Source organism: Zosterops lateralis (genome assembly GCF_965231275.1).
Source record: "Zosterops lateralis genome assembly, chromosome: 22".
Lineage (NCBI taxonomy): Eukaryota > Metazoa > Chordata > Aves > Passeriformes > Zosteropidae > Zosterops > Zosterops lateralis.
The window spans coordinates 5,534,035-5,772,320 of NC_139782.1; the positions used below are offsets into that span (position 1 = coordinate 5,534,035).

Sequence of the window (238,286 nt, forward strand, 5' to 3'; positions counted from 1 at the left end):
AAATCTCTAGCATGCACGGAGAGCAGCTAAGATAAAAGAATGCATATGGTAAACTAGGTGACTGTTTGTCATTAAGTGTGGTACTGAAGCCAGAGCACGTCTCTGGGGCAGGGGAGGCTCAGGATTTGCACTGGGGTTTATCAATACTCTGGAAAACACAAGCCATTAGGCAGAGACTTTCAGAAAGATGTCCCAGCCTTTTATTTCTTTCTAGTGAACTCAAAGCTGATGAAAGACACTTTGTGGGAAGCCCTTGGGAGTCAAACAGGGCTTGAAAGGAATATCAGTCTTATGCCTATGCAAAGACCCAGTGAACAGGCCAGAGTTCAGTTCCCAGGTCTTGTGTTATCACAGGCAATATCCCTAATTTTTGTGCACCCCTGTTCCATCTCATAAACAGGTATCAGTATCAAATTGGGTAAGAAAGGGCTACTTTAAAGCAGAGGGCACATCATAATTAAGTATTCTGACTTACTGCACCACACTACAGGCAGTAGAAATTCCCTGAATTAATTCCTAAATTAAATAATCACTGAACAGGTAAACATTTCAGAAAAACAACCATCCCTTACTAAATAATGGGACCAGCAAATGAGGAGGTCAATTCTAGTTTCTCTGTAATTGCAAAACCCAAACCCCACTCCTAGAAACACTGACGACAATTCCCTGCTGATCCCTGCTGTCCTTTGAACCCTGCAGCGAGCAGGCTCCTCCAAATCTCATTTAGCTGGAGAGGGAATAGGAGGCAGCTCTCACTTAAATGCATCTATATATGACATTTCTGCCTACAAAGCCGCACTGGTCATAGATTGCATCTCATCATGCCCAGCCAACCCAATTAGGCCCAAACAGCTTCTTGGAAGGACCTGGATTCATCTCTTCCTTTGATACTGAGGTTTGATGGTTCCAATATTTTTGCAGCTCTTTGTGATGTTGCCTCTTGCCTGGTGGGATGTGGCTTTAAGTTAAACAACTCATTTTCTGCAGCACAGTCACGGAGAGCTGTGAGGCTGCTGCTTTTCCTCAGAATGCTCTGATAAAACATCTGATTCCAGTATGGGAGGACAGACTCATAAAACCAGGCTAATGATGGAACCAGACTGTGGTACAAACCAGAGCAAGCACTTCAGCTAACTGAACATGTTTCCTGTCCTCAGCCAGCACCACAACATCTTGGTTTAGCTACCACACATCTCCCTCAGAGCACTTCCCACTGATCAAAAGGGAACAACCAAAAATTTCTGCGAGAGCAGGACAGTTGGATTGAAGGAACAGCAAAATGGATTTGGGGAGCAGGAGAGGCTCGGTCAGGGAAAATCCTCCAAAATCAGTCCAATTCCAAACTCACTCATGCAAGGAACAGCAGCATGAAGTTACCCTTTGTTAACAGCAGTTTGGGGATGTGGCAGGAAGGCATCAGCTTTCTTTTGCTGAAGCTGAGTGAATGGATTTGACTGACAGCTGCTGGGAGCTGCAGAGTGACAGCAGAGGCAGGCACAGCCCTGTTCAGCACCTCTGACTGGCTGTTGTCACAACAAGGGACAATCCAGGCAGAGCAACCTCTCACACTGACAATGTCTCAATGGAGTTTCAGTTCAGTGGGTATTAAGACAATGTAAATAAACCAAACTCAGCCCATGTCTGATACAATTAAATAAATGACACCTGGAAAAAAAGGAACTAGAGCTCTCCTGTATTTTACTGTCAGGATTCTAAATTAATCCCATTTTATATTTCTTTTATCAAAGCATTAATGACAAAGGGAGGATGAATATGAAAATACACCCTCTCCAGTGAAAAGAATTATATTGCTTCCACAGCTTTGATTATTCCTTCAGACTTACCCTATTTTCTTTCTAAAACACTAGTCAGGTCTTTAAAAAATTGCAAAACTAACTAAATCTACTACCCGCATTTGTTGAAGCAACAAATACATACTCATCTGTTCAATTATATTCTAGTTTATGTTGATTTTATACACCATTGTAGTTATGGATAAAATCACATCACATTAACTAGAAGGGTAATATTGTCCCACTGTTTTGTGGTTTCAGGCCCATAAACAAGTGATTTATGGATTTCTTTTATTATTTTTGTGAAGCTTCTTAATATGTTGATTTCAAATGAAGGAATGATACACAGCAAAGAAGAGGAACTCAGACTTCTATTGGCTATAATTTGTGAGATACACTTAGAATTAAATAAAAACAAAAAAAACCAACCGAAAAAACAAGAAAGCAAGCAAGAAATAATATGAAAACCTCAAGCCGTATTTCATCCTAAACTCAAAGTCTAAATCCTTTAAAGTATGGGGATACAACTCCCTCAGCAGAATTCTGGGCTGGGCCACAGAACCCACGGCTCCATGCCATCAAACCTAATCTTTCTTTGAGATCTGACACATTCTCTCCAAGTTTTCAGTCACATTGCAAAATTCTGAGAGGATGAAAGGCAGATTCTCCTCCTCTCTTACACTAACTCCAGGGCCTAGAAACAGCAGGACTTGATTTAACCAAACACACACTGGGCCAGAAAAATGATGAGTGATACTGGGACTTGACTGACACCAAGGAGACTTCATCTGATTCATGGTTTTCCAACGTGATCATTGCATCACCTCAGACCCCTGAGCAGACTGTGCCGAAATGAGGAGATAACCAGGCTGCCAAAAACCATCTCCCCACTGGCCAAATTGACAGCAAACTCAGCAGAGTCTTCTCCTCCCTGGGGAACTGCACTCACCAGACAGGCAGCAACCTCCCAGCCCCAAATAGCAACATCTTCCAGGAGCCAAGGCCCTGGTGCCCTCCCCTGTAAGGCAACTCTGCAGAGGGATCACCAACAAAAAGCCTCCAGACTTCTTACTCAGCTGAACTCCTCTCCACTGCATCTCTTGTCCAAAAAATTTACTGTACCACTTAAAGCCTGGACCAGGCTAAATCTGCTGGCTCTCAAACAGGCTTCTTAAGCCTCTAGCAAATCAAGAGTAGGATATTTGTTTCTAAATCTCCAAAGGAGGATTAGGCAGGGTGACCATAATCCTAACCAGCCTCACACCTGCCACTCATTCGTGGTGAAGGAGAGATGCATTTTAGTATCTGGAAGTTGCTAGCAGATAAACCTCTCTGTCCAAGGTAGGATATCAAAGATCACAGTTCCTAGCTCCCTTGTTTCTTGGCTGCATAGGAAAATAAGGGATTTTTTCTGTGTGACAAAGAGTGGATATGATTGTTTGTTTTGGTTCTGGTGACATCATTTTTTTTGTCAGCACCATCTCTCACTAATTGCTGAGGAAAGACTAGAGCAGTTAACTGTCTTCTGAAACTTCCATCATCTCCCTCTATTTCAGTGCCCTAAAAAATAAGGTCAGTGAGAGATTTTTTCACATATATTGTCCAACCTTTGATCAAAACCCCTGCACTTTCCATGACATTTACATGTAAGTCCCACTGCAATGACATCAGAGCTTCCCAATACCCATTTTAGCACCTATTAAAGTGGCAATGCTCAGAGAACCATTTATCTTTACACTGTAGGAGTTTGAGCATTGCTGCTATTACTTTTGAGGGGGAATTGTGCAGGCTCCTTGTCAATTGGTTTAGGTTGCCTAAATGAAGCCAAATTGCTCTTGCCATCCTCAGCTGCTGCTGCTGCCTGTGTGTTCCACCTTCCCCACATTCACTTTAATCCACCAGCCAAGAGCCAAACAACCTTCCCTCAGTGCACCTCCTGCAAAAAGGGTAGAAAAACACCACAAAAGGGAAAAAAAAAAACACACATCACTTGCAGCATTTTTACATGTAATAGTAACAGTCTCTTGGTGCCATCATCAGCCATGGCATTTCATTCACACAGAACACTTGTGGGCACATCACATATGCTTTTCCATTCAATGTATTTTTAAATGTTTCCCAGGCAACTGTTTCAATACAATATGCCTCCTTGGCAACCTGGTACCCGCAAATGCCATGCTAGTCTCCCTAGTCCTCTTTTTAGGTCTTCCCATCTTGGCATATAAATGTCACAAGGCTGGGTTTTCCATCTCCAGCCACACAGGTGCTGATCTGTCCTTGCACTTGGAAAGGCTGAATTGAAGAGATGAGTCGTGCACTGGGTGCTGCACGTTGGCAAATTCAGCTTTGGTGTGCTACCAGAGGGAGCAGCTTTCAAAGGCAGTGACTTTTTGTGGGAAAGAGAATGTCTCCTGCAACTAAAATTAAGGAGAGCCCACAAAACTGTCTCCACTCAACTGACTTTTTCTGGAAAGCAGCAATGAGCCTGCACTTCTCAAACTGAAATGCTTGTCATCTTTATTCTCCTGACTAAGCCAGTCTTACCCAGTTCTCTTCATTTTTGTGGTTTAATTGTAACATATCACATTAATGAGAAGAGTCAGACTTTCCCATTTCACCACAGGCAGTGATTAGCACTGGTCTGAGTGGGTCAGTTTGGCTGAGTTACTCTTTCCAGGGATGCATTTGCTGCCACTGGGCTGCTCAGGGGACATGTTGTGACATTAGAGTGGAGCATTTCAGCTGTGGGACATTTGCTGCAGCAGTTTTCCCTGCTGCTCTGCCCTGCACATTGTGATCTCTTTAGGCATATTGTCCTTTATTACATTTAGAATGGCCACACTCATCCTTGAGTGAAGTCACAGACTATTTGACAAGGACAAAAAAATTATCAGCATGTACTCCCAAGCTAAGCACTGATTAGATAAAATAATTAAAATATAATAATATTTCAATGGTCTAGCAAGGAACAATTTCTTCTGAACATTTTTATCTGATACAGGAGTTATCACTACAGAAGCAAAGATATTTCAGAAGGTCTAAAACTATCAGCGAGCATCAGTCATCATAAAAAAAAAAGTTTTAATAAAAACTGCATGTGCTTCAGCCTCAAAGTGGCACATTAAAAAAAATAATAGCTTCTGCATGCAATGACATCAGGCTGAGAGAAACCCAGCAGAAACTGTGGCATCTCTTCTTCATTGATTACTCCATAACAACAGCTGAAAATTACAATTTTTCCAGGCTATAAAATGCCTAGCACTCCAAATTCTACACCGGCAGCAAAAATCTCCTCCCTGTCTGTGAGCTGTTGTATCTGTAATAGAGACCCTGCATTACCAGGCTTTCTAATTCTTCCCAAATGCAGAAGCTCTCATTCAATGCTGCAGCTGTTGGGGAGGAAATCAGAAATAGCAGAAGGCGGATTAGTTGATAATGTACCAGTTCTTCCCCAGCAAATGCTGGCACCTGCGTTTTACACTCTCCTCTTTCCCTCAGCCCAGGAAAAGATCACTTGGTTTGTTTGGCAGGCAATTTATAGGCTTTAGTGATTGTGGAACTGCAAAAGGATTAGAATTTGTTATAATAGCCCCTTCTTCCTGAGAGCAAAAGTTAAAACTGAGGCCCACTTTACAGCAAGAATCAGGGACCATGTAAGTAAAGATTAAGCGTGTGCAGCTTGATGAGACTCAACAGGGAAGAGATAACTACACATGCTGGCACTCCATTTACAAGGAAATCCCTGCAGATAATCTGTAGGAGCATTCTGGCCTCCACAAGCTCAAATCCCTTGACCACTGGCTCAAATCCAGTCAAGGCTGATTATGATAAAGACTACTCTCAGCATTTCTAGGAGAACTATTTTTCTAAGACCACTAAACATTCTAATTATTAAATTAGCAAGACCCAAAATCAAGCAAGAAGTAATAGGATTTCCATGCAATGGAGGAAATAGAAGATATGATCTTGTGCAAAGGGAGAAGCCCAAGAACAGGTCCTATTCCACACTCTGCCATTCTATTCTTAGTACATTATTAATTCTGCAAAGATGCAGATGAAAAATACTAAATGCTCTTAATGGACAAAGATTTCTAGTTTGAAATCTGCAGGTAGTTACAGAAGCAGATAGAGGAAGGATGAAAACATTCGTGACACGGTTACAGTGGGTATCATTAAACAGATAACAATCAAAAAAAACCTTAGACTTTTCAGTTAAATCTACAAAATAGAAACCCACCTACAACCTACAGTTCCTACAGAAGCAAGGTTTTCTCCTTTTGCTTTTTATAAGCAGAAGCTGCAATAATAATTTTCCCTGTTCTTTTTATTATATTCTTTCATTTGTGGCCCTTACTGCACAATAACCAATTTTTATGTTCCCCCATAATAAAGCTTTTGCAAATGCTGTAAGTGCTCACAGCACCACACAGCAACACCTCCAGCATGAAGAACAGGCTGCACTCCTCATGGCTGTTCTGGGAGAAGTCGTAGTTAACAATATAAATCCATGGGTACAACACACGATTAAGCAGCAGAGAATTGTCCAAAGAGTATCCAAGGGGTCATAAAACATCAAACACTAACCCAAACATCACAGGAATAAAAGAAATCCTGTGGCATCACTGATCATTGGCATAGATACACCCAGGAGTATGATCGGAGCGCTTTCACAGCCCCCCGGATTTTGTTAAATCCCTGGTTTTGCATAGTTTGCTGCCTCCCTGTGGTGACAGTCAGCGCTGGGCCACAATTCCCAGTGATCCTGAGTAAAATCCCCCGAGGAACACTCCTTCAGCTGGTTGTGAAATCAGATTTTTACCCCTCCTCTGTCATGTCATACCCCACCATTTCCACGGCCAAACCCCTCTTCGATTCACACTTTTGTTTTATTTACACTCCTTTTCTCATGCTGTTCTTTGCCCTGTCTCTGCTGCCATTACCACCTTCCTCTCCACAGCAGCCTAAAACCTTCAGATCCAGATTCACATTTCCCTCTATTCCACTTACCTTGTTCCACCTGTAGCTTTTGGGGGAACGCCTTTCCCGACAAGGAAGGAAAGGAGGCCCAACTTCCTGGGATCTCCTTTCACACCGGGAAGCAGCTTCTAAACAGCAACAAAAATGACAGGCAGAAAACCCTGTGAGTGTCCCTTGGGTGTTCCCTGGGCACTGCAGTAGTTGTAACAGACATTAATGTGGGGAAAGGTTAGTCTGTGTGACAGGGTTGGCTCCTCAACTGTCGTTTCTTTTTTCCTTCCTGGATTTCATTCTTGTTTTACTCTGCCCATCACACAGCTGAAATGCTGGCCCTTTACTGTGACAATTTTTTTACTATTTTTATTTTTCAGTTGGGCTATCTATGGTGTAAACTGACACAGATCCCAGGAGCAATCAAACACTTTGCACTTCCAAGATTTTTATCCACAAAATGAAACATATTAATGCTGCTTTAAAGTTAAGAAATTAGTCGTTACATAGAGTTAAAGGCATTATGGACTCACAGAAATACAAAGTACCTGAGTTAACACAGGGAAGGTGAAGGCTGGGCAGAACCTCCCAGATCTCTGCAGGGACAGAATCATCTTCAGTTCAAACACCTCTGGATGGGCTGCCTGGACCTGCTTGGGTTTAAATTTATGAAAAATGTGAATTTCTGAACTCTGATACCCATTTCCAAGGTTCAGATCCCTCAAAGTATGTATTAAGTCATGTCAACTGTTCAGTTTTTGCTGGGCTGTGTAACCAACACAATAATTCACAGGTGCAACTTCTAAATCAGTCAATACCAATGCTTCTTTTCTACTCTGAAAAAGCCAAGGATGGCACAGTCCACAGACACCCAGCAATGTATAAATGCAGTTACAGAAGAAGAATGTGGACTTGGATTCATGTTTGACCAATAATAAATTTGTTTTATGCAGAATCCTCTGTACCGGTGCTCCCTCATAAACACCTGTTTGTTACCAAACTGGATTTATTTCCTTGAACAGTTATTTTTTTGAATCAGTTGTGAAGAGTTTAAGCAGCAGAGTTACTTTCTGATCCTTTCATGTAGTTTTGGAGGATGAAGTGTCTGTCACCATTCCTCTGGTGTCTGTTTTTGAGGCGGCCGCAGCCCGGGGAGTGTTTAAACCCTCTTCTTTATTTCAAGCCACAAGGCAACATTCCCGCCAAAAACATCAAACTGCATCACTTCAGATTCTTCTCTAAAAGCAAAATTAGGTCAGAGGTGGCCACTAATCCCTTTTATTTTTTTGGAAGAACAGCCTTTAGGTTTGGCCCCGCGCAGCAACTCCAGACCCAGGGCTGGACCCGCCGCCATCTTGTCCCCCCTCAGCCAGGGGACCGCCCGGCACAGCCCCTGACCTGCCCTTCCTGACACCAAAACCCCACAAAAACATAAAGTTTAAGCGATAAAAGCAACACAAAAAAAAAAAGAGGGGCTGTTTTCGAGGCACGCCATCCCCCGGCGGGCTCCCCTCAGGGCGCCACCAGAGCCGCTCGCCCGCTCCCGTGAGGCCGGCTCTGAGGGCGGAGAGTCACGGCCCCGGCGGCGCGCCCGGGGCGGCAGCAGGAGGAGAAGGAGGAGGAGGAGGAAAAAGATGAGGAAGCCCCGCCGCCTTCTCTCCCCGCCCTCCCGCGGCCGCCAGCGCCGTCCCCCGGCGAGGCGCGGGGAGCCTGGGCCATGTGTGAGGAAGGAGGCGCCAGGCTGCGGCTGAAGCCCCGGACGGCGCCGTCCGCCCGCGGGCGGGAGCGCAGCCCCGGCCCCGAGGCCCCGCCGCCGCCCCGGTGAGTCGGGACCGGGGGATCCGATCGGCTCCGGGGGCCAGGGGGCGCCGCCCCGGCGTTTCGCCATCAGATCTGTGTCTGTTAGAGGTTATTTCATAAAACACCGCCCGTAGCGCCTTTAAAAAATAGAGATAAAACTGGAGGATAAAGCACAGTGGCCTCCACGCCTTCCGCGCTTTGCTCGGCACAGAACAGGCATTGGCGAGGACGGGCCCTGAGAAATGTTAACTTACGAAAACTCAGTTTTCTTTCTTCCAGCTCGCAGGAGGATAGAAATGTTTCCTGTTTTTTTCCAGCCCTGGAGGGGGAGGACTGAAGGCTCGGTTTGTGTTGGAGCCCGGGGGGCCCGGCCCTGGCCCTTCCACCCTGGGCTGTGAGGGTTTGATACCACACTCTGCTCTTTGAAAGCGTGTTGTTTCTAATTTCTTCTCCGTGCAGCTTCATTTCTGGACAGCGACCCAAGGAAATCCATCAAGAAGAATGCTGGAAAAAAACATTGTGACTTTAGCCATCTATCCTTTTCCTTGGAATTGTCTTTATACAGCATTACCTTTTAGTGCTTATAGTTCCTAGGATTGGTTAAATAAAATTGTTTGGGAAAATAGTCAGTAATTTCAAATGGCACTGTAGGAATGACCAGACATACACGGGAACAGATGCAATTGCCACCCTCAGTGCAAACACTGCCATGATTTCTGTGCTCTGCAGGTGTTAAGTTTGGTATTTGAAAAGATAAAAACAGTGGCTGCACTTCACTTTCACTTGGAAGTGAAGATAGTGATGGATACCTACTGCTCATTTGTTACAAGCAGAAAGGAAAGCCTTTAGACATTAATTTTTTGCTAGCTGTATAAATTACGTAAGTAATATAAAGCTGCAAAAAATAGTTTGCAGGCTCAATGATGTCTTTGTGTTCCAGCAAAAAAGAGGCAAACTAGTATCAGTGTATTTTCTTTCTTCTCTCTTACCTTCAAACTATTGGACTGTCTCTTTACAGGGCATCGACTGACAGATGTTCCTGGTTTGAAAAGGAAGAATTAAATGAGTGTGAAAAAACCTGGCTTTTGCTACTGAAAGACATCAATCAAGATTCACAGTGCACGAACTGGGACACAGTGCCCAGCTTTCCGGAGTTCTTGGAAAAGGTAGCATGCTGTATCCTTGTTTTTGCACTTTGTGTCCTGCTTCCAATGGCGATAGCCTGGTTAATGGGAAACAACCTGAAATAGCTTTTAAAGATGTGGGCTTTCAGCTGTTTAATCTCTGTGTGCAGTGGTGTGGCTGGGCATGGTGTGGCAGGGAATATAAGGACAGCTACAAGAAGCGTTTTTTGCAGTACAGGAAATTCTTTCCAACATTTTGCTGGGAAGAGGGAGCCTGTGTAAGGATTCTGACTGCCATAAACACCAGTATCTCCCTGAGGAATGAAACTGGAAAAGGCAAACTGTAATGGAGGGGTTAATTACACAGAACCCACCCTGACATCACTCCAGTGGCATTAGGCAAGATCACAACATAAAAATCAGTCCTTATAAAGTACTTTTTCCCCCCCTCAAACAGCAGCAGGTTGTTGTTTTTATCCTCAGTCTCTCTGGAACATGAGTACCTGTTGTATCCATTTAGAAATGTTAAGGGAGCTCCAGGAAGCTCCTGGAGGAGGCACATAAATAAAATGTTCTTTTCTCCCCTGTAGTTCAGCTTTCTCAGTATTTGCAATGTGTTCCCAAAGCCTGGGTTTAGGTATTGATTGAGCTACATTTGCTTAAGACATTCTCTGTGTGTGTGTGTTGTAGAAACAACAGGAAAAGAGTCCAGAACACCAGGAAGTCTTTAGAGTTGGAATAAAAGACTTTGAGTGGGTTTCATTCCCATCTTTTCACAATGGAAAATGTCTGAACCCCAAGGATCTGAGCTCCCAGCAGCCAACACACAGCCAGAGCAATGAATTACATAAAGGACAGGGCCAAGCAGATAAACTGAAAAGCTTATCATCCACAGCTGAGAAACCCTGCAGGGGAACCAGTACAGATCAAGCCAAAACTGCGTCTGGGGCAGACACAAAAGGTGTTTCAGAGCTGGATGTGAGTCCTAAGTCACATAAACCCCTCGGGCACAGCAGCTCAGCACAGCCCTTGGTACAAAGGCCTGCAGAAGCTCTGAGCCCTCAGCAGCACCACACGGGGACTGCAGAGAACAGCAGGGCAGAGAGGAGAGAAAAGGGTGAGGAGAAGCCTCAAACCCAAAGACATCAGGGGGATGTTCCAGTGGGGGAGGCCACAGAGGTGCCTGCAGAGAGGCCTCGGCTCGGGAGCGCTGCTGGGGCTGAGAGCCACGAGGAGAACATGGAGGACCAGAGTGAAGCAACCTCAGCTCTTGACAGTTGTCCCATGTGTCTGATGCAGTTTAGTGGAAGGTAAGTCTGTGTGGTTTGTGTTTTTTTCATAACTTTCCCATAAATGAGCCCCAGCAGGTTCTGGATGCATCCTCTATATAAAGAATAACAAAAGCAGACAAAACTTCTACTGTAAGGGCCTTTTAGCTGTCAGAATTACCTACTTTAATCCCATTTACAAATTGAGTATCTGCTCTACAGTAAGAAGTGTTAAAACAATTTCATAGTACTTAGGCTGTCAGACAGAGTTGCTGAAAATGTGCTTTTCCACAGATCCTCTAACCATGCTAAGATCTGTTGGGTGCCACTTTCCTTGTTGAACAGGGAGACAAAAGAGTGGCTACATTAACATTTAAACAATTTTGGTCACTCTGTCAAGAGACTTAAGACAGAAAAGCTTGAAATGCATCAGGTCTCCATATTCAGGTCTGTGCTGCTCAGCTCCAGTGTGAGCAGCAGTAACAGCAAGGGTGGGAGGTTTTGGTAGAGGATTTGGGCACAGAAGTGACTGCCCCACTCATGTACCAGAACACTTCTGGGAGGGAGTAAAGAACAAGCAGCAGAAGGATGTGACTGTTTCTGTGTTTGCAGACTCTCCCAGCTGGACATCGATGGCCACCTCGCCAGGTGCTTGTCTGAAAGTGCAGATGATGTCATATGGTAAATCCAGATGAGTGGAAAGCAAAGGAACAAGGCCAAGGATGAAACTTTCTCAAAGGAAAAGGAAAAATAACTCAAGGAAGAGCATCCTTGTCTCTGACTTAAGCCGGTAACTCAATAGAAGGATAAGTGCCACCTGCCTATTTTTTTTTTTTTTTTTTTTTTTTTTTTTTTTTTTTTTTTTGTATTTTAAAGCCTTTCAAATGCACATAAAGTAGTTCTAGTTCTGAAAACAGTGCTCTGGGATGTCCCAGAGACCCCCAGGAAAATCAGGCCTGTACTCTTGAAAAAAAATGCACTACTGGAAATCCCTCAGGCTTTGTCTGATGCACCACAGTTCCGAATCTCTCAGGACAGAAGAAAGCAGCTGAGCAAAAGACAACTGTTACTCTAATCCAAAAGTTTATCTATTCAGAAAAACAAATAGTAATCTATGAAAATAAACTCAGTCAAAAAGTAATTTGAATTTGGCATTTTTTGGGTTTTTTTAATACCTAAGCAAGAAAGTATAATTGTATAACCTGATCCTGGGAGTGTAGCTATTTAAGAGAAAAGAGTGTGGGGTTTTTATATTTCTGAAGGAGCCCAGCTCAATTCCAAACCTTACAGTGCAGGTTTCTAAGTCCGTATCAGTGTTAAACAGGTGATTAATAGGAGTGGGCTAATTAGGCTGCAGAAGGAACACTTCTGGCAGTGTCACAAAGCTGTGCTGCAAAGTGAGATTTAACAGTGTCAATGAGCCAAAAAAGCCGATTTTTGTACAGTCCCACAAAGCCCCCCCAGGCAGCACCAAGGGCTGAGGGCAGGGAACAGCCCAGGCCTGGAGGGGCTCAGGAGGCTCAGCTGCCCTTTGTCACTTCTCAAGAGGAGCAGGGGAACACCTCCTAAGCCTGGGAATGACAATAAATGACATTTAGTCAAACCAAGGGATGGGATCACCAACCTGCTATGGTTTATTTCCCTGTGCCCTGGACCTCAAAACCTGCAGCTGAGCTGGGATTCAGATACAGAATAAACACAGAGTACAGTATAAAAATACAGGGAGGCTCCTACAGATTTCATTTACAGTGGGGTCTGTTTCAGAGGTTGGACACAGCCCAGTTCACTCATAAATAATAACAGTCTGTTAACTTTTTCATTAAAGTCTTTAATAGATGTGCAAGAATATAAATGATCTCAGCTGTTATGGATTAGTATACCATCTTCTGCACAATTAAAACTGGTCAGCAAAGATCCCAACTAATTAATTATACAAAACTACAAGAACATATTTACTGTTTTACAATCATTAAATTAGCTAGAATTTTCATTTACTATTTCAAATAAGACAACTATATATCATTACCAGATCCATTTGTAATATATTAGGATTTTTTTTTCCAAACCACACATTTAATTACATCCTTCATTTTCTTTTATTTATAAAACAAGTACTTTATATAAAAAATTTCCCCTTCATCATGAACAGAACATTATTCAAACACTTGCACATGAGCAACCAAACTTGTACCCAGCAAACTATTTGGCAACACAGCAACATTGTAAATGCCTGTAAATTCATAAATAAAAATCAAAGTCTTTACAATGTTTGATTAGCAAAATGTGTCTTTCTATTCTTCCTTCCCTCCCTCCCAAAATGTTCTGAAACCTAGAAAAAAGGTTAAAAAAAACCCCAACCCACATTTCTAATATTTCCAGTTTAAAGTTCCATGCCCTGGCATGTCAAAGGACAGCTTAACCTGTCACAGTTCCTTCATGAGCTGCCTGCAGTCACTCTGATCTCTACTGATTAGCTTTAGTACCAGGGGAGTTGAAAACACTGAACGGGAAGTTATTCAGGGGAAATAAAAGAAGAGGGAAAAGGGGGAAAAAAGAGCAATTAAAAAAATGTCAGATTACATTTAAAAGGTAATGTTGCCTTTAGTAGATAATAAAGTATCTAAAGTCCAGGCATTTGAGGCAAGTACTTTTTACTAGTTAAATTATTTAGTGCTGATTAAAACACACTTTGCTGAATATGAAAAGCTACAGTCCAACAGAGAAACCCACAACTGAAACCTGAATGGGATTCATAGAACTAAACAACCACAGGTCTGCATAATTGTGGCTAAGGAGGGGATACAAAACCTAGATTGTTAATCAATGATTAATTGAATATTTCAAACAATGTTTTGGCAGTCTGGTCCTAGCACCTCATGACTTGGATGTGAATCCCAAAGATGTCATGTTCAGCACCTAATGCAATGCTGTACCCTGAGAAAACCATAGGTTAATGTAAAGAAAGTGAAAGTGTCACAATTTATCCTGTGTTTTACACCCAATCAGGTGAGATGCCACAGCACAGGGTTTCTGCTTTCCCTTCCCGCAGCAGCCCCGGAGCCCAGCCCAGCCCAGCCCAGTCCCGGGGCTGAGCCCCGCGGGCTCTGCCGGCCCCTGACTCCTCCCCTGGCACCCCCCACTGCCCACAGAAGGGATTTCATTGCTGTCTTCTTCTGCTTTTTCCAATTTCTTAGGTATTCGTTTGTCTTCCATTAAAAGAATTGTACTACTTAGATGCAAATCATTTTGCTGAAAGATCCCATTCTCTGCTGCAGAATGATTAGTTATTAATGTACACTGAGCAACTGTAAGCAGACAGTTTATCATAAGTAGGAGGTGTGCTTTATCAGGAAAGTGGACTTTTATCTTATGGTTATTCTAGATTTACTACTTAAACTTTAAGGCTATGCTTTACTATGCTTTTGCTCTACATCTGAATATTTGTATTGTTGATAAAAATACTTTTCAAAAATCTAATATACAACACAATATCATTGTAGGTGTAGGCACTGCTTAAGTATGTTTAGAAATCCTTTGTGTGCAAATTTAGTTTTCTTCAATCTCTACATTTTGGTAAATTTGGAGTTTAAGACAACAGATTCTGAAATTGATACCGTAAATTCTAATTTGGAATTAATCTCACTGAGTCACTCTGCATTCCAAATTCTGTAAAATTGCAACTAAACATCAGGCTGCAGCTGTGAACTGTATGTTTCAGATGGAAATGTTACTTAATATTAACAAGCAGAACTTACCAGGTGTAAGAACGTCCCAAATATTCAATAATCCTTCAATGCAGTTTATCCATTTAGGCACTTAAATCTTGTACCCAAATTTATGTTTTGATTGCTAATAAAACACAACTCCTTTTAAATATATCTGAGATGTTTAGACAGGTACCACTTGTGAAAAAAGGCATCAAAAATAAGCTTCAACACCACCGTAATATATTTTATTCTTCAGGATGTTACACTGTAATGCTCTTCAACTGGGAGCTCATTGCATCAAATGTCTGTAGAAAGTGTGTGGATCTCAGAGTTTCTCATGATCGCCTTTTGCAGGGATGCAATGAACGTTTCAATCCTTCATGAAACAGGCACAAAATGCAAATTCCTTCATTAATGAAGCCAGTTGTGTCAGTGCCCAGAACTTAAGAATCACTAAGTGGCAGAGGACACCCACCAAAATCATAATTCTCTTCTTTGATTTTCAGCAGCAAATTTGTTTTTAGATCATTGGTCTCCATCCAAAGTGACCAGTCCCCAGCCTCGCATGCATATACTGTAGTTAAGGATAAATTAATGTCATTCACACTGTCCCCAACGAGGTCATTCCTTCATACTGTTTCTTCTGTTGACAGCAACAATGGATTAATATATTCAAATCCTTCAAATTCTGACTGATCTATTCGCTTTATTATATCTCTGAAATATAAACAAGAGCAGTGTTTAGTTTACCAGAACATTGGGCAGTCATCACATAATAAATTATGCAAGACACAAAGAATTTCAAATTTACTGTAACATGACTACGTTCTAAGGGCAATCACATAGTCTCTTAGTGATTTTCAGATAATTTATGGATTAATTTCTAGCTATGGAGCTGGGCTGGGGCAAAGCAGCACGTACTCATCATCTGGGGTGAGCTGCACGGGCTCGCTGGTGAACTGCGTGTCGAAGTTATCCAACCCGTAATCGTCCGTGATCTGCGGCTGGAACGGCGGCGTCGTCTGCTTCTTCTCCAGCTACCCAAAACATGGGGGGAAAGGAAAAAAATTACAGTGTGGGAGACTTACAGCATCCCTCAGGAAACTCAAATCCAACTGCTGTAAATGCTGTTGGAAAGGAACATCAAAATATCGAGTAGTACACCCTACGAGCCAGGCAACAGACGCCAATACGCAACAGACGCAATTAAAAGAGTTACTGCTCTGCATTTTAAAATAAAAACCCACAAATAATTCAGCCTTTTGAGTTTTCTCTAAATTGGTAGATTAGACTCAAGATTGATAAATTCCCACAGTGCTGCAATACAGCAGTTAGCACAATATATTTACTTTTGTTCCTGAGATATCGACCTACTTTTCTTCCTGCATTTGTGTGCAATCTGTCACATAGTCCAATTTATAGTAGCATAGACACCAACTTTCTAATTCTAACATTTATATTCAGTTCAAAAACTGTCTAGGCTACAAATCTCCACAATCTAACTCAGGACAGGTAAGTGTCATGAGAGTGAGTAGTAGTTACCACTGACCAAAAGGATCACTTGTATTACCAACATCAGATAAAAAACCTGATTTTAAGGCCAGGATGTCTCATGATGCTTGGAACAGAGCAAACAAAACAGGGAATAAAGCACAAAAAAACCTTGGATTTCAGGTTTCAGACAAGAGCACCAGAAGTACAGATGGAAATAGGACGAAATTGTGAAACTGTAATAGAGTGGTGCATTAACATCCCATCGATGATCAGGTCTGGGAAAGCACCATGAAATCAAAGAAATAATCGGCTCCTCCCAAACACGAATGGCAACGTGAAGGAATGAGCAAAAGGAATATTTAAAAACTGAAGTAGGGTGGCAGGACTGTCCCTGGGAGTTGGTGCCACACACTCACATCCAATGGCCAGGCATCATTACACAGGGGGTCAAACATCAGACTTCCTCCTTTGTTATACTCAGTAAAGCATAAAAGCCCTCTTAATTCAGCCACAGAGAGAACTTGCAGCCTTTAACTTGAGAAAATGAGTGAAAAAATACGTGGTGCAGCTCTAGAAAATACCTCACTGCAAACAGGAGCTATGGCTTTGTAGTTCTTACTCCAGCATCTAATGGTTAAACACCATAAAACAGGCCCTGAGATAAGAATAGACTGAATATCCCAAAAAAAATCCAAAAAAGAACTGCCCTGGATGCTGCTGAGCCATCCTACACCAGAGTGAGCAATCTCAAGTGTTCTGGGCTGTGCCACACACTTTGGATGACTAACACCAGCAAAAATGTTCCTGGGCTGTGTGCTCACTTTCCCTGTATTTATTTTTCCACTTAGCTCAAGCTTCACACAGAACAAGTTTTAAGTCAATGTTAGACTCGTTTCCTGAGGTTCCAACTTTAAAAGGTTTGGAAAAGCTTTTAAGTCCAAATGTTTTCTTTGAAATGCAGGTGGTTAGTAGGAGATTCTTATAACTAAAAATGCTTTCCAAGTATTTTCTCATTTTTTCCTGGATACATTTGCCAAAACTTATTAGAAATTTAACTTCAAATTTATCTGATGTTGATCCTCCTGAGCAATAATGTCCTAAATGATACCACAAAACAGATCACCTAAATTTTCCTTTTTTTAAAAAAATAGGGATTTAATATTAAAGCTTTCAGCCATAAAAATATCTTAGAAAATATAAAAATTCAATCAGCATAAATGTTGACCAAGAAGTACCAATTTCGATGAAGAGTTTTTCCTACAAATAAACAAAATACAACTCCAACAGTTTCCTTTTCCCCTCTCTCTCAAAAAAACTGCAAAGCAGAACAAACTGCAGGACATGATGTTCTGCTCCACACCCCCAGGTGAGCTGCACTGGGGCACCACAAGATAGCAAAAAAAACCCAAACAAACACAAAACCCCACTCAGGCTGAAGGGAGAACTCCAGGGAAGGGCTGTCTGACAAAATTAAAGACAGCCCTCATTGCAGGGATAATTTTGTAAACACCAGGCCTTTTAAAACACCCCTTTTTCTGCACTGAGTGTGTTCTCTGAAGAATGTTACAATGAAATTCAGAGCAGCAGCTTCAAAGGGAAAATGAAACTGTGCAGCTTTCTCTCATCTGAACTCTTTCATGTTAGTGCTGCCTCTTCCTGCTGCCTTCCCAGACTGTGGAAATACTACAGACACACTTTTCAATTGTTAACTACCTATTAAAAATGTAATGCTGATAGGGAAGTGCTCCAGACTTTAGAGCTTTATTGCTCAAGTGTCAATAAATGTTACTATGGCATTTCTGGGATGCTTTCCACACTGAAGACAGAAGGTAATGTAATTACCAAGTAGCAGAAGATTTAAAAATCCAATTTTGATACAATTTTATGCAATGCAAACCCATTGAAATGCAAGTCAACATCTTCACCATGAACCAAAAACCTCCCTCCCCTCACCCCAGCAGTGCTAACAAAAACCTGCAAACTGTAATCAGAGCCCCTTTAAAAATAATCCCACTGCCACATCCTTAAGAAAAGGGACTGACCCTGCTCACTCCTCAGGTCACTAAACCCTGACACCCACCTGAATAATCCTACTGATTTTAAGAGCCATAGAATCACTAAATTCAGCTGGGTTTGGATGTATTATGACCACTACTTTGACATTTCTAGAATTCATCTTCCCTGTTTGCAACAGGGTTGTTGATATGCACACAATAAATAAATTAATGAACTATTCCTTTGGAACATCCAGAAGCACAAGGAATGATTTTTACCAGATCCCAGTCTATGCTGCGGAAAAACGTGTGAGACTTGATATCAGCAAATCCCGTCTGGGGCTGACAGCCAAGCCTTTCTTTGGGATCCTGTGGAAAACACAGACACTGGAATTACACACTCCAAGCCTCTTACAGCCCACGTTTGCCAAAAGCCCACAGAGATTACTCCAGCATTCCCATGACTGTGCAAACTCTGCTGGGATAAACACACTATGGCTACCAAGGGACATTTAATCTCTTTTTTTAAATAAAATTTTGTTTGAAACTTATCTTTTACAATTTCTTAAAATAAGGGATTTATTTAGCAATGTATAATTCATATCCTTTTTTTCCATTCATGATAATGGTTCTTCAGATTTCAATCAGCTTAATTAAATGAGTGTTAAGTATTACAGAAAAGAGTTTATAAACAAAGCTACAGTTATTTTTTTAAAGCCTGCACCTAGTTGCAAATCAAGCCTATGCTGTGGAATTCCCTCCATAAATTTCCAACTAGGTGGGGTTTTTAACATAGAGGATACAAGGTTTTATAGATTTTCTTAACAGTAAGCAGATTAACTTCTTAACTGTATCACTTTCAACAGGAAGCTCTGACTTCCAGCTTTCAGATGCTAAAAATAGGAGAATGTTATTTACCTTGTTTAAAAATCCTTTTAACACGTGGGAAGCCTTGACAGAAAGAAACCTTGGAATCCGGATTGGCTTCTCCAGAATAACTGTGACAGGTTAAAAACAGCATTATCGGGTTTTTGTTTGTGACATTGACCATGATTTCAATACAAACACTTGCTATTCCAGTATGGTACCAGTTAGAAAATGGAAGATAAAATCATTATTTAAAATCATGCAAAAAAAAGGAGCTACAGGAATTCAAAGCATTGTTCTATTGACATTGGAAGATTTTCTAAGGAACACTTGACCTTCATTATCATTTGCTATTATTTGTTACGTAAACAGGAAATAAAAGTGTCAGTCCTCAGAATATGGCAAAGTGTGATTTTAAAAATTGATTTTGTATCAGGCCCTTCAAGAAGAGCATGACAGATTCTGTTACAGAGCTGCAGGAACTGCTTTAAAGGAATTTTGTCTGTTATGGAGTTGGCAGCTTCACCACTACCCAACTCCAGCAGCTGTGGGGTAACACTGGGAAAGGAAAGCCCAACTGTGCTGTGCTAACTGCCCATTTTGATTGTATCCCCCCCCAAAACAAGCAACCCAAACCCAAAGGCTGTACCTTGGAAGAGGTAATCTTCAGTGTTCATGTCTGGATTGTCAGTGATGATGTCGAACGGGGACCTCCCCGCCATCATCTCGAACATCAGCACCCCCAGTGCCCACCAGTCCACACTGAACCCTGCAAGGGGCACACACAGCTCCCTCAGCCACCACTCCTTGCATTTTCATCTTCTCTCTCACACAAATTGAGATTGATGGCCTGGTTTGAGTACTGAGATCATTGACATGATTTACACCATCGCTGGATGAGCCTGAGTTTTCTCAACTGGGATGACAAACGTAAGAGAACTCAGAGGTGTCTGCAGGCAGCAAAGCTGCAGTTAAAATGTTTTCCTATCGTACCATTTAATAAATATTTTTCAGGCCAAGTACAATTTAAAAGAAGTTGAAATGAGTGATTGGAAGAGAAAAAAACCTCTTTATTTCAGGAAAAAAATTAAATTGTACAGCAAGCTCTCAAGCTTTATTATATATATTATTATATTACATATTAACACAGAAATGTGTAAGTCAAAAAATTAATTGTATTTGAACCAAGCTACAGCTATATTTATTGTAACTATAGGTTGCTTAGTCATGACTTACCATATTCTTCTCCTCTGAGGATCTCTGGTGCAATGTAATTTGGTGTCCCACAGAAAGTGCTTGTAGTGTCACCTGGGCCCAAACCTTCCTACATGCAGAAATCATTTCATAAATTAAAAGCTGACCTCCTTTTCTGGGTATTTCCTTTAATTAGACTTAAAACCCCAAGTTACTCAAGGAGTTTAAAGAGTTTACTTTCACAAAATAAATACTCAGAGTGCTCAAAACGGCCTAGGACTCCACAGCTCCTCTTCAGCAAAGGGGACTAAAACTGAGTTACAACAGGTATGTAACAATATTTTGCTTACTAATTACAGATATATTTAAAAAAAATCAGTTAAACAATTTGGAAGTACTTTTCAAATAGATGTTGGGAGAAAAAAAAAACCCTTATATTACCATTCTGTTCCAAGTGTGGTTCTATTCAACAGTAAAGTTTTTTCATTATAAACTTCTAATTCTATAATCAAATTCTGGGCTCAGGAATACCAGTGTTAATATAAAGATGAATTTTCTTAGTGTTCTGTAAGAGTGGCAGAAGAAAGGTCAGGAAAATCCTACCTTGCACATGCCATAATCTGTTAATTTGATATGACCCTCTGCATCTAAGAGAACATTGTCCAGTTTTAAATCTCTGTAGATGATGCCTCTTTCATGTAGGAAGTTTAGAGCAATACAAATTTCAGCAGCATAAAACCTGAAATTAAGAAGGAGAAAGTTCATATTAGCATTAAGATGGTACAAAAGCTGGGGCAATTTAAATATCTATTCTTAAACATCATTTTACAGGCAACTTTTATGTATCAATAGCATTAAAAACCCAAGCTATATTTATTGATAAGGATACTGACATCTTATAAGATCATTCCCTAAATAAAAACGAGATTTTTTTTTTTCATTCTGCTAATTAAGAAAATATTTATTCTTTGCTCCACAGATTTTTTTTCTGAAAATTCCACATAGCAAGATGGAAGATCTTTATTTTCTTCTTACTCAGAGTGACAGTGAGCCTTTGTGTAGTGCAGAGCCATGCAAACTGAATTTTTAATCTCCCACCAACACTGTATTATTTCAACATCAGAGCAAATTAGGTAGAATGTTACATATTCTATCAACAGATCAAAGAGGCATCACCTAAATATGGAGCAATAAAGAGGAGTAAATAGGAATAACTGCTACTACTGAACTGCTCGCTCCCTAAAAATACTCATATCCTTCAAAAAAAAAAAAAAAATTTACATTTCTCCTCAGGCAGGACATTATAAATTTAAGAATTAAATTAAGAATTGGTCCATTAAAGCACCAGAAGAGAAGCAAACACGTGCCCTGTGTCAGGAAATACCTGGCATGTTCCTCAGGAAGTTTCCTCTGCCGTTGCATATGGAACATGAGGTCTCCCCCATTCACATACTCTATGACAAGGAACAATCTGAAATTACAGAACACAATTAATGCATTCCAAGGAAACTCTCCAGAAAAGCTGTTTTAGTTCTTCCCATCTGAGCCATTTTCATTTCCACTCTTGATTCAGACTTCTAGATTTCTCATAGTTACAGAAGCTACCCAAGAGGGGAAAAAAAAAGCACTTATTTGATATATATTATGTAGGAACACTCCCTTTGTTTATATGCTACCCCCATTATCTGTGTAAATTAATTAAATTAATTAATTGTAAGTTATAATTACATGAATTAAACAAGTGTGACACTGTACACAACACAAGCACCAGATGGAAGCTCTGGATTCATTCTTTCCTCTGGAGAGTGAGTGTTTGACACAGGCTGCTCCAAACTAGGGGAAAATCAGCAGGGGACAGAGATCCAGGTGGAATTGGGCAGAGAGAGGATTTCTATGACAGTCTGCAGGAAAGCTTTCATCCTTGGGAAAATATGATCCAGGCAATGCTGCCAAGGTCAGAGAGAGAGCTCAGGACAGGAACATGCTGAGGGAGAGCTTCTGGGGAAGGTTGGGCTGGCCCAGGGAGCAGCATTTCCTCATACATCTCATTTTCCATGAGCTGAAAACTCCTTTCCACACATCCACACACTGGAAAATATTCCATTTGCAGAACACATGCTCCAGTCTCTCAGATCACTCTAGTTGGTGATATTTTTTTTGTTCCTTGGAAAAGGATTCTTCATTTGAAACACTTATAAAGCGTTAAAACTTAAACCAGGAAAATCTGCTGGACAAAATCCAGCTGGCAGGACTCTGAGTGGCCTCCCCACAAGAAGATAAATGCTAAACTGAAATTAAATAAGCAACAAACAAAATACATAACAATGCCATGAGTGTTTTATTACAGCACTCCTGATGGTTTTTTGCTTCCAGCTTTCCTATCCTATTTAGAAGTCCCCAATGTTTTATTGCACGTTCTGAATAGTAATTTCAAGTTCCTTGTCAAGTCATATTCAAGTGTGTCAGTAGTGGCAGGCCTTGCTGGCTTTAGAAGGATTTACTGAAATACCACCAGTTTTGCAGGATGGAGGTTTCAGGTTGTTGCCACCCTTGGAAGACACTTCTCTGCCAATTCTGGGCAAGTCCAAGGCATATATTTTATTACAATAATGAAACAAGCATCATCAGTACCTGAAACAATGAACAGCTACATATAGCACCAATTAGCCTCACATTTAGGTACATATTGCTGTTAAAAACTTAGTTAAAACTATATTCAAGAGAAAGAACATTTTTTGCAACTTTCCCCCCATCAGTACCCTTGTCACAACCTGTTCTATTACAACTCATTTTCTTTGGGCCACTTAACACAATCTGATGTTGATGAATTTATTCACTCTGAATCAGTTTTGTGCTTTTCCTGCCTGATGTAAATGGGGTCATAATTATGATTTTATAACGTTACAGCTATAATCAAATTGTGAATTCATGACATTATGGTTATAGCCATGGCAAATGGCTGAAGTTACCAACAAAAAATGAGAGTTTCACTGCAAGAAGCAGCTGGGCTGGAAAGACAGGACTCATAAAGATACATCAGGAATACAGAAAGGTTTGATTATGTTCAGCATGGGTTTTTTTCCTATTTCTGCTCCTCAGCACTGTCAGTGTAGCTGCCAAAGAGGAATGCAGAGGATCCTGCTGCTGACTCTGCCTTTTTCTGGTTTCATTAGTAACAAGAAACCTCCTTCTCAATCCCTTGCCCTGCCTGACCACTTGAATTTTTATATCAGGTGTATAATTCTGCTTTGTGTTTGGTAAAAAAGTGTTTGAGAATGTTGGTTTAACTAAAGAGCCTTTCACAATGGTTTGTCAGTTGTTATTTGTTTTTTCTGACAAGTTTGTTTTGGTCAAATCCTGACCCAGTGACCTTTGGAGAGCATTCTTTATTTCCTTCTCCCTGTTTCCAAACACTCCTTGGTCCATGTATCTTCAGAACACTGATACAGCTCCTCCTTTACCTCCTTCATCTCTGTTTTCCCTGCTGGAATTATCTCCTCTGGCTCTAACCATTAGGGAGGTGAAAGTTTGGGGACTGAAGAAAAGGTACAGTGCATGGCTTTGTATTTTAAAACTTGACAATACACATTGCAACAAACAGGTGATTATTCTTATGGATAAATGACTGGATAATCCATGCTTTAAAAGCTTTTTAAAACTTTTCACTCTACACTGTAAGCAAGTTGGACAGAATGACAATTTTCTGATTATAACACATATGGCACAAGGCATTTTAAACAGGTGCCTGTGAAAACAAAAAACATCCCAAATCACATCCCAGTTCCTCAGCAACACACTCAGGCATGGACATGAACATTCTAGTTTGCTTCATATTCCAATTGCAAATAAGCAGCAAATAATCCAGTTTGGATTGTGCACACAGGGACAAAGAATTAGTATTTCTAAGTAGTTAAGAGCTAAATAAGCACTTTCTCAAAATCACACACTGCTTTGATATGTGCTAAAGGCTTTTAAGCCTCACAGGTAACAATACCACTATGCAGGTGGGGGGTTATGTTATCATTAAAAGGTTCTTACTGGACAGCCCAACTCTCAGGCTCTTTAGTGAACTGCTGAGAACTGCCCTGCCTCCTCAGTGGAAGGTGCTGTGAACTGTTGGGAAGCTCAGTGTTCCCCATTTCACAGGGCTGTGCTCAGGAAGGCAGGACAGCTCCTCCTCTTCCTCATTCCCCCTCTCCCTTCAGGTGTGACCCAGAACTCCACACTTTCCTCCACACCCCTGCCTGAGCTACCCCCTAGAACTGACTTTGCTGCAGCAGTGAATCCCCTGACAGTGCTAATGCTTCCTTCCAAAAATTCCTGGCTGTGTGATGGCAGTGGTTACATTTGCTTTAGGAGAAGCAGTTCAGCACAATGACCAAGATTCTCAAGAAAAAAAAAAAAAAGAAAAAAAAAAAGAAAAAAAAAAGAAAAAAAAAAAGAATTTCAGATCTTTCTTACCGACTTGTTGTTTGAAAGCATGAATGTAAACCAACTAGGAATGGGTTACTGGATGCCTGTTCAAACACATGTTTCTCTGTCTGTACCCAATCAATATCCTGAAATAGAGTAATTGAACAATCAGAACTCCTGCTGGATAACCACTGTGGGTATTCCCAAACACCTGTGAATATCACAGTGCTGCCTCACACACACTGTTATTGTTACATTGTTCTTCAGAAAGGCAAAGACCCCTCAAAAATCTGGAGGAAATTATGAAACATTGTAATTCAGTTATATATTCAGAAGTTATTTAACCATTTAAGGAAGGCCTGCACAAAATCTGAGCCGTTGTTAATAACATACATCTGCAGTATTTGATAAACTGCTCACACTGCTACATGGAAATAAATTCAGTTCTTAGATAAATGATCCCAAAGCTGCTGAAGCAGCTCATGCCAGCAACACAAGCAATGTGAATCTCCAGCTTTTAAAAGCTTCAAGTGAATTGAACTTCATCTCCTCATCTGAAATTCAAATTTAGTTCAATGAAACTACCAAACCCTGCTTAGTTTGCCCAGCCAAAATCATTAAAAGCATCACAGATACCTTTAATCCTTCAACAGGGAGAAGTGCTGAATACCCAGTGCAAAACCACATCATAAAAACCTGCCACAGTTTGCATGATACTGGCACAGTGCTGCAAAATTCAGAGCTGTTATAACAAAGCATTTAAGCTTTACTTCATATGACCATGCACAATTTAAACACCACAGACAGCTGGGTTTAGCAGCAGATATTCACCCTCCATGCAATGCACTGATCATGGGCCACCCTGCAAACACGGGACCCTGCCAATATACCACAACTGTAATTGTTCTAAAAATTCCCCATTTACCACAGATACTCCCAGCTTCCTGACCAATCTGGAGACAATAAATACAGAAACTGAGGAATCAGATCTTCCTATCAGGGATGGATTCTGACACTCAAGGCTCAAAGGAAACCAAACTGTCACTGTCAAATTCAATAAACCTGTTAGGTTTTGTGTGTGGACCCTCACTAAGATACATCAGCTTGGAAGGGTAAACCTGAGTCCAGACCAAAAACCAGAGCCAAAAATGCAATTTTGAACAAAGCACTAAATATGTCCACTTCTTGGTTTAACTAAACGAGCTTCTCTTTAAGAGTCTTTAAATTAACTCTTCATTATGCACTTGTGTACTTGGCATTAGGATTATACCAGTGCTCCACTGAACAAAACCAAGCTTAGCAAACCTGAACAGAAGCCCAGCTATTTGATTTCCCTCCATCTCACTCCTTTCCACTACCAACCATACCCTGGAAAGCATCAGCTAATTTAAACATGCTGATACTTGCTATGTAATTGATTTTCTTTCTTTGTGGAACACTTCTAAGGTGAAATTTCCATTACTTGCAATATCTCATACAGTCACAGAATTCAGTGAATTTCCAATCAATTCCCAGAATTTCATTATACAGCCTATCTTAGAGAAAAGAAAAACCAATTAGTTCTATCTTCTATGTAATTATGAAAGCCACAATTCCAGAAAGCCTTTCCTCATCTACCTCTGGTTCTCAAACAGCTGCACAACTCATTAAACAGGACTTGGCTTTGGCTCCCACCTTCTTGGAAAAACACATGCTAAAAAGGAAACAGTAAATAAACCACACAACAGCCTCATCTTAGTTCATAAAAAGAAACATCAAATAAATGAGCAAGCCAAAGGATTTTAGGAGAACTAAGCCCAGCCTCTGGATTCATGACAAAGATGACAGCCAGAGCAACTGATTGAAATTACCAACACAAAGAGCACTTAAAATAGTGTTTTGATGGTTTTTGCCCAAACACCCTACTTTTAAAAAAGAGTATTATAGGAAAAGGATGAAAAAAAAAAAAAGTTTCCCTTTTTTGTCTTCAATTTTCTCCCCACATTTGTGCATTTGAGATCTCGTATTAAAAAAATCTAAAGGATTTCGAAAATAATGGAGAAATGCAGCAGATTTCTGTGGTAGACAAAAACACAGGGATCTCAAATGGCAGTAGCATGGATTTTGAACTCATGCAAGAAATATTTCAAAATATTGAGTCACTTGCACATAGGCTCTCCCAACATGAGTGTAAGAACAAAGTTTCAGCTCCTTTTCTGACACACAGACAATGCTTTTGGCCTTGGAAAACATATTTGCTTTCTTTCAAAATTAAGTGCACAAATTCCACCCCATTTATCCCATCACTTACAGATTAGCACATCCAGGTTGGAATGTTTAATACATGATTTTTACCAAGACTATTAGTAATGGTTGTTATTAAAATAAGGGACATTTCTCTCAGGTTTCATCCTGGTGCTTCATGCAGATTTGATGACAAATGAGCTCAAAAGTCAGAAAAACTTCTCTGCCAGAGGAGTTGTCTTACACATGAGCTTCTTGCTTAGTTGAATGGTTTTTGTTAAAGCATAGTAAGTTTTTATAATATGCAACAGAATGCAATTAACACAGACTTTTACCTCATCATCATGGACCAGTTCTTTTTTCACTACTTTCATAGCATAAATCTGATCATTCTTTTTTAACCGAACTAGAAGAACTTTGGCATAACTTCCACGGCCGATAACTCGGATTAAATCAAAGTCCTGGAGTCCCAGCCCCTGAGAAATCTTAATTCCATCCATTCCATCAATGACTGGTTTGAGATCCTGTATTAAAAGAAACAGATGCTAGAAATGGAAGACATTTCCCTAGCAAGTAATTATTAAAGCAGAGAGATCTTTTAGCACTGGACAGAATTTGCTGACTTTGCTTGGCACTGGCACCCAGGGCTGGATGTTGATTGGAACACATTTGTTTAGAAACGTTTGGTTTCCATTGGGTTTGCTCTTACTAAAAGTTACTGGTTTTTTCAAGGCAGTAGTTCATTCAACTAATCATTTTCATATTCCCTGCCGGAAAGCAGAAGGCAGTGCCTTGAGAAATGAGGTTTATCCAAATTCCTGAACCTCAAGCCATCGACATTGCATCCTTTGTACAAAGTGAGGAGCATTGTTCATGTTCTGACAGATACAGCACACATGAATAAAGGTTATCTAAAAATAAGATAAGGAAACACTAGTTTGCTAATGAATATACCTGTCTTGGTTTCAATTTAGGCAACAACTGTCTGTGTTCAGCTCACTATAATTTTAATGAAAATTAGGATTTCTAACAGGTTCCCAGGAACACACAGAGAGGCAGATCTCAATTTCTCAAGTCTGAGAATTTGCAGGAAATATTCCACTGTGAAGAGTGTTGTTTTAAAATTCATTATTTTAAAAAGAGAAATTTTATCATCTTGGCTGTTTGCTGGAATTGGCTGTGAAAACATGGGACTGAAGATGGAGCAGCTGAACTAGACAAATGCAGCAGGTACTTGGACTTTCAGGTTTTACCAATATATCCAAGGCTTTGACACACTTCTGTGGCCTATTTTTATCTGACCTCACACTACTGTACTTGCAGACAGATCAGCATTCTGCAGAACTGTGGAAAGTGTTTATATAAAGAATCTTGATCTAGGATTGACTGCTATTAGAAGAGATTGCTCTAAGCTTAAAGATTCTAGACAAAGCTCACAGAACACCAACTCCTTTCTGTAGGATACCTTAAATTATTTTAGTACAGCTCAAGGCAGAGTGGGACAGTCAGAGCAGCATAATTCAGGACAGCTGAGCAAACAGCACCTACCAAATTTCAACACAAACCTGAGCATTGAACACAGCAGAAGTGAGTGGTTAAAATTCTCTGATGTGCTTTTAATCTTTACCCTTCTATGTCTGAATTTGAGATAAAAAATCTGTAGATACATGACTGAAAATAAGGCAGTCACCCAGGAGCAGGAGGTGCTCAAGTGTGAAAGGAATGGTAGTGACAAGCATTGTAGTGGAGGCAAAGGAACAAGGTGCAGCCTTGCTCAGAGGGGAACATCAGACCAACTGCCAGTGCTCTGCAGAGTGCATCCTATTTATTTTAAACATGCCAGAAGCATTCTCCAAAGAAATGTATTTAAGTCCTTTAGAACTGAAGCATATTCAGATTTTTCAGACTGCTCTAAAGGAATAACATTGTTGATGTGCAGAGATTAAGTCAGATCTTCTACAAAAGACTTGAAAAAAGAGTTTAAGTGTATGTTATTCTACTTGTGCTTCCACAAGAGCTGTCTATAAATGCTCAGGTATTATTTCTATGAACCCTCTCAGAGAGCTGGGTAGTTAATGGATTACCAGACTGAACCAAGCTCCACAGCAATAGCCTGAGGGTGACAAAGGGTGAGCATCCATTAGGGACAGCAGACAAGGCAATGGCAAAGCCACCATTTGTTGTAAGGACCATAAAAGTCAAACCCTCTGCTAAATCACTGTTATTCCAACAAATGGAAGTGAGAAAAAAAAATCCAATAAAAATGCTTTAAAAAAAATTACCAACTTTCAGAAAAAAACCCAAAAAACAGACTTTCGGAAGGAGCAGGAGAAAGTCCAGACCAATTAATCAGCTATTTTATAAAAAGTTGAATTATTAGGTTGGACTTGATGATTTCAAAGGTCTTTTCCAACCTAGTTCATTCTGTGATTTGGAGTACATAAATATGAATTGCAAAAATATTTTAAGAACATACCTCAGAGTCATCTTTAATGGTGTCATGTTTCCGGTTTGAAGGAATGTAGGGAACTGGAAAAGAAATCAAAGCAGTGTGGTTATAAAGGCCTTCATTGAAATAGTTCTAAAAATCAATAAACAGAAAGATATTTAGTAGCTTATGGCCAGTTTGCTTTAAATCTTACTGGAAAGTTGACCGTATTTTTCCACTTTGATAAACAGGAAGAGGAAAAAATTAAGGCAAGAGGGGTTCTAAAGTAACAAAGTACTCACTTCCATCAGTGTCTTCTGAAGGGAGATCGGCCTCATCGTTTTTGTCATCTAAGCGAGGTTCCTGGGAAGGCATGACCGAATCCTGCCAAACACAGAGGTCACACAGACAACCCACCCTGGGCCTGCAGCCCCTGTGAGTGCCCTGCCCCAAACTGCAGCTCCATGAGAGCCTCACACCCTCCACAATGAACGCTGCATTTTGGAGACTGTGTGTCCAAATATTAATGTTTTGTGATACATGATAAAACCAGCCTGCCAAGACCCAAATCAGCCATTCTCTGCAGCTACAACCAATGCTTGGCTGCATTCTAAAAGTAAGAGTGATATATTTTACAGCAAAGTTCAAACTTTTATTCTACCTAAAGACCTCTGAGTGTTTCACATGGAACTACAACCAAGTAAACACTTCAGTATGATATTACACATCCCATTTAGAGCACTGGCATATTCCTTTCCTGCTTAATAAAAAACATGAATTGTTGTTCATTATGCATAAATTAGTGAAGATCACAATAACAGATATCTTATATTGCATTTGGACCCTGGGCTCATCCCCAAGACAAGCAGGACTATTCCAGGAAGTACAGCAGCATGCAGAAATTACTTGGCAAAGAATTGGCAATGTCAAGGCAAGTCACATACAATACCAGCAAAGAAAAATACTGGTTTAAGTTTTGGTGCCAAAAACATGATACCAGTGAAATACTGGGGATGAATACAAGAAAGGGCTAAAATTCAGATACAGAGATGTTTAAATGGTTTGATGTTTAAAGCCTAAGAAAGACACCAGCATTGGCCCCAGAATGAGGGTCATGGAGAGGAAGAGAACAGTACTGGAGAAACTGAGATGGCAGGAAAGCAATAAGCCTTTCTGAAAAGAGCAATGCAGAAATTATATCAGTGCCTTAGTTCTTAAAACATTCCCACAGGCTAAAAGGAATAACTTCTGAGGTTGTCAGTGTCTAGTGGAGGACTCAAATTCAAGCCTGAGGACATTGAAGTCACACCATAAGCTTTATTTCTCACTTTCTCTCTGCTCACAACCAAAGGCTTGTCCTCCACAGAAACTGAAACCCAAATACTCCCAAGTGTTACAAACCCACAGCCATGCCCACATTTCATTACTCAGGACACATCTACCAGCACATCTGAACACGCCAGAGTGGCACCCCTGAGCCCCAGAACACACACTCACCATATGCCTTTTGCAGGTCAGTGGGACAAGGATGTGACAACGTTTATGGACCAACAGCTTGCAGTTGATACACTTGTAGCCTTGCTTTGCGAGCCCCCATATCCTTTCACTGCACTGGCCACAGTACGCTCTCTGCAAAGCCACAATGCACATTATCAGTTCCAGGATCAATCCCTGCTGCAAGTGAGCAGCTCTCCAGCAGCAAGAGCCCATCCCAGACACCTAACAGATGTTCAGTAATAATTTTAGAATATCCAGAATTACAATAATAGCTGACTGTTACACTTCACACCCAGAATTCAGCTAAATGCAGTTATTTTTAAATGAATGTTAGGAAAACAAATACCTCAAGCATATGGAAGACATTACAGTGTGACATTAGCAAATCATTTTTAGAGACTAAGTCTATTTAGAATCTAAGGTTTTGACAGAGGTCACCCAAACAAAACTGCCAGGAGTTTGTACTACACAATTATGTATAAAAAGCACCCAAACTGACTGTGTTGGAGAACACTGGCACAAAATGTTAAGCAGACAATGTATAAAAAGCATCCTGCATCTACACCTATACATTTTAACAGTAGTAGAAACTTTGCATAATTAAAACCCATTAATCATGTCTGATATCAAGCTTCTGTGTTGCACTGTGCATCCAAAATATCTGGTGTTTTTACATTTGTAACAAAAAAGCATGTTAAGTGAGTTAAATCAAAATGAGGGTAAATGAAGAAGCCAGACATCCTGCTGGCTTAACAGGAGAGGCTTTTAAATCATTGTTCCAGTGTATGTTGCCATGGTCACTTTATCCACTCTACCCAAAGTGCCAAACAACACTCTGAGATCCTTACACACCAAAAAGTCACCTGGGCCCAGTGATCCCTCCTCACACTGCCAAGATAAAGCTCACTCGGTATCCCCTGGCTGTCAATGCTCTCCAGTAATTCCTGCAGCATTGCCCATCACCCTGCAGCTGCACAGGAGCCCTGCTGCTCCCACCCCAGCTCAGGCAGATGTCCCAAAGCTCTGTCCCAAAGCCACCGGGGCAGTTCGTTGTCCCCAGGCACTGCCTGTTACTCTGTAGTCACTCAGATGCTCACACCCCTGAGTCACACACACAAAACCCTTCAGCTCCTGAAAATCCCTGCTAGTAGTACAAGAATAGTTATAAACTAATGAGCAAAGATTGGAGCATTTCTTCAGACAAGGGTTTTTATACTGCTCTTGTTGTATTTTGGTAGTTGTAGAAAACAAGACTTAATTCCATCCCCCTCGTCTGTGCAGCCAGTCCGCCTCGAACAGGACAAACTCAGACTGCACTGCCCAGAGGTAAGAAAATCAACCCAAAAACTGCCTGATGAGAGGAAGCCTGGGACATCTATTTCCACCTCTTCCAAAATTTCTGGCCCACCAGACTTCCTTCAGGATACTTTTATAGGTTTTGCAGTAGAAGTCTTAAAACTAAATAAAATCTGTCAGGCCCTGGAAGTAGGGGCAGATCCCAAATTTCATCAGAAATTCAGGTAACCCTTTCATACCTCTCCATAAGACATGCAGTCAAAACCACATCAGAGAGATGACCTTTCTGTTATGCTCAATAAGATTAAAGTTTAAATTTTTGCAAGTGTTCATTTATCTGAATGATCTGAGAAAGCTGCAAAAGGTTACTTTGAAACAGGAATGAATTCTTAAGGCAATACTCCAGTCTTAAAAACTCCATCAACACTAAAATTCGGTATTGAATTTAGTAATACAGACATGATCATATTTTCTCATTAATTTATCCATTTTAATGTCCCATTTTGTCAACTTCCTTCCTAACTTCAGCTGGATGTGATTTGTGTTCTGGCTCTGTATGATGTCATTTGTATGCAGGTATAAAAGCAGTCTTGTTTAGGATTGTGACATCCTAATGAGGCATCAAAATCTCTATGTATATTCACTATTTACCTCATCGCAATTAAAACATTATTATCAATAACATAATAGATTATTAATGTGGCAGTATTCATTCATAGTGTTTCACAGGAAATATGTTGTTATTATGTAGCAAATAAACATAAAAAGTATACATTTATACTATAAATTTAAAAATTGAATTCCTGTAGCATGTTATATAAATTCACATGATAATTCATATAGATGATGTTTTTAATATATTTAGTGATCAAATGCTGAGTTTTAAGGGCTTTTTCCTTCTTTTAGTGCATTTTTGGGGTGGGAAATTTTAGAAAAAAAACCTCTTATTTCAATTTTTAGAAAAAATGTCCCTGCTGAATGAAAGAGTTAACTCTTCTGAGTACAGACAGTTTTATGTGGAATTCCCCCAAGTACATTTGTATATATGCTGCAATGCTTAGGCACAATGAGATAAGTGAAGGAGGTGTCTCAGCCTTAAAGCCACATTCACTTGCTTATGTGGATTAAATCAGGCTCTCAAAATGCAGCTGTATTTTAGCTCAATAAAAAAATCTTCTTAAAATTCTTAGATTGTGTAGTACCCCAGATTCTAAACAGTTAAAGCTCACATCAGCAGCTGTAACTTTTACGGGTGGCAAAGTGTTCTTAAGGTAAAAGATTTTGTTAACAAGCAACCAAAATCACAGAATGAGTGGAGAAGTAACTCCAAGGATGCATCAGCTTAAACAGTTACAAATCCAGTATTTTAGAGACTTTAAAAATAAATAATTTCCACCAATCCTGTATTAACTCAAATTCAAACACTGCCAAGTTTTTCCTGCCCGTTATGACTCAAATAACACCGCAGAGACCGAAATGTCACATCAACAAGCATCCTGCTTTTCCTTTCTTTCCAACACTCCAACACAGAAAAAGCACAGACTGAGGCAAACAATGAGCACAGAACATGAGCAAACCCCAACGTTTCATGCAACAGTACTCACTCTGTTAAAACGTTTGGCTTGAAACAAATGCCCATTCACTCGGTACAGCTTCCTCCATCTTCGGGCTCCCCGGCGGTAGATGGATTCTAGGGAAGAAACCAGAAAGGTGTAAGGCAGCAGCATGGCAGCCCGGCAGCACCACACACAGCAGGGGAAGCAAGTTGTGTCTCAGAACAATCTTGCTTTCCTAAATATCAACGCACAGCCACAATCCCTGGGGATTTGGATTTTTATTTTTAAGGCGGCGGTGAGTGAGTGACGGCTGGGGCAGGATGTGCTTTCACCGCTGCCTCTCCCTTCCCTCCAGCCCTGTCAGTTTTCCCTCACATGATCATAATCCCGTTACAGTAACTGCTCGGGCTCAGGTGAGAGGGACAGAGCGTTAAAGGAACAGCTCCTCGGGGAAATGGCGCTGCTGCTCTCGCCCTGTCACCTTTCCACGGACACGCACCAAGGATGGCTGGTGCTGATAGCCTGAGACGTGTCTGCTACTGATAACACCTCACATACACAACATTAAACATGTTTTAAGTCTGCAGAATTACATTATTTGACTTCATTTTTACCTTAACATTAAACGTTATCCAAAAGATCTCTTTTGTTTGGGCAGGTCAAGTGCAGGTCCGTGATTATTTTTAATATATTCTAACTGTAACAAGAAATCATTTAATCTGTTTAAGCCAAACCCAGGATCTACTCCGAGTTACTTTCATTGTTGCTGTTTACATGCAGGTGAGCAGTTTCTGGGTGAATGGCTATTTGGAGAGTTTGATATTAAGTGCTGTGCCACAGGGGTAAGGGTGACACAGCCAAGCTCTGCCCACCACCAGGGTCAGCAGCCTCCCACAGGTGGGTTCTGTGGGGTACAGGGAGGTGTAAAGACTCTGACAGACTCGATTTATAATTGATACTTTGTCAGAATGAAGCAGACTGTACATTTATAATCCTCAGGAATTAATGCAAAAACATCTTACATTTTCATCTTTAATGTTACTTTCAAGTTTCAAACATTCACACTTCATCAAAGAAGAAGACTTTTTTTTAATAGAAAGCACAGAGACATTTTCTGTGTCAAATGATAATGCAAGTAGTAAAAAGTTTCTTTGTCAAGAAATTATTTTAACATTATTTTGAGCAAGCCAAAACTCACAGGCTACTGACACGCAATGTGTGAGCACTGGCTGCAATCCTGAGTCTGATTTTAGATCCTCTATTTTTGTCCTTCCAAAGGAAGCATTGAAGTTTCTGTGATTCCACATATCTACAGTGCCAAATCCCCAAACATTCATACCTACTCTATTTGCATGTGCAAATGTTTACTGTGCAAGCATTAGAAACAGATACTGCACTATTAAACTAATTGTTAACAATTTGGAAAAAGAAAACCAACCAGCTTCTCAAAGCAGCTAAAAGCCTGCACACCAGAAGTGGCAAATACACAGCTACTGGAACAGAGATGTAGACTGGATATGGCCATTTGACTCAAACAACTCTTCAAAAACTGCCACATATCAACTTTAAAGCAAACTTTTCTCAAGTGTAGTGAAAATTAAAATGAGAGCCTAGCAAAACAACTGCAAAGTTTTCAACTAAAATATGCTCGAACACAAACACCAATGGAAAAACTCTTCCACCATTTCTAGGGTGACTTTTCACCAAGAGGAAAAAAATCTCCACAAGGATTTTTTTTTCCCCAAAATAGGTAATTAATTCATTAGACAAAGCACCATATGGAGGCAACGTAATACATCTGTGAACTGAACATTAGCTTATCACTGACATGAAGAATATTAAGTGAATGATAAGTTAACGAACAGCTTGCACTGATGAAGTCTGTAAATAGAGGAGCAAGTCACCTCCCTAATTAATGACAAATATTAAATCAAAGGCAGGATTTTATATCAGGTACTTGTGAGGCAACAGTCTAACAAAAACTGAGTCTAATACAGACTAGCTTTAAAAAGTAGGAACCCCTACAATTTACCCCCAGGACTGCCATGGTTCAGTGCAGGGGCTGAGGCAAATCAATCCTATTCCCTGGCTCCAAAAGGGGCCAAGGTAAAAAATGAGAAAACAGCAATCCCTGCAAGACACACCTTTATAGCACACGTTCTATTATTATTATCATTATAATACATTAGGATTAAATTTCTATGATAGAATAAAACACTCTTGTTCACTGAGGATCCAGAACTGGGACAAGTGGCTGATGCACCACAAGGTTGTGCTGCCAGAGACCTCAACCCCTGGAAAACTGAGCAGGCAGGAACCTTATGAAAGGTGATATCCTTCCCAGAAATTCCCCCGAGGATAATGCCAGGCCATAAAAAGCAGTTTGGGTTGTCAAGATCATTGTTATTTTGAAGCATTATCAGCTACAAGTCCCAACGAGAGCTCTACCAGATCAAAGAAACCACCTTGAACAATAATCAGATTCATAAAATGGCAGTTAAGTGCACACCTTGAGTTAAGAAACAATTTCTTGTCAGTTTTGTGTGAACAAACCTCTCATCTGACTTTGCATCTCATTCCTTCACCTGGCAAAGTGAACCCAAACAACATTTTTAGGGAAGTGTTTTTAGAACACTTCAGAATAAAACAAGGAATGGATTCTGTGATTTCTGGTAACCAAGAACTAAACCAAGTTTTTACAGGACTGATCCCAGCTACCTAGAAGGAGGAATGCCACCACAAAAGTCTGACTATTTAATTACTGAGTTTAATGGAAAAGGCTATTTTTAATTTACTTCACAGTACACATCAGTTAACTCATTAAGGAGTTCAAGTTGGCTGCTTGCAGGCTGAAGGAGATGATATACCCCTAATTAAACAAAGTAATATTTCTTGATGATTAATATTAAACACAAGACCTTGCCTAACAAAAAATAAATTTTTTTGAACCTTCATTTTGTATCTAAAAAGGTTTAGAGAAAAAAAATCAAATATATTTTAAGCTCTTAGCAGGGATAATAGTTTTTATTTGGGGAACACAAATACATATTTTAAGTATAATGAAGGTACAGAAATTTATCTACTTCCAAGACTGGAAAATTGAAAGAAAAAAAAATACAGAGTTTTTAAAAGTAAGAGTACAAGGGAAATAAAAATACTCAAAATTAACCAGCTGCCTCTATTTAAAAAAAAGCAGTGGGGGACAACTGGCTGTTGCTGCTCTGCAATTCTTCCCTCTGTTGTCAAACTGTGCAACTACATCACTAACAGTCATGCACAGGAAACCCTGCAAATGGATTTGATATTGGCTTTCCAATGACATTTTCTAGAACTGGGTTTGGGCTTTCCTCATCTTTTAAAAAGTATTGTAGAAAAATGTTCTAAGGAAAAAACTTGAACACACAAATAAAATTTAACTGTGGATATAAATGGACAGGCAATGTCTACTGTTCAATGTTATGACCAAATGAACTTATCTACAGAAGATACTCCCCAATTCCATAATGAGGTCTTCACAGAAGGGATGAGAACTTTCCCTTGAAAAATGGAACTTGGAAAAGCAGGGAAGAATTAAAAGGAGGTACAATTACTTTTCAAATGTCAACACAGTTGGTTTACACCAATGAAGGGCAGTAAGATGGCCACAAAAATTACTCCCTCTTCATTTGGATTTCCAAATGCAATTCCAAAGTCGGCTTTTATGTGATCCAGCTCTAATGAAATCTGCTCCTATCCTGAGCACAGAGGTAATTTGCTATTGCTGCAAATCACTTCTCAGAGATTAATACAACTTGTTTACAGGCCAATTACCCAGCCTGCCAGCTGGACACTACCAGAATGCCCAGTTTTTGTTTTGTTCTTTTAATGTTGTGCTGAGCACACAAGTGAGCATTCTTTCAAAACCAACTCATGAATTACAAGGGGGAAATTGATACTGGCATTTCAGATAGACTGGACTTGATAAAGAAATTACATATGAAGATAGAACACATTTTTTGGGGACACTAAATTCCAAAGTACACTTTGATAGTACATTGCTTGACATCTGTTATTTAATTTCCTACAAATAGTTACATTGAAACAATTTACATGCTGCAGAAAGCAATTTTAAGACATACATTGGATGTTAACTGCCCCTTCTTTTTATTATGAATAAGCTGCTATGTACAATTGAAGTAGGAAAATGAAGAGTATCCTTAACAATATGGAGGTATTAAGTGCTTTGACCTCTTGCAGTTATTGCAAAATATTAAATGGCCAGAAGATAGCTTTTTAAAATTTAATTTAAGGCTGATTAGCACTTGGGAAACCATCTCCCTATCCTTTTCCAAGAGACACTAAAATTAACTACAAAGTCAGACCAACCTCTGTGAAGAAAAAGCACAGTTAAGAGAGCAACAATGACCAAGGAAGTGTAGGATCAGTGGAGAACCAACAAGGAAACAAATGTTCCACAGAGCAGCAGCATCTACCCAGCATTTACTGCAGCACAGCTGGGTGAACATCCTTCCCCACTGCCTTAGAAGGGACAGCTGAGTCCCACCTGCACTGCACACACCCCCAGTTCTCCCTCGTGGATGCTTACCTTCAAACCCTGCTGCTAAAATGGCTCCATGCACTGCAAGGTGACAAAGTCACACCTCCAAAGACAATGCCACAAATACAACAGCGTTAACAGCTCATTTGGAGCGAGCCTCTGACTCACAAGTCTGTGATTTTATGTGCAGTTTATCAGAGGTACTTGAAAATAACAAAATATACCAAGTGTTACTCAAGAAATAGTCACTAAGTCCAGTCAGTGGCTGGTGCCCCAACAGTGACCACAACCTGCTGATGTCCTTCCCTCCTCAGCCTCTTGTGCTGACACTTCTGCTGTTTGCAAGGCTGTCCCAGACACAGGATAAAATGCTTCTCTAATTTGAAAGAATGTTATGAAAAGGGCCAGAAGACAACTGGTGGTGGATCCATGCTTCTAAAGGTGACTAACGTTTTTGTTTAGGAAAGAAAAAAAGGTTCATATTTTCCCTTCTCTAACTGGACCCTCAAAGCAATTTTCAGTTCACACCCTTTCATGATGTGCAGTTGGCTCCTCTGGTTACAAAGTCAGTGGTCACATGAACCCCAAAACCAAATTTGCATTGCATGGTTAATAGGAAGTCCAAAGGCTTCTTTTGATGATTGGATCATTAATTCTCCCAAAATAAAAATCACTTTCATTAAAAGATTTACTACAATGAAAAGCGATTTTAATGTTCTATTAGCATCATTTAGGAGCTGCATTAAAATGTTTGATCAAGCTGAAAGAGTACTGAGCCAGTACTTATTTAATTCTTTAATTTAGCTAAATTAGGACTGAAGTACAGCAAAATGAAGTTCTGAACATTCAAGCAATCTGTAGCATCTGCACCCACTTTCAGGCCACTGTTTAAACAAACCTCTATATCCTAGTACATCCATTAAGAAATACTTTCTGTTATAAATTAAAGCCTGATAACAGAAAGTATCTGTCTTTACACACCCTATAATCACTGAAGAAAACAACCAAAAAAAGCAAGGAGCAACCTAATGAAGTTTGCTGCAGGAGTTTGGTTCTGCTGTATCTCACCAGCAACCTGCATGATTTAAGGCTTGCTGGGAATCTTACCTGACAGCACGCATCTTCAAGAAAATTTTCATCCTTTGAGCACATGAATTAATGAAAGAGGGTAGAGGTCCAGTTCTTGTGACTGAGACAGCAATCAGAAGGAACTGAATCCACATTGTTCAAGTGTCATCAGTTAAAACTTGGTCAGATCTAGTTTTCACCTAGTTTAATTTTTTTTTATGTTAAAAACCAAATTATGACATGTCTATTGAAAAAGCCAAAGGAACAATAAAAAGCTAACTAGTGACAAATCCCTGAGAAAACATTTCAGAAGATTTCATTCTAAGAGTCCTCTTTCCCTGGCTTCTTGTCCTTTAGAAAATGGTTAACTAATTTATCTTAATCTAGGCCAAACATGATTTTAAAATTAATTCTAGTATATTTGATCAATTGTCTTTTTCATAGCTGAAGCCCTAGTCTTGTCTCCTCACACTGAAACATTCCACTGCTTGTGGCCTGTCCCATACAGCCATTTCTCCCTCATTTCAGAGTTACCCAGGCAATTCTACTTGTATTGCAAAGTGCTACTGCACATGAAGGTGACCATCACAGAACTACCTAAAGTTTCTGGAGCATGTGCTTGGAATGAAATTGAAATTAAAGTTAGGTAACTTTATATCAGAGTTTATCAAACTAAAGAACAGAGAATCCTGTGCCAGTCACAGGGCACCCTGCACTGCTTTACTGAAGAGCACTAGATGAGAACCTAAATTATTGGAAGAAGTATAGAATAGCATTATTATTAGTAGTAATTAATTGTAAAAATAAATACTTAAATCCTGGAGTACTGCCTTCAAATAGTTTCTGGTTTCCTTTTAAACATTTCCCCAGTTAACAATTCAAGGACAAGCCCTATCAGAGGCAGAAGAAATAGCAATGGAACTCGAGTTACAAATGAGGCACTTTCTGGTCAATATTGAGCAGATCAGTTTTTCCTTTCTCCACTCCCCAAGGCAGCTCCTTCCCCGTGTGGTTTCAGGATGAACTGCACAGTCTGCTCACCCTTCTCTCCCTAACAGTGATCAGGGCTCTCCTGTGCCTCTCCTGGGAGCCACCCTGTCAGCAAGCCTCAAGTTTGATGCTTTTTGCTTTATTTACCACCAAGACTTTATTTACCAAGACTTGTACTACTGCAAACCCTCAGAGACTACAGCTGCTCTCAGAGCCTCCCAAGGTTTGCTCCTGGTGCTCTCCACTCCAAATGAGCAGCACCTGGAACCTCACACACCATCTGGTTTCTCACAGCAACTCTAAAATCCAGATCAATGTTGAAGAGCCCATACACCTGCCCTGCAGGCCTCTGATGTGAACTCGGTGGCTCAGTTCAACATAAAAAAACATAACTTGCATAAAGCAACTAATTTCCAAAAGTATTACACAGAACCCAAGTATAAGAATAATTAATTAACCTTGGCATTAGAAATGAGGAGGTTACATATTAAACAGCTCTTCCAAGCTACTGAGACACACAGGCCTAACTCAGGTTTAGCAGGCCACAAATGTTCTCTAGTTCCAGCAAAACCAAAAAGCTTCATCACCTCCTTGCCCATTTAGTTACCCAAGTGCCTGAATATCAAGAGTGGATTTACCAACTTATAAAAAGATATGAGACATAACACAGGGATAAGAACTAGACATTACATCAAAGAGAAGCTTTCTGAAACCAGGTGACATCCTTTCTGCATTTAATATACTACATTCTGAGTAACAGCTAGGAGAGGGGAAGTGGAATAAAGAACACAGATTATTTGCTGTGACACCTTAAAAACCAGCCCATGAATTCCTTGGTCCATTGTGGTTTTAGTCCATAGTTTATAAATTGGGACACAAACATCTGCTAAGACACCCAGTACCTTAATTAAGAGCAGATCTCAAATCCCAGAGACTTGTGATTTATAATTTTATGCCTGAATTACAAAAAGGGAGATCCAGCCCTTTATTCTTCACTGGATATTTCATAGCTAAGAAAAGTGTTGAGATTATTTAGAATTAAAAATCATGAAATAAGCAAACCAGACCTTTAACTACAATTCTGTTCTCAGGAACTTATACTGCCTCACAGTCTATCTCATTTTCAAATATGTCACATATGACACAAACGTGGTGCAGTTAAGACAGAAGAAGAGATTTCAGGTATTATTGAGAAACTATGACACAGCTATTTTCAAACCCCAAGCAAAAATATCTTACATTAAAATAGTACAGTCCCTCCCTCCCCCCCAGCTCAATTACTAAAATCCAGGAGAGGGTTACTAGCAGTTTCAAAATTGCCTAATTATCCAGTGCAATCCAATCTACATCTTCAGAACAGTCTCTATGGTGGCAATAGTTCTTTTCTTCATTGGGGGATTAAATTGGTTCACGTGCTCTGAATAACCTAATCACTGCTGCCAATACAGTAACAAATGAAGGGAAAAACCTGCCTTATGAGCTAGAAAAATATTTACAGGCCACACTACTCCAGCAAGAAGCCTTTTAAAGCTATTTCACAGTATCAGACAGGACATAAGGCAAAATCAAATATCTATACCTAAAACAAAAAGCCCACAACAACAATTAGGTTACTAAGATACCTTTACTTGAGCCTATGATGAAATTTTCAAGAAAGATGGCTTGGGGGGGAAAATGAAGTCCAAACACCTAATGCTTAAATACTGAGCAGATAAACAAAGAGCACAGGAGACATGCACAACACAGTGTAATCATTACCAAAAAAATAAGGCAGCAAAATCAGCCAGAAATATTAGATAACAAAAACTATCACACTAATGTCATAAGTACTAAAACATTAACAACATATTCATTCTCTTCTGCTAATTAATTTAAAGATTTCCTAGTCTGCATTCTTCTATTTAATGAAGCCAATAGCAAAACAACCCTTAAATTTGCTGGCACTAGCTATCCAAACCCAAGATGAATTTTAATATTAAATACACACATCTATTTGTTAAGCAGAAGTGAACTAGCACAGCTCGTTCTGACAATATTAGAAACTAAGTAACCATTGATTCAAAACAAGTATTTCACAATTAAAAAAAACAGCCATCTCTGACAATCCACTAAGCAGAATTCAACAAAAAGGCCTCAGAAAATGATGCTCCTAAATGGTTAGCCTTTACATCAGCAATCCTACAATAAACAGGCCCTGAGCACATACCGTCAGGGTTTTTGGGATACATTTCTTTCATTAATCTCCAATATTAGCAGCAGCAGCATCACTCACTCTTCCGTTCCTTTCCTCCTAAAATACATTCCCCAGGAGTCCTTTCAATGCAATTTTATCAGCATTTCCAGGAGGTCTCTCAGCCACATCCCTACGCACAGAGGCAGCAGGAATCTCTGCATTTGTAACAATCCATGGCTGCAAAGGAGGGTGGCAGGCACAGCGACTGTACCATAACCAAAATGCTGAGTTCTCTCCTGCAGCACACGTACACACAGCCCGCGTCAGTGCCCGCCGCTCACAACAGCAACCACAATGATGACACAAAATCTACAGAAAAAGCATGCATTACTCACTGGGTTTAATTCTTTAGCCTCTTCAGCATGGAATTCTTTACAATGTAGTAGGTATGAAACGAAACATTTTCCCTTTATTCCACGGATGCCGCCGTGTGAATACCATTAGACACCAAGGACAATAGGCAGGATCAGCTCGAACATTAAGAGCAAATATTTAATGGAAGACTGGTTACCCCCGTCTCTCCCTTTCACATCTCTGCCTCATGTATCCAGGCACGGGTGGTACTGGCTCCCTTGAGAGGCTGTAGCTAGCAGCTGAGGCACAACTAAAACATGGCATGGATGTCAAGGAGCTGATGTCACCAAAACAAGTATTTCTCTGATAAACCCAGCAATTCCGTTAGGGAAGTCCTACAAATCGATGGGAATTGTTCAAGCTGGACGTGCTGTGTTACACAATGCACTGCAGCACCAAAAGTGATAAATCAGATCAAGATCTGTCAGGGTAAATAAGCTGAGACTCCAATAACTAAGTTATAAAGCTGCCAATCAGCTGCTGGGATCCACACACGCTGTCAGGAGCGCTGGCACCTCGGGGCACAGGAGAGAACACACCAAACGCCTCTGAAACAACCTTGTTTATTCAATTCTGAAAGAACAGCTCATCTACTGAAAAAGTAAAAGTGAAATGCAAGACTGGTCTAAAAGTCTGCCATCTTTATCAGGAAGCACTGATGAAGCACCCAAGGCTCCAGTCCAGCAGATGCTGGGAACGCCCGGGAGAGGAGGTCACATTCAGTGTCTGGGAAGGGACAGGAGATGTTTCACCTCACGGCAGCACTGCCAGCACAGTCAGCTCAGGGAAAGGGCTGCCTGCAACCACAGCTGTGCTCTCACACTGGGAGCTGGGGCTGCCTCCAACAACAAGCACAGAAATTCAGGAGCAAAGGAATACACAGGCAATACAAGTGCAGATGCTGGAGACTGCAAATTCTGTCTCACAGACAGCACCACATCAGTATAAGAACAAAGGTTCTTCAAGCACAGAAATAACTTTCCTTAAGTCATGCAAATGGAATTGAAATATCAGTCATGTGGTTTATTTCATTAATGGATTACAGGCTTTTATTTCAAGCTTTTCTGCTGGTACAATCTCAAAACTGTATCACTTTAACAAAGGTGAGGACAGGTAGAAACTCTATCATAAATGCAAACCCTCCAGACTGTGTTCCTGCACTCTTCTTCCAAAGGATTATTGTTCTGAAGAAGCTGGAAAGAAAAACCCTACAATCCTACAGAAATACAGATTTGCACTTCAGAAGATCACAAACTATTAGAAAGAGCCACTCCATGACCTAACACGGACACATCTGAGCAACAGATTGGAAATGCAATTATTTCACAATTGAATGGTTTTATTTAAAAACTCCATTTCAAACTGTCTGTAGTTCTGTAACAAACCAGCAAATCCACACTTAGAACTTCTAATTTAAGTAGAAGCTCATTTTGGATAGACCAACTACTTCACTGTTTATTTGTCTCTGGAAAAAACCTGAGGCAAACTCATAAGCTCCTTTATAGTACAAACATGATGCTCCAGAAAACATATACATATATTACATAATATTCTCACTTTTAGAAGGATTTCCTATGAATATAACTACAGCAATAAAGACACAAAATCAGGATTGAAAACGTGATGAATATTTTCTGAGGCAAGGACAATATTTCAGTCCTGACTAAATAAAGAGTCCCTTAAATAAACTCTATCACCAATACCAGTAACATTTCCATACAGCCCAAGCGCAATGCAGATGTTTGTTGTGGGCCTTTGGCTAACTAGCAACAATACTGAATGTATTTCTATGCTAAATTACAATTTAAATACAATAGCTCTGTTGCAAAAAGTAGTTATACTTAGGCCACAAGGCCCAATTTCCATGCAGGCCCCACAGATGCAAAGAGGTAACATACATCAAATTAATTCATGAGACCATGAGAAACCTGACCACAGATCCCTTATCAAGCACATCCAACTAAAGAGGCTTTTTAAACAATCTGAGTGTGATTCAACGTGACCTGTAAAACCATATAGGGAGAAATACCCTACAGACACAATAACCAGGTCAGCTGAGCCACACTCAGCTGTGCTTTCTGCAGCTCATCTCGTGGCTTGAGAGAACTGAAACTTCGAACAAATTAACAAAAAAAACCTTTCCTACTAGAATATCTGCACCTTTAATGAGTTCATTAAATTAGGTGTCTCAGGGATAATTTCTTTAACTCTTCTAATCATAGAAGAAGAGTCTTTGTCTGTTGTCCTTGTTTGACAAATTAGAGAAATTAATATTGTACATTTACTTTCTTTTTTCCTTTCTAAAAGACAATTTTAATAATCTAGTCAACATGAAATCTTACCTGTTTTTTACAGCCTTTCATCTACTGTAGTTTAAATGTAGAAAATCATATTTGAACTCTAACTTTTTGGTATATATTTCACCTCTCCATCTTCATATAAGTTCTCAGTAGAACAATTATTAGCATATTGGCATTATTTCTCTGATTAAAAACAGTGTTCAAAACTGTTACCACTGCACTACTCATCTTTAGCCAGTCTGTCAGTGTAAATCTTGATCAACCAAGTACTTTTCTCCTAGTACGCATTACTGGCTCTTATCAGCAATTAATTTTATCTCCTTTTATATTTCTCAAAGAGATGAGCAAAAGTCCTTCAAATTCTTCAGTCAGCTTTTCTTTATACTTCTGTGAGCAGCCAAGCATCATCTGGTACCTTTGGCACCCAATTATTCCCATTCCTTTCCTTAACACTTACCAAGATATGAATAAAGTCCTGATGCCATCCCTCTGTAATGAGAACTGACTATACAGCTATTTAATCCTTTTATCCCTGTGCAGTTCAGGCTATTGAAATACAGGTAAACCATATCAATTATGTGTCCTTCCTCTGGAGGTTTATCTACCTCTCATAGGATTATTTTTATAGAGATTAATAACTTTTTTATTAAAATGGCTGTATCTCCCTTTTCAGTACACCCTTTCTTTTCCCTGAAAGTTAAAAAACCGAAAGAACCACAAAAAGTGAAGGCCTATGTTCAAATAGGCATCTAAAATCCTCTTGTCTCTCTCTCCAAATGTATCAACTACAAAAACCAGCATTAATACTCAGAAATGTTAAACACTGCTACAACACTGATTTATGCAATTTCTCTGTTGATAAAATGTAAAACACTTTACATTCTTTTAAGAAAACAAAACAGATACACACGTATGTAGCACTAGATTCTGAAAATCTTTTAATAAATTTCCTTTTCTGTGTGACCAAAAAAAACCAAATTGAGCTAGAACTTGATAACATTTTAGTACTCACGATCTTCTCCTGGACAAGGCATGCCGGGTTTCTCTGGAGTACTTGGGAAAACTAAAACAAAAACATTAGATTTTTAAGGCAAAAGATTCTCAGTAGTACTTTTTCCATGATTCTTGACTATATTTTCACATAGACAAGTTTTGGAAGCCTTTAAATAACTCTACATGAGAAATGATGCAATCGAAATTTGGTTCCAGACTGGCAGGAGCTTATACTGGAGAAAAGCATGAACAAATCTGTGCAGTGCTGAACTCAAAGTCTCCTGCACAGTTACAGCTTTGAGTTCCAGCTCCTTCCTCAGCATCAAACTCCAGGGCAGCAGCTACACAAAGAAGGATACTTGACAGGCAAGGGAGTCACTCCAACCTCCCACTTAAGCAGCTGTTGGGATTATCAGACACACAGGGGTTCCTGAAGTGTGCAATACTTGCCATGAATAATCAGCCCCTCGTCTCTGTTCTGACAATACAAACGGAAGGCTTCCTCCAGCTCCATCTGAGATGAGATGGTACAGGGGTCACCTAACAAAAAAAAAAGCAACAGACAGGCAAATTTACCACTGGAGAATTCAGTGGAGAATTTCAGTTAGTATAAAATGTACCAGCCTTTCTTTTAATCACTTGATATTAAGCTGGCATTTTGATCAAAGCCAAAATGGAACAACACAATTATTCTTTCTAATTTTATCAAAATTGAGTAGATAGAACTATCCTATATGACAACAAAAAGAATAAAAGTGAACAGATATGCCTAAAGATGCCCCAAATTTTCTTGTTGTCTGCTTGTGGTCACATTATCAGCATTACCTTGGGAGGGTTATTTTTGTTAAAACTGGATAATTAATCCATAAATCCACTTAACCAGACACACGTAAAGTACAGTACGTCACAATGCACTGAGAGCAAGCAAAGGAGCAGGAGTGTCCCTCTGAACCCCTGTCCCTTTGTGGAACAGCCACCTCCCTGCAGCACACCTTGGGTGACAAGTGACCTTATGATATCCAGGCCAAGTGATGAAACCAGTGTGAAGTCACACATTAAACTCTAATTTCTCATTTTTAAAAAACATTCTTATTTTGTAAAATGATGAATCCAGGGCCCAGCTACCTCTCTTTGAAGGCCACTGCTGTTGATGATCTATAAATGCAGCAATAATGCAACATGAAAGACAAAAGAATTATTTGTACTGCAAATCAACAATCCATATTCCTTGTATGTTTATGAGATTTTATCATGAGTGAGCTATTCCTCTTGGATCTTGTCAAAAACAAAGAAACACTATAAAAGCCCAACAGAAAAATCTATTTTCTTCATCTCTTGGTAGGCTTTGTTTATTCATTAAGCCATCGGCAATTGTTTGCTTTTAGTTAGTTCAAAGAGAACATCTGCTTGTGCAATCAGTCAAATGAACTTAAATTCCATGTGGCAATAAGTGGAAACACTCTCATGCAGAAATAGGATAACTCAGAAAACCCGGGAGGATCGAGGACAGCCAACACAGCAGATTGGCTGAAACTCAACAACCCAGACCCAGGAATCACAAAAAGGTTGTACAGGTCTGTATTTAACCAAGACTAAAGGAAAATACTCACTAGAACAGAGACTAAATAAATTTGCTTTAATTTAAGTAAGCTTCAAAAAGCCAACACAACAGAGAGCCCAACCATGAAACAGCTAACAGGATTCATTTCTTGAAATCCTCCAACTCAAAACTCAGGAGGTTTTCTTCTTCCCTGCAATAATCATCCTTATTAGCAGGCATGCAGTTCCACCAGCTAAGCACAGGCAATGTAATTTTCTTCCATGTCCTTCTGATCAGGTTACTTTTTATACCACCACTATTAAACTGAGGTTGGTACAGTTGCCTCTGTCCTTCTTGGTATTCAAAAGATAAAGAGTAAAATTTAGAAGTTTCAAAACTACTCCTTAGTATCTTAGAAAGGGCTGAGTTGTCTTTGACTACCAGCTACCTCCTTCCAAGGTCAGCACTTTGAAATTCCATTCACTCAAACAACACCATCAGCTAAGAGAGCTATTTAAAAAAACAAAACACACCATTACAACTATTAGCCAAACCAGTTTGGTGTTTTTCCACCTTTCTGTATTCAGTTCTAGTTCTGCAGGCCCTGGCTTTGACAAAGTGCTTCTGTAGAAGTGAATTCAAGTGCTACTGCAATCATCCCTGATGCCTTGAGTCTCATTCCTCCAAGCTTCCTGCTCTGTCACAGCGTTCTGTAGTTAGGTTTTAGAAAAAAACACAACTCCACAGTATGATATTTGTTTATACAAGTTCCTCATTGCCCCTTCTCTGTACCACAGTGAACAACAAACCCTGAGAAGTATTTCAGTCCAGTACCTTCATCATCAATCCACTTGAGGGTAATTGGCTGCTCCTGTTCCAAGTTACACATCTCGTGCACTTCATCACAGAGCTCAGCATAGCTCATTGATGCATCCAAGTTTGTTATCAGGATGTCCCTGCAGAGGATGAAAACATCAGCTTTTATCAGAAAATATCTGCATATTCCAACAGTTCCATCTATGGACACCAAGCTGCAGAAACATACAGAATGAGCATTCCTCATATAAAATGCTCCCACTGTGCCAGCAGGATTGCACCTCACAGTGCTTAACTTAAAAATACTTCAGTCTGGAGGAAATAAATGTGTTAATTACCTGTCTTTAATGCATGTTTACTCGGGTGAGCCAAGCTCCCTTATTATAATTATCAACGTTTGAAGTGTTGTTAAAAAACAAACCAGAAGCTTTCGTAATAATTTTTTTAATCCAGGTGCTTCTTCCATCAGGAGATAAATAAAATACCAATTATTGTAAAATCCTTTTAAACTGTAGGCTTTTCCTCACATCCACTATATTTTTTGAGATGAAGCTTTGACTAGGTGAATTCTCAAAAGATGTAATTACAGAAAAATTCAGAAAAAATCTTACTTTTACTTGCACTCTGCCTTTGTAGTGTTTAGAGAATGTGAACCAATACTGAACTCTCTGTGTAAACTATACATGATCTCAGGAATTTGTGACAATTACTTTTGATATAATGGAAGTCCACAAGTCCTGTCAAAGCAGGTCAAATACTGAAGAAAGGAAAAAAGATTATGCAAAACAAAATCTGATGATACAAACAAGGCTTTCTACTATTTTTAAAATATTTTTCAAATAACTGTTTCTGGGAATTCATTTAATAAACAAGTGCAAAAAGAAACAGGAGATGAACTTAAATCATTTCACTGCCTTCAAAACCTTCCAGAGGACAATTAGGAAACTGTTTTGTATTAATGGCTACTGGCATGTGCAATTCTTTCCCCTCTTAGTTTAATACAGAAAATATATCAGAAGTTGTCCAACATGACTGAGATAATTTTCTTAATTCCATACTGTGTAACAAGTCATTTTAGAAAAAATGTTACACAACATATCCTGCCTACTTATGTCTTTCAGCCAGCAGCTGAATAGTACTGCACTGAAATAAGAATAAACTCCACAACTTACATTTTAAATTATATGCAGTAATAACTTGCCATTTTGCCCTTGCTGAGAAAAACTACTATGAGCAAAGGTCTAAAACAATCATCTTAAAGAACTGCACTGCTTCAAATTCAGATTAAAAGCACTGCTACCTTTTCCAGTGTATCTTTAATCTATACTTTGTAGAGCTCTCAAGGAACAGCAACTTAATAATTCTCCATAACAGTAAGAGCAGAAGAAATACATATGCTGCCTGCCAACCTGTAAATCCATATCACCCACAACACTGAGAACTGTCAGGTGAGGTTGAGTTTAAGAACATTTCCCTGTCAAAGAACTCATGTTTTATGCATTTATGAAAGTAAGAGACCAAACTGGTTCTCACAGCAATGTTTGAGGGCTGTGCCAATGCCTTGCCCCAACACAAGGTCACTAACAAATGTAGTTCATTATTTAATGTATTTCCAGCACGAGCCCCCCATGAAATCAAGCAGCTGCAGCTCTGTGGTAACTGTAGTAGCTCTGTGGTAACTGTGGACAATCACACTTTCACAAGTATCTACATAACATTCAAAAACTGAAAATACACTGTAAGATAACACCACCACACACTCTATGAACTCCAAATAAAGCTGGCAACTACTCATCAGCCTTGATTTGTTAAAATTATTAGAAGAGATGTCATTCTACAAGTAAATTAATGAACTTCATATCCATGATGTCCATGTTCCTTTGAGATTTACTGTATTTAATCTCAACATCTCTACAGCCACATCAGGCAATCAGGGCACAGGGAAGTGAAAACCATTCCTTGTTTAACACTAAACAATCCCATGGGACACTTTAAAAAATATATATTTGACACTGGTCACTACACAGTAATGTGAAGAGCTAATGACCAGTGAGTTCTGTATGAGCAGTTACAGCAAGAGAAATAATTCCAGTGGCAGATTAAACATGTCACCTCTCAGAGCCAAGATAACACAAATCAAACTGCACCACTGCTCTGTTTCAGGGATTTCAAGTAACCAGGAATAAACTAGAGAGGCAACTTGTGTAACTCTTTGCTCATTACTGCTGTTACTTAGTTTTTCTTTTGTAATCTACTCTGGCAGTGATTTCTACTGTGCTATGTTAGGAACTCTGTCACACCCAGAAACAGGAATACCTGAGATACTCAGCCTCCAGAGATACACTCAACACTCACATGTTTTAAACTTCCTCCTGCTCAGATTTCTAACAGGGATTTCAATATGGCATCTGTACTATTATTTTAATTTTAGCAGCTATTTGAACAAGTTAGTCCCTAATTCTGAAGTTGCCCAGCACCAATGATTTCCTGCAGTCAGTCAAACTTGTTCAAAAGCTGAGGGCAGAACTGCAATGGAGAAATTGGGATGATCAGTTTAGAGGCTATAAGGCCAAAAAGAGTCAGTTTTACCTCACACAATTTGCTCAGCAGAACAAAAAATTCATAGAGCTTGGAACTCTTGTTTGTAAACTGACTTCTACAGACTTCACAGCTAATGCAAAAGACTGAATGTAGTGTTGCAGGAAAAACTACAGCAGTTTATTGTAAAATATGGTAATAATAATTACTTGACTTCTAACATTGACACAATTATTATGACCTCCCCCAGTTCTGCACAGACAAGTTCCACAGACACTCTTTTCACTTTATATCAACACAACCTGCCAGCAAGGCACCCCAAATTATTTACACCCAGTTCTACTGGTGTTTGTAGTGCCTTTCCTCACAGAGCTGAGGCAGCTCTCCTTCTGCATTACCACATTAATTCAATTCCTCTAGAATTCTAAATTCAAGATTTTAAATTACATGGCATTGATAACCAGGCAAGTTTAAAAAGAAAACATTTTGTTTAAAATAAAATTCATGAATTGACTTTCATAACTGCATCACTTTTAATTCAAAACAGCATTTTTCTGCACCATAATGTAAGAACATGAACAGTAGTAGCTACGTTTACTTATTTAGCAGTAAAACATCAGAAAAGATCACTCATGTCACTCATTAAATACCAACAAGTTCAAAAGTCTAAATATTTCCAATCAAGTTTAAGGATATACTTGGGCCAAATATTTAGCTCCTCAAATGCCTTAAACTCAGCCCTTGAAGGAAGACAGGAGAAATAAAGCAACATTATTTTACAAGGTACTCAGAGTTGCAGCAAACCAATTAGATTAAACACACCTGAAAATTCAAATTCCATGTTGCTGCAATAAAACCCTCCTTCCTGTTTTTACTGACAACTGAGTGAAGTCATAAAGGACAATGACATCTGATTATAGATAGGATAAAATATAATAACTGCATCTGAATGCAGGAGATGGATCTAAACCTGGCTGTGACCATGGGAATCAATGATCCATCAACCCACAATAACTGTGGGTTTGTCAATTATGCACATTTTCTCACCTTCTGAGAGAATAAATTAACTTTTCTTCTTGATCAGCATGCTGCAGGAGTCTGACTGGTATTTTAATAGCTCAGAAGTTTACCTGCCTGATCTGACATTAATTACAAATCCACCAAAGCCCTGGTTACTCTATCACTAGGTCAGACCATGAACTCCTGCTCAATAGGCTTCAAAAATAGACAGGTCACAACACAGAGGAAAGGACACACTGACTTACCCACTGTAGTGTGTTTTTACCCTGATGAAGTCTTTGTTCAGGTCAATTTTTGAGCCCATTCTGCTAGGCATGGTCTGTATTTAGCAGCTATATAAAATTACGAGTATGCAGAAATAAGTTGATTCAAGACAGATAACAGACTCTGAAGTGAAGAGCTTCACATGTGAAATGTGTTTCTGCTCCAGATGACTCTCAATCCAGCTGCACAGATAAAAAAGCAGAATATTGATGAATATACACACACTGCTAAACAAATGAGTTGTGTCAAATTTTAGCAACACAAATAGCTTTACATAGAACAGCAAAAAAAAATCAAAAGGAAAATGTGTAAGACCATTGACCTGCACAGAAATTAAATACGATTGGTTAAAAATACCCTGTACAATTTAGCTTTACAGAAATATCCCAAGCATTTGATGACGTTTTCTTTAAAAAAATCATCCAACAGCTCCCTCCTGGCTGAAACACTCCACAGAAGTTTTTATTTATTCATCAACATAGCATCTTACTCTTTTCTCCCAAAGAACCAAGTAACTAAAAATAGTTTGTCCGTAAATAAAACACCGTAGCCAATTACTATCAGTTACAAATTTACCCAAGAGGAGCAGCAGAGGAAATCCGAGGGGCAATTTAGCATACCTCCGTGACTGGAGGCTGACAAACATCCTGTTTATTCCAAACTACCCCCTCACCGATGAACGCGTGTATCCAGACACCTCCCTAACCCCTCGAGTATCGGGGCAAGCCGGACCACGAGTACCGGAGACTCCCGAACTCTGACCCGACCCTCCGGGGGGCTCAGGGGAACACGCGGCCCCTCCCGGGGTCCCCCCTCAGCCCCGGCCTGAGGGGAGCGGCCAGGACGCGACACCTTCGCCCGGGACGAGGCGGCGCCGGCACTTCCCCGGACGGAGCGGACTCTGCCCGGCCTCCCCATCGAACTCCTACCTGCTCCGACCGCGGCAGTCCCACCCCACAGAGCGGGGCCCCGCGCCGAGCAGGGGCCGCTCCCTGAGCCCCTGCTCGGCTACACCTCCGCGGCCTCAAGTTGCTCAAAGTCCCGCAAGGAAGTTTCTAAGTGGACTTTGCCTCGCTGCCGGCAGTGTCCCGGCGGGTTGCAGCGGCGGCGGCCGGCGGAGGAGCGGCGGTGTCCCTCAGGTGTCCCCTCACGTCCCGCCCCAGGTGCCCCCGGCGCCCCTCAGCCGCTGCCCAGCCTCGGTGCCCCGCGCCCGCGGCAACATGGCGGCCTGAGGGCGGGAGCCGCAGCCAATGGGGAGCCAATCCCCGCCCGGGTCCCGCCCCCCCGCCGCCAATCGCAGCGCGGGAACCGTTACCTGGGGAGCCGGAGCGTCCCGGCCAACCAGAGCGGACGGGGGGGCAGCGGGGAACACCTGCAGCCAATGGGAGCGCGGCGCTGCAGGGAGTGGCGGCTGAGGGGGCGGGGCGGGGACAGGTGTGAGGGGATAGTGCTGAGGGGACAGTGCTGAGGGAACTGCTGAGGGGACAGTGCAGAGGGGACAGCGCTGAGGGGACAACAGTGCTGAGGGGACAGTGCTGAGGGGACAGGTGTGAGGGGATAGTGCTGAGGGGACAGTGCTGAGGGAACTGCTGAGGGGACAGTGCAGAGGGGACAGCGCTGAGGGGACAACAGTGCTGAGGGACAGTGCTGAGGGGACAGGTGTGAGGGGACAGCGCTGAGGGGAAAACAGTGCTGAGGGGACAGTGCTGAGGGGACAAGTGTGAGAGGACTGCTGAGGGAACAGGTGTGAAGAGACAGTACTGAGGGGGACAGTTGCTGAGGGGACAGGTGTCAGGGGACTGGTGTCAGGGTACGGGACAGGTATGAGGGCACAGTGCTGAGGGTACTGCTATCAGGGGACAGGTGACATGTGAGGGAGGACAGGTGTGAGGGGTCTGGTGTGAAGAGACTGTGCTGATGGATAGATGACAGTGCTCAGGGGACAGGGGAAAGGTGTGAGGGGACTGGTGTGACAGGAAACTGGTGTGAAGGGGACAGATGTGACAGGATACTGGTGTGAAGGGGACAGGTGTGACAGGAAACTGGTGTGAAGGGGACAGGTGTGATAATATACTGGTGTGAGGGGACAGGTGTGACAGTATACTGGTGTGAGGGGACCAGGGACAGTTGCTGAGGGAACTGGTGTGAGGGGGCAGGTGGGGAAGGACAGATGTCAGGACAGAGGAGAGGTGCTGAGAGGACTGTGGACAGATGTGAGGGGACAGTGGACAGATGTGAGGGGACAGTGGACAGACGTGAGGGGACATGTGCTGAGGGGATAAAGGCCGGGTGCTGAAGGGACAGGTGCTGAAGGGACAGGACCTCTCTGCCTCCCAGAGCTGCTTCCCAGGAAATCTCAGCAGAAAGCCCCAGCAGTGATGTCCTGTGAGTGTCAATCCAACATCCAGCCCTGGGGAGGGGCCGCTCAAAGTGGCTAAAGCAGGAAAATCACAGCTGAGATAATAAAGAGGAAATAACATCAGAATAATAAAACAATATATTAGTGGTGGAGCAACCAGAGTTCAGTAGTCTGTGACATGGTTAATTCCCTGTGCTTTGTAAAGCTGGGTTTGGATGTTTTTCCCTAATGATGCTTTGATATTTCACTTCCAAACTGTGAATCCTCTGTGACTGAATCAGGATCTCCTGTTTTCCTCACATAAAGGTGGGATGGTGAACTCGGAGAGTCCTCTAGTGGAAATGCTGCTCATCCTGCCCATCCTGCCCAAACAGCTGGTTTCCTTGTGTATTTTAAAACTTTTCTAAGCAAATAAGCTATCCAATCAAAAGGGTTGCTTTGGGGCTTTTTCTCGATATATTTATATCCACCATTAGGCAACATAACCCACATATTTACAAAATAAAACAAATCAAGGGGAAATAACTGTTAGATTTTATTTTTTTTCCCCAGCTACCTGAAGTTGAGTGGTCATGATTTATATTTTGAAATGGAAAAAAATAATTAGTCTTTCATTATTTCATGTGTACACCTACATCAAGTTTTTTTCAGACACGTTTAGCACTTTCTCAGCACCTTCGCGGGGCCTTTGGGGTTTGTATGTTGGACAATTTTCAGCTCTGAGGCTTCTTTGGTGTTTCTACAATCTTCCAAAATACAAATAAACAATAGTTGGCACTAGTTTAATTAGCAGTAAAATGGGGAAACGTATTCCCATCAAGATGTTTTCTCTGACACCAAGGAAATGCACCCAATGGCTTTATTTATCAGTCTTTAATGGAATGATTCGTGTGTCCACTGCTAATTTTGTCTTATTGGGAACTCTCAATTTGATTACAAGGTGGGCCCTCAAATCTTCACGTGTTCCAAATTTCTCTGCTTAAAATGGAGAACATTATGTAAGGTAGGTCTACAAACATAATTCTTTCAGGTCAAGGTAGACTTTGATCTCCATGTCACATCAATTAAATTCTTCAGTTCCTTGAGCTGTTGGATTGGGAGATAAAAGGTTCTTCAGAACTGTGATCTGAAGTTTTGTGTGGTTTATTGCTGTTTTTTCTTCTAGCACAACTTACCCAGGAGAAAAACTCAGATATATTTTCAGTGCTTGATGAAAAAAAACCATAATCATAATATATTTACATCTCGCAGGGATATTTTGTAGCTGTTCACTTGGTATCCATGCTTGTTGTTTTAGAAGTCTTCTTTTGGGTTGGTTTGTATTTTCTTATTTTACAAGACTCTTTAAACAGCTGAATTTCTCAATAGATGCTTCCCACTTCTGGGCAGATGGCGGTTTTTGGAGAGGACCTTTCTCTGTGCTTTATCTGACAAGGTTGTAACTGGTTTGAAACATAAATTGTAAATCCTGAGTGTATTCCTGACCATTATTTTCCCCCTTATTTTTCCAGATGGAAGGCATTACAATTTTGTCTTCTACCAAGCCATCCTCAACTTAAAAGCTGCAATATTTCTGTCTACTACATCTGGATCTGAAGAGTTGACAGGCTCCTATAGGTAATTTAATTTTTTTTGTTTCATTCTGGGTGTAAATGAGATATCTAAAATTTTAATTATTTTAAAAATCACCATTAGAATCTTTTCATATCCGATCTTTTAGTCCTAAGAGCCGTGATCTGAAGTGATCTGTTTGAGAAAGAGAAAGCTAAAAAGGGTTTGGGTTTTTTTCAAATATTTTGTTTCTGGAATTCTACATTAGACCTCAATCCAATCGTGCCACAGATTAACTGCAGCAGCAAAAATGTGATTTATTAAAGGACCTAAGGATTGTAGTCCGACTGCTGCATCCTGGGAGTCTGATGTTACCTCCTTCTTGAGTTGTTTTTTTGACTAAAAGCTATGAGCATTCTGAGTTTTGCTTTCTGAACATTCTCCAGTATTTCCTGGCACTCTTGTCGATCCCTTTCAGGATGCACATCCGCACAATTCCAGCAGATGGCAAGAGATTCCCAGGCAACTCTCTGGGAATCACGGTTGTGCAGACGATGCTTACGAGTCTCACGTCTTTATTTAGTGCTTCAGGGTGCAGAGAACTGTCTTTCAAAATTCCGTTTAAAAGGAGAAAAAAAAATCTTCTGGTAATGATTTCATTAGTCTAAAGTACAGCTTGAGCCATCAGACACAAGGCACTTGTCTGTTTCTGACAAGGCTGACCAAAAACTCCTCCCTCCCAAACGCTCCAATGAAAACATCATTATGGCAGCTACTTCTTCAAGACTATTGTTGCAAAAAAAGGGAGCAATCAGTACTAATTTCACCTCGGTAGAAAACAGGTATCCTGTTAGTACTTGAATTCATGACTCAAAATCTTCAGCTATATTAGGACCTTTCAAGTTCCCGAGGTTTTAAAGATTTAGTAGGGATTAGAATGATGCTTTCACACTGTGAACTGAACAACAAAGAAATCGAGAGAGACAGCTCACATCTCCAAATGCATGTGAAGTGTGAGTAACCAGTTCTGTATCACTTTAGAATAAAAATGCCTCCCCATAGAATGTCTCTTTAGCAGATCAAACCAGCAGCATGTGCAGGCTGCTCTCCAGCCTACTTACTCTCTTTTTTTGCCAAGGCAGAGACTAGATATTGTTTCCATTGAAATAACTGGCAGTGAAATCCTTGGGTGCAGTGGGAATGAATTTGGGCCAGATGCCACAAAGTTTGGATAAAAATAATAAGGCAATGCAATAATATATTTGAACATAAACTGGAGTAAAGCAGATATTCTACATAATATCAGAAATCACCATGGCAATTTTTTGTAGATTTTCTTGCTGGCTTGAATATTAGTGTTTTTCTAGCCTGTGTTAAAATAGACAAAATGAATAATGTTTCAAGACTATTTTAAGCCAACACCTCCCTTACTTGTCTGTCTTATATAAGATAGAAGCAACCAGAAGCTGACTCTCTTGTTGACACCTCATTAGCCAGGAGGAGAAAGAATTCTAGCAGTAGCCCAAACTACACATCTTTAAAAGCAACTAAACCCAAACCTTTGTGCTTCTGTATTTACTTTTTCAGGGTATTTAAACAACTTGTTTGACTTTACAATACTAAGTGCACTGTAATTGATAAAATGTAGAACCTCCTCTCCTTTATATATATATGCATATACAAGCTTGGACATGTAAAAGTTGCATCCACAAGGATGAGAGTAGGATAATCTTAATTATATCTGTAAAAGATGTAGGTAAAGATGTACAGAAATAGTTGTTTTGTATTTGTTAAAGATAGAAGAAATGCAGCAATAAAGGAAGAACAGCCTGGATGGAGCATTATACCAGATGTTTTACAGATTACTCTGTATTTCATCACTCAGTCTTTATTTAATCTTAAGGCTGTAGTAATTGTAATACTGGAATAGCTCAATGGCCTATATATTGTTTTGGTACTTCCAGCTCTGCCTGCTCCAATTGGCCAAAGCTGGCCAATTATGTACTACTGTGGAAAGAAAAATGTTCTCCCTCCTCCACTTGGTAACCCCAGAAATGAAAATTGAGTTTTGTGATATTTGTGCTGCTCTCATTGAGATGACTTACCCAATAAACAACTAATGCAACCTGGATTTGCCAGTAACTTACATTACCCAGTAACTGTGTTAAAGATGTTTGGACCAAAATTAGGAAGAAGAGTTTCTTTAAGAGTGTGGAGAATCTGAGGCATAACTTAAAGTATCTTTTTCTCTCTATTGCATGTATGGGGTTAGTAGTGAGAGTGAAACAGGGAGAAAGAGTGTGTTTGTGTGGGAGTGTGTTTGTGTGGGAGTGTGCTGCTTAATTATCACAGGGTTGAGTTTCTTGCCTTTTATGTAATAGTCATTGGAAGGTACAAAGGTTTGTCAATTAAGACTTTCAGTCTCCCTGTTTTTCATACCTGAGCAATAAGATCATATTAGTTTTGCCAAATATGTTCTTGCGCCAAAAAGAAAGAAAATTTCCTCTTCTTTTCCCCTTTCCAAACTGAAAAAAAATAAAATGGAAAGAGAACTGAGGACCGGGTGAAATAGAGCTATTACAAGAGTTAAAGAAAGAGATAAGTTTCCAGAGGTTTCCATTGTCTCAGAAATGCAGGACTTTTGGATTTCTTTTTTTGGACCAATCTTTTCATGGAACAGTGAACTCCCAATAACATCTGATTAGTTCTGTTCATGCTATATTTTCTGACAGTCTGGGCTTGACTGTCTTCTCAGATTTGTTTTTACTGTGCAGAACTTAATAAAAGAAATAGCTGTGGCACAAGGCTGGTATAAGGAGAGAGCAGATCCCTGATGCATTATGTAATGAGGGGCTTAGATCCTCAAATTATTTCTATTTAAGACACAGTTCTTTCTCATTTATCTACCAAATCCATCCAAAACCACATATTCATTGCCAAATTTTTATTCAGTTTTCATCAGGAAGAATCAGCTGTGTTTGTAACGTGTATTGCACACAATGTTATTTTAATATCAAACAGGCTTTCAACCATGGCAAGAGGTTTAAGCTGCTGTAATAAACAGGGCAGGAGGGAGTTGCTTCAGATTTTTTTTCTTAACCAAAAATATTCTCAGAAACTTTCAATAAGCTATTTGTTATCTGTTCTGCTTCAGAGACAAACATACAGGGTGCTGTTTTTCTCCTAACTAGAAGTGCTTTTCCAGGGTAATGACTGGGAGTATTTAAAATCAGAGCAATCGTATTAAGTGTTTTGTTGTCCCAACAGCAGAAGCCTCATTGAGCTAAATTGGTTTCACTACATTATCTATTGGATTAGCAAACCAGTTAGAAACTGATGTGAGAGCTTTTACTTTAACTGGGATAAATGCTTTCATTTTTACCCAGAAACAGGACAGGCATTGCTGGTTTTTAACCTCTTCATAGTGCTTTCTCTATTAATGCCAGCATTGCTTTCTAACAAATGGAGTATCTTGCTCTTCTTCATCTTTCATCTTGTGCTTTCTGATTCTTTTCAACCTCGTGAGGCAGCAATAGCTATTTTTTCACATCAGTACAGCAGCGTGCATAAGTGCCCCCCAGAAAGCTCTCATGAACACACAATGGCACTTCCTCTTCTGCTGTCAAGGCCAAAGGAGAGTTTTGCAAACCCTTGGGCACTGAAAAGGCAGGATGTCATTATGGGCTGAAATCTCCAGGGTCATTCTGATTTTCCTTCTAATGCTTTTTATCTTCCAGTTCAATAGCTGGAATGCCTATTTTGTCCGTTTATAGAAGCTCCAATTTCTGTATATCTACATTTTATTAACACTTCACATTTAGAATGATTACATTAACACATATCCCACTCTTTTTCTCACAGACACGCCAGTCCATAGAGCAGTACTATAAATTGCTGAAAGGAACACAAATGTTTTCAGGTGCAGCACAGAAAAAGTGCCTTCTCATCTGTCACATACTTTTTTTTATGGCACTCGTACAACCCATCCAAAGTCAGCATTCAACTGACATCAAATCTGTCTTATTTCACTTTATTAAGGGTATCATGAAATTAGAGTTGAATAGGGAATTGTCTTTAGATGTTAATAGGTCTAAAGTAGTAATGTCTGGGGATTTTTAAATATGATAATTTCAAATGAAAAAAAAAAGTGAAGCACATAGAGAAGTAGAGAAGATACAAATTTATGTGAAACTCCAATCAATTCACCATGCTCCTCTACTGAAATGTCTCCTTGAAAGTTTGAATGGCATCTAAATTTTCTGTTTCTGGCTCTGGGAACCAATTTAAGAAAACCTTCCTCTTGTTGATGGAGGTGTTTTGTCTTGTGCTACTCATGCAAGTGCAGCAACAGCAGCTGAAACTCTTGTTCTCCCCTCCCATCCCCTTGTTCCTGAGATGGACACATTGCCATATGTGTGCTCGAAGGGCACTTTTCTCTGCAAACTTCTGAGATATTTTTTCCCTTTTATTTATGCTTCTGTCTACATCACTGTAGGTAGTCTGGCATTCTGGCTTTGGGGTGTTTTGAGGAGATTGCTGCCACCCTTTACTTTGATCAGTCACGCTGAGCTGTGCACCTTGAAGATCTGCAGTCAAACTAGAGAAAAAATTCACTGAATAAATCTTCTGGAGCAGTCAGCAGGACACGCAGCCTGTGACTGTCTCCCAGATGGAGGAGCAACTAATTTTGTCCGATAACCCCATGTGATCAGTCAGTTGGCTGCAGTGTAAGGAGTTATGTCAGGTGCACAATTACAAACTATTACTGCTGAAGTAATTAGATTAGACATTGCCTTTACAATATCTGCAGCCACCTTCTTGTTGATTACACTCAATCACCAGCCATTGCACACTAGAGGGACTAGGGCAGTGCTTCCTTTTCTGCTCTTTAATAATTTTAATTCCAAAATTATGGATTCTTTTCTTATGATTTGCACTCCTCAGGAACTTGCTGTGAATATTCCTTCAGCTGGATTTAGTCAATAATTTCACTCTTAGCAGAAGTTACTGACAGGCTATGTAATAAACTAATAGCTGGAGAAAACAGTGTGATACAGAAAGGCTAGATGCTGCTTTCCCAGCAGAAGTTAATCTGATTTTAAACTAAAGATTATTTCTGATTTTTGCAAGTGTAACAGAGAAAGCGGCAGCACTGTGGTCTTTCTAAAAAATGTAGTATTTTTCTGGTGATGGATTATGGAAAAAGCAACAACTTAGTAAGGAAAAGGCATTGCAAAGTCATGCTTCTGTTGCTTTTATTCCAATCTGCATTAAATTATTATATAGAGCAGTAGGATTGATTCAGAAGAAGGCAGAAGAGGTTGTTTCCTTGGAGAGAAAGTGATTATGACCAAAAACACACTTAGGGAAAAAAATAGTGTATTTCTGAAATGCAGCATTCCATCAACCTCAGGAACAAAGCTTAAGAAAAATAAATTAGAAAGAGGAGAAGCAGAAGGAAAACAAAAGAAGCTTGATTACCTGGATATATTTAAGGAGATGCAGATTTTCATTGGCTTTCTGGATAAGGTGAAATTTGAATAATACTTTGCCTTAATTCAGTATGTGAGCCTCAGAAACTATGAAAGTAGCAGTTGGACACACTTACCTAGCTGGAGGATAAGAGTTTCTGCCTCTCCTGAAGACCTTTTCTTCTGTAAAACTCAAAGATAGAGGAAAAAAATCATTATAGCAATTTTTCAGACAATGCAGTGGAAGGTCTTGACTGAGATTCCCCAGCAGGTCAGTGGTGAGACGTGGGAGCAGAATCCAGGTGTCTCAGTCCAGGGTCAGGTTGGTGAGGACTTTGTGGAACAATCACAGCTTGATGTCAGTTGGGGTTTTCCAGCACTCTGTTGGCTGATAGCTTTTCCATGATAGCAGAAACTAAAGACTGAGGTGAACCTCAGTGGACCATATTTTCTATTACAGTGCACTTCAAGGTCATTATTTTTCCTTCAAAGCATCTCTTACTTCAATCATACCAAACAAATCCTATTCTAAGTCATAAATCAGTGCTAAAATGTTTTATCTGTCAGTGTTGGTCATGAAATCAAACCATAAATCACAGCTGAGTTAAGGCAGGAGGAAGTTGCACATGCTCCACCAGGATCAAATCCTCCTTTCACCCTTATTGCAACTATTAATTGTCAGCCACACGTTCAGGAGCCCCATCTTAAATGCCAGCAAAGTGCTCCTCTCACCTGCAGCTTCTAGTTTAGTCTCTCTCCATGCTCCTTCCCATTGCAGCTTTCACCCTCTTGCTTTGCTTCCTTCTTTCCCTCTCTCCCATTTCACCTTTTCTTTGGTGTCAGCCCCTATTTTTAAATCAACCCCTCACGTTCAAGGCAACAATATCCTCAAAATAAATTCCCCTTTTGTAGTGTCTTACACTGGCTTCCTACACTAATAATATTTCAGTTGTTTTAATCCATATTCCAATGTATTTGCTGTGGAGATTTTAGGGAATAATTGTGAAACTAGTTTGTGGTGAGTACTGTGTTCACTTGCTGAGCTCACTGAGATTATTTACAGAACAAAGTGTTATTTTGCATGAGTTGGGTGAGAGATCTAGTCCTGAATTAAGCAGTGTGTATGAGGACCCATAAATTTCACTGTTGAAAAATGGAAGTGAAGAGGCCTAAGAGATTAGGTTGGCCTCTGAATAAAAACAGCAAAAATATCCAAAGCAACAGAATAACTTAAAGACAGTTATGAAATGTTTTTTACTTCCCTCAGCTATTTAGGGACAGATTCAAACGGATATTTTCAGAGGCACACATGGTAGATTCTCAGTGAAAATTAACAGAACAAATTCTAAAGTTCTTCCTGCAAATGGAGTCCAACATCCTTCATTATCAAGCACCTTTCAAATTTTTCCCAATCCAACACAGAAAGCCTGAGCTTTCTCTGTGGTTCTAAATCACTTCTATCTATTTCGGGGTCTATTAAACTAATAAACATTTCTGTCTTTAAGTGTTTAAACTTGCATTAGCTTAGATCTGAAATGTAATACAGTCATTATTAACAATTCAGTAGAATTTTATGTAGTATATTTTATTTCATGCTGTGACTAAGAGCATTGAAATTTTTCAATACTTTATCCAAGACAAATAATATTTTATGAAAAAACCTCCACTCCCCTCTATTCATTTTACTTTGTTCATAAGATTTTTCTGATTAAAAACTCCAACTTTAGCACTACTGTTAAACCTAAACCACCCCACAGATGCAGAAAACCACTCGTGTAGAAGTGAGGAATGAGCTCTTTCATTACAAATAAAAAGGAAATTATCTGAGTGTGAAAAGCCAAATCTTCATTATTGATCAACCCTTGAAGCGGAGGAAAACCATGGTCATTTAAGATTTAAACTTTTGCTACAAATATGTACATATGAAAAGTTGTCTCATGGTATTACAGGAAAGAAAGAGCTGGAATTGTTTGGCAGAGTGCAGTCTTACTGTATCAAATCAGGTCAGCAATAAATTGCTGCTTTACGTAGGAATTCATAGCAGGGCTTCCTCGACTTTGGAAGTGTCTTGAGCTCGTTGGAGAAACTATTTTGAGAAGAGGTGCCTCAATCCAGTTTCAGTGAGGGCTTTTTAGCCTGTGGGTATTGTTCAGTTTGTAGCTCTTGGGAAGAATGTTCCTTTTTTTGTTGTCTTTACATTGTGTATGCAACCCAGTATATAACATTGACTGCTGCAAAGGCTGCTGGGAACACGGCTCTGGCGTAAATGTCAATGGTGTCAGCATCAATGGGCTTAAAGAGAGACTTCAGGCCAGTCTTTTTGTCCAGTTTCATTCCCTGCTGCTGTTTTGTCTCTCCAGTTTCTATTTCTATTGTGCCATATGATCCAGGCAGGCTCCTGGGAATTCGGTGCTGCCTGTTGGAAATGGCCAGTTCCTGGTTCACACCAGCTATGGAGAGGGAAAACAGAACAATGGCATTCTTCACGTTGATCTGCAAAGGAAAGAGGAGAATAATGACAATTTATAGGGCAAGGACAGTGTCATCCATCCAAGCTATCCGTGGCACCAGCATGGTGAAACACCCATGGGATCCATATGTGGTGAAGCATTTAGCCCCTGCTTTGGCAGAACTAATGGAAGACTGTGCTACCACATATATTTCTGGTTATGGTTTTGCATGCTCTGAATTACTGAGGCACCATCGAGAACATTTTCAAAGCCTTTCTTCTTAGGAAGAATTTGTAGAAAAAGGTCATGAAAGCAGTGTGACTGCTTTGGCAAAGTCATTCCCAGTATCACACTTACTGACCTCTGCACTCTGCCTCCTCGCCTTTATCTTGTTCTTCTGCTTTTTCATGTAGTCAGCATTGAAATGTGCAAAGGCGTATTCCACCAGTGCAGCAAAGACAAACACGTAGCAGATCCAGAAGTAAACGTCCAGTGCCTTGATGGCAGAGGCTCGTGGGAGGGAGGATCGGGCACTGACCATCAGTGTGGTCATTGTAAGAACAGTGGTGATACCTGCAGAGCAGCGTGAGAGAGAAATACATGCACTAATATACATAAATATATTTATTAATATGAGCCTGAGGATTATTTTCACAGTAAAAGCCCCTTTATACTGTGGCTTCTGATTTTCAAAATAGGGGAACTTGTAAGAAACTGCATTTTTGTGACTAAGGCAGCTTTGGATAAGTTATTCTTGGTTTTGTCCTAGATCAGGAGAAACAAAACCCAAAGAAATAACCCTCAAACACTTACATCTGGACTGGCAACCCTTAGTCAAACAAACAGATCCACAAGCTCCAGGAACATTTTTTTTGTTACTGTCCCAGTTCTTTCAAATCAATTCTTTCATTTCTTTCACAGTCATTACTGCTTTTAACCCTCCCTAGGTGGTTATTTGCTGTTCCTTACTGAGGCAGCTGCTCTGATAACACGACAGAAATTAAACCAGGAGGGAAATCTTTCAAAGAACCACCCGCTTCTGCAAATGTAAACACAGCGCTCATAAAATGCACCTTAATGAGGATTATCAGAGAGCACAATTACCCCTTGAGCAGTCCCTTCCCCGTGAGTCCCCAAGCCATCTGTTTTACCTAGTGACACCCTGGCAGGCACAGCTGACTGGCTGATCCAGAAGGACACCCACGACATGGCCACCAGGAGGATGGAAGGGACATAAGACTGGATGATGTAAACTCCTCGATTTCGCCGAAGGTGGAAGTGGAGACTGAGCCTGGGAAACTGACCTGCTGGAAAAGAGAGCAGGCACAAGAGAGTCTGGCTGCGTGAATTACGGTTAAATTGATATTAAAAATGACATTTCCTATAATGACACAGAGCTACATTCTTTAACATCTTCTGGACAAGGGTCACAAAAAGCTTTTTTGAATGTTGTTTGATTGATGCCTTATAAACCCCGCACGAGGTGCTGCAGCTTTCATCAGCTAAGAATAGGTCAAATGATTTGTCTCAGGTCATATCAATGCCAGATCTGAAAATAAAATCATGAGTCTTCTCAAATAACAGTATTGCTTCAAAATGTGTACTGTCTTATCATCTGCTGTAGAAAGTCCTCCAGATACTAAATTTAGATTTTTTAAAAGGCCAAGTTAATTTCAAACTCAAAAAAGAGCTTAGAGGAGATGTGCAGCATAAATGAGAATCTGAATACATGAAAGAGGATGAAAAATCAGCAGGAAAGAAATGACTCCAATCTTGTACAAACATTGCAATAAGCCCAGTGATAGACATACACACCACTGACTTCTACAGGGTAGAATTAGACTGATCTGACTGTACGTCATAAGCTTCATAACATCAGGGCTAATGGAAATTTTTCTTGATCTGAAGTCGCAAATTAGGTCAAGAAAATGTGAGCTATACCTCAAGTGCTTTTTATCAAGTGCTGTCTGGCTACTCCACACAATATTTTGTCGAGCAGAGAGAGCCAAAGGACAGAACATGCTACAGTGGCTACCTGGAGGCTCAGCAAAGAATGGCACTTCTTACAAGTGGAAGATGATGGAAACTCTTATCAGAAACCTGACAGGTTCTTAAATTAGTTACTTAAGAAGAAGGATTTTCTATTATAGATAGAGGAGGTTTCTTTCTGCAGGAAAAAGTCAGATACTGTCCCTGAATTGAAGAAAGATTCTGTTACCAGATTTGAAGTTCATAATTTCTGTTGTGAACTGGTAATTTGTAATTGTGAATTGAGCAAGCTGCAGCTTATCCAGCCCATGGATCTCCTCCTGGTTTTCTGACCAGTGGTAGACAATGTCCTCTGAAGAGTAGCCATCTGCCAAAAGAAAGCTGAATAAACACAAAGTTCAAGGGAGAAATTCAGACCTTAGAGAATTCATAGTAGGAGTTCTCTAATTCCTCTGCTATGCTGATTTCCACCAGACATGTGGCAAACATGCTGAGATTCAGTCTGGATTGTTCTCTGTGCTTTGGAGAGGTGCAGGGCACCAGGGCCAGGACAGAAAGAGGGGATATGAATGAGAGGATTTATGTAATATGCAAATCCACAGGAAATCAGTCTTTTCCAGTTTTGCTTTTCATTGACAACGTGCTACTAAAGTATCCATTTGTTAAAAGAGACTTTATTTCTGTTTGTTCCACTGAAATGAAAACACTCAAATTCAATTAAAACCTTCAAGCCCCTCCAAAACTCCCGGCAGAACTTGCTGGGAGAGAGAATGAATTGCTGGGGTGCTGTCTGCTGCCTCTGCATTTGGTGATTATGTAAGTAAAACTGTAGATTGCTATTTTTGACAGGATAAAATGGTATTGTGGTTAACAGCCTAGAAAACAAAGTCAGTGACAAAGAAGAAAATTAGAAACTTGCATCAACAGGCCAAGGGATCTGCCCAGGATCTGCTATTCCCAGATCTCTGGAACCCTCAGGACCTGTAGACTCCTTGATCTAAAAACCAGATTCATTTTCCTTGACTGGGTGGTCCCTGCTTGTGTCAGTGGTGATTTTCATTCAGAAGTATTGGTGCTCATGGGAATTACATGCTGATCATAGATTAAATACAGTTTAGATGAAATATAAATCCATTCTTCACCCTTCTTTGCGAATACAAAGGAATTAAGCCCATCCATGCAGTATTCTGATGGATTTCTGTGTAACAGATACATGAATGCCAAGGCAAGTTAAAGAGCTGTGTGAAGGCTAGTCACAATGGCATTCATTAAAAGCAGGGAATTCTTTCTTTTTCCTATTTTCTCATAAATTAAAAATAGCACATCACATTTTGCCTTTGGGCTTTTCTACTTGTTCTCACTGGATTTCATACAAACCTCAGTAATGCCAGCGACTGTCACAACTGCACAAGGTTTCACATGAAACACAAAGTTCCAGACATTTGTCAGCAGGACTGTACATTGTTCATCATCCCTAAATCAAATCCTAGAGATTTGGGTTGGACCAGGATTGATCTGGTATTGAAAACTCCACAGTCTAATGCCCAACACAGGGAATGAAGAGATTTCTGTTCACTCCAAACCTCAAGGCACCCCTTAAATTCCATTGACTAAAGCAGAATCATCCCAGCCAAGTCCAGCTAAGAACCACGTATGCAGGCTTTACACAAAACATAGAGGTACTCAGCCCTTACAGCTCTCCAAATCCAACATGCATTCCTGCTCATCCATTGGATACTTGGAAAGGTCCATGTCACAGGCCACTGTTGAGGTAATCCTGTTTGGAGCAATGTGAGCATCAGTTAGTTACATTCAGACAGAGTCTTTTCCTCAGAACTCAAAGGACTGAGTGGAAAACTTTGAAACTTTAATACTAACAAAGAAAACTGTTTTCAGAGTCTTGCTGGCTGCTGCCTGAGTCTGTGGGAAACCCAGAGGCAGAGGGAATTGAAAAAAAGGTCAAATGACTCGTCTAACATCAGAGGATTCTGCAGCTACTGATGATGATAAAAGGGAATTTTCTGATTCAATCTCCTCCCTTCCACTGTCCCCAAGATCACTACCAATACCTTAAGGGGGACTTTGGACTTACAGTTTCAAAGGTGCACATTCATTATTTTTCAGAACATTACACAATTAACTGTCAATATTGTTACTGAGTTCAACCACAGGCTTCTTTCAAAGCGAGAAATGCTGCTTTGTCTGTATGAAAGACGGGGAAGCTGAGCCTAAATCAGGCTCACAGTTCCCTTGGAAAATAGTGAGAGAATAGAATATTTGCTCTGTATTCAGCACCTCCTTGCCTGGTGACCAAAGCCATAAGGGGCTTCTGTCCCACTGAGAGCATTCTGGAGATGATCAGTGACTGTACAGTGCAAAATGTGTTAGTGCTGCCAAAGAGACCGTCCTGGCTTCTCTTTACAAAGAAAAGGATAGAGGAAAGGAGCTTTTCTTCAGTTTTTAACTAATAATAATTTTAGGAAATCCTCCTAGGAATGCTGAGTGATTATAGAATGTTCAAAGTCTTAACACACACAACAGAGTACACTTGTAGTGCTTGTCACTCACCTGATGCTGTATAAAATGACTCCATCTGGCTGGAGCCTGATAAGTTTGTTTTCCACAGTCACATCATGGAACCAGGCAGACTTGGCATTGACTATGAAAGTATCTGGCAACCAGAGCTTGTCCACAAACCTGCTGTCCAAGCCCAGAGTTTCGTTGGTGTGGTTGTAAGACAGACGATCGTCTCGCCAGCTCTGGTGCAAAAATACTGTCATGGTGTATTCCTGTGACAAGAGAAATCCTAATTAAGAAGTGATGCTGACAATGATAACGTATTGGAACTTAGCCAAAAAATCAATGTCTCAGCCTAGAAATATATACTATTTGCTTTCAGTGCAAATACATATTTTTATACTTTGTCAACCAGGGAGCTGCCCAAGCATTTGAATTTCGGTCATATGCTCCTACTATGGATAAGCACAAGATATAAAAAAGTGATTCAATATCAATCAATGTGTTATACATAACACATTGCAAGAGTTGCATAGGTCTTGATGAAAAAAATCAGTTTATATAGCTGAACAAATACAACTTCTGGTTTTGAACCTTTGCTTTTTTTAAAGTAGAACTAAAAAATCTGATACTGTACCATGTTCACTTCTGAGATGTGGTCAATGCTGGCTACTTCAATTGCCAGAGCAACGTTAACGGGAGGACCTGAGAAAAAACATTTCAAGGGGGTGATTTATATCATCATCGTACCCATAAAAACATCAATGACCCCAGACAGTTAATTCTTTCCTACAGAGTGAATTCACTGAAGTGTTTCCATTATGAAGTGCATTCTTAAAGCAAGAGTTTTAAACCTTTTACCAATTGTGACCTCAATTTCCAACAGCACACCTCACTTCAGTGATAAGGGACACAAGATAAAATCTTAACTACTGAAAATTGTAGAATCCTTTCTAGAAATCACATTATCTAGTTTAAGTCAGCATGACTTCAAGCAGATGCAGAAATTATCACCATTTCATGAAATACAAAATTCCTTCAACTTAGATGTCAATTATTTAAGAACTGCATCAGAGGCCTGTGTTGCTGTTGAACAGTCTGTCTCTTGTCAAAATCAAGAAAATTGTTGATTGTTATTTTTTTCCAGCATCCAAGTAAAAGACACTCACAACTTTTTAATCATTTAAAGTACGAATTTCACATAAACATCAGAAGGATTGCAAGAATCAAAGAGACATCATTTATTGTCCAAGTCTCACCTCCAATCCCAGGCCTGAAATTTCGTGCGTACCCTTTCATCAAATCATCCAGGTTGGGCAACCAGGAGATTTCAATGTTGGAACCTATGTAATCTCCGATGTCACTCATAGCTCTGGATAAAGAGAATAAGTATCTTAAAATTTCCCATGTTTACAAACAGAAGAATGACAAAAAATGGAAGTTATTGGCTTATTTTAAAACAGAGACCACCTACAGTAGAATCAGGTTTACTGGAGATTTTTACAGGTAGGAAAACCATTTCAGATATTTCTGTTTAAATCAAAACAAATTTCAGGCTAGACTGTGGCATCTTTAAGGAAAAGCACATACTTTTAAAAGTTTCTTTATAAATAAATAAAGTAGGAAAAATAGATTTAGAAACTTAAGAAAAGCATGAGGGAAACAAAGATACTTTGTATACTGCCTAAAATGCATCTGTGAATGCTGAAATGCAGCTGTGACAGCTTCTCACTAGGGAACAGCTGAGATCAAGAAGGCTGGTGCATTGTCAAATGTGACGGGAAAACAGGAAAAAGTGCACATCTGGAATTTGGATGGCAGGCAGCAGGTTTTGGTTGGGAGAAGATGTGTTGCTGTGGGATTTGTGCTCATGGCACAGCCCCTCCAGCAATCCAGCTCCCTCTCTCAGGTGCCTCTTCTTGCCAGGCCAGTCAGTGATGCACCTTGAAGACTTTAGCCCAGGGTCTGGTTGTCATTTTCCAGCCCCTGGCAGCTGCCAGCCCTTCAGCCCTAGCACAAGCAGTGATGTGGATATTCCACCATATTTTAGAAACAAAGGCAAGATTGTGTTGTCTACATTATCTGTTTAACCTGGCAGACTCCAGTTGAAGATCTGTGCCTGCTCACGTTGTTCCTCTCGCTGCACTGTGACTGACAGGGCAGGAAGAGATAAACGAGGGGCTGGGACAATGTCTGCTACCACCAAAGAGAAGAATTGCCAGTGGTTTGAGAGGGTCTGTGACCGAATGCAAGTACTGGATCAAAGCTGCCTGAGCACTGTTTTAACATCTTCCACTGAGCCCAGCTATAAATATGGCATTTGAGAGGTACCTATGACTTGTAACAGAGGAGAAATAGTTAAATATCCATGGAAGGCTGCAGAGTAATACACCACAAACACATTCTGCCTTGGTACTTACATAACTTTCTTAGAGTGTTCATGTGACATTGACCCACATAAAGCACATGGTTTTTCTCTCCAAAATATGCCAGCCTAGGCATTCAGCTCAGCACGAGCAGTTATTGCCAGCACAGGAACAGAGTATCCTACAATAACCAAGTCTTCTCACAGAAGACTGAAAGAAAAGCCTTTGATTGCCCTGGTCTTAAAATTCTTGTTTGGACTCAATTATATAAGGTGGGAGTTCTGGGATTACAATGTGTAAATGTAAGTTTTGAGCAGCAGAGACACTTGCATTAGCAGAGCTGTCAAAGCTTCTGTGACCTCTCAGCACAGGGACACTGCTCTGGGAACTTCATTAGTTCCCAGCAAAATGTTATGTTAAACTGCTTTTATAAGGTTTCCTTGCCATCAGCACGCTGTTGTATGTTGATCTCCAATTACTATCCCAGTTATTTCTCAGGTCTTTCTATCTCTCCTGAGGAAGGATCTTGGAACACTCCAAGATGTGTTTTCAGCTACACAAATTGAAATAACATAATTGATTTAGACAAGGGCTTTGAAGATTTTTAACAGATGTCGACAGAGGTTTTTTCCTTCTTATTGGTCTCATCAACTATATCAACACTTCTTTCTATCAGACTGCTGGTCTTTCAATCATCCAAACATAATTATTTACTTTAATGACATTATAGTTTTTTAATAAGTTTGTTTAAAAACATACTTATTTGTAACTCACAAGTCTCAGCCATAGACGTGGAAAGGTGTTTCTAATCAGTAAAATGTCAGAGATCCTTTTATATGTAAAGAATGGTGCTCTATGTCTTTTCCTAACTAGAGTATATAACTACTATACACTTGAATATATCTGCTTTAAATCTCTTTGCCTTCTCAACAGAAGGAGGTGATGCTTTTCAGCTTCTGTAGCTAAAACAGCAACTAAGTTCAGTAAAGTGTTTTGAAAACAGAATTCAAGTCAGAAGGTGACAGCCCTGGAGTGATGTATCTCATGTGTCTGATCACGTTTTGACAAAGCACTTGGAGTGCCGCTGTTCTCCTGTGTCAGGATTCTATTTTAATGGCATTAAGGAAAGCCGTGGAGCTCCAAGGAAGTTAAAATGATGAGAGTCGGGTTAAAGATTGAGGGCTATAGCCTGCCATGTGTTTTAAGCAGATTACAATCTAGAGGGAGTTTTACTTAAATATCCATGACACAATTAAAATAAATCTTGTTTCTATTATTAAAAAAAGCCTTAAGGTCAGATCATCAGTGTAACAAATGTGCTGGAGTTAGTGGAGCTATGTGCATTTAATACCAGGGGGGGTTATTAAAATATTACAGCTGAAATAATTTTATGGCTCGATTTACCATGTGGTGATAACTCCTTGGAGTCATTCCTCTAGACTTCTGCACATCACACCCAGTGCTTTAAAGTTACAATAAGGATGGTGGAAGAATTTCCTTCATCCTTGATAAGCAGTTGGGATTATATATAGCCTAAAATATTATTCATTATTGTACCTGAAAAAGGAAGGCCAGCATAGAAAAGATGCATTGGAAGGGATTAACTTTTCATAATGTAAGCAGTAAGGATGAAAAGAAAGGCAACTATTATTAGTTGATTCAGCAACTTCACTTCCCAATGTAAGCTGCTGTAAAGCTTGTTTCAGTGAGAAGAAGGACTCTGTAAAAGCAAGGTATTGATTTGTCAAATCCAAGGGGTAAAGGAGCTCCTGAAAAGCTTCTCTTCAGTTTGCACCAGGCCAGTGTGGAGGGCCTCGCTGGCTGAATGGCAACAGTCCTGGGGACTTCCATCCCTCTGGAAGTCATTCCCAAATCTAAAGCTGAATCCACACTCTGACTCTGTACACATCTCATTTCAAGCAGTTATTTTGGAGAATATATTTGTATCTGTCCATATCTGGAGCATTGGGAGAACTTCAGCTGAGCTCATTGAAAATTGATTACTGCTGTCTAAACCATGAAAGCAATAGTGAGTTCTACTGCATAGACAGGGAAAGGAAATCACCTTGATAAACTGCACAAATCTATGGAATTCCTCTTTCCCTAAGTCTAACACAGGTTAGAGAAAGCAACTCCAAGCAATGAATGTCCCATGACAGAGCAAAGAAATGTCTCTTTCAGAGCTAAGTACTAGCAGTTCTAGGATAAAAAGTACACACATCCCAAAATCCTTTCTATCCAAGCTGACATCTCCCTCCCAGCTGCTGCAGGACCAGGGCATCCTACTAATGTGGAGTGATCTGGGAAGAGAAAGAAACATCAATCAACTTGAACAGCACTTCTTTAACGGGCTTTATCAGACAAGTGAGGCATTAGCCTGTCTTTCTTCCAGAACACTGCTTGAAAACTCTTGCTAGGAGTTTATCAATATTACTAGAAAATATCTGGTATTTAAATCACACCAAAGAGGCAATTTGTAAGTTCCATGTAAATGAGAGCACAACAGCAGCTGAGCAAGGAATAGTATTAGCAATTTCATTTTTGCCCACCAATGCCAAAATCTCCAGGATCAGTGCAAAAAAAGCTCAGAATCTTTAAGTCAGTGGCCAGTGGGATACTGATTTGAGGCCACACTGGCCAGGAGGGTGCACTGATCTTCTCAAAATTTCATAGAGCAGTAAGATGTGGAAAATCACTTTTGCATCTTCTGTTTCTTCTTTAGATCTCCAAACCTGATTCTCTTGGGGATCATAACACTGTTGTTATATGAATCTTTTAACCTGGTAGATGGAAAAAACAGTTTGTCTGGAGGACTGGGATCAGTACATTTCATTTTGATAAGCCTTTGGGACAGATGTCTTGATATCATCACCTCTGAAGAAAACTTTTCCTTGGGAAAAAGACAAGGAATATCCTGCAAGGTCAGTGAATAATCTGACCTCTGCCAAACTCCAGGATTATCCAGAGCAGTATATATATCCTTCCCATCTGCCATTCCTGACTGTAAGGGAAGCTCACTGTAAATATGTTTTGTATTTTGAAATGTAATTGAAAAAGCATTAGGCTTAATTCATGGCAACCTTTAGAACATCAAAGCCTCTCTGGCAGTTTTAAGCTACAGAAAATGGACCACTCTTTGCATACATTCACGTGTTAAAGCTGCTCTGTTTCCACGAATAGAAGTAAAAGGCTTAGGGAGACACACAGCAGAATGACAATTAAATGCAAGAGTATAAAAGTCACTTCACAGAGTAGAAACTTTAATATTAAATATAAAATTATTTTAATTAGACAATTAAAATCTCTTTCAGTGCGGAATTACAAAGTACAGACACACACCCCAAAACTCCTTTCAGAAGTGCTCCTTCCTCATGCAACTGAAGAAATATTTCCTCAAGTGTCTTTCTGCAGATGATCTCATTTATTATTGCAGCATCCACAGCATCTCAAACCCTGATAAAATAGAGGAAGCCATAGTCTTTTTCCCAAAGACCTGTCAATCATTTAAATGTCAAATTCCTTGCCACTAATCACTGTCTCAAGCAGACCGAAGACCATTATTTTTTTAAAAATGTTTACCTGACAAAAATGCACTGACTTGGGTTGAATTTGACTCATTCCCTTCAGTCAAATAACACACATGACAGAGAAATTGCTTCACACACAGCTAAAGTACCCTGGAAGGGAATTCAGGAATGCTCTGAGGAAGGAGCCTCCATATATTCCCCACTTCCCTCCTCTGCCAAACCATAACATTATTTTCACTGGTAGTTTTGCTTGTGGGAAGTCTTTTGTCTCTTTTGTCTTACTGGGGAATTTCGAAATCACCAAAATGTTCTTTCTTTTTTGGATTTTTTTTTCAATATACAGTGCACTGAACTCAGGAGCAGAGAATTTAGGGGTGTTGGATGGGCTCTATCATCAAAATTCTGAATCACACTACATTTAGAAAACAAAATCAGAGCTTTAAAATGAAGCAATTGGCAGTTTTGTCCATTAATATGCTGCTATTCATAAAAGCATCTTGTACCAAAAATATGTTCAGTAATGGAAGGATAAAATTTCACTTTAGTTCTGTTTAACTGATCCAAAGTACACACGCAAGCAAGGCTACTCCCTTTTTACAAGATTAAACAGTGCCCTGCCATAGCCACCCTAAATCTTGGATCCAAACAGAGCAGCTTTCCTTGACCATGGAATGTCTCACACTTTGGAATATTTGGAAAACTACAACCTGAACAGTTGGAATTTCAGAAGTTAGAATTTGCCTTGCCTGAGTCTGTCATGAGTAGATGTATTCCTACCAAACAATTCATCACTATTGTGTAACTGGACAAAGAAAGTCAATTAGGGAATCAATAATAAAATAAATAATGTATCCAACAAACACTGGCAGTTGCTGTGCCTAGGAGCAAACCTTGGAGACACAGGCTGAAAAGACTAATTCTTCCTTAAAATTCTCTCTTTTTTCAGTCTTATGTACTCAAACATCACTTTTCAACCCCCAGCTTCAATGGTAGCCCAGTTGCAGAGGGAGAAACAGGATCATTGAAATGATGGACAAGATCTGGGTGCCCTTAGGTAATAAGCAGTTTTTCCTCTGCCTTCACTGTAACACTGGATTTCTTCAGAGTCTGAGGATGTCAGGATCTGACCCTGGATAACAGATTCAAGGTCACAGGATAAATAATTCTGTCAATCCTGACTAAGAGCAGTTGACTTTACACTTTCTCTGAGCAAGATTCTTTTCCTTCTCAGTGAAAAAAAAAAAAAAAATCAGATCTCCCTGATTAATTCCAAAACCTGTAACAACAATGTTATGCTTTACTACAGTTCCCACTTTGCCTCTTCCACTCCTCTGAAGCTATTAAGGATGTCTGTGAGGCAGAAGATGTAAGACCCCTTTAATGCCACAACCACCCCTGCTCTGGGGGGTGTAGGCATGTTTTTATATGCAGCAAGTTCTTTTTTACTCCCCCCTCTATTTTCATTGCGTAATCATGGCAAGCTTTCTCCACATCCAGCCTCCAGATCTGGAGAGAATAAGAATATACCGAGACCGTCGCTGGTTCCCTAGCTAACACCTTTGGAGGGAATGTGACTGAGAGCTGCAAATATATATGTCTTTAAAATTTATTATTTTAAGAAATGGTTTCTGTTATCCAAACGTTTTTTCCCCCCTAAGATCTCTGACAGTCTCTTCCTGCTAACCCAAACTGAGGAGACTTAACGAACGCATTAGAAAGGGATGGCTGTATTTTGGGGTTTTAATGGTCCTAAGCAAAGCTATTCAGCTCGTACCCCACTGCTTGTGCTGGGGTTTATGGAAGAGTTTCATGTTCAAGCAGGCCCCTACAGAGCTCCTGGAGGGGCTGAAGCTGAGCTGGGATATTGCAGTGCCTTACAAAAAGTGATTGCCCCCAATTTAGAGTAAGTGCCCCCGGGAAAAGGCTTCCAGGAGCATCCTGTTAGAAACACAGCCCTTGACTCAGCCAAAAAACTGCTGCTCAACTGGCAGAAGTGCATTCTCAGCTAGGGAATGAAGAAAGAAAAAAACTGAAACACATGAGGCACATTAAGGAAACTCTTCAGTCAAGGGCCCTTTTTCTCCTGAACACTCACTCAAAGCAGTCGTGGCCCGTAAGTGCAGAAAACATCCCTGGGCAAAAGTGGGAGCCCCAGCCAGAGCTGGCATCACTCACTCCACTACACCGAGAGAAGCCCTGCCTGAGGCCAGTCTAAGAAAGAATAAGATGTTTTCTTACCTGATACACCTGTGCTGTTGGGTGCACAGTAGAATCAAGGCAGGAAAAACCCAGGTAAGAAATTCCATTTTACTCCCATTTATTAGACAGCAGCGACCAAAACCCAGGTTCCTTGGCTCTCCTGGCAGCTCCAAAGCTCCAGTGGCTTTGCCATTCTTGCCTGCTGCGCTAAGTTGAGGCTGAGTTTAAAGCGATGGATGGTTGCTCAGCAGCAGCAGCCCCCACAATCTCCACAGTGCCCGGGAGCCATGCAGGCAGCCCGGCACGGGAGCAGGGAGCAGGGCAGCTCTCCTCTCCTCTCCTCTCTTCTCCTTCCCTCTCCTCCTCTCCTCTGCGGGTGGCTCAGTCCCGCCCGGCTCCGCTGCCCTGCTCCCGCATCCCTCCCCTGCCGCGGGCTCTTCCTCCGGCCGCTCTGCCCGCCTGCGAGGCTGCTTGCCGAAAATAACCTCCAAAAGGATAGATTAATCCCACGGAGCGGGGTGGGAGCAACTCAAAGTGCTCCGGAGCCACTAATGTCCTGCGCGCATCGTGCCGGGGAGGAGCGGGAGGAGCCGCAGGCCGAGCCCAGGGCAGGGGCGGCCGGTCCCGGGGCGCTCGGGGGCGCGGAGCCGCCGTGCCCGCTCCGCACGGGGCATGTGAACCGCAGGCACCGCCGCCGCCGCCGCCCCCCGCCGCCCCCCCGAGCTCCCGGCAAATCCCGGCGGCACCCGGGCACCGCAGCTGCAGCCCGGCTTCCAGCATCGCTCCGAGCGCCCCGGAGATGGAGCCGGGCACCGCGCCGAGGGAAATGCCGCCTCTCCGCTGCCTGCGCGCCGTCCCGGCCCGAGAGGGGCAGAGCCCGCAACACAAACTTCTGCCTCGCCGCTCTCGGGCTCCTCAGGGGCTTCTCTACAGTGAAACACTCGGAGCAGTTCACTGCTCCATCCCGGGCTGCTCGGGCTGCCATCGTCCAGCTTTCGCCTCCTGTGCCTCGCCAGCTCCCGGGATCTCCGGTGGCTCCCGGCGCGGGGCCAGGGGGGACCCGGCCACGGGGCTCCTCGGGACCTCGGGTTCATCCTGACTTGCAGGTCAAACTCGCTTTTCTCCTCCATATTCGCTCTTTCCTTCTCTCCTCCTCCGCCTCCTCGGCTTTTTGGTGCTGTTCAATCTCGAATGACAATTTTAAAACCAACCCACAAAGGAAACAGTGTGAAGGAGATATTTTCAAGAAATTATATCATAAAACAAAAAAATGATTGTTGCAGGTATCTTAAGCTAATGAAAGGAGGCACCTGGGGTAAAGGGTTGGATTCATCTTTTTGTCGTCTTAGTTCTGTATTGTTATTTAGTACCAACATTTTAAATGGCTACTGAGGGGTGGTGGGTGAGGGGAATAACAGCTCCGTGAGATCCAGGAGAACAGATGTACACAATACACACACAAATGTAATACAACAAATACAAGCATGACATAAACCTGTGAGAATGATGTAAGGGGTTATTTTCTTTCTGATCTTTTCCTCCCCCTGGCCATTTCAATGGCAATCCTGCAGCTAACATCCAAAAAGAATGAAAAGACACAGATTTTAACTCAAGGAGTCAGCTAATTGCGTGATTTTTTAATTTTTTTTTTTAGGTAATCTAGAAGATTTTTAATGGAATTTACCTGGTGACACACAGAACAGAATGGTTTTGTTGCTCCATATAACAGAACACATTCACACCTTTTGGGGATATTTTCAGTTGAGATTTTTTCATATTTTTCCTACTCTTAAGGCTGATGGTCCAGTGGGTTGTGTACCTGTGCTGAGAATTCCTCGGTGTTTTTCTCCTCTGGCTGGACAGATGTCACCCAATTTACTAGTGAAAATAAGAGTTTTCTATGTCTTCAACATATATCTGTAAAAATAGCCAAAAAATCCACAGAGGCACTTTGTACATTTGGATTGTGTCTGAGTGGATTTATGTGTGGATGACACATGTAAGTGTGTGATGTGTGTATTTGAGTGTTGATACAAGCACACCACGGTAACACATGTTCTGAAAAGACAGGCCTTGCTACAAAAGTGACCATTGACACAAGTAAAAATACAATGGCAACCCTAAAAGTCATGTAAAAGTTCTCTCAGATAAATAAATTACATTTTATCTACAATGGCCTTGATTATATCTTCATATCATAAAGAGAAAAGACAAATGTTTGGTCCTTTAGCTTTGGATTTACATGTAATATATATTTAAAATAGACTGGTACATATATACACATAACTGCACAACCCATTCAAAATAAATAACTCCTATTGCCAAAGAGAAGAGAGAAGATCAAAAAATAAAGATCAACAACACATTTAATTTCCTACAGTTCTGGCTAAATATCCTAAACTCATTACAGTCAATGACAGATTAAAATTGCTAAGACATAGATTAAGAAACTATTAAAATTGCCATTAAAACATCAAAACAAAACAAAATAAATAAGCTCTCCAAATCTTTCTCATCTAATCCTCTTGAAAATAATTAAAGCTTTCCTTTAGCTTTAGCTACCGGCTGGGAACTGTCAAATAGTCTTAAAAAAGATGGCTCATGATACTCAATGTTTCCTAAGGCTTTTTTTTCACTCTAACAAACTGCTGCTGCTCCTCAATCCCTATGGCTGCAGGCAGCAGCTCTCATGGAAATGTCCATCCCATGCTCTGACCTTGCAGGTGGGGCTCAGCAGGACCCTTGGGGACTGTGTGGGGTCACTGCAGCTCCAGCAGGACCAGGATGTTGGGTCAGAGTTACACAGCTCAGGGTAAACCTTGATCTTTGCTGTGCTAAAGCTGTAGTAGATCTGTGAAAGCCACACAGTGGTCCTTAAATCTGTGTTTCTGGAGAATTTGTCCACGCCAGGTCAAATGCTAATGGGCCCCACCCACATCTGGACAATTTTACAATGACATTTAATCATTACTATCTATTAAATCATTAGTTGTTATTACTGCTATATCAACAAACACTAATTCTTGAAGTATTTACCCTACTCAAGCAGTAATAAAGGTCACAACTTTGAAGTATATTTTACTACACTGAAGCCAGAAATCCACATTTCAATATCTGTCAAGTATTTTTCTTTTGGAACAGGTAACAGGTATGAATTTTCCCTGATCACAGTCATCCATACTTCTGTAACTGCTACCATACAATCATTTATTGGATGGTGTAATTTGATGGGATTGAGGAGAAGCATGCTCGGTGATTTGGGCCAAAAAAGAAGTTTTCAATCATTTATTAGTCAGTATTTTGAGCCTGGATCAAAAGGATACTATTTCAATTTATTTTACAGTTGCACTGCATTACCTGGTATTCTTAATAGATCATTTTCTAAATAGAACAGGTGGTTTTACTGCCAGCAAAATAAAGATGTCACATTGTCACATATAATTTTTAGAGGCAAAAAAAATGTACCACAGGGATAATGAGTCTCACCCTCCCATGATTCCACCTAAGCAGCTCGTGAAAGACTGTTGTGGCAACATCGCCAAATGTCTCTAGATATATAAATTACACACATATGCCTATTTTTGTAAATGAGATTTGGGAATATCAGTAGCAATTGCATGGAGGGAATATTTAGCTCATTTCAGAGGTTGTATTGTACTTGCACTGTATGAACGTCCCCCAGCCCCAACACAAATGTGTCTGTATTTAATCAGTATCTGGATAACCACAATATTAATTTCCCTTTCACCTTAAGTACTCAGAATATAGTTTTTATCTGTTTCTAAATGTTCTGTAGAACATCTAGTTCCTTCCTCAGTCTGCATAATTTTTTTTATGATCATGAAACACACTGCAACCAGACACTTTGCCCTCCTTTTCTTTTCTTTTCTTTATGCAACAGATTTGGGATGAAATTCCCCCCTTTGCCCTCAAGCCAGGGCTAATCCCAGGACCAGGATGATAGTTTTACCCCAGATATGCTGCTCTAAGGGGTCCACTCCCAGCTGGTGCCATCCCAGCCCATTCCTCCATGAACTGCTCTGATAACAAATGCCCCTCTCATTTTTTTGTCCATACATCTGTAAGGATGAGTCATTGGGAAGATGTTCATCAATGTTTGCCATTATTTACAGTCCAAAAAAATCAATGTTTGCCATTGTTTACAGGCCAACATCGATCCCTATCAAACAACAGGGGCAGACAAGCTGTGTTATGTAATTGATATGAACAACCCTGCCAAAATGCAGATTCCATTATTGGCATGTCTTCCTGCCTAAACGCCAGAAAGCTCCATATATGAGCTCCTGTCACCTTGGAAACGTTCGGAAGGGAAATGCCAACTGCCTGTGGAAGCACAGTATGCAGCCATATAGCAGAGTGAAGTGGCCAGCTCTGCTGCCTTTCCAGCTGATCCTGAGGTGGTACTGCAGGAACTTCACAGAAATGCCTCTGAATTTAACCTCGTGGGAGCAAAACAGCCGGGGTTTAATTTGGATCTGCTCGTTCTGTTTCCCAGTTTCTCCAAGATGGATCACTGTGGTCCAGAGCCCACAAAATCTGGAAGAGCTGCATCAACCAAAGCCTTTTTTCTACATTTCCTGGAGCTTGAATCTTAAAGATTCACTGGCTTTAAGTTGATAGACGTAAATTGTAGATTGGGAGATAAGAACTTGGCTGGGGAGCCATAATTTCTTTCAGAGGAACTGCAGATATCTTCTGTCTTCTCCTATATATACAAGAAAGAAAAATCTACATTGGCTTTCCCTAAAAACACATTATTCACCTGGCACAAAACCATGACCCTTGTTGATGATGTTGTTATGAAAATAATTTAAACAGTTGTAAACTGGGACTGAAAAAAGATCCTGAATAAAAAAAATCATAAGAAATTGGCAATCAGTGATATTTCCAGGTGTTCTTCTGAGTGCTTTCTTGAGGGGAAAATCCATACTTGGATCTTTTTCATCCCGACTTGAAGAGTGTGGGAACTGGCAGGTTCAGAGTTAACACAGTTATAACTATTCCAGATCTGCAGAGAGAGCTATACAGTTAATCACTGCATATTTTTAGCCTACATCTTGTAGCTTTAATCCTGCAAATGTCTGTATGTAATTTGTTTTATGTAATATGAATAGATGCCATAAAATCAAGATTCCACCATTTATAGAGCTAAGAATGTCCGTGTATTTCTCAAGATTGAGGACCTATAACATAAATGTGGGACAATGGACTGGCCACTGTGAGTAATTTATACTCCATACTGTGTGTGTCAGTGGAAATAAATGCTCAGATTAGCAGCATGTGCTGGTGCGCCTGGGATCAAAACCTAGACCTTACTCTCATAGCAACGATAACAATTACAGAAATATTGCTTACCATTAAGGAACGTTTTCAACTAAATAAAACTGAGAATGCATCTGTCTCTGTGTACAGATCAGGGTGTATTTTGGTGGGGTTGATGTCTCAGTGTTTTAATAACTGAATCCCTGTGAATCTTTGAATAGCTGGCTTTCTCTGGCACGTCACTGGGGCCTAGTGCCAAGAGTGAGGGAATAGGGATCTGCTTTGCTGTGGATCCAGCTGCACTGGTCCTTGACTTTGTCAAGGTAATACAAGGAATAGAACAGGAAGGAAACTCAGTTAATTACCAGTTTAGAGCTAAAACCACAGAATCATAGAATGGCCTGGGTTGGAAGGGAACTCAAAGCTCACTCAGTTCCACCCCCTGCCCTGGGTAGGAACACCTCTCACTATCCCAGGTTGCTCCAAGCCATGTCCAATCTGGCCTTGGACACTTTCAGGGATCCAGGGCAGCCACAGCTTCTCTGGGCACCCTAAATCTGGTACCTGAACATTTGATACCAAACACACAGGGTCAGGAGGTTCCACTGCAGAACAGAATATTCAAACTGATTCACTTTAAGAACACAGACATTCGCTTGGTAAATCACTGAAATATCATCTAAAGACTTTTCATGTAGCATTTTTGTGCATATTTATAACAATTACAGAAGTTTATACAGAACCTCTAGAGCTGCAGTTGCTGCTGAAGCCAGAGAAACTGTTCAGAATGTGACATAATGGGCAGCATGAGCAGTACATGATTTCTGCTGTAATAACCTTTAATTAGTAACTAGTGGTGAAATCCTTTTGTCAGCATACTACAGGCTTACTTCTGAAAAGACATTTAAGACATTCAATCCTTTTGGATTGAAACTTGGAAACCTTCAGTACTCTAACACGAGTGCTCCAGCCCCAAATCCACAGGACTTCACATTGCAGCAAGTCATCTGCATTCACAAAAAGGGTTTAACCATAATACCACCAACGTCCTTAAAATTTATAAATGTATGTGAATAAGCACCAAGCTGAAAGTTCACTGAGAATATCTCTGGCTTTGGTTACCCAAAACCACCTGAACCAGATGTCCCAGACAGGCAGCAGGGGTAGAGGCACTGCCACCAGGGTAATTACTGACACTAATACAATGGAATTGTTAATTCTGCTGTATCTCCAAAGTGTAAATCTTTCTTTTAAAGAATGTATCAAAAGCTCACTTGCCACCACACTCGGGCAGGAGCCGTGTCCAGTGGTTTATATTTTAATTTAACTCTGAGAAGAAATAACATGAACAATCGCCAAGTAGGAAAACACCTCAGTGAGCTGCTCAAGATGGCTCAAACCTCAAGAATTCAATGACCTGAACAAGTGCGAGGACCCTGGCCAGGGACAGCGGACCCCAGCCCAGGGACCCCGGCCAGGGACACCGGACATCAGCCCAGGGACCCGGGCCCTCGGACACCGGACCCTGGGCCTCGGACACCGGACATCGGCTCAGGGATCCTGGCCAGGGACACCAGACCCCAGCCCAGGTACCCCCAGCTCTTGGACACTGGATCCGGGCCCTCGGACACCGGACCGAGGCCCAGGGACCTCGACCCTCGGACACCGGACATCAGCTCAGGGATCCCGGCCAGGGACACCGGACCCTGGGCCTCGGACACCGGACATCAGACCAGGGACCCCGACTTTCTGACACCGGACCCCAGCCCATGCCCCGGCCCCCGGACACCGGACATCAGCCCAGAGACTCCGGCCAGGGACACTGGATCCCAGCTCAGGGACCCTGGCCCTCGGACACCGGACATCAGCTCAGGGATCCCGGCCCTCGGACACCGGACCGCAGCCCAGGGACATCAGCCCACGCCCCCGGCCCTCGGACACTGGCCATTAGCCCCCGGCCCTCGGACACTCGCCATCAGCCCACGGCTCCCAGCCCAGCCCAGCCCGGGCCGGGCCGCACCACCCCGCGGGCGGGGGTGTCCCACCGAGCCGCCCCGGCAGCGCCGCCCCGCGCCCGCGGCGGTTCAGGGGGCGGTTTGTGGCCGGGCGTGCGCGGCGCCCCCGTGCGCGGTGGTTGGCGCCGTTGCCGTGGCAGCGCGGCCGCGCGGGGAGCCGGGCCGGGGCCTGGGCGCGGTGAGCCCTGAGGGGACAGAGCCCGGAGCACCGAGCCTGCCCCGGGCTGTCCTGTGGGAGGGTCCGGGCCTTCTGCGTGCTGCGCATCTCGGCCTAAGTTACCCCAAACTTTGTTATTTGGGAGCTGGAGCCGCGCAGCCTCACAGCGCAGTGGTTTGGCTGAAGGCGTTGGGGCCACCGCTGCATTGGTTTGATGTTTGTGCCACTTCTTAGTGCCACCAACATCCTGAAATCGGCAGCCCAGCGTAGGAATCCTGCTTGGCTTTAAGGTGGTTCTTATCATTTACTCATTCCTCCATACTTCAAGTCCTGGGGTGTGTTTTCTCTGCTCCTTAACTGGGGAAAATAGATGCTCTCTTCTTGTTGATTCTTCTTGAGTTCTGCAGAAGGATTTACATAAATGCACTCAAAGCTGAGCCACCTTCGTTAAAATTAATCATATGTACAAGTCTCTCTGTGAGTAAGATGTGAAATGCTCAGCCATGTGGTAATAACTCATTCTAGATGACACGCAGAATTTACTGAATTCTAATAAATTTTGACAGCATTTGGGAACAGTTTGCTTTGCATTGGAGAACTCCACAAGACTCAAGAGCAAATAGTGTTTGTTGTATTTGGGGTAAAGTGGTGGTGAAGGTTTGTTTTATTACTGAGCTGACTGTTTAAAAAAAAAAAAAAAAAAAAAAGCAGCAGAGTCTTTGCTTTTTATTAAGAGATTTATTATAGTTCATACTCAAAAGGTATAACTAGCACAGACATGTGTGGTTGTATGCAGTTATTTCACATGCATTAAGTATGTATTAAGTGCTGTGAATTCACCTCCAGAGATAGTCACCACTATTGCAAGTTGTTGGACATTTGATGTGTAAATCATATTCTTCTTTTTATTCAGCCTGGTCATTTGGAAAGAACTGTCAGCATGGAAGATCATGAGATCAGTTATAGTGAGGGAGAACAGCAAATATCTCCTGTAGTGATTCTAGAGGAGGAAGGAAGGCAAGAGGAGGAAGAAGAGGAAAAAGAAGGAAGAGAAGAAGAAGAAGAAAGAAAAAAAGAAAGAGAAGAAGAGGAAGAAAGAGAATGGGAAGAAGAAGAAGAAAGAGAAGAAGAGGAAGAAGAAAGACAAGAAGGGGAAAATGAAGAAAGAGAAGAAGAGGAGGAAAAAGAAAGAGAAGAAGAGGAAGAAGAACAAGAAGAGGAAGAAGAAAGACAAGAAGAGGAAGAAGAAGAAGATGCAGCAGGTCAGCTCCCTGACACTGAAGAACACTGGAAAGGTGAAAATGAATTGTTTTGATAACTCACAAAAAAACGACATCAATGTAAATTTAATGTAAGATAAACATGTTTAGATCATTGGCCAGAATCTGACAATACATTATCCTCCCTTGTCCCCTATCCTGTTCTTGTCTGGGATTTTCCTACATAAATGAGATTCTTGGTGACACTTCCACATGAAGGCAGAGAACATTCTCCTGTTCATTGCAGGTGTATAATAGTCCTGTGTGTTTTGCCATATGATTTTTTAATGTACGCTGCAGTAATGCTATAAAATGTCATCTCTGATTCTCCACACTGTGGCTTAACAGCAAATATAGAAAGCTTTGCATTTTAAAATTCAAAGTCTCTTTATTAAACTGTTGTTTCAACATCTGCTAGAATATGAGCTGGAAGAAGATCTGGATGATGGTGGAGAGATGGAAAACAAGGACACTTCTGAAGATGTTGGAGACTACTCTGATTCTAGCACGTAAATACCTTGTTCCAGTTCAAACGGAATTTCCTCTGTGGTGGTGACTTAAACTAGTTTAAAATGTTCCTGTTAAAATTGTAGACTATTGTTCAGGAACACTAAAATTGCAAAGCCAAGGTGGGATCAAGAGGAGCCTCAGGCATTTTAAAACAAGGCACATCATTAGTGCTTTAAATGAAGGTATAAATGTTCAATATTAGATATCTAATACTGAAAATTCTGGCTTAAGTCCATGCATGCAAACTTCCTGTGCTGTTTGTATTCATGTTCTTCCTTATTTTTAATGGTCTTATTTGTAACTTCTGCTAGAATAAAACAGAAAGCAGGGATGTAAGGATGTCAGACAAACTTCAGATAACTACAGTTTCTCATTATGTTTCTTTGTTGGTTGTGTGTTCCAATTCAAAGGCAAAGCTCAGAACACTCTTTGGGCAGCACTGTCAACATTCATCCTCTGAAGTCTGCAGACAGAATTCGCATATCAGTCTTACAGAAAAAACTCCAGTTGCTCAGTGATATGGTCAGGGAAAAGGAACTGGCAGTGGAAAACACCAGGTCAGTATTTAAACAAACAAACATAATCCATCAGCACAAATCACCAGCAAATACTGAGATACTCTACCCATTATAAATACTAGCATTTATAGAACTATGTATGTGACAGGAATCCTGGCTGTGAATCTCATCCTCAAGAAGAAGAGTTTCACTGGGAAGAGAAAAGAACCTACAAAACATAAGTGATGTGTTTGTTTCTTGCAGTGACACGCTGAGTGCCTGTCGGCTGCGGAGCAAGATGCTGGCAAAGCAGCTGGATCATGTAGACATGGAAATAGAGAGAGAGGAGGAGGCTGGCAATGTGTAGGTAGAGAGTATTTCTGGGTACCAAAGATTGCAGGCATCCACTATGTTCATCTGTGTGTAATTAATGAGATAAGAGCAAAAAGAGGTGGAAACTTGGGAATGGGTAAGAAAAGAGGCATATATTTTGAAATGTAACAACAAGTATTAAATCAGCCTAGCCCACTGCTGTCAATTATGTCTGTCAGGGTCTCAATCTTCTGTTCAGTCTGATGAATCAAGGTGCTGTGGCACTCCTGGAGGTCATGGCTTTGCTTCTGGTGATTACTCAGTCAGGATTTATATATATGTGCATTTGTATATTTTTATAAATACACACATACATGTGCCATTCCTTTCTTGTGTTGTTCTGGGATGCAGGAATGCCTTTCAGGAGTAGCTCTGCATACAGGAGCTGCTCTGAAACACTTGTGCTATCAAGTGGGAGGCAATTTACTGTACTCTTCACATTTGGTTTAAATAGAAAGCAGTGGGTGGCTTGTGTACCAGGAGCCAGAGGCTTGTGAACAAACTTCGCAGCTGCATTTCTAACCTGTGTTAATCTCCAGGTTAGAGCAGCAATGAATGAGAGAAAGGAAGGCAGGTTAACTGCCAGAATGGAAGAGCTGCTTAAACAAAACTGATGAGTTGATGCAAATGAGCCTCCTGAGGTGGTACAAGTGGGATCTCAGAGACTATAACAAATCCCAGCAAAGACAGAGAAGCAGTGTAGTGTTTATCCTTATGATGGGTCACATGGAGAGGTCTAGATATGGAAAAAATAGCAATTCTCCCAATCCTTTACATTTAGCAAGTGACTAGTGGAGTGAAAAGGCTTGATAGATTTTTGGCTTATGAAGTTCAAAGTCTTTTTGTTTTAGCAATAATGCAAATCCTGGCTGCCATTCGCCCTACCAATGCCAATACAAAAATGTTCAATTTAGTAGCTGCAGGTAGAAGATCTAATTTCCATTTAGAGGATAGGAGTTTATGTTGAGTATAGTCAGGCCACTGTGGATCCTGTAGTACACTGTCTGCTAGTTTTCCTGGGAGAGAAGGAAAATAACTGTGTGGGAATGCTGCAGTTGTAGGCTAAGTGTATGGAATATTGTAGTACCATTTTAAAAGCAAAATCGGTCTAGGTTCTCTAGGTTCACCTACGCTTATCTTCATGAATAATACTACTTTTATCAGTTTGAAAAGTGAATAGATGCATGAAGCTACTGGTCAGTGCTTTGGCAATTCTCATCTGTTCCTTTCAACCAATGTATAAGAGTTTAAAGAAAGCTCTACCTCAAAAATGGACACTTGAAAGGTTAAACAAGAGACTGCATAAATTGCTGGGATTCTGGTGAATAAATCTGAGCCTTAGAGCTGTGCTTTATTCTCGCTGATCTTGTAAGGGGGGATGTGTTCACATTTCTTTCTGATGGGTTCTCTCTCTCACATTTCCAGTGCAGCCGTGTCCCGCCTGCAGGCCATGAGCCGCCGACTGTGCACTGAGCTGGAGAGGGAGAAGGAGCGGGAGCTGAGACTTGCTGTGACACAAAAACAAAACTTGTAAGTGAGGGAATGAAGAAAGTGTGAAGCAAATCAATCTTTATTGCATTCTTCATGTGCTGTTAGATGGATTCAAAAGTTAATCGAGAGAGAAATTGCTTGTAAATACTGAACTATGTCATTCTAGAGCAACTTTTACCCTGCATAGTTCATTCCTTAAAAAGCTGGCTGCTGTGGCTGAGTTCCCAAGTTAGTTTTATACATGTAAATAAAGTTTTGATTTTATTATGAGAGGTGCATAAATTGTGACCTAAACAGGTCTCATTTGAAATGTAAATGAGCTGGACTAAAGTAAATCTGTCTGTGCATGAGCATAAATACTTGTAATTTATGCCTCTTAGTGTTTTTATAGGGCATATAGGAAAGGATAGAAAATGAGCATGATGGAGATATTGTAGCAGTACTGTGTATTTTTATGCCAAGCTAACATTGCTGCTTGTAATTGATTGTTCACACATAATAAATTACTTCTCTATATCAGACAGAGTAAAACTGTCTTTTGTAGGAGGCAACAGGTGAGTGTGTTTATATTTTGGTACCACAGGTACATCAAAGGAGGAACACAGGCACAAGCTTCTAGCTGTGATTAGCCAAGTGGTTAACCAGGATACAGTGTGTTCTGCTGCAGTGTTGTGTAATAGCTTTAAAATGCTTGACTTGTTTATTGTGTGATTAGCAATACACAGAACAGATTAATGTACTCAGCTCTATCATATCTGTTTCCTTCAGCAAAGCACAGAAGAATAAAAGATGGGGCTTGTCTCTGAAGTTATTTATTGTTGAAGGAAAAGCTATTTTTAGAATTTTTCTTGGTTTTCATATTTTCTTCTAGGTAAATGGGAGAAACACAAAGTTGAGGTTTATTTTTATTTTACCTTTTTTTGACCAATATTTTTTATGTCTTTGAAAGGGATATGCTATTAGATATGACCCTTAGTCTGGAACACCTGTGTCAATAAAGGGATTTGATTCAAAATATGTTTTAAATTAATAAAGGAAAACATGGTTACATGTTGATTTTCCCCGTAGAGCCTTCCCTACTCAATCCATCACCTTAAAGTGAAAGAATATCAGTATTCCAGTGAAAACAATTCACACTTTTTTTTAAAGGATTGAGCTGTGGCAGATAGAAAGTGAACAGGGAAAATACGACATCTTCCGTGAAGAACTTCAAAAAGATGAGGAGGAGCTACAGATGCAATACCAGGAGGAGAGAGAAGTGAGGATTTGGAAGGAAAAAATAACAGCCCTGCGAGCAGAAGGAACACGTCGGACTCGAGAGAAGTAAGAGCCTCAAAGTCAGAGCCTGCTGCCTTTCTTGTTTTATTTTCAGCCAATTCTCTGCTGCAGGTGCTGAGATTAGCTAGTTCAAATACTGGTGCTACTGTGTGTCTTAGCTGGGTGTTCTTCAGGAATAGTTCATGAGGAAATGGAATTAAAATAAGAATTGGCCACGGCCTTGCAGTTACACAGATAAAGATTTCTGATCTATGGGAGTAAACTTGTTAATGAAAAAGCTACAAATGCAGGGGTTTTATCATAGGAAATGAGGTTTATTGGGTCAGACTGATTGTATGTGTCTGCAGTGCTGTTGGACCTTCTGGGCTTATGGTGAAATCCATTGAAATTTCCTGGAGCAGAAGCAGACACCAAAAAGCACAAAAGTGCTCTCCAAAAGCAGAGCAAAGGTGTGTCAGTCTGTGGCTTTTTTGAAGTTTATCACTCTCTCTGTAATATGGGGGATGTGGGGAGCAGACAAATGTCCTAATTTCAGCACATATTAATAAATATCCCAACCCCACCCTGAAGTCTCATTGTGTTGGAATCAAATTTTCCTTAGTCTTGCTGCAACTGTTGGTTTGTCTGTGTTTTGCAGAAGAGAGAAGAAAGCCCAAAGAGAATGTGAAGAAAGAAATAAAAAAATCCTTGCGGATGCCAAAAGGAACCACAAGAAAGCAGTCTGCTTCCTGAGGCAAAGCATGGCAAGGTGGGGCTTCACTCCTTTCCTGTGGTACACACTCTGCTGGGCAAGGCTTTATCCTCCAGTCTTTGAAAAATAATGATTTTTCTCCAAGATGGCACCTGGAAATCTCGTGCCAGGTACAGTGTGGTGAAGCATTGAGATCTTGCAGAACACAAAAGGACATGGAAAGAAGAAAATCCACTCAGTGTCCCAGCATGGCCTCCAGTTTCACTGGAGTCTTTGTCATGAGGGCTCTGACCACTTGGAGGCATTGATAATGATTTGAAGCATTTGATATATGTTTATATTTATATATGTGTGCCATTAACTGATGTAGTATAACTAAAATCCAGGTTTGGAACCTGCCCTGGGCCATTCTATGTCCCCTCAGAAATGTGGTAAAAAAGCATCAATGGGTTGATGGGCCATTTCTTTGTGCTCCTGCTCTGGTTGATTTGAAATTAAATGTTCTTTCATAGGCTTATGTGATTAGTCTGGAGTTGAATTATTTTGCTGCTGAAGAAACTGAACATTTGTTACTTAATTTTACATATATGCAAATGTATCCTAATATATAAATATTAGGACTTAATTGTAAAATGATTGAAATAATTGTGCTGTTTCTGTGATGGTTTATTTTTATTAGATGGTGTGTACAAACTGATCATAATTAAGAAAAAAACAAAATCAAATAATTTTTTTTTTCTTTGAGAAATGTATCAAACATATCAATCTTAACTCTTTTACTGGTTTCCCATTATATTAGCTGGAATATTCCCAGGTTTGTTTCCTGCCCACGTACTTCCAACTTGTAGTTTTTAGGATTTATTTTTAGTGTGGGTACATGTGCTTGGCTTGTAAAAGTTTGCTACATAAGGTTTAGATATTGCTTATATGAGCAACACCTGAATTCTTTATTTTAGCAGCCAGTCATATGTCATAACATGAAACACATTCTTCATATCCAAAATTTTTTAAAAAATTTAAAGTTGTTGAGCAAAATATTTGAAAACCTGTTGGCACTTGGAGCTCGAGCAGTGCCGTGTTTGGAGGAGTCTCCACCTGTTCCCCTGTGCCCACAGCCAGTGCCCACCACACAGGGGTTTACAGCACCAGTGCCTGGGGACATTGGCAATTACTCCTTGTCACCTCAGACAGGCTAATACCAAGAGCTTTCCAGGATGAGAGCCTGAAAGATTTTACTTTGCTTACAGAATTCATGAGAAAAATGCAAAGGAAGAAGTGAAAGCTCAGGAGCATATGGAGAGAAGGAGACAAGCTGTGCTTTCCCTGAAAACCAGCATCACTTCCAACAGGGTACTGCTTCTGGGCTGGGATGGGAATGAAGTCACTGACTTGGGGGACTGCTGGGTTCGAATGCAAGTCAGTTCAGTTTTCCTTGCAGAGCTGTCTGGGGATTTTTGATCAGATCACTGACCAAACCCCTTGAAACTGGGGAAAGTTTCACCATTGGAGGGATGGCATGAGATCTGTGTGGGCAGGTTTTGACACTTCTGCTGATGCAGTTTATTCTGTCAACAGTCTAAGTTGTTCTGGGAGGGGAACTCTCTGGGAAATAATGCATACTAAAAACAGTTCTCTGGAAGTTCAGCCAGAAGGATTTCCAGTTATTTGGATCCCAATGCAGAAATATTCCACATGGAGAAAACATATGGAAGAAAAACAGTTATTTGAGAATTTAAATAGTATAAATTAGGAATTTCTGAGCTATGCTGCTTTGCTTTTCTATTTATGTTCTGTGGAATCTGAGGGAATGATCTTAATTTAATCCTGATTTGTTTAGAACTGTTATCTTTTCACATTCTTTCACTGAGCAGCATTCTAGGGGCAGGCTGGATGGGTAGAGAAGTAGCCTGGACCTAGAAAGAGATTTCTGCATTTCAGCATCCCATTACTACAGAGAATATTACAGACAATACCTTCTGTTTCAGAGACATCCACATATATACATATATGTATATACATATAAATGTATATTTGGATAAGGGGACCAGCATTAAGTTCTCTGTTTTATATTCTTTAATATGTGAACCAAATATGTAAATGTGTAAGTGTGACTTTCATAGGAAAGACTCCAAACTCTCCAGATTTTGAACAAAGCAAAGGCTTTGGAGGCAAAGAAGGAGGAGATGAAAATGAGGGAGGCCATCCTAGCACAAGGAGGCAACGCTATCAGGGAAATCCTTCTCCATAAACGACAGCAAGAAAACGAAAAAAAGAAAGAGTGAGTATCTTATCCATATCAAACTCTGCCTGCTCCCTGGAGCTCAGTCAGATCCTGAAGGCAGAACATCTCTGATGGTGCCTGGAGGGGGTGAACTCCCTCTCCCACTCCGTGTGTGACACTTGCACAGGCTGTTCTTGGTGCCCTGAACTCCTGCCTTAGGGGTGCTCAGAGCACCAGAGCTCCGTGGGTGTTCCGTGATCGACTCCTCCAGGAAAGGAGTTCAGTGACCCTAAACTAGAAACCTGAAGTAACTGTCCTTTTTCCTCCCTTGAGCACTGTGAAAGTCTGTATCAGCCTTCTAAAACACTGTAACTGAGTATATTTAGTCTGCAAAAATGTATAAACAGCCTCTGAATCACTTGGTGTCTTGGCACAAATTACCGCTGAACCCAACTTAAAGATTTGCTGTTTAGCTAAAACGCTCCAAGGGAACTGGGATGAAGTTAATATTTTTGGTAAACAACCATGGTTGGGTTAATATTTCTTACAACTTTGGATTACAGAGCTTTTAGAGAATTGCAAAAGTCAAGAAAAACGGAGATTGTGTCTCGAATTTTGCAAGAAAGAGCTTCTCTTCACAAGCAGAGAAAAAGTCAGTCTCCTCCTAAGGCAATTAAGCCTCGTGGTAAACTTGTGGATCCTTTACTGCAGAGCAGGGAAGCCTGGCAAAGTGAGGAGACCTGCAAACATGCAGATGGAGAAATATCACAGGTAATCAAAGGCCAGGAAATTAACTCTCTTTGGATTATTTTGTTTTGGTTTGTTTTGTTAAATGTGCAGGTCATTGAATTCTGTTTAAAATAGCACAGGCTACAACCAAGCATGAGACAGTAGAGAACAAGTGGAGGGTAATTTCCCCATCAGATCTCTTAATATCTGTTAGTTTCCTTTTTCTTGAAGGAATTATAGTGACTATTGACATAAGATTTTGTCTGTATTCAGTGTTTTAAGAGGGGATTGGCCTAAGTCAGAATCTTTGGCCTCTGAGGCAAAGGCCAAAAAGCCAAAGATCTGTCATTTTTGTGTTAAAAGATCTTCTCAGAAACTCATAACTGCTAAAGAAACTGTTCTCTAGTAATTTTTAGTTGTATCTTCAAAATTTGTGTTCTTTCACCAAAGCCGTGGCGCTCTCCATCAGTTTGTTCCTTGGCTGGGGAGGGAACTGCTCCCCAAGGAGAGAGTTCTGAGAAAAAACCCCAGGAGATGCTCTGGAAAAGTGGTGATGAGGACACAGAGACAGACAAGACCCTCCTGGTACCAGAGTTCCCAGGTCTTTGGAGTCAGGAATATGATTTGCACAAGGTAAATGTTGTGATATCTCTTGTTAGAAACAGAAAAGAACCTTGCTTGAAATGAATAATTGTGTATTTTGCAGTTTAAATGCAGACATTATGTTATTACATAGATGCAGAAATTCAGATGTGAGAATATCATCAGTCATTGCTGTTTGACACTGTTCTGAAGGAGTTTGTTCTCTCAAAGAGAAAACAGTATTTCAAGTTAAGTTCAGAAATCTGTGAAGACATAAATCACATTTTGTTTAATGGTTTGTGTTTAAAAAAACTTCAGAATCAATAAAAAAGAAATCATGTCAGTGCATATTCCTAGATTTGCATTGAGGCACTGGACCACAACTGAAACATTCCAGTGAATAAGCTGATTTTTTTTCTCAATATTTAATAAGTTGAGGGGAAAAAATCCAAAACCTTTAAGTGCAGAAAAGCTAATTTTGCCATGAAAAACGTGATGTTGTAGTGTTGAGTGATGATAAACTGCAGAACAGACAGCTTCATCCATTAAACTCTCCCAGAATCCATTAAACTCTTCTTGTTGAGGTTGGGATGCTGAGTTTGACTGGAGAGAGCCAGACAAAGACTGGCCAGGTGCTGGAAGATTCCTTTTGCAGGTTTTTGCAGATTCTGTGATCACACACACATCTGGTGGTTTTCATGTTCTTTTTTAGGTGCCCAAAGCAGAAGATCCAACACGTTTTGCTATAAGGGCAATGAGGAAACAAATGGCTGAGAAAAAAATGGAGGCACTCCAAGCTGGAATTCTTCACAAGCAAACTGTGCCTGCTCAGGAGCAGAAGGGCTGTGCTTTCCACAGCAAACCCAGCTGCATTCATTTCAAGGTCAGTGGCCATTCTGCATGGAATTGTAGAGAGGTTTCTGCTGGAGGTGTATCCCAATGTCTTGATCAAAATTCTGTTGCAGCCTTCAATAGGTCTGTAGTTAAATTTGAAACAGCTCTTGCCTTTTTCTTTAACAATATCTTAGTTAAGTGATTAAATAAACTAGTTAGTTATACTACCTAAATTATAAAATACTTCCTTTTCTTGTTTAAATTGTAAAATTCTTCCTTTTCTTAAGGGAATTTAAATCAGAAAGACAAGCAGATTGTGAAACCTCCTGTTGGACTGTGTTGTGTGTTTTTTGAAGGGCAGCATCATTGGTAGTTGTATATTGTTTGTAAATACATTATTACTGTAAAATAATGTCCTTAAAGAAGTGGTGACTCCCATGCAGGTACATTTTAGTTAGTTAAAAAAACTGTTAATAACTCACTTAGACCATGAACATGACATCATGTCTCTGACATTCACCTGGTATGTTTGGCATTCCAAGGATTTTGATGTTGGTCAAACCTACAAAAAGAAGATAATTTTGACAAATGCATCATACAGTGTCAATTCCTGCAGGCTGGTGGGAATCAGTGAATGGCTCAAGGACTTCATCAGTGTTCAGTAAGTAAATTCATTGCAGATTTGTTTTACTTTCATACAACAAGAACTGGAACCCAATTCTTCAGCAACTGAAATTTCTGCTTGTTGTGAGTTAACCCTGCAGGGAGAGAAACTCCACAGAGCAGCTCCTCACTCCCTCTTTAGTGGGATGGGGGAGAGAACTGAGGAGAAAAACAAAGTCAAACTTGTGGCTTGAGATAAACACAGTTTAATTGGACAGAAAAGGAAGGGGAAAAAACCTGATGAAATAAAGGAAATCAATCTCAGAGCAAAGACACTTAAATTGCAATCCTGTGGTCTTTCCCATCAATCTATTCCTGTAATCCTGCTGCCAGGTTATGTAATGAAGCACTGTGCCTAGTTGGGAGATTGCAAATTAATCTCAGTTTAACTATATTGATAATTTTATCTCACTGTTTATAAAGAAACAAAAGGAAGTATCCACAAAATGTTTCTTTTTAAGAATTCAGACACCAGCCCTCTCTGGAGCTCTGGACTAAGCCTTTAAATATATAAAAGGCAAGTTGTGAAAAGTAGTATTTCTCTAAAAAACGAAATCATTAAAAGAATTTATTTACCTAGAATTCTGTGAACAAACAAAAAGAAATTATTGTAGTCTAGCCTAAAAGTGAAAAAATGCTAAAGCTCCTGTGTGCATGAAGCTTATGGACAAATAGGAGACATGGAGCTGAATTCTTTTGGCTTATGGAGAAAGTTCAGGTTTCAACCCTTATGCTGAGCTGGAGAAGCCACCTGTGGGACAGTTTAATGACACCCCAGTGAATAAACAAGTTTTTTCACCACTGTAAGTGATTTCATGCTCCAGAGCTCCTTTCCCAGCTCACTGCCCACTGCCCTTGTGGGGATAAACCACACTTGGAATGTCTGGATTGTCTGATAAGGACAGGATGGTTCAAGGTGAAGCCATTCCTTGACCACTTTGTCCCCACAAGAATCCCCAGGAATGTGAACAGAGAGTTCTTGACTGAACAACATCCCTGGGGAGCTGCAAAGCCTGGATCCAGCTGCTCTGGGTGGATTGGGGAAGGTGTGGAGCCCTTCATTCCCAGCCTGATGGAGGTGGATAATTGAGCAGGGCACAGCAGAGCCCTTCAGCTCCTAAACCTGCTCTGGTGCTGGATTCCATGTGCAGCTCGTGCTTGGTTCAAAATCACGTGTGTGGATTTAATTATGACCCACTTACACGTGTTTAATTTCTGTGACAAAGCCTGAAGCTACTAATCCGACAAAATGAGGGTTTTCTGCTCTCAAAGATTGATTTTTTTTTTCTCATTTAGTGTGTTGGACAATTGCATATGGTAAATTAGCACCTCTGGTTTGCGACCAAAAATTAAACAATGCTTTTGGAAAGGCCTAAGTCTTTCCTTGCTGTAATTGCCTTTCAAAGTACTCTACAAATACAAATGAAACGTCAAGAGTTGTGAATGATTTTTCAATGTCTGATAAATTAATTAACTTTTTAAAATTAAATTGGCTACCCATACAGTTGCCAGCTGGATAACTAGCAAAAATAATCTAATATTTTATTCTCCATTGTCATGTTATTTTTAATTTGACCAGCAGAGCACAGACCTGTGGACACTGTTCCTACACTGTATAAAGCTTATCTCAGGTAGAACCAGATATAAAATGGTTGTTACAAAATAGTTTTGCCAAGTATTTGGAAAATACCCAGCACATCTAGACTGTCGTGGTGTCACTGTCCTGACACCAAATCAGTGCACAGGTATTTACAGACATAACACTTGAGAGCTGTTATCAGTGACAGGCACTGTCACTGATATTTGCTGATAAAAAGCTTTATTCTAGCGGTTAAAATGAGCATTATTACACCCCATGCAATGGAGCCTCTCCCCAGCAGAGTGGCTCTGTGTGGGTTTGTGTGTTTGGCAGTTTGTGCTCTAAATCAGAACTATTTTATCAAGGTAACATTGGAAATAATGAACCATTTCTTAAAGTAGTTCTCAGGAGAAACTGCCAGGGATCTGTACAGAAGGTCAGGATGCAAGTGCTTATTCCCTGTCCACATTTTAAACTTAATTTTAACAATTCTGAAGTGTTTCCCTTTCTGAAAATGTTTCATTTTGCTTTGGATTGAGTTTAATTTTGTTTTGATAAAACTGTGAAGGGCAAGTGTGGTCCATGTCTCGCTTGGCTTAGGGGCTCCCATGGCTGACAACATTTCCTTATCTCCTCTGGCTCCTCTGCCAGGCAGAGCAGGGCTCCAGAAGTGCCTCAATAATTTTATTTACAGTGCAGCTGTGAGATGTCTTCTGATGGGCACTTTCCCTGCCTCACACAGACCATGAAATGAGTGGCAGATTCTATTCAAGATAATTTTGATACAGCTGGCAACAAGCAGCACATTCTCTAATCATTTGCAGCTCCCTCCTTGGGTTTTTCCTCTTCATTTTGTGTTTGGGCAGGGGAGATGTTACAGAGCAACATTAAAATGGATAATGGGAGAAGTTTTTTCCTAATTGTCTGACTGGGCAGTTCCACCTGTTCTTGCTGATTTTGAGCCTCAACTTCACCTCCTTGGCTACAGTCCCTGTCTTGCCTTTTAAAAGCACTTCTAGTCTTTCTGAATAAAACCTTAATAAAGAACCAGCCTTTGTTGTTTCCCAGTTGCAGCAGGGTTCTGTAGCCTTTCATTAATCTGTCACTCATTCTGACTTTTCTGATAATTAGTCCAAGTGAGAGGGGGAAAAGAAAATCTGCCATTGTTACCAGAGCAGGAGCTAGGTGTTCCATCCACAACTTTAATTTGGAGTTTTATGTTAATTATCTCCATAGTTTTGACCCACCTGGCAAAATGTCTTCTGGGATGTCCTGTGAACTCCTGGTAACATTTAAGCCAATGGTAAGTGCACAGTGAGAAAAATCCTAGTATAGGCCTAGTATAGTCTGATTAAAACCATCATTAATTGAATTTCTTAACTGTTAACAAGGAAAAAAACTTTTTTTTTTTATTACAAGAGCTACTGTTGTACATAGACACATTGTACTGTGTGCATGTTCCAGCTCTGAAAAATTGTCATAAGGGAGATTCTGAGGGCATGTTTGGAAAAATGCCTCCAAATGAGAGCAAGTTTCCAAATATTTATAATCTTGCCCAGCTAAATCTAACGAGGCTGTCACAAAGACTGTTTTAAAATGGAAATAGAATCAGTAAAGATACATTTTTAATATGGTACTCAAAAAATGAGTGAAAATATTTTTTCATCAGACTACATAGGCTAAATCTTCTGAAATTACTTAAGGATTTTTTTCTGTTTTGTTTTCTAGATAAATGAAAGGCTGGAAGGAGCAGTCATGTTTATGGCCCAGACAGGTCCTTTTTCTGTTCCACTGAAATGCACAGTCAAGACCTGCATTGTAAGGGACTTCTTTTAAGCATGTGGATAATATAATTATTATTATTATAAAAAGCGGATGCTCATTTAATTGACATTAGTGGTATGTAGGCCAGTGGTAATTAATGGTTTATCTTCTCACAGCTGGCCCTGGATAAAGAGCTCATTGACTTTGGCAGCCTTGTGGTGGGAGAGACAATTTCACGGACCATCAGCCTGACAAACAGCGGGGCTTTGGGAACCACATTCAAAGTTCAGACGTCAGCAGGTGCCACAAGTACCCTCAGAGCAGCAGTAAAAGCTGCTCCTGCAACAGTGGTGGGTTCCAAACTTCCCTAAAGGAGTAGAAAAGTTCTGCTTTGGGCAGCGTGGTGGAGTTGTGCAGAGTCACAAAGCAGCTCAGGTCAGAGAGGACTTGGGAAGATCAGCTGGTCCAAGATTTAGTACATTTGGCTCAGACCCAACTATTGGAAGATAAAAGCTATTCTTTTGTGAGGAGTGGGGAAAGCAACAATGCTGATTTTTAAAGTATTTTAGTAATTTATGCCATGATTCCTATTTTCTCCACATTCATGACAATTAGGAGAAAATACTTCAGTTAAAAGAGGAGAATCTGACAGCGTCATTAAAAATCTCAACTCATGGAAGGCAGAAACATGTGAACTGCTGCAAAACTAGCAATCAAGTGAGGGGTGTGATAAAGAGAGGGCTGGTTTCACCAGACTTAGTTTTGACATAGAACTGCCTGGGTTTCCACTAGAAAAATGTTGGTTCTGTTAATTATATAGTAACTGGCACTACACTGCATTGCTCCTGTTACCTTATTTACCTGTTTGGGGCAGCCAGCAAAAATTCAATCTGCTCATTGATGAAGGTCCTGTAGAATGTGCAGCTCTTGGAAAGTGCAACACATTTCTCCATTTATAACTGTTGCAGGAAAACACAAGTCTGATTTGCATATAACTGGATAGAACTGGAGATGGTGCAAGGCAGAGAAACAGCCAGGAGAGTTTCCTCTCTGTATTTCCTAATAGGTCACTCAACATTCCAGTGCCTGTGATGGTGAAGAGGAAGGGAGGATGAGTTCTGTGGCAGCTGGGGATCCAAACAAGGAGCAGATTTGTGCTGAGCCCAGGGAGGGGGTGACCCCCTGTGCAGCCCAGGAGCCCCAGAGCAGCAGTGCCACAGGTGAGGTGATGCTTTGGAACACAGCCTTGCACTTCCCCAGGCTAAGCTTTATCCAGCTGTAGTCTCCTGTAAAGAACTGAGCAATTCAGTTTGCAAAGTTACTCAGTAAATTAAGTAGCTCATCACTCCAGGAGTAATGTTATATTTCTTTGTGTGCTGCCTCACAGAAAATGACTAAAAATAATGTCTTGACACCATTATATCAAAAGCAGCAGAGAACCTCACTGCTCATTAGTGATCAACAATTCAGTCTCAGAAGAACACAGAACCCAACCAGCTTCAGAAATTGCAAAATTGTTAACATCATCCTTGTCTCAGCAACTGAATCCCCACTTCTCAGAATAGCAATCCACATGACAGGTTTATTTTTATAGTCTGTAATTCTAGGAACAAGGAAGCAGAAAGATGAACCTCCTCAGACATTTTCCATCTCATTCCTAATGTTTACTATGTGCTTAATAAAATCCAGTCTTGTAGAAGAAAGACTTTCTTAATTTTTTTCTTATCTATGTTCTTTAACATTTCTTCCCAATATTGATCATTCCAATTTCAGGAAGCTGGAACTTCTATGGAAAGGTTGTGGGTGGTTTTTGCAGGTCCTTCTGGCTGCATTCCTTTATCCCACTGAAATTGCTCTTGAAGGCCATCCCCATTTCCAGCTGAGTCTGTATTTTTGAACCATTCACGTTGTTACTCAGCAGTGGAAGTCTCAGGTGCCTCAGGTAGAATTCCAAACTAGACTAAAGCTGGATGGCAAATCAAATATTTCCTTCCAAGACATCTCAATTTTCCCATCACTGCTATGCATGCCTGGATTTGCAATATTGACTCAAATTAACATACTTGTGCTTTGTTGGAATTTTTTTTTAATGGACACATCCAGCATTTTGTTTTGTTTTGTGTTTGTTTCTTTCCCCAGAACAACTTGGTCAAGGAGAATTAAATACCAGATCAGATCTGGATACAGACAATGCAGATAATTTATTGGAACTTTCTCCTGAGGAGATACCAATTGAAATTATGCTTGGAAAGGTAATGAATGCTCTGAGATCCAGACAAGATTTCCCCAGGCTAAGCCTACATCAAATAAATTGCTGTGGTGAGAAATGCTCAAGTACATGGTCATTCCAAGCCCACTAGACATCACTGTATCACAGTTAATTCTTAAAATGAAATCACAGCACACTTTTCCCCTTTCTCTTATCTATAGAGACATACAGAGCTTAAAAATTCTGTTTACATTTACATTCCCACAATTTAACTTTTTTTTTCTGCTGTGTGGTTCTGTGGTTAAACAAAGTCTGGTGACAACACAGAAGGATGGGCAGGAAGAATGTCTGGGAAATGTCCAACTTGAGCCATATTAATGTTCTGATTCTGATTTTTCCTGTGCATAGTGAGTTCAATTTAATTACAAACCAGGTGTGTATAGTGAGTATGTACAGCCTCTTTATTTCAGTGCAATATCTGGAGTTTCATTGCTGTCATTCAGGTGACTGAGGGTGAGATTGGACCCTTCAGCTCAGTGAAAATCCCAGTCCTGTTTGTCCCAGCTGTCCCTGGGGATGTGAGGGCAGAGTTTGTGATTGTGTTTGACAACCCAGACTGCAAACCAGTGAGTGACCTGCTTCAAAACTTGTGTAAAATAGTTTAAAATCTTCTCATTTGTGCTTTTCTCAAGAATTGTGTATTAGGTAGTTTCATGGGAGGTAGCTTTGTAAGTCATAGCTCTTATTTCTGATCCAGCATGTTTATTAAACCTGCTCATTCTCTTAATTTCTATGCAAATAATCCTGATATTCCCATTTGATCAGACATCATATTGGAAAACATCTAATTTCCTAGAAATGAATATGGAAGTATTCTCCCTTATTCCCAACCCTCCTAGTTTATTTTCTTTCTGATCTATCAGAATTGGAATTATTTAGCAGGCAGTAGTGAAGCTGATGTGTGAAAGCTGGAAGAGATGACAACTTTAGTTACCACTTCAGCATATTGTGATTCTAAATTTTATTGGAAGCCAAATTCTGCTTGGAACAGTGCACAGAAGCTTGCCAAAAAAATAAAGACAAACTTCCCAGAAGCTCAGCAGCCAGTCTTGGCTGTCCCTGGGGCTGCAGAAGGAGCTGCAGACGCCTGCTGAGGCTCCCGTGGGCACTTTCTCCTCCAGGATCAGCTTTGCAGGGCTGAGCTCTGTGGGCCCTGGTGCCAGAGCCGGGTCACTGCAGGGAGCACAGCCCTGTGCTGCCTTCCCTGCATTTCTGTGCTGCCTGAATGAGCTGCAGCCCCAGGGGAGCCTGGACTGGGGCCCGTTCACTTCAGCTAAAGGCACTTTAAATACTTCTTTTCAGTATCATGGGCAGATGCTCTTCTTTCATGTTTCCTGTCAAAGAATCCAACCCAAGGTATAATTTTGTTTTTCTGCTGGGGCACTGTAGCATCTTGGGTTTCCTTTGCAAATGATTTTCCTAGGTCTGCCTCATTAAAGAACCTGTTGCACTATGAATAGTAAAATATTTCACTCAGCTGAATTTATAGCAGAAATTCTTGCTGTAAGTCAGTAAGAACCTGAGACTAACAGAACTAATCCCCTGCCATTGCTGCCCTGCCAGCTGAGCTTCATTGCCACTGGAGTTTCTGTGGATGTGCCCATCTGGGTCCCCCAGCCCAACGTGGACCTCAGGATCTGCCTGTACGAGCGGCTGTACCAGGACAGCATCGAGGTGTGCAGCAGGTGAGCTGCTCTGGGGTGCCCTGGCACTGCAGGTGAGCTGCCCTGGGGGTTATTCTGGCCCTGGCACTGCAGGTGAGCTGTCCTGGGGGTTATTCTGGCCCTGGCACTGCAGCTGAGCTGCCCTGGGGTTGCCCCTGGCACTGCAGCTGAGCTGCCCTAGGGTGCCTCTGGCCTTGGCCCTGGAGGTGAGCTGCCCTGGGGTGCCTTGGCACTGCAGCTGAGCTGCCCTGGGGGTTATTCTGGCCCTGGTAGTGGAGCTGAGCTGCCCTGGGGGTGCCTCTGGCCCTGGCACTGCAGGGGCACAGTGAAAGCCCTCTGAGCTCTGGAATACTTGGACATCCTGCTAACCCAGACTCTCAACACCAGCCTGAGCTGTGAGGTATCCACACACCTCCCCACTCCTGCCATATTCCCAGTGTTGTTTCTGTTCTTTGAGAGCGCTGTGAGGCCCCTAAGGAAGAGCAAACCCACAGTTTCCTCATGTAGAATTTGCACACTAAACATTTAGGGAGATAAATGTGTCTAAAATAAAGTGCACATTGGGTTGATTCAGCCGGGAAATTTTATGTAAGAATATTTTGTTGTTTCTCAGCTATTTTGCATTCAATTAAACTCCTGGGGGGACTTAAGATCTGGAAGCCAGTTTCATGAGAGTCTTTCCAGACCTGGGATTAGATGCTGGATAAATCATGTCAATCCTTTTGCATTCACTCTTAAATAGGAAAGGTGCAGCTTTTTCTGACTCATGGAGGCATTAAGGAAGAAGAGATCCCTCTGATTACACAGGGAGTGACCAGACAGTGATTGACAGGGAAAAAATATCTGAGTCCAAGTCAGTCACATCTGAGGACTGGTTCTGTTTGCACTGTGATATAAAGGGAATATTCCAGCTCCTTGGCTTCTGGAGATTTCCTGCTATTAAAAGTAGTTATGGGAACATTTAATTGTCTTCAGGTGCTGGGTGTCTTCCCTCCACCTAATGCAGTCACTATGGAATTCTTATTTTAACAATTTGCATTTCTTAGAGTCTATTTCAATAGGATTGGGGTGGGTTTGTGGGAGGGTGGGGGAGAGATTGGTTCTGTGGAAGGCATCCATTCTAAACCTCTTACCAGAATTACAGACTGCAGAGATTCTTCACAGTTGGAAAGAAATGAGTAAAGCTGTTATCTCAGAAATTCAGCTTACAGATATGACAAGCACAAGTTGTTATGTAAGTGATTTTACTTGGTCTAGATAACCCAGGGATAAAACTTGTAAGTATAGAAGCAGAATAACTCTCCTAATAAAACTTAAGAGTTCAAGGGGATCCCAAAGATAGAAGCTGTCAAATTGCTTAGGGCAAAACTTCTTAACTGAGGGAAAAATCCTGCTGATCCTTTGCCAAGTTTCACTAAATTAGGATCATTTCATGTGTAGTAGCCTGTCCTTAGCACCTTGGCAAGTCAAGGCTTTGATTTATTACCCATTTCCATAATTAGGAAATTTTGCCTGCTATACAGTCAGGTGGGCTGAAATTCAGTGTATTTCCTGTGCAGGAATACCATGTGTCCACTTTTTATCCTGCAAAAGTGGATTGATTTCATCATTCTGTTGTGGCCTGAGCAGTTTTTCCCTCCAGGAGCTCCTGACACTTCCCCTGGTGTGTCAGGAGGAGGATTCCTCCTGGAGCCTGCCTGTGTCCCACTGGCTGTGACTTGTAGACTGTAACACAAGGGAAAGATAAAGTTTCCAAGTGAGTCAGACACCTCTGGAACTGGAATGTCCCAGCAAGCTCTGAATTGTAAAATAATGCTAATACTGGTTTTGTTCTGGGTTTTAGTTGGTTTGGGATTTTTTTGTGGTCATGAAGACCCTGGTAATCAGGCAGCATAAATAAGCAGCATAAAGGGTGAAAGTGTCTTATCAGAATTGTGTTCAATATAAATCATTTTGAAAAGTAATTTCTTTGGCAGGTTATAATCTGCACTGATTTAATGAAGTAGTATATAATTCTCTTAGATTGTCAACAGTCAGAAATCATTGCAGGCTCCCAGCCCCACTTGCTGTAGCTGTTGATTTAGAGGAGACCATCTGGCCTGACAGCTTGGAAACCAGTCCAGGGGAAGGAGAATGACAAGCTGAAATATTTGTAAATTGCTCGGCAATTTTGCACTTAGGCATAAAATTCCAAAGCAGGGGATGATCCTTGGCTATTGCTGTGCTAGGATAGGGCCAGAATTCAGCAGACAGGCAGAGGATTCCTGGCTTTCAGTGTGCCATTCCCAGGGCAAATTGATCCCAAGGTTTAGCAGAGGAGCTGGCAGGACCAGCTCAGCCACACTGTAACTTCCAGCCCTGCAGAATCTCTGCTGATGGAGGACAAGTTACATCTGTTTAAAGAAATCACCAGGGTTCAGTCATCCTATTGATCCAGACAGAGCCAGTGTATGTTAGGAGCAAATAATCAGCTGCTATTTCACAATAGCTTGGCTTTGACTGCCCCTGACCTGGCTTAGCACTGTGCTGAGCTCTGACAGTTCTCTTTGGATCAGTTTGTGCACTGTTTGCTGCAGCTGGGTTTGTTACAGAACTTCCAAGTCTTGTTTTCTCTACTTAAAAGAGAACACAACCGTGTGAACTTGCTGTAGCAGTTTTCCATGCTCATCATTTTCAAAGGAAACTTGGGATTGTTCTGATTACAATGCAGGGTGGGGGCAGGAGGGCTCAGACTCCAGAGTCACTGAAGTGGCCTCAAAGCCACCCGAGCACATCTGATGTGTTTGCAGAGCAACAACCACGCTGCGTTTGAAGTTTGAGGTGTGCAGAGAATTGAGCAAGCACATGGAGCTGCTTCCAAAAACAGGCTACATCCAGCCTCAGTCATCCTTCAATGCACAGCTCAAGTTTCTGCCCAGGTAACCAACATTAATCCAACTCTAATCTTTCAGGATTTCAGACAGTGTCGGTGGAAAAGCTGAGCAGAGTTGTTTTCCCTCCCGCTGTCCAGGCTGGACCTCACAGTGCTGCTGCAGTGCAGGTCTGGTCTCCTCCCTGTCCCCCTGGAAGCTGCCAGATGCTCCAGGAGGAAATGAACTTGGCTGCCAGGGCTGTGAGGCAATGCCCTCCCTGTGGTGACAGCAGTGCTGTGACAATCCCAGCTCTCACATTCCTGGTAGGCTGTTTCCCTTCTGTGGGAAGCTATTCTTGTCCAGGAGGGAGGTTATTGAGGCAGGTGGCTGCTTCATGGATCACTGATTGAATAATTTCTGGACAAGAACTCCTGTGCTTGCTAATTAAGGTGAGAGTGGTTGGGCTTCCTGTCCATATCTCTCCTCCCCAGGTACATTTTTCTTCAAATGATGAAGGTATTGATAATGAATTTCACATGGTGTTTTATGTAACGTCTCCTGATGCTAAAAGCTTTATCCCAGCAAGTTTTTCTTCTCCATTTTAAGAAACATCTACAAATACAAACATAGCTCAGTGATAGGAAACAATTCCAGTTTCTAAAAATTGAAATATCAGAGCTCCTGTTGGCTACTGTTCATTTAATTTTATTTACCTCATCATTGCCATCCTAAAGAATTTAGCAGGACGTTTCTTTTCAGAAAATAATTAATGACATATGGAATTAATTTTGGTGTACTGCCAAATACTTCAGTGTCTTTGGCTTTGACTGTAGCTGCAAACCTGCTGCTTCTTTGATGTGGGTTCTTAGTCCCATGGATGTGTGTTTGGGTTTTCACAGATGTGCTCAGCACCTCTGGATTCTACCCTGATTGCAAAATTTTCACCAGGTTGGTATCCAAAGAACTAGAAGTATTTACAGTTCTTGCAGCATCTCAAATCCCATCAGATTACAACAACAGTAACACGATGACACATCCCAGTTCCTGAACTTCAGCTGCTGCAAAGCAGCGTTACCCTCTGCGAGGGGATGGAAGCAGAGCTTTGATTTAGAACCTTAATCTTCCTTTTAAAAAACAGAGAAGCTTCAGCAAGGAGATTTGATGAGATTAAGGCGTTTCTGACACACAAAATAAGTATCTAGCTGGCTGAGGGTACGGATCAGTTTAAAAGACCTGATGCTGGGAGCTGAGGGGAAGCACTGAGCCAGTGACACATTTCCATGAGGGCCTCTCAGTGAGCTGGCATTAGGAGCTCTATTAATAGAGCAGCTGTGTTACAAGTGACACCAAAGGGAAAAGAACCCCCCACTCAGCAGTGCTGAGGGAGCAGGGAGCTGCCTGAAGGCTTGGGAGGTTCTCCTGAGTGTTCTGTGCACACAGACGTGTTCCAAAATCCAGCTTCGGGGAGTTTGAAGCCAACATTTCCTGTTTAGTTGAAGGCAAGTTTTCTACTCTGCTGCCTTTCAGAATTCCCAAACACCACGTTCTGTAGTTCCCTGCATTTGGAACTGGTCCTGCAGGTACTGGCAGTCTAAATCTGCTTTGTTTTTTGTGCTTCTCTTTAATTGTGCCATTTTCAGAGAGATTTCTGAAGGATTCCAGGATCTTTTCCCCAAGGTACAGCAGCTAATTTAGAGTCCACCTCTGTTGTCCAAGTATTTTCTTCCCCCTCTGGATTATTATGAAATAGATTAATTTCTTCTGCTACTCAGATGTCCTGTGACAAAGTGAAAGCTGATGCTCTACTCCTCCCTTGCACATAACCTCAGTTCTATGTGTAAAGAACTTCCCAACACCTTCAAACATCACCCTTATTGCAAAATAACAGCAAGATTTTGGATCACCATGGTGACTGAGTGGGTGTTATTTTTATTCTTTAACAATACATTAAGGAGTTGCATGCAGTTCCATGAGTAGTAGTAGAACATGAGCACTGTGGGGACCCAAGAAGAGGAAGCAACTCACTCTGCTGCTCTGAGATATAAATAGAGCAGCAGAGCTAAAAATGCTTCAGGTTTGTATTGTCTTGGCATGAAGCTCTGGAATGGAGCTTGTGACAGCAAGATGTTTCACCTACAGAAAACCTGCATATTCCTTATAAATTCTTAGGCTGCTTGGTAATCAGGCACTTCTGGGCTCCAGGTTGTTCACCTTATGTCTCTGCTTTGGGATACAAAGTGGTTCTGCCTCACCATTAACCCCAGTGGCCAGAGGGAGCCACTGCCTTGGCTGGGCTGGTGATGTGCTGGGGCTGCAGCAAAGATGCACAGGGTTTATATTCTGATTAGAGAGTAAGCTTTTAATTTTTCAGAATTTTAAATGATTGGATGGCATTTACAAAAAAAAAAAAAAAAAAAAAAAAAAAAAAAAGAAAGGATAAATGGATGCTGACCTCTGTGACTGCCCTTAAAATCCTGTGTGTGTCTAAAATCCTGTCTTTAAAAACAGGAAACTCCAATATAACTGTACAAGGTCAATCATTCTGACATGCAGCCCATGACCTGGTGCTCAGAGCATTGCTTGGGGCTGCCAGGCTGAAGGAAACCTGGGACAAGTCCAGAATATTTTTGACCTGACTGCATCTTCTTGACCTCCCTGGTCAGGAGGTGGGACTTCACAGGCCACTCATTTTTGATTGGCATTTTCTTCCACCATTCTTTTTCCATTTTCTCTAATATTTGAATTTGTCTCGCAAGCAGAATTTTAATGAGAATTCCCTTCAGTGAAGGAGTGGAGTTGATGCTTAACCAGGTGAATCCTCCAATTTGAGGACAATTAAATTAAGATTAAAACCTGTGAATAATGAAATTTTTGGACCTTGAGTGACAGGATTCAGTTTGTTTTTCTTTCTGTTTGGAAATCATCCATCAAAAGTTCCTTATTCTCCTTAGTAAATAGCCAGAATGTTTCAATGGCACTGACTGTACTTTGGGTTTGTACTTTTGGGTTTTCAGGCAATCCCTTCCTGAAGATGCAGGGAGCTATTTCAATGCAGAGACAGGAATCCTGGAGGTCCCAGTGACAATCCTGATCATGGACAAGGTCAGGGATTTTTGTGATGCTGATTATCAGACTGACAGTTTATTCAAATTATTTTAGTGAATGCTCACTTAATGGTACTTAATTTTAGATTAGTTCTTTACTAACTGAAGCTCTGTGATAATAGTAAAAGATGCTTAAAGTGCTAATACAGGTTTGATCATTTTTTCTTGTCTCATGTTTGCAATACTGGAAGTTAAATCCTTTCTCCTCAGTGCTGATCTCATGTTACTGTCAAGGAACTGAGTAACTTTTTCTTGCATTTTCCTTTTGGATGACAGTTCATTTAAATCCTGTCCTTACAACCCACAGATGGAGGTTTTTATACTGTGCTCTTGCATTTGTTTCAGGCTAAAAAAGTTAATTTTACTGTCCATGCCATTGTCACTACTTCTGATTTGGAAATCAGCCCAGCACAGATCAACTTTGGATACTGCACGATCTATGAAGCTGTGCAGGCAAATGTCATCCTAACAAACAAATCCATCTTGCCACAGGAGTTTGGATTTGTGGGACTGCCAGAGGTATGGACTTACCCCACACACACCTCCTCTGCTGTCAAAATAGATTTCAGTGTCATGGGAACGTGTTCAGTGTGAGTGTAAATAAATCATGACTGGTTCCTGCAGCCCCATGGGAATCCTGCTCCCTGTGGAGTTCTGTCCTGTACTGTGTGAATCTCCCTGGGTGGCACCCTCTGCATTTGCCAAGCAGTGCAGACCCCTGGGAGGAGATTTTCCTGTTCCTGACCTTTGCTTATCAGAATTCCTGGGTTTTTACACCGAGAGATCTCCTAAGAAAACACCTGGGACACTTTTATCACTAAATAAAACAGGGTTGGGGCTGTGGCTGTGGCCTCAGGCTGAGGAATGTGCCCACTTTGCACCAAATGCCTTTAAAATGCTCCTTGGGAACCATCCCAAGCTGTGCCTGGGCACTTTCTGAGTGACTGGAAGTTGATGTGGAAGCACAAATTAAATCACAGGAGCTGCTGGGTTCACGTGGGCTGAGTCCCCTGAATAATTTTTTTGGACAAAGTTAGTTCTTCACACTCCATAACAACAGGGTGATCACAGTGTGAAATGGATGTTGGCACCAGAGCTGGAGGAACCTGGCAGTTACATTGTCCTGTTTTCTGCTGGCTTAGGGATTAAAATCAAGGAACAGCTAAAATAAATTGTTAACTTCAGCTTCCTGAAAGCTTTACTTCCCAGCATGAGTTTCCTGAGGAGCTGGAAGTGTAATGGGGAGACTTTCTTGAATCAAATTCAACTCAAGCACAAACCACTGCACAGCTCTGGGTGTGGAACTGCTCCTGTCCCTGTGGTGTCCCTGCCTCAGACATGAATCAGCTCTCAAAGATAAGGGGCAACTGCTGAGATTTTTACCATATTTCATTCTGTTTTCTATGAAAAGTAAATAAACATTAGAGCAAGGTGATTTTTACAGATAGGAAGAAGCTGGGGAAGGGATTCTCCTGAAATCTGAGTTAATGGATTTAATACCTTTCCAGCTCCTTTGAGATGAGAAATCTGCCCCTCAGACTCTGGGCACTGACTCAGACAAAAACTTTTCCCTGAAAGGTTTCTCTTTTCCTGACAGTTCCACATTGAATAGCAATTTCTTTAAATCTTGCCAGTAATGACTTCTTTTAATTTACTAATAAACTGATAATTTAACAAATAACTTATTTTCCTGCCATTTTGAAGTTTGCTGAAGTTCAACCCAACGATGGATTTGGAATTATTCTTCCCCTGGAAAGCCTGACACTGGACATAATCTTTAAAGCCACCAAGGCAAAAGAGTACAGCTTTGAGCTCACCTGCAAGACAGAGATCAACAGGTGTGTTACTGGATGGACAGCAGGGAAGCTAAAATCTGAATGTCACTGGGCTCCCACTCTTAGCCCAGTTCAGAAATTGAATTTCTGCCTGCCCTGGGGAGGTGAGGCTGGGATAAGCACCTGAGCCAGGTGGGAATTCTCCAGTTGCAAGGGTTGCTCGGTGTCTGTTGGTTTCATCCTTGGTTTTCACATCTGTCTTTTCTGAAATTACTTTTCCCACCCCTCCTCAAGTTTATCCTTATCCCACACCCAAGCTCCAGCCCCTCAACCTGCACAGTTTTTCAGCACAATTACTGAAGGAACTCTTTTCTGTAAAAATGCTTTATGCATTAAGCCAATGCTACTGCAATAATGATGGCATAAACTTTGATTTGACTGGATGTGTTTCCAGAAGTTCACAGAGGAAGAATTCAAGCAGGGACTCTGGCCAATTGTGCATTAAAAATAGATAGTATTATTGTTCATCTTTAGGCAAAATTCCCATTGCAAGCTTGAAATTCTGCTTAAATAGGGACTACAGGATTAGCTCCCTATTTTCCGGGCTGATTAAGACACTATTTTATGCTGAGACAATTTATCATGTGTTTATTTTTAGACAATTCAAGCTGTCATGCAAAGCAGTTGGAGTCCACCCACCTCTTGAATTGTCTCATTCCTTGGTTCAGTTTGCTGCTACAGCCCTGAACTCGGTGTCTTCAGCCACTCTGGATGTGCTCAATTCCCACGTGGATGGGAACCCCCTGACTCACCCTGTCCCACGGATTAGCACTGGGGACCCTGTCCCTGTTGGCCCCACTTCCTTTGAATTCCACGTGCCCCAAGACTGTCCTGTGAGCATTACACCTTCTGTAGGAACTGTGCTGCCTGGGCAGGTAAATTCACTTTAAATGCCGGGTGTTCTGGCAAACCTTTGATCATCTGCATCCTTACAAAGGCTGTCACTTGTAAACAAAGCTCAAAACATCAGTTGTTGTTAGAATAGCTGGAATATTTTGTATTGTTTGAAAGAATGTTTTAAATCAGATAGGAGGGTTAAGCACCAAATCTGGCTAATGCCTTGTGGGAGTGTTCTGTCCCCAGTGTTGTCACTGTGCTTTATGTGAAGAATGTTTAGATATCAGAAGTGTTGGCCATGTAAACCCAGCCTGGACTTCCAAAGAAGCTGCAAGTGCCCTTACCCTGAGGATGTGTGAATTGTGTGCTGCTCTGTGTGTGCTCCTCTTGAGCTCTGTAGGTGTCACACGTGTCTGAGGGCTGAGCTGTGCCCTCACTGCTGTCTGTGCTCTCCCATTCCCAGAAAAGCTCCATCCGAGTGTCCTTCAGCCCGGCGCTGTCGGATCAGCAAATCAGGGAGGAGGCAGCACAGAGGCTCAGCACAGCAGCTGTGCCAGAGGCAGGAGAACAAGTAAGGAATGCTAAGAACAGCACATGCTGCTGGTCTGTCACTTCCAGATATTTGGTTCTCTGGATGGTATTTTTATCATAAAATTATTTGCATATTAATGAAGCCCAAGCTCGTGGTCCACGCAGGACCTGCCTATAAAGGATGAGAGTGTGACTGTGCACTCAGTGTGTGGCCTGTTCACTGAGCAATAATTTAATTTCATGCTCACAATTTCCAAAGTATTCCTAGAGGGTTTTATTGCAAATGCCTAGTTAAATACTCTTTAAAAAAAAAAAAAGCTTCTACACTTCCTGAAGATTTACAGCATCCATGGACTTTATATGCAACCCTTATGTCAGTTAATTTATGTGAGCACCTGTGGTTGTCTTTGATTATGAGGCAAACAGGAAAAATTCCCATGAGATAGAGACTTCTACATATCAGCTCCAACAGGAGACCTCTTTTTCTAAGAGGAGGTAAAATATGTCCATTTCAACCTAATTTTTAAATTTTACACTATTGGAAACCTGTCTTTAGTAGCTACTGTGTCTGTGGGCTGTCACCATCATCCTGTTGTCCCTTGTCCCCTGCTCTGTGTCAACTCCTTGGCTGTGTCTTTGATCAGATTCCCAGTGGTCCTGTTCAGATTTCCAGTGATACCCCTCAGTCTCTGATGGGCAAAAAGAAGAAAGATTCAAAGAAAGAGCGAAAGAAATCGAGCGTTTCCGTTTCCAGAAGAAGGACTGTAAGCAGGACTAGCCTGGCTGCTGTAAATATCCCTGAGGAGCCAAAACCCAAAGAGTTAAAACCCGAGTAAGTCAACAGAAGCATCTTGTACTACACAGACAACATTCTCTTTAGAAGTAGTTTAATAAATCTACTAAAGCTGTAGGTAGACAAGAAAGCAAACTGGCGAGGGAACAGCTTCAGCTGTGTTGCAGAGGCTGTTTCCAAAATTAGTGCTGCTTGTGAGCCACACAGCTGTACCCTCTCATGTGAGGCAAAGAATCCCTTTATGCATCAGAAGGATTGAAGACTTCAAAGAATCTGTCAGGGAGCAGGAGCTGGGGCTGTGCGGGGGATGGGGCTGAGCCAACACGGGGTTTGTGGAAAGGGCAACTGCAAAGCTCAACTTGGGCACCAACAGAAACTACTCAAATCAACCTCTTCTGAACAGATCTACCAGAACCGGCTGATGGCCCAAGTCCACAGCAGGGAGTAATTTCTATTTTTAATTTGAGGGCTTACACAGTCCAGCACATTAGTCATGGTCAGCATCAGTGCTGGCAGTGAAATGCTGCTGGGAATTGTGCATTTGAAACAGTCCCTGTGCACTGTGAGCGCCTCAGGGAGAGTCAACATCAACAGCATTGCTGCCTGCAGGTTGGGAGACTCACATGCAAAATCTGATACTTGAGGGCCCTTGTACAGAAGGTGATTCAATTTCTCAGAGCCAAACTTCTGGCCAGTCTCAGGAATTTGGGAGTATTTGGAAGTAAATACATACTGAAGCACCAGGCATTTGGCTGTACTGGATGTTTTGATGTCTTTTACTAAAATCACATGTTGATTGCAATCCATTAATTATAATTTTTAAACACTTTCAGCAGAGGTTGTAAAAATAAAATCCCTATTTTAGAAGTATTGCCTACATATTGCATTAGAGGAATGTGATCCTGTGTGTTTACATATCATTGAAATGATGCAGAAGTACTGGAAAACACTGAAATGCTTGATGTATTCAACCAAAGCAAATTGTATTGAAGTTTTGTGATCTTTAGTGTGACATCTGTTATCTGAGTTCTTAATTTTTATTCTCTTTTGGCAACAAAAGCCAACCACTCTGTAGGGTGGGTCCATTACTGACAGTCATTTAGTTTCACTGTTACGTTCAAATTCGAATGCGTGACTAAGAAACAATAATCACAAATAGCTTGGCAGATATTTATTTGATGTTTTTCTTGCTCTCTCACTCACTGAGGTAATTATTATTCCTGGATTCTCTAGTTCTGATGCTTATAAGGCAGCCCAGGCTTCCCTGATGAGGAGTTTCAAAGGGAGTTTTAACAAATACATCATCCCATGCTCTGTTGCAAGTGGCCACGCCAGTGGAGAGGAGGGTTCTGGGAACTTAACCTGCAGGTGGGTGCAGTTGGATAACCCAGAGATGTGAGGGGGAAATGGTGGGCTTGCTAATTTATTCATTTGGGGGAGAAATTTGTTTTCTGATCTTAATTACTTCATAGCTCAGTGGTAGAAACTCATGCTCCCAGCCCACCAGTTGGATAAGAATCAAACACATGAATATCAAAGCAGCTGAAGGAATAATTGTGTGAAAACTTTGAGGCAGCTGTAGCTCATCTCTGCTCAGGCACAGACAGTCGGTCACAGAGCCCTGTGCTGTGCTGTCACACCAGTGCAGTGACAACCTGTGACAGGAGCAGATCCCTGGCAATAATTATCTCTGTGTGATCCCAGAGCTCTGCCCTTTTATTCCCCAGCTCCCTTTGCTCTCTCTGCAGCCCTCACAACACCTTGTACCTGGAGCTGCACTGCCCTGCTGTAGCCCCACCTGTTCTCATCACTTCTGACTCTGGGATCAATGTGGCCAATTTTGGGGACGTTTCTGTAGGTATGGAATTTGAATTCTGGTTTGGAGTGGTTTCTCTCTGACAGTGAGTTCTTCCCAGCAGAGTTTTGTGTTTTCAAAAGTCAGGATAGGAATTAGCCCTTAGTGGGTATTTAGGTGGAAAGCAAGGAGCCTCTGGCCAGCTGAGGCCCATGAAAGAGCAGGCCTGATCCCAAACATGGACCTGGAAGCTGCAGAAGTGACTGGCCCAATCTGAAAGCATTTTGGTGAGCTTTGAGTAGCGCCTGAGCCAAAGGCCTGGCATGAGTGTCTGGCCCAGGCAGGAGCAAGAGTAAGGGGAGGGGAATGGAAGGCAGGGATGAGCATCCTCATTTTGGGAAGTGTTTTCATTCCTTGCAGGCCTCAGAATGATGAAGAGAATTACAATAGAAAATATCTCCCCAGGGAAGCTGGAAGTATCCTTGTTTGGAGCACATGAGCTCAGCCTTCAGCCTCTGCTTAATCTGCTTAATCTTTAGACTCTGTCTCTGCAGGAGGAACTGCTGGACACTAAAGCACCAGCTCATCTTCTCTCTTGAGTTATTGATCTCTCAAAAGTTTATAGATGCTTAGTTCAGACCAAAGACATGTAAACAATATGTAGAATCTGTTCTCATATCTTTTTTCTCAATCTTTATGAACTTCTTTCCTTGAGTTGCATTGTTTTAGCTGGGATTCTCAGTTCTGAATCCCAATGGCCCCTTCCTGTTGGTCAGAGCAGTTGGAACACTTGAGCCAGGTGAAAATAAACCCCTCATCATCTCTTTTTGTCCAAGTGAGGATAAATGGGTGAGTAAAAGATCAAACAGCGGTGGGGGAAAGGAGGAGAGATGTGAGAGGTGTGTAACACACATGTTCCCAACGGGAAAAACTGAGACAGGGAACGTCTCAGTTCTGGGGTGGCTCTTTGGGAGGGGTCAGCTGGAGGGACAGGCGAGGGTTCCCTCAGCAGGTGGACTAACCCAGGCACCCTCTGGGCAGTTCTTGGAAACTCTGGACATCCAGGTGGCCAAGACCAACCTCAGCCTCCACCTGTCTGGGCACGGGGTGGTGCCAAGCACAGAGTGTTCTGTGGGAGAGGTGCTGGACATGGGATACGTCCTGGCCGGGGACACAGTGACTGCCACAGTCAAGGTAAGGCCTCTGTGCTGAACTGCAAACACTGCAGGAGTTCTTGTGAGGAGGAAGACAACATAAACTGTCTCCTCACAGGTTTTGTCCAAGTGTGTCCATAACCAAAGTCCAGTGTTTGATGGGGAGTGGGGGTTGGTGTGACACGTTGTGGGCAGCACTGATTGTGCCTCCTGTGGCATCTGGGGACACAGAGCTGCACTAATGCAGTGTAATAAATACAGCCACTTTGCAGACTGTGGATCTTACAGGCCTGAGAATCAATTTCCTCAATGCAAATGCTGTTGTGTGAATGAATGTCCCCAGATAGAGAACACTTCCAACCTGACCCTGCCCTTCTCCATCCAACTGGAGTCGCTCTCACCAACACGGGACAGGGACCGGCAGAAAATTCCATCCTTTCTTACATCCTCTCTGCAGAGAACAGAGATTGTTGGTAAACTTCCTTTTATTCTTTCCTCTTTTTCATCTGCTAAAGACTCAGGAGGTGTAAAGCAGCATCACTGTGTCCTCTTAGATCCACACAGCTGTCAGACCTGGGGCATCACAGCCCTGAAATTAAAGATCTCATTTTACTCCCCAGTAGGAGCTGTAGTAATTCTTTCAATATAAGGAGCTGTAAATTTATGCAGCCTGAGCAAATATCCACAAGTAAGGACATATTAGTGCTTAAATTTAAATAAACCCACACAGTAATTGCATATTAAAGATTAGTCCATCTCTGTAAAAACACATCAAAATATAGGAAGGGTCAGTGATGCTGCTTCAGTTCCTCTGGAGATGAATGCATCAAACTGATGGATGGATTTATCTGGTATTCCCAACACCCTGTTTTGCTGCATAGCCATGTATCAGCTCTTATTTATTTGCTGTTCCAACAAAAATTAAATGGGTTTAAAATTTATGAAGAAGTAAAACGGAGCTGTCCTCTTGTCTTATCTGTATCCTTGTTTTTATTTACCAGGAACACAGAACTATAATGGCTTCAGTGTGTTCAGTGTCTCTCCAACAGAAGGAAAGATTGAGGCTGGGATGAGCCAGGATTTTGTTGTTACTTTCAGTCCTGACCATGAAAGTCTCTACTACTCCGACCGTCTCAAGGTTCTGTTCTTTGGCAAGGTGAGACAATCAGGATTATGAAAACAGTCTAAATATTGGATGAACTGATGTAGGGAGGAAAGGGCACGTTTGGGGCCCTCTGACACATTTCAGGTTTGGATACACAGTTATTAATTGATAAAAACAGTGACACGGGATCAGGAGGGGACGGGAGCTGAGCGCAGCTCCAGGGGCTCCTGCAGGGAACATCTAATGGAGAGCAGAGGGGAGAGGGGAGCTCCGCCTGCCCAGCACGGCCCGGCAGGAGCAGCAGCCCCAGGGAGCCGCTCCCGCAGCCGCTCAGCGCCGGGTTCCATCTGTGGAGCTGCCCTGGGATGCTCCGGCCGGATGCGCAGGTGGCCGCGCCGCGGGCAGCGCTGGGCCCCTGCCAGGACAGCAAAAGTTGGTGCAGAGTGACCACTAATGCCCGGCGGCAGCACTGCAAACGGGCTGCGGCTGAGCGAGAGCTGCTGCTGGCCTGGCAAGCCCTGGGATCGCGGTTAGGAATGTCGGGATGAGCTGAGGATGAACGGACACTTGACCCAAGTTTGGCAACAGAAAAGTTTTGCCTCTTTTAGTGGCTTCTGTATAAACAATTTGTCCAGTGCCGTCCTGAGGCGCATTTCCCGGGTTGTTTAAAACAGAAGTGCCAGAGTGGGCAGGTGCAGAACTCCTGCATTCGAGCCCAGGGTCATTGGGATGGTTCACTGGGAGGTGATGTCAGGATTTCCTGCTGCTGCTGGGTCAGCGCCATCCAGGTGACCGGAGCTGTCACCTGCATCCAGGACTTTCTGTCCCACCCAGCAAACAGCCCACGAGATCCAGCTGAAGGGAGCAGCCCGGGATCACCTCATGTTTGTGGAGGGGGGAGTGCCCCTGGATGTGCCCGTGGAGTCCCTGGCTGTGGCCTCACCTGTGGCACCGCAGGAAGCACTGAAAGGAGGTAAAGTGCCACCACTTTATTGTGGAACAGGGAGGGATCAAGCATGGGAATGTTCCTCTTCCTTTAAGAAAAAAAAAAAAGAAATTAAAGACAATTTTTCCAGAATCAGAAAAAATAATAATTACATTACAGCATATGTTCATAATACACAAAAAAACCCACAAAACTGCATATATTCATAATACACAAAAAACCACAAAACTTTCCTTAAGGAAAGTTTTTCTCTTAATTTTAATGCAGCTCTGTCTTAATGCTCTTCCACTTCTGCAGCTTCTCTGCAAAAATTATTATAATGTAATACTACTATGAATAATTAAGATGCATCTGCTTTCTGCCACTTCTCTGAGGTGTATTAAATGTTTAAGAAATTATTTCATATATAATCACATATCCTGGATTCTCCTGTTTGTCCTGTTATGAAACTTCCAAGTGTTTGAAGTTACTCTTCCTTAATTTCTTGGGACAGGATTTGTGTTCAGAGACAGAATGCAAACAGCTCCTGACTCCTGAGCTGTAAACAAGTCCAAGCACACACACATAAATAGAAATAAAGTACACAGAGGTGTGTGCCATGGGCTAGAAAACCAGCCTGGAACTTGATAATCAAGTAACAACTGCAGTTTGCAATTGCAAATTATCCAAACCCTCCTTTTCCTTAATTCCTCACTAACTCTGTAAAAGGATCTCTTTATCTGTGCCAACTCCTGAGTTTGCCACATCACTTTGTTTCGAACCATCCTGGTGCAATCTGTGTTGGTTCCAAACTGCCAAAGGCTCGGGTTTGACTGTCTCAAAGCTGACCTGGTTGCTGTTTGTTCAGGGCCACAGGAAGCAGTGAGGTCCCTTCTCCTGCTCCTGGAGTACGTGGAGGGCTCAGCAGAGCCAGCCAGGGCAGACATCACTGTCGGGGCAGTGGAGGGGCCTGTGGTGGCAGGAAAACAGGTGAGGGAAACAAAACCTGCAGGTTTGTGCCAGGTCTGGATGGGATCCTGACAGGGTGTGCAAAGGGCTGCTCGTTCCTTCTGTCCAAAATTCACAAATTCAGAAATTTTAAAAAGCAGCTTTCAGATTTTCTCTGAAATGTAGGTTTTACATTGTACATTTTTGTATATAATGTCAATTTTACATTATAAAAGCATCAATGTTTGAAAATATTATATTTCAGGGGCCAATATAAGGAATTAACATTATCATACTGAGTCAGCAACAAACTTAATTTAGCAGTTTGCTTCCTCGATTCTGGAATTCAGAATTTTGAGCCCAGAACTGAATTACAGTTCTAATCCTGTTATTTTATTGGAGTATTTAGTGACAAGGTGACCCAATGAATGTGACAGTGGATAGCTGGAGAATCAAGGGGCAGTTGGGGCAGGGGCGGTGCAGCCTGTGCGGCCCGGGTGTGACTCTGCCGTGTGTCCGTGTGTCCGTCCGTGTGTCCGTGTGTCCGAGCCAGGCCGTGGAGTTCAGCCTGGACAGCGGCCCGGAGCTGCAGCGGGCGGGGTTCTCTCTGGACGGTCCCTCGGGAGCGCTGGAGCGCGGGCAGCGGCAGCGCATCGGCGTCTCGTGGGTGCCACCTGCCGACCTGCAGGTGAGACACGGCCCGGCCCGGCCCGGGGAGGGTCACACTGGGGTCCTGGAGGGTGTCACATAAAGGTCCTGGAGGGTGTCACTCAGAAGTCCTGGAGGGTGTCATGCTGAGGTCCTGGAGGGTGTCACACAGGGGTCCTGGAGGGTGTCACACAGAGGTCCTGGAGGGTGTCACATAAAGGTCCTGGAGGGTGTCACACAGAGGTCCTGGAGGGTGTCACATAAAGGTCCTGGAGGGTGTTACACAGAGGTCATGGAGGGTGTCACACAGAGGTCCTGGTGGGTGTCACATAAAGGTCCTGGAGGGTGTTACACAGAGGTCCTGGAGGGTGTCACACAGAGGTCCTGGAGGGTGTCACATAAAGGTCCTGGAGGGTGTTACACAGAGGTCATGGAGGGTGTCACACAGAGGTCCTGGAGGGTGTCACACAGGGGTCCTGGAGGGTGTCACACAGAGGTCCTGGAGGGTGTCACATAAAGGTCGTGGAGGGTGTCACATAAAGGTCCTGGTGGGTGTCACACAAAGGTCCTGGCAGGTGTCACACAGGGCTCCTGATGGGGTGTCGCACAAAGGTCCTGGTGGGCTGTGACCCACAGCTCTGCTTGGGCTGTGACCCACATCTCCCGTTGGGATGCCGTCCAAAGCTCCTGTCAGGGTGTGACACCAAGGTCCTCCTGCAGTACCACACAGGGCTCCTGTCAGGGTGTGGCCCAAAGGTCCTGCTGGGGGTGTGACACAAAGGTCCCATTGGGATGTGACCCACAGCTCCTATTGGGGTGTCACCCACAGCTCCTGCTGGGTGTGGGCAGCACAGATGGCTTGGGCACAGCCAGGTGACAGCTCCTGTGTGCTCCCTGAAGGAGCAGGGGTGGTACAAACCCCAATCTGGGAACAGAAACTGGGAGCAATGGGATGATCTGGAGCCTGCCTGCATCCCCAAGGCTGTGCTTGGCTGTGTGGTGACAAGGACAGGGGTGAGCCACTTGTGTCCCAAAGGAATCCCTTCCTGCAGGTCACTGTTACAGAGCCCAAAGGCCAAAGTGCTGCAGCTGTGAACAGCCTCTGGTGCCCTGAGTGAGCTCTGGAGGGCCCTGGGGCAGAACAGAGCTGACTTTACACAGATCACTTTGCAACACATTTCTTTGCCATGGGCTGCCTTTCCTTTCCTGCCATTGCCTTTCCAGGCACATTCCTAGAAGTCAGTGGGGCCTTTGCATTTTCCACTTTAGGTGCCCCATCTCCCTTGCTACTCCTGCCTCATACGTAGAGGTTGGCTATGATGTCCCAACAACACCATGAGGCTGTGATTGCCCTTCCTGATTCACCTCCTTGGGCATTCATGGGCACTGGAGGCATTGACTCCCCATGTGTGGGATGGCAGAATGAGTAGCTGGTTCCAAAATTAAAAGATTTGTGCCATCACACGCAGAAAGAGGCAGCAGAGTTCCTGGCAGGATGTTGTACCCAGCCCTCATCGTGCCTCTTGGTAACCCCTGGGTCTTGCACAACACTAGGCACTCACTGGGGGCTGACAGGATCCATTTCCTTCCAGCCCCCTCTGGGAGCTCTGAGGTTGCTGCTGTGTCCAGCTGCCATGGCTGTGACGTGGGGACAGTCTGTGTGGCACTCTGGGGACAGAGTGCTGAGTCACTGTCATACCTCACTGCCTGCAGCATGAGCATCACTTGGGGACAGAGAGGAGCCAGCACAGTGGCTGCAGCCTGTCACCTGTAGCTGTAACTGGTGCCTTGAACACCGAGATGTGAAACACAGAGTTTAGGTGACCAAGTCATGTCTCTTATGTCCAAAACACCAGTCTGGTTTTCTGTGTGGTTCTTTCTGCAGACCAGTGACCCCCCTCTCGTGTCAGCCCTCCTGACTGTAAAAGGTGACATCACAGAATCCTACCGAGTCCTGCTCAGGGCAAGAGTTGTGTCTGCACCTGCTCCCACTGGCTGAGGGATCCAGGCCAAGTGGAAAGGAAGATGGAGGTTACACTGCTGGGAGATCCCTGGATCTCTGGTGAAACATGGGAAGATTTGAAGATTGTTGTGAATAAGTGAAGGTAGCAGGGAGATGGGAAGGAAGGGCCATGTAACATTTCTGCTCTGTTTCACCCCAAGTTCTCTGTAAATTGGTGCCAGTAGCTTCAATTTCCAGCTGACTCTGTGACAATAATCTTGTGTTAGAAGAAAGAATTACTGAGGGTCCCCAGCAGCTACACCTGCTGTTAATCCCATGTCTCCCAAAGGTGGGCATTCCATCAGGAGGAGTATCTGGTTTACATCCACATAGGTGAGTTTCTTTTTTCCAATTTCAGATGCTTTTTGTAGGATTTGGAAAAGCCTTGAAAAAAAAGCTTTTTTTTCTTCTAAGACCAGAATAAAGTTTCTTATTCAAGAAACTTATTCTCCTCCAAATCATTTGGGGAGTCACTTTTACAGTGTACAGTCAAAGCTGCCTGGTAACATGTGGTCAAGGGGGAATATTCCTGTGCTGTTCCCTGGATATGGTCAGACACTTGCCAGAGATCCTGGCTGTCCAGGAACTTTTTATTTCTATATTTGCCTTCTGCTGAATTCTGGCTGAGAGCAGAGTCCTGTTCTGGGGAAGCCACAGTGCCCTGCAGGTGGAACTTCTGTCAGGAAGCAGCAGCTGGTTCAGGGCAAGTGCAGAGCTGGAGAAAGGAGGGAACAGGAAGACAGCAGCCATTCGACACAGGATAATCCTGTACATCTCTTATCACACTCTTTCCTGAGTCACAGCCAGTCTGTGACAAAGTTCCCTCCCCACCACTCTGAGGGCGTGTTGCCCTTTGGCCCCTGTAGCCGTTAAATCCCTGACTCAGATGATGCAATCAGAAAATAGAAACATTATTTGTAAATATCCCTGTGGTAACGAGCTGGGAACCACAGGAACAAGCAGGGAAGCAACTGTCACAAGGAGCATTTTAACCAGGCTCCCCCTTGGACAGAGGAGGTCTGTAGGAGTGAAGAGGGAGTTCCTTGTTTCTCCAGCCAGTGTTTGATCCATCGAGATGTGTTCTCATTTAATAATGGATCGAGTGCCTGTGGAGTCACTTAACTCTTCAGTCTAAAGACTGCAGATGCTGAAGCAATCCCAGTGTCCTGGGGTGGAGCTGGGGGTGGCAGTGCCAGCCAGGGACAGCTCTGCCTTCCTTGGAGGCCCTGGGTGTTGCTGCTGGCACAGCTGGGCAGGCGCCTGGAGCTGGGCACAATGGGCTGTGTGTGCTGGCTCCCCTGCAGCCCCAAAAGGGTGAGTAAATACCACCACATCAGCTAAAAGCACTGCACTCAACAGTGACCTCATGGCAGGGGAGTTGTCAGCGAGCAAGGAGGGGCACAGCGTGTGGGAGTGGAGGAGCTCTTCTAAGGAACTGAATTTGTCGGCGTCCATTGTGTGAGGATCCTTCAGATTTCACTCCTGGAAACCAAAAAGTGATGGCTGATAACAAATCAGTCTCCAGACTCTGGTTATGATAACCATACAGAGTGCTGAAAATTAGTGTAACATTATCTGCCAGGAAATAACACCCCTGTCTTAGGAATCTTCCACTTCACACAGGTGAGGTACTGAGAAAAAAAGCATCCAGAGGATGAAAAGAAGTAAAAAATGAAAGAATGATGTAAAGACGGTGACACTGGTGCCCTCACAGGGTTAGTCTGGGTAAGGGGCAGCTGCCACCAACCTGCTGGAGCCACCACTGGTACTCAGCAGCTCAGGGTGAGCAGAGGTGTCACCCACTGTGCCTGCATTCCTGGGACTGGAGAAATTGGATCAATATTTTCACAGGATTGAAGTGAACATAAGGTTGTGGGTTTGTCTGGTCAAAGTCTCCGTGTTTAAAACTCAGTATGTGTTTGTTCTCTCGGGGGAGGGTTGGACCAGGATAACAGGAACAGGTGGTTATTTCTGGAGGACCAGAAAATAAAGTAAACTCTCCCTGTAAAACTCCAGCTGACGTTCTGTGAAACACTTATGGAAATCTGAACAGGTTTTCGTCCCTTTCATAAGAGAAAAACCTGGTATTTTATCTGGAGCCTCAAAGTGATTGTATTTGACTTCTTGGGGGCACAATGGCTGCTCAGGCAGGGTTGGGTTTCCCTCTCTTGGATTGCTTTGTGCTTTGGGGACACAGAGTGTGAACTGCCAGCTCTCACATGGGGCAGCACTCAGGGAATGAGACACAGGCTGATGTGGAAGGGAAAACAAATTGCCTGGTGTGGAAAAACAATCCACTGGGAAGGTGTGCAGACTGTGCTGCTTCACCTGGGACACCAGTACAATTCCAAAAGTAAAAGCACAGTTACTGTGTCTGCAAAGAGTAACCCTGGATGTTCTACTGCCATTCCATTGGGAGGTACCACAATTAGAATCATCATGCTGCAAACCTGCAATGATCAGAGATGCACACCTTCAGTTTACTGAAAATGTAGGAATTCTATGAGGATGCTCCTACCCACACAATTCTCATGTACAATGTGTGTAATGTGCAACAGCTTCCTGATATTTCTCCAATGAACAGGACTGGGACAAGTGAAGATGGAAATGATTCCCTGGTAACTCAGACACACAGAGCTGATCCAGAAGTGGTGGGTTTGTAGGTAATTCCTTGAGCACAGAGAGCTGAGAGTGCTGGTGTGCTCTCCTGGCATGGATCAGTGCCAAGTCCCAGTGCCCAGCAGAAGCTCAGCACAGCTCCTGCAAGTTCATCTCTTGGAAAGGCACAAACCTGTTCAGTTCTGTGCTTCCAGAGTGGGTTATCCATAGTCGTAGCCCTGAGCATTCAAACTGCCAGGTGACTCTAAACATGGTGGAGGAACCTGGTGTTTCTGTTTCCATATTACAGGATTCCAGTAGGGATGGAGCTGTTATCATGAGGACAATATGGAAAATGTGATCTCAGAAATATTTCTTCATTTCCTGGAAGTTGGTTTTCTGCTCCTCTAACTGCACTTGTGACCATTTTGCTTTCAAACTGAGTTTTGCAACTGTGACCCCTTTTGGGTCCCTGGATACAAACTCATGCTGTCAGATTTGGATCTAAAAGCAAACATGAACTTCATGGCTCTGATGCAGTTCTGGTTTAATGAGGAATTCACACCCATGCATGATCTTAATAATCCTTAAGGGCAAACCCAGCTCATTTGTAAAGCAGAAAGTGAGGGAGTGAGCACTGGTGTCATACACATTTATTAATTCATGTTCTTCTTCTCCAGAAGTGACTTCAGCAGTTGCTTCACCCATATGAGCACAGGTTTCCCTGAATGAGCAATGGCCCCATGACCCTGAGCAGTGCTGGAGGAAAACACTGCAGTCACTTTGTCACATGCCATTGCTGAGCCTGGAAACACCAGGGTTCAGTTCTAGGAGTCAAAAATAGGAAATATCACCTGGTGCTTCCCAGGCATTGTGTGCACTGGGGCTCCCCATGGAGTGGCTGCCCCCGGATTGTGCTGGGCTGGCCCTGGCAGGACACCAGGTGCCACCAAAGCCACTCCATCACTGCCCTCCTCAGCTGGGCACGGAGGAGAATACAGCAAAAGGCTCATGGGTGGAGAGAAGAAATTTCTACATTTGAAATGTTCGACAGTTAAATAGGCTGGAGCACACCGATCCTAAAGAGCCGTCAATGTCTTTTCAGTCGTGTTTCATGTGTTTTAACAAGACTTTTTAGAAAGGGACATTATCTGCTCTTCTAAACATTAGTTTCTGACTCATATATTTCATACCAGGTTTCTCATTTCTTTATTTCTTCTTCAAGCCCCTCTGGCACAGCAGAGGCTCCGGGGGTGTGTCCAGTTGCTGCACACCTGATGGGTTCTGTTCTGGTGAGAGCATCGCTCGCAGTCCCGAACGGCTCCAGGGAAATCTCTGCAAGCGGAGCTCTCTTCCCTGTACCCCCTCCCCGACACCCCGGTCACGGCTGGGGCTGGGACTAAGGCTGGGGCAGGGGCTGAGGCTGGGGCAGGGGCAGGGGCTGAGGCTGAGGAAGGGTCTGAAGCAGGAGCAGGGTCTGAAGCAGGGGCAGGGTCTGAGGCTGGGGCTGGGGCTGGGGCTGAGGCTGGGGAAGGGTCTGAGGCAGGGGCAGGGTCTGAACCAGGGGCAGAATCTGAGGAAGGGGCTGGGTCTGAGGCTGGGGCAGGGGCTCAGGCAGGGTCAGGGTCTGAAGCAGGAGCAGGGTCTGAGGCATGGGCAGGGGCAGGGGCTGAGGCTAGGGCAGGGTCTGAGGCTGGGGCAGGGGCTCAGGCAGGGTCAGGGTGTGAGGTAGGAGCACTCCGGGGGAGCCGGGCAGCTCTGCCCCGCCCGGCCCCAGCCCTGGCCCCGGCCCCGACCCCTCCCGCGGGCCCGGGCGGGGCGGTCCTGCCGCTGCTGCCGTGCCCGGCCCCGCCGAGGCTCTGCCCCCCCGGGGATGATGCCGGTTATTTATTGCGCTGCCCAGCACGGGCTGTCCCCAGGGCTCGGTGTCCCCTTTCAGCTCCGGCCGCGTGTCCTTGAAGCGGCAGCGGCGGTGTCTCCCCGCGGGCTCCCGGACACCCCCGCAGCCTCCCGAGCACATGCAGAGGGGACAGGAGGAGCTTCTGCTTCTCCTCTGGTCACCCGCTGAGCCACGCCAGGGTTACCCCCTCCCATAGGCATCGCTCTGCTCTGGGAACACCTGTGAGTGAGAACTCTGCCCGGTGAGTAACCGCTGCCTGTTCCCAAACCTTCCCCACCGTGCCCAAGTGGTTTTCCCACACCAGAACGGTGACCTGCTGATGGCCATCCCTTACAACTTCTTTTTTGATCTCTAAGATAGTCAGCAACTTTTAAATTTCACTTGGCTGCTCTGTGGACTGAGATGAATGGTTCTCTCCCATGACGACTCCGAAGTGTCACTTGTGAACAGTTTGCAGATGCTCTGCTGTGGTCAGAACCATCGCTCTGGTGCAGGAAATGCATCGCAGGAGGTTCAGTACACACAGCCCTGCTCTGCTGTGGTCAGAACCATCGCTCTGGTGCAGGAAATGCATCGCAGGAGGTTCAGTACACACAGCCCTGCTCTGCTGTGGTCAGAACCATCGCTCTGGTGCAGGAAATGCATCGCAGGAGGTTCAGTACAAACAGCCCTGCTGTGGCAGCTGCACTCCTGAAATGTCACAGGAGCTGTTCTCCTCCTTTTGTACTGCACTAGAGCTGAAAAAAAGCCATTTCTGGCTGCATTGGAGCTATGGAAAAATAACTTTAAAATATCTGGGGGACACAGGCAGTTGTCTAGACTGGCATTTTCTGACAGGCCTCTGGTATGAGGCACCTCATCTCAGTTACCTTTAAATAACAGTGATTTGGTTTTCTGAGAATCCTGCACGAGTCTTTCTCTCTCCCAAGCATGAGTAAAGCACCGCCCAATAAAAACATTTATTGATTCAGAAGCAACTTTTACAGTGGGATTATTTGCATGTTCTCATCTGGACTAATGGTACAACCATGAAGAACAGTCTAAAGTGGTTTTGCTCCATACTCTTGCTGAGTGTTTTCCCTTTTCCACCCCAGGGAAGTGCATTCCCTGTCATACATGCACTATTTAAATCAGCGAATCATCTCCCTTCCTTCACAGATGCCCTCAGAACATGTCTGATTGGACAAATCTGTGGTATATCTGGTAAGTTGGCTTTTAATCTTCCTAACCCAGAACCATTTGCAGGTTTTTATGAGCAGGACTTGGAGCAAGGCAGTGGAAATACTTCTCTTGGGCAGGATCAGGGAGAGGTTTCTCTGTTTTCTGAGCTGCCAGAGGAATGGACTGGACGGGGCCAGGGGAGATTGGGTGTCAGGTGGGGACCAGCATTCACCCAGGGCTGTGTCATCTTTCCCTTCTGAGTGCACTGGAGTTCAACCCAAGGGCTTGTTTGTTCTTCCTAAATAGCCAGAGCGTGTCTGGCCATTGGCTCTTTGCACAGGGCAGCTTCCAGCAGGGATTTGCTGGGCTGTGCCCTGCCCCATCCTCAGCTCGCTGCCTTCTATGGGACAGGGACTGTCACCCTGTGCTGAGCTTCCCTGGGAGCTGAGCAGGGCCTGCTGCAAGGGGGAAACTGGGCTAAGACAGAGAGGATTACAACAGGATTCGTCTCGCACCTCACCCGTGTTGCAGGTGCCCTGACACTGTTCTCATAGTTTGCATTCTGTCCATATATTGACTTTGGTGGCAGCACACTGAGGGAGTTGGTTACTTTTACCTCCTGAGGGAGTTGGTTACTTTACCTCCTTTTACCTCCTCCTGGAGCAATTTTGGTTGATGTTTTGTTTAAGAAGACACAGTTACCAAAAATAGATTAAGAAGGCTTCTAAAAGCCTCCAGGAGAAGAGGGAGTTGGATTGAGAAACTGAGGGGTGGGAAGGTAGAGTTTCAGTGGAGAGGAAAATCTGAAACACAGGTATATCAGTGTAGATACATTGTAAGTTGTTAAATTATAAACTTCCTTAAGCAACAGCTAGAGACAGAATTGTGTTTTCATGGCATAAATATAATTTAATATAACATCATTTCCGTGCTCATTTTATAAAGAGAGGCCCCAGACTTGTGGAAGTTCATGCTTGTATTTCCCTCCAAGTACAAACCCTCTCTTGCTGTGGAAAGCAGAGCCATTCTCCCTGCACAAAAGCTGAAAATAACCCAAAATAGTGAAATATTGCAGCACCTGTGAGCCAGAACAGGTTGTACTGATGGGCAGTAGTTCTTCTTGTGATTTGAGTGTTTGTGATCCAACTTTCTAATCAGGATCCAGCACTCATTCAGAACTAAATCCAGGATGTTTGGCCTGTCTTTCAACAAGTCAGAGTGCAATAATTTTCTGATTTAGAAGAAGTACAACACAAGCAGTGGAATGGTGGTGTTTTCCCCCCTCTCTCAGGCTGATCTTGCTGATGGTGTTCCTGCTCCTGCTCTGTGGGGTCTCAGTGAGCTGCATCAAATTGTGCTGCCGCAAGAAGAGGCCCCCAGTGGAGACCTTCCCCCGGCACCCCTGTGACCTGACAGTGATGGGCATTGACAGTGACAGCACTGCCCACAGCACAGTCACCTGTGAGTATCCTGGGAGCCACCTGCTCCATCAGCATTGAGCCTCAGCCTGGGCCTGGAATTGTGTGTCCAGGCCCTGCAGGAAAGGGAATTCCCAGAGAGCTCCCAGAACAACGTCCAGCCCCACAGGGTGGGCATGAGGGGTGAAGGGAGGGGTCAGGGTGACAGTGAGTGACAGTGAGGGACACTGAAGACCAGGAGTGATTCTATATGGACACCTTTAGTATGCAGTGTTTGCTTCTGAAGACACCAAAGTCTGTAATCTTGGGAAAAAAACAGGATTAGCTCTTTACATATCAGTGTCTCATGCAGGTGTTTAATTTTTATTTTTAATTAATTTTCTTCCCAGCATACAGCTCATGGCAGTACCCTCCAAGTGTCCAGATTCCCTCAGTATTTGTGGATATGGATAAGAACACTGTGTCCCCTCCAGCTTACAGCCTCTATGCCATGGACCTGCCACCTTCCTATGATGAAGCTGTTCAAATGGGAAAGCAAGTGGCACGGACAAACCAGAAACTTAATGACATCCCTGAACAGGTGACACCAGGAGGGCTGAACCCCAGCCAGTGCCCTCCTGACACAATCAACAGAGATCCAGCGACACTGGCAAATTCAGAAGATTCAGAAGATGCCACAAAAGAACAGCCACAGGTCTGACTCAGTTCAGATGGGGAGCAAAGTAAGGGAAGGACTGTAAGAGTTAAAGAAGACATGAAGAGTTTGGGTTTATAAGTAGGTTATGATGGAAAGATGTTTCTTCTCATGCCCTTGTAATGATCTGTCAGAAGAAATGTTTTCTGTGACTGCTGTAATCCCCTGGTAAAGCTTCTTCAAGGATATGAAATGAGGTAAAAGGGCAGCAGTTTAAAAATGCCTGTAAAAGTGGGACGTGAATGCGTGTTCATCTTCTGATAAAAAAATTGTTCCTTGTGTCCAGCAATAAAAAAGGTCAGGAGGATTTTGCCACCTTGGGAATACACACTCAGAACAGTACAAACAGGAAGTTTGTTCTAGAACAGAAGTTTCCCAAACTGGAGTTGAAGGGGGAATCACAGCGAGTCACACTGAACAGCCTCTGTGGTTTCTCTTCTTTTGAGAACATCAACTGCCCAGAAAACTGCTGAGGACAAAGTGCTGCACAGTGGCTCATGTTCCTCACGGAGCAGGAAGATGCCAGGACAGGAGAGTGAGGGGGGAAATGCTTTGTGTTGTTTACAGGGAGTGAGGCAGATGAGATATGACACTTCTGTGGTGGTGGTGGTGATGAGACCCCAAGGGATTGTTTTTGAGGTTCTGTAAATCTTTCCATTTCTATTTTCGAGATGTGTTGCCTTGTGGGTGGGTTCCCTCTGCTATTTATTTTTTCCAGATAAAGTACACATTAATTCCAAAGAGACACTTGCACACATGATTTGCTGTTACTGATGTGTTTCAAATATTCATCAAATATTTCAAAGATGCCTTTATATTTTGTTATCTGCTCAGATGTCAGGGTCTCAGGCAGCACAAGAAAGAAAAATCACAGGTTTCTGGCAGCTTTTACCAGTTCAGAACATGGACAAGCTCAGGAATGAGCAGGGTGACACAAAACATGCTTGTGCTGAGCTATCCAGAATAAGTTAGAGATACAAATACCACAGTACAGGCTGGGCAAAAGTTTAAAGGAATTACTTTTAGGGATGGTTCTTCATGAAGTACTGATAGAGGGATAACTGCTGAGCATCATTTTAGAACTGGGAGCTTGGAGCTGATTACAGCAGTCGCAGCCCAGACAAAAATATGGGCTCCAGAGGCAGGGATTTTAATGCCAGCTCTTTCCCTTGCCCTTCCATATTCCAAATGGTCCAAATTTTGTCCACTCCTGAGCACTGATTTTCTTTGAATCCCCTTTAGCAAGGTGCTAATCTGGCTGCTTTAAGAACATGAGCAATTGCCAGGCTGGCTCATTGCTCTGGGTAAGAGCAGCAACCAAAGCCTGAGCACTCGGTGCTATTAGTGAATGTAGCATAAATTTAGGTGTCTGTCATTAACAGGCAGTAGAAGTGGTGGGCACAAAAGCCTGAACAGCTTTTAGAAGACTGTTTTTCTCTGACAACCATTACTGCAAGAAGTGCCCTGGAAATGAGCACTAATGATTTAAAAATGAAGATCTCTGCCAGGCACAGGCCCGAGATGCTGCTGCAGAGTCGTGTGTGAGCTGTCCATGAGTCTGGCTCCCCAGGGAAGGGACGCTTCTATATTTAACTTGCATGTAACTTACTATGAGGGTTGACTGGTGTAACAAATCTGCTTCTCTTGTGTCTCCTCTCTGTCATCCTTCATTATATTTGTGCTGTTTTATTCTTTCCTCTGCTTTCCTTATCTGTGTCAAGATGGAGACTGGGCATAAGCCAGGGTAACCATTTGGATGTCTCTGGCTGGAAGGGCAATATATGCCCAGTCCTGGATGTCTCCAAGTCATATATACAGCAGATGTACTTTTATTTACTGAACTTTTCCATAGTACTCAGAACAAAGCCTCGGCCCTTCCGAAGAAGGAATTTGTATTGGAGGGAAATGGCTGAGCACTCAGTCACAAATAGAGACGGGAATTCAGAGCCAGGCGAATGAAAGAATCGTGACTGACACAAGAGGGCAGTCCCTCACTTCTCGCTGTGTGCAGAGGATCCTCACCGGCATCGGCTCGGGAAGAGACCGAGCTGCCTGCAGAGCACGGGAACCATGGCCACGGCTCCAATTCCCTGCCCTGCCCTTGGTGCCTGGCACGATTCCTGCCAAACTGCCAGGTCTGTTCTGTTTGCTCACAGGAGATGCAAAACCCCAAGAAAACCCCAAACGCCTGTGACTGCCTAGGAATGAGGGCATAATCTGGTGTTTCCTTTCTGGCACCTAAGGAAAAGTCTTGTGTTTTGCCCAGGCTCTTGCCTTGTTTCTTGCCTTGTTACCTTGTTACTTGTTATTAATTCAGAAATTGTCAACAGCAACTGCTGCCCCAGTCAGCCCTCGGGAACACAGATTTCCCTCTGCACACCAAAAGCAGCTCAGTTTGCTGTGTAACCTTCATAGTCAGGAAATTATTAAGGTCTTTCTTGTGACTGGCCTTCTCCAGAGCCTGCTAAGGAGAACCAGGCTGAACCCCAGGCTGGAGTCCTTCTTGCAGTGGAGGCTGAAGAGATCCCTCATCTCTACACAGCCCCTGTTTCATGGAACAGTTACAACTTCACATTTTTGAAACCTACAGTTCTCTATCACTTTGCTCGAAATCGCTCAGTGGATTCAGAAGTTGTTGGCTGGGTGTGCAGAGTGGAAGGAGGGGAAGCAGGACATGGATTTGGAATTTGTGATTCCAAAGCCTTGCTTCCAGAAGAAACCAGGATTAAAAAGAACACCAGGGGGGAGAGGTTGGTCCCACAGCAGGTTATAGGCTTGGCCTGATGCAGGATCTAAGAATTCTCATTTGTCAGGCTGGTGGTTGTCACCATCACTAGATCTATTCAAGTCTGATTATATCCACACAAGCTTTGTGACATCTCTAAGGGAAAAGCCCCTCTCTGTAATTACCCAAAGTGCATTTTTAATTGTGATTTATATTTGGTCCTCAGTTTGGCACTGTTCAGCATGCAATTTTTCTCCTCTCATTTGTTCAAAATGATCATTTTGTCAGTTATTTTCTGCTGTTCTTTGCTGGCTGTGTGAAAGAGCCTGTGCTGGGGAGATGGACTGCTGAGGTTGGAGCCTCCATCACTGTCTCTCCTCTCACACACATGCACTCAGCACGAGCACTTGTGCTCAGAAAGAAAACGCAGCCATGGAAGTAAATTTCCTCAATAATTCATGGGCTTTATAGCTCAGAGCAAATTATACCTTGGCTCTGTCATGAAATTCAGGCTGCAAATCCCTTTATAGCCAAGCTCGTTAACAATATAAGTAAAGTGGTACCTCTAGAATGGCTTTGATAATTGATGCATTATAATCTTTGGAGAGTATTTAGTGGTAAACCTGCAGCATCCAGGCTGAGGCATCAGTGGGGTCTGGATACAGGAAAAGTCAGAGAAGAAAAACATTTCTTTGTTTGCTTTGCAGTTGCCTTTGTCTGCCTCACTGGCCTCAAACAGCTCAGGTTTGGTTGCTTTGTTTTCTATCTGTGTTTTGTCTTTATCAGCTGCAGTTTTTGAGGGGAAAGGATCACTGCTGCCAGTACGGATGAGTGGGACACTTGGACACATGCAAACTCTCCATTTATGGAACAAAATATCTCTGCCACAACCACTCCCCATACTCTTGGCTGTCTCCTGGTTCTGATCCTAATCCTCTTTACCTGTTAGAACTCTTTTGGTTTAGGGAGACACTGACTAATTTTGCTGTGGGTAGCAGAGGTTCTTTCCTTCATCCACAATTAAAATTCAAACTGTGAGAGAAGCCTTGGAATCCTTTTCAGAGCAGACGATGAAAACAAAGTATCACAGGGGAATTGTGCTCTAAAAACTGGAGAAGACAATAAATGTTTTATGAAATTCTACATCCTAAGGTCAAACTCGATGCACAAAAAAGGCTTAGGTGCAAACCCACATTGCTGGGAAAACATTTTGTTCTGGTCAGTCAAAATTTAGAATATAAAATGCCAGAGCTGCTCTCTTTTTATCTTACTGGAATGAAAAAGAGGCCCGTAGAAAAGAATGCAGACTTTCAAAGATATTTGATTTTTTTTTTTTTTTTAATAAGAAAACTCACCTTGGGCACTCAGATTTCTATTCAGACTCAAATTTCTATTTCAAACCTAGAAATGAATCTGCAAACCTGAATCTGCATAAAAGTGCTTAATTTTTACTCTTTTTTTCTACCCTGCTTTCCTGAGTAGCTCGAAAAGGAAACAAAAGAGAAGAGCCTGATGTCAAGCCCTTATTTGTGCATTGATTTTTTTCTCTTTCCAAGCTAGGACTTTATGGCATAAATTACTTCCTTCCACGAGTGAGGAAGTGCAGTCCCGAGGTCCAAAGCAGTGACCTGGGAAATGCAGTTTGGTGACTTTTCTGCCCCAGACTTCCCCCATGACACTGGTCTGTAGAACAGGGGCTGTAGCTCTGCCTTTTCTTGCACAGAATTTGGAGGATGAACACATTGAGCGTGGGCTGCGCTGTCACATTGAAATACAGGTACAGTCAGAGCATGATGAACTTTGTGTGGGACATGAAGTGCAGGAAAAAACCTCCCCACTCCCTCCCCCTCTTAAGGGGCGAATCTGGAGAAGAAATTTGGGTAAAGTGTGAGATTTAGAAACAGCCCCTGGACTTCAGGTGCCTCACCACAACATTCCTAACTAGGGGAAGATGCTGAGGGGAGAGAGGCAAGGTTTGCTCAGCTCCATGGGGCTGGAAATGCTTCTTTCCCCAAAAACCCAGCCAGGCAGCTGCCAGAGAGCCCTGGCCGCCGTGCTGACGGTGGGAGAAGCTGCTCTGCCCCGCACATAAGGTCACTCCAGCTGGGTTTGAAGGAAACAGAGCTGTGATTAGCCAGCAAAGCAGACGGCCATAAAAATAAACACCCCGTGTGTGTTTGGAGAACGTTTCCTCCGCCCTTGGCTGAGCTGCCTGCTCCCAGCAGATGGGGGAAGTGAGCTGGAGTGGCCCCGGTGAAGGTCGGCTGGGCAGACTGCAAGGCCAACACACAGCGGCAATTACATTTAGTGCGATTATCTGTAGGAGAAAAAAAAAACGTGGTAGGCTTTTATTCCTTACTTATTTCGCATATAGACTTTTCCCTCTCGATAAAAGGCCCACAGTACCTGCTGTAAAATACTGAAATTCAGATGACTTGGGCCATCTGGGAAATAAAAAAGCGTATGTTCGGTTATTTTCCACTGTAATAATGAGGAAAAAATCGGTGATAATGAGTAGGGTTATCTCTCAATCAAGAAACATCCTGGAGTGTAACAGACTCCAGCTCTACCAGAGATATCCTGGGCACCTAGATGGGATTCAATGTCTCTGCCTCTATTTCCCATTGGTAAACAATTCTAGGATCCAGAGGTTGGGAGGGACCTTTGGACATCCCCTAATCCAGCCCCCACTGCTCACTGGGGCCAGCCGGAGCAGCTTGCCCTGCCCACTGTGGCTCTGAATTCTCCAAGGATGCAGCTCTCACTGCCCCTCTGGGCAACCTGTTCTACTGTCTGATCTTCCTTAGAGTGAAAATAGGTTTTTAGAATGTTGGAGTGGAATTTCCTATATTTGGGATTGTTCCTACAGCTTCTTACTGTGCAAGCTGGTGCCCGGTGAGAAAAGTCTGCCTCTGTCTTCTTTATACTTTCCCCCCAGGTATTTATACACATTTATAGATCCCTCCTGTACCACCTCATCCTGAGGCCAAAGACTCCCAGCTTGCTCATCTTTCCCTCATACGTCAGATGCTTCGATGCCTTAATCATCCAAATATTTAACTCCATCATTTCTCCCAACTTGTCTAAATCATCCAGGAATTTCCCCTGCATTCCAGTGTGCTGTTTAATGGCTTTCTCCTGCCTGTGGTGTGAAGAGCTGCAGAAAGCAGAGCGTGAAGTCCCCCGTGGATGCCTGTCCCTGTGCCTCTGCCCTGGCTGGCGGCGGTGCCACCTGGGCACAGGGTGATGGCAGGGCTGGCACTGCCATTGCATCACCTCCCACAGCCAGGGAGCACCAGGGGCGTGTGACAGAGGCCACCTCAGCACAGTCACCCCGGCGTGGCCCCACGGGAAGGGGAGTGCCAAGGTGAAAGCAGAGGAAGGTGAATCTCCTCCCCTCTCTCCTCTGCTCTACACCAACTGCTTAAGCAGAAATAGAGAAGCTGCTGGAAAGCAGGAAAAATAAATGCAACCTTCTCCTTGCTTTGCACGGGGCTTTGGGGTGGAAGGTGCTACAGAAATGCTCCTCCTTTGGGAGACCATGCTTTAAAAGCACAGGAAATTGTCTGGAATAAAAAAAGAACACAAGGAATAATGCTTTGCCAAGCCAGAGAAGGAAGAGAGATTTCCCTTCCTTTCTCTAGTTTATCACATTGTCACCAACAAGAAAACCATGTTTCATCAGAGCTTGGCCTTGCTCTCCCAGGTTTTAATCAAAATGTTTATTGATGAAAAACCTTAAGTGAATTGTAGCTAGAGATACTGCAAACCCACTCCTCAGTGCTATATTAGAATAACAGTAATGAAGATTCAAAGGTTTTCATTGATTCCTAGCTCTCGATTTCCCAACACATCCCACTATTTTAGGTACAAAACCTACACCCCAAAACCTCTAAGCCTTAACCAATGTGCGAGATGCCAGGTAACACACATTAATGTAATTAGACAGCACAACAAAATCAGGAGAATTTGAGCATCTATGGAATTAGTTTGGTGATTTTTAATTATAATTTTTAATTATAAATCATGAAAGTGCAAGTGTGTACACGTGGCTAATCAACTGATGGCTGCACACATAGCCCTTCTTCCTGTCCCCTCCCATTTTTGTGATCAGGCTTGATCTTTTCAGGCTCCTTGGTGCCTCTTCCTTTGTAACTCTGTGAAGTCACTTACCCACGGACCTGTGGTTAATCCTGAAGCCCAAACTGGCTCCTTTGAGTCTGAAACAACATTCAGAGAAATGAAACTAAAATAAAGGGAGTTTCTCATCCATCTGGAGATGGGGTGGGGGATGGAAGAGGTCCAAAAATCAGACTGTTCTTTATGACACGAGCCCCAAACCAGAGGTGTGAATGTAGAAGGATCTTTCTTCAAATCTGCATGTCTGAGTTCTAGTGATCTGCATCTAAAGCTGTGGCTGTATTGTCTTGAATTCAGAGAAGGCTCCAGTATAAAATCTCTGGCACAGGAAGTTCAGCTTCCTCTCCAGATTTCCTTCCTCCACCTCCTTATATGCAGAACAGCAGGGAACTCACTTTGGCCTTGCCAGTGCAAGTGAAACTCTCAGGACTGCAGAGCAGTTTGACTTTATGGCCAACACCTTCAGCTCAAGTGTTCAATGGAGGCAGCACAGACCAGTGGTTCTTGGTGACAACACAATTCCAAAATATCCTCAACTGCTGAGCTGTGTTTGGTACCTGCACATGAACCTGCACCTCAGCAAACTTGATCAACAAGGGTGACACTCTTAGAGACATTCAAACCATTTCCACAGTCAAACTGTTACTGATGACAGTGAGCATCAATCAAAGGCAGAAAATTGGGCCATCGGGTAACTTTGCTACAATTACAAAGTAAGAAAAACTGTGGAAAAGCAGGTTTGGATCCAGTTAATGCCTAACTATCACTAATTATTACAGGCTATTTTCACTTTCTAGAGTTTTATCTAGGCTTTGGTGTCCTTTAAAAACAGCCTGTTAGACTTCAGGCCAAGGGTCGGGCAGTTCAATTGCCCAGTTTGAGCCTCAAACTAAAACAGGAAAAATATGAACAGCATTGCAACTGGAAGTTGATGTGAAGTTTGCTGGGAGAATGGCAATGTCTGAGCATGGCACATGTTAGAGACCTCTGAGCTGTGTCTGTAGGAACAGGATCTGTGGATCTGTGTCTAAAGATCCTCATCAGCATCCCAGAAGCAAAATGCCATAGAGTGGGGCACTCACCAGGGCTAAAATGAAGTATGGCAAGGCCCTGCTGCAGCTCATGATTCTTCCAGATCTGGAATCTGCCTGTGGGGCTCTCTGGGATGTGTGGCTCAATGCATGTATTCCCTACAGGAATTCTCTCCAGGTGTAACCAACCCAGCAGGCTGTGCCTGCAGAGTGTGACTAAGCTCCACCAGGCAGAGGTTATTCCATCCCCAGCCCCTCTCCTGAACAGAACGTGCTATACTGGGGAAGGAACAGAAGCAGCCACTGCTCCAATACCTTTCACAGCACAGCTGGAGCAGCCACCCACAGAGTGCAGTGAGGGGAGAGCACCTGCACGGGCTGTTCTGGGCACTGGGAACAGGACAGGCAGGGCGCTCTGCTGCCCCCCTGCACGGAGTCTCCGTTCCCAAGACACCCCTCACCTCTCGCTGCCAGACAGAAACACACAGACCCGGCTTTGGCTGCAGCACAGGCTCAGCAAGTGCAGAAATAACCTGAGGCAGGCCGTGCAGACAGAGCAGAACGCTGCCCTTGGCTCCTCTCTGCCAGCTCTCCCAGGTGACACAGCCTCCCGCCGGGCTGGAGGAATGTCACCACTGAGAGCACAGACAGCGGAGTCACCCCAGCGCCATCGCAGTGGGCTGGGCCGGGCAGCAGGAAGGGGTTAAAACACACCAGTCACCTCCTACTTGGTACAAGAAAAGAGAAAAGAGTCATTGGGTTTCAGTCACATCCAGATGCTCAAAGTGAGAGATTAATAAATAATAAATAGGAGTAGCATCAATTACAAATGCCAAAGGGGGATGATGTCTCTGGATGCATTTCTGCTGACTGGTGCATATTAGGAAACCACAGAGTGCTTTTAGCTTTGACTCCAACATTAATTTTGGCAGCGGAAAGAGGTTTTATTAAAAGTACTGAAAATGTCATTCATCTTTATTCGTATTACATTTGTTACAAGGATTTAAACCCCAATATGGAACTATAGGGAGAAGAAAAAATTGAAATTGACTCATCTGATCATAAAAATAAACGGAACTCTAAACATGTTTTAAATAGTAAGAAGTACATTTGGGTATTATATTTCTAATACTGGAAGGTGGTACTGATATGAACTGTTTTTCAGTTTGTTTTTTCTCTGAGGTGTTCTTTTTGAACCCCTCACAAACTAAATTATTTGTAGGTATGCCATGATGGTAGCCCATAATCCATAGGGAAAAAAACAAATAAAAGGTGGAAACATGAAGAACTGAAACCATTCAATTATTATTATTAAATATAAAATTCAAAGGAAACAAAACTATTCTTTGAGGTACTACCCAGTAATCTAAGAGGTTCAAAATCCTGTTGTAAGTTCATTTACTCAAAACTGTCTTTTTGCCTATTTTAGGTAAGTGCTGAATAGTACATTGACAATGCTGCATCTTTCCTAGGATGTTCCCAAGTGGAATTAGTGGGGAATTTCAGTTACTTGCAATCTAGGACCTCTAACCTGAAATCCAGACTTTTCTGCTGCAAATGCAAAACTTGCAAAATGAAGAAAAAAAATTATTTAAAAATCTGATGCAAATCCCTACTGGCACCACTGTAGCAGAAATCACAAAAGCCCAGTGGCCTTTCTGTTTTATGGATTGGCACAACAAACACCAGGAATGGAAGAGCACAACTCCACCCCAACACTGGGGCAACACTGGGGCTTTGGTGCTGAGCTTTCGAAGTGAGAAATGGGGATTTCATGTTGCTCCCAGTGTAATATAAAAGCTGATTTCCAGCTGTGACAGATCTTGAGTAAAAATGTCTTTAATCAAGCAGCATATCTCAACACACAACAATCACCTACAAGTAGATTTTATTCTCAGGTCTGAAACTGGATTGTTCAGAGAGTGAAAAGTTAAAGATTTTTGGAGAACACTGGGTTTTTATGGGTTTTCTTCCTAGTTTTATGTTTGTTCATGATAATGTTATCGTTGGGGAAAGGGGGTGGTTTATGTTATTTTGAGTATCTATTTTTTAATGTATTTCTTGACTCTTTGGAACTTCTTAGTCCAAACTTGTTTGTGTTTTAAGGTTTATAAAAATATTTCCCATCAAAATTATTTCTTCAATAAATATTTTGGCTGGACTAAGCAAAAATATACACATAGAGGGACTTATTTTTTTCCACTATATGTAACTGTCTTTGTATAAAAACTAAATTTCACATGCTGTTTATTTACTAAAACATTCATTCAGCCTCTGAAAATCCAACTGTGTTGGCTGTTTGTACTTTGTCAGTTCTCTTCAGCAGTGGCTTGAGACCTTACATTTAATATAAGTTTTGTTTTGCTGCTTGGAAACATGAATTTTATAAGCATGTTCTTTTTAACAGGTCCTCCCAAGGAAGGGTTTCACAGAATTGCTGACAAATGGTTTGAGATTTGGGATATTTACTGTAACAGATCCCAGAGGTCACAAAAGTTCTCTTTTTTGTAAATTTAGAATCCAGCCCAGCCCCTTGCTCGAAGGACATGAACTTTCACAGATAGAAGAATAGAGTTTGGCTGCAAGTTCTTTCATTCTGAACAGCAGCTGAAACTGTGTTTTGCTTGGTCCCAGTATATTTTCCCAAATAAATAGTTATTTTTGGAATACAGGATGAACTGTAGGTACATCACTGAACCTCCTCATTTTATTGTGGACAGCAATTCAATTAATGCACACCCTCATCCCTCTTCTCTATGGCAATTAGGCTTAGTTTGATTTCACATGGATTCTCCAAGGACAGTGGTACAAGCCTTCTGACCATCAATATTTTTGTTTTATAACTGAATTTTTGTTTTCTGGGTTCTGGAATCTTGCAGCAGCACTGAAGTTCTCCTTCAGCTGCAGGTCATGCTCTTTGAGAGAACAGAAATGCTTGTTAACAGCTTCCCTACAACACACATCTGTGCCCACTCTCCCAGACTGCTCTGTCAAGGGTGGAAGCTCCATGGGAATCTAACACACAGCAAGGTGAGCAAATTCTCTTTTGTCTATGAAGGTATTTCGAACTTCACCACAGGTCTGGTGTGTCTGACATCATGGAAAGTTCAGTAGCTGGGCTGAATTCTCAATGTGGATTCTAAACTCCCAGCATCTCCTGGGTCCCAGTTGTTTTTCTGTTTGTTGTTCGATGAACCCCTTGAGGAAAGTCCCTTTAAATGGGGAAATATGAGGCTTTAAATGGGGAAATATGAAGCTTTAAATCAGGAAATATGAGGCTTTAAGATTTTACTCAAACTGCTTGATCAGCATTCATGCCACCCAAATATTACCTACTTAAAGGAAGACCTGCAGTTGGTAGGGTGTGTTTATAGATCTGTATAAACACAGTGCAGAATCTGATTTCTAAGATAATTATAACAATTCTCTTTGTTCTATTATATTATTTTCCAAGAGCAACAAAGGACTTCTAAAAGCCAAGCTACAGCTTGTAAGTTTAAAGGTACAGCAAAAATGTGAACTCCCAACAAATATCCGAGTACAAAGAAAAACCAGAGTAATCCCCACACATTGAAAAGAACTCTGATACAATTCTGATTGTAGGGAAAAAAAACCTCAAAGTTATTCTTCTGCCTTTCTCAAGATGGATTTGTATAAATAGAATGAAAAAAAAAAAAAAGGAGAATTGGTGTTTGTTAAGTGCACAAGCATGCTCTGGCCAAGCTCGAGACACCTGTTTATGTTTCAAGGTTGGAAGATGAAAAAACAGAAAAGTTCAGAACAGAGCTCTCCCAGCAGAGAAGTTTTGTGTTTTGTTGAATAAGTATCCACAGAGATTACAAAATTCTGTATTTGTGTCACACTGTAGGATTGTTTCACAGCATAAAATCAGGTGTTGACTGTGAGAAACAGTAAATCCAGGTTCAAGCAACCCAAACATTTCATCTCCCCTCTTTCCATAAAGTGCTGGGTGTTGGTGGCTAAATAATCTCACATCATTCTGCATCAGCTTCCTATGTCTAAGACAACAGAATTGATATTTCTTTGGCTTTGGAAAATGCTTCAGGAACCAAAAATAAATTTGTATTATTGTTGAAGTCAGAGATACCTGTGACATTGATTTTTTTTTAAATAGGTCCCAAGGGAACAGGAGCAAGGTTTTCCCTGGAAATGAAAGCACCTCCAGCCATAATTTGTGAGAAAACAGGACTAGAATTTGTGAGGAAACAGGACTAGAGAGAATGCCTTTTTAAGGACACGGAGCTCAGTGTGTCCTGTTCCAATTCTGTCTGTGTCGAGGATGAAATATTCAAAGACAATCATATAACAGACATGATTATAACATTCCCAGGAAAACATCCAGGAAAGCTCTGGGCCTTCACAACTCTGCTGCTTTGCTTACACAGCAATGGATTTTTCCAAAGGATTTTGAAGTGACTTCCGAAGTCTCTCAACAATTCTGAATTAACTGTCCTTGAACCCATTTCACACACAGCCCATCCAGATCCCCACCATAAGAAAGGGATTCAGGAACATCTTCCAGGACTGGATTAGTTATAAACTCAAGTCTATGGACCTTCCTAATTGACAGAAAGAATCTCAGAACCAGTTCCCTTTACCTTAAAACCTTGTCAATTATATTCTCTGCAGACTAACACAGTTTTGCTAATTTTATGCCATGTTCTCAGAAGTGTTTAAAATAACTCTTTTGTTCCATAATAATAGGGAAACTGAAAGAAACTGTGAGAATGCAGAATGTAACTAAGGAGACTGAGCTACTCCTACTTTTTGCTCTGCCTGGCCCCACTGAGGATTTCTATTCAGTTTGCTTATACTTATTTATTTTCTCTAATGAATGATCTTGATATTCTGCTACCTGGGTCCTTCCTCAGAAGGAAGCAGTGATTATTGTCATCCAATTGTTAAAGAAGTGGCAAATAACAGCAGGTTGGAACAGCTCTGAATAAGGTTTTAAAAAATAAAACAATAGTTAAAAAAAAAAAAAAAAGAGTTCTGAATAGACTCAGGATTGAAGCACAGCTGAAGTTTAGACATTGTATAAGCTTCCTTTAATTTTGGTGCAATGTCAGGAGAAATGAGAGTTCTGCTTTGCTTTAGGGACCAAATGGAGAACTTCAAACTAATTCAAACTCACGTGAGTGTCTCCTTGGCTCTCTCCAGGGCTCACAGAATGCACTCTGCAGCCAGCAAAGGATACAGAGGCAGATACAAAATGCTATGGGCTGGGAAATGGTGTGATTCTGGAATATCAGGTGCAGTTTTGAGTCAGTCTATTGAATACATTTATCTCAGGTTACAAGGAAAGGAGGCAAAACATAATTATTTATTACTTCAGCAGTATCCTTTTACCATCTGAGGAGCTTGGCAATTTTGAGACATTCTGATTTTTCACCCTTTTGTAGAAAGCATAATTCCTACCTGTTTGGTGACAGTTATTCTCTCAGAGACCAGGAGCATCTTGATTTACCATAAGAATCATGCAATATTTTCACTCAGGTAACAACATGTAAATTTTGATTATTAGAATGGTATTTGTCTGCAAAAATTAATTACTTTAAGAAGTGAAACTGCCCAAAGCTTCAGGATGTTCCCAACAAAGGGGTTAATGTCAGCTGATTGAGAAAAAGGTGCAAGAAGTTTTGAAATGGAGAACTGTGGAGCAATCTCTCTACAGAGAGGTTTTTCTGTAGCTCTAACCCAGGACCAAAACTGTAACTTCAAAGTGGACTAACAAAAAAATATTAAAATTGATTTTATTAATTATTTATACCAGATCTTCAAGTAGCCACAGGTATTTTCAGCTAAACTTTTAGTTATAATCAGTATTTTTTGCAGTGTATAGAAACAGATAAACTTATATCTGGTAAACCCACTTAATTCTGGTGATTTGCACATTCATCCACTGAACAGTACAAACAAACTATGGCAGCTCACGGATCTGTGTGAAAAATTAAGATTAAAAAGGAAAAAGAAATTTAAAAAATTAGGATAACGCCTGTGCAGCATCTTCCAGCACAGGATTACATGAGGACAGCAGAATAAACCATCTTGTTGCACACAGCAACGGGGGATTCTTCTGACAGGTTTTAAAATGCAACAAAACTGATTTGTCCAGTGAGATTTACAAACCAAAGCAAAGCAAAGCTCATCCAACCCCACCTGGAACAACCTCCCCTCTGTAAACAACCATTGCCAACCCTCAGGATCCCTCCCCATAATGTAACTGTACATCAATCCAACTTCTCACTGGAGAACAAGATATAATTAAGTCACTGGATCAGAAACAGGAACTATTGCAACAGTTGTATTTTTACAAAAGAATTGGTGTGGTGAAAGCATTGGCTGTGTGTAAATGTGCTATAAACACTTCTGGCTGATCCAGGTTAACCTTACCCAAATTCCATGGATTTGAAGACATGGCAGAGCACAGACCTGTGGACAGAAATTCCCTTTAGCTCTCATGAAACAGAGAATGCATAAAAATTAGAATGCAAGGAAAAAAACCCAGAGATTCCTAGGAGATGATAAGATCTGAATGTGTATTTTATTAAAAAAAAAAAACCCAAATCATGTTTAGTTATTAGAATTGCACCACTGGTAAAAGCATGTAAGAAATCTAAGGAGGAAAAGCAGTATCTGTATGAGAAGAGTGTGCAATGGGAAAAAAAGCAGACATTAGTTTATAATTATATAATTTATAATTATGTAATTTATGATATAATTAATTCACACTGCAACTGTTCTAGTCCAATAACAAAATCTCAATGCAGTTATTTTCTCAAAGAAGCAAAATGTGATTTAGTATTTGCTATCAATCTCAGAATGTTATTTTTGTTCATTACACAGATTTTTTCTGTATGATCCTGTGCTAGCTGAAAATTTTTCACAAAATCTCATAAGATTGAGAAATTTTCCTTTGTAAAACAAAGACTTTTCTTCTTCTTCTTTTCTTTTAATCCTTTATGTATAGTACCTTTTTTTTTCCTCATGTATTAAATGGTCATTCCACATAAATGGTGTATTCCCAAAAGGATATTTTAATCTCTGCTAAAAGCCTAAAAGTAATCTCTAACTAAAAATAATTAAAAAATTTAAAAAAACAACCCAAGCATGCAACTTGCCTACTATAAATCTCACTTAGATTTAATGACCAAAATATTGTGTGTAACTGCTTTTGAAATCTGCAGGCAACTTTGCAAACATCTAATAAACTTGTGGAGTTTCTTCAGCACTTAGATTTAATCAGTATTTTCCAGATGGGGATGCTGGATGAATCTCCAGCCTCAAGAACATTGACATCCCCATCTGCATACAATGTAATTCCACAGATTTTAACAGGATAACTCCTGTCCACATTTCAGGGGTGGAACAGAAATTTCCTCATGGTTACTGGAAAGAGTATTAGCAATTGGGACAGTAATTCAAGAATAATTTATTCTAATTTCAGTAATTTTTTAAAATTTTGTTATTTGTAAATCTCAAGGTGATGAATTAAAGCCTTAGTGCATCATAAAAGTTATTTAAAAACAAACATTTGATTATTATAAATCAAAGGCTTAACCACACCAGGATCTAATAGTTTTTCATAACAGACAACCTGAATAATAGCCAATCCACTTTCCCCCAGTTTAATTGGCAAACCTGTTCTCTCTTTTACTAATTAAAGGTAACCACATCTCCCTTCAGAAAGCATGACAGAAGGAACACTTTGGTTTAAATTCTAGGGAAGCAAGAATCTACTGGGGCAAAAGTTTGCAGAAAAAATATTGGGGTTTTTAACCTTTTTTTTTTTTTTTTTTTTTTTTTTTTTTTTGTGCTTTGTGGGGTCTTTTGTTTATTTTATTAGTGTATTCATGCTGGATAGGTTTTAATTGAAAATGGGCTATAATGCTGTGGCTTGTTTTACTTTCACTATAAACCTATTTCGGTTGCCAAGTAATCTCACCTTTTAGCAAGGTATAAACAAATACTGGGAAAAACCCCCAGATTTAGACCTGTGATAGGAGGAAAAGTGACGCAATACTGTATCTCTACTTACTTTTCAATATTAATTAGGGTTCCAGTATATGAGTTCTGATGGGAAATGATTCCATTTTGGTAACATCTCTCCTGCCTGGTTTGTGTGAAGTCCCGCCTGCAAGACAGAAATTACAATTTTTATGTTTCCTTATTATTTTTTTTCTACTTTCTCTTTCATGAAAACCCTTCCAGAGCAGTGATGGATGCTGTGAGGAGGAAATGAAAAGAATGCTCTGGAAACTTTGGCTGTGTGAGCACCCTTATAAGCAAAGCCGGAAAAAAAATAAGTTCTAAGGTACGGAATTGCTGCTTGTCAAGTTCCTGAGGGAAAGATCACAGAATCACAGATCTGTTAGGGTTGGAAGGGCCCTCTGGACATCACCCCAGCCAAGGCAGGGTCACCAGGAGCAGATGAAATAGGAATAGCTTTGAGGTGGGTTTGGGATGGCTCCACAAAGGGAGACTCTGTGCCCCCCCTGCACAGATGCTCCCTGCCACCCTCATGGAAAGAAGCCCTTCCTCATGCTGAGGCATAACTTCTGGTTTAGTTTACGGTCATCGCTCCTCGTCCTGTCGCTGGGCACTGCTGAGGAGTCTGACACGATCCCCTAACACCCCTTGGAGACATTTTTATTCATTAATGAGAGATCCCTTCTCAGTCTTCCCTTCCCAGACTAACCAGGCCCAGCTCCCTCTGTTTCTCCTCACACGATGATATAAAGGCATTTATTCCCCGCCAGCCTCTTGTAGCAGCATTTTCAGGCCTGTGGCCTCCCTCCCGCCCTTTCCCGCTGAGACAGCCCGGAGCGCTCCCATTTAACGCGGTGTGGAGGCTCTGCCTCTCCCATCCCCGAGCTCAAACACCATTTGCGCGTTCACTTTCGTGCCTTTTTTCGTTCCCATCCGGCTCTTTGAGCCTTGTTTTCGGCCTGCAGGGCCGGCGGGGCGACCGCGCTCCCCCATCCCGCCGCCCGCCCTCGCCCTTTGTTCGCTGAGGGGCGGAGGGAGGGAGCGCGCGGGCGGGAGGCGGGAAGCGCGCGGCCGCCGCCAGCGTACGGGGCCGAAGGGCGTTGCCCGCGCGGGGGCGCGCACCGCGAGGCTCCCGGGAGCGCGCACCGCCCGCCCTCCCCTCCCCTCCCGGCCGCGCTGGGCGGGTGCCCGGTGGAGGCGGCGGAGCCTCCGGTGAGGCTCGCGGCGGCCGGGGCTGTGCGGGGCCAGGGCGGGGCGGCGGAGCCTCCGGTGAGGGGCGGCGGGGAGCGGCGGCGCTGCGGGCCGGGGCGGGGTGGGAGCCGAGCCGGGGTTTCCCGGGCGGGCAGCACGGGCGGGGCGGAGGGAGGAGGGGAAAGGAGGGGAGAGGAGAGGAGGGGAGGTTCGCCGCGCCCAGGCTGCCGCTGCCCGATGGCTGCGGGGAGCTGAGCGGGCTGAGGAGGAGTCGAGACCCAGCGACACCCCCTTCCCCCCGCGGATCCCTCCTTCCCGCTCGGCTCAGCCGCCTTCCCCGGGACCCGCCGGGCACAGCGCGGGCGGCTCCCCCGCTCCTCCTCCGCCGCCTCCTCCTCCTCCTCCGCCCCCCTTCCCTCCCCAGGCCGGCGGGACGCGGGCAGGACCGCGGGCGGCGGACGGACCGGCCCGGTTCATGAGCAGCGGCCGGGAGGGCAGGTAACCGTGTGAGGGGTGGCGGGGAGGGCGGGGGTCCCTCAGAACGCGTTTCCCGCCCGCCGAGCCGCGGCCGGCCCCACCCCGGGGCCATCTTCCCTCGGCTCCCCCTCAGAGCCCCGCTCCTTCCCCTCCCCCGCGCTTCCTCCTCCTGCCGCACTTCTCCTTTCCCTCTCCTTTCCTCCGCTGTCCTCCCCTTCCGCCGCCGCACCGGGGGCCCCCCGGGCCGCCGCCTCGTCGCCCCCGTTCTCGGCGACCCTCGGTATGGCGGGGTTGGAAATAGCCCCCCTCCCCCGCGCTTCCCACCTCCTCGGGGCTCCAGCTTCCCCTAAAAAAGAAGTGTGTTTGTAGCTGGAGGAGGAGGGGAAAAAGGTGGGGGTGGGACTGATTCCCTCTCGAAGGCTTCCAGGCGAAAAGGGAGGAGACCTCGGATCTTGCGGGGTTCCATTTTTAATTATAATTACGCTGTAGTGGTCTCTGCCAGACGGTTTGGGGGGGGGGGGGGGGTCTTGTCTTAAGCCACAAAAAAAAAGGCGGAGGTTCCCGAGCGATCCAGCCGGCAGAGGGAATATTTGGAGAGACATTCAAGGGAGGAGGAGAGAGAGAAAAAAAAAAAAAAAAAAAAAAAGGCGAGCAATGGTGTGGCTGCTGTAATGGTGGAAAACTGATTAAGAGGAGCCGGGGGTGAGACAAACACAGGGTAAGGCTGATTCCAGCAGCCCCAGCCAGCCGAGGGCTCGCAGATGGGGCTCATGCTGGGTGTGCTGGGCGAGGGAGGGGTAAGGGAATGTTTTGTTCTCGTTAGAACCAGAACCGAGGATGGATTCAAACCGCATATTTGTTCCCCCATGTATTACGGTGCTGCATATTTTTGTGTGCCCGTAGCAGCGATAACGAAGATCATGGAGGGTGTTTGCTACAATAGAAAGATGGAGTTTTTTTTTTCTCCTTGGAAATGCTGTTTGAAATATTACTTCAATCCCTTTTTATCGAAAAGGATTTCAGCTTTTTTTTTTTATCCATGCAAGAGATATTGAACGTGTAGGATTTTTAATCCTACAGCTTTGTAGGGAATGAAGATGTGTAAAGCCTTGCATGTAAATATGAAAGAGACGAGGCGTTTTATTAACAAAAAAATCTTGTCCAGAAGAAAATCAGAATGATGTAGAGGTTGTTGTAAGATGTCAATTTATCATTCCTGAAGATGAACTGAAATTTTAACGAATGTGATATTTCATTATTCTCTAACAAAGTCATGGCTGGGACTCGTTTTATACCAGGCATCCTTTCTAGGATGTGCCGACTGCCACGTTATTATGCATTGTCTCCACAGGAGGAAATAGGAGGAAAGGACTGTAAATGTAAGGCTTAAGTGATTATTGAAACAGCTTTCGAGAATAGTTGGCTCAACTCGGAGAGGTGATTTAAGACTGAAAAATTAAACGTTTTGCCGCTGTAGGATATCTGCACCTAATCGTGAGAGATTTAGCCCATATTTTAAGCTGATCTGGACACGAGGATGTGAATCAAGACAAAATGCTGCCGATGTGTATGTGAAATACGTGTGAGGAAACGAAGATGATATGTTAATACCTAAATCCTTCCCTAAACGTGCTAGATCAGAGCTTTATTTCTCTCCTTTGTGTGCTCGAGGAGAGGAGAAGGAGAAGGAGTGATAATAGTGTAGTTGTTTTGGTGGCTGCAGATTAGCCAGGGTGTCTGTTTGATTTTCTTTTTGCTGTGAATGAATGGATCTCTCTGTGCCTGGGCCCAGTAGCTGCAACAAGATGGCGTTTGCAGCAAGGCAGCTCTCATTTTTCAACTCCTCCTCACCCCAGCTTTGCCAAACTAGATCTTATTTCGTAATTGTGTTTTAGATTTACTTTTCTCGTTCTCTTTTGCTTTCTTCTCTTCTGGGGTGGGGGGTAGGAGGAGCATTTGGAAGATTGCTGCGAGAAATCTGTGGGTTTTTTGGGGTTTTTTCCTTAATTTTTGTGAGCTCCTCCAGATAGGAACTAGGTGGGAGGAGTAAATACTTTTATTGAAATGTTCACATAGGCTCTAAACTGAACAGAGGGGTGACACAATTTTCGTTTTTACCTTGCAGTGCCTGCTTAACACCACCAAAATGTTCCTGGCTTTTATTAAGCCTGTTGCTAAAACCTAGTTTTTTATACGTAGAGCTGAGGTGTACAAAGGCTGCTGGGCCGTGGGTCTCTGCTGGCCAGGTAATCATCAGATAAAGCCTGTGCAGACAGGTGTCTTTCTGTGGCACAAAAGAGTCTCCTGTCTGCTTCAGAACACTCACAATTTGTGGAGGGTTTAAGGCTGCTGCTGACCCAGAATTACTGCCATCCTCTGGATAACTGTTCTTTTAATGGGCGAGAATAAGAAAGGCTTGGGGGATGTTAAAACAGCTCTGTGTCTGAGTAGCCTGTTTCAAAACAGCATTACAAATTTCTAAAGCTTTTTACGTGTGTTTTTTAGTATCTTCTGAGAAAAATGGACTTTTGATTTCTGACTCTTGTGATATTTCACTACAGTGCCAAACTCCTTAACTTTAGTAGCCTAAATAAAATAGCTTGGTTAATATTTGATATACTGGACTCAGGCTTAAAACAATACACTTCCCAGCAAGGAAAAATAAGAAATGCTTGTTATGTCTCCTGTATTCAAGTGACCTCCAAACCTTTGATAGTATCAAACGTTTTAGTATTTATCTATTACTTAATGTATAATCAGTTGTTTGTTAGTTTATTGTAGTAACCCAGCTGTAGCTGGTGCAGAACGAAGCTGGGAAGCAGCAGAGCCAATTTTCAGTTGAGGCTTGTGGTGCTGGTGGTTTTTTTATTTAAAAAAAAAAACAAAAAGCTGAAATTAGCTGAGTGCATTTTACTCTTCTGGTGTTTCAAGAACATTTTTTTTTAATTAAGCATACTGTTCAATAAACTGTTAGTTCCATTTAATGTCAGTGTCCTGTTAAACCTGAAATTACTTGTGCCATTTTTTTGTTACTACTACTTTGTCCTTTTAGTAAAGGATCAGAAAGGAGCAGAGTGAAGTGAGATTCTCTTCTGGGTAAGATAAATTACATTTATCCTTGTTGAGTCCTTGCAGCTGCTAAGTCAGTACGTAGCAGGCATCCTAGCATGAAATCTTTGACAACATGGTAAATTAAAATTCCACAGGAAATCTTAGCAGAACAGTTTTTTAAATCACCTCCGTGCCTCGTGGAAATGTGGAGATGCTGTATTTGGACTTAATGAGAATTCTTGTGTAAGTAATCAATGAAGCTCTTGTATAATGAGGGAGTGGATAGAATTTTGTGTAGCATTATTCTTAATATCATCCCAGAAGAAACACTCCAGAGCTATTAAAATTTTTAAAACTTGAACCATTAAACTAGTTTACTTAAAATAAGAGAACCCCTCAACTAATGCAATTTCAAGGCCCTTTAATTACAGTAGAAATATATATAATGTTTGTAGGATGCCTTTTCCTGAAATGAAGCAAGATGTTGGCTGCCCTGTGGTAACTTCCTGGTGCTTTGGAGGCTTCGATTTGGTCATGTGGAAAACAACTAAACTGCTTCTTCTTAAATAGTAACTTAGTTACGATTTCTCAATCCCTGTGAAACCAGATGCCAATTCATCTGAAACTTTTGTTGTTTTTGTAGATTCCTACCAGGCCCTGGAGCTGTGGTTGGGGATGTTAAGCAAGTGTTGGGTTCAGCTGGTTTTGTAGTTACTGCAATAAAAAAATTGGAGTTGTTTGCGCCCTGTGAAACCAGCGGTAGATTTGTCTCCTCCACGCCGGGCTCAGCTCATGTTCTAGGCACTGAATTGGATTAAATTCTTACTGTCCATGGATTTTGGCTCTCAGCATTAGTGGATTGGTAATTGATATTCTCAATTTTAATATCCAGTTTTAGCCATATGGCACAACGTAATGTCTCAGCAATTGCATTTAGCGCTGCTTCGTTATGAGCAAGTCGAAATGGGAAATTTGGCATTCCAGTTGTTGAATTATCTTTAGGTGAGTTGTCCTTGGAGTCTCTAATGCCTGTGGTCATGACAAAATTTTAGATGGAGTCTTTTTTTTTTTTTTTACACAATTTTACTAGTTATGTGGCCAAAAAAAAAAAATAAATAACCTTGAAAGCAGCTTGCTTGCATTAATGAAATGTTTCTTAAGCATGTGACTGAAGATAAAAGTGGACATTTTTTGAAGGGAGTCTTTTGGTTGCTTAAAGTGCAGCCTGAAAATGAAAAGAATACATACTCCATTCAAAATGTTTTTTTTCTCCCCACTGATAAAGTTGGAACTAGTATTAGCCAAGGTCATGATAAAAAACAAAAATACCCTTAAGCCCCTATGTTTCTATTTAACATAGTGTCTCAATTTATTATTTCTTCACAGGGTGTCCAGTGTGCTGGGGATTCTGTGAGTGTGGATTTGTTTTTCACCAAACAGAAATATATGCAGAATCCATAGATACTTGAGCCAACTGGTAGTTGAGCAGAACATTAAGAGGTTTTTAAAAGCTTTGAGCTGGCTATGAGCAGTACCTTTACTTGAGATGCCAAAATAATCAATGTAAATTACTGTGGAAGGCTTCCTAGTACAAAAATATGGACACTCCAAGATAGGTTTTGAGGCAGAATGCTGCATTTTTATTAAAATAATAGAGGATTTCTGAGGAGAGAGAAAGGAGATGGTAAGCCTTGGATAGAAATACACACTTAAAAAAATTCTTGTGAACATAAAAGTCAAATATTCTTAGCTTCTTTTTTAACTTGTAAAATGAGTTCTTTGCAATTAATATCTTGTAAGAATATTCATTTGTACTAAATAAATACAAATGAATTAATGTATGAATGTATTAACACTTGTCCACTGCATTTATTGGAGCGGTGTAGAATCTGTTACGATTTGTTGGTCTCTTGAGCTTTAATGGAATATTTCTGCCTGTCTGAAGGCTTTGAGTGTACTGGTTACAGGGGGTGATGTTTGCCTTGCCCAGTATATTCTTAGAAATGCAGGAATTTTGTGTCTTGAACCCAGCTAGGGAGTAAGGATAATATTCATGGTGCCATCTGGAAGCAGCCAAGATGTGGTGTCGCTTGCTATGTATATCTTACTCTCCGTTTTAGTAGGGCTGCTGGAATTAGATGCCTACATTGGATTTTTTTTTTTATGTGTTACCCAGAAAAAATACTTTTTGGGGGACGTTCTGGAAGTGTAATTTGTAAGGAGCCATGGAAATAATAACTTGTAAATTCTCTTCAGGGTTTTCAGCACTGGCCTAAAGTGAGGATACGTCCAGATGTTACACATTGACCTGGTTATTGATATTTGGGGGTGGACACAGGAATAAAAGCTTGAGAAAGCAGTTAAAAAGCAAATGTTGAGGATATTGCTGGATTGAAGTCTTATTAAAATCCAATAAAGTAACTCCAGCAGGTTTAAAATTGGAATCCTTTGGAAGGTGTTGCAGACATTTTGAAGACCTGGCTTTGGATTAATAAGGATGTTCCCTATGTCAGATATTGCGTGGTAATTAAGAATTGCTGAAAACAAGATATTTTTGTCATGAAGGGAAGACCTACAGTTATTTCTGCATTTGATGGGACTGAAGGGTTAAAATTTGATCTTCCTGTGCTGTGCCTATTTTGGAATCCTAATAATGGATAAGTGAAAATGAGGCTGAAGACCTGAGGAAGGTGATCTGAGGGAGCTTAAAGGAGACAAGCTACAAGGTACCTCTCTAATTGAAGGTGGTAAAGATAGGCTGAATCCTGGAGTTATTTTCATGGATTGTATTTAGAACTTGATGAGGGAAAAATTAGTAGCATTTGATACAGTGAAGGGAAAGAGGCTGATTAAAAAATCTAGTTGCCATTTTAATGGGAAATGTAATTCATTTCTGCAAGTAGTTTGCCTGAAACTGCTTCATTAAAAATAAGTATATTAATTTGAGGAGGTAGAATATCAGCTTGTCAAATCACTGCAATTTTGAAAGGTTCTCTGTTTAGAAGAGAAATACATTCTAGATGTTATAAGAATTAATTGAATTGTGTATAGTTAAATATTTTTTCTGTGTATTCCTACCTTGATCTGAAGGTTTGGCTACATTTCATGCCAGTTATGTTTATCATGTTTTTTTCAGATGAGAATATTTTTGATGTCTTCTTGAAAACTGCAGTAATGCCTGCCAGCACTCCCCAAAAAAAGAAAATATTAATTATCTGTAATTAGATAGATTAGATAATTTTTTGTAGCTTTATGTAACGTGGTCCTATATTCAAAGCTATGTATAGATTTTTGTCACTATTTTAAGCTTGTTCTTTTTTTCCCCCAGCAAAGGGGAGAAAAAAAAAAAAAGAAGTAAAACCAAAATACTTCTCTCTGGAAACTCAAAGCTCCATCCAAACTCCTGCATGCTGTGTATGAAAGTAGGTTTAGGGAATATTTTATCAGTTCAGATATCAGTGTTGATTTGACTCATGCTCATTACAAAATCAAACTGTGTTGGGGATGAGGGAATAAATAAAAAATTTCAAGGCTTTCTGTATGACTTTGAGACAGGCAGCTGTGGGTGTTGGCCTTCACTGACAGGAAAGGGATGCCTTGTCTTCTGTGCCTTGTTTTGTCTTCTGTTACAGTAACCTTAATTACAGCAGCTGATGGCAGTTATTTTCTTTCTTAAAGAAAGAGTTTCTGCTGAACTGTTACAGGTGAGCTGTTCATTCTGTGCATCTCGATTTTCTCACTGCATTTCTGGCTTTTTTTTTTTTGCCTGGCTTGGGTTAAATGTAGGGAACCATCTTAAAAGTCTTCTCAGGCACACGTGCTTTGTGTTTATCCTGCCATTTCAGGATTTACTCAAATCTGTCAATAAAGAGAGGTTATCTAAAATTACTTGCAAAACCCTGAAGTTATTTGACAAGCTGAGTGGGTTTTGTTTTATTTTTGTGAAACGTTGAAGTTTCCAACACTGATCTGACAGAAGAATCTTTAATCGTGCGCCTCAAAATTGGAGTTTAACTTCCAGGGATACAGAAATAAACATGCCCAGTATTAATGGGCTGTTCCTTACTGTCAGGACTTTCTCACTGGCACATCTGTGCTAACATGGGATATTTTCCCAGATTTCTTTTCCTGAGGGTGGCTGGGCAGGATGTTGAGCTTACAGATGTTGTTGGAGATCAAATGTCCTGTCCAGATGTGCCTTGTGAGCTTGGGGTGGTGCTGCCCTTCTGTAATCTGAGGGAAACGTGGCTTTCTTTTTGGAACTGGAGAAATTAAATCTCTCAAATCACACAAAACACTTTGTATTCAGTCCAACTGTTTGGAGTTTTGTAGGTATTTGAGGGATTTACCAAAACGAATGTGGGGTAGGAGGTGGCTCAAAGCTTTGAGGCTAAAGCCATACAGAAGGTGGTATAAATGTGCCTTTTTTGTTGATGCAGAGATCTTAAAGTCAATGCTTTGTTATCTTCAGTAGTAAAATTTGTAAGGCCAGACAGAAACGTTCACTCTGTGGACAGCACTCATCAGAAGTCCTTGAACTTACTTCTCAGTTTGAAATGTGTGCAATACTGATATTTTCTAGTAAGATCTTTGTGGTAAAACCCAGTGCAGAAAGTCTGGTTTAGTCATATGTGTGAAGCTCTGTCGTGTTCAACTTTATGTAAATATTATTTGAGCTGATACATCTTGGTTAACACCAAGTGGTTCAAGGTATGTGTTGAGCACAACCAATGCTTGAATCTCAAAATAAATAAGTAAACTTAGATTTCAGTATCTAAAATACTTTTTTAAGAGTCATAACTGCATAATAGAAAACTTTACTACATTTTGTTTCCAGTAAATGACATAACAGAGCTAAACAGAGCAGGCCTACGCCTGCCTCAAGGTGCTGAGAAGAAATCTGTTTATGATCCTCTTGCATTTTATCTTTTTGGTTCCCAAAACTCTGGGAGGATTTGTTGTTTTTCAGATAGCCTAACAAATGTGTCAGGAGGTTGGTGTGGCAATTTTCTCTGTTTGTCTAGAAAAATGAAATAGATGTGTTAGTCTGCTGAAATCTTTGGTGCTTGAAATAAGCTGATACTGTACTAATTAAGGAGCTGTCTTTGTTGGAACATATGTTTGATATCCCTGTTGCACGTTCTCTGTGAAGTGGCAGGACTCTGAAGATAGGCTGCTGTCTGTGTAACAAAGGTGGTGTCTGTACAAAGATCAGGAATGGGCTGCTTGATGCTCATGGCAGTTTAATTGTGCTGCAGGTTACCAAGTCCTGCATTTCACTGCAGCTGTCAGATATTATCTGGCCACTGCCTGAAAACTCACTGTGCAAGTTCCTTGCTGAAAATGCCGTGTAGTATTCACAGGAAATAGGACTGAACAGGAGCCATTTAATGCATTTAAATCTTGACAGAATAGTGGGGTCTTCAGTTGGTGCCTGAGATGTTGGGGAGGTGAGTTTCTGTGTGTGGAAACTCAAATATCATGGACACTTTGGACAGAGAGGTCAAATTGGTTGGTTTGAGTTAAATTCTTCCTTTCTTCCTCTGACCATGGACAGTAGATGAAGTTGCAGCGTTTCAGGAAGTACTGAAGTTCAGCATTTCAGGAAGTGCTCTGCTTTATCCTGCTGAGTCTCTCACTGCTGCTGTAGGGTGGGGGAGCTTGTGCAGGGCTTGCCTTGGGGCTGGGAGCTCTGGGCACACACAGCACGTAGGGGTGGGAGCACTCAGCTCACACCCCCAAACAAGCTCCAGGTGCTGGTGCCCATCCAGAGGGGCTGTGCTCAGGCTCCAGGGTCAGGGCAGAACCTCAGCAGCTCCAGGGCTCAACCAGCCTTACTTGGCTGCTGCTTTGGCACCACTTTGCAAGTATTTTTTCCATAAAATAGGTGGGATTGTCTTCTGATGTTTTCAGTTTTGTCTTTCGCAGTTAATTCTCTAGTGTTACTGTTTTGTTTTTTTTTTCCTATTTATTGTGTTTTCCTCTATATTTTGATCACCCAACAAGACAGATGCCATTTCCAGGAACACAACCGATACTTAAAGATTAATGCCAGAAGTTTTCAGAGAGTTAATGCAGATCCTTTAGGAAGAGGAATGTCCAAGGGTGAAAGCAAGTATTTCCTGCTGTACCTTTGTGCTTTCTGCTGTGATACTGGCCCTGGGCTGTGCTCTGCTATCAGCACTGAGCATTGTTGCCTTGTGTTCCCAAACACCACTTCTCAGTCTAATGGATTCAAGGTCTCCTGTGTTACTCGACTTTTCAGGCTCAGCCTTGCTTTTCTTGTTCTTCTGTACCTTATTTTGTACAAACAGTACATATCAAAATACAGCAATTGGGAGAAATCAATGAGCTACTCAGGGCATAAATCATTGCTATCAGAACTAGTGGAGCTGCTTGGACATTGATTAAAGATGGGGCATGTTGATTTTGAATTATTGCTCAGTCTATTTTGGGTGAAAATATTAGAGAAATACCATATTTTAATCTCTGCTGAGTATCTTTTATCTGCTATATGCATATAATATATTTTGTTGATTTTTAAGGTCCACTGGAAATGCTTATCTTCAGACTGGTGCTGGAAAGCAGCTGTTTTTCATGGTATAGCTAAACTTATTCTAACAGTGCCCTGTTAATCTCTTACTGAAGATCACTGTGCTGTTTGAACACTAAATTCTTAATTTCAGTGAATTAAATGTATTCTGTTTTTTAGCTGGGGCTTGGATAAAGATCTTTCACATGGTTGTAAAGAATGAATATTTTGCTTTTAGCCGATCTCTGAGGCTTTGTACAGTCTGTGTAGCAGAGGCACAAAGGAGCAGATGGTTTGTTCCAATGTCTTAACTCCCCTATTTTTGTTGGGGCAGATGTGACAGCAGCTGTGGTGAGAAGGTAGTTATCAACTCAGGTCCAGCCTGCCTCGAAGAAGAGGTTACTTTTGTTGCTTATGTTAGATTTTTCTTCTTATTATTTTTGGTTTATAAAAGCTTAATACAGTAAAAGCTTGTTGGCTTTCTCTGAGTTGTTATGAGGCAGAGCAGGAAGAAGAATCCCTGGTTTCTGAAGAGCTCCCTCAGGATTTGATCCTGACAGCAAAAGGCATTTAGGGTGGAACTCTTGATCCGTATGGAGAAGCACAATTGAGATTTGATGGTCCATATTCTATCTTGCTGCTCCTGGAAACACAATGTGTTTCTCATTAGTGTTCCTCATTAGTGCTCTGAGGGCCTTGGTGCAGTGAGACATGGCAGCATGTGAGCTTCTCAGCCTGTGCCTGGTGCTCACATCAGGGAAATGCTTTTCTAAAGCAAAGTTGACCATAAACACTTCAGATCTGGAAATGTCTCCCTTAGAGCAAGAGTAAAAATGCACCAATTTGATTGGCTCTTCATCCTTGGTTTTTAATGGTTTTACTTTTAAGGATGTAAGAAGTAGGGTTGCTAAGTGTGGCTTTCTGGAAGTTGGTTGTGTTTTTTAAAAGGGTGTAGACAGGAAGCAGTTGATTCTTCTTTGACTCAGTTGACTCTTTATTAGCTGGCATATGTAGAACGAAATGGATGATTCAGCTCCTGTTGATAAAATAGCGGAGCTGAAATTTATGGAAATACAAAATACAATAACAAGGATTTCTGCTGATTTTCTGTGCTTATGCAGGCACAGAGTCTTAGTGATTTATTTTTTGTGTTAGTATTTTTCATGTCTATTCCGCTGGTTTTGCTTCTGGGTTGTTTTTTTTTGTGTTGTAAATAAGTGATCGCACAACCCATTTCCTCTTCTAATGTAATAAATATTGTAGTGAAGATCTTAATGTACCTGCTGATGTCACTGTGATGGCAATATCAGAACCAGCACATGAGTTTTAACAAGGTGAAGATCATTCCAAGACAGATGTGTTGGCAAGCAGAGCTGAGAGAAATCCCATCCAGGCTTTTGGAACCTACTTGTTCTCTTACACTTTAATCCCTGACAGGGCAGCTGATCCACTTCATGGATTTCATTGTAATCTTCAGGATTTTGGTAACAGGAGGTGCCTCTGCCAGGTTTTGCATCTCCCCATTCATTTATTTGCCTGGGGATTCAGTGCAGTGTGATCCAGTCACTCTCCTCAGCACCTACTGGGAAATATTTGGGGAGAGCTTGAGCAGAACATCATCCTGATGGAGAAATCCATCAATCTTTGTGAGGACTTCTGAGCATTTTTAAATTACAGAAAATGAACTGAAGACTACTTGAAAATTGGCTTACCCAGAAGTGACTTTTAAAAGACAATATTTGGATACTTAACGGGAATTCTCAAGAATTACATTTCTTAATAGGATTGCAATTTACTGTAAGCATGTTCTTAAAGTGTGGATTAAAAACTTATTTTGATACCTGAATAAACATGGTTTTAATGTTGACTTCCATTAAAAAGAAACAGCTATATGAATTTAGATGTGCAAAGTGTTTTCATTTGCTGTATAATGATTCTGTCACACTGGGACACTGTGAACTCCTACAGCTGTGTGCTTCCATTTCTGGCTTCCAGGAGAAAATGTTCTCTGTGTAGCTTGGATTGTGTACTGCCCCAAACCTATAGATTCAGCTGATGGACTTGAGAGATCACGCATTTTATCAAAAAGATAATATCCTGATACTGTGGCGTTACTTGATAATATCACAGGAATATTGCAGTCTTACTTTAATTATTAATTATTAAAGCCAGACTGCAATATTCCTGTGGTGTGTGTGCTCTGCCCTGCTTAGGTAAACACAGATTCTGGTGGCTTTGAAAACGAAGTGAAAATATCAGTAAAAAGTGGAGGTTCATGATAAAAGAGTTGAAGAAAGCAATGAAAAATGACAGTTGAAGTAAGAAAGTAAGAAACAACTGTTCAGTTACTGTAAGGCTCTGCAGATGGAAGCATCTAGTAATAAATGCTTAGTCATTTCTCTGTTGGTTAATTAATAGTAATATATTCTCCTTCAGTGCTGCCTGTGTTTTGTTTGTCAGTCTGGTAGTGACAGCAAAATTGCTTGGGTTTGGATAAGGGGACACTTCCTAAAGTGACAATTTTCAGTGACTTTTTTTTGATAAATGTAGCTAGAAATTTTTGCATAAGCAGATTCTAAGTTTTTATTTACTCTGGCTTTGGGGTTTTTTAATATTATTTTTAAATAGTAAGATCAGAAAAGAAGACAGTCAAAACCATCACTGACTAGTTGGATAAAATTGGTGGGGTCATCTAGAAATATGTTGCTCTTCAGAAGGAGCAACTGCATAGAGAAATTGGAATAAAACCTAGAATATTGGCTTATTGTGATTTAATAAACAGAAGTTTGTTGAAAACTTTCACTAAATACCAGCAATTTTTGTTCTTAAAATAAGTTAACTTCCCATGCCTGCTTCTTATCAGGAAGTGTAAAAATGCTCTTAAATGGGAATTTCTTTGAGAGGAAGACAGAGAAGAAGAGATGTAGTTAGGAAATGTTTGAGCTTGGGTCATTAAAGTACCAAGAGTTATTAATATTTGTGAACTACTTCAAAGATCTCTTAAGACTCTTCTTTTTTAAAAGTGTTATTTTAAGAATTTGGCTTTAGGCATGTGTTAAACTTGTAATATCAGTTCTTTTAGATTTTTACAGAAATTCTCTGCTGTACCTAGAATATTAAAATGAATTTTTTTTTTCAATAATGCACATGGCTTCCAGATGCATTTAGAAAGGATTAATGAAGTGACCTGTTAGAGTCCAGATTTTTATGCTTAAATATTACATCAGTATGATTCTTTTTTTAAATGTAGGTCATGGGATTAGCATCAGGAAATGTGAGTGTTTTGGCAACATGGGATTGTGTCTCCCATGAAGGCAGCTGGAGTTTGTGCAGTGCTGGTGGCAGGAGGAGACATGGACCACTTCACATCAGAGCCGTTCACTGCAGTCCTGTGTCCTGCCATGATCTTTGCATTGTTGTCTCCTTGTTAAGCTGCTATTCTGAGAAAGTGGTAAACTATCCAAAAGGTTGATTTTTCAAGTGCTTGTTAAACAAAGGGAGGGATGACTCCTTGGAAAATGGAGGCACGCAAGGAAGAGCTGATGGATTATGCATGATTAGCATTTTGGTGACTTTCAGTAGGTGTTGTGTTGTGTTGCTGTGTGGTAACAACCTCTGGCATATTGAGGAATTTGAACCTTGAAGTTTAACTTTTATGGTGCATTATTCATATTCTGTAGCAGTTTTGGAGGAGACAGAAATGCACTGTTCCTCTGAGACAGTGGTTCCAATTTGGGACTTTGAATGTGAAAGTGCCTTGCTTAATTTGAGTTTTGCAAGGTCTTTCAAGGTTTCCAGATTTGTTAATATTTTTCTTCCCTTAATTTTCTGAAATAAATCCCAATTTTTTCTTTTTTTTCCTGAATAGTAGCGGCTATTTATGGTGGATGGGTTTGTTCTGGTTTTTTTTGTTATTTTTGTGGGGGGGTTTGGATTCTGAAGTGCCAAATTGAAGCAGTGAGGCACTTGTGAATTGCCTCAGTGCCTCACTGAGGGCAGTTTGGTAGAAGGCCACGTTGGCTGATTGGAGGCTGTTCCATGTAGGTCTGTTCTGCCTGGTTTTTCCTGTTGTATGTGCTGGTTTGTGTGAATGAGGTTACAGGATGAAGAAATGTTGCCAGGACTTTGCAAGGACCCTAGAACTGACCTTTATTCTTCAGCCAATAATTTTCCTGTGTTAATGTGCAGGGAGGAGAATTTTTTTTTATTCCTAATAATAGGAATAAAAATAATAGGAATAAAAATAGTGGTCTTGTAGATCTATTGAGCTGAGTAGAGAAAATGCACAAGTTTCTTCAGGAGGGAAAGCATTTCTAGAGTTCTTCTACTTGAAACAAAAAACACACAAAAGCTCTAAAACTGAACATCAGTGACTCTAGAAATGGAACCTGTCATTCCACGTTGAGCCATAGGTAATAGTGGAAGCACTGATGAAATCAGGTTGTTGAGTTGCAGCTATTTTTAGCTTGTATAATTATCATTTTACTCACACACACTATATTGAAAATGGAAATTTGTGAGCTCTCCAGCCCAGCCAATGTGGCTGCTGCAAGATGAGCATTAACACTGATCGACCTGATGCTTGTTTTGTGTGTACTTCCCACTAATATATGGAAAAAATGTCTACTGAGCACAGCGACTGCTTCAGCTGGGAACTTGGCAATTCTTCAGCACAAGAAGCAGCCAATACCTCCCACAGAAACATTCAGCTGTGCTGGCCTTGCACGACACAAGTGCTTTCAGGAAGTTTTCGAAGGAGTTGTACAATCTCCTGTTGTCCCTAGCAGGGTGAGCTCTTTGGCAAACCTGTTAGGAAGGTACTGCTTGCTTTTCAAAGTTTGTGTGCTTGGAAATTACAGACGTGGCAGATGGTTCCCCAGAAAGGAGACTTTCAAATAAAGGAGGAGTTTGTATCCTTTTGCTCCGGCGTATTTAGATGTATGAATTTGTAATTATTATTTTATACTTCTCTAGGTTGTACTTCAAAGCTGCCCTTGGAGGAGGGGACAGCAGAGACTCGGCTTTCTGGGCTCCAGCTCTGCACTCCCCAGGGAAAGTCTGAGCTGGAATTAACTCCTGGAGGGGCAAATGCAGATAACAAAAACATCCTTTGAGCTTCCAGCTGTCTGCTACAGCACTTAATGTTGATAGTTAGGACCAAGTCATTAAACGGAGGATGGGGTTTATTTGGAATTTTTTTTTCTATTTAGAACAATCTTGAAAGCTTAAATTTGAGACTTAATTACTGTTGCCTGGTGGCACATTGGAATTTCATGATGCTGGCAGTGATTTGGCAAGGTGGTGTAATCTCTTGGGCATCTAGCTACTGTTCTGTGATAATAATCAGCTATGTAGACTGTAAGAAATGATTTTAATAAACTAACTTGCAATTGCTGGTTTCACAGCCATTATCTCTGCCTCGTAGGTGATATATTACAGTGGTGATGGTGTTGGGTACCTGAACAAGAGCATCTGCAGGCTAAATTAGGAACTGCCTGGCTCCATCCAGCCATCCCTGCTGGCTCAGGGGTGCAGAGCAGCAGAGTAACTTCACTGCAAATTTCTGGTTTATCTTAATAGTAATACTGAGGTTTGCTGAAAGGTTTTTGGATGGTTTGAGAGGTTTTTTTGGTTTTTTCTTCCGCTCTAGTGAAGTTATTTTTGTTTGAGTGCCTCGAATAGAACAACTCTGTGTGCCACTCTTGCAAGTGTGAATGTGTTATGCAAGACATTTTTAAGATTCACATGGTGTAATGGTCATGAAAATCAGTTTTTACTAGTGTTGGTCGAGATCCTTGTTGAACTATGTTGATAAAGCCACTCAAATCCCTGTGTATCCATTGATTACATCCCCCATTGAACACACCTTCCATCTTCTCCATGTTCTTAGAGCAGGGACACCTACTGGGAGTCCTGGGCAAGATCCTCAGTATCTTCTCTGATGCCTGGCCCCACAGCACTGTGCATGAATTGCTGGTGTGTTTTAAATACTAGAATGCCTTTCAGCAATTCAGATATTAGCCTTGGCATCTAGTCAATGGGTGTGTAAAGCAGTCTAGAGAAAGTTGGAATTAACATCCAGAATATTTGGGTTGTAAGTCTTTCATTGGATCCATAGGTCAAGGGAAAATGTGTTTATGTGGTTAATGGCTTTGGAGAGAGGACAGTGGATGTGTTTAATGTGCTTAGGAAGTTGATTTGTTTTGGAGAGTTGGTCAGATTTCCTATGATGATAAAATATTTCAAAATGCTTTCCATACTCTTCCAAGTCCTTTTTCTTCCTTTTGTTCCCTGCTTTCCTCAGCTTCATGAAAAAAGTTGTATCTTCTGCAGAAATCTTCATATGTAGACTTGCACCTGGAATATGCTGGAGTTGAGATAAATTTTCAGGCTGGGTTGTCAGCTCAGAGTAACTGCTTCAGCATCTGTAAAGAATAAAGGATACTGGGCTGGCAGCACTTAGTGAGGGAAGCTTTACCCAGAAATGATGAAGCTTTTTTGACTTGTGGAGTTACTTTAGTCTTTTTCAGCCCAGATTTCTGGGCTGGTTCTTCACTTTGGAGCAGGAGGCTGTGGGCATGTGGGGACACTGGGAACACCAACCCTGTGTGGGGCTGGCTCACCTCCAGGTGCTTTGGTGTGATGGTTTAACCACTTGAACCATGCTCTGAGTGTTCTGTGGAACTTTTTGTTCTCTGCTGTTTTTGAAACCCCAGTTTTTGGTGTCAAGGGCCTGCAGCTCTGGACTCAGCAGGGCTCTCAGGGCAGCATGTGGAGCTCCTTACAAGAACTCTTTGCTGAGCCAGTGCTGCGGTGCACGGAATGAACTGGCCTCTAATTTTCATGTTGCTTTTACCAGGCTACATTTTTAGCTAAAAATGGAAGCTTGTGGCAATGCAGATCTTTTTTTCATGAGTAGCTTGTCTACTTTTGTCCTTAAATGAGCTCCATCTTTAAGGTGGAATTGAAAATATCTCCGTTGCCAGGACTGCGTTCTGCGAGCATCGCAGGGTGCTTTCAGCATCCTCAAGTGGAGACTTAACCCTTTGAAAAATAAACTCAACTTTTGTGGAAAAGTTTGCTGTTATGCTTCCTTCCTCACCTTTCAGGCTGGTTAAAGTGGCTTTTGTTTTGTTTTGTTTTTGTTTTTCTTTTTTTGCAGAAGGCATATGAAATCTGCAACACCTCTCCTGCATTAATGAGGGTGCAGCACAGGACAATAATGGTGTGTGTTTTGGCCTTTGCTATTGTGTATTCTGTGTGCTGTTAGTGTGCCAGCATAAATTTACTTGTTTACATTGCAGGTAATTCTTTCAGAATTTCATTAGATTTCGTTATCTCTGTAGTGAGGGCAATTTTTTTTTCCTGTCAAGACTTCTGAAAGTTGACTGGAGTTGCCCTGTTCTCAGAACTTGGAATGGTCATGTCATGTTTTTGTGTCTGGGGAGGGTTGGAGTTTGGCCTCTAAGGATGAGTTGCTGTTTTGTGTCCCAGAGTGTGTTGTTCTGGCAGTAATAAACAAAACTGCTTACACTGTGATGGTTTCATAATCACAGTATTAAAATGTTTATCTATAAATGAGCTTGGGTGAGGATGATCCATATCCTAAGTAGCTTAACCTCCATACCAGACGCTGAAGTGGTTTGTAAATTCTCCAGCTGGTAGTGAACTGTAAAATCAGAAACGTGTATTTTATGTGAGATTTCAGGTGAAAGTGTGTGGAGTTCTAGGCTGGCTTTCTGATTTCAGGTCATTTTGCTTCAGTACCTTCTTGCTTTGTGCTCAGAATAATCTCCCCTGTCCTGTCACAGCAGCTTTGGACACTGAGGGTGTCCCTGTCACCCTCAGCTCTTGTCTTGGTGTGTGACAGAGCCAGATCCAGATGTTTGGGATGTGGAAGTGGCTGTCAGTGTTTCACATCTTGGGGTGGACTAAAATAATGCTTTGTGCTGCCAGGGGAAAAAACTGTTCTGAAATTTCTTACATTTTTCCCTTTGCTGCAAGGCCAGTTTGTTAAACCAGTCCAGAGTGTGAGTGTGAGTTACTGAATGTATCAATTATTTTTGGACTTTCTGATACCATTAGTGATTTAAAGTTGTAACTCTTCTAGAAGAGCGGTGTGCTCTCACTTGAGCTCATTAGTAGGAGGTTTATATAACTTCTTCTGATAAAATAGATATCATGATATTTAACTGTGCAGAGAAGGCAAATGTAGCTCAGGGACAGGATTGAGCAGAAATAATTCCAGTGTGTTAAAAATGCTGATTTGGGGGGGTTGCACTTTGTAATACAGTGAAAATTGTATGAGTGAGACTGTATTTTCTTCTAATCCTAAATTCTCTAATAGCATGGACTTCTCTATCACCAGGGGAATGATCTCAGGATTGCCAGAGTTTTTTGGGAAAAGGTCAAAATGAGCTTCTTGACACGAATCCGTCTTCTGGTTGTGTTACAGTTAATTAAACTGTGCCCGTTTCCTTCATGAAGGCAGGACAGCTGGTCAAGTTAGCTAACAGAAATAGTTTGCACTTTGATAGTAGATTAATTTCTGTTAGATTTGTTGAGAAATTGGTGCTTTTTTGTGATAATTGCATTAATTGTGGTTTTGGTGTCTTTTTTTTTTTTTTTTTTTTTTTCAGAATTTACATGTTTGACAGCAGAAGTTGGCTTTCTACTGTAGTGAGAGAAAATGTAAGTAGAGAGAAAATGTGATTTTTTTTTTTTCTAGTCCTTGAGAAACATCCTATTTTTTAAAAGTGGTTAATTCAGATTTTTGGCTGTTAATCTGTGCAAGCCTAAAGTGCCTGTTTTCTCCTTTAGCATGTGTATTCTTGTGTCAACAGGAAGGATTCTAAAATGGCCAGGAAACCTGCTAAATAATAGATGTTAGTGCCTGCCTTCTGTCAGACAGGGAACTGGCAAAGCAGAGGGAGACCACAGATGAAACTGTTTCATCTCAGTGGGGCAGGGAACTGTAATAAATAAAATGATGAGAATAGTCATTCTCTCATGAATGAAAAATTACTTCTCCACCATGTTTGACAAAAGAAGGCCAAATTTCTTTTGTGCAAAGTGGCTCTTGTCAGAATGTTCTTTTCAATGTGTCAGTATTATTTAAACAGAATCTAAAACTTTCAGAGTTTATATTCTGTGTAATTGTAATTATTACTATTGTTCTTGGAGCAGTAAAATCTTCATTACCTTCCAGACTTTAACTTGGATGTCTGTGAGGAGCTTTGCTAATTGGCCAAGTATTTGCTGAGTTAAATCTGATACTTTCAATTACTGGATGTGTAACTGTTTTTCAAAATGCAGGCAGCAGCTTTATTCCTCTGCCCATGTCTCCCTCTGGATCCAAGGGGACCCTGAATTTTTTCTTCAGTTTTAGTTTCTATAAATTGAGAGAGAGAACTCCTCAGATTCGTTCCACAAGCATTTCTGATCTCGCTGCCTTTCCCACTGAACAAAAGAAAAACAAGAAATCCATCTCTGCTCCTGAAAAACAAAAAGAACCCTCAGCTTTTCAAAGCCAGTGTGACGTCAGCTCACTGTAACTAACAGTGAGTTGTGGATAATTCCTTTGTCATTGTGAAAATGTCCAAGCTGCTGTGCATGTTGCTAATAGGATTTGTGGTATCTGCTAGATTAGCACAGCTTCATTTAATCAGATGACCTGCTCTGGGGACTGTCTGCTGGCCACGCTCTGAGCTCCTTGTTAAGGCTGGAAAGTTTGGGCTCTGTTCTTGCAAATGTTTTGCTTTTCATCCGTGTTGGAGTGATGGGTGTGTTGGCAGGAAAGAGGTTGAGGGAACAAATGTCAGACAGCCTGTTCATGGGAGAAAAGGGATTTGCTAAAACCTCCTTAGAAAAATCACTGTGCCTGAGTAAAATATGAACAATTTAGCTTTAAAGCTTCTGTGTTACCAGACTTTGCATCCACAATGGCTTGGTGGGATTATGTTAGGCTTTGGTAGTAGTAATATCTGCTAAAAATACCTTGTGGCAAGCAAAGTTTGACCAGCGAGGGATAGAAATTCTAAATATTTGACTTAATGATAGCTGTAATTTCAAATGTGGGGGGTTTTATTCTTTTAATCCGTAATGATGATTCTCAGGACAGAGAGAGGGTGAAGGACTCCATCCTTTTTTTTTTTTTTTAATAGGAATGGTGTAAGGAAATTAAAAAGTTTATAGTAAGCATTGCTTCATTGCTGTTGCCAGCAGAATTTCAGAGAGGAAAATATTTAATAGAGGACTATATGTTTGGATGGGTTATATTCAGTTTCAAGCATCAGTTTACAAATGAGTGTCAGGTTATTAATGATACCTTGGTTTCAGTAACTGGATTTAATTGGATAAACAGTTTGAGCTGTGGAAAGGACACTGGAATTGTTAAAATGAAATGAGTCAGTTTGAGTTCTTCCTCGGCCTTTGAATTTCTCTGTCACTGTTTTCTGAGCAGTGAGTGAATAATTCTTATTCTTCAAATAAGAATTAGTCCACTGGGATTCTGAGTATATCTCCATTTGCAGGAAGCACATGGAAGTTCTGTAAGGCTTCCTGCAGTTTAAAAAATTAGTGCAAAGCTGTTGGACACACAACTGACTGGCCATACATAACTCTCCTCTTACACAGGAATATAGCTCATGTTAGAGAGAGTTAGAGAAAAGCAAACCCTGAGCTGTTCCTTGACATAAATGATGTGATAAATCCTTTGGACACAGCTGAATTGTGAAGTTTTGTTGTATGTGGAAAGTAACAAATCAGGCAAAGCCAATCAAGACAGATTTTTCCTGTGTGGGAAACAGAGGAACAAAAAGTGACTCTTCCATGGGTACCTTGGAAGAGATGAGCGACTTGGGTCATCTGGAGGAGTGGGGAATAGTGAAGTGCACAGATTGTTATCCAGCAAGAGGAGAATTACCCACAAGGTGTACTGGTCAACAGGATTAGGGGAAATAAGCTTAGACCAGAGACACTTAAGCACTTCAGCCCTTGGAAAGGTCTTGAGGGGGTTGAGGAAAGTGAATGTGTTATTCCTGAGGAGCTGCCTTCAGGGACACACTCACGTATTCCAAAGAAGGTGAGGTAAGAGTGAGCTTGGCTCCTGCCTGGTTCTGCACAGCTCTGGGGATAATGTGGGGAAAATGTGTGTGGAACTTGAGGAGTGACTTTTTTTTCTTGAGGTTTGCTTGATTTGGAAATGCAGCCCAGAAATAGGATCATCATCCACATCAAGCTTACAGATTCTTCTAGAAACCTTCTTGTAAAATGGGGTTAAGTGCCTTTAGAACATGCCAAGAAATTAAAATCTATTACTTCAATTGTGCTTGTTTGTGATGAGCAGAGACTGTTCAATATATGATCCATATCTGTAATATAAATAAAATTTCCGCTATATTTTCTCCCCATGCAGTCTTCTGACCTTACCTGATGTCCTCAATCTTTTAAAGATACTTTTTTTAAATACAAGACTGGTAAGCTCTGATTTACAGTAGAGCTAAAAAAGGAAACGGTAGGCTGGAACCTTTTTTTCCTCCCACAAATCTCATATCCCTACCATAAATTCAATTGTCTAAAACTTAGTATAAAAGAAATAGTGGAACAGCCAAGCTGGTCTGCTGTTTGTCCCATAAATTTTACAGTTTGCTTCAGAGAACTCCTATATTTTAGTGCCCTTGGCTGCTGTAGGGTTGTCATTTCCTGAGTGAGTTCAGTCGTATTGGCAGGAATTAGCACTTCCTGTTGATGTTGAAACAACAAAGACTACAAAGAGAATGTGGAAATGTGCTTTAAACAATTCCTATGGATGCTGACAGAAAGGCAGTTCAGAGTTTGGAGCTGCTTGGAATGCCTTTATAGGGGCTAAGTTGGAATTCTCAAAGTGGATCAATCTTCAAGATGGGAACTTAGATGGATACAAGATGGGAAAATGAATTTTCTTAATGTGGCTTTTTTCCTAGGATAAGGGTTCATCTCCTTAGGCCTCTCCCTGTTCCATGGAAAGAAGCTTTGTTTCATTTAAATGCAAGAGAATTCTCTCTCCCAGTGCACAAATTCTGCAGAAATAAATGGGTGCTATTTTAAGGAGAGCATATCTGCTCTGACTGACATGAGATTATTCCTCCTATTGTATTTTTAAATAAAGCTGCATGTAAAATCCTCAGTGTAGTTGCTTGTACCTGCAGCTGGAATTCTTGGTGTCCTGAGTCTTTATTGCAGTCTCATCAGTGAGTTGCTGTGACCTTGGGCAGAACATGAAAGATTTGGCATTTCTTGCTCTGAAATAGGAATGATACCATCTCTAAATTCTTTGTCTGGAGTGGTCAGTATTTGCTTAGTAGGAAATGGGCTTAAATATTAACTTTGAGAATGGCAGAGCTGGATATGAAGAAGCAGAAAGATCTGAAAAATAGCAGTTTATTCTTAAATTAACTCCTTTCTGACAAGAGCAGGGCATTAGTGTTTCACCAGGTGTGTGAACAGCCCAGGAGCTGCAGACATGCTCCAAATTCAAACTGATCCAGCCCAGAGGGTTTGTCTGAGATGCAGAATGAACAAAACATCTTGAGAAACAAAAGAGCATTCAAAAGAAAAGCAGGATAATCAAACACTCAGGATGGGTTTTGTCTTAGCTGGATTTTGAGCTGAGCTGAACAAGCAATCTTAAAGGGGCTTAGAGATGACCCTGGAACCAGAAAAGAGAAGGAAGAGACCCAATTTCACAATGAAGTGAAAGGGCCTTGAAGTTGTGTGAGTGGAGCTTTTGGGAGAGAAGCCAACTAAAATTCCTTTTCTAAGATACTGTGGGTTTCAGAGAAGAGGAAAAAATGGTAAATGATGCTATGACAAGATCTGGCATCTGTTCCTAGAGGTTTCCAGTTTGGAATAACTACTATGGAGAGAGCTTCAGCCTAAGTCTGGTTATGGGGGATAGAAATATTTAGGGAATATTGAAGCCTAAATTATTTTGAAGCTTCTTTTAACAGTGATGTTTGCTCTACTGCTCTAATTTACCTTGACAGTATGTTTTTTCTCTGTTACTGTGACTGCATAAAAATTTGGGAATTATCCTCATCTTTCTCCTTGGAAAGGGCTTTAAGAGGAAAACAAACCCCACATGGTTGCAAAGATAAATAAGCTGATTAAATCTTAACAGAATAATAGGTAAAGCTGCTAGCAAAGCATTTCCTTTATTTAATAGTAAAGGGTCAATTCTGGCTAATAAAATGTTCAAAAATCACACTATCAGTGTTAATTTATAAACTCCAGGTGTTCTGTGTAGTATTTGAAATTGGAACCAATTATCTTGTTCTGCAATAAAAGATAAAATTCATCAGCATGTTTCTTCAGCATCTTCATTGCTATCAAGCTGCAGAGATTTTAAAACAAATATTTAGGAACAGCTGAGTTTGGAGATGTGGAATACTGGAAAAAAATGCCAACAGGATCTTTCTGGAGCAGAGACTTTTAAAGATAAGTTGTACATTTTAGTAAGAAATCTCCATATGGTTGTGATATTGGGAAACAGCCCAATAGTTGAGCAACTCTATAGGCAAAAGTTGAGGTTGTTTCAGTGGTTGTGATGTTTCATAGAGCCTTTGTCTGCTGGCTCTATAAAATATATGTAATTTGGTGCCTGTGGATACTGGGAATACAGAGGCTGAGAGGGGAAAAGTGTCTCCAACTCCTGCCCTCAACCCAGCAGAAAATCCCTAGTTTTACTCTGACAACTTGTTCATGTTACAGTCTGCTCTGGGATCTCAGACATTTTAGCAGTTATCAAATAAAACCTTGAACATTTGTGAGTGATCTCCTTTCTTCCAGATAGCAGAACAATATTTTTCATAACCATGATGTTGCAGACAGTTCCTACAGCATTTTGCAGGTGCTTGTGTCAGTGTAAATCTTTTTTCTTTGCTGGGAGGATTCCTTACTCTGGTCTGAAGAGCTGCAGGGAAGTTCTGACTTCAGTGTCTAAAATTGGTGTTACCTGCTTACTCACTCTTGGGCAACTTGAATTTATACAAAAATGAATCAGAAACACTCTAATGAAAAAAAAAAAAAAAAAAAAAAAAAGGAAGAGGCCTGGAGGAGAGAAATAAGTCCAAATTTTGTTTTATTTCCTGTGGCTGGAAGCAAAGCCACATCCATTTGTGACGACACCTTACGCTGAGCAGATTTCAGACACACATTTTCACCTGTAACTTCTGTGTTTATAAATCAGTCTGGCATTTTTTTCAAGTTTTGAAATGGTTGAAAGGACTTGTAATTGCAAACTCTGACTTCTAATTCTCCTGTTTCTGACCTGTCTTTCAGATTTCTGGTTGTTTCAGAGGTGGCAGTGGAGCACACCTTTAGCACAGGAAAATGAGCGAGCTTGACCAGTTACGCCAGGAGGCCGAGCAACTGAAAAACCAAATCAGAGTATGTATTATGCCTCAGCACAGATAATTGTGTCTTGGGGAGGGCAGAAATGATGCTTTAAATGTTTCCCCAATGTCAGAGTTAATGCAGAAAGGGCAAGCACATGTGACTGCTTTAGAAAATGACTTTTTGGTCTTTTATGTTGCTTAGAAAATAATAGTTACAGAAACAATGCACAAAATTGCTGATCAAAATGAATGTTTACTGAAGTTTGTCTGAGCTAGACCATAACTAAAATTTTTAAAAAAAACTGCTTAAAATAAGGTCAGTGATAAAGCCAGAGCTTTGTCCATAAGTTCTTAAAAACCTCAGAGGTTGGAGGCTGCACAGCCTCTCTGGACAAGCAGTTCCACTGCTTGAGTATCTTTGTGGTGAAATTCATGTTGCCTTTCTTCCAAAAGAAGAAGAAATTTCAAAGTTAAATGGACAATGTGTGTTGACAGCAGGCAGTGTATTATGATAATGCTGCTGTTAGGATGGGTCCTCTCTGGGTGACAGGCAGAAATGTTTTCTGAACCTTGGGTTCAGGGGGCTTAATCAACCTGATGAAGCAAGAGAAAGAAATACACAAAACTTCATCCAAATTCTCTAATTTCCTTCTCTTGTAGGATGCTAGAAAAGCATGTGCAGATGCCACCCTGGCTCAGGTAAGAATTTCAGAGTTTAACAGGAATTAAGAAAATTTGTCTACTTTACAAAATTAAAATGCTATGTCAGAAGGTGAATGCAAGTGAATCTGGTTTTGCCTCCTGCAGCATTTTTTTTATTTTGCCTTTGGGTGTTTTCTTCCAGAAATAAGTACATGTTTGTCCAGTTCCTGAGGGCAGAGGCCTTGAGCAGTGATTTCTTTGAGTGACTCAGGGCACATTTCTGCTGCTTAATGGAAAATAATGCTTTGCCCTGGAGCTGGGAGCAATACTGTTGTTACCCTGATAATCAGAACCATAAGGCCTGCTGAGGTTAAACTGCTTCAACGTCTGCCACATTTATCTGTGCAGGAGGAGAAAAGCCAGATCAAAGGTCTGAAATCCTAGAAGTCTAAGAAGATATGACCTAAACAAAACAATTTCTGGGAGTGTTTATAAATGCAATAAGCCGCTTGTGTCGTGCGATAAAGACACGCTGCTTAAAATGACATAACAGGTGAATGGGCAGTTAAAAATCAGTCAATATTGAGAATTTGTGACTGTGTATGAGATGTGACTCCTGAACAGTGAAGGGGAAAACTCAGTGTGTGACATTCTCCTGTTTCAGATCACAGCCAATATCGACCCAGTGGGGAGAATCCAGATGCGCACTAGGAGAACACTCCGGGGACACCTGGCCAAAATTTATGCAATGCACTGGGGGACTGATTCCAGGTGGGTACAAAACTGGCTCGTGTGGAGCTCTCTAGAAAGTTGAGTGCACAGGCCTTGGGACCACGTGGAGTTAATAATTTTGAGAGAACTTGGACAACCGAGGGAAGTCAGAAACACTGAATGCCCAATTTTCCTCCATATTTTTGTAATTGAAGTCTACATTTGATGCCAAAATCCCAGTCCTCATGTACTTGCCTGAAAAATATAGTAGTGGTACCACATGAATTCTGAGGAACTGTGGAAATAGAGTAGATGCCATTATCAGTTGTCTTTTTTTCCCTTTCCTGTTAACTACTGGTTCATTTAAAGAGAAACTAAATGCCCCTGGTATCAGCTGCTTTCATTCTCTTTTCTTTACAATGTTCATCACAAAGGTGTTCCTTGGCTGCCCACAATGATTGTGTTTCCCTCCTGTTTCATTTTTAGGCTTCTAGTTAGTGCCTCCCAGGATGGCAAACTTATAATTTGGGACAGCTATACTACAAACAAGGTAAGGCCCGCTGATCCATTGCTGTGTAATTCAGGTGTGAATTCATCAGAAAGAAGTGTTGCTCATCATCATTTTGGCTCTATTGCTTTTCTAGTCCTAAGTTCAAAATTTGGATTTTTCAAAACCATTAATGAAGTTGTGTGTAAAGAACTCAGCAGTGTGTTCAGTGTGTGAAAATGTGCACCACAAATGGGGAAGAAGGAAAGACTTCCTTCTAAAGAATGTTTTGATTTATTTTGAAAATGATTACCAGAGAGCAGGCAGTGATGAGCATCTTGCACCAGAAGGGGCAGAGATTTCAGCATAGCCAGATGAATTTGTTGTCTGCAGTGAAGTCCTGAAAGACCTGACATGTTCTAATGAGTCATCACTTCGTGGCTGGAATCACTTCGAGGCAGTTCAGGACTACTTTTACTTTCATTTGATGCTGATCATGGCCACTGTTACAGGGCTGCCAACAATTCCCATGTAGCCCCTTGTGGTTAAGCTGACAGAGCTGCTTGAGTCTCATGCATGGAACTGGCTTTATTCTGAATAAATTTTCCTTACTTAGCTGCTCATAGCATTAAAATCAGTGTTACCAGTGCACTGGAGCAAGTGGCATCACTTGACTAAAAAGTTAATTTAATATGGTTTGCAAATTAAAAATAAACCCTTTCTTTTTTACCTCCATCCTCATCCTCTGACCTCAGCCTGCAGGTAAATGTCATCTAAATTACTGTGGCTGCTGTAGGATGGTGAAATCATCACTGCATCCCATGATTTCTGTATTGCTACCTTCAATTCTTAATTCATCAATGCTAATTAATCCATGCAATATTCTTCTGGCAGTTCCAGCACACACTGGAAGTAACACAGTGTTGTCATCAATTTGATCTTTGCCTAATGATAAAATAAAATGGCTCAAAGTGAATATTCCAAAGTGTTCCTTGGTAGAAGACTTCCAAAAATGAACTGGTTGTGGTTTTAAGACAGGATTGGGGTTTTTTAAACTGCTCTTTGCTGCAGGGTCACTGATTCCTGGCTGTTCCTCTGCTTCTAAGGAAAATTTGCCTTAAGAAATTCAGGCATATTGTTAATATTGTATGAAATATCACCACGTGTCTAAGGGCACCAGCCCTTTCCCAAAGACTTTATGAACAAATTTAAGGGATGAACACAACGAGTTAACAAGAAAGAACAGGTTTAGCTTCTATAATTATCTAAAAAAAGTTCTTTGAGCACAGAATGACAAGGAAACATGGGGTAGTTATTTAAATGTGAAGCTTGATTGCTTGCAGTGGGTTTCCAAAGAAGGATTTAAATGGCAGTGGAAGCAGCGATTTCCTTACTTGTTCATTCACAGCATCTAAGCCTGGAATTGGCAGTTTTGCTGACTGTGCTTGGAAGTCAATATTTTCCTGAACCTATAATAAACCAATAGTAATCAGAGCACTGAAGTGAAATAATACACTTTGGACCAAAATTGCTGATGAAACTGGATTCAGGAAGAGCAAATCTGAGGTTTTATTACGTCACTACTCGTTCTGACGCGCTTCATATGCAAGTTACCCTCAAAATAGTTTTGATACTCAAACAGCTGTTTTATTCTTGCTTCTCTGCCAAAAACATGATGCCTGTCTTGAGAGACAGGTGAGAAACTTCCTTTTGGTGCATCACTGAGCGCAGTTTTTGCAGCTGAAGTCCATCTCTGTGTCTGTTTCAGGTGCATGCGATCCCCCTGCGCTCCTCCTGGGTCATGACTTGTGCATATGCTCCCTCTGGGAATTACGTGGCTTGTGGTGGGCTCGACAACATCTGCTCCATTTATAACTTGAAAACTCGTGAAGGGAATGTCCGTGTCAGCCGTGAGCTCGCTGGGCACACAGGTGAGTGCTGCTCAGGGTTACCTCAGCACAGTGAAGGTGAAAAAAAAAAAATTCCTTTAAATATAACTTCCCAATAATAATATAAAAAAATTCCTATAAAAAACATGGCTAGGCACACAGGTGAGTGCTGCTCAGAGTTACCTCAGCACAGTGAAGATTTTAAAAAAATAATTTAAATACAATTCCCTAATACTGAGCTACTTCTTTCCTATTAAAAAAATCACTGGGCACACAGGTGAGTGCTGCTCAGAGTTACCTTAGCACAGTGAAGATGAAAAAAAAAAAATCCTTTAAATATAACTCCCCAATAATAATATCCTTCTTTCATATAAACAAATTTACTGGGCACACAGGTCAGTGCTGCTCAGAGTTATCTCAGCACAGTGAAAATTTAAAAAAAAAATCCTTTAAGTATAATTCCCTAATAATGATCTACTTCTTTCCTCTAGCAGGACCTTAGCTGCACACTGCTTTTTACATAGTTTTTCTGCCATAAAATTGAACAAAAACTTACAGCTGGAAGTTGATGTTTTCATATTTTCTGCTGTAGTTTGAATTCCGTGCTTTGTGAAATGGAGGTGGTTGGCAGGCAGGCTGATTCTGTAATCAGAGTGGTTCCACTGATGGTTTGGCAGATGAGATTTCAGGAGAAAAGATGCTTCAGAGCATTCAGATGAAATTCTTTGATGCCACTGTTGGGAAAGATCCAAAGTGCATGCTCAGATCTTTGTACTGACCAGGAATGCAGTTTATTTTTCCTCAGTGGTTGTCTGATACACTCAAGGCCATCAGCATTTGTTGCTGCTGGATGCAGTGACTCTGGGATCCACTTAGAAAGTTGAGTGTGTGCAGTACAGGCTCACTTGGATCCTGCCCAGCTTGGCCAGTGGATTCCACATTTCTGTCCCCCTTCCTCTGCTTGGGTTGAGGTGGTCACTAAAGAACCAAACCCCATCTTGTCCAAAACTGTGGTTTCCTACACAAAAATCATCTGTTGCATTTTAGGCTTTTAGTGTTCCTTGCTGCAGCTTCAGGAGAGGAGGAAGCAGCTTATTAGCAAACCAATTTGCCTTTGAAGGGTAATCTCTGGCCTTATTTGTGCACCTTTTACTCTGTTTCCAGGCTACTTGTCCTGCTGTCGTTTCCTGGATGATAATCAGATCGTCACCAGCTCTGGCGACACCACTTGGTAAGTTGGGACACGGGGACAGCACTGTCAGGAAAGGCTTTTCTCATCCATTTCCTGTGCCTGAAGGAAGCTTTGTCCTTCACAAACTTCATCATCACCCACAAGACTGTAATGATACTGCTCAAATGTCATTTTTTGCTGGTAATTTCAACTCTGTGAGCTTTGGCTGTTTCCTGGTGCCCATATTCTGGAGAGACTGACCTAATTCTGTGTTAAAATATGTTCTGGGAATTTTTTTCTTAATGTAACTATTTGGCTTTCAAAAATAGCTGTATTAGACTAATGATTTTCCTCAAAACTCTTTTTACATTCAGTATTTATTACTTAAAAAGTCATGTTTGGTTATTTCTAATACAGAATGTAGTTAATGTTGTTATTCAGAAGAGCTCCTAGAAAATATTCTCCAGTGACAATAGCTGGGTTTTTTGAGGAGAATGTAGGTGTGTATCTTCATAAATACTGCCTTCTGAACTAAAAAAGGCCTCCATCTTTTTTTCATAGATTTTTCTATTATATCTATTTCTTAAAAGCATTTTAATTCTCCCAACAGCAGCACTTGGAGCAAAGGTTGTCTAATAAATACCTGTCCTACACAATGCCAGTCTCTTTGAATGCCTGTTTATTAACCCAGTGATTCTGAGTAGCTATGGAATATATATGGGATTAAAACTAAAAATGTTTCTAAATATTTGTTGGTGTTTAGAGAACCCAAAAAACTATAACAAAATGAGAGGATTTGTAGAAATGATGCTCTTTGTAAGAGAATAGAGCTGCTTCAGGAGTTCTCTAGTAATTCTGCAGCTGTCCTTGACATCACCTCAGCTCAGCCAAGCCTCAAAGGACTTTATCAAAGTACAGGCATCTCTTGTTTGCCTGATTTGAACCTGCTGCTGATGGCTCTGGTTTGCTGAGAAATTACAGAAATTAAAAATCCCGACTTCCTAAAGTGTTTAGGCCTCTTCTTAAGGAGGTGATAGCATTCTTTCATCCTTTTATACTCTTAATTATCACTGTAGTAGTGATTTGGCTGACTTGCAACTTGAAGATCAGACATAATTCACAAAGTTACTCATCCTCTGTGAGTTTATAAAAATGAGAAATGCTGGCTCAGCTTTTGCTGTAGCCTTACCACTGCTGCTTTAAATGGAGCTGTGGTAGTACTGGATAACAACCCTGACAGAGAACTTTGGGATGAACAACCCTCAGTACCAGTCATCAGTTTTTTCCACTGTTTTTCAATTTAAAACCCCTCGATGTTTTAAAATAAGGATAGCTTTAAGGTGTTTTATGCACAATTAATCTGCAACAGCCATATAGTGTGACCAAAAATGTTTATTTCTATTGTCAGTATTGTTAATACTTGGAGTTTTACTTCAGCAGTGATAGAAAGACCTTCTGAAGTGCTGATTTTTGCCTCTTTTAATTATTCTTTCCAGTGCTCTCTGGGACATAGAAACTGGTCAGCAGACAACCACATTTACTGGGCACACTGGAGATGTGATGAGTTTGTCCCTTGCCCCCGATGCCCGGTGTTTTGTTTCTGGTGCCTGTGATGCCTCTGCCAAACTGTGGGATGTTAGAGAAGGAATGTGCCGGCAAACCTTCACCGGCCACGAGTCCGACATCAACGCCATCTGTGTATGTAGCTGCTTCATCCAGCATCTTGTATTTCTCTGCTCTCAGCTCTTTAGCATGATGAAGTATTTTCAGTTGGTTTTTTTTTAAAATAAGTTTGTAGAGCTGAGAGAATTTCCGTAAACTTGTGGTGAATGGAAATTGGGTGTTCATGAATTTCTTGAGGTTTGCCAAGTGTGGAGAGGTGCAGCCTCTTGTTTGCTGTGCTCTGGTGTGAAAAATCTGAACCCATTTGTGTTGTTTTTCCTCCCCCATGAAGTTCTTCCCCAAATCTGAACCCATTTTTGGTTTTTTTTTCCTCCCCATGAAGTTCTTCCCCAACGGCAACGCCTTTGCCACGGGCTCGGACGATGCCACGTGCCGGCTCTTCGACCTGCGGGCTGACCAGGAGCTGATGGTTTATTCCCATGACAACATCATCTGTGGCATCACCTCTGTAGCATTTTCCAAGAGTGGCCGCCTGCTCCTAGCTGGGTATGATGACTTCAACTGCAACGTGTGGGACACGCTGAAAGCCGATAGAGCAGGTAAATAAATGGCTTTGGAAATATTGGGAACTCAGTGGGGACATTTTATTGCAGTCCCCACCCCTGGAGATGTTCAAGGAATGCCTGGATGTGCTCTGGAGCAGTCACAGGTTGGACTTGGTGGCCTTTTCCAGCCTCTGATTCTGTGATACTGAATGTGTGAATTGAGTCTCATGCCCAGATCTGTCAGCACTCTCTGTCTCAGCTTCAGAACTCTGAAAACTTCTTTAGGCTGCCCAGTGATGGTACAAATCCATTGGAATCCTGCTCAAGGATGGATGCTTGAGAACAGGAACACTGCCATAAAAAACAAGGGCTTGGGGTGGAGGGATATTCTTTTTTAGACTTTATGGCTTTGTTTATGCATTAACTATTCAAAGCAATTCAACATTAATGTTGCTATTTATACACAAGAATTTTTTTCCTGGTATTTGTAGCAGTAGTTGTAGAGACAACCAGCAAAACAACAGAGACTGTGGAGTTTATCTTTTGAGGGAACAAACATGAAATTCATGGTCCAAAGATGAAGAGAATTTAACTTACAGTTCTTTAAAATGAAAACTTTTGTTGGAAAAAAGGTATAAATTAGGCTACAGATGTTTCATTACTCTCATCAGAATAGGAGATGAGAAAAATACTCTGCCTATTGTTCCAAATCTTCAGATTGCTGAGCAGATTTGGCACTTCTGATTCTGTTAAATACTTCTATATTTTCTGATATTGACACTTCTGTATTAAACACCTTTGTGGCTCTGTGTGCAGTACAAGTATTTAAGACTTTTTGGTGCTGATTGTGTTTTACTAAATTGCAGCACTTCCTATTGCTTGTGAGGGAATGAGGAGAGTCCTGTGAGCACTCTAATTCATGTAGAAAGATTAATTTCAAGTCCATCAAGAATATCTTGGCTCAGTGCTGTGGACTGGAAAGCTTGAACATAATTAGGTTTTCTTTTTACCTCCTTGAAACTGTTAAATTAAAGTGGATAGAGGAAAATGTTGTCTCCCTTAATTTTTCTGTTTAGTGTCTCAATTCTTTCATTTAATGGTGCTAAAATTGAATTGTATTAGATCTCCATATTGACAAATAGATTGTATGGAGGAGTCTGTCTTGTGAATGTAGTAGGAGAAAATTGGATGAAAAATAGAGTTCATAACGTAATTCAGTTTAACTTCCGGTTCTAAAAGAAAATTTTTTACAAATGTAAAAAATTTGTAAAATTTAACTGATCTTTATCACTATGATGAGGAGCAAAAGCTGTGCAGTGCATGGTTATGGTGACATTGTCAGAATCTTCACTTCACGAGTCATGGGAGATCAATAAAGGTCATAGTATGGGGATTGTACAAGGAAAATTTTTGAGTAATGCATTTACTGAATTACCTCCTTGAGAACCCACCCAGCTCTGTCTCGAGTCTGTGCTTGTAAAACCAAAAGCGTTTAAAAATTCCAGCTGTGTTTGTTCAGGATTTTTGACTCTAGAGCTTGGCTAATCCAAAGGTGCTGTGGCGTAGCTTGAACAGCCAGGAAATCACCAAACAATACAATTTCTTTGTTCCATTTCCCATTTCTAGGTGTCCTTGCTGGTCACGATAACCGTGTCAGTTGCTTAGGTGTGACTGATGATGGCATGGCAGTGGCAACAGGGTCATGGGACAGCTTCCTCAAGATCTGGAACTGAAGTAGGTGAGTCCCCAGCTCATTAAGGCTTCTTTGGGGTCCAGAATGCTTTTTGCCAGCAGTGCTGTTACTTGGTGCTGATCATTCAGCTTAGGAAAGCAGAGAGGAGCAAACCTGAGCAGTTGGGGGGTTTAGATGACCATTATTTTAATGTATGCACTGACACTTTTTTCTGGTGGCCTATTTTTAACTTCTCTCTTTAAGTAGTCTCCTGTGTGGGTTTTTGAGTAAATGAATGTCCTTGGGGAAGGGGTGGGGGGATAATACCTGCATGTGTCAGTGGTGGGGACAGCAGAACTTGCCACTTGTTTGCAGTTTCTCAAAGTGCAACTCTCACCAGATGTTTCTGTGTGCCAGAAGAGCAGCGGACTCCACGACTGGAAGAAGTTTCCAACGGTTGAAAATTAAAAACGATAGCATATCCAATCCAACCATACTAACTTGGACCCCCATCCTCCCCAACTTCAAAGGGCAAGATCTTTTCCGTCTCCTGTTGCTGAAATGAAGAGCACAATTACCTTTCCAAGAAGAATTTCTGTGTTGTAAGCAAAATGAAATTGTGCATTCCTTTTGGGACCATTTTTTTTGTCTTGAGAATTTAAAAAACAAATGAAACACTATCATAAAAAGCATGACCAGAAAATAAACTTGAGCATAATTGTGAAACAGTTAGCTTTCACTGTAGTTTCCAAGTTGAAGTTAAGGACTTTATCTCACACACTTGCAAATTTTAAAGTCATGTTTGTAGCAGGATTTTTTTCAAGTTTCCTTTTTAAATACATTTCCTTATGTATTTAATTGAGCAAAACAAGGGAGTCCTAGCCCAGAGCACCTGGGGGTTGTTAACGCTGTAAATTTAGTCCCTAATTTTTTTTATTTTTATTTTCTAGTATCACTGATAATTGTTGCACAAAACTTGGCATATATAGGATAATGTTAAGCAGTAAGGTAACCAAGCACATGCTGTAAAAGGTAATGAATGCTTGTTTAAAGAATCCTTTCACCTTTTATGGATTACAAATGCAATCCTTGGTCCCTCCTGCCCCCCCCTTTTTTCACCACACTGATTTTTTTAATCTGTTTTGGTTTGTCCACTTGGAAGGGCAGTTTATATATCCTAACACTATCCTATAAGTCTCAACAACCAGGAATCTCTGTTTTCAAAAGAGACCTATCCTACACTTGGGTATTGAGTCAATTCTTTGTGTATGAAATGATGTACAAATCAATGTTTTGAAAATAATGATCTTGAACTTTCTAAGTTAAACAGAAAAAAAAAAACCTTTTTTGATTGTTTGCCATATTGGGTGGGTTTACTCTTAGAATCGCATGCTGTAGAAATGCTAAAAAGTGCATATTGGACTAAGTCCTTAGATGTTTTTTCTTTGAAGAAATAACCTGTTTAAAAACTGTAACCATTGTCGCTGTATTCATTTATTGTTGCTACTCTGTGCATAAATCTATGAAGAACTCCAGTAAAAAGCTATGCACGTTTTGGAGTAGCGTGATAAGTCACTTTTTTTTTAAGAAAAAAAAAAAAAAAGAAACAGCCTGTTCAAACAATCGCTGTCAAAGATTCTGGGGTGTGGGAGGAGGGAACCTAGACCATCTTCTTTATAAATCAGTTCCTCACAGCCAGTTCCTCTTGCAGGATGAGTCCTTTGCATCTGATCAGAGTCATTTTTGTAATGAGCAGATTTTCCTGGCTTTCTTTTCAAATAAAATGTTAAAAGCAGCAGTGTTTGGACAGCAGATTGTTCTGTTAAACTTTCCTATCTTCTCACTGTATCCAGAAATGCTCCTTCCTAGCAGCAGTAGTAGCTTTTCTCCATTTTGTTTTTTCTGCAACATTCTGTACAAAAATGTGCTGTAATTGTGCGTTAGGCCTGGATTTGGCATAAAAGATGAGTTCCCTCTTACTCTCTTTCATGAAACTACTCTGTAGAGCTTTCTCCACGCCCTGTATCCCTCTTCACCTTTTGTATTTAATTTTAAAGTCAGTGTACTTCAAGAAAGCTGGATGCAAGATAGATACTATATTAAAATGTAATGTTATTTAAGATGTAATAAAGCAGTTTGACATGAGTTTGGACTGATCTGTTTTGCAGCTTATTGTTCAACATGCAGAACGTCTTCTGAGTGGTGAAATGAACACACAGGAGGAGGGAATGCTGTCCCCAGAGAAATGGTTTGGTGTTTTTAAATGCTTAATGGTCAGTTATTGGGCAGAGTATGCACTCAGCTCTGAATTCAGAGAGCCTGTGAGGCTCATGAGGTGCACATCACAAAAATGCTTTGTCCTGTAAGAGTGGAGCACCTGAAATAGGATATCAAAGCAAAATGCTAAGTAACTTCTTTTAAAACTTTTGTGTCCTTTAATAGGAAAAGAATTGAGTGGAACATCTTTGTGTTCCTGCCACGTGAGGATCTGGCCACAGCAGCTCTGTTGGCACTGGTAGATTGACAGGGTAAGAAGTCATTTTCATGCTCAGTAAGAACAAAGTCTCCATGAGGCAGAATTTTTATCTTTTTTAAGAATGATTTTATACCCAGAGAAGCAGATTACTGAAACGAGGTGTTAAAAAGCAGTTGGTTCAACAATTTGGTAGTGATTGACTGGAGGGTTTTGTGGTTTTAGTGGGTGTAAAGTCCCATCTCTTGTTCTGACCTAAACAAAAATGAATTTTCCCCTCATTTCACATCAACCAAGAGAAATTCCAAGGCTATGGCCTGGTCTCATACCAAACATGGGAATTCTCAGCCTCAGTGGAGGGGTTTTTAAAAGCTGGGAGTATGGAAAATCCAATGGTGACATTATTTAACCAGCAGCCATTACCTGACTGAGCACTGGGCTTTTGGGCTGCACAAGTCTGGTAAGTAGCTCATGGCTGGAAATGCTTCAGTTTGGGAATTCAGATTCAGTGGTTTCCTATTCCAAATGCTGTAGCTGTGGGGTGTCCACTCAGGTGGAATACTTTTATTCCAAAGGATGTTTCATGTGTGATTCTGTCTGGTCTGTAATAAAATCAATGATCTGTCTTACCTTCCCTAATCTCAATCCATGTGTTAAATTTCTGTGTCCTGCCTGTGCTGGCAACAAAACTCCTGCCAAGACAGTGACTTGTGTCAGGAGGCTGATCTGATGTGCAGCCCCTTGGGATTTTTTTGAAATGCAAACAGTTGCAGTTGCCTCTTACTGCTCATATTTTTGTGTTGAAAATGAAATTTTATTTGATTTAAACATCTGTCATTGTGTATTTTGGTTATTCAGAGAGCTGCTACTGGAGGGAAATGGGTGTGCAAAGGGAGCAGCTCTGAACTCTTGAGTCTGGGCCAAAACTTTTGAATGCCTTTAATTTTAGGATATACCCAAATCAAAATTAATTATGTAATCTTACCTACAAGCTCCTCCTGTGGGCTTTGAAAAGATTCTGAGTTGGAGACAGTTGTGGGATGTGGTTCCAAAGAGCAGATTCCCTCAGCTGCTGGTGAATTTCTGCTGCTAATTTCTTATTTCTGGTTCAGATTCCATGACCTGAGAACACAAATCTGTGAGAATGGGATTGGAATCCTCTCATGGAGTTTCAGGGAAGGGGTGAAGGAAGAGAGAACAGATTAACAGATTTCTCAGTCCCAGGACCCTGAGTGAAGACCTTTAGCATTTTTTGTGCCCCTCAAGGCCTTTAATTTCTTCATGAATTAAATAAAAGATCTGAGGTTCTACTACTAGCAGAAAAAAAATTGAGTTGGGCATTCTGCCTTTTGACCATAAAGTCCCCTGGAGTGTTTTAAATCAGCTGTGAAACACACTTAAAATGACTGACTGAATCATGCCCTATAGGAGCTAAAAATAGAATAATCTGGTTTCTGGGAAGTGGCAGAGTAAATAAAGAATAATAAAACCTGTCACTCGTGCTGAGCTCTGTGCGCCTTGGTCTGCAGCAAGGCAGGATCCTGTGAGGTTTTATGATTAACACTTTTTAGTGTAGGTGTAACCATGAATTCAGATTGGAGGGGAAAGAATAAAAGAAGCGGCTTGATGAACAAGTTCTAACAGCAGCTGGCTATTTTTGCATGGTGCTGTTCTCCTTTTCTTCTCTTCATGTAATTTCTGAGAGTCTGCCTCTGCTTTAACCATCAGGCCACTCAATAATGAATTGTTCTCTTTACATTGCATTCCAACGTGTAAGAATTCTCCCGAAGTATGTGGAAAGTAGAATTTGTTCTGTTTCAGGGTTGTATAAGGAAGTTTTGCAAAATGAAACCCAGATTTCAGTTTCCAGGCTGCATTCCCTGCCCCTGCTGCTGGGAACGGCCCTGGCACATGGCAGTTCCCAGAGGTGGCAGCAGACATCTGCTCTCCTGCAGCCCTCAGATGTGTTCTTTCCTTGCTGATTTAAACATCGTTGCTTTGGTCCCTTTTACCTGATGAATTTAAAATTCCTGCTCTGTTTCCTGCTCTTTTTCTGACCACTCCTGAGTGCTGTTCTGTCCTCAGTGCCCTTCTGAGCCTGAGCTGCTGCTCAGTGGGAATCCCTCACCCCTCCCTGGGGCTGGGAGAACCAGGGCTTTGAGCCCGACCTGCCTGGCTGCTGCTCCAGCCTAAACTGCCCGGGTTAAAGCCTCTCTGCAGGAAACGCTGCCGGGACAATCTGCAGTTCCCATTTCCTGGCAGGAGATGGAACATGACTGGCACATTCCTGGCCTGGCCACAGGGCCACAGTTGGAGCTGGACTCTGCCTGCTCAGTCTGTAACCTGACAAGTGAAATCTTCCCTCACAAAAGAATTTTTTCCTGTAGCCCTCGCTCTGTGGGTTAAATCAATTCAGTACAAGCAGGAAACCTTCAAATATTGATCAGTTTTGAGGTCCCAGATCAGGAGATGCTGTTTCCTTTTGGTAATCTGGGTTTATTCAAAGAAACTTCATTAAAGGAAAGCCAAGTTGAATCATTCTGACACTGCTCAGCTTTTTCTTCTTATATCAATACTGAAGAGTCTCCAATGAGTATTTTTAAATAAGGGATAGTAACTGCATTGCTAGAATTATTCAGTATTTCACTTAGCTGGGAAAACCAGGAGCCATAGAAATGTGAATAAAACCGGAGTGAACTTCTCATTGTTTACAGAGCTGGCTGCTCCAAACTCGCCCTTTAGGAATACAGGCCCTCCTCAATACTCATTCAAGTAATTCCTGGCTTGACCCAAGACAATTTTGTCATAAAATAGAACAAAGAGAATCTTCCTGCTTTAATTATTCATAAGCCATTTGCTCTGGCTGAGTGCAGCGAGATGTGATTGACCCTGAGAGGGAATCGTCTGGGGAGCTGGAAGTGCAAAATGAAAAGTTTATTTGATGTAACAGATTTTTAAATGGCAAATAGATGAGGGAGGGGGGGAAAGTCTGTTTAAAAGGATGGGAAAAAGAGAAGTCTGTTAAGAAGGAGCTGAAGATGGGAAAATGCTGAGTTCCCAGGACCGTTGTGTGGAAGCACAGACAGTGCAGCTCCATCTGGTGGTACAAAGCCCATGAAAGGGACGGTCAGTGCAGGGAAAAAACGTGTGTGACAGAGCAGCCTGTGCTGGGTTTGGCTGCAGTTCGTGTTCCTGCACATGGAACCCCTCCTCCCTGCGTCTCCAGGGTCCATTGACTGCGCTCAGATTTTTCCATAAGGCTTTACAAACAAAACAAGCTTTTCCCGATGTTTACTTCTGGAGGGATTTTCTTTCCCAGTGTTTTATGTAAAAACCTCAGCTGGTGGAGTTGGAGAGGTTAAAAAATGAGCCAGAATTAACTGGAGCAGGAGTTCTTGGACAACTTTAAATCCAGGTCTTATTTAGAAAGGATTCCCTGCATTTCTCTCCAGCCCCTCTCCCCCAGTATTCCTGAATTCCCTCTGACATTTTTTGCCACGCTCTGTCACAGCCCTGATGAGAATCCCTGCTCTTTTCAGCCTCCCTCCTCTCCTTTAGGTAGGAATGGGGACCTGGAGTCGCTAATTAAGATATTTTGATTGGCAGGGTGCTCATGCTGATCTCAGCCTGGTGCTCTGTGCTGTGGCAGGGAAGTCCCTCTGCAGTGGAAATTTGGATTTTGCTGTCACACACACTCCTGCTGCACCTGAGAGAGCCATCACACACATTCCAAACCCTCATTTATAAAAGCAAACATATTTAAGATGTATAGAATTCTAATATTTAGGGTTTATTTTTTGTTTTCTCTTTTGCACAATCAGGGTTGCTGTTGAGTGAGAAGCAGTAGGCAGCAGCAGCTCCTTTCCTACCCTGGCTGGTGCTTGGCAGGGTGAGTCATCCTGGAAAACACGTAACTGCATATATTTATCTCAACTTCCATTGATTTTTCACCAGAGTTCCTTATCTTTGCTTTACTGATTTACTTTCTGGGATATTATAAACAAAACTGAAAGAAGGTCCAATGGGAGTAATGATGTCTGATCCTTGGCTCCCTGGAGCTGCTGCTTAATCCAATGGGAAAAAGCAGACAGGATTTAGAGTGAATGGGAGACAACATCTGACATTTAAAATTACTCAAGATTTGTAACTCTGAGTTATTTTGTTCTGCATTCTCTTTCACACAGAAGGTGCTCAGAATTCCCTGTTAGTACCTGAGGGTCTTTCACTTCACCTTAGGAAGCCAAAGTTCATTCCCCCCTTCTGCCAACAGGAAAAAAGAAATGACAGTGGATGGTGTTAGCTGGAGTTGGAGGCATCCCCTCCTGGAATCACTGAAAATTCAGCCTCACACTGATTGTTGTTTTTCTTACGTTTAAGAATTTAACAATTCCACCCTGAAAGCAACAAAAAGCAGGTGAGGAGAGGAGTTGTGAGACACTGAGCTCTTCAGAGCAGCAGTTCCACCTTCCCTCTGGCCCCTCCAGGTTTTTTTTTCAGAGCCCAGGAGCTGTTAACTGCTAAAATAGCTGCTGTTCTTTGCCTGGTGGGGATCTGAGCCTTGAATGAACAATAAGTATTCAGGGAGTGACAGCTCTGGGAGTGATGGACACCAGTTTGCACTAATGAGAGATCTGGGAGCTTTGCCAAGGATGACTGCATCACTTAATTGAACAATTCTATATTTCATCTGCCTCTTGCATCAGACGTGTGTTTAACCCACTGCCTTCTGAAATCCTGGCAAATCTTGGCCCAGGTGACAGAGTTGCCCAGGGAATGAGCTCTGAGTGAACTCTTAAGGAAATCCAGAGACCAAAGAACCTTCAGCACGGAGAAAAATGAATGAGATTCATTGGGCCAGGCTGGTGTCTGTCAGTGGCAGCTCTAAAAAGTGATGTTGGAATTAAAAAATGATCCTTTTGAGCCATTCTATCTCCCTCCCTCCTCCCAAGGCTTATTTCAATCAAGTGATAGCATCAGCTGTGGTGGCAGGAAATGGAGCAATTACAGATAGACCTCAAGGAACAGCTTATCAGACCTGAAGGTTAAACTTTCACAAGCAAAAGGATCATTCCTGCTCTTTGAAGCCTGTCACTGTTCTACCCACCAAGAGTAACTTAACCAGAAATACCAGATGGGAGCCTTTGACCTCAGCTCTGATCTGAAAGTGAAAGCTCCTCATCGAGTAGTAGAGCTTGAATTAACAGGGCTAATTTATCTTTCTCCACTAAAGAAAATAAATCCAAACTCTTGGGCCTGTTTTGTGGTGTGTCAGCTGTATTCACCTTTGGAGTCCAAATTATCCAGTCAGGTCTTGGCACTTGAACCAGCCCCATCAATTAAAATCTGATGCATTCTGGATGGGAAACAGGCAGTTAAGGTTAGTGGTACTTCTGCCAAGAACTCCCAAACCCTGCTGTCCTCCTGTTGGTTCTGAATAGCTGAACTTATTTATATACTATTTCTAGTGCCTCACTGTTTATATTTTGAATGGGAAGCAGCAGCACTGGCAATATTTGCTTTTCCTGGGTGAGGTGGTGTGCAAAGAAGCCTCTTTACCTCAACCAATTTCTTATTTTTTTAAAGAATTCCAGTAATTGCTAAACCTGTACGTGCCCATTTGAACCCCTTTGATAAAGCAAAGCCTCCATGTCTGTCCAGCTAAAAAGGCAAAACCTCCCAAAGCATCTCACCACATTCCTGTAGCTGTAATACATTTGGGTGTGAGCCAGAGACAGCACAAATATTCTTAATTTTACAGTTTATCCTCATAGAGATCATCTCAGGGGTTGTGTCTGGCCAAGTTTTCATGGGACATCCTCTGCATTTTCAGCACAGGGATTTTTAAGCCAGTTTCTCCTCCTTAGTGCTGGCTTTTTGGGGGTGGTTGAGAGGATTTTATCCTGTGCAGTGTGAACACCCAGCCCTGTGGAGGGAGGCCAGACCATAAAATAATTGTCTGGGCTCTTTGAAAAATTACATAACTGGGCAACAGCATCGCATGGGAAAGCGCCTTGGATCTTCCCCCCTTCTCCCTCCTTTTCCATGTCACAAAGCCAGAAACTTCCATCATTAATGCAGAGCTGTTCAGGGCCCAGGTGCTGCTGAACTGAATTTTGTGTCCCAGCCTTGCAGGAGAGCTCAAATCCAGCCTGGGCATCCTGAGCAGGGCCTGTGCATTAAGCACTAACTCACAGCAATTATTTAGGAGCTTTCCTTGCATGAGTGATCAGGTGCTGTGAACATCAAATGCTGCTTTTCCCAGGCTTTTTTATGACATTTGGGGGCCTCTAGTCATAACTATGTAATTAACAGTCAGCTTAATTATATCAAAATAATTCGATTTCTGGTCGTTTACGTTGAAATTTTTGGGCTCAGTGGGATGTTTTACACCATGTGCTTGAATTTCCTGATTTTATAAAAAGAAAGAAATATGAGGTGTAGGGAACAAAGTCCTAAAGTTCATCAGAAGCTTTTTCGCTGTGGATTTTGCCCCGTGCTGGGACATTTTTAATAACACAGAACAGATGCTGCTCATCGATAACCGATCAATAACTGCTGATTTGGACTCCTTTGGCAAGGTATCTTCCCATGAGGAGCGTGAAAACCGCACCAAATCCGCTGTGGTGCTGGATAATGGAACAAAAATCTCCTTTTTTTTCTGGAAAACGTGTCCCTGAGAGAGAAAACCGGGATGCGGCTTCTGCTGCCACCTGGTGCTGACGCCCAGTTTGGCCGGGGAACTGTTCCCGGTGATCCACGAGGCAAATTTAAGGGTCTTTCTCAACATCCAAGGGTAAATAAGACACCAAAATATAGGCTGGAAAAATACAGGCGATAATATGAATATAAAGATATATATATAATATAGGATAAATTGAATATATGGCGCTGGTTCTAGGGGATTTGTGGGGTGTGGAGTAGCTTTATCAAAGTAGTTCCATCAAAGAGGCCACTTTGATGGAACAGAGTGAGCAAACACCATTAATTTCCCCAAGAAATTATTTATAACAGCAAAGATGCCCCCCCAGAGCACGTTGTATTTCAGTAGTTTGGGGATGGACAGTTGTTCCTGTCAGGGAATTGTTACAGACAATATTTCTGTTAAATTTGTAAAGCACGTCCTGCCACATCTTCCTGGCTCTTTTAGGTTCACAGGGTGAAATGTGAATTTTCTGCACTCATTTATAGACATGAAGTCCGACGAGGAGGATTCGGTCCTTCAGTACTAAAATCTTTACAGCCAATGTGTAGAGGAGTCACAAACTCAATTTTTTGTGTGTTCCAAACAGATATAAAAACGACCTGCAGGGAATTGTCTGGGAAAGACAAAACTGAGCTGACCTGGCTGTGCTCTCACAGAGGTGATGGGAACAGCGTTACTGAGCTCAGGGGAAAAGTTCATCTTTGCTGTTTAAAACCTTCTGAGCTTGATTAAAACCCTCTGAGCTTAATTAAAACGCTGGGCCAGGAGCTTTGCCTGATGGCAGAGGCAGCAGAGGGCACTGCTGCTGTTTTTACAACAGCTCCTCCCTGGTTTCCAGGATTTCAGAGAAACACAGAACAGCTTCAGGTCATCGAGTCCAACTCCAGGACACCCCAAGAACCTCCCAGCTCTCTGGGGGATTTGGAGCAGGTTTTTTAGGGCTGTGATGAGAAGCTCCCAGCTCTGTGTGGGGTTTGGAGCAGGTTTAGGACTGTGATGAGAAGCTCCCAGCTCTCGGGGGGGGGGGGTTGGAACAGGGTTTAGGGCTGTGATGAGAAGCTCCCAGCTCTGTGTGGGGTTTTGGAGCAGGGTTCAGGGCTGTGATGAGAAGCTCCCAGCCCTGTGTGGAGTTTGGGGCTGTGATGAGAAGCTCCCAGCTCTCTGGGGGTTTGGGGCAGGATTTTTAGGGCTGGGATGAGAAGCTCCCAGCCCTGTGTGGGGTTTGGAGCAGGTTTAGGGCTGGGATGAGAAGCTCCCAGCTCTGTGTGGGGTTTGGAGCAGGTTTAGGGCTGGGATGAGAAGCTCCCAGCTCTCTGGGGGGGTTTGGAGCAGGTTTAGGGCTGTGATGAGAAGCTCCTAGCCCTGTGTGGGGTTTGGAGCAGGTTTAGGGCTGGGATGAGAAGCTCCCAGCTCTGTGTGGGGTTTGGAGCAGGTTTAGGGCTGGGATGAGAAGCTCCCAGCTCTCTGGGGGGGTTTGGAGCAGGTTTTTTAGGGCTGTGATGAGAAGCTCCTAGCCCTGTGTGGGGTTTGGAGCAGGTTTAGGGCTGTGATGAGAAGCTCCCATCTCTGTATGGGGTTTGGAGCAGGATTTTTAGGGCTGTGATGAGAAGCTCCCAGCTTTGTGGGGGGTTTGGAGCAGGTTTTTTAGGGCTGTGATGAGAAGCTCCCAGCTCTCTGGGGGGTTGGAGCAGGTCTAGGGCTGTGATGAGCAGTCTGTCCCACAATCAGGGTGTCCCTGCCCTGGGGACAGAGGGGTGACCCTGTGTGTGCCATGGCTTGAGCATCTGTGCCCTGAGGGGTGACTGCACATGACATGGACGTGACAGGGATAAAGCCGAGCCTGAGGAATGTGTGACCCCCTCAGGGATCCCCCGGTCCTGTTTTCCTGTGGCTGGGAGTTGGTCAGGCACGGATTTGCAAACGTGACGTTGCTGACCTGGTTGCTGGGCGTTTTCTTTCACAACAGGTGGATGCTCAGGGACAAAACAGGAAGAGGAAACAGGATTCGGGATCAGCCTCCGTGCCTGGGAGTCTCTGATGGTGAGGAGGGAGCGCTGTCAGCGGCGGGAATGATGGAAAGTTTGTTCTCCGGCAGTACAGGGAGAAATTGGAAATTGCAGGAAACTAAAAGGTATCTGCTGGGTTCAGGAAAAGAAGAGTTGTTAAGGAAGGGGAATGAGGTGGAGGCAGGTCTGCTGGGAGAGGGCAATGTGCAAATGTGTTATTTTGGATGATACTTGGAGTATTTTTGGCAGTTTTTAAAAATATCTGCCTGGCCACAGAATTAGGAGCATCATCTGTGAATGAAGAGAGAAGGTAAATGAGTGTCTGAGTACAGTGAGTAACCATGAGAACAAACCAGTCCTACTAGGCTGCTGCTTTTCTTTCTGGTACTTTTTCTAACAAAATGTTTTGGGGAAAAGAGAGGCTTCACTGGGGGCCACAGTTACTCTCAGCCCTCTGTCTGAGGCAGCAGGACCAGTAATTTTACCCAGGCTATTGTAAATGCAGGTGCAGAGCCTCCTGAGTGTGTCATTCTTTCATCTGAAAAATTACCCTGCTCTTTTCTATGAAGAAAAAGGATCATTTAACTACAGTGCAGGATGTTCTTTTAATATGGGGTGTTGGGGAGGTATGTTTCCTTTTGTGCAGAGGCAAAAGGATATCCGCATCACCTTTCTGAGAATTAGAACAAAGGGGGTGAATGGGAAGGGTTTCAAATGCATCTGTGATCTGAGCATCTGCAAAATACAAGGGAGTTGAATACATGAAAAGAAGAAGTTAATAATGCCGGGCTATAGAGAATTCTGATGCAAATGAACCAGAAGTTGGCAGAGACCAGTCTCTTTTCATTTCTGTTTTTGACAGTCACAAGAGTGTGATGTAAGGCTCATATTCAGATCCTACCTTGTGCTGAAGCTTCTGGATTCCAGACTGATTTCCTCTGCAATTGTGTTGTTCTGATTATATCAACTGTTTTGCTGTTTCTGTTTTCACAATTAGATTTAATTTTTCCCTTTGCAGAGACTTTTTCCAAGCCTTAACTCTGTCTGTTCAAGTCCACATTGTGTTGGCACTGGCCTTAGTTTGACTCTCCTCTTGGTGAAAAACTCCATCTGATCTTCATCAGCAAATTGAATTCAGGCACTTACTTTGGAAGATCTTTCATCAAGATTTCAGGTTTCTCAACAAGAAAACTAATTTTTTTTTTTTAAGTGTCCTGGTAATATCAAATCACTGGTCAGAATTCTCTCTTGTGCTATCAAAGAACTCCCAGGGCAGCACAAGCCTGAAGCTCGAGGGAATAAAGAGCCTCAGTTACAAGAGGATGAGCAGCTTTTTTAATCCCTGGACTGTTTTGTGAGGGGTTTAACCAGTGTTTAATACAAGGGTGGAGTGTTTGATAAGCCAACGGCTGCAACAGAGCAGAGCCACTCAGTGAGGTGATGTCAGTGACTTTGCTGACTGGGGACAACAAAACTCTTGAACTTAAAACTGCAGAGTCTTAGGGCTGCAAGGAGATTTTTGGTAATGACCAAGCTGCAAATTGGCTCCCTGGTGGCTCTGAGAGCAGAAATTGCTGTTAACTCCTGGTGAATTAACAAGGATCAGCCTCCCTGCAGGATGGATGTGTTTGCAGTGCTCCAAGGATTCTGGTACCTACTGAGCAGCTGGTTTGGGATGAGGTTTTGCTGTGGCAGTCTAGGAAAAAAAGAATGAGCCCCCCACTATCTTTATTCCCTTTGGAACAAGAACATGGTATTTCACACCTGTGCAGAGCCTGCAGTGATAATCCTTTCCCTGGCCAGTAACAAAAACAGGGTTTAGCCATTTCATTTTCCTGTCACCTGTTGAGCTTGTGCCTGTTGCTGTTTCGGCCCATTCCTTAATTCCCATTCCAGGGAGATTACAGCCAGCTGCCAGTGCCTGGTCACACTTGATAACAAAGAGGAATCCAGTGCAGAGGAACCATCTCACTCTGTCTGTCACTCCTCAGGATGTTTTCAAAGCCTGGGCAGTTATGAAAGCTGGTGACCCAACTTCCTCCCTTCTTACAACAGGGTGTTTATCTGGCTCAACTTAGGTGACTTCTGGCAAGGAAAGGCCCCAGAACAACCAGTCCCCCCCTATCAAGGGCCAGCTGGTAGTTGGAGTGGCAATTCCAGTATCTTTGAGCAGTTTGTGATGGTGTTGGGGTGTGTTCTGTTGATAGTCCAGGGCATAGAAACAAGCTCCTTTCCTTGAAGTGCTGAGAGCTGGAGTTGTGTGAGGAATTCTGACATCTCTCCTGTGTTCCTGCCATAAATGCTGGAAGCACTGGTGGCTTGTGGGCAGGAAGCAACTGCAGTTCCCAGACATCCCCAAAGCAAAGGTATTTTATAGAAAACTAAGAAGTTTTCTCCATAGTTCCCTTCAGCCTCTCCACTCAGAATTGCAGACAATGTTGACTTGCCAGTGTGGAAATTTAGCCAAAGTTTTAAGAGGTGTTTGACTTTAAAGGGATCCTATAAAAACCAGAATTAATTCTTCTGGGCTGTACATCTCACTGGTAACTTAAAATCCAGTGCTGCAGGACTGTGCTTACAGAAGCATTTGGAAAACTGAAGCAACCAGAAGCTTTTAATTTTTCCAGTTCATCAAGCTGCTTTCCTAAAAAAGAGTCGAGGTCTGCTGTGAACCAAGGTTCTTCCTCAAAAGAACCACCAGTTTTCCTGGGAACGGTGAAATGGTGTGATATGTAAACCAATTTTTTAAAATATTTTTATTTACAAGTGGAACACTTCTGAACACTTCTGGGGTGCATGCAACAACGCATTTCCTGCGTCAGGGAGATTACAGTCTCGACAAGGTTGATAAAGAGGAAATTAATTGTTTTTATCTGTTTTAAAGGCAGAAAAGCACACTCCATTAGTCACTCAGGGAGACACAGGGCACCTCCCAAACACCCCAAGCTGATTCTCAAATCTCTCTCCTCCACGTGCTGCTTTGAGACAGGAGGTAAGTCCTGGCTGCATATTTTAATATTCCTCTTCATGTTTTATTTTTCAAAATCTCTCCATTTCTTTCACCTAACTTTCCTTTTGTGGCTGCATATTTTGATATTCCCCTTCATGTTAGACTTTTTCAAAATCCTTTCCCACTTCTCTCGCCTAACTTTCCTTTCCTGGCTGCCAGCAGCTCTCAGTCCTGCCCTGACACTGTCAGAGATGATCTGGGGATGGAGTTTGGGTATCAGGCCGACATTCCCAACCACTCATCTCAGATTTATTAACCCTTATGCAAGTCAATTAACGTAGTTCAGCCTCAAAACTGGGACAATGACATTTACATAACGATTGGAGGTGTTGGTAATCAGCCTGAATAATGAAAAGCATTTCCCTCTCTTTGTGTCAATGTGCAACCATTGGGAAATAATTTATTTGTCACATTCACATGCCACCATCTCCATCAGAATTTAGGCTTTGTGGTACCTTTTTTTACTTCTCGTGATCCCTCAGGAATTCTGAGTCATCAGAGGCTGTTTGAAATTAAGGTTGAGAGGTAAGAACTATGTTCCTCAACCTTGCTAGATGTTAATAGAGACAATTTGCTAATTGCTTCCTGCTCAGTGGAAATGCCTCCTGCTGGAAGGAGGTTTGGGGTGTAGGTGGAGGCTGAACAGAGCTTCTGTATCGTGCACATCTGTGCAAGTTGTCAAACAACAGCATTTTTTGTGAAAATACCTTTTTTTGTTATTTCTAGGAACTGAGAGCCCTAGTAGAAAAAAAAAAGGCAGAATGTTTTTAACCTCATTTCTCAACTTCCTGGCAACATTTCTCTTTGTTTTCTTCCCTGGGAGAAAGGAAGCACAACCTGGCTTAGAGTGCTGAGCTACAGTGCTCTGCTCGTGGTGTCGGGGAGGAGATGTTTAAAAGGGACCTAAAACTCTCCTGTTTCTCCTGCAGTCTGTGGAGGGAAGAGCTGTCACAGCCCAGGACACTCATCCCAACACCCAAGCAGAGCTCCCAAGGTCGCTGCTGAACTTGCCCAGCTCAGAGCTGCTGTTTTAACTGCAGCCCTTTTATAAATAGGACAGGCTCAGCTGCTTAGCAGTCTTTATCTCCACCAATTACCAGGGATAAGAGCTCCTCGTGCTGCAGAGTTCAGGCCTCTTACAAAATGTTGAGCAACTGCAGTGAAGTTGCTGCGCTGTGGGAAGAAAAGCCTGCCACTTGAAGGGTTTATTTTGGAGCAGGCAATGTAAATTGTTGTGGTTGTAGTGGGGATTCATCACTTTGACCCTGGTGAATTTGGAAAAGTCCACCCCAAGAGCTCCCCTGATCAGTGAGTGGTGGCTGGCAGAGCTTCTATGTCTGAGCATCTCTCCTGGGATGGTTTTTCACTTCAGCTTTCAGGGCAATGCTTTGACTCCCTAAAGCTGAATCCCTGCCTAGTGTCATGTTCTGGTGTCCCTTTACACTTTGAGAATCCCTTTCAAGACACTAAAGACATTTGAGGCTCTGAGATATCATTTAACCCCACAGGGCTGTATATTGTTGCCTTAATTCCTTGCACACTGGCCTCTGTAATGAAGGGCTAAAGAGAAATTTTGGTTCAAAGTCTTGTGCTTTCAAGAGTGGTGTAATATGGTCAGTGGTATTTTCCCGTATCTAGCAACTCCTTCCTCTTTTTCAAGTTTGTTTCAGCCTTTACTGACCATCAGCTATTTACAGCTCCCTGGTTCCCCCAAAAACAAATTGCTACATAAAGGAAAAAGAAGAAAAAAATCCCTAAATGCCACATTCTCATGTGGGGTGACTTGTTACTGTGTGGGTTTATCCTGGTGTGATTTATCCACCAGCTTTGTGCGTGAGTGTGGCCTCTTTAAAACAGAAGATACAATTTTGAAATTACAAAACCGAATAGGTTTGGTAACTGAAGAATTGTTTTCTTGCTGTCATCCATTCAGGGTCTTGATCCTACCTCTGCTGAAGTTGTGACAAAGCTCCTGGTGATTTTGAGGTACTGAAACCTTTTGGGTTTTTTTGGTTCAAGTACAGACTGGATTTTTTTTTTTTTTTTTTTTTTTTTTTTTTTTTTTTTTTTTTTTTTTGTATTTCATCACTTTATGTCTGTACTTGAGATGGAGTGATATCACAAAGTGGCGTGGGCTGTCAAACAGTTTTGTGTCAGAAAGGGATTTACCCGATGATGAAAGGCCTGATTAAGGTAAAAGTTCGTGACAGGTATTGTAAGATGTGAGCAGGGTGTGAGGGAGGCATGTGCCAACAGCCACACCCTTAGCAAAGGGCGTGGTGTGAGCTGCAGGGCAAAAAAGCAGAAGTGGGAGGAGGAGATGGTGCAGTCTGTGCCTGACCTGAGAGGGCACAGGGGAGGTGAGATGGCTGGGGATGTGGGATGGGGAGAGATGGGGTGGTTGGAGAGTGGGAGGTCGGGTGGGGAGAGGTGAAATGGCTGGAAGGATGGGATGGGATGATGGAAGTGGGATGGTGAGAGGTGAAATGGCTGGAGGGATGATGGAGGTGGGATGGTGAGAGGTGAAATGGCTGGAGGGATGAAATGGGATGATGGAGGTGGGATGGTGAGAGGTGAAATGGCTGGAGGGATGGGATGGTGGGAGATGTGGGACAGTGCAAGGTGAGGAGGTGGGATGTTTGGAGGGTGGGAGGTGGGATGGTGAGTGGTAAGGTAGTTGGAGGGGTGGGATGGTGGGAGATGGGATGTTTGGAGGGTTGAGATGGTTGGAAGTAGAAGTGTGGCATTGCTGCAGGGGTGGGATGGTAGGATGGCTGGGGAGGAGGGATGGCCAGAGGTGTGAGGAGAGTGTGGGGTGGTATGTGGGGGGGGTTGGGGGTGGGATGGTTTGGAGGGGTGAGATGGCTGGAATTTGGAGGCGTGGGCTGGTGTGAGGGGTGTGGGGTATCCTGACGGGTGTGAGGGATGTGGGGCAGTGGGAGGGGTGTGGGCCGGTGTGAGGGGTGAGATGGTGGGGGTGAGGGATGGCTGGAATTTGGAGGTGTCAGGGTGGTGTGAGGGGTGTGGGCTGGTGTGAGGGGTGTGGTGTGAGGGCTGGCTGGAGGGTGTGATGGTTCGGGCCGTGTGGGGCGCTGTGAGATGGCCGGAATTCGAAGCTGTGATGGTGTGAGGTGGAGTGAGGGCTGTGGGATGGCCGGAATTTGGAGTGTGATGGTGTGAGGTGGAGTGAGATGGTGTGAGGGGCGCGGGCTGCTCGGCCGCGTCCGACCCCCACATCCCTGACTTACACGTCTAACACAGCTCCAATCCAACTCAACACCGACCACTCAAGCCACCGCTACACCCCCACAACCCCCCCACCTCCCCTTCTCCGCACCAGCGGCTAATTAACCGCTAATTAGCGCTAATCACCCCGCGGGCCGGGGGAAGCGGGCTCCGCGCAGCCGCACCGGCCGCACCTGCGCGCCCGAGCCCGCGGCCGTAGCGCGCCTGCGCGGTGGGCGGCGGGGAGGGGACGATGGAGGCGCGCAGAGCCCGCCGGCCCCGCGCCCCTCACAGCGCCCGCCGCCGCCAGCGCCGCCAACACCGCCGCGGGGCTCGGCCCTGAGCCACGCCGTGAGTCGGGGCGCGGGGGAACCGCGCGGGGCAACACGCGGGACAGCGCGGCCGGGCAGGGCGGGCCTGAGGGAGGAGCGGTGCGGGGTGTTTGTGGTGCGCGCCTGTGTGTGTTTGTGGTGCGCGTCGCTCTGTGTCCCCCTCTCTGCCCGTCCCCAGTGCGTGTCCCTGTGTCCCCTGCCCTGTCCCCGCATTCCCACATCCCAGCTCCAGCATGGGGTCCCCGCGGGCAGCCCCGAGGCCGGGCAGCTCTCCCCGCAGGGATGGATAACGGGACAGCCCCTCTGAGGGTCCGGCCCTGGGTTTGGGCTCTTGGTGCCCCGTCCGTGTTGGGGTCCCGCAGAGGAAGGGTTAATTAATAGACTTGTTTTGCCTGGGCCGTGCACACGGGATGGTCAAACTGCCTTGTTTTTTTGGTGGAAAAATAGCATTTGAGTGTGTAATCAAAACCTAAAATTGTAACTGCTTGTCTCACTGCTGGGTTTTAATTAGGGTTTTGGTTTAGTGCAGGCACGCTGGGATATGAAGTTTTAAACTAAACCGAGCTTTGTCTGTCTGATGGGAGTTGTTCCTTCTCTTTTTGTGTGTGTGAGAGGGGGTTTAGTGCCTTCGGGATGGAGTCATAAGCATGTAACCTCTGCTGGAGTGCTTTATTCAGCAAAATACAACAAAAGAAAGCTCCGCAGAGCAGAGTGGTCAAGCACGCAGTGCTCTGTAGCAGTGGGACGGGAGGTTCAGTTTTGGATAGAACATTGTCCTCTTATGCCCCAAGATAAACTCGATAATAAAGTACAAAATTAATTTTGAATTACTGATGTAATTTCTAAGAAATCAGTACAAATTACCTCCTTGGAGGAGGTTTAAAGCATTTTGTAAGGATGGACCCTGCAGTAATCCTTTAACCAGGATGATTTAGGGCAGAGCATTTAACAGGGAAAGTTTGTTATGAAAGAGCAGCTTATAAGCATGATCGTTATAAAATAAAATTAAATCCCCTGGTGATTTGCAGCCTTGCAGTTCTTTTGGGGGGATGTCATGGGGTTGTATAAAGATGGTTTGGGGAAGTTCTGCTTCAGGGGAACATTCAGTGAGGTTAAAAATGGGAAAGTAAAATAAAACTGCAGTTGGATACGTGTGAGAGGTGATTCACCTGGTGCTGTGTCACCATCACAGATATTTATTGTTAGATGTTGACACTTTCTCAGTTGCCCTTCATTCTTTAGTGCTGGACGTTTAAATACTTGTTTTTCCCGTGCTGTTTTTATTTTGGACATGATTTAAAACAGAGCAGCCTTTTCATTAGTTTGTTACCATGTGCTTAAAAGTTTTTTGGATCCAATCCTGGAAGCTGTTCAGTGGCAGTTTTGTCTTATGTCAAGTCTGCTTATTCAATAAAGGTCTTGTGAGGGAATGTTAATTAAACAGTACATGGTGTAAGCTGTAGTTAAAACATCCTGAATTGGAAAGTATTACATGGAGGGAATATCAAGTTCTTAGGCTGTATTTAGTAGGTCTGTACACTTCTTACTTCCAGTTTTGTGCTAATCTGATTTTCTTTACTGTCAGCATCTGTCAGATGAACATTCTTCAAAGTCACATGGAAACACATCTCACTTATTACATAAATAATTGTTCTCTGCTCTGCCTTCCTTGCTCAACTAAGGGGCACAAAATTTATTTATCAGCTCAAATTGTCTAAAAATAAAGGTACAATTTGCTAATCTTAGCGGGACAAAATTGCAAGTCTGTTGCAATGGCTATTTCCCAAGCTGCGGTTACAGGTGTCACAGTGATGAGTAACCCCCAGATAAACATTGATACCTTTCAAGGGCAGGATGCTATAAATCATTAATGGCTGGCAGTAATTGCACCTCTTTGTAGTGGTGCTCTCCTCAGGTAAGCCCAAGCTACAGCAGGAGAAAAAAAAGCACTTTCTAATTTGATTAGATGGTGGTGCTGTCTAATTTAGTAATGAGACTAAAATTACAGGTGCATTTTGTTGATGGTTTCGTTCTCTGCAAGTTGGGGATATTATGGGGTTTGCCCTTCTCTAGGGACTTTCCCTCCAGCTGTCCTCATTTGTGTGATGACTTCCCAGAGCCCACAGTCCATTTGAATAGACATCACACCAATATTCAGTTCCTCTCTCTGCAGAATGAGGTGGGAGCTTCATCCAAAGCAACAAAACCGTTGGAAAAAAACATCTGCAAATTTTTACTGAACCAACTTTTCCTCCCCCTCCACGTGTTGGAATCAACTGACTTGAGGAATGTGCTGTTCCTCTGGGCTGCACTCACATGGATACTATTTGTTTATGGTTTAGTGTTTGTTCATACTCTGGAAGTTGGTTTCTATTTTTATTCTGATAAGGCTTCTTCTCTACTTTCTTCAAGTAACGATGAGAGCTTCCCCACAAGATCTCTAGAATTTCTGTGGTTATTACAAGTTTGGGTTTGGTTTTGATTTTGGGGTTTATTTTTTTTACTCCTGCAAAGCTCTTCTTTAACCACCTGTTTATCTTTCATTTGCGCTGGTTGTTCATGGAACTGAAATACTGCACATTTGTCCTTATTTTGTCCTGTTTGTTTTGGATCATCTCCCCAGTTTGTCAAAGATGAGTTATGGACTTAGGTATTGTCCTTCAGCTTGTTTTTGTCTCTTCTCAGCTTGATGTTAACCTCTTTTTTTTCCCAAAGCTGAGGTTTATAGAGGTTATTTCTGTTGCATTATCTGACAGGTTGTTTTTTTTTAATCTTAGAGTATTCTATTTCATCTCTTCAATATATGTATCACTTCATAGGAGACTTAATCATTTTTCCTGAGCCTTGGTTCCTTGGCACATATTTAAAGCATTTCTTTCTTTTCAATATCTAAAAGAAATTAATTTTATCTCTTACATAACTGAAGACACGAATCTGTGCTGCTGTTGAGGCAACTTTGTACCGAGCCTCTCCTCACTCTGGGAACACACTGGTCATTTTTAATTCCAGGAACTTCTGATTACCTTGAAGAACTTCCTAGATTCTTCAGAGAGGTCTTCATTAGTGTGGGTGAACTCTGTGTTTAGTGTAACACGCTCCTCTAGATTTTCTAGCAGGGACTTTAAAGCATTTTAATTGCTGATAAACAATTATAAAAACCACTGTGGAGGCCCTGGGAAAACTCCACCTTGGTCAGCAGTGCTGACCACGGAGCAGGAGCTGCAGAAAGCAGGGGAATGGCTCTAAGCACCAGCTCAGCTTGGCAGCAGTGCTTGTCTTCTGCACAATTCCAGGAGTTTCTTGATGTTAAGCACAACTCCAGTGATTTTTTTGATGTTCAGCATGTTATCTACTGAGAGAAGAGGGCTTGTGTTAGCAAAGCTTCCAGCCGAAGCCGTAATTGGAATTTAAAGCGAAGCTCCGTTACCTTTGCGGATACTGAGATTTTTGCCTCTCCCTCTCCACCGCAGGGATTGAATTTCTCTCTGGCTGAGGTTCCTTCAGCTCCAGCATGGAGATGAGTCGGGAGAAGCTGTGTGCCAGCAAGGCTGATGGGAGCTCAGACTCTGCCTACCACTGCTCGGCGTGTCACGGCGATGAGGAGTGGGGCAGCATGAGCCGGGGGCGAGCCAAGTCACGGAGTTTGTCGGCTTCACCAGCCCTTGGAAGCACCAAAGAATTCAGGTGAATGCTTTAAATTCTTCTCCTTCTTCCCCTTGTTGCTAAAATGTATGATGTTAACTAGATTTTATTTTTTTTTTTTTTTTAATATGGCCATGAGGGATTGTTAAAATGCGCCTCGGAAGGTTCGAAACGAAGGCGGGGAGTTGGAGGTGGGGTGTTGATTAAGAGCAGACTCAGAATCAAAGTTTCATGGCTTGTCTGCAGAGCTCAAAGTCTCCAAAAAATAATCAACCAACAGTAGGGACAATTCTTCAGATTTTTACAAAAGCTCAAGCCAGAGCTTTAGTGCTGTGTGTTAAAACCCCGTGTGTCAGGTTACACATGGAGCAGCAAAAAGTTGTGTTTGCAGACGGTTTCAGAGCAGCGAGAAACACCCATTCTTTATTTGGACCAAAGTTCTGATCTCATTGCAGGCTCCTGTCATGTGGACAGGGTGGGTAGAACTTTTGATTTGGTGATCTTTGGACCTGCTGTAAATATTGAACTGCGGGCAGGAGCAGCGCCGAGTCTTGATCTTGTGGGAGGCACAGCAGGACTTCACCTTCCCTGTGCTGTAACTGTCCCTAAAACATGGGCAGAGCCACGAGGAGGCTGCTCAGCAGATGGAATTTCTGTTCAGGGCTCCTGCTTTGCTGGTAGGAATGTTCTTGGGAGGCAAGAACCCATACGGGTGAGGCTGAGGAGCGCAGGGGGTGGATTTGTGGTGAAGGCAGGCAAACTAAAAACCTTGAAAAGTTAGGAAAATAACTGTGCTCGTAGTTCAGCGTATTTGATGCTTCTGGGAAGTGTTGTCTGAGGGCTGTGCTCTGTGGTAGCTCCAGTGATGTATGTATGGTCAAAATGTAAGATTTGATATTTAAATTGTGCTATAAAACTGGTAGTTTTCTCTTCTCTACTCAAACCTTTCAGTCAATCTGCATTAGAAGACCATGTGGTCTAAATTTTTGTGTATTATTTTCTAGCTAAACAGCTGCTTTTTCAGCCAGCAGGGCTCTGTCCCTTGTGGGTTTGAATCAGGGTAATTTCTGCTGAGATTTTCCTTCATTAGGATTATTGTTCTGCAGGCATTCACTGGCTGTCTTCACTCCAGAGCTAAATTGTCTCAAGGCATTTTGCAGGCTGTCAGGAAATGCTGCTCTCAGGCTTCCTCTGTGGTGCTCAGCTCCAGGTAGCTGCCCAGCTGCTGGGAACTGATAAGTAGATTTCCCTAAAAGATGAATAATTTCCAGGGCATTGCTGCTCATTCTTAGCAAAGACAGCCTGACCATGAAGAACTTGAAATTCTGTTTGTTCAAGCACTTTATTGAGGACTAATAAAACCAAGTGAAATCTCGGGGAAAAATTACACCAGTTATTAAATAGGGCTTGCAGAGGAAACTTTTTGAATGTTGTGAAGGTCAGATGTGGATATTTAATGCCTCAAATGGGAGCAGAATTTGTCCAATTACTGGGAGTGGCATCAACTAGTGACCTGTGTTGGGAGAAAGCAAAAATTACAGTTATCTGGGAGAAGCTGGAGTGAAGCAAGAAGTGGGAGGGGATGCTGCCAGGGTGTTATTTAACCATGCTAATGTAATTAGCCAAGGGTAATTGTTCACAAGCAGATAGAGACTTATCAACCCTTTACCCATATTGATACATTAATCTCTTGTTATGTCGGTTCTTGCTCATTTTTCTGTTTTAAATAAATAAGGTAAACTTTATAAAACATTTAGTAATGCTCTTATCTGGCTTGGTCAGTCATGCCTGGACTTACAGATGGAAAAGAAATTATTCTGGTTTTGTTATTGGAATTCAGTTCTTAGACTGGCATATTTTATTAGGCAAGGAACAAATAAGATGTTGCTGTTATTCCTTAATTATATGTTTAACCTGTGATCTGGTTTTGACTTTTATTAGATTTCTGAGGGTTTTTTAGCTCTGGGAGTGAGTCATCAGGCTGGTCTGAGCTACTTTGTAACACACAATAGAAGGCACCAGCAGTGATGATTGTTACAAGCAAGATGTGATTGAATTAAGCCCAGGAAAGAAATGTTTCCCCTTTCTTTATAATGGAATAATTCTAATAGCAGTCACATAATGCTTCAACAGTTCCAGCTTTGCTGGAGAAGTTTGGGAAGGAGGGGAGGCAGAAGAGTTCTGACTTTCTCCAGATAATCTCATCCTGGAGCCAGGAATACCCTGTGTCCTGGTGGATTCAATTTTGAGGATAAATGACACCTCAGAGCCCCTGTTTATGTCAAGACAAAGATTTTATTGGAGAAATAAATGGAGGGAAATAGCAATTTCTTTTCAGCCTGTTCAAAACTGCAGCCTGATCCTGGAGATAAAAATCTCCATCTGCCTTAGAGTTGAAGAATTTGTTTGATTAATTTATTAAGGCTGTTTAGATGACCAAGACACACATCACTGTGACTTGACCATGCCAAAAACATCTGAAGGTGTTGAAGAGCTCCTTGTAAATGTTTGGGAAGCCCAATATCTGCACATCACTGCCCTCAGTGAGGGGAAGAGCCCTCACTGAGCTGTTTTAGCTGTATTTATACCAGGTTCAGTCATCCTAAATAACCTGCATTTAGATAAGATGTAGCTTTGAGAAACGCAGAATAAAAGTGTTGTTCTTGTGCCTGCAGCAATGAAACTGGTGTCACTTAGGAACTGCTGCAGCCACTGGAAATGTGAGAGCTAATCTGTACAATTACCCTGCCTGGGAAGCACTCATGTGGGTTTAAGAAATGCACTTTGCCCCGTGTTGCTTTTGTGCAGCTGGTTCCAAGGAGGGTTTGATGTTTGAGCAGCCAGACAGACCCAGTTTGTCACCACATCTCTCTTACTCACTGATTATTTTCTGTGCCCTCAGGAGAACACGTTCCTTGCATGGACCATGCCCAGTGACCACGTTTGGACCAAAGGCCTGCATGCTGCAGAATCCTAAAACGATTATGTGAGTATTCATCTCTCCTTCTGTGGGCAAGAAAACCACTTTTCTTTCCCACTGATCCCACTTTTTTCACCCCCTAATCAGCCCTGTTTTTATTTTAGCTGATATTTAGAGGTTTTCGTGTTGATTGCCATCCTGAGGTTAGCTTTGCCAAGTTGGCATGGTCTGCAATCCATAGTTTGGTGTCTAAAATGGCAACTCTCATATTTCCAAGTCAATAAAAATTCTGGGCACCACAAGAGGAGGAAGAGGAACTGTTCTGTGTGAAATCTGAGGGAAGCCTTCTCCCTCCCTCCCTTGGTGATGATGTTTGAATTTGTACTTTGAATTTTTCTGTTTGATCTCTGGCACTTTCAGTTAAAGCAAGTTTGCTTTTAGACTGTTGATAAATATGGAAATAAGGGCAGGTTTCTGCTTAGTGGGCAAATAAACATTTTAATTTTGGAGGTTGGGTGACATAAATTGTTGCTTTCTACACCAATTGTTATATACTTAATAAATGGGGTCTTGACTTGGCCAGGTGAGGAATTTCAGGGTTTAACCAAGGTAGTGGTCCCTATTTTTGGGGGGCCCTGGCACAGAGAAGCTGTGACTGCCCCACTTAGAATTCTTCAAGGTTGGATGGAGATTGGATGGCTTGGAGCCACCTGAGATGGTGAAAGATGGGACTGGATGGGCTTTTAAGACCCTCCAACCCAAACCATTCCGGCATTTTTACCCCTTTAAAAAAAGTTGTATTTAATTACCCTCCCAGTTAAATATAAGATATTGCAGTCAATATTTATTTGCACAAACATCCACCTCTGTAGACCGTAACCTTCGTGTTGATATCCAACCCTTTCCTGGAAAATTGTAACCCACATCCCTCCCTTTTGCAGCTCAGAGCTTCCTCATTCTCCCCCGGTGCTGTAAAGAGCCCTGGGGTGATGCAGGGCAGCTGAAAGCCAGCCCAGTTTGTGTTTACCCACCTGACCTGGGCAATTGCTCCTCCCAGGGGCTGGTCAGGGACAAGGATATAAGGACAGGGATGAGATTGTGCCAGGGAAAAGCTTGGGTAGGCAAGGCTGGGAGCAGAGCTGCCCCCAGGCTGCTGAAGGCAAGGGCTCTTTGAAAAGCAAATTGTAAATTGCTTGTGCTGCACACGAGGTTTTGTGGGTTTTAAAAACAGGCAAAACCTTGTTGGTGTTTTTTTCCCCTCTGCAGTGGGTTATTTTGTTAAACTCTCCTCACTGGAGGGATTATTTTTAACAGAAAATCACTATAATTTATATTCAGGCTTAAGTTAGGGAAGGTTGGGTGTCTCTTTCAATACAACCAGCAGCTCTAGAACTTGGAAACCTGCTTTTTGATGAGCAGATGAATTGAATGAATACTCAGTGAAAACAGGATCAGAGGCTTGTGCTCTTGAGAGAAAGGGAAAATCAAATACCTGTTTGTTTTTCTTGAAATGGGATTTTCTTTATGAAACTTTGCCTCGAAGATCTGGAATACAAGTTTTACACAGGATTTTTTTGTAAAGCCTCACAGCTTTTTATCGGAACCGATTGAAATCTTCAACAGAAGAAAAATGCATTTTTCAGGGAAAAATGTATTCTTCTGAGGTTGCAGTTCTTAATAAGTGATAAAAGCCTCAGCCTTTTATTTTATTTGGAGCTGTTGCGTTTGCCTGAACCCTGGAAAGAAACATGAAGATCTTAAAGCAAGTTATGAATAACTTTTCTTTCAGTAGAACTGCATGGAATGGGTGAGTACAGCTGAAACAGGCAGACTGGCTTTTGTTTGAATGAAGTTGGTGCTAGTTCTGGGTTTATTCAGTGCTGCAACCTCTAGTTCTTGTCAGCATTATTGATATTAGAGCCCTGCATTAACCTTTGGTTTCTGCTGTGTTTGTATCTCAAATGCGAGCACTGAAATAAAATGAATTTTAAATTTACGTTAAGCTGTTTGACTTAGAGTATTGGATGGGGAAAAAAATTTATGCTGTGACTTTTTCAGATCCTCTTAATTGAATGTTTCTGCTTTTGAGTCAGTACTAAGGAGCAAGGCAGCACTGTGGTCTCAGACAGTTGAGGAACTTTGATCTGAGAGTTTTTGTGGTGCTTCTATTCAGGTCCCTGTTGGCACAGGTCATTCACAGGGCAGCAGGGACCAGAATTATTAATTCTGTGTTACCACCTGCATGTAGTAAAGCTGAGAAACATCACTGCAATGTGAATTATTGTCTTTCCCTCAGAAACATCACTGCAATGTGAATTATTGTCTTTCCCTCAGAAACATCACTGCAATGTGAATTATTGTCTTTCCCTCAGAAGCATCACTGCAGTGTGAATTATTGCCTTTATCTGCCTGCTGTGTAGGGCTGTGTGTTCTCCATACTGCAGAATGTATTTTTACCAGGTCAGGAAGGTGTCAGACCAAAATGTGGTGATGTTTGGGGTGTTTTTTTGTCCCCCAGGCACATTCAGGATCCAGCAAGCCAGCGGTTGACATGGAACAAACCTCCCAAGAGTGTCCTTGTAATTAAGAAGATCCGTGATGCCAGTCTGCTGCAGCCCTTCAAAGAGCTCTGTATGTACCTCACCGAGGTGAGAAAATACAAATTACACCTCAGCTCTCTCCAGCTGCTCATTCTGTGCAGAATTTGTGCAAACAAATCTTTATACCGGCTGCCACTGGGTGTACTAGAATTTGTGCAGAAATTAAGATCCAGCATGAAGCTTAAAAATAAAACTATTAAAGTAAAAACTTCCATTCCATTTGCAGTTCTAAATTACAGGAATGGGATATAAAAAGCTTAAACTTCCAAGCCTTGAGAGAAAACAGAATGTTGCTCTATCATGTAATCTATAAGCCAAGCTTTAATTTCTTAAATGGTCTGTGCAAGCTGCAAAATTCTCATTATGATCAGACCACACATTAAAACCACCCAGCAGATGCAGAACACTACTGTAAATATTATTTTCATGTCTTAAATTAATGGAAATTATGGAGACAGTCAAGTGTGTTGTTAGGTCCCTCACAAACTTAATTTTCTCTCTCTTCAGGAGAACAACATGATAGTGTATGTAGAAAAAAAAGTATTGGAAGACCCTGCTATAGCTAATGATGAGAATTTTGGACCAGTGAAGAAGAAATTTTGCACCTTCAGAGAAGGTATGGAAATGATTCCTTGAAAGGACAGTTGGAGTGTATTTTTTTTTTTGTCTTGATGTTTTCTTAGTCATTGGGGCAGTTTGTAACACTCCTGTGTCTTTTGCAGACAGTTGTTGTTGCATCCTAGTTCTGCTTTTTTATGTATTTGTGAGGGAATGTTTGCTTGCTGCGTGCTGAAAATTTGTAAATTTTTTTCCTGTTTTTTGTTAGGAAATTAAGATTTGAATTCAATTGCATCCACAAACTTTTTATTTCAATATTGCTCCTAGACTATGATGATATCTCCAATCAGATAGACTTTATCATATGCCTGGGAGGAGATGGGACCTTACTTTATGCTTCTTCACTTTTCCAGGTTGGTTTTGATGGGAAATAGAGCCATAAACCTTTTCTTTTGGAAGTATTTAAAAGTGCTTTCCCCCCCTTTTGTTGCTGAGTTCAGCATTTGTCTTTTGTTCTTCATTCCCTCTTTTTTACCTTGTGAAAAAAATGTCAAATGTGTTGTTTTTTTGTTAAGCATAGTTGAAGTTTCATCAATAGTCACAATATTTACAGGCAAATAGTTGAAGTATGGATTGCTTTGACTGAGTAGCTTTAAAACTCTTTTCTTTATTGATAGGGTAGTGTACCTCCAGTTATGGCTTTTCATCTGGGATCCCTTGGATTTCTTACTCCATTTAATTTTGAGAATTTTCAGTCCCAAGTCACTCAGGTTATAGAAGGTAAATTTAAGGGGACAAGGTGTGGTGTTTGTTTGTTACTTTTTCTTAATCAATTTTTTTAGGTTGGCCCTTAAGGTTTGAAACTTGAGAAATGTATCTGAAATTAAGAGAAATCTTAAATTAAGAGAAATGTATCTTAAATTAACAGAAGCTTTGCATTGCATTGATCCATCCAGTGCTGCTCTCTGTACTGCTCTGTAAAGGGAAAGGGCTAAGAAATAACTTTATGGAGTAAATAAGTGTAAGATAACGTGGAATTTATGTTAAATGGTAGCTAAGCATAGAAAAAAAGTGCAGTGTTTAAATACTGAGAAGTCAGGCAGATAAAATATTTGAGGAAATAAATTCTTTATTTCTTTAACATGAGGTTGAGTTGCATGCAAAGTAGATTCCTGAAAAGATGTATAGAACTCTCACTAGAATGTTACCTTTTAATACATGTTTCTAATGCTTTAGTTTTCTTTAAGCTTAGCTTTTCTCTTACTAAAGATCACGTGAGCCCAAAAGTGTTTTCACATTTTAATCATGTCTGTATAAAATTTAAATTTGCTTTTTGCATAATGAGAAAAGTGGGAAGGAACTGGCTTGAAACTTGACTTTGATTTTTGCTCGTTGCTACTAAAAATCAGTTTTGAGCTTCGGCCAAGTGTAGCCAATTATGTTGTGAATGAAACTGGGAATGGTGAAAGCTCAGGAATAGATGGATGGCATTTCAGAGTGTGTTAGTCATTGCTGGGGTTATTTCCTGTGCCAACATTCTCATTTTTGGTGTGTTTTCCCCGTGTCTCCCCTGCAGGCAATGCAGCTCTCGTTCTCAGGAGCAGGCTCAAGGTGAAGGTGGTGAAGGAGCACAGGGAGAAAACCACGGTGCAGAACGGGATAGAGGAAAATGGAGTCGTGTCTGCAAACCTGGAGAAAGAAGTGGGCAAGCAAATTATGCAATATCAGGTCAGAGGGCGAAAAACAAGCTAAAAGAACCAATCTGTTTTTGCAATTTGTTTCATTAAAACTCTCCCCCAGCAGTGTGGGGCTGGTTCTTGCTGCTCCAACTCAGAATGTGCTCTAAATGCTGAGGGAATGCTGCACACATTTCTTTTGTGAGTCAGAAGTGCTAATCTCATCTTTTGCTCTAGAAATAATTTCACTGAATTGTTTAGGCTGGAAGATATCTCCAAGCTTGAGTCCAACCTTTCTTCTATTTTGAAAACAAAGCAGTAGTTCTAAAGTCAGACACACCAAACATTTTTTACAAATGAGAAGAAAAACCCTTCATGTTGTTAGTGTCCAGCTCTTGGGACTAATTCTTAACATCTCAAAACTTCAGCTGGCACTCAATAGGACAAAAGTGTAAAGAGACTTTAATTTGTAATTACTAAATCAGCACAAATTTTTAGGAGGTCTAGAAACCGTGTTCTGTTCTTGACATTTATTTCATTGCCAAGGCAGCAGCAGCAGGCTGGGGTAACGTTTGATGTCATGGCAGGTCCTCAATGAAGTTGTGGTGGATCGTGGCCCTTCCTCCTACCTGTCCAACGTGGATGTGTTTCTGAATGGGCACCTGATAACCACAGTGCAAGGAGATGGTGAGTGCTGCTGGAGCTGCCCTGGGCTTTCCTGGAGGATTTTCTCTCATGGAAACAGAGCTCCAGTTCACTGCTGACAGCAAACATGAGTGTGCAAAGAAATGGGTGTGTTCGTTCCCACAGTGAAGCTTTAGGTGCTGAAAGATTTTGTTTATGGGCATGCAAGGGCAAGTAGCTCTTTTTTTGGGTATTATATTTCAGGCTAAAGGTAAGAAATAGCTCAGAAAAGATTGGCCTGGATATCTGGGATTTGCTGAAGGCAAACAATCTCCACTCGTGAACGACAGGAGTTAATCTTTAAAGCTCTTACCCTTAAAGAAAAAAAATGAAAGTCACTATTACAAAACTGTGTAACCTGAGTTTGTGCAACTTCTGAAACCACGTGGCAGGGTCAGGGGGGAATTTCTCCCTTTGTGTATGTTGGGCTGCAGTCGAGCTGTGAAATCAAATGGGAGATGTTCACTTTGCTAGCATGGGATGTGTTAGTGTCCCCCAGAGTCATCCCTGGTTCAGAGCTGCTGGCCCTGTCCTGTTTGCTGTCCCCAGGGGTGAGGGTGGGACATGTTGGTGTCCCCCAGAGCAATCCCTGGTTTTTAGAGCTTCTGGCACTGCCCTGTTTGTGTCCCCAGGGGTGAGGGTGGGATGTGTTGGTGTCACCCAGAGCAGTCCCTGGTTTAGTGCTGATGTCCCTGTCCTGTTTGCTCTCCCCAGGGGTGAGGATGGGATGTGTTGGTGCTGATGTCCCTGTCCTGTGTGCTGTCCCCAGGGGTGAGGATAAGGGTGGGATTTGGTTCTGATGTCCCTGTCCTGTATGCTGTCCCCAGGGGTGAGGATGGGATGTTTTGGTGTCCCCCAGAGCAATCCCTGGTTCAGTGCTGATGTCCCTGTGCTGTGTGCTGTCCCCAGGGGTGAGGATGAGGGTGGGATATGGTGCTGATGTCCCTGCCCTGTTTGCTGTCCCCAGGGGTGAGGATGAGGGTGGGATATGGTGCTGATGTCCCTGCCCTGTCCCCAGGGGTGAGGATGAGGGTGGGATGTGGTGCTGATGGCCCTGTCCTGTGTGCTGTCCCCAGGGGTGAGGGTGGGATGTTTTGGTGTCCCCCAGAGCAATCCCTGGGCAGTGCTGTCCCCAGGGGTGAGGATGAGGGTGGGATGTGGTGCTGATGTCCCTGTGCTGTGTGCTGTCCCCAGGGGTGATCGTGTCCACGCCGACCGGCAGCACCGCGTACGCCGCCGCGGCCGGAGCCTCCATGATCCACCCCAACGTCCCTGCCATCATGATCACCCCCATCTGCCCCCACTCCCTGTCCTTCAGACCCATCGTGGTTCCTGCTGGAGTGGAACTCAAGGTTGGCTTCTGTAATTTTATTTCTCCTCCTGGATTAAAAATTTCTGGGGTGGGAAGTGTTGTGTGGCTCCTGTTTTCTCTCACTTGGAGCAGGGTCAGACCAAGTCTGGCTCAAGATTGTGGCTTACTTTAGAAGAATTTACCCACCAGTGGGTTACTTTGCACTTTTCCAACTGGATTGTAGCTCTGTAACATTCTACAAAATGGGAATTTCCTACATTTGCATTCTGCAAAATGTTCCATAATCTTGGCTAAAGTGCCTGTAAATGATCAGTGCTGAAGGGAATCAAAATTCTTCTGTCATACAGAAATATTGCAGGTCTTAAGGATAAACTGGTAGCATTATCTGCCTCTCAGTATTTAGCTTTTGTTAATGTTGTCTTGCAGAAAAAAGACATTTAATAGCTGAATATAAAATAGACTTGGTTAAATGGGTATTTCAAACAAATACTCTTGTGCAAGGAAGAACTCCTTTCTGCTTTTGTCTCTGTTACCAACCTGTTTAAGTGGGAAGGGAGCTGATTTGGAAGGGCTCCTGGGGATGTTAGAGGATTAGCATTGAGAAATGAGTTCTGGACTTTTTGTTCCTGTTTTACCACATAAATTCAATGTTTATTCATGGCACTGCTCTCAGCCTACACTTTCATGTCAGTGGATGTTACTGGCCAGTGGATAATTCTTTTAATAGGAATGTATGTTAAAGAGGAGCCAAACTTCCTAAATTTGGCTGCTTTGGATTCATTATGTATTAAAATCTATGTGTTTTTCTAGATTACCTTCATTATTTTTCTTGAAAGTAAAGCTAAGTCAACTCCTGTGATTGAATTAAAGTTACAGAAACTGAACAGGCTGGAACTGGAAGGACTGTGTGGGTTATGACCTTGTACTTACAAAAAGGAAATTTAGTGCATATAGAAAACCACATGTTTATAAACAAAAAATTAAGATTTGGAGCTTGAGTGGTGTTACTGCACTTGCTGCCTTGGACAGCTGAGGAATTCCAGTGCAACTGTGGAGTTCCAAAGACTCAGCTCTGCACTCTGAGGGAGGATGGAGGAGGTGTTTGTTCCATGCTCTTGAATTTTGGACCTGAAGTTGAGCTGGTTGCTGTTTTTCAGATTATGCTCTCCCCAGATGCCAGGAACACGGCGTGGGTTTCGTTTGATGGAAGGAAGAGGCAGGAAATATGCCACGGAGACAGGTCAAACCTTTTTTCTGATTGTATTATCTCTAAGTATAGAAAATCCTGATTCATGCAGCTCCCTCGTTCTCTAACATCTGCCAAAAGGGTTTTTGGCAGTGAAGGGAGAAGCTTTTATAAACCCTAACACCTTCTAGAGCACAAACTGCACTAAAAGGATTTAATTTCTAACTTGAGTTCTTTAGATCTTCCCATGAAAGCAAGTGAAATGCTCAGACTCTGTAAACATTGCATGCTTGGCAAGGAAGATGGGCATATCTTTAGAAGACTCTGTAAATTTTAACTTCAAGATAAATCTTAGGAATTTTGAAAGATAAAAACCAAGAGGAGCTGCCTGTGAGCATAGGTGCTGGGAAACTCCACCTGGATTAAACTGGGTTAACTGGGAGTGGTTGTGGTCACTTGCTCTGGCCTTGAGTGAGCAGAAAGGTGTGAAGTCCCTCAGTTTTGTGTTGTGGAGGTGATGAAAGGCAGCTCTGGGGAGGAGATTGGCAGATTTGTTATTCAAGATGTCCTTTTTTCCTCTTGGCCCACACAAGTTGCCATGAAGGAAAATGTACAGCTGGTGCAACCCTCCATCCTGAACAGGTTTTATTTCCTCTGAGCTTGGATCATCTAAAAAGGAGTTCAGGAGCCCAGTAAAGATTCAAGCACAAGGTTTGGCCCTTGGTTACACTCTTAACCAACAAGCCCAAGGATTCCAAACTTGAAACCAAAAGGCTGAGGTGGTGCCTTGGGTTTCTTTTGTCCCTGTGTGGGTGATGCCAGAGGCTGCAGGATGCCATGGAGGGCTTCACAAACATGTCACACAAAGTGTCCCCAGAGCTCTGCTCGTTACTCAAAGCCCATCTGAGTCCAGCTTTAGCTGTGCTCACTGCTCATGGAAAGCTGATGGAAATCAGGGGCTGTGCAGGGTGGGGACAGGCTGGGGTTTGTTCAGGCTGTCACTGGCCCTGCCTGACTGCTCTGTGCTGTTGCAGTATCAGCATCACTACCTCTTGCTACCCCCTCCCCTCCATCTGCTTCCGGGACCCCGTGAGCGACTGGTTCGAGAGCTTGGCCGAGTGCCTGCACTGGAACGTCCGCAAGAAGCAGAACAACTTCGCCGTGGAGGAGGAGGAATTCTGAGTGTCCACCCCCAGCAGGGCAATGTGGAAGAATCTCCCTCCTCTCTGCTTGGATTTCAGAGCTCTCTGTGCAGGCACTGCCTGGTGGTCATGGTTTATATCCCTCAGATGATGTGGTTGGGAAGGGTTGTGCTCCTTCCCCTCCACCAAGAGTGGGAGTGGAAGTGATGGTTCTGATCCAGTGTGAATTTCCTTCCCAAATGAGCGGTCTGAGAGTGGATTTTCTTCCTGACTGCTGTCAAAAAAACCACATCTGCAGATTTGATTGTAACCTCTGACTTACCAGTTCCATGGTAGGCTGAATGTAGCTATGCCAGGGAAAAGTGGCAGCAGAAAAGTGGCATTAAAATCTCTTTTGTTTGATAGGTTTGTAACTCCATTTAACACTACTAGGAACAGAAAGGCTCTGAGAAGTTTTCTTTTAAAAAAAAAGCTCCTCTTTGTTAACTTAAATATCCCTTACCCAGAAAATACTTTCTTACTTACAAGTGTGACAACACTGAAGAAACACCCACAGAGGATGTTTTTTATTAATAGATGGAATTAGTAATAAAAAGTATATATTTTTTATATATACATTTCTCTCTCTCGTGCCCATTTGAGCAGTGGTTGACCCTTGGCTGTCAGCACTGTGGAAATACCCACAAACAGCAGGGATGAGCATTAATTATTACAGGTTTCTCTGGGTTTGTAGCTGAGCTAATTCACAGCTCTGCACTTCCTCTTGGTGGGAATCATCCATGTGTTGGTTTTTCTTATTATTTTTGTTTGATTCCCTGGGATAAGTGGTAGCATTAGAGACTATCATGTTTAAAAAATAATAATAATAATAATTCTCCAAGTGTTCAAGAAGAATCTGGACTTCAATTGCTACTGAATTCTAGTCCCACTGTTGTCCTGAAGAAAATATCCTGTTCTAGATTCTGAATGCCCTCAACTTCCATGGATACCTTCCAACTCTTGGTGCTGAGTAATCCAGGATGGGATTCTGCATTGGTGGGCTGGAGAAATGAGAGGACACATTCCCAGTGGAGTAGCAACTGTGCCTTCAGCACACTCAAGATACTCTAAGTCTCACATTTACGTTTTTTTTAAGATGCTTTCAAACATTTCTAACTTCTCTCTGTACATATTTTATTGTATGTGCTTTTATGAAAGAACAAAAAACAAAAAAACCCAACAGAAGAACTGGTTGGGGGAGAAAAAAAAAGGGTTTGTACTGTACTTTAACTGCAAAATAGCAAACCCAAGGATAATGTTTACATTTATGTTCTCTGTGGTGCAGTCTCTTGATCATCTTATCCAAACTTCAGCATTTTCAAGTCTTGCTGCATCGCTCACTGAAGGAAGGGACAGGAGCTGTTAAATGCCTGTGGCAGAATCTTGCCAAGGAGTGAATTCACTGACCGAGGTGGGATTTCCTTGGGGAAAGGAGTGAGAATAATTCTCTGCTGAACTTGTTTCATGATTGTCTTACGTTATTTCTGTGGTCCAAAGTGGAAGTGGGAAATGGGTTCATTTCCAAACTCTGCCTGACCTGTTGTCCTCTGGTGGTTTCAATAATGTCTCATCCCTTTTGGATGCTGCCCTGGGCTGAGTTGATGAAATGCAGGTGAGAGCACTTTTCCAGAAAAGAGAAGCAACCTCTTGGGTAACGATTTGAATCACAATGAAAGCGTGTTCGTATAAAATAACACTTGGCTTGTACATTTTGTAAAATAGAATATTGGTTTGATTTGGTCAAAACCAGATGGATTTTGGGATATCTTGGAGAATATCCAGAGAGCTTTTGGGATTTCTCTTTCACTTGAATCTGCAGTAATTGTTTTATCACTGTTTTGAAGCTGCTTTTACGGGTTTCCTGTGTGGAGTACTCAGTTATTTGATAACTGGCTACTTTTTGGAACTAGAGAAGTGTCAGGCTTTTTGCTTTGAAACTATTTTATTTAAACATGCAATAATTGAGAGAAGGAACAGGGTATGGTGTCTAGAGAAGGGTGTGGATGAGTGGAGAAAGAGCAGTTCTAGGCACACTGGGGAGTGGAAAATCATTTTGCAAAGGTGAAATGATTTATGAGCCTTATCTAGTATTTTTTTAAAGATAAAACTATATTCAGCACTTTTTATTTATGCTTTTTATAATAGTAAAGCTATTCTTGACTAAATTGCCGAACTTTTAATTTTCAGAGTGCACAGGTAATTAAATCTGTAATCAAAGTGTACTGAACTACTTTAGGTCTACGTTAGGGGTTGGTTTGAAATTTCTTCTTTCAATTTATCACCTCCTGCAGTTGCATTGCTGGCTCTGAGGCTGCTGCAGCTTTGTTTGTACGGAATTGCTGCTGAGGAAAAAAAGGCATTTTCTGGGTGGCTGCTGAGCCCAGGCAGAGCTGCAGCCCTGGCTCAGGCACTCAGTGACTTCAGTCCTGGCTTTTCCTCCAAAAGCTGCCTTGATTCTCCCTGGCCCAGCTGCTTTCACAGCCTGGGCTGTGTTAATACATCACAAAGTTTATCTGAGTGTACAAAGTCCCTTTTCAAGGCTTTTAATCTGCAAACTGCAGGAGAGTGAGGCTGGAGCAGCCCTGGAGTTCTGCAATTGAACTGCTCCAGGAGTGGGGGAGCTGAACCAGAAAAAAGCTGAAGTGCACCTCACTTTATTGGCAATAAAACCTCATTTTGCTGATGTAGCTTATTCAGAATAACTTGGTCAAACTGTGCTAAAAAACAGGGGTTTGCTGATTAAGAGTTTTTAATAAAAGGGTTTGTAAGTCACTGGCACCTACAAATCCTTTCATTTACAAAGGGCCAAAATGGAAGCTGGGAAATTAATTTGTTTTTTTAAAAAAAGAAAAAAAGTTATCCTCTGGTAGAAATTGGAGAAGTTGTTACCAACTGTAGTAAAGAATAAAGCAGTGTACTGAATTTTTAAAAGATGAAAAATCCTGTTACATATTGTTAACGCATTGAAAACTTGGTTTTAAATATTGTTGAGAAACAAAATATTTTTCAATCCTTTCAATAAAACTTTTTTGTAAAGTTGGATTGGTCGATTTGCCCTTTGACTGGGGAGAATATAAAATTGGGAATTCCCAATCAGTTGCTTGGAATTGTGTGGGGTTTGACACTTCTTGTGGGACAGTGGCTTCTGTTTTCTGGGAATACCCCCAAGGCTTCTTTGAATGTCTGATACCAGGTTTTCCTCAAAAGTCTCAAAATAATTGCTGTGCAAGTTGAAACAAATCTTGTGTACAGCCAGCTGGGCCACATTTAATATGTTTTTAATGGCCTAGTAATAGAACTCGGAGGAAAGAAATAAATAAGCTAGTCAAATAATCTGATAATTTAATATCCATTAAATTTAGGATTAAAAATTGAGTTTAAACACCTGTGGCACATTCTGATGAAGTTCTAGACATTTCTCCCATGGAACTTGACATTAATGCTGATGCTTAAGAGTCTTTTGATTTCACAATTAATCTGTAACTCATTCCAACAGTTGAGAGAGATGTGAGGAGATGCCTTTTGCAGGTAAAGGAGCTGTTTTAAATAGGGTTTTTGTTTGACAAGGCACCTTGGAAAGGGTTTTCCATCTTTCCGTGCCTGGCTGGTGACAAACTCTTTGCTGTCCATGGCCAGAGCACTTTCTGTGACAGTGGCACTGTGACCTGGCCATAAAACACTTCCTTCACCTCACTCTGCCCCAGCACAGCAAGAGCAGAGCTCTGGTGCCTGGGCTGGGCTGAGGGAAGGACTGAAAACCTTTCATTGTCTTGTTTAAATGTTTCATTCTTCCAGCAACAATCCCTGGTGCCACTGGGAGTTGTGGGATGAAGTCACAGAGGCAGCTGCTGCTCTGTCAGCCTCTGCAGTCTGACCACAAGCCATTAACCTCTTCATGCCTCTCTTCAGCTACAGATAAAGTAGATTGGATTCAGGTTTAGGAGATCAAGATGAGAAAAATATGTATTTATAATAAAAGTTCTGATTTAGATGGTCAGGATGAGGAAAAAAAAAAATACAGCAGTTTTGATAGAATCCTCATCAATCTCCCTAATAAGCTGTAATAAGTTTTTAATTTAAATTGCTTTTTGCAGTGTAGCTGCCTGCAAATAAAGCTGGGTCTGAAGAGAAGTGTAATGGCAATGTCCACAGCACCCATGAATTCCAGTCCCAACCTCTTCCCTATTCAGTTTTCTAAGGGAATTCCCCTTGAATTGGTGCTGTTCCCTGTGGAATAATTATCCATACACAAACTGTGCTTATACTTTATTAAAAAATAGCCAGTAGTTAAAGGTTCCAGTCAATAAAATACCAAACTTTTAAATTACAGTATTAAAGGCTTAGATGTAACAGTCCCTTGGGTATGAAATGGCACCTTGGTTACACTGAGGGAGGGGTGAGGTTACAGGGAGTTTTCATGTGTAGCTGGGGTTAAAAAAGAAATAAATTCAAATATTCTGAAGCCAGAGGAGGAAAAGGAGCCCTAGACAGGGGACACCACTGTCACCAAACCACCAGGGCTGGACCTGCTCAGCAGTAGATCCAAGCTGGGAAATGATGGCAGCACAATCCCCTTCTAGACTCGGGTACAGAGGATGGGTGTGCAAGTTTCCTTCATTGATATTTGTGTCTCTCCAGGGAAAAAGCATTGAAAGGAGCAACATTCCCCACTCACATGCAGGTGTGAACCCCTCTTGTGCTTCCAAAGCAGCAGCAGCAGGAAAAAGAGTGAAAGGTGCTTGGTCCTATCAGCAGGATCAGCTGGGAATTTCCCCAGCACATTTTAAGCTCTGTCCCACCTGCACTGCTGCAAGAAATGTGTGCCACCTTCCTGAACCTCCTCCATCCTGGGAAAAGGGACCCTTTATTGCCACCCTGGGGTGGCTTCACTCAGTGAGAGCTGCAGGAGGAGCACAGGGAGGCCTCAGGAGTCGATCCTTCCATAGGAAGAAAACACTGTGGGAAGAGAAGAGGGAGCTCAGTCAGCAGCAGTGCAGGGGCTCAGTGACCCTCAGGGAACAGCTTTGGCTTGTGTCACATCACTGGCTCCCAGGTCCCTTTATTGTCTCTGTACATTACACTGTGATAGAAATAGTGCAAGTAGGCAGAGATTTGCTCACACAGGTGTGATTTTTGGGACAGCAGCAGTTCCTGCTCAGGTTGGCACCAGCTTTCTTCAGGGAAAAGCCACATCTGTTCCACCCAACTTCTAAGCTTTGGCAGCCCGGTAATTCTGAGGCTTCAGAAGTGCTTGATTAGGGATCTGCCTTTTCCTGGGATTGTCCCTAAGGATTTTCCTGGCTATTTCCCTGTGCCAGACCAGGCTCCCCCCTTCCCAGTGAATTTCTGGGGTACTTACTTCTCTCCCTCAGCCCCTGCCCGAAGCTGCGGTAGACGTGAACCAGAGCCCAGAACAGAACAGATTTGATTGCGACAGAAATGCAGGAGCCAGTGATGAAAGCAGCTTCCAGGGTGTAAGAATTGCCTTTGCCCCACTCCCTTATCACCTGCAGGGAAAGGGAGACACGAAACCATCACCACCTGCTGCCACAAAGCCTCGGAGCTACAACATGCACCCAAGCACTGAATTTCTGAGAGGAGTCACTGGGTGGTAACTGGGGGAAAAGAAGAAAGAAAAACCCAAGTGGGTCACTTTGAAATCATTTCAGTTTTCTGATTTTATGATCTACAGACATTGTGAGGTCCTGCTGTGCTCTGCCAGCTCAAACAGGCCTGCACTAATGGGAAGCTCCCTTTGAGGAATGGATCCCTGAGGCTGTGGGTGTGAAGGATGAGAAGCCCTGGCCACTCTCAGCATTCCAGCCCTGCCCAGGATGAACAGCCTGGCTTCCCCTTGCCCTCCTCTCTCCTCACCTTCTTTCACACATCCTGTGGGAGTTGCCCACTGATAAAAGTTTTATCAGTGTAACAGAGCCAAAAAAGTGCCCCAAATTGGAGTTTGTTGGGCTTGCACTGCCTTGTTTTGACTACAGCAGGATCCACAGCTGTGGGTGCTGCCTGAGAAATTCTTTAAAATACAACAACTGAGCCCTGGTCTAATGCTCTGGCACCACTTGAGGCTTGTTGTGAAGGAGGGGAGGCATTTTTGAGGAGTTGTGTATCTTGAACAAGATTTTGTTTTGTCTTTCCCTCATCATTCTTTGCAGGGACTTCCAGAGCCTCTCCTCCCTCAGATCAGTTCAAGAGCAGCTTGACTTGGTCCCTGTCCTGAAAAGCTGATCCTGGAGAGGCAGGATCTGCTCTGCTCTCTTGAAATCCAGCAGGAGCTGCAGGGAAGGGCTGAGGCAGCACCTTTGGGCCCTGAGGAGGATGAGGGTGAGGCCCCCAGCCTTGCTCCCCTTACCGTGTAGAGCAGGTAGATGAGATAAACCACCTCAGGCACATTCTGAATCAGAAATACCCACACCAGAGGTTTCAGCTCCTTTAAAATCTGGTAAAATGAGAGAAATACAGCTTTTTAAGTCATTGCTATATGATCTATGAAAACTGCATGTTTTTCATAGCATTTCCTGTATTGGTTAAGCTGAGTTCTCAGTTTCAGCTTTGCTCTCCACTTCCCTTCTCTGTGTCTTTTAGCAGGAAATTCAGCCTCTATTTTCCCCTGAGCTGGGCCAGGAGTGATGATGACCTTTCTCTCTGGGCACACTCAGATTTTCTCTTGCAGCTGAATGTTTTCATGGGTAACTGAAAACTCCCTGTGACTTCTCCACCTTTCTTCTGACTGCAGAGAAGTGCAGTCACTGAGGAGCGAAATGGGGGAGAAGCATAAGGATAGAAGTGCCAGGAGAATTGAATTTCACAATCCACCCTAGGACTTGGGAAAGAAGAAAGGGACTGCAGCAGCCCTGGGCTGGGAGAGGTCTGAGCAAAGGAAGGAAAGCAGCTGAGTCACTGGGGGTGAGAGCAGTGACTGTGCTTAGGATTGGATTTGATGCATCTGATCAGCACCAGATTCCCCCTAAACCCAAAACTGATGTGTTTTAAAAGCACAATTTTAGCAAGGAAAGCCATCAAAACACACAGGGAGCTGTATTTCAGCTGTCAGGAATTTGTGTGAGTGACTAAAGCAAATACCCCAGGAGCCTGAAACAACATTCACCCCCAAAAACCCCTAAACTCCTTCCTGGTAATAAAAAACTCACTTATCTGATGTACTTTGGCCCTGATTCTGCAATCATTCTTGGAACAGAGGCTCAAGATTTCAGAGGAGATGCAGTCTGACATGAAAAATGGAATTTCAAGTTCACAAATCTTTAGGTTAACCTGGAAACTGTCCCTGAGGTTTGAAGGAGATGCCCCAGTAAAGGACCCCTCATCTTTTTGGTGTGGTTTTCCTAAGGATTTAAGGCCTCACTGTGTCTGTAACACTGTTTTAATTTGAGGGATTGCTCCCAGTGTCACCCAGCCTTGGCAGAGAGGCAGAAATACTGAAGACACTGTGATCCTCCAGATTTCATTAAAGTGATCAAGGACTGAGACTAAAACAATGTCCCTCAGAACAGCACAATGACAACGTGACTTTGTCCAGACCCAGATTTAGACAAAACCTGGCTTCAATATTGTTGCTGCTCTGCTTTTCTCCATCCTGGCTCCCTTCCCTGGGCCTGTGGGAATCCTCAGGGTGAGGATGAGGCAGTGCCAGGGGCTGTGTGTCCCCTGTGTCCCCTGCAGCTGGACACTCACTGCGATGACGCCCACGGTGACCTTGAGGCAGCCCCAGACGACGCCCGTGGCAGAGATGATGTTGTGCACCAGGGTCATCTCGTGCAGGCTGATCAGGAGGATGCACAGGCACAGCTGGGGGAGGCAAACTTTTGATTAAATCATTCTTGGAGACTGTGCAGCAAAAAATATCTGCCACAAACTCCCTGCAACAGCAAGTTGGGCACGGGTCTCAAAGGTGAAATTATTCCTCAAACGAGGACAGAGGTGCTTCCCTGTGTAACAGCAACCACAAAGCACAGGGAGAGCAGAAAAAGCCAAGGAATGCAGCAGTAAATGAGGCTGAGGGGTGTGTACAGAAGTAACAGGTCTTGGGTTCACTTCCCCCATCTGTAACTTCATTTTCTGCCACACTGCTCTGCTGGTCAAGTTCCTCTCTCCCACCCCAGAATCATTTCCTCAATGCAGGAGATAGCTGGAAAGCAGAAGGCTGGAGCCTGAGATGGGCAGGAATAACCTTGCTTAATTCAGGAGGCCATGGGTGGGTGGGAGATCTTGGATACAACTATTTTTTTTAGGGATAAACTTCCTAAAAATAAGCTTCAGTTCTTTTGTGCAAGACAACCATAAATATATATTTTGATTCATTTGTATGGAATTTAGCTAAGCTATACCCATTATTAAGTTAATATAATTAAGGTAAGAGAGAGGATTGCTCTTGGAAAGGAATAATTCAACTCAGCCAGCCCAAGACATCATCAATAAGAGGGAAAAAGAGAATCTGGGGGCCAGAGCTCTGTACCTGTGCCTGCAGATCAAAAGTGAGCATAGAAAAGCAGAGGTTGAGCATGAAGTACTGGGACTGGAGGCTCTCCAGGGCTCCCCCCACCCGGAATGCCATCATGGACTGGCTCTGGATGAGGATGAGGGCACAGACCACGTCAAAGGAACCCACCAGCAGGATCAGCACAAAACGGGCCTGAGGGAGAGAAACAGGACAGCAGTGGTCACAGCAGGGCCAGGCTGGCACTGCAATCCAGCTGGAAATACAGACAGGAGTGACAGAATCTGCACAGAGACCAGTTCTAAGCTTCCTGTTGCTCAAAACCACCTTTCCTGTTGGGGCTGATATTTCTGGGGCTGAGAGATTTCAGCCTGCTGGCAGCTGCTGACTTTTCCCAAGGAAAAATCTCTCAAGAAAGCTTCTTCTCAAAACAATCTTGGCAAACAACTCTCCTTTCTCAAAACAATCTTTGTCCAGGTGGTGTTTTGCTGTTTCTCTGGTTTAATAATGGAATTAGAGAGGTGTCATTCCTATTCACCAATTATGTTAAGTCTGTATTGGAACACCTTTTATAATGGTAGTAAAAATTAGACAATAAAACCCTTTTTCTATGCTCTTTGCCTTCTGAAATATTTGAAGTCTCTCATCTTTCTTTCATGTCCTATGACACTTTCCCCAGGGACAGGGGATGTTCTCAATGCTGGAGTTGCAGAGTTCCAGGAAACACAGGTTTGTGTCTGTTTGTGTCCTCTTTGCTGGAATTAACAGTTAATTCCTCCTGCTTAAAGGATGGTCCAAGTGGGAAAATGTCCTTCAGAATTGATATGAAAATATTTATAACTAGAAATTATTCTGGCTCAGGAAGCAGAGTTACTGAAATCCAAGTTAGAGTAGTTAAAAAAAAAACCCTAATGATACTTTTCATGTTTATACTGGTTTTACTTTGAAGTTCTTGTTTAATATTTAAACTGTGCATCTTAAAAGTAACTTGCATTTCTTTTATTGCCTGTTCCTTATTGGCCCTACCAATCCAGATAAAATGTGTTTAACTGAATGGCCAATTGATAAATAAACTTAATTAGCAAAGTTGCTTTGCCCGCTGTCCCTTGCTTGGCTGCCACCTCTCCTGCTGAAGAGGAATTTTTGGATAAATTCACAGCAGGGAAGAACCTTGGTTGAGAAAAATGTGATAAAAAGAAAGCACTTCCTGGAAGCAGAACAAGTGGGAATTTACCTCCAAACCTTAGTAAGGCCTACAATACAATCCTTTCATCAATTTTACTGCCACGAAATGCAAACAAGATAACCTGGAGTGGCATTATTGTATCTTTTTGTTTCCTTGCAGGTTCCCATAAATCTCATAAAAACACATTTAAGAGCACTGGGTAACAGCTGTGGCTGCAGACTGGGGATTCCAGTTCCAGCCCAGGTTAGATTTAAGTGATTTCAGGCCAGACACTTCACAGAGGGAAATCTGAAACAGAGCAGGTGAAGTGAAGGATACATTTTACAGTAACTTGGTGTAATTCTTTGATATTTCTGTTATTTTTGGGTGCTGCCACAAGGAAACCCAGAGAAGATTTGGAGTTGTGGGTGTGAACATTTTGTTGTTCAGCAGGGATAATTCAGCCTGGTTCTTCTGTTGGCAGTTACAAGAACACATTAATAGCTAATAATTAATATAATCTATATATTACATCATATTACAGTACATATTTTATATTATTAATATTATATAATGAATATATACTATATATTCATTATATATATACATATATATTATATTTATATTTATATTTATTATAATATTATATTATATTTATAATATAAATAATCTATTATATATAAGAATTATTATATAATATGTAATAATGTATGATGCATAATATAACAGAATATATAATACATAATATATAGATAATAAAGATAAATGTAAATAATAAAAATAATACTATATGAAAATAATAAAATTTAAAATAGTATATTATAATATATAGCAGTATATATCATATAATAGTAAATATAATATATAGTATATAATAATGTGTATTAATAAAAATTAATATAAATAATAATTTGGGGTTTATATCTATAAAATCTGCGTTACCACAGACATCTTGCCTTCCCAATGACAGATTTTCAAACCCAAGCTGTGAGGGGAAGGAAAAGCTGATTAAAAGCAGGAGACTGACCAGGAGCTTTGGCTTCTGCTCCGCAGGGAGCAGGGTGAAGTTGATGATGGAGCGCAGCATCACCAGCAGGATGGAGAGCACGAACACAAAGAGCTCCTGGCGGTTCTCCTGCAGGATTCCCCTGCTCACATAATACACACAGAACACTGGGGAGGAGAGGGAGTGTCAGTGCCAGCTCAAACAGGGGCAAAATTCCCAATTCTGGAGCCCAAAGAGGAAGGATCAAAGTGTCCCCAAAATTCCCAATTCTGGAGCCCAAAGTGGAAGGATCAAAGTGTCCCCAAAATTCCCAATTCTGGAGCCCAAAGTGGAAGGATCAAAATGTCCCCAAAATTCCCAATTCTGGAGCCCAAAGAGGAAGGATCAAAGTGTCCCCAATGCTCCTGTCTCTGTTCTGACCAAGGAGCTTGAATTGGGTAATTAAAACACTCCCCACTGTGTTTAGCACACAAGAAATAAAATTATTAGTTAGATTTTTTTAATTACTTGTGAAATAACACCGTGAAAATGGCAGTTTGTTATCCAAACTGGCAGCTGGGCTGGGTCAGTCTATGAATATCACACTGTCCAGTTGTTTATTTGAAGGAAATGAAACAGCATCGTTTTTATTAAAGAACTGAAATCAAATTATCTTCCCAGAGTAATGCAGGTGGCTAAAAAGCAGTTTATTAGTCACACACACCCTCCACAGTGCTGCCTGTGTGGTCTGGCCACTGCACAGGGTTTGTGTGTGGAAATGAACGTGGACTGGATTCAGTTTATTTAAGTGTGGGAATTTTGAAACATCCCACCCTGCAAACTATAAACCAAAACAGAACTGGGTCAGGACAGGCCTGAGTTTTATTTCTGTGAAATACATCAAGCCTCCAGTCAGCTGTCACTGTGAATTTTATGCTTTTTTGGTAAAACTTAAATAAGGTTTTGTCTTTTCACAGGATGCTGCTGCAAACACTGGTTAATTATTACCACAATTACCAAAATAACAACAAATTTCTCTTTCCAAAGCACTCCTTCCTTAATTCCACACCTACCAGCTCACCCACATTTGCTGGGACATGGGGACAGTGTTTGACAAATTTTCAAAATTAAATAATGACTTCGTTCTCTCTAAAAAAACCTTCAGGGAATGAACTTCCTTTCCCACTGCCCTTAGCAGGGACTGAGAAAATGGAAAATGATTGGCCAATTACAAAGTGAATCATTTTTTCTGTACATGACCTCAGGAAGACCTGAAGGGCTCAAGATGGTATTTCCTTGTTTTGTAAATTCAGCTGCTAAATCCACAGAAATCTGTACAAATTTGAAAATAAGCTCTTTTTTAGTCATCAAGCTTTTTGCAGAGATGGCACAATCACATGAAATCTCCTGAAATCCTCGAGTTTATTATTTTCATGTTAATTTCTGTTTAATACAAATGGACCCAAGAAGTTTCTGCTGAAGCTCTGACTGGAAATACCCAAAGAAGGAAGTTTGGAGTGTGGACACCTGAATTCCCAGCATATTATGGCTCAGACCATTAAAATAGGAACTGGTGAGTTTTTTTGGCACAGCTGAACACCCACTATCTCTTATATAAGAAATTTCAGTTGCTGCTTAATCGCATTATATTATTATTATTATTATTATTAATTTTATATAATTTAATTTTTATTTGATTTATTTTTATTTTAATTATTATATTATTATTTATTTTTATTATTTAACATTATTATTATTATTATCATCATCATTTTCATTATTTTCATTATTTACTCCACCCAAACTGGGTTTCTTACCAACTCCAACCAGCTGAATAAAGGAAATGGTGAAATCCTCCTCAGTCTGGCGCACCAGGGTCTCTATGGTCAGCCCTATGACACTCAGCAGGGACAAAATAGTGACACAGAAGTAGATCTTCACAGGGAATGACAGCTCTGAACATGGTTTTATCTGTAAAGGGAGAAAATTCTTTAACATATCACGCAGAATAAACTCCTTGCTGTTCCTAAAAATCACATCTGAGGCGAGTGGGGGAAATGAGACAGGGCAGGGAAAAGGAAGAGAAACTCCACGACTGGACTGAAACTCCTGAACTGCTGAGGAAGGGAGAAGTCTGACTTTATTTCATAATTAATCTCAGCCTAGATTGTCCTGGTTTATACCCACAGCCTGTCTCTGTGCCTCACAGGTCCGTGGTGTTATAATCTATGACATTATATATTATATATATAATATATATATAGATTATAGATTGCCAATGCCCACACACACACCTGTCAGAGCATGGAAATAACATTTCCTCACACTTTTACTTTCAGAAAACTGTAAAGGCAGAGTCAGCGTTCTTGGTAAGAAAGTCCTTATTTTCTTTTATTAAGATATTTCAGGTGGAGCAAAATCCTGGCAGGAATTTAACACTTGGTTTGTTCAGCTGGAGGAGACTGGGGGGGATCTCAGGGGCTGCAGCTCCTCCTGAGGGAAAACTCCGATCTCTGTGACAGGGACAGGGAATGGCTGGAGCTGGGCCAGGGCAGGTTTAGGTTGGATTTTGGGGAAGGTTTTTCCCTCAGAAGGTGCTCAGGCTCCCCAGGGAATGGGCCCTGATGCTGCCAGAGCTCCAGGAGCTGTCAGGGCTGCACAGGGTGGGATTTGCGGCGTCTGTGCAGGGCCAGGAGCTGGATCCACGATCCTGAGGGTCCCTCCCAGCTCAGAACACCCCAGGGTGCTGTCAGCACCTCTGTCACCGCCTCGGCCTGCAGACACCTCACCTCCCTGACCCGTCTGACTCCGGGGGCGGATTTGAGCCGCGTTTATCCATCCCTCCCCTTCCCCCGGGGGCAGAGAAACGCGGAGGACACGGGCAGGCAGCAGAGATGTACTCACGGGGCCGCAGGGCGTGGGGATGAGCTGCCGGTGCCGCGGGGTGAGGTTGGGCAGGTTGGGCCCCGCCGGAGCCGCGGCGCCGCTGAGGGAAAGAGAACGGGGCCGTGAGGAGGGGCCGTACCACCCCCGAGCGGGGGGGAACCGCCCGGGACCCCCCATCCCCAACACGGGCGCCTCAAGGTGAGGCGGGGGGATCCCCCCCCAGAGCCGCGCGTGGTGCGGCCCGGCCCGCCCGTACCTGCCGTCCATAGCGGCGGCCGCCGGTCGCGTCCCGCCCGGGCCGCGGGCCCTACATCGCTGCCGAGGGGTCCCGGGGCGTTTCCGGGGGCCGGGCACCGGCGTCACTTCCCCGGCACGGGCGGGAAGCGCTGCCTGGGCTCCTCCCGGGCGGCGGGGCCGCCGCGCTCCCGCCCCTCCGCCCCGGGGGTCCCCTCAGCGCTGGGCGGCCCGCCCGGGCTCCATGGAGGGTTCCCGGCTCCGCGCGGTTCTTCCCGGCTGTACGTGCGCTGTAAACACCTCTCCTTCTGCTTTACTCGGTTTTCCTCGTGGGTTTGGTAAAATGGCCTCCCCGGCGGCGCGGTGACAAAGGGCTGTGAGCCCGGTGCTGGGCTCCGCGGGGCCCGGCCCTGCCATCCCTCAGGGCGCGGTGCGGGGCCGGCCCGCCTCTTCACCGCGGGCTGCGGGCACGGCACGGGATGGGCGGCCGCTGCCCGCTGTTACCGGAGCTCTGTGCTACCGGAGATCGGTGTTACCGGAGCCCTGGGAGCGCCGGGGCGCAGGTGGCGGCCGGGATGCGCTGAGGGCTCCGGGGATGGAGGGAAGGATGGAGAAAGGGGAGGGAGCAGCGGGCGCTGCCGCAGAGGAGGATCCCGAGCCGGGCCTGGGCAGGGGGATGGCGGTGCTGAAAAGCCCCTGGGCCCCAAGGCTGGGTCGGAAGGGCCGTGGTGCTCCTGCGGAGGGCTCCGAAGCTCTCTGCGGTGCGGGGGATGATGCTCCGGGAGCCGCGGGCACCGGGACACGGGCGGGAATGGAAATGGGAATGGGAATGGACTGCGGGGAGCCGGTTGGGAATGCGGGGAGGGAAGGCTCTGGCAGTGAATGAGCAGAAGCACAGCTGGAGTGCCACGAAGTGCTGAGCTGCTTCAGCCTTTCAGCGTCTTCTGCTGTTGTGTTTGTGGTGTTTGTAGCATCTAGGATGCTCTCGTTGGCGTTAGGGAGGCAGTGTTAGTGAGCGAGGCTCGCCCAGGGTGCTGAATTCGGTGCATTTACTGCACAGAATTGAGGCAGAACTGAGGCTTGCTCAGGGTGCTGAATTCGGTGCATTTGCTGCACAGGATGTGCAGAATTGAGGCTCGCTCAGGGTGCTGAATTCGGTGCAATTGCTGCACAGAATTGTGGCTTGCTCAGGGTGCTGAATTTGGTGCATTTGCTGCACAGAATTGTGGCTTGCTCAGGGTGCTGAATTCGGTGCATTTCCTGCTCTGGGAGCAATGTTTAGAGTGACCTTTTGCGTAACAGATGAAAGGTCATGGACACAAACCTTTGTTTTTTCACTGTCAGATCAGCCTCAGCTTTTCAAACCCTTGCAACATATTTGAGCTTTAGTTTCTATTTGCAGAACGCCGGCTTTCTGAAGTTCTTTGTGGCTATGTTTCTCACCCTAATACATTGTTACTGGAGTGTAGTTAAGGGTTGGAGGAGATACAAGGAGAGGCACTCTCTCCGCTGGTTCCTTTTGAGCTGGAAGATTGAAGTCTTTGTGAGTAATCCAAGAGAAACAACTGCCAACCACTGCCACGTTTTCATCTGTTGGTAAACATCAGCTGCTGGTTGGCCTTGAGGGAGCAAGACTGAATTAGTTCCAGATGGAGAACTCTTTCAGCCCGTTTAGACTTTCCAGTTGATTTAAGCCAGCAGGTCAGTAATTTAGGGGAGTAGTTTTGTTCTTTGTTTGTTGTTCTGCTTCCTGCCATGTGTGGAATCGCTGATATCAAATCTGATATCTCAGCGCTGCCGAGGGTGGGGCTTTGGTTGTGCTTAATTGGTCTTGACTTTAATTAAGCTGTATAAACAGAAAAGAGATTTGAAAAGATATGATAATTAACTATTTTGAATGTAGACTTTTTTTTTTTTTTTTTTTTTTTAATGACCTGGAAAAGGAGGAGGAGTCAAGAATCCATTTTCCTTAACAAATTCTCTTGGAGAATGTGTATCTTTTTTCAAAGTTTTGTGTTAAAACTGGTTTACCCCAAGTTTGTGGATTAATGTGATGGTGGCAGAAGGTCCCATACCTCAGTGTGCTGCTGGCATGAATTCCTGGAAAAAGGAAAAGAGATGAGGGCACAGGGATGGAAATCTTCAGTGCATGGCTGCAGTAACTAGAGAATGTCAGGAATGGGAAATGTCACTGTGAAGTGGCTGCTGTGTAGGACACTGAGACTGGCACGAGATCTTTAACTCCTCAGTACCTCTTTGTGATTTATTTGAGATGCCACATTGGACATTTGAAAAGCATCAAAAACAAAATCTTAAAGAAAACAGAGTGAACTCACAAAACCAGGGCAGGTCTTGTTACAGCTCTTGTATTTCTCTTGCCATTGATTGTGAGAGGAGTAAAGATCACAGGGTGGTTTTGTTGTTCCCTCTACTCTGCTACTGTAACTTGTCACATTTTGTGGAATTTGTAAAAGAAAAAAACTCTGGTTGCAAATAATTTAATGCCTTTTGCTGCCAAGTTTGTTATAAAGGCTTTAAGAATGAGGTGCAAGTGCTAATATTGAATTGCAAGGTATAGCAAAATGAGGAATGTTGCATTATTCCCATGTAATTAAATGAATAACCACTCTGGAAAGCTCTTGGACATATTTCCCTACTTTTTTTCACCTGGATACATTTACCAGGACAGCTCTGTTATTGCTGGGAGTTCCAGCCTTTGATTATTGATCTCTTTGATAACAGGTTAATTAGTACTGAGGGCAGAGGTTCCTGCTTGGATTTGCTGGGTTGGGAAGATGTTTCTGGGGAGTGTTTAAAGACAGACTGATCAAAGATCAAAGACACTGGAGAATCTGGAAGAGGAGTTAGTTATAATTGAAAAGGTCGTGTTGAGGTGCTCCAGAGGAAAAAGGACATAAAACCACAAAGTCTGGTGGGTGTGTGTGTTTTATTTTAGAATAAAAAAACCTCCCTAAGTTCTTGTTGCTTATCTTGGCATGAAGACATCAGGAGTTCAAAATCCATCCTGAAGGATTACAGAGGCCTCTTTATCTTTCATAAAGTGCAGGTGAGATGTGCTATCTTTGCTGCATTAGGTATGTAAAATGTCACACATGTTTCTTCTTTTTTTTTTTTTCCCTCTTAGGCAAAAAACATGGAGCAGCCCACATGAAGAAGCATATGGAGTTCATATTCCTGCAAGATGTTCTTTGGAGAGGACCAAGCCCAGTTTTCCCAGGCCCCTGGGAGATGAAACACTGACCCCATGACATTTTTGTTTCCACAAGTGCTGTGTCAGTGTTGCTTGGTGTGAAGGACAAATTTTCATTTCTTCACTTCACCATGTCAGCCGTGACACCAGAGGCCCCAAGTCCTCCCCAGCTGGAGGAGAAGCCGAAGGGAGGAAAATCCCTCTTCCAGCTGGGCTCACTCTTTGCTAACAGGAGTGAGAAATTCGTCATTGCTCGCAGTGACAGTTTGCCAGAGGAGAATGTCCTGAAAATCACAATCACAGAGACCACGGTCATCGAGTCCGACCTGGGCATCTGGAATTCCCACGCTCTCATCTACCTCACTCTGTGGTTTTTCTTCAGCTTTTGCACTCTTTTCCTTAACAAATACATCCTGTCCTTGCTGGAGGGAGAGCCCAGCATGCTAGGTACCCTGCTTTTCCTGAATTCCAGGGGGAGATTGATTTGTTTTACTGGAATGGGAGCCCCAAAAGCTGCCAGAACTCCTGGAGAATTTTGGATAATTTGGGGTTGTTGGGGTGTCTGTGCAGGGGTAAGAGTTGGGCTGGATGATCCCTGTGGGTCCCTTCCAGCTCAGGATATCCCGTGATTCTGTGATTGATAACCCCAGATCATCCTATATAAAGGTGAAGGAGAGAATGGTTTAGTTGAAGTGAAAAATTCTTGGTTTGGAAGGTGTGGGGAGGAATCTTGGGATTTTGGCCTTTAAAGTGGTTTTGGACATTGTCCTTTCCTCCACTTGCTGAAAGATGAAATTTTGCTCCTAGAGGAGCTTTAAGGAGAAAAAGAAAAAGTAATTTTTGGTTTTTGTGTTGGAGGGTTTAAAAAAAAAGTCAAATTTTGAGTAAGTTGTTGATGCTTTCCTGAGCTGTGCAGTGCAGGAATTGCTTTTGGTGATCTGTTATCCAATGGCCATTTTAATTCTTTTTTTTTCTTCTTAAGGGGTAAACCAAGAGCAGTTTATCTGTGAACCAGGTTTATAAACATTTGGCTTGTTGTGCTGCCTTGCTTTAGATGTAGAAGTAAAGGCTTTTGTGAGAATATATAACATATACACAGCAGTTTCTTAACTGTGCCAAAAATACCACACAGATGTTTGTGTAAGAAATTTTCTCATGAAAGTAGATTTGTTGTGTTGCAGGTTGTGATCTGACTTTATTTTCCCTCTCTGATCCCCCTTTAGGTGCTGTTCAAATGCTTTCCACCACCTTCATTGGCTGCATCAAGATGTTTGTGCCGTGCTGTCTGTACCAGCACAAAACCCGCATCTCCTACCCCCCCAACTTCATCATGATCATGCTCTTCGTTGGCCTAATGAGGTAAATGGGAAAGATTTCCTGCCAAGATTTGTGGTTTTCCAAACCAAAGTTATGTTTTTGTGTCTCTCTGCCTTTTTATGATGTGGTGTTTGGAGTATTTACCTTTTCCCCTCACCAAGAAATATCCCAGGATAATCTTATTTTTTTATTTGCAATTTTTATTTCTATTTCTCAGCTGTCAATTTTTTGGCTTCTTCGCCTTCCCATCTCATTTACCTTTTTTTTTTTCCCAGAGCAAACTTCTCTTTCCATTTACTTTCTTCCTGCTCTCTTCTGAGGCTGATATTTGTTTAGTGCATTAATACTTATCAGCCTTTGGCCTCAAAAGTGATCCAGGCTATTAAAATTTATCTTTTGAAAAAGTAAATATTTGCTGGGTGCTGGGATTGTATCAGTTTGTGGTCGAGGAGGGAATAGAAATGCCTGGTTTTGTTTCCTCTACCCTGCAAAACTGATAAAGAATATCAAATGAGCGATAAATTCAATTAATTTCAGGGTTTAAACTGTGGTAATTGTGTAGCATATCTAATTTACACTAAAGATGGATAAAGTTTCCTCTGTGAATTGCTGCTTCTCAGAAGATTTTTCACTTCTCTGACCGAGCCCATTGAAAACTTTGGCTTAAAAAATGGTCACTTGAACCTTGGAGTGTGTTAAAAAGTAAATTTGTTTTCTGGAAATCCACTCTGCAGCCAAAGACATTCCACAATTGCCCAAGGGTGCCTTTATTTGCTTTAAATAAATAATATTTTAAGCCAAAGCTGAAAGAAATAGAGCTGACCTTGCAGGTGCAATTCTTTTTATTCTGACTGTCTAAGAGTCTCTCTTGAAGCATTATTTTAATTTCTTCTGGTGCACTAATTAATCCCTTCCTTTTTTAAATTTTTTTTTATTAATTTCTTGTGATTTTCTTCTGCTGCAGATTTGCAACAGTGGTCCTGGGCCTGGTCAGCCTGAAGAATGTGGCAGTTTCATTTGCAGAAACTGTGAAAAGCTCTGCTCCTATTTTCACTGTCATCATGTCCCGGATGATTTTGGGGGAATACACTGGTGAGTCCTGAAATGAGGTTTAATTACTCTCTTTCTTTTTTTTAATGGCCATGGTCAAAGAATGGCCACTAAAATATATAATAAATGCAGCTGGAAGAATCAATCTGAACACAATGAGTTTGTAGAATTAAAAGGGTTTGGTGTAAAGGCATTTGTTGTTATTTTTCTGTGAAGGAATTATTGTGGCTTTAAATAATTGAAGTTCAGTGTGGTCCTTTTTTCTTGCTGTTCAGAATTTCGAATTCTCTCAAAATTCAGAGTGGGATGCATTAAAAAATGCAGCAATTAAAGTGAACTTGGGGCTTTTCGTCTGCAGGATTGCTGGTGAATCTGTCCCTGATCCCTGTGATGGGAGGGCTGGCTCTGTGCACAGCCACCGAAATCAGCTTCAACATCCTGGGCTTCTCCGCAGCTCTGTCCACCAACATCATGGACTGGTGAGGCACCAGGGGAGCTCTGGGCGTGGGGAAAAACCAATTAATTTGATTAGGAGATGAAAGAAAATCGTTTAACAAAATTAATTCTGTACAGTGCATTGAAATGTTGGTATTGGAAATGCATTTTTAATAAATTATTCACTTTCTCTCTCATATCTAACAGCATTATTGAGATTAAATAATAAAACTTCATTAGACAGAACTCCTTTCTATACTTGTAGAAAACATTTAAACATTTCCCCACTAGAGGATTGATTGATTGATTTGTCCTAATTAAAATACAGATAATTGGTGGGTTTTAATTTTTTAATTTTTTTTTTTTATTTTTCTTCTCTAGTTTGCAAAACGTCTTTTCAAAAAAACTACTCAGTGGAGATAAATACAGATTTTCGTAAGTATTTAAAATATTTCAGATTTGGTTGTATTAGGGCTGCCTAAAGAAAGGAAATAATTATCATTATATTGCACCAGAAGGTGTAAATCTGATCATCTCTGTCATTTTATCAGGGTAAGAAAACTCCCTTGAGCTCCCACTGCAAGTTTCATTAACAGCTACAACTCCCAGAAATAAATATTTAAAAATATAAATGTAAATAAAATATAAATAAATAAATAATTATACATGGTTTATATAATTTTTTATATTTATAAAATATTTACTTAATACAAATATTTTAAAAAATAAATACTAGAAAATATAATTTAAAACCCCCAAAAATGAAATTTTCAGAGCAATCAGTAACCATCCTTAACCTGGTTGAGTGTGTAGAAAGCAACTTTTTAACTCTGAAACTTAAACCAAGACTAAAGTCTTGTGCTAAAAACCACCTTTAATAATATATTTGTATTTTACCATGAGATTTAAAGCTACTTTTGGGGGGTTTTTTTGTGTCTTTTAGCTTCAGTCCCTGAGAGCAAACCTCTTTGCTTTGAGAAAGGAAAGTATAAATAATTTCAATTTTTTTTTCTCTTTTGTAGAGCCCCAGAGCTTCAGTTCTACACAAGTGCTGCTGCTGTGGTGATGCTTATTCCAGCTTGGATATTCTTCATGGTAATTTCAATTAATTATTTTTATGAATTTAGGGATTTTTTTCTTTTAATTGTGAGCAGAATGTGGAACAAAGGTTATTCTTAAATTTTTACCTTTTATCCTTCCCATTTTTTTAAATCAACCTGAAATACAATTTGTCCAATATTTGCAAGAGATTGGGGGAGTAATAAAGGGAAAATTGTAAAATAAATAATTTAATATGAACATGAATTAATCCAAAGAGCCTGAGTTTATCTCAGGATTTTTGAGTTCAAAACATGATTTTGTCTCAGTGCATTTGAGGTATGAGATAAAGACTGGAATATTTGTTGACTTTTTGTTGATATTCATGTGGTGCAGAGGAATATCAACCCTGTGAAAGCAATTTTTTTTTTGAGAAAAAAATTACAGGATCTAAAGGTCTTGTATGTTTTAGGTTGTGTTGGGCTAAAATTTAAATGTAAAACTCTATCTGCTTCTAAAAGCTGAGTGGAAAATCACTTTTAGATTTTTCTCATGAAGTAAACCCTTAAATTCCCTTTGTTTTGCCATTTAGGATGTGCCTGTGATTGGGAAAAGTGGGAGAAGCTTCAGCTACAACCAGGATATTGTGATTCTCCTCCTGATAGACGGGGTCCTGTTCCACCTGCAGAGTGTCACAGCCTATGCCTTGATGGGGAAAATTTCTCCTGTGACTTTCAGGTAAAATTGTCAGAAGAATTATTTTCTATTCTTTGGTCAGGAGCACTATTTTATGTTCTTTGTTCAGGAACACTATTTTACTTTTTTTTTTTTTTTTTTTAGTCAGGAACATTATTTTCTATTCTTTTTTTAACCTGCTCAGTATTTCTGCTTGAGAACCAGGCAGTAAAAATGGTGTGCAAAGAGGAGAATGAGGAAAATCACAGGATGGCTGGGGCTGGAAGTGGAATTTGAGGTGGTATTTAGAAAAAAGAAAAACTAAAGGTATTGTGCAAAGACATGAATAAGAAAAATTCCAGGATGGTTGGGCTGGAAGAAGAATCTTTATTGGTGTTAAAAAAAAAAGGAAAATTAAAGGTATTTGCAAAGAAGTGAATGAGGTAAATCATAAGATGGTTGGGCTGGAAGTGGAATTTGAGATGGTATTTAGAACTAAGAAAAACCAAAGGCAGTGTGCAAAGAGAAGAATGAGATAAATCACAGAATGGTTGGGGTTGGAAGTGGAATTTCAGGTGATGTTTAGAAGAAAGGAAAACTTAAAGGTATTTTGCAGAGAGATGAATAAGGGAAATTCCAGGATGGTTTGGGTTGGAAGTGGAATCTGAGGTGGTGTTTAGAAAAAAGGAAAACTAAAGGCTCTTTTACAAAGAGAAGAATGAGGTAAATCATAGGATGGCTGGGGCTGGAAGTGGAATTCGAGGTGGCATTTAGAAAAAAGGAAAGCTAAAGGTATAAAGCAAAGAGATGAATAAGGGAAATTCCAGGATGGTTGGGGCTGGAAGTGGAATCTGAGATGGTATCTAGAAGTAAGGGAAAACCAAAGGTAGTGCGTAAAGAGAATGAGGTAAATCACAGAATGGTTGGGGTTGGAAGTGGAACTTCAGGTGGTATTTACAAACAAGGTAGACATTAAAGTCTGGCTGTGGGATGTGGCAGAACCGCTGTCCCCTCATGTCCCCACTGTCCCTCATGTCCCCGATGTCCCTGCTGTCCCTGTTATCCCCACTGTCCCTGACATCCCTGCCGTTGCCCACAGCGTTGCCAGCACTGTCAAACACGCCCTGTCCATCTGGCTCAGCATCATCGTGTTTGGGAACAAGATCACCAGCCTGTCAGCCGTGGGCACTGTCCTGGTCACCGTGGGGGTCCTGCTTTACAACAAGGCCAAGCAGCACCAGCAGGAGACCCTGCACAGCCTGGCCATGGCCCCACAGCCCCAGCCAGGCCCCACCGAGGACACCGAGCCCCTGATCTCCAAGGATTTGGAATCCTATGATTAATGTGGCTCCAAGGAAAATCCTCCTGGATGTTGTTGTTCCTTTGGTTCCTTTGAGTTCCTGGCAGGTTTCGCCCAGGACTTGAAGCAGGAAGGAGCTGAGAAGGATCCAGGAAAGCCTTGGGAATCTGATGCCCACAAAGAGAGGACCTGGAACGTGGTAAACGTGGACTTTGTTGTCTTTCCTCGACTGCAAATCGTGTCCAAGCCTGTGTTGGTGGAAGAACTTTGGTGTCTTGTGGGAAAACAATTCCCCTGTCTCCCTCCCCGTCCAAATAATGTGAAAATGTGGCCCCACCACTGAATTCTGCTGGCAGAGGGATGGAATTGGTGCCTCGTGGAAAATTCCCAGTTGTTCTCTGCATTTCCTGCATCCTCCATCATTCCTGTTGTGTAGAGGTGGAAGAGGTCCAAGGAGGGGATTGTCCCACCCTGCCCTGCCCTGGGCTGGCCTCACCTCAAGCCCTGAGGGCTTTTTGGGGCCCCCCAAAACCTGCCAGAGCTCCAGGAGCATTTGGACAGCACAAAATGGGATTTTGGGGTGTCTGTGCAGGGCAGGAGTTGGACTGGATGATCCTTGTGGGGTCCCCTCCCGCTCAGGATATTCCATAATTCCAAGAGGGATTGGAATTCCCACCCTTCTCTCCCCAAAAAAACGATTTTTAAGTTTGGTTTGAAGCAAACTATGGGCAATGAGCTGTGGTGAGCACCTACTGCTGACTACAAATCCAGGATTTGTAGTGGTTTTCCTCCTAAAATGCAATGTGGAAACAGCACATTGTGATCATTTATTGACAAAACTGAAATGCAAATATTCACAACATACCCTGTGTCAATGGAGTGTTGAATTCAATACTTGTAGTTGTTTAGAGGTGAAAAAAACCACTGAAAATTGTGGTGACAAAGGAAGCAGGATCTCTGTATTTCTGTAAGAAACCATTTTGTTGTTTTAATTTCATTTTATTATGCATGAGGAAAGAAACTGATGGGTTGTTTTTTTTTTTTTAATATTATTTCTAAGAGTGCAACAAAAGGCTGCCTTTTAGAAACTCAGGGTTATGAGTCTGACACCTGTGTGTAAAATATCTAATTTCTGATTATGTTAAAATATCTCAGAGCATCTGTGACAGATGGAAGGGAGGAATATTAACCATAAACTGAGGCAAATCTTTATTTCTGCTGCTCTTAAGTTTCCTTTTTTTTTTTAAAGGAAGTTTGTTTTTGTGGTAGATCAAAGATTAAAAGTTAACTTTCCTTTTCAAACTTCTGAAGAACGGTCCTTAGTTTTGGCAAAAAAAAAAAAAAACCACAAACCAACGCACATGTAGCTACAAAAAAACATTCACATGGACTTTTTGGGAACAAAACTTAAGTTAAAATGAGTGGATTTTAATAATTGCCACTCTTCTGGAAAGCTGGAGCATGGCTGTATAGTGGTCTGTATGGTAAAAATAACAGTTAACAGGAAATTACCAGTGGAATTCCTGTAAAATTACATTTCCACACCTCAGTGGCTGCCTGGGGCAGTTTCCCCAAAGATCTGAGGGAGAGAAATGCCAATTTTTTTTTTCATCCTCGTGTATGTGATATGTCTGTGGTATTTTATTTTCTTTTGTAATCCTGTCACTTTTATAAAAGCTGTGGACTGTGGCGTGGAGCTCTGTGGGGTTTTTTGTTTGTTTTCTGCCAAATACACTGAGATTTTTGAAAGTACAACTAAAAAAAAAAAAAGAAAAAAAAAAGTGTGGTTTGTGTCATTTCTGCTTTAGGTGACAGAAATCCCAGCTCTGCTCTCACATAAATCCCACCATCAGCTCCTTTGAGGTTCATTTTAAAACCCAGCAGGTGTTTTTTTCCTTCTCTGTGATCAAAACAGAACCCTTGGGAGAATTTGAAAATGGGATTTGGTAAAAAAAAAAATAATCTTAAATTGTATTAACTTAATAAAACTTACCTGTAACAACTTGAAATTAATAAGACATAAATCTATTCTTACTTAAACTTTATAAAACTTAAAAGTAACTTAAACTTAATAGTAGCTTAAAAGCTACTATTTAAGCTAAATAGTAGCTTAAACTTAATAAAACTTAACATAATTTGAGTAATATTTAAACTTAAACTTTAAATTATATTTAAATTTAACAGAAAAGGGGGATTTTAACCCCTGGGGAAGCTCGTGGGTGGCAGCAGAACCATCCTGGGCTGGGCTTTGTTCCAGTCTTGGTCTCCTGTGTTTTTCTTCACCCTTTTTGTTTTGCTTAAATTAAACAAACCAACTTCTTGGCTGTCGACTTGTAAAATCTTTTTATTCTCCAGTCAGACCAGTAAATCTTCTTTTCTCGTGTGTAAACAAGGAGTTTGTTTTTTTTGCTCTTTGTTGAGAATTCCTGAGGATGTCTCACCCAGCTCCTCCCGTGCTGTGACAGAAAATTGAATCTTTTGGGGAACATTTTAGAGTTTGTGTTACTGCATTGCTGCTGCCTGTGATGAGGCTGAGCTCTGTGAACTGGAGGCAGAATTATTTATTTTATATTTTTTAATACACTCAGAGCATTTCTCCCTTCAATGTGAGTTCCTGACCCGCTGAGGGGCAGGTGTGTCACAGCACTCTCTGTGCTCCTAAATTGTCATTATTTCCCATTATATTGGCTGTTATATGACATTATATTGTCATATTTCTAACGGAGAATGGATAATTAGGGATTTTTAGTGCATTTTAGGGCAAAATTAGGGATTTTTGCTGTTCAGTCCCTCTGTCACCTCCTCCCTGCTCACTCTCGCTCATTTCCATTTAAAACTGCATCTTTTTGTTGGAATCGCGCTTTATCCACTCAAACCTCAC

General features: G+C 42.2%; 9 protein-coding genes and 1 long non-coding RNA gene across 29 annotated transcripts; 6 read left to right on the forward strand and 4 right to left on the reverse strand.

Moving 5' to 3' along the window:
• Positions 1-8,327: 8,327 nt before the first annotated feature.
• Positions 8,328-11,828, forward strand: FAAP20 (FA core complex associated protein 20). Its single transcript, XM_083876675.1, has 4 exons — positions 8,328-8,582; positions 9,580-9,727; positions 10,376-10,995; positions 11,566-11,828. Exons 1-4 carry the CDS (start codon positions 8,479-8,481, stop codon positions 11,636-11,638), a joined length of 945 nt encoding a protein of 314 aa, XP_083732801.1. The 5' UTR covers positions 8,328-8,478; the 3' UTR covers positions 11,639-11,828.
• Positions 11,829-12,139: 311 nt separating this feature from the next.
• On the reverse strand, positions 12,140-53,432 carry PRKCZ (protein kinase C zeta). Of its 2 annotated transcripts, XM_083876673.1 has the most exons (19): positions 53,205-53,432; positions 52,257-52,457; positions 48,472-48,593; positions 46,548-46,637; positions 46,117-46,167; positions 33,671-33,756; positions 30,771-30,902; positions 29,576-29,657; positions 29,322-29,374; positions 27,181-27,369; positions 24,671-24,768; positions 21,594-21,680; positions 20,813-20,948; positions 20,252-20,339; positions 19,665-19,784; positions 19,067-19,146; positions 18,428-18,517; positions 15,582-15,697; positions 12,140-15,377 (listed from the first exon to the last, which is right to left on the reverse strand). In XM_083876673.1, exons 2-19 carry the CDS (start codon positions 52,325-52,327, stop codon positions 15,290-15,292), a joined length of 1,779 nt encoding a protein of 592 aa, XP_083732799.1. In that variant the 5' UTR covers positions 52,328-52,457; positions 53,205-53,432; the 3' UTR covers positions 12,140-15,289. The 2 variants fall into 2 exon arrangements, with proteins under 2 accessions (XP_083732799.1, XP_083732800.1); XM_083876674.1 differs by lacking the exons at positions 46,117-46,167; positions 46,548-46,637; positions 48,472-48,593; positions 52,257-52,457; positions 53,205-53,432 and adding an exon at positions 33,874-33,986.
• A 10,417-nt stretch (positions 53,433-63,849) lies between these two features.
• Positions 63,850-76,936, reverse strand: GABRD (gamma-aminobutyric acid type A receptor subunit delta; the record flags this gene model as incomplete). The annotated part of the gene is made up of 9 exons (XM_083877027.1): positions 76,744-76,936; positions 69,872-69,984; positions 69,250-69,317; positions 68,664-68,884; positions 67,790-67,872; positions 66,325-66,462; positions 65,258-65,413; positions 64,468-64,679; positions 63,850-64,149 (listed from the first exon to the last, which is right to left on the reverse strand). The coding sequence occupies exons 1-9, from the start codon at positions 76,809-76,811 to the stop codon at positions 63,850-63,852; spliced, it is 1,359 nt and encodes a 452-aa protein (XP_083733153.1). The 5' UTR covers positions 76,812-76,936.
• Positions 76,937-84,686: 7,750 nt separating this feature from the next.
• CFAP74 (cilia and flagella associated protein 74) lies at positions 84,687-121,088 on the forward strand (the record flags this gene model as incomplete). Its single annotated transcript, XM_083876987.1, has 38 exons — positions 84,687-85,454; positions 85,837-85,927; positions 86,339-86,485; positions 86,690-86,788; positions 88,223-88,327; positions 89,438-89,611; positions 90,204-90,314; positions 91,505-91,607; positions 92,378-92,535; positions 93,042-93,249; positions 93,658-93,840; positions 94,502-94,672; positions 95,166-95,284; positions 98,102-98,168; positions 98,594-98,683; positions 98,806-98,979; positions 99,696-99,849; positions 100,769-100,881; positions 101,342-101,464; positions 102,462-102,583; positions 105,352-105,480; positions 108,429-108,516; positions 108,864-109,037; positions 110,223-110,356; positions 110,952-111,228; positions 111,654-111,761; positions 112,387-112,553; positions 113,748-113,882; positions 114,263-114,372; positions 114,730-114,785; positions 115,039-115,158; positions 115,351-115,503; positions 115,807-115,936; positions 116,465-116,619; positions 117,403-117,541; positions 118,362-118,483; positions 118,995-119,129; positions 120,975-121,088. The coding sequence occupies exons 1-38, from the start codon at positions 85,100-85,102 to the stop codon at positions 121,086-121,088; spliced, it is 5,313 nt and encodes a 1,770-aa protein (XP_083733113.1). The 5' UTR covers positions 84,687-85,099.
• Positions 121,089-125,720: 4,632 nt separating this feature from the next.
• On the forward strand, positions 125,721-129,186 carry TMEM52 (transmembrane protein 52). The gene is made up of 4 exons (XM_083876620.1): positions 125,721-125,830; positions 126,748-126,792; positions 128,042-128,211; positions 128,558-129,186. The coding sequence occupies exons 2-4, from the start codon at positions 126,761-126,763 to the stop codon at positions 128,866-128,868; spliced, it is 513 nt and encodes a 170-aa protein (XP_083732746.1). The 5' UTR covers positions 125,721-125,830; positions 126,748-126,760; the 3' UTR covers positions 128,869-129,186.
• Positions 129,187-139,465: 10,279 nt separating this feature from the next.
• On the reverse strand, positions 139,466-146,876 carry LOC310918022. Its single transcript, XR_014591548.1, has 4 exons — positions 146,761-146,876; positions 144,818-144,913; positions 143,173-143,211; positions 139,466-139,970 (listed from the first exon to the last, which is right to left on the reverse strand). It is a non-coding gene; the product is annotated as an uncharacterized lncRNA (long non-coding RNA).
• On the forward strand, positions 145,921-181,279 carry GNB1 (G protein subunit beta 1). 12 transcript variants are annotated; one of them, XM_083876705.1, is made up of 13 exons: positions 146,418-146,457; positions 163,182-163,244; positions 164,659-164,710; positions 170,339-170,446; positions 171,055-171,093; positions 171,701-171,807; positions 172,234-172,297; positions 174,003-174,165; positions 175,288-175,354; positions 176,791-176,992; positions 177,300-177,516; positions 179,089-179,200; positions 179,535-181,279. In XM_083876705.1, the coding sequence occupies exons 4-12, from the start codon at positions 170,390-170,392 to the stop codon at positions 179,193-179,195; spliced, it is 1,023 nt and encodes a 340-aa protein (XP_083732831.1). In that variant the 5' UTR covers positions 146,418-146,457; positions 163,182-163,244; positions 164,659-164,710; positions 170,339-170,389; the 3' UTR covers positions 179,196-179,200; positions 179,535-181,279. The 12 variants fall into 12 exon arrangements, with proteins under 12 accessions (XP_083732830.1, XP_083732832.1, XP_083732826.1 ...); XM_083876704.1 differs by lacking the exons at positions 146,418-146,457; positions 163,182-163,244 and adding an exon at positions 145,921-145,980; XM_083876706.1 differs by lacking the exons at positions 146,418-146,457; positions 163,182-163,244 and adding an exon at positions 145,973-146,037.
• Positions 181,280-195,121: 13,842 nt separating this feature from the next.
• NADK (NAD kinase) lies at positions 195,122-215,690 on the forward strand. Of its 4 annotated transcripts, none has more exons than XM_083876734.1 (12): positions 195,122-195,312; positions 200,354-200,567; positions 203,428-203,511; positions 205,964-206,093; positions 206,553-206,661; positions 206,931-207,016; positions 207,281-207,383; positions 208,180-208,331; positions 208,867-208,966; positions 210,158-210,315; positions 211,433-211,515; positions 212,496-215,690. In XM_083876734.1, the coding sequence occupies exons 2-12, from the start codon at positions 200,395-200,397 to the stop codon at positions 212,641-212,643; spliced, it is 1,326 nt and encodes a 441-aa protein (XP_083732860.1). In that variant the 5' UTR covers positions 195,122-195,312; positions 200,354-200,394; the 3' UTR covers positions 212,644-215,690. The 4 variants fall into 4 exon arrangements, with proteins under 4 accessions (XP_083732860.1, XP_083732861.1, XP_083732863.1 ...); XM_083876735.1 differs by lacking the exon at positions 195,122-195,312 and adding an exon at positions 196,853-196,902; XM_083876737.1 differs by lacking the exons at positions 195,122-195,312; positions 200,354-200,567 and adding an exon at positions 201,043-201,202.
• Positions 215,691-216,803: 1,113 nt separating this feature from the next.
• On the reverse strand, positions 216,804-226,445 carry LOC310918114 (uncharacterized protein). Its single transcript, XM_083876893.1, has 9 exons — positions 226,402-226,445; positions 226,164-226,245; positions 225,077-225,230; positions 223,302-223,447; positions 221,128-221,304; positions 220,347-220,460; positions 219,007-219,093; positions 218,002-218,149; positions 216,804-217,598 (listed from the first exon to the last, which is right to left on the reverse strand). Exons 1-9 carry the CDS (start codon positions 226,410-226,412, stop codon positions 217,567-217,569), a joined length of 951 nt encoding a protein of 316 aa, XP_083733019.1. The 5' UTR covers positions 226,413-226,445; the 3' UTR covers positions 216,804-217,566.
• Positions 226,186-236,793, forward strand: SLC35E2B (solute carrier family 35 member E2B). 5 transcript variants are annotated; one of them, XM_083876892.1, is made up of 9 exons: positions 226,186-226,203; positions 229,525-230,037; positions 230,814-230,949; positions 231,872-231,999; positions 232,316-232,436; positions 232,774-232,827; positions 233,415-233,487; positions 234,023-234,168; positions 235,205-236,793. In XM_083876892.1, exons 2-9 carry the CDS (start codon positions 229,722-229,724, stop codon positions 235,446-235,448), a joined length of 1,218 nt encoding a protein of 405 aa, XP_083733018.1. In that variant the 5' UTR covers positions 226,186-226,203; positions 229,525-229,721; the 3' UTR covers positions 235,449-236,793. The 5 variants fall into 5 exon arrangements, with proteins under 5 accessions (XP_083733018.1, XP_083733016.1, XP_083733015.1 ...); XM_083876890.1 differs by lacking the exon at positions 226,186-226,203 and adding an exon at positions 226,638-226,717; XM_083876889.1 differs by lacking the exon at positions 226,186-226,203 and adding an exon at positions 226,638-226,660.
• The last annotated feature ends 1,493 nt before the right edge of the window (positions 236,794-238,286 follow it).

Bases quoted from the DNA above. Each gene is read 5' to 3' on its own strand.
- FAAP20 (XM_083876675.1), top strand. From the start codon at position 8,479: ATGTGTGAGGAAGGAGGCGCCAGGCTGCGGCTGAAGCCCCGGACGGCG. The intron at 8,583-9,579 runs GTGAGTCGGGAC...GTCTCTTTACAG, and splicing joins GAGGCCCCGCCGCCGCCCCG to GGCATCGACTGACAGATGTT. The intron at 10,996-11,565 runs GTAAGTCTGTGT...CTGTGTTTGCAG, and splicing joins CTGATGCAGTTTAGTGGAAG to ACTCTCCCAGCTGGACATCG.
- NADK (XM_083876734.1), top strand. From the start codon at position 200,395: ATGGAGATGAGTCGGGAGAAGCTGTGTGCCAGCAAGGCTGATGGGAGC. The intron at 207,384-208,179 runs GTAAATTTAAGG...TCTCCCCTGCAG, and splicing joins AGTCACTCAGGTTATAGAAG to GCAATGCAGCTCTCGTTCTC. The intron at 208,967-210,157 runs GTGAGTGCTGCT...TGCTGTCCCCAG, and splicing joins AACCACAGTGCAAGGAGATG to GGGTGATCGTGTCCACGCCG.
- SLC35E2B (XM_083876892.1), top strand. From the start codon at position 229,722: ATGTCAGCCGTGACACCAGAGGCCCCAAGTCCTCCCCAGCTGGAGGAG. The intron at 232,437-232,773 runs GTGAGGCACCAG...TTTCTTCTCTAG, and splicing joins TCCACCAACATCATGGACTG to TTTGCAAAACGTCTTTTCAA. The intron at 234,169-235,204 runs GTAAAATTGTCA...CGTTGCCCACAG, and splicing joins ATTTCTCCTGTGACTTTCAG to CGTTGCCAGCACTGTCAAAC.
- LOC310918114 (XM_083876893.1), bottom strand. The intron at 225,231-226,163 runs GTGAGTACATCT...CTCCCTTTACAG, and splicing joins TCCCCACGCCCTGCGGCCCC to ATAAAACCATGTTCAGAGCT. The intron at 220,461-221,127 runs GTACAGAGCTCT...TGCCTCCCCCAG, and splicing joins CTTTTGATCTGCAGGCACAG to CTGTGCCTGTGCATCCTCCT.
- GNB1 (XM_083876704.1), top strand. From the start codon at position 170,390: ATGAGCGAGCTTGACCAGTTACGCCAGGAGGCCGAGCAACTGAAAAAC. The intron at 171,808-172,233 runs GTGGGTACAAAA...TTTCATTTTTAG, and splicing joins CACTGGGGGACTGATTCCAG to GCTTCTAGTTAGTGCCTCCC. The intron at 176,993-177,299 runs GTATGTAGCTGC...CTCCCCATGAAG, and splicing joins CCGACATCAACGCCATCTGT to TTCTTCCCCAACGGCAACGC.
- TMEM52 (XM_083876620.1), top strand. From the start codon at position 126,761: ATGTCTGATTGGACAAATCTGTGGTATATCTG. The intron at 126,793-128,041 runs GTAAGTTGGCTT...CCCCTCTCTCAG, and splicing joins ACAAATCTGTGGTATATCTG to GCTGATCTTGCTGATGGTGT. The intron at 128,212-128,557 runs GTGAGTATCCTG...TTTTCTTCCCAG, and splicing joins TGCCCACAGCACAGTCACCT to CATACAGCTCATGGCAGTAC.
- PRKCZ (XM_083876673.1), bottom strand. From the start codon at position 52,327: ATGCCTAGCAGAATGGGCTCAAAAATTGACCTGAACAAAGACTTCATC. The intron at 27,370-29,321 runs GTATGTTCTTAA...CTTTTAATACAG, and splicing joins CCATTAAAGATGACTCTGAG to GATCTCAAACCAGTCATTGA. The intron at 24,769-27,180 runs GTAAAAGTCTGT...ACTCTATTTCAG, and splicing joins AACTGGTCCATGATGATGAG to GATATTGATTGGGTACAGAC.